Genomic DNA, 287013 nt, shown 5'->3' with positions numbered 1-287013 from the left:
TCCCTAGGAGGATGTGTTGAGCACACACTTTGAATAATTGTTTGATTGTATTGCGAGGAAACCATATGCAAGAAAAGCTGGGAAAGCCCAAACATAAAATAATTGCAAGTCTTGTTGGATTTTTAGCTGACTTCTAATTTTAATAAGGCCACATTGCCTGAGAGTTAGGGATGTCAATATATCCGATTTTAACCGGATATTCGACCGAATCCATCCGAAAAAATCGGATATAAAAAAAAATTAATATTTGATTAAGAAATCAGATCTGATTAATAAATGGCATCCGATCAGATTCGGATATACATAAATATCTGATTGAATTCAGATATAGATTTGGATCGGATTCGTTTTTAGATAAATATCTTGTATCTAATGCTATTACATTTTGAAAATTGGTAAAATCTAGTTCAAAATTCAGATTCGGATTTGGATATGAATATAAAAATCGAATTCGGATCAGATTCAAATTGTAAAAGTGGATTTCGGATTTCAGATTCAGATATGACTTTTCTTTATTTGTATTCAAATCTGAATTCAAATCTGAATATGTGAATATATGAAAAAGCAGATATGATTAATGATATATCCGATCCAAATCCGATCTTTTGACACCCCTATCGAAAGCTGTTTAAAATTAAGGGTACAATGTGCAGGGAATTGCACTCTTTGGAATAGAATTAACTACTACTGAACTTAATAGTTCAAAGAATCAACTTTTTTTTATGGCAAACTTCAAATCCTCGTTTGATTGGGTGCGAGTCTAGACCAGGACTTCCCCACCTGGCCACCGACCTGAAGTTGTCTCAGTTTCGACGTGCTTTCGGATTCAGACCCCTGCCGGTTTCAGATTTAACTCGTCTGGACTAATTGGATAAATCGATTCCATTGACATCCTTTAAGAGGGTGTTTGGCAACAGGAACACTATGTCCGTCGTTTTGTAACTGACACCCCGAATATTAGATAGCTCAAGTATATAGAGAATTGGATCTAGATCAAATCCAAACCAGCTAAAAATGCAGATTTTGGTTCCTAGGTCCAAACCAATTGCGTCCTTCATGACTTGTGTCCCAAAGAAGCTCACACCGAGTCACGGACGTGGAACACCTGCCGAGTCTCTGGCTCGACTCGGCGTGAATGGCCAAAAATTTAACTTAAGTTTTGCTGGCTATTATTTAGTAAACAATGTTGAGAGAGATAAGAAGAAAGCCTGAAGGGGGCGTTGCATAGTTGATCGGGTAGGCGGGCATTTAAAAGACTTGCGCCTATTTGTTACATGTGGGTGCTATTTTCATGTACGGTAAACAGTGCAATCACAACACTCTAATTGACAGGTAGATGGTATCCGACTGAGATGATCCGACTGAGATCTAGTTGACTAGTTTTTTGTAGCCAGTGGGTTGTTAACCTCATGGCCGTGGCCACCTGAGGAGAGCCGAAAAAAGAAAAATAGAGTTTTGATATACCAGATTTGATGAAGATCACACAACTATGATGGATGACACTTGATCTACATGACTAGTCAAGTTGTCACTGTTGCGCCCCCTGAAGAAGTTTTCAAGATTGTCTTACCACTTCCATCGGATAATAACTTTTCCTCCGTAAAGTTGCATTCGCTATGATCCCCTTGTCTTCCAACCTTCTGATCCACACTTACTTTTGAGATATAGCGTGAATACCAGGGCTGTTCATGAGCGAGTTCGAGTCGAGTTGAGCCAGTTTGAACTCGAGTCGCGTGTCTTGAAAGGAACTCGAACTTGACTCGAGCTCGACTCGTTTAGGTTGTCGATTTCATTTCTTAACTTGAACTCGAACTTGACTCGCTTAATAAACGAGTCGAGTTCAAGTCAAGTTTAGATCTATGCTGCTGAGATCCCTTGTTCTTAAATAATGGATCACACTAGGTTAGCATCAGATGTAAAATCCAAGACAACCAAACACCACCTAAGATAGAGAGAGAGAAAAGTAAATATATAATAGATAAATACTATCGTATATCGTGCATTGGAAGTTTATATACCATTAGCGAGGAGGAGAAAGAGTCAGCTCTTACCCTGGCTTAGTAATTAAATAAATAAAATAGTGCGGTTGAGAGAAGACGTTTTATTAATTAATCAAAAGGAATAATGTTGCGATGTGACTTACTAGGTGATGAAGATGTAAATGATATTATGTTTAGCTTACAGTTACACGCAAACAGAACCATATTATATACATTCTTGTAGTGATAGGTGTGCATGAGGTCAAGTGCCTCTCGATCATATATTTTTTAAGTGTTTTATTATGTGGTGCACAGCGATGCATGTCTTGACCTACACGCATCTGACTTGACTGGTAGGTAATACTAAACGGTTGCACCATGCCCTACATAGGTTCCGACGTCGGATGGATTGTTAACCTCCTGCTCACCCAGAAATAACCAAAAGAGAAAATCGAGGCGAGGACTACAATGATATTAAAAATGAAAGTGTTAACCTCCTGCTCACCCAAAAATAACCAAAAGAGAAAACAAAGTTTTGATGTACCAGATTTGATGAGGATCACATCACTGGATGAAACTTGACCTACAATGTCTTCGAGTTGACATCGTTGCCGTTACCTCTCTCTCTCTCTCTCTCCTTCACTCATTCCATGCTTGTGCTGAATGCAGGTTTCCTTGAATTCGGCGCACTAAGAAATTTGCTGTTGTTATAGCATCAATTGTTCTTTAATTCAAGATATATATATATATTATATATATATATATATATATATATACTTGATGAACAAGCTTTCATCCTTGTTTTATCTCTTCAATCGGACAATAACTTTCTTTTTTTTTTCATAAAGTCGTGATGCAGGACACATCGCCTATTCGATTCCTCCCAAACTGTGGCATTGTGACATTCTAGTTAATAGGTGTACCATACCTTACTCAAGTCTCAATACAGCCCAAACATTTAAAGACAAGGAAAATGAAGAGGTTTCAGGACTTTTACGACCGATAGATTGTTAACTTCCTGCTCATCCAAAGAGTGCAAAAATAAAAAGGGTTTTGATGTACCAGATTAATTAGAATCACACTGCTGGGATGAATCAAACTTGATCTGCAATTACTTCAAGTTGTTATCGTTTGCCCCTCTCTCTCTCTCTCTCTCTCTCTATATATATATATATATATATATATATATATATATATATATATATATATATATATATATATATATATCAAATAATTAAGATCCAGCTAGTAGACGTGTTCAAGGTCCCTCCATGAAGAATCTTTCAGCACTGTTTTATCCCTTTCATAGGGCAATAACTTTTTCTCCATAAGGTCGTCTTCCACTAGCAGCATATTTGAGGTCCCCCTGATCCACATTTTTGAAATATAGCGTGAACGTGACATCTACGCTGCTAAGATCCCTTGTAGATAATGAATCGCACGATGTATGGATTTTAGATTAGCATCAGATCTAAAATCCAAGTCCATCAAACACCGCCTAAAAGATAAAATATAATACATAAATACTATCATATATTGACCATTGGAATTTTAGGTACCAGTAGCGAGTAGAAGAAAGAGTCAGGTCTTCCTTGGCTTAATAATTGAATAAATAAAATAATGCAGTTGATACAATATATTGTATTAATTAATGAAAAGGAATAATTCCTGCATGGGCTCAACATATAAATGGTACTAAGTTTAGCTTGTACTTACACGCAAAGAGACCTATATTATATACATTCGTTTTACAAATAAAAGAAAAAAAAAGTGAGAAGAAACTTTCCTTGGAATCTTCCAACTATTTGTTCATATTAAATGACTTTGCTTGACTCGTTCATTTGCGCCCTATAATTATTGATGTTGCCATCCAGTCTACCAGAATTCAAAACTGATAAGCAAATCTGGATCTTGGTTCCAGATGGGGACCCTCTCAAATCACCATCAGCATCACCATTTCGACTTGCGAGATTAGCCTTCCAACCAGTGACCCAGTGGCGGTGGCAGGATTTTTTGGCCGAGATGCATTTGAGTTGACGGCACGAATTTGATTTTGATATTCAACATTGCATAATTTTTGAGTCATTCTAATGTGATGTTGAGACATTGTAACGAGGTTTCTGATGAGTTGGGGTGGGCCTGCTGAGTTGGGGTGGGCCACTGCCCACACAAGTCAACGAGGAGTGGAGCCGAATTAAAGTTTCTAAAATTTTGATACGAGTCGAAATATCATTTTTCAAAATTTTTATGTGCAATAAGTTAATTTTTTCTTAAATTTACACGTAATTTTTTTAAAAAAAAATTGAGGTGGGACCAAGGTCCATGTGGGTGTACATGCAACTCAATCTCATCATCCAAGACGAGTGATCGAGCTTGGAGAAACAGAAGCTTACGCGGATCACACATTGGTAACCTGAATTAGGTAGCATCTATGTCCATGGAACGGATTCGAATTGGATGTACTCTTTGCTATATACTATTTTTCGGTGACTATTTTCACCTGGTTTTAAGTATAAAAAAGTTGTTCAATAGTTAAGAAATTTTTAAACTTCTTAACCTATTTGATTGACTTTAATAAGCTAAAATAAAAAAGAAAATGTTTTCTAGGTAGATATTTAAAAAAAAAACACCTGCTTCTGATTGCACATCTTCATATAAAAACCTGCTAGAAGAAGACCTCTAGCCTTTATTAGCAATATATATATATATATATAAAAAGCAAACACAAGTAAACATTTTCTCAAATGTATAGAGAGTAACAAAGAATATGCAATCTGATATTGGGAAGTTCATACACATAATTCCAAGTCAACGTTTTCTTCTTTTTAAGTTTGTTTTTAATACTTGGCCCCTTTTTATCATCATAAAATATAGAAAGTCAAGAGGGAGAAACAAAGAGAAGACGACTTGTGTTAAGGTACCCACAAGCACTATATTTGCATCATCCACTTGCAGACAATTGAAAGCAACCAAAAGCATATCCTCTTGTGATACTTTATCATACAAATAACAAAACATCCAGCCATTATAATAAATCAAACCTAAGTGCATCCAAGGGAAAGCAAAGCATTCTTTGGTTCAAGTACAGCAACCATAGGCTTGAGAACAAGATAGGAATCCATATTTTATTTTACATAAATTTGTAAGTTAAAGTTTCTAACTCTAATATCCAATGAAATCCATTGTTTGTTTACTATGTTGGTCCCACACAAATGGGATCTCCAATCCCTGTAAGATACAAGATTCAAGGTTATCAAACACACTCTTATTGGACGGGCATAGTAATATAATAATAGCTCGCTTAGCATTAGGGGTGAACGCGAGCCGAGTCGAGCCTGAGTTCAGTCAAATCATACTCACCCCGACTAGTGAAATCTCGAGCTCGATATAAGTAGCTTCGGCTCGACTCAGCAGTTACCGTGTTGAGCTCGAACTCGATTCAATTAAGGCTCGACAAACTTGTTGGAATATATGGATTATTACTTTGCCATAAATCGAGCTCGACTCGATTAAGGCTCGACAAACTTGAATGAGCTTTTCTAAAAACTTACATGATTAATTAACGTCAATATATCGGTTTTTTAATTAAAAAAAAACGTGTCGGATATTTAAAAAATTGCTACACATAATTTTTGAGCCAAGTTGAGCTTTAACAGTTCAACTCGATTATTTGAACAAATCAACTCATGAACTCGAAATCCATTCATTAAGCAAATGACTTAGCTCGAACTCGTTTAGAAGTTGAGGTCGAGTAGCTCGACTTGTTGTTCACCCTACCTATCTTTTACTTGTGAGACTAACTGCCTTCATATTTGTTATTTTCCACAAAATTTGTTTATAAACAATGTATTTAAAGGAACGGGTGGTCTTGCTTTCATGGGCATAGCAGAGCTGGTTCAATAGGCATACACATGAAAAGTAGGTCAGATGTTTGATTTCCATGGATGCTACTTCATTGGTGTATCATAGAAAACAATTTCATGTAAAATTTTAAAGTTTTGTCTATATTAAATTTTTGAAACTATAGTTCGATCCTACAAAAGAAAATTTTTTCACTCTCTCATGCTTAAGCTGTTTAGGTCTCATTCAGGCCAAGATCAAAAGACAGTAGTAGATTATTAACTGCCTCCTTAAAAGGAAATAGACATAATCTTTATATGCGATAATACTAGCATGTGAATATAATATCGAACTTTTATCTTGCTGCCTAGACCTTCGTTTCAACTATTTTTTATTATTTTGTTGGGATCGAGATTAAGTTTATTTCTATAAATTATTTATATTATAAAAAGTAACTTCAAGGTCGCTTTTAACATGAGCATGCGGTGGGCATGTTTACTTTTGAATACAGTTCAAACCACCGGTCGCCTTTCGAATTACCGGAAAAAGCTCCGGTTTGAATACGAAAATGATCTCAATAATCCCAAGAGTGTTCTTTTAATTGCAGAGAATGCGAAGATGAGAAGAACTTTCCTTCCTTTTTCTTCCATCGTCTTCGCTTTCTTCCCCTTCCTTTTTGGTCCCCCGGAAAAGAGAGAGAGAAGAATCCGTGCGATCCCAAGGGAATTTCTCTCTCTCTCTGTATTTTACTCGGTGGGCGCCCGTCGGATTTGAACACGCGGCGGCCTTCGATTTCTGGCGTTCTGAGAAGTGAGAACCCCCTTCGTCCTCCGAGCCTCTGTGTTAGGGGACCGAATCGCCGTTCTCTGGGGTTGTGACTAACCAAAATCTTACGGACTTTGTTGTTTCTCGTGTAGCGCTCCCTCTTTCAGCGTTTTCTTGGGGTATCTGATTTCCGGATACCTGCGGGGTATTCGGGATTTCAGACGACGTTTTGGTTCACGGATTACGTGGGGTTTCGCGATTGGTGGATAGTCTGCTGCTATTTTCTTTCCGGAGCTGTTCTTTTCTATGCTCGGAAGGGAGGGAAGGAGAGTGGTGGCTTCGGTGAGGTTTCGAGCTTTAGTTTTTCCGGAGATCTGTTTTGAGTTGTAGATTGCGATTGGAGGCGCTCTTTGGTTTTCCTGTTTGTAGTCCGGCGATCAGGAAGTTTCTTGTTTGGATCGAGTTGTTGTCAGGAAACGTGAGTTCAGTTTGTGGGGAGGCGGGATTTCCTCGATTTAGGTTGAAAGTTTTGAATTTTTGTCGTCGTTTTTAGTGTTCGATCCTTCGTTTTAGTGAGAAACGGGGATAGAGATCGTTCCGATGGTTGTGTCTAGGTGGTTTGAGTGGGAACTGGGTCTTCTTCATCGGAGGAGAATGTAGAGGGAACCAACTGGTTATTGAGCCGAATCGGAACAGGATTCGAGGTGGGAGGGATGAAGGCGACAATGAAGAACAAGATGGACGACGAAAAAATCACGATCGCGGTGATCGATTATTCGCTACGGTTGCAGGGATTCTGCAAAGAGTGGTCTGTAGGACTAGTCCAGATTATGTCCATTCTCGTCATCTTCGTCTCGGGGATGATCCTCGGTCTGGCGGGGAGCGCACACATCTCGCGCTACTTCGCCAGGCACGATTTCTTTCAGGCTCCCCAGTTCGTGGCAACTCGGTGTAAGGAAGACGTCGTCAAGGTGGATTGCTGGAGCGTGGAGAATTTCGTCCGGCCGAAGAAACTGGCGCACGGAATGACCGATGCCGAGCTCCTATGGAGGGCGTCAATGGTGCCGCAGAAGGCAGAATACCCCTTCAGAAGGAAGCCCAAGGTGGCGTTCATGTTTTTGACGAAGGGACCGCTGCCGCTATCCCTACTGTGGGAGAAGTTCTTCAGCCGGGCCGACAAAGATCTGTACTCAATCTACGTTCATACCCCTCCCTATTACGAGCTCAATGTTTCTGCGACCTCTGTTTTCGTCGGTCGCCAAATTCCGAGTCAGGTACACATCGCAATTCTGCCACATTTCTGCGGAAATGTTTCCTTCTTGTTCTGTCTGCTTGTGTGAAAGATAAACTAGACATCGTCGCCTTTGATCATTTTGATCATCGCTAATTGTCATCAATTTTACAGAAATACAAAATGGTAGGCTTATTTTCCATGCTTAGTTGGCATATATAATTTCTTTACTCTGGAATATGTTTTTCTGCTTTTCAGCATCCTCATATTTAAAGCTGTTCAGTGGATCACTTTCATACAGCTTTTCCCTGTTTCTTTGGCCATTTCTTTTTAAAGAGAGAGTCGGTTAAATTTCCTACTCTATATTATTTGGTTGATTTTTATGTAGTTGGCTCTTTGATTGACCTACCTTATGCAAAAAAATGGTTGAGCAGGGTTAAGTTTGTTGAAGATATGCTCTTTGGTGTATCTAGCACATGTTCATTCTTCTGGTTTTTGCATTTTTAATTGATGTTATGCCATTTCTATGTGTTGGTTCCTCAGCATTATGTCCTTGTCCTCCATGCTCATCTGCAAATCGTAAATAGCTTCAGAGAAAATGTTGGAGATCTCTGTGTCGTGAGTTTCTTAGACAAAAAGGACAGGAATCCACCGCTAATGAGACTATCATAAATTAGGCCTTTCATGTTCTTTAAGTGTTTTTTCTCAGTTTTGTTTCCAATATTTTCTCATTTTTTCTTAATAGTCGAAAAAGAATTATCTTTTCAGAAGAAATCAAGGAAGGGTGGCAAATTATTGTCATGCATGAGTCTCGTTACCTTAGGTGGATGGCACTCCTAGTCCTTGCATTTATCTGTACTTTTTGATGTTCCATTTTACTTGCTTCTGGTATGTCTGTAATGTGCTTCTCATTGCTTGCAAGAAAGGATAAGGATTTCAAACTCCATATTTTCAAGTATTTGAGTTGGCATGTGCAAGCTACGTACTTCTTTGCAGTATTCCAACTCTCGATTTAGACCATTGTTCAGTTGAGCTTCATAAATATTTATCTTATAAAAATCTTATCTCGATAGTTTGCATGGATGCACAGACTATGCATTCATCTGCAGTTCCACATATCTTTGTCAGGATATTTTGTCTTTGCCATTGCTCCAACTTAGAGTGTTCTAGGTTGTAAACTGTTTGAAGACAATTTTCTGTAGCATGCAAGTTAGATCTCAGTAGTTGCCTAGTGCCTCTTTTTTGGATTACTTTGAGAGAGAAAGCCAGTGACCTTGGAAACAACAATTTGGTTGCTGTTTGCACGTGCCCCCCAGGACTATCCTTTAATTCATCCCGGCTTGAATCAACGCACTGGTCGATTGCTTTTGTTTTTGTAACACACAATAGAGAAATATGGATTTTGTGGATACGAGTCTCATTTTGAATTTCTGTGTTATCCAAAGAATTGTTATGATAGATGGATAATAGTGTGTTTCATGGTGGCAAGAAAGAACGTCCTTGTAACATTTATGGGATAATTTTGATTCCATGGGGACATTTTCCTTGGCAGTTGATTATTTGCCCCAGAGTGAGAGAGAGAACCCTGATGCTAATTTTAAAATAAAACTTGGCTCTACTCGGGGAGAGAACTAGGAGTTTTCTCTTTATGCTGTTATACAGTAAAGCATACAGATGATTTGGCCCAAACTAGTCACAAGTTTTTAACATCTAGGGATAAGATTATTATTTGGCAAGTTTATAAGTTATGAGTCACATTGCTCCATTTTTATCTGAAACAGCCAAACTCCAATGTCTTTTGCTGTTGGTCTTCCAAGAAAACTCTGGTTGTTAAACAGTAGTAAATTGTTTTCTGTTCTATCATGGCTATGCAAGAAACAGAGGAGATTCTAATTGCCTTTTGTCTTTCTTCTTCTCAGGATGTTCACTGGGGATCTGTAGACATGGTAGATGGTGAAAAGAGGCTTTTAGCCAATGCACTGCTTGATTTTTCAAACGAGAGGTTTGTTCTACTCTCAGAGAGTTGCATCCCTGTTTACAATTTTGACACCATCTACAATTACCTCATCAACTCGAAGCATAGCTTTGTGGATTCTTATGACGATCCATCCCGTTATGGCCGTGGACGTTACAACCGGAGAATGCTGCCTGATATCAAACTGAGTCAGTGGAGGAAAGGTTCCCAGTGGTTTGAGGCCAACCGGGAAGTGGCCATCCACATTATCTCAGATACAAAATACTACTCCATCTTCCGAAGGCACTGTTGGCCATCCTGTTACCCAGATGAGCACTACATACCAACGTATCTGAACATGTTCTATGGCTCACTGAACTCTAACCGAAGTGTCACATGGGTGGACTGGTCCAAAGGCGGGCCGCATCCTGTGACATTTGAAGGAGTTAATATAACAGAAAGTTTCATCAGATCGATACAGAACAATGGGACGGAATGTCTTTACAATGATGGGATGACCCCTATGTGCTACCTATTTGCAAGGAAGTTCGCCCCCAGTGCATTGGAGCCTTTACTGAATCTCACTTCCACCTTGATGAGATTTTGATTGGTTTCAACATTATTTTTTTCATTGCCTCCTCTAATCGTTGATTCTCTAGAGCTATTCAGGCTACCGTTGTATTTCTGTCTAACATGATTAGTTGAGGGTGATTAATAGAATTATAGTAAATTCTTTTTATCTTCTCTTGCTTGAGCTGCCATCCATCTCTTTTTCTGTATATACGAGCGAGAGAGAAAGAGAAGAGAGAGAGAGAGAGAGAGAGATGCCTGTTGTTTTTTTATTAAATTACTATTGGGTATTTATTGGCATGCCATGAACATGGAAGTTCCTTAATGAAATTCTCTGTCATTTTTATTGACTTGACTATTCTGTATTTAGTCCACTATGAAAGACTGGGCTGAGTCTTCAAGTTTTGTCTCTTTTGGCTTCTTTGTTCAATTTTTTGTACCAAACTTGTGAATATTGTCATTGACCTTCTTGACATTAATGTGTTAGAACAGCATCGATGTAACGACAGACTCGCAGCAGATCTCACTTATTTTCAACCCTAAGTAGGAAGTTTTCAATAAGCTTTCATACTGGTTTGATAGCGGATCACAGATGAGGACAATGTTTCTGGTAAATGAAATTGCTTGAAACTTAGTTACTTTTCAGACAAGTTAAAAGACTAATTTGCCATATAAAATTAAGTTGGGAGATGTCAATAATTAACATTCACTTTAGTCCATAGAAACTTTACCTAACCCCAACTTGTCAATGGAGAGAGAGAGAGAGAGAGAGAACTTTCGAATTTGGCCTATGAATTTTTATTTGTTTGTATGTAGGAGCAGAGACAGAAAACTTTGCTTAAGAGACACCAAGTCATATAATTTTTAAATTTTTAAGAGGCACTTATGTATGTAAATGAAAAAACTGCCATGAAATTTTAATACGAAAATAAACACTTTTTGTGGGCATGTATTCATTGCCACACCTGCCTCCGCCCCCGTTTGTATGATAATTGGAGCATCGAAGTAAGTGGAATAAATATTGGTTTCCATCTTGTGTCGGAAGCGGTCAGTTATATCGGCGGATACTACAATAAATTACTCGGAATATAAGAATGATTCAAATATTGTTAATATTTTATTAAGAATCGGCCAATAAAAAGTTGTATCTCCTGACATAAAATAAAGCTTATTTGATTAATGCATGCCTCACATGGCTTGTATTTTAAAAATATGGTTGATAGCCTTGGATCTGATATCAAAATCTCGTATCCGAACTTGATTTGAGATCCACATTTGTTAGGACTAGTGCTAAATAAACAATGGATTTCAACATTGTGAATTTCAAATCCATGTTAGGTAGCAAAAACCATACGGGTTGGACCTAAGATTTGAGGTGATCTGTGATCAGATCTGAACAAGCATGCCTGAGGCAACTGATTTAAGCTCCTTATCATTTTGTTTTCCCTTGGATCGGGTCAGGGGCAAGCCAAAAAATTTTTATGAGGCGGGTTGAATTAAAGATTCTAAGTTTTGACTAGGGCCGAAATAGCATTTTTTTCAAAATTTTTATATAAAACAAGTGAATTCTTTTAAAAATTATATGTAAATTAATGTACAGCAGCCCATATGATCTGAGGCACCAAATTATCCAATATGACTCTAGGCACTGGATCAGCTAATTCAGGCTAATAAGCACTGACACTAACTAAAGACACTTCAATTGAGAAAAAACCATATATGGACTGTTTGACAAAAACAATGAGAGGCGGGCTGTAGTTTTTTTCGGGTTCCTTCATAACCAAAATATTTTGTTAGTATTTTATGAATCAATCTTAAAGATTGAAATAGATTGTTTCTACCAAGGGCGGAGCCAAGGGTGGCCTGCATGGGCTCTGCCCTACCTCAAAATTAAAAAAAAAAATACATGTAAATTTTAGAAAATTGTATTTATCCTATATAAAAAAATTTGAAAAATGATATTTTGGCCCCTGTCAAAATTTAAAAACTTTAATTCAACCTTTTTCATGAAAAATTTCTGGCTCCACCCCTGGTTCCTATTGCCAGACGGCCGTTCTGCATGTACCAGTTTTGTTGCATTGTGAATGGCGTGACAATACTCCCTAAAGCTAGCTTAAAACCACCCTAATTGGGAATTATTGAGCAGTATGGTTTTGATTTTGATGTGGCTTGAGTGCTTTCAACAAGATGATAATAACTGTCTGTTAAAGCTATTGAAAACAAAACCCATTATTAAAAGACTACTTAATTATTAAGAAAAAAAAAACAAATTTCTATCCAACAACTAAAACTGCCAACTAAAAGAAAAGATTATCTTTTATTTAAAATAACAAAAGTACTCCTCTCAACAAGAACAATATCTTTCTTTATGTAAGGGAAGCAACGTACTTTGTGGGGGATATTTTTTATCATTTTATATAAAACGATTGGTGTTTTCTTCTAGTACGATGCTCTTCGCGAGCTCCTCTGAAAAGTTGAGCACGATGATATCTTATAAAGATCTTAGACACCCTTTTGTAATTTTTCCCATTGAAAGAAAAAATGTGTTTTACAATAAAATCAAATAACACGAAAAAAAAAATCAAACGATTTTGAAAAGCTCACAAAAAAAAGTAAAATACCGTAAAGTACCCGAGAATTATTGAGAATTAGGTTAATTATGATTTTTATTGTTTTTATTTTTTTAAAAAAATGTTGAAATTTTACTTAGAATTACCCAAAAAAAAACAACTTTGGTGAAAAATACCAACAAATCTTTTCAAGAATGATATTTGTGACAATGGTGTTACAGGACATGTTTGCTTGATTAGATGGTAAAGAGACCAAGTTTTGTCCTGAATCAAGTTTTTTACAAACTAGAGTTTTACAAATACTCGTTTAGATTATTTTATGAACACAATTTCATTGTGTATTGGCTAGAAAAAACCGATAGTGGAAAATGGACGGTGAGTTCTCAACAGCCTACAGGCCAAAAACATGGGGCTACTTGATGCTTGACGTTTGTAATCTCTCGGTGGCTGGCAACAAAAGACCGTCTAAAACTAGCCGGAAAAAATGCACACACTTTCTGCGTTACCGGAAAAGGAGGTCACACTCCTTACAATGGCACAAAGGGGCTATGGCCCCCTCTCAAAATTTTGTTTAAAAAAATTACTTTTATAATTTAAAAAAAATTTATTTTGGCCCTCATAAAAATTTTCAAAAATTATTGTTCTTTCCCAAACTTCTGACTGTCCTCCCGGACAAAGAGTAAAGGCATGAAAAAAGTTGCCCGAATTAAGCTTTACAAAATCAGTTGAGCTGGAAAAACACACATACTCTCTCTCTTTTTTTTTTTCTCTCTCTATATATATGTATATACCATTCCCGCATTTTTCTAATCTTGGTCAATATCAGCTCTTGCATGGTGCTTCGGAGATTTGGAGATTTGAATCAGCTACTAGCTGCCTATAAGTCGTTCTAAAGAAATACCTTGCGAGTTTTCTTTATTCACGCTTTGTGTTATTTATGCATTTTGTTTTTTAAATGATCTTTGCGCTCGTTTTAAAATTGACGGCATAAGGTGCTTGACGTGCTGCACGAACCCGTACGGCCCCTGGAAGCATTAGTTTGCTTAAAATGCAAACTATCATGACAAACAATCACTTAACAAATCCTCTTATAAATCATTGAAGATTCACAATGGAGTGTTATAAAAGACCTTAAACAATCTCTATATAGAAATGACTTTCTGTTATATATGTTAGCTGGGACTTAAATTTTTGGCTCCACCACTACGTCCAAAGCATTGCGGTCCATAGGGCTGACGACTCTTTATTTTATTTAGTGCAAGAATCCAAGGATAAGGCAGTACAATTATGTCAGTTGAAAATGAAATACCACCAAATGATGTCCTTCACAAAGTTTGACGGTAGAAATGTTGTGAACTGTATCGGAAACCGATCACGAAATGGTATTTATTAGGAAGGCGTCAGGGTTAATTCAAATTAGAAAAAATTACAAAAGAGCACCTAAAATTTGAGAAAATAATACATAGCTACTCAACTTTTTGAGGAAATTCTTAATATACTCTCTCTCTCTCTCTCTTACACACACACTCTCATTATTATTAGTCATACAATTTTTGTTTTAGTTTTTCTCTCAATCATCTATCATGATTGATCAATCAATCCTCACGAATGAATTGAGCGACTTGAATATCTAGAACCACTATTTACTCAATATATCTTCATCTAGGTTTGGATGGAGAAATTTTTTACCCTTACAGCACTGTCTTGTGTATTGTATTTGACTGTGTGTTTAATGACCAAGCTCAAGATCACTCATATATATATAAATATAGTGTGTGAAGTATTATCCTTTATAAAAAGTAACTATGTAGATCTAATTTCCAAGTCTAACAAAAATTGTAACCAATATAAAAACACACCTTCAATTAATATGTCATACTTTTTATAAATTAAAAAACTTTGACTGTTCACTTTTAGTGCTTATAAGATCTATTGTATGCATCCAAAACTAACTTATGTCCACTTAAAAATAAAAAGGATGAGTTACTTAAGAGAAACTGTGGTGTATCCAAAAAAATTAAAATATTGATCCATTTAGTTAACAATAAAGAAAACTATGTGAGGTTTTCAATATAAATTGAAAGTGGAGGTGTGTTTTCTATTATGGATCTGCCTTTTTCTCAAACGCTGTCATTTTTCTTCGTGTTTAAACTTTAAAGTCGCCCTCATGAGTTTACTTGCACGGAGTTATATACGGTTTCCATTTTGACGAAAAAAATGAAACTATTGCCCAAGTACCTTATCTCGCTAAAATACAATATAAACATCTTAAAATAAGCCAACCAATGTCCACTGTTGGATGAGTTGTTTTACATTTTACAATTGTAAAAGTTATCGTAAATGGTGCATCCAGCAAAAATAATTTATTGGCCACAGTTTTTAGCCACTAAACACCATTTGCTACAGTTTTTAGCATGCAAAACATAAAAAAACTTAACTAACAAATGGACGTTGACCAGCTGATTTCAATTTTACTATATGTATATATAAAGGCGCTACCAAAAGGTGTCATGAAGTATCATATGTTGTTAATGCTGAGGACAGGTTTTTAATGAAAGAAATTTTAATTTTTAACGACCTTCTGACAAGTGGTTTCGCCTGCTTAAGCCGGTCATTTAACATGGTATAGGCTGATTTCGAATGGTGTTTTTTCAAAATGATGGTTTCATTTATGTTTAAAAATAAATTCATAATTTTTTGCCAGTTTAGTTTTAATGCATGGTGAGCTGTTGATGTCTTTTGTTCTTGGTTTTCTTTTTATGCTTTAGAACGGATCTAACAACTTGCAATTTGTTAGATATCATGTAAATAACTTGCATTAATTATTTAATCGTATGTTTATTCGAACAAAAGGTTTTCAAGCGACGAATTCCAGGGCACATGAGGCGGCACTATCCAGTCTCTTCTCCTCACTCTCCTCCCTTGATCGCCATGCATCCGACGTGAGGTACTCTCTCTGTCTCTCTTTCTCTGTTCTTCCTTTTTATTTGTTTGGTCTCCTTTATGTGGAGGACCTTTTTTCTGTCTTTGGTTCTCGACCGCCGTTGAATCTCTAAGAGTATCGGAATCTGTGAAGCATCCATGTAGTTTTGTCCTAAACAGATCCCTGTGTTGTGCGGGCTAATGAACCGAAGCCGCAATTGACTGAATTGGTGCGCTGGTTTTTCGATTTCACCCACTCTCTCTCTCTCTCTCTTTTTGCGCGATTTTCTACTTTGCGGGTTTCCTTCTTCACAATTCACGAACTGAAATTGGCATTTCTTTTTTTTTTTCATCACTGTTCTCTCATCTCTATTAAGCTCATGTTGGATTGTTATGTATGAGCTTCTCATTGAAAGTAAAAGATTTCCTGCTTCCTTGTGATGTTTCAGTCTTTTTTCGTTCTGTTTCCTTATTTTCTGGAATGGACTGTTCATCGCCTAGTAAAAATTGAAGCCCTGCCATCAGAACTCGGAGCTTTTTGCTTTCAGTAGCAAAGATAGTTAAGATAGTATCCTTCCTCTAGGTGGTAGTCAGTTTCTTCTTTTTCTTTTAATAGTTTTTCAGTGTCAACATGCACATTTTGTGAGGCATTGGTGCCGGAGATTCATGAGTATTAGTTTTTGTGGACGACCAATGGGTTCTTAGTACATTTGGGCAGTGTTATCAAATACTCTGGTTGAGGTGGAAACAGATGGACTTATGAGTCTATTGATGGCTGTGTATCTGGAAGACTGAATCACTAGGTTTTTTAATTTTAGTCTCGAACCTTAGTAGTGTGGATTTAATTATAAATTTCCTCAGGCAGTTCGGTATATCTGCTTTCTAGATTAGCAAAGTTGGATTTAATATTTTATATACTTGCAGCAGGTTTATGGAAGTGAAATCTTATTACCTTGACATGGTTCAATAATATTGCGCATTGCTCTTTTCCATTTGCAAGTCTGAAGCATGGCAACGCCATGTAGTATGTTCCATCTGTATCTTTTTATGCCAGTGTAATTAGGGATAATATCTGATCTCTTGCATGATCTCTCAACTTTTAACTGATATGCTTATTCTCAACCATCGAGATCCACACCTAACAACTGCAGTTGGGGAAGATTTGGTTGCCAGAAACAAGGTAAGGAGAAGTGCCTATGTTTTTTTTGCTTTAAGTAACTGTGGGAAATTTGAGACGAATCCCAACAAAAGATCCTTCCCCTCTATTCTCTTGACTTGAATTTCTTTTTTAAAAAAAAAATCCAATGTTTCCTTCAAAAGAAAACAAAAATGCCCTCGTCTGGTGGCCCCTAACAAAACGCTATGGAACCTAACTGCATATCTCATTCATGTCCCGACATGTCCCATATAAGCATCTCAATTTGTGGCTTAAACTAGATTTGGACATTGCTGGATTTAAGCAATTTTTCCTGTTGCAGAAAGTTGGTCTATTTTGCCTGTGTATGCAGACATGGGTCAGCTGAGCAACAGACATCAGTAGGTGGTTTCTCATTTATAGGAAATCATTATTCTCTTTGTGCAAATTGTCTCTGGAATTGGTCAGACCAAGATACAAGTTTCTTTCTTTTACAGGTATGGAATGCCTTGACAAGCTGACGATAACATGTTGCAGTGCCTGGAGGGAATTAAGCAGCTGTGTGCTTCCATTGTCAAGTGTTGCGACCTAGATTTCTACAGGTCAGCAAAGGGCCTTGAGGATCCTGAAGTACTTGCAAGGGAGACTGTGTGTAAGTTCTCTTAATAATTTATGAAACTTCTCAATGAAATAAATAAGCAGGAAGACTATAACTGATGCGGATGACGATGGGCAAAGAATCAGGCTTTGCCCCAAAGCAGGCTTTTGGGAAATCAGTTGCCAAAAAACTGTTTATGAACTTTTTAGCATGTCATGTGGACATGACTTAGGGTTAGTCACAGCTGTGTTGACATTTGCCTGTGGTCCAGACACAGTGAAAACCACGGTGAGTGTGTAAACACAGTTCAGTTGTGCAGATTGTGCCTTTTATGCTGAAATTTGAACCCGATGAACTTTGATGGAGTCAAATTTTGTCTTTTGTAATCTTTTAGGACCTTTTGGTATACTAGTATTCTAGCCATCCTAGTTCCTATATCGAAGCTATTCGAAAATGCTCCACACCTGTATGCGTTCCACACCCATATCACATAGCTGTTTAGATGCTCAAAAACATGACTTCATGTCAGAAAAAAATATGAAGTATATAAGGGAAAGAAACTCCTCTTACTCTTTGCCAGCAGCACAAGCTGCACAACAGCTAGAAATGGTTGACATGCATGAGCTTTCCTTGTTCTTTCCATTGTATATGTTTCTTTTCTAGCACATTACTTTGCTTCTTTGGTAGCAACTACTGTTCAAAAGGGGTGGAATTTCAATCAAGCATGAAATAGTCCCCACGTACATGGTCATTATCATTCTCAAGTGCATGCCAATCTGTCTTTTTGTCTAAAAAATGTGCCATACATGTATTTTCTGTTTTTTAAAATGTTATACTGTTAGCCTGGTCTTGTCAGAATTGTAATATTGACCCTGTTGGTGTGACCTGGACCAACACAAGAGTAACTAGGCAATAACTTTCATGACTTCTTATTTAAAGGATATGTGCTCCACGCTGATTGTTTTCGCCTTTCTTTTCTGCAGTTAGTGTAAGTGAAATAGAAGCACTGTATGAGCTATTCAAGAAGATCAGCAGTGCAGTGATTGATGATGGATTGATAAACAAGGTACAATTTCCAAACTTCCAAAGGGAAAAAGAGAAGACCATCATCATTTAAAGTTATGGCTACAGTAATTTTTCACTATTTTTCTTGCACCCACTTTGGTATCTGAACATTCGATCCTGAGCTTGAAGCAGTTCCCTGATATTCTGTATTTCAGGAGGAATTCCAGTTGGCATTATTCAAGACTAGTAAAAAAGAGAGTTTGTTTGCAGACCGGGTAATTTTTTTTTTCTTTTCCTGTATTTTTTTATATTGTTTTTCAATTTTCAAATCCATACCCCCAACTGGTGTGGCATCCTATTCTTCTTTTTAATTGTGATGGTTTATCATGTATCATTCTATGGTATTTAGGCCAATGAATCTTCTATTTATGATTCTATAACAGTATGCATGCACTCACAGAATGTCTAGAGTGATCACCTCTGCAAGCATGCAAAATTATATATATATATATATTAGTGACACCTAGGAAAATCATTACATTGAAACAAATAAGTTATTGATGATCTTAAACTAAAGATTGCTAGAATTGTTTCATTGTGGGATTGTCTTAGTTTGCCCACATGTATTTTGTTCCTGTGGAAGTTGTGCCTTGTTTACTGTTTAATTGTAACGTACTTGTGTTTTTGCATTATTAGTTCTGAGAGAACATATAATACAACCATGGTTAGTTCTATTTCAGTTAAAGCTGAAGCCTGCTATTTTTTATTCTTAGGTCTTTGATTTGTTCGACACTAAGCATAATGGAATGTTAGGATTTGAAGAATTTGCACGGGCATTGTCTGTCTTTCATCCCAACGCTCCAATTGATGATAAGATCGACTGTAAGCTGTTGAATCAGTGTCTGATTTTTTTTTTGTTTCCACTATGATCTACTCATTCCTAAAGTAGGGTATATTTGTGCATGAGGTTTTTGATAGGTGGTTTAGATTTGGGAAAAATGCACCCTCTATATACTTTCTATATTCTCCTAATGATGCTCCTTGATTTATGATAATTTGTCATACAAATTTATTCAGTTTCTTTTCTGACAATTTTACTTTTCTTGCCTAGTGTATATTATGCGCACGTCCAACGTTTTTTGTCTTTCTAAATATTGTTGCTATTGCATTGGATCAATTTATTCTGGTGCCTTATCTACATGATTCCCAAATGCAGTTTCCTTTCAATTATACGATCTCAAACAGCAAGGTTTCATTGAGCGCCAAGAGGTATTCTTTTCTCAAAAGGAAATGCAAACTATCTCTTTATTATTGAGGCCTGCAAAATGTCCATTTCTAATTTCCAGAAGATTTAGGTACAGTAAGCTTGATTTTCTCTGTTAAAACTTAAATCTGGAGACAATCTCTCTCTCTCCCTCAATGCATAATTCCTTGGATTAAAGTATGTTCACGTTACTATCGTTTGACTCCTGTTTTGTACCCCCTTATATGTTAGTCATATTGGATGCTTCATGGTAATGGCTGTATCCCCCTTTTCTAGATCTAAATTCATGTCCTGCAATATGCTATGCTGTATTTAACAGAACAAGGTTAGACAACATATATGCAAAATCACATGCACACACAGAGCACTGTGTAGAATAGTTGTATATGTTAAATAAGATGACGATACTGAAAATAATGGTTGATTTTGGAGGGTGGAATCTGGTATATGAAGCATGAAGAATTGTCTTAGAACATTAAGAAGCTTCTAGTCACCAGACAGATTCTTTCTAGTTTTCACTATGTGCAACACAAAAGTAATTTCCACATATTCAAATAGACAACTAAAATATCACATATACTGTATTATACTATTGTGAATGATAGAAAATATGCTTCTATGGAAGTTTAGGAGATAGTTGTTTGAAAAGTCATAATATTGAAGCCTTATTCTTTCTCTGAGCGCTACTATGTCCTGATTGTGGGACAAGGGTAATGGAATATGAAAAGTTAACTTTCTTTTTGTTGGGTCATTCGTTTTTGCAATGTACCTGTTTTATATATGCAAGCTAAGGCAGCATTGTCTGTAAGTTCAGGTTGTTGGGTGCTTTTATCCTCAATCATCAATAAGCCTATTGGTAGTCTGGGTGTCTGTGCTGGCAGATTGCAGATATTGTAGTATTTACCTTCTTGCTTTCAAATTACATTGGAAAAATTGTGATCCTTCTTAGTGAAAGTTATGTCCTTTGGTAAAGCATGCTTATGCGTGGCCTTTCTTAAAAGAGGTATCCTGCTCATCCAATGCGGGATATGTCAAGAGTTCAAGATTTTGTTTTAATGATGAAAATAACAGTAGACGGGGTTATATTTGTTGCAAATTTTGTTTTTCGAGAGACATAGTTATCGATCTCTGTTTGTTTGCCAACTTCATAGTGATGGTGAGTTTCACTGGACATCCTACCCATGGAAGCTCTGTCTGCATTTCCTTGCATTTTTACTAGTTTTCTTTGTGCAACGGTTACATGCCTTTTTATGCAACAGCAAGTTCGTTTTCTGACTTTTCTTTCTTGTTTTTCAAGACTAATATCCAACTCAAGATGTCGCATCAAGTGATGGTTGTCTGCATTTATCAAATTTTAAAAGCTTCTTTCACAGAGTATGACATTATGACCTTTTTTAGGTGAAGCAAATGGTAGTGGCTACACTTGCGGAATCTGGCATGAATCTTTCAGATGATATAATTGAAAGCATTATCGATAAGGTATTTAAATATGATATGATCAATTTTATCACTTCGTTGCCTTAGATTAACTAATGATGAAAAAGAAGTCAAACTGTAAATGATGGCTTAGTTCCAACTTTTGGTCTGTCATGTAATGTAACAATGGCAAATGATGTACTTTTCTGATAGAGTAGATATATGAGCCTAAGGGAATCACGTTTATACACACAGTTGTCAGGAGGCTTTAATATTTTTATTCATAAGGACCATCTGTTATACTTTGCAAATGCCTGACAAGTCCTATTTTCTTTTTTCCACATTCCAGACCTTTGAGGAGGCAGATACAAAACATGATGGTAAGATTGACAAGGAAGAGTGGAGGAGTCTTGTTCTGCGCCACCCTTCTCTTCTAAAGAACATGACTCTACCGTATCTCAAGTATGCGCTTGAAACTTTACCCTTTTCTGTTGATTGGTTTAACTCTGTTATATAGCACGTCCAGTATATCAGAAAGTATTTGTTGCAAACCTTGAATACGATCGCAACCATTTCATCGGCACCAACTCTTGCAAATATGGAAATTCTGTGACCATTAACGTAGTTGCTTAAGTGATTTTTTTAGAAGCGCCTGTTTTATTTAGATAAAGGTAACTGATCTTGCGGACATGGGCTTAAGAGTTGACAGTTAGTGGTCTATAATTGCAGGGACATTACAACTACTTTTCCAAGTTTCGTCTTCCACTCTCAAGTCGACGACACATGATGATCTGATTATTTATTTTGGGAGATCAATTGAAAGACTTGTTGCTTCCTTGGAGATACATTAGTGTTAATAACTTTTATGAGCCAGTGCAAACATTATTATTCCGGTCCATTTGTTGTATTTTTTTTTTCCAGCATTGCCATTTTCCTTCACTGTTTGTATTTAGTGTTTAATCTGCACAAACTTCTCGCCTCTTAAAATAGTTGACCGCATGAGATGCCATGTTGAGTATATGATTCAATTGCAATCTACTATGTTGTAACGCAGTATCTCCAATATTTTGAAAATATCTCAATAAAGTTCCATCTTTTGCAAGTTTATTGCAAAAAAAGAAGAGAGAAGAAGTCATATTTTCTTTATCTAAACATACCTATTCTATTTCCTTGCTTCATTTATTCTCTAAAATAATTTCTCTCGCTTTTTCCCTTTGTATTTTTTGGAAGATGAGGAACGTTTTCTCCAACATAAAGAGGAGGCTGAATGTGTTTCATCGGAAGTTCAAACCTTACGCATGAAGTTGGACACATCAAATGTTTATGACGATCTGTTCTTTTCTTGTCCATGAGGCTAGGATGTAAATGTATTTGGATATATCAGATTAATCAATCTGATTTCAAATTCATTGAATCAGATATAGTAAAAATATTTGGTCCCAGTTATCAGTCTGATTTAAATTCAAGTATGCAGTTTCATAATTGAATCTGTACCTGATACCAACTCGGTTAGATATAAATGTTGGAGCTTATGCTAGCAAAATTCAAAGTTAGTTTAAAAATAAGATCCAAGTTCGAGCCCAAATCATACTATATGGAGTCCAATTGCATCGAGTTAGGTAAAAGTTGAACCTGGGTGGGACCTAAGTGAAAGATAGACGACAATTATGGAAGGGGGGAGTGGCTGGGGAGAAGATACCCCAAGGAGGTTGAAGCCCTTCCTCTTTTTCCTTTATTCTCAAGGTTCATGACTGCTTTTCGGACTTGAGTGGGGAGCGGAACACCTGTCAATGAAGCGTCGTGCACCAACGGCTATGGAGAGCCTCCATGAAAGCTATGTCATTGAAACCCTAGAGACCCAAACCAAGACACCTAAGGTAGTCTTTGCCCCACCTTTTTTTTCTTTTTCACATATAACATTCTCCTCTTTTATTCAATTAGACTCCAATACTAAAATCAGCAAAAAAAAAACTTGATAAATAAACTTTTAAATTGTGTTGCATAATGCAGCGGTTCAGAATCCTTCCACCTAATTGTCGCTGACAGTTGGTATATTATTCCCTAGTGAACAGATTACCAACCACCTTAATTTCATTGCCCAAATGTTTGAGAAAATTTGTTGAGAGGACACAGAAGTTTGAGGCTTTGCAGAAATCTCCTTCATTTTGTTGGCCAAGAGATGATCTGATCACTTCCTATGCTGGAAGATAATAATATTTTTGTATGTTTCCCTTACATACAGACATGAAAGAAGGAAGTTGGCGTCGTGATTCCCCATAAACCGAAATTCCACCAACCGGTTTAGAGTCTTACTAAAGGAGACATATGGACGTCCGAGAAAGACAACAGAGTTCTACATCCTCTACTATCTTCCGAAGTCCCGTTCATCCATAGGCTCCATCTCACTTCCTACTCGGCTTATCTTCCAAAAGAACAGATCTTCTTAGAGGATGATTCCTCGAGATTTTAGGGCTCTGTGGCATGAAGTAAGAAGCTACTCAAGAGATAGGAAACAACACTACAGAACATGGATGCTGCCCATTATGAATTTGAGAAGCTCCAACCTCATTCAGGCAGCTTCTGCTGCAAGAATGTGTAGCCTTCATTGGAAAGGGCTCCTCCTGTTGACTCTTGCTGTCTCGGATAAATGAAAATGACCAAAAAGAATCGGAGGGGCGTCTCTATTCTCCTTGTCACATAGAACACAGGACGCCTCCAACATCAATGAATTCTTTGCATGTTTCAGTACATTAACAGACTGAAAAAAGACGTACAAAGAAGTTAAACAACAGGAGTGTTTGCAAAAAGTCCGGGTTAATTCAATGAGCAAACCATTTCTGTTTTTATATGTTGACGCAGCCCTGTATCAAGATCAAAATACATTGTTATTAGTTATTACTAGGTGTCAACAGCATTAAAGAGTTCCACAGATCAATGTGCTGCGATTTTCAAAAGAATCAGGCCAAACTCATGCATTCAATTGAGTCAGCTATTCCAGCCTCACAAAATAGTTTTGCATTTCACAGATGGAAGAGTCAGAGGAATAAATGTAAGATGGACAATAACAGAGAAGGTAAAAGAAAAAGTAGTATAATGTGCAAGGACATGTTCACATAGTTCTGTCCAGGATCAAAACAAGGACCAGAACAAAGTGATTTTGGTAAGGCCAAGACACTTCTTTTTTCCTTTCAAAATCTTTGAACGGAAAGGGAGAATGCGGAAAGTCCCACGTGAGGCTAAACACATAAATCCAAATTCTTCTTCACATTACAAATAGAGACATCAAATAGAAACACTCATTAAGAAATCACATAGAACAAGAATTAGGAACAAATTTCCAAATGAAGAAAGCTTAGAAACCATTAATCCATTATCGGATTCAAACCACAGAAAGAGAAACACTAAAACTGAACCATGTAAAGCATCATGTGATATTACACCAATCGAAACAGCGTTACACGCAATAATTCCATGAACGATCCATGTAATATCAAATCTTTCAAGTTTCTTGTCATGGCTTCAAAACAAAGCTTAGAAAACCATTAATCCATTGTTGGATTCAAACCACAGAAGAGAAACACTAAGCTTTAAACTGAACCATGTAAAGCATCATGTGATATTACACCGATCGAAACAGAGTTTCACGCAATAATTCCATGAATGATCCATGTAATATCAAATCTTTCAAGTTTCTTGTCATGGCTTCAAAACTAGTTAAACCATTTTGCACTTATTTACACCGATCGAAACAGAGTTTCACGCAATAATTCCATGACGATCCAACTTAATTCCCATCTAAAATGGAGCAGAAGTAAAAGCATTGGAACCCAAAATAAGGAAAGGTTCTTGCGAGTTGTTCTAAGATACCCATCCAAGAATTCCCCATAGAAGAAAAAACAGAGGAAAAAGCAAAAAAATAACAGAAGAAGACAAACTAAGAATCCGCAATGGCCACTTTACTATCACCATCGTCGTCGTCGTCGCAATCGAGGCCGCACCCGCACCGTGGACAGACGTAGAAATTCGAAAGAGGGAAGGACGCAGAGACAGGACCTACGTAGAAGTCCAGTTGCTCGTCTCCCCTGCTGACCTCCCAGATGCCCAACCAGACGAACAGGACCCTCACGCTCACGCCCTGCAAGTTCTTCAGCGAGCCATATTTCAGGACGCCCGTGATCTTGCTACCGTAGTTCAATGTGTAGCCCGCCTCGATACCAAACTTACAGGAACCGTCGAGATAAGCCACGAAGCTCCCATCTTCATTAAAAACGTAGTCCTTCACTCCCTTGGGAAGGATTCCTTTGGGGAAGTTATAACTCTCCAGCACCTCATACGCGGTCAGGTTCTGGTGGGATCTGGCGAAACTCAACAAGAATCCGGCGATCAGAAGGAGACCCAACAAGGATTTTGGTGGAGTCATGGCTCCCAGATGGTCCTGATCTCCCAAGCGGCAAGATAAGTCGGTGGTTCTGGAAAAGTGTCCAACCTAGGCTTCTTTTGCGATACTGGCGATGAAATATGGTGTCAGGGATGAGAGACCAAAAGGGGACGAACCAGTTGACCTTCGTGCAGAATTTGCAGGCAGAGAGAAGGTATTCGAAGTTCTTCGGAGCCTTCTGTTCCGAGCCAAAGATAGGCGGTTTCTGCAGGAGCCAGGCTCGCCCAATAACAGGTTTGAGAGAGAGAGAGAGAGAGAGAGAGAGAGAGAGAGAGAGGTGGCATCTTGTCATCAAATTTCTCGCCTACCAGTCTTCGTTGCAGTGTTAGGTAAAATGCATGGCCTTTTTAAATTTTTGTAATACTATCTCAATAAAAATCTGCATTTGAAACGACCACAAATCTCTGCAGCAGATATTTAGGGGTCGATAAAGAGAAGCAGTGACCATGGATTCCCTGCCGATTTTATAGTACATTGAACTAGAAAAAGGTTTTTGGTGAATTATGACTTTAGGAAGTCAGTTGAATGAGCCGGCTCGACAGGTTGGCTTGATGGAGATGAACACTGAACTTGTTCGAGCTTATCTTCATACTTTCTTTTAATTAAGAGTGAGCTCCGATCACTAAGCTTTACAGGAATTCCGGTAGAATTCAGGCAACATGATAAGGTTGAGATTTGGTTTAAGGTCTTTAATTGAAATCCTATTCATTCCGCCCTTATTCCGAAATTTCTTTTCATAGTTTGATGGTTTCCGGTACAGTGGTTAAATTTTTGACAGAAAGATATATCAAAGAAAATTCAACTGCTTATCGCCCGCCTCCTGAGTGACGGCCAATATAGGGGGCAGACGCGAGGGGGGCTGGCATTTGAAAGTTTTGCTTATAAGTCTTAAGAATTTTAGTTTTAACTTATATTAAAATTTTGAAAAAAATGTAATTGAGCCCCTATTAAAATTTTGAAGCTATAGTTTCGCCCTCTTGATAAAAAATTCCTAAGTAGGATCATCATGGCCATTAAAGCTTAACCTGGTGAATCCAGTCATCTTAAGTTCAAAACTAGGGATGTCAATGTATCACATTTGAATTAAATATACCATTAACTACTATATTTGTTTTTTTGGATATTTACATATTTGGATTTGAATATAAATAATGAAAAGTCATATTCATATCTGAATCCAAAATCTGATTTCACAATCTAAATTCAATCTGAATCTGATTTTTATATTCATATCTAAATCCAAATTCAAATTTTGAACAGAATTTGACGAGTTGTAAAAATGTAAAAGCATTAGATATAGGACATTTGTCTAAAAATAAATCTGATCCGAATCTATATCCGAATTCAATAGGATATTTATGTGTATTTGAATTCAAATATATTCGAATGTCATTTCTTAAATCAGAAACCGATCCGATTTTTTAATAGGATGTTAAATTTTTTTCATACCTAATTGTTTCTGATCGGATTTCCAATTCAAGTCGAATAGAACGAGCCCCGCTTGAGCTTAGGCAAGTCAATTGAACATCCAATGGCAATTCCATTCGTATTAAATTGTTCTTTTTGGTTTTCTCCCAGTTAATTTGCTTGCGGATTAATCCTTTTGGATACGTATAAAAGCAACTAGATGATTGCTTAAAAAAAACATAGGGCACTGGGCACGTTATAATGTTATATTGGAATTCAACAAGAACTTTGTTCACTTGGTTGGGGTTCTAAATTTAAAACCTTCAAGTTCAAAGAGGTCAACTTTTCATTACAGTGTCCTGGCATAAACTGGTAAAATTTGTACTCTAAACCCAAAAAGGAAAAAAATTATTGCTTTCAAATATGAAACCAAGGTACATGAGAAAGTAAGCAATAACATCCTAATTCTTAATTTTGATATATTTTCTCATGTTTTACCATGAGAAAGAAAGAAAGAAATAGTTTGCTATTCAAATGAATTACGAAGCTTCCACCAGCAATCATTCTCATGAAAACTAAAGTCTTTAGTGAGTAGGAGTTGAAGAACAGCTTTAAGGTGCATTTCCAGTGAAAGGCTTCAGGAGAATGAGGCCCCTGCTTTTATTAGCAACCTTTGCAACTTAATAACAAGAAGCTCCACCAAAACCACCCATTTACTGGTTACTGTTTCATTGTCGTTGCAATTAAAGGGTCTTTCAAGGGCATATATTGGCCTTTAGCAGTGATATAGAAAGCTGATTCAAATTCAGTTGCAGATGCCAGCTGCCGCTTGAGTTTATTTTTAAATAACTTCGATTTTGTTGTTTATATCACTTTTTTTTTTCAAAAAATGAATATTATGATATATTTTGCCAATTTATGCCAATCCAAAGAATCAATGCCCTGGCTGACCAAGAATAGGACCTGTGATCTTACAACAACAGCGATGTGGTTCAAGTTCTCTCCAACACACACATTCACGTAACATAACTTTGAGTAGCTAAAGTTCCAAAAAGAACAACTATCAGCTGATGGGCGGAAAGAAAGCTAAAAGGATGTATCAAATGAAACAGAAGGGTGCCACCATATCAGACGGCTAAATCTGGATTTCTGACAATCAATTCACAGATTTACAAGCTCCCGTAGCTGCTTTTACATGTCAATAGCACAAGATCTCCCAAGTTAGGATCCCTTGACACTGTACAATTTGAAAGACAAAAATTCGAGCTGAAAAGCAGCAAAGACTTCAGTATGCTACAAGAAGCGAGTCTACCTATATTTCAGCCATATGGCACCTGTGCAAAAAAAACCAACCAGATACAAGATTTCACAGTAGATTCCACCTGAGCTATTGGGGCTTCACAGCCTCTTGGCGGAGCACATCAACCAAAAAAAAAGCATCTACTTGTGATTGATCTTTTTTCCAAACCTTGAAATCTGCCGCAAAATAGCCTTCTTCATACCATTCTCTTAGTTCTTCAAGCGAAAATGGCCCTTGGATAGCCCCCGAGGGGTCGCCATACATCCAGAGTGCACTTTCACCCTCTGCACCACCCCCTTTTTCCAGACGTAGTGTTTCATGCTCACTGATTGGAGATTTTCTTTCTTGGGTTTCTTCTACTATAGTAGAATGCTGGTGAAAGTTAGAGCTATCAACACCGGTAGATGCTTTTTCTAGGCAACCGTCACCATGGTCACCATCAGCAGATCGCTTTTTCTGGTGACTCTTCTCATCATCAGCATCAGCAGATGATAACTGAAGTTTCATGGTGGGATCAATAGGAACGTTGCCTGCAACAGTACCAGGAAATGCATTTAAGTTTCATGAAGCAAAATTTCATTCTTTCCAATTTCCTCTAACAGAACGCGGACACGTCAAGAAAAGAGAGACATTTCAAGGTAATTGTGGCTCCTGATAATGTTTTAACGACTACAACATGGACATTTTTACTAGATCCTTAAGTAACCTAAGATCGTGAAACACTAGCTGTTAAACAGAATAAACTAATATTGAAGCCCCAGCTTCACCTTCAGGAGATTCTATGTTAATGATGACAGTGGCAGTGTCACTTTCTCCTTTTGCAGTAACAATCGCAATTTCATAGATATTGCCTTCATTTTCAGGAACTGAACACGGACACATCAAGAAAAGAGAGAAATATTTCAAGGTAGTTGTGGCTCCTAACAATGTTTTAACGACTGCAACAAGACCATTTACAATTACTAGATTCTTAAGCAACCTAAGATTCTGAAACACTAGTTGTAAATTAGGATAAAGTTCAATAAACTAATATTAAAGCCCTCTGCTTCACCTTCAGTGGGTTCTGTGTTAATTATGAGCATGGCAGTGCCTGTTTCTCTTTTTGCAGTAACATTTGCAATTTCAGTGATATTGCCTTCACTTTCAGGAACTTGTCTCTGAACAGCAGTGTTGGCATTTTCTGCTTCTTTACCCCCATGATCAGGAGTCTTGATTTCAGTGGCAACAACAAGAACCTCAGTTTCTGCGTCTGCAACAATAGTTGGGAGCTCCTGCACTAGCCGTGCTTGTTCATCAGGTCTCTGAAGTATTTCCAATTTTTCAGCATACTCCATGAGCTTATAGAGAGAAGAAATTAATTAAGGGAAACCACAAATTAACTGTAAGTATTATCAAATCAGGTAAGGTGCTCATGCCAAAACTTTGATGCAAGATATGTGAGTTCCGCTTTGGGTAGAAAGAAAACAATATTGACATGGCATTCTATTAGTGTTCAAAATCTATGCTCACCACATGCCACTTTATCAGTCATAAGCTGCCAAAGCTTTTCTCTGTCTCTCTCGTTCAAGCTTTTTTGACTCCCTTACATCTCTTTCCCTAGCTCATATATCAACCTGATAAATTTTCCATGGAGAAAAATACAAGCACATTGATTTCAATCCATTCAGGTAAAAGTCTTTTTACAGGTTCAGCAAGGATGGGCTGCTATAGATATATGCTGGTGAACCTAAAGTTGCAAACATATATCCATATTTTTCATTTTTTAAAGCCTGGCTTCTGAAGTAAGATAAGAAAATAAAGCTGAAGACCACAAAGTTTTCCTGTTGCAAGGAGACCAAAGCACTAAGAAGCTCATCTACACTCTTGTTGGACATCTTATGAGATTATCTTTATTCCCAAGTCTATTTAGATGTTTTATTTAAGTCACGAAGTTGTGAAATTACATTTAATGATTTCATTCCTAGAACATGATCTGTGGTTTTAGGTGAAAACAGTACAGCGTTCAAAGCAATTATTGCAAATATACAAAATGAGATCAGATCAGTCAGTCTAAAATAAAAAATCAATTTCTAAGAAAGGATATTCTCTGCGCCAACCCTTTTCATTTGCCCGTTTCATCAAATTCTGTAGCAGGACTATCTCTTTCTTAATTCTCTGTAAGTACATTTTTTACAACAGAAGAGTGTTAGAGCTACCAGAGAAGGATAGAGAATGCCTGTATTGTCAATTAAATAGAAGATAAATGAACAACAGGGCCTAAGCAATCGATGAATTTGCATCTTGATTTAGTGATCTAGTAGCAAAGTACATGGTTGGTTATATCCTCGTGTAGATCAAAAACCTTCCTCTCAAGCTCCTCCTGCAAAGAAAGGACATCTGATCAATTCTATAAACAATGAAGAAACCAAAAAAAACAAAAAACAAAAAGAACACACAAAAAATGCCAACAGGAAAAAACAAACTAAGGACACAACAAACAAACAGAAATATCCATGGTCCACCAGCTTCCCTAGCAAAAGATAGCTAGTCTTTTCACATATGGAGGACTGTGAACCATTGTCACAAATATCGTTTTCAGGTATAAAACAGCGAGGTTTTTCTTAGATATAATACAGCAAAGTTGTTTTTCTCAGGAGAATCTCAACAAAATTTAAAAAAAGATAAAAAACTAAAAATAAAATGTGAAAAATATGAAAATAAGAATCTGGCAATTAAAATATATAAAAAACATGAAAAAATAGGAAAAAACGGAACAAACGCGTAAAAACGTAAAAAATGTAAAAAAAACAAACAAAGGAAATAAAATGTGAATAAAACGCATTTTTTTGTGTTTTTTTTCATTTGACTTTTTTTTTCAAAAAAACATGTTTTTTCGTTTTTTTTTTTCGGCTGACTTTTTTTTTCGTTTTTCTCACGTTTTTTTTCAAATAAAATGTGTTTTCTGCTGTTTGAACATTTGTGGCAATTAGAGGAAAATGATTGCTTCCCTACCTGCTTCATGAACAATGAGACACTGAACTAATGTGCTGCCAGGTTTTAAAGGTCATACTTTACTCTCCCTCCTAGTTAGGGCAGAAGCAAGCCACACAGCCTCGAGCTTGGGATGTTTTTGATCCATAAAATAACAGGCTTGAACTCAGCTTGGCTGAGCCTGTCAAACAAACCTTAGGCAAAAAACATATATCTGTAGTCCCATGTAATCTCTGGACCACTTGAGAAAATCAAGCATGCTCGTTATGCATGTATAAAACGAATGCAAAACATCAAGATACTCACCACCGTTGGCCTTTTAACAAGACCTTGTCTCATAATCTGGCAAAGTTCTTCACACTCTTCCTGTGCATGAAATCTCAAAAATAAGAAACTTGACAAAATAATATGATAGGAAATATTGTAAGATGCTATGTTTTGTTTATAGATGAGACTGATGCAAAGTAAACAGGCATCGGTGGGATCAGGGATGTGAAAGATACAGAAATTTCAAGTTTCAATTGCCCCAATGTGTTGGATGCTAGCAAAAAACCTGATGATGGAAGACCTTTCTCACAAAAAAGCCTTTTGCCATTTTGGTTCATACCTCAGTAAATTCATCCTCAGAGATCATGTGAATACGAATATCTTTATCTGAATCTGACACAAGCAGGACTATGTTTGTTTGCATGTTTCCTGTTCTGTAATTCTCTGTTAGATTTTTTGTGCCTGAAAAGAAAAAGAGAATCCAGCCAGCTGGTTATTCCAATAAAACTAAAAGTATAAGGAGGCTATGAATAAGAGCGTGTTTTGTCATGCGACAACATATATGTGGTGCACGTTACATTAAGGGAACATGTGAGGTCCAAGGAAAGGACTTTACCAGTTACTTGAACAAGTGTATGAGAACTTCTATGAATTGCTTTAGCATCACTTCTGATTCTCACGAAACAACCTGTAACTTTACTATCAAATGACTCAACAGATTTGAGGAATTCCTCAACTAGACTCCGTTTTAGGTAAACTGCCCTGATATTTTTGACAGTTATGCAGGCAAATGCATTTTTTCCTGCTGCCATCGTATTTCGTTTCCATGCTGATTTGCCACTCTTTTGGTTAGAACCCAGCTTTCGACATTTTCTGTCATTCTCATCTTCTGAACTATAACTGGCCTCATCATCTGGCATTTCATTTGATGCAAAGTGTGGATCCAGCAAGTCATTGATTTTAAGACGGCTGATTGATTTTCTCCCAAAAAGTGCACGCAGCCTACTGTCACATAAAACCCGTTTTCTTTTGTGAGGATTCAGCAGCTTGTTTTCTTGTATGTATTCCTTAACAATCTCAAATACTTCAGCCTGAGAAAACTCCTTGTCGGTTGCTTTGCCAATCGATTGTAGAAAGCCTATCAGCTCCTTTGAACCCCAACCTATAAACTGCTTCTTTTTGGATTTGTATCTTTGCACAATTTTCTTGACCTTGCTACTAATGCAGGTGCCCTTGCTTCTGAAAGCTGATCTGCCAATGGTCTCAACATCTTCTTGTGAGTACTCTTTGTCAGTTTTCATGTCATCGTCAGAGTTTTTGTCTAAAATAATCCTAGTATCTTTGGAAGTTTTCTTTAGAATTTCATCAGCTTTGTGAAGATCATCTATTGACAATTTTTCTTTTTCCTTTAATATAGGCCAATAGTCCTTGAACAAAAATTCCAAGGTTTCCGTGTCTGTGAAATCCACTTGACCCTGAAAGTAGGTCCAAGTGAATAAACAGGAAAAGGATGTGCCACAAGAACAACTAATAAAAAGGAATAGCAGAGGTCTCAAGTCAAAGAAGACTCCATCCATTTATCTGCTAAAAAAAAGTAGAACATCTACAGGCAATTAGACATCCATGACCGTTTTAAGATCACTAGATTAACCTTTTATGTAATAGCAAGATTAGTGACACTGGGAAGGAAAAAAAAGTAAGTTCTATTTCTGGAGCCAAATTTCTTTAAAAGATAAACTCTATTGTACTTGACAAAACAATAAATATAAAATTTGAAACAGGTCCGTCTTTTGGTTTCTGAAGAGGGCTTTATCAAAAAGCCACCTTCTAAAATTCTAAATCCTCAAGTGAAACTTATTATCTAGGAGGCTGGGAACCGCAAACTGGACAGAAACTACAACACAACTTCCATAGAGTTTCTAAAGTATCAATATGGCTTTTCGTTACATGTTCTCTTCTGTTCCTAGAGGCTTATAACACATCTACCTCTAAAATCGCCTTAAAAATTTAGTGAGTTAAAATTAAGTTCATTGTAGTATAAGCTCGTAAGACCAACTTAGAAGATCGCCCGACCTTGTAAAACCAAAAATACATATAACAGAACATCTAAATCCTCAGTTCATATAATTTCAGAACACCAATTCAGAAGATCGTCTGACCTTGTAAAACAAAAAATAAATACAACAGAGTATCTAAGTTCCTGATCATTTATAGCTAGCACAATTCACATGATTCACAGAAGGAAAATGGACAGCGAGAGAAAGAGAAAGAAAGAGAGAGAGGGAGAGAGGTCCCATCAGTGACATGCTATAAAAATGCATTTAATACACACACACACACACACATATAGGATTTCTCTCTCTATCTCTCTTTCTCATCTTCCTCCTGTGAATCATGTGAATTACGCTACATAAAGATGATCGACGACCTAGATACTCTGTTGTATTTATTTTTGGTTTTACAAGTTCAGAGTCTTAGACGATCTTCTGAGTTGGTGTTCTGAAATTATGCTTCGATGAACTGAGGATTTAGATGTTCGGTTATATGTACGTTTAGTTTTACCAGATCAAATGATCTTCTAAGTTCGTCTTGTGAATATACATGCATTTGCTATAATCATTTGAATGTGCGGTCTAATTGTTGTTTTCTCATTCTTTCCTTAAATTCAACCCTACAGATCAGGTGATAGGTTTAACCGTTTAAGTGAAGATAAGCTTTTGGATCACCAGAAACAAACATGCATCAAGTTTTTCCTTTTTTGTGAACAAAAAATCAATTGCTGAAGAAACATCACATTTTCAAGAATGAACTTTATTTGGTCAAAAAACACAAATAATCAATCTATACTTTTATATCATGCTGGACACATCTATAGAATTATGTCAAAGCTACTTGGATTAAGATCCAAACGAGATTGATGTACAAAGGATATATATATATATATATATATATATCAACTTCATAAACTCTGCACCTATAACCTGGCAATCAGCATGAAGTGCTGGAAAATCAATTTGATACAAAATGCAGCTTTGCATATATTCACCAGAAAAGACCAACAGAGAGATGCGTTTAAGAAATGAAAAAATTATCTTGAAGCCTCTGTAGAGGCCAAATCATATTAGATAAGATAAAATCTAGAAATGGAAGAAGACCAAACAAAAAGCCTGCCCTATTAGCAAACCGGGAACAATATTTGGTTGCTAGCAGAGAATGTGTAGCTTACAGACGTCCAGAAAACATACCCCATCCGAATCCACATCCATGTCATTCTCTATCATCAAGGCAAGCTTCAGGCATTCGACACAAAATCCTTTCCCCTTTCTGAGGACCACAAAGCTGGCAGCTCCCATACATTGTGCACAGACAGACCTTGGACAGCAAAAGCATTGAAAGATCGAGCTCTTTTGACAAAGGAAGCACGAGTGCCAACCTATGCACGGAGGCCTACTGTCAAACAATAAAAGATACTGCTAACAGCATAAAAAATTTGGGACTGAAAGAAGAACCCATATATGAACAAGAAAACCACCATTGTGTATTTAAAAAAGGAGGGTCCGCCAACTACCACAAGATAAACTTCAGAATGCAGGTAATAATCATCTATAAAGACTATCTCTTTTCATCATTGAGCGCAACTAATAAGAGACGACCAAATTGTTGCTAACAAAAATGCATTTTACAGATTCATCGACATAAACCAAGAAACAGAAGTACCTACCACATGTCCAATATTCATCTAACTCCAAAAACTTGAGATCTTTACCCACACAGGGTGCATGATATGCTTTTAAGCATGACCTGCCACAACAACGCCTCCAATATTCAGGAAGTAGAAATGTTACTTGCAAACAGGTATACAGCATGTACTCAAGGAAGTTTGCAGGAAATGGTACAGGCAACTTCATCCTCTCGCCACAGTCCCAGACGCATTTAAACATGGTATACCTCTAACCGTTTGCATCCATAGGTAGTGTACTATATGCATGCATGCATGTAGCCCTGCATGCGCACAAGTATACATGCGTACCCCACAAATCCATTACCATATTTTTCGTCATTCATGTGCAAATGCATTCCCACATCCGTCATAATACATACATACACAAAGCACAAATACAGGTGGCTCAAGCTCTGGAAAACTATGCACATGGGTCATGTCGGTTTCCATCTACATGATAAGAACCGAAAATAGACCATCTTCATACATTGAGAGCATATCTATTCCAGAGATGAGGAGGATGCATTTAGTCGAAATGCTAAGCAAGCAAGACGCCTAACTTCAGTGTCGACCAATGCATACATCCATTCATTAAAAACCCACCAAGCCCAACAAGCCGAAAGCGGAGAGATATGACAAAAGAAGCGGAGCCACTGCTTCTCTCCCATGGGCGTCCGTGCTGTTCACCAGTTGAAAAATCATGAAGGGTTCGGAACAAAGCAAAACTGCAGAACGAAAATGAGCAAAACCCAATAAAGCATGGCCGTCGGTGTCACATAGAAAAAACGGTTTTCCTTACTTGAAATCGCAAATACGGAGCTCCCCACCATCTTTGCAGAAGAAACAGACATCCTCTGCAATCTCTTCCTTTCGCTCGCCGTCCATCTCTGAATATCAGTTTTCGAAACGATTTTTCCTTCTCCAGAGAATGAAGAAACAAAGGAAGATGGAGAAAAAGTCTTATGAGTTCGTCTTTGGCAAGAGTGTTAGTACTAAAATGAGGATGGAGAAACAGTAGTCTTTGGGTGGAGTAACAAGAAAAACGCCAATACCAGACGTGGAGGATCAGAATATGGAACAAAAGGTCGTTTGAAGAATGTAGACAATTTTCCGGTCGCCGGTACGCCGGAAAGTAGAGAGAGAGAGAGAGACCTTGGGTTCCGGCGCTGAACAAGTCACCACTCCCGGAGGCTACAAGAGGAGGGGCATTAGTTGCAGGTTTATTGAGAAAACTACAAATGGGCACTCATGTTTTGGGCGTATAACATATTGATCTTCGTTAAAAAGCTAACAAGGAGGACCTCACCTTCAGCGAAAAAGAAGTTCCTTATATAAGCCGCAAAACCAGAAAATGAAGAGAGAGAGAAAAAAAAAGAGAGAAAGATTGTGCTCCTTCATCAGGCCTCTCAAAAAGAGAGAGAGCTTCTCTTCCATGGGGCCCTTTCTCTTATAATTTTCAGGCATCATTTTACGCACCTCTCTCTCTCTCTCTCTCTCTTTTTTTGTTTTATGCAAAAACGAAGGCCCAACCTACTGGCTCAAAATGTTACACTTAAATTTGGAAACACTTTTATTTATCCATTTTTTTGTGAAAGCCAAGATGGAACTTCCCTTGCATTCTTAAGAACAAGATGCATGCTCAACTTAAAGCTCACGTCCATATCGTTTAGGGAAAGCAGCAAATAACAATATTTGACAAATATAGGGACAAGAGAAAATGCAACTTTACAACACCTCTCATTTGTATGTTGGAATGCCCACAGGAGCGTTCGGTCAAAAAACAACCTTGTTGGTTGTGTACCTAGCGAGTGTTCTTAGATGATACTTTGTCATGGTAATAGCTGATATTTTTGCTGCAAGTATGCAACCAAGAAATTGCAACTGTGAACAGTTTGTCCAAAAAAAAAATTAAGGTAAAAGATGCAGTGAGAAAAGACAAATTTACAAATCTCTCAATTTCGTTAGCTTAACAAGAAAGGTCGCTGCCTACCAAATTCCTATGAAGCAACAAAGACAAAGGAAATTTTGAGCAGTTTTAAGTGGAAGTAGAATGCCTTGAGCGTGATGTATATTTGAGGCTGATAATGGCAGTAAGGTTGGCCAAACTTGCAGGTACCTTACCACTTAAGCCATTTTTCGGTGATATTCCTCAAGATATTTTCCATCAATTCATATGAAGATGCCATGGGTCTATAGAAATTGATGTAGATTGTATTTTTCATCAGTTATTACTTGCAGGTATGTCACCACTTTAATGTAAATTAATTTTTAATAATAAAATATTTATCATTATTAAAATAAAATAATGTACCGAGTGGACCTGGACCGATTCTATATAGGGTCTGAACCCGAGTCCGATGCCCAGCCTTATGCATGGCGCTTATAACTCAGGTTAGTGACGAGAGAGGGGACTGTGGCCCTCCTCATACCTGGGGCATTCTTGTCATTAAAAAAAAAAAAAAAAGGACCTTCTCTAGTAGGGCCCCCTTATTAGCCTTTAAAAGTTGAGGATCAATATGTTATATGTCTAAAACAAGAGTTCCCATTCGCAAATTTTTTCCAGTTTCTTTACTAACCCAGTCCGAACCAGTGTCCGTTCGGAGAAAGTTACGTATGTACAATCGTGTGACCCAGTTTCTTTAACTGGCTAGTATGAACCGAGTTTTGGTTTGTTCTTCTGAGGTTTAGCTTAGTGATGACAAACACTGTTAAAGCCCCTTTTCAAAATTCAACAGAATCCGAAAGGTTTTTTTTCATTTGTCTCGTCGCCTTAAAGCTACTTTAGCGGTACACCGCACGGTCTGCCTCTTTCTTTCCTCTTTTTTATGTGTATGATCAGGACATGTTCTTTGCATAAAATGATAAGCACCTAAATCTTAGGTGATTCTATACTGTGCATATGGGTGATGATTCCCGAACTCTAGAAACCATTCCAGCGTCCGTCACAAATTTGGATTGTGGCATGCTTGTTCCTCTGAAAAACATTGCAGAAAGCATTTTCTTGCTGCAAGGTTTCAGACATGTTTGATTGCCTTTGATATACTCTGACACAAGATCTTACTGATTTAAGATCCGTGAACATAAAATCAAGTCCTCCTTCCTATAGTGCAGCCTTTTTTGGATGTACAAATAAAATGAAGATTTCAAATATGTCCTTACTTTGATGAACTACAAATCATGTAAAATCTACAACAATCAAAGTCCTCCCAAAAATTCTTCGATTTGGCAGCTCATCATTGTCAAGATCTTTTTTCAATTTTTCACTTTTAACTGCGAGAGGGGTCTCTTGTGTTCTTCGAAAAACAAAATCATGACGAGCGTTTTTTACAAACCTAATATGCACAACCAAAAGTGACTACTTTAGGTTTCGTTTCATTACAATGGATCTGAGAACTAAGGTGATTTCAGAACCTTAATGATTTTTAGATTTTTAACATGTAAGGTTTAAAGTTGAACTTATTAAAAAAATAACTACTTAAAGAACGTTTTAATAATAACTACTTAAAGAACGTTGCAGCAGGCTGACAGCATCACGAATGGCACATGTGGCAGATGCCATGGATCTGTGATTTCTAATCACTGAGCTAAATTTCACCTCGCGGTGGTGGCGGTGGGGGAGAGGAAGCTAAGGGTGTCGAAGAGCATGAATTCTGTTCGCCAGGAAAACCATGGTAAGAAAAGGCATCCCCTTCATTTCTCTACATCCAAATATTGTCTTTGGTTTGGCCAAACCTCAAACACTGACCATAAATTCAGAAGCAAATAATCAAGTTCAAGAAAATCCACAGGACGCTTCCAGCAACAGGCAGGGCCGAAGAACATATGCTGAAATGCATCGATAGGTTCAATCTAAATCTGCATATTGGCAAAAGGGTCTTTTGATAATATTTCATCAAGGACAAGTTTTCTGGCTGGATTAAATGCAGTGACAGGTCCAAAAGAAATGGAGTCCATTCATCAGGAGGTTTCTAACCCTCAAAAGCTCCCAACTTTCGCTAATATTGTAAGAATCAGAACTCCAATGTCCAGCAGAACAAATCCGGAGACGTTAAAGAACTAGCACACTTTCCCATGTTCTTTGACAAGAACATAAATCCCAATAAAAAGCATTGAGATAAGACAGCAGTATAAAAAATGATAACCATGAGATAAAGAAGCATTCCTTAAACAACCAAAAAGAAAACAATAAAACAAAGATTCACTACAAAACAAGAAGGCAAAATAAAACTCTTCTCCGCTTCTCTCCTAAACGGCAAACAGCTCAATTACCAATTTTCCCCTATATCTAACAGCTGTTTTTATGGTTCCTCAGCTCATCCTCTGTGCAGCTTCCTTGGCCAGAAGCTTTTCTTTTGCCTTAGTTTTCGCCTGTGATTTAGAACCCATAATACCACCACCCCATTTCTTCCTGTGCTCATCATATTTGTCGTTGAAGTTTGCCTGCAGCACAACGTTAAGTAGACAATAAATTATTCAACGAGTTGCTTGTGAAATGGTTTGATATACCAATATGCTTCCTCTAACAAAAATTACCTTAACAGCCTCAATAATCTTGCTGAATTCCAATTTGTCCTCATTCTTCACAGATGTTAGACAGAGAGCAGTAGCAGTCTTCTTGTGAACAATCTGAAAACAAGTGGAACCAAATTTATAAACATGTAATAGGCTATCAGTATAAAAAAAATCAGGAAATGAAAATTATTTAAATGGATTACCGCCCCAAGACGTGCTTTTCCTTTCACTATGCAATATGGGATTTCCATTTTCCGGCACAAAGCAGGCAACCACACAACCAGCTCAATTGGGTCGACGTCATGAGCAATAACCACCAACTGGGCCTTGTTCTAGACAAGAAGTGTAGCAATAGAAAAGCAAAGCGAGTTATATAATGACTTCAGCAGACAAATTAACCAGGAGGGAATAACATACGCTTACCTGCTCAATAAGGTAGGTCACGTGATTGATCCCATACTTAACAACAATGGGCTTCTTCACCTCTACGGGCTTGCCTTCTGCCTCTGCCTGAGCCCTCTTCAAAAGTCTTTCCTTCTTAGCAGCTTTGTCCTCAGGGCGATACTTCAGCAGCATCTTGAAAAGATTGGATGCTGAAAAGAAGAAGACACGCTTCCAAGTCACATAAAATCAAAATCTGAGATTCCAAATCACATACAATCTCTGGCTTCTAAGGAAATCAAATGGGAAGAAGATACGGTCATACAACTGCAGTTCGTAGTGCAGCATTTTTCAAAAAAATCTGGGTGTATGTGTGGCAAGGGTATAATTTTATAGACCTCTGCTTGTGCTTCTTTGTAGAACAAGCTTACATGCACATACAAGAAAGATATATATGTAACTGAATTATAGTGTAACATAAAAAACCAACAGCTGCATCTAAATTGTACTAAAGCGTGGCATGCATATGTGGCATGGACTAGATTAGAAGATTTCAGCCAGCATCATAAATGAGAGGAGCAATGAAACAGAAAGCTAGGGTAGACTTCAGAAATGCAAGAGTAATAAAATCACGAGTGAGTAAGAATAACATATTGGAAGAATTTTGGTCAACAAAATTGTGAAAGCACCACACGGAAAAGGAAGGCAGATGAGACACAATTAACTGAGACAATCAAAGAGCCATTGAAGAGTAAAATGAAAAGAGAAGAGAGAGACAGAGACAGAGAGACTCACCAACGTTCTTGTCAAGCGTCTTTGTGAACTGGTTCAAAGCAGGAGGAACCTTCAAACGCTGCTTCAGAATCCTACGTTGCCTTTGAATACGAACGACTTTGGGCCATTTGACAAACCTGTGCAGATCCTTTTTGGGGGGCAATGCACCACCAATTCCAAATTGTTTTGGCCGCTTTTCAAACAATGGGTTCACAACCTTTTCCTAAAGAGACCAAAACGAAACTGAGAATCGCCCATAAGGCATCTTACGAATGAGAACATCTGAAATAGCTAGTCTGGATACAACCAATTTATGAAGATATCTAGAAGAAGATGCAGTTCTTAAATTCTTAATCCAACTACCAGTTCAAGTTCAATGTCCCATTAATATCATCAAAAATAAATTCAAGACGCTCAAAATGAAGAAAGATCCTTACAACTTTCTTCTTAGCAGGCACTGGCGGCTTCCCTCCCTTCTTTGGGGCCTGAAAGAAAATTTGACGGTAAGTCAAGCATCATTCACGAATATAAGATGCAAGAATACATTCACAGCTTCATGTTTATAAGAGTGCAAACCAATTCTTTCTTCTATGATATTATTGACACAGATTAACCGCACTTGATGCCATATAAATCTACGTCCATAGATCTTACGGTTTTGAGGCACTAGTTTCCAGGTGCAGCACGACCAACCACGAACACAATTGGTTACCTATGTATACTTCATGTGTCATATAGCGATAATCAATTTAAAGAGTTCAAAAGGAAGACTTCCGGAGCACCATGTCACTTTTAACGAGCTATTTTTGGCTTTATATTGGTACAAATTACACCACAATTAAAAAAAACAATACCAACTTCAGGAATTGACAACAAAATACACGAGCAATATACCTAAACGGTGTACTTTCAAGTGTTAACTAAACCGGTCTCAGTAGGGTGTCGCCGATGCATCCCAACATTTGGATCATAGCGGGAAAGCGAAAGCACGCGCACAGGAACAAGAATATCCCAATTTGTAGTTAACTGGTCGTCATCCCACAATCACATTTTCTGTTATCGACAAGGAACTCCAACAACGCCGACAGAACAAAAAACCTCACTAACACCGTTAACCTTCAACCAAATGTCACTCAACAAGCTAACTAATCACCAACAAAACTCCATCACATACTAAAACACGAATTTTTACAACAGCCGTATGAAGAGGATAGCAACGAAAAAGCCAACAAAAACCTACACAAAAGGAAATAGTCTAAAAGAGCCAAATGAACAAAATAAAATGAACACCATGTGAAGAGAGAAAGAGAGTGTGTGTGAGGGTCATTCCGATCGACGAAGAATCGAAGCAACCAAATTCCGACCGGTTCATCGAAACAGGGCATCAGGAAAAAGACAGAGGAGGATCTCGCTTACCATTTTCCGACTACAAAACCCCTCTCCCCCTCGGCTTCTGCGGCTCGACTTCCCTCCCCCTCCGCAGCAAGGCCAGATGCAAGAGAGAGAAACTCGGCGCAACCTCCCTCCTTATACTCAGCGTTCCCCGATAGATGAAAACCCTAGTGCCTGCTCCTCGTATCATGGATGAACGGTCCAGATGCAAAGATCCAGACCGAGAGATTGGAGATCTGAGACTCGGCATGGAAGGGATCGAAATGCCTGACCCGAACATGTTCGGCCTAGCTGGGGAAATGGTCACGTTCAGGTTCAGCCCACACGGGACGTAAATGGGTTCCATTCGGATCGGACCTAGTACTTACCAAATCTGATTTGATACAATCGGATCTCTCTTCATCAGATTTGTCATTAACACTTGGACCCGGACTTAATCTTTTATTTAAACCAAAATTTCAAATTTAAATCTGATCAGGTTTAATCTGGATGGACAGGAGTGACTTGCCGCCGGCCAAATCTTCTATCCGACTCCTCATGTCCTTAAGGTATAAGACCTACTTTTGGTGTCTTAGAGTTGTCCCCTGTCTACTGCTTTCCAACACCCAAATCATCAAATCGAATTGTTTTGCCACTAATTCGATCCTAATAACATCTATAAAATTTCTTAGAAGGTGTTTGTTAAAAAGAATGCTCCGTTCCTTTGGAATGAAATATTTCATTAAGCTTGGTTCCAGTAAGCTGTACTCAATCGCTTTTTATGGGTCATTTGGCAAATGTAATATTATATGAATGTTTCATAAATCTACCAAAAATTTGAGGCATATTCATTATATAACACTAAAACTAAGTGCCCATGAATCTAACTCAATCCTGAGCACAGATTCATGTATATATATAACATTCAGATAACGAGGTAACATTCTTCATAACATACTGAAAGAAACTTTTGCTCCACAAATTTCCAAACAGCCTTAGTTGTTCTCCACTTCATCAGGGTATGAGCAACTGACTCAAATTCAATCCTTACATACCAAACATCTATTAATTAGCCATTGCCACACCAAAAACATTACATTTGAACTTAGTCCGAAGTTAATAATATGTTATTTGTCACAATAAACAGGTTCCACTTGGCCCACAGGCGCCCAGATCGAGTAATACTCTTTTTTAACTGGACCATAATGTTGGAGGCATTTATAGATTTCGGATCTACTTAATGTGGTCACATTATCATTTCCCCAACAAAGCAGGTCCTGCCCAGCATTGAGCATAGCATGTTTAATCCATGTAGAGAAGGAGATATCAAAATCCTGCCGATCTACTTAGCTATTTCATATGCTTTACAAAATAATCAAAGAACTTCATGCAAATATCAAAATTCTATAATGGGATTAGGTAGGAGACGATACCCATGTAACTCATCTCTAATTTTCTGTCCAAAACATAATATCAACACCATCACCTATTTTTTATGACATTACCAGAGTGCATTTGGTCAACCCATTGTCGTTTATGCGTATTATACACCAAGAAATTTCTCAGGTATAATATGACAAAGTTATAATATGACAAAGTTGTATATCTCGAGAAAATCTTGATCCCCAAAACACGTTGAGGCAGCAGTTGGCTGGACATCTAAGTTTTTTTTTTTTCATTTTTCTTCGTCTTTAAAAAAGATTAGGTCACCACAAAAACTTAGCTTAGAACTTAATTTGTTTTCGAGATCACTTCTACTATTTTGATCTATGATGGAAATTCTAAAAAAATATAAAAAATTTAATAAAATCTTTAAAATTACATAAAAATAAAATAAATAAGGAATTACGAAAAAAACATTTTAAAAAACGCATATTATATTTTTTTGTGTTTTTTTATGTTTTGGCATTTTAAGAAAAGTGCTTCTTATTGCCCGTCTTTTTGGCTGACTCATTTTTGGCATGTATATCATGTCTTTTTTATTAATACGCGATATTTGTGACAATGGTTCTACTTCACCATAAACTGCTTTTCTCAAGATAATTTTTTTCTAGACAGAATTAGAGGGGTCTTCAACCTGAAAGCTAGATATACCATCTGGGTGCTGTTATAAACATCGACTAAGCCAACAATTCCCATGGTAGTAGGGCAACACATAATCTGCCTATTAACCATATGTATGTTCGATCATAACTTCCCATATGAAACTATGGCAGTACTCTCATGGTAGTAGGGCAACACATAATCCGCCCGCGGACATGCCGTCAGTAAACATTTATGCTTTTTTTACAATATTTCCATCCGCCGCTACAAACAGATCTATACTATCACCATGGTTATATCGTTGATGAAATCGGCTTTTTACTTACAAGACTTCTGTCCATCAGGTAAAACGTATGTTTTTTTCGATCCGTTCGGTTGGATATCTGATTCAAATCGGATATATTGACATCCCTATTTTTTACCAACACACGAGTTCTTTCAAACTCTCACATGAATCTTCTTCTACATTGAAAGCTATCACCAAAGAATTATTAGGGTTTACTTTGATCCCAAGTTTAATCTCAAATTTCTCGAAAACCACTTCACATCAGCCTTGCAACTATTCACACAAAAGAACTCTAGGAGACAAATTTTGATCCTACAAATTTGGGCTCTTTAATGTGATTCCTAGCCATTTCCCATCTCATTCTTCTTGAGAAAATCTCAAAGATGAGAATGAAAAGGAAAAGCCAAACGGGATCGCTTTCTCTAATACCCTTGTAATCAGCTCGCAAAGAATTTCAGGTGAACAAGAAGTTAACAATTTACTACTCAAAATTGACCCAAAACTTCATCTTGTCTCCAGGGTCCTGAGCTCTGTTACGACCTGGGTGGGTAGTATACCACATTCAGTTTGATGGAGCACTCCCACTTTTTACAGCCGAAGAGAATAGCACCCACAAGAATTGAAGTGAGGACATATCCTATATGCATTTTTCACCTCAACCAGCTATTCTACGCCCTTGATGCCAATTGTCAAAGGATTCACCAATGCAAAACGTTGCTATATATATATAAACCTTGGCAAAGGTCCAAAGTCAGAGCTTATGCTCATTATATCTTAATTCAATTCCAGAGATCCGAACTACATGTCCAAGTTGTAGTCTAGATACAATTAGTGGAGATCCAATTGGACAGGTTGTTACCAATGGTGAAGAATATAAAGACACTGCAACTCCAATCTCAAGGTTAAGGGTGTGAAACCAGATTTGAATCAGTACTACAGGTGGTCTGCAGCTGATCAAAGTTACCGGAAGCGTTTGATAGCTTCCGATTTGAGATTTGAAGTGATTTAAAATGATTGAGAATCTCAGATCTATGGATTTAGTGTCAAACTCGCCTCTCAGCGACCTCAACTGATGATTTCAAATCCTCTTTTTTCACATAATTATAAAAATCTGGTGTTTGTTTACTATGTGGGTATCGCATAAAAAGGATCTTATGATGACAAACTTTGATTGGATCTATCCATGTCAATCTATTAGGGGCCATTTGATGCATTGGAAATATGGAATTAGAAAGAAGTTTCCAGAAACTTATTTCAGAAATTGAATAAATGAAAACAAAATCCAAATTTTCGAAACTCATTTGTGTTTGTTGGACTTGGGTTTATGTTCAAGGAAATAAATTTCTCAGTGTTTGATAGGAATGAATAATGAAAATGAGAATAGTTGCATTAAGCATTGCTTTGAGAGTCCACCGATTACTTTTCCTGGACCAGAAAAAAAATATCTGAAAACCAGCTATTTTTTTCATCCAAGGTTTGATGGGCAATTTTTTTTAAAAAAATTTGAATGTTATTTCTAGTACTACAGGAAATATCCATCAAACGGGCCCTTAGAATTTTACTTGAGGAAACTATCTGGGGTTGAAAAACTCAAACGTGTTTGATCGCTTAAAACTATAAGCATTCACAGGGTCATAGTCCATGTTGGCAATGAGAAGAAGTTAATGCTTCTTGAAATTTGAACTAGAGACTGGCTACCTTCTAGCTCCTAACATCCGCTACTTTTCCTTAAAGGCCGTCCTTGTAAATTTGTTAACTAGGTCATTTTCATGTTGACTTTTTTCCCCAACCAGTTTCATTAAGTGGCCTGGTCCTTGATGACTTCCTCACAATAAAAAAAATAAAAATAAAGCAAGTTGATTGAATAATTTAATAATTTACACTTACCTTTCAAGGTAAAACACCTCTATAATATAGAGCAAATTATAGAAAGTGAAAAAAACTTAATTTCCAAAATGTCTATTTCATTCTCAAAAATAGCTAAAATGCCCCCAAAATCTTACGGTGGTGCACGCAAAGCAGTTCAGGTACTTAGAAACATAATCACAAAAAACATGTTTATTTAAAAAAAAAAATCGTGATAAATTAAATTACCGTTTAAAACTTTTAAAAAACATGTTTTTTAAAAAACGTTAAAAAACAGAAAAATGGGGTTTTAAAGAGTTTTTCACGTTTTTAATTTTTTCATGTTTTCATGCCATTTTTTTCATTTTTTATTTTTTATTTGTGACAAATCTACTTATTTTTCATGTTTGTGTTATTAGTTTCTCACTTATTTTATTTTTCATTATTTTTAATTTTTTTAGTTTTAAAAATTTACCATATTTTTTTTTCTTTTTTTTTTTCAAGTTGGTCATGTTATACTTGAAAAAAACCTCACCGTTTAAAACTTCAAAACATTATTTGTAACAATGCTTAAAAATAATATTAACATGTAGACTACAAGAACTAACTATAAGCTATAAACTATCATGGACATTTTGATGCAGTGATTACATGTAGTGGTACTTGTGTATACTTTCTATGTTCTTTTTCAAAAATTCCACATGCAATTAATACTTTGACTCTCGAAAGGTACTCTACATAAGTTGAATATTGGACGCCGCCTCATAATCTTTTCATATTTATTTAATATACATATTTTGTGTGTGTGAAAACAGGTTTTTTATTTTAAAAATTTGGTTGAACAGAATGCAGGTCCTACCCACCGACGTGCTTGGGTTTATAAAGCCGACACACTTTATATATATATATGTATATATATATATATATATATAGTTTTAAGTGGTTCTCTCACAGTCCTATCAAAAGGTTGGTCTTGGATCACAAGTTAGATCGAAACTTCATGTTCACACCTTCAGTACATGCATCAATGTGTTTTTTGGATTTTGTGTATTTTGGTTTCTGTGGGTTTCCTTTTCAGAGAGACGTGGAAGCGAAGCTAGTCATTATTCAAGTAATATATAACATATAGTTTATATGTATATATTATAAAATATGTAAGTTAGTTGATGTCCAAACCACTACTTCGTTTTCAATGGTTAACCACAAACCTAAGTTGCAAACCGTGGTTAAAATTGGGTCTCATTGCAAGTTTTCCAGACAGTTTACTAAATGTGCTGGTGTTGCTCGAGGGGGTTGGTAGGCGGTTGGTTCTTGATTTGATTGCATAGATTGCATATAGGTTCATATTGTTAAAAGCGCCCATGTTATTCACATTACTTCATATTGGCCCATAGGATACAAAACTAGGTTTTCAGATTTTGTTTATAATATTGTTTTTAAATCAATTCATTTAAAATTTAAATTTACAAAATTAAAAAACAAAGAATACAAATGGACACATAATGATATATATCGGCTGATACGCAATAGCAATGCACAAACTAACTTCTCGCTGGTACCATTTTTTACTAGATTGAAAGACAAAGTATCATAACTGAGTGATAAAATCTGAACCTTTTCCATCACAAGTGTTTTTTTGTGAGTATGAGTCATATTTCATCCTACCACTCGACTGAGAGCAGATGGCAAGGGCCTTGGCCTCCCTAAGAAAAAAAAGTTACATGTAAATTTTAAAAAAATTTGTTTGTCCTATATAAAAATTTTTGAAATATTATATTTCAGGTCTTGTTAAAATTTTGAAACTATAATTCAGTTCTCTCTCATAATTGTCGTCATCGCCGACAAAAGTTCCGGTACCATATGATCTCTGGTTGGTAAATTTATCATTATCATCGAGTTTTTAGCTCGAGCACATGATGCATTCCAAGTTAATATATATCAATAATGTCAAACTTCATCCCTTCTCCATTATGTCAGCCAGATTTGGATGCATTGCATTTCTCCCTTCTTTCTTACTTAATGATATTACTTGTAATTAATTCAATGATATTATATAAAAATGTTTTTAAATGTTTTTAACAATCTCTGTCTTCCATGACCTGTAAATCGTAGCATGCTTGCGCAAATCACACGTGGAGTATCGCAACTCGCGGGTTAAAATAGTATTCTTTAAAGAAAATAAAATATTGTGTCAAATTAAAAAAAAAAAACACGTTTCTGACAATAAATATTTGTCATAATTTTAACCAAGTTTTCAATATTAATCAAACTCCACTGTGCCTAACAGAGAGCTGAAGCTTCCACTTTTAGCCCTTTGTTTTCGTATGGTATAGGGTTTGTTTTTGGTGCTTTGAACGAGTGGGTCGATTCGAAATGTTATTTTTATGTCTTTCTTAGAATATTTAGGCGAGATATTTTTATCAAATGGGTGGTTCAATATAAGAGCATCAGTGTTAGGAACTTGTACTAGAAATGGTCTCCATTGGATGAACAAAAGTTTACCATCATAAAGTCTTATCTCAACCATATGATGTCAGCTTTTATGGAATTATTACCGTCATCATATGTCATATTAACCATATGATGTCAGATCCATAAATGTATATATATTCATAGTTAGCTTTGTCTCCTTCTTGAATTCATTTTAAAACAAAAAAGTGTAAATCAGAGTTGGTCTCCCCATGTAAAATAATAAAAACAATGAAAGTTTCTCTTGTTATTATTAAAAAATAAATTGAGATAGTTTGTAAACTTGGTAAAGTTATATATATATATAAAAAAAAAAAAACTTAGGTCATGTTTGATTACTGCTAGTCTTAGGTTCATGATTTTGAGGTCCAACCCCACTCCCCTCCCAACTAGGGCTGCACATGAGCCGAGTCGAGCCTGACCTTGGCCAATTCGAGCTCGACTCAACCACACAAAATCAAACTCGAACTCTACTCATTTAATCAATTTAACTCGATTAGGCGTTAACTCATTTAGTGTTCACTCGTGTAACTTGTGAAAATTTGTATTTACTCTAAAAGTTAAAACTGGTGAAACGGTTTTGGCAATATTATATAGAGTATCGGTCTGAGAGTCAAGTTGAGTATGAACGAGTCGAGTTTCTGAAACTCAAACTCGACGAGTCAAGTATGAGCTGAGTTTTTTCGAGCGAGTTTGAGTCGAGCCCGAGTTGGCTAGGCTTATTGGGCAACCCTATCCCGGAACCAATCAGATCACAAATCCACGCTTCTTACACTACGGCATAGATTGGAGATGCACAGTTTTATCAAACTATAAATTTTTAACAATCGCGAATTTCAAATCCCTTTGGATCTGAAATCCGTGGGGAATCAAACGCAACCTAAAAGAGCTCGTGAGCTTTGACAATGCTTCACAAGGCACATGTGACAAAAGTGATTGGGGTTTGACAATAAGGCGGCCATAAATGAGTTGACTTTGATATTGTTCTTTTCTTCTTCTTCTTCGGATGGATAGACAACCTCTGATAAGATTGGTGACTGGGAAAGGCATGGATTGTCTGCTAATGAAGAGTTTGACAAGTGAACAGAATCCTCACATCAGTAGACAGAGAAATGGACTTTCACATTTTTTTCCTTCTGCAAGTTGAGAGAAGGAGTGAAAGCTGCTTCAACTTCTTATTTAATTGAAGAGATAATGTAGATTGAATAAATAAATGACAAAACCAGTTTTAAACCAATGGATGGCACTCAACTTTTACTTGAAAAACTTGAACATAAAGGAAGCCCTACTTTTATTGTGTACAACAACTTCTTGAATCATGTCCCACAAAAAAAAAGTCTATTTCTCCTTTTCAAAGACAGAAAACTGTGGTCACAAGCTGCACCAAGATATTCCAAGGGTTAAAGGAATATCCCATCTCTATTAAACCGTTAATGAGACATTGGTTCCATATCATTGGGCTCAGTCTATTAAGCATGTAGATCCTTGTCCTTGGCAAAACCAAACTTCAAGGTGTTTTCTCGAGAGCATTTCTTGATTGAAATCTTTGATTGGCATAACCTAGAGGGGAGTTTTTTTATTTTGCTGCCTATCTAATTCTCTAAAAACGACAAAGATCTTTTGTATTTTCATTTTGGTGCCTGTCAAGGGCCATATTTTTCATGAAAAACTGCCAGACAAGGGACTGAAGTGAATTTTTCTTTGTGTATCTTTTTGGTGCCTATCTTTTTTTTTGTGCATACGATTTTATTTGTCTCAGGTTTACTTGAGGCTCGTGTTTGACAGTTTTTAACAAAAGTGTAACCCTTATTAGGAAAGTGACAAAAAGGTAGCTTTTTTTCAAAAGCAATAAGTAAAACCCAGGCTCCCCAATTAGAAAAAAAAAAAAAATCGCCAACTTAAACTAAGTATTATGTGCTTGATTTCTTCATTACCTGAAATCCCGGGATGTCTAATCCGAGGATATGTTGTCCCTGGTGTGAAATACCTGCATTTCAAAGGGGTTTCTAGGATTGCAACAAAGAGGAGGGATCACGGATCTCGTGTTTGAAGGATCCGGGGATGCGACGGGATTGATCATAAATTAGAATGATCCTCTTCTATTAATAAGCCACAATGATTTACTAGAACGGTGAGAGGTTGTAGTTGAATTATCACCTGGATTGATAAGTTCTTGTTTTAGAAGAGAAATGTGTAAGCATGGATCTGATCGACTGTAATCAGAAGAGAGGCGGATCGGGTTGAGATGAAGACTATGTCCTGGCAATGGACAGTGTGATTATAAAAAAGAATTAAGAGGAGGGGAGCCCGGTCAGCATGATGTGGATCGAACTGCCAACGTCTTATCATTCCCGAAGGAACTGGAGATGAATCGCTTTGAAGATTTTTTTTCACTTATAACCGAACTGCGTATTTGGGTCAGTTCCATTCAGATTATCACTGAGTTGGTGAAAATTTGTTGAGGAAAAAGGCAAGGGAGAGAGGGAGATGAGAAGAAAAGAGAGAAGGGGTTCATTTCCATCCCGTGAAAGGCTGAGTCAAAGGGTTGAGAAACCTCTCTCTCTCTCTCTCTCTCTTATATCAGAAAAGGAGACAGAGGGAGAAAAAGCACGTCCCTCGACAATTAGTTACGGTTTGCCGAGGAAGAGACGCGTCCCATCTCCATTTTTGGCTTTTCGCTCTTCTTCTTATATAGCTTCGTTTGATTTCTTCTACCTGATCTCTCGCTCTCTCTCTCCCTCTGCTCTGCTCTCTCTCTCTCTCTCGCTCGCTCTCTTTCCCTGCATCGCCTTATGTTCAGATGGGTTGGTCACCGGAGACAGCAGCTAACGCGTTCTTAGACACTGTGAAATTGGTATTTGCTCTCTCTCTCTCTCTCTCTCAAGATGGATGTTGTTCTCTCTTCCTTGTATTCTCTCTCAAGATTGGTGTTGTTCTCTTTCTCTCTCTCTCTCAAGATGGATGTTGTTCTCTCTTCCTTGTATTCTCTCTCAAGATTGGTGTTGTTCTCTTTCTCACTCTCTCTCAAGATGGATGTTGTTCTCTCTTCCTTGTATTCTCTCTCAAGATTGGTGTTGTTCTCTTTCTCACTCTCTCTCTCATGGTGAAGATTATTGATTGCGTTATCATTATTTTCCAGTTACTGGTATCATTGGTTTTCCTGTGTTTTGATAATTGTGAGTGTTATTTCTACGTGATCATCCTTGAAAAATGAAACAAAAAGGAACCTTTTCTAATTATTCAAGAGACAATAACGTGATAGCTGGTGTAAGAAATTATACAAACAATTCTTTGAGAAAAGATGGTAAGAAATGAGTTTTATTCGCGTACGTCCATTTTGTGGAGAAGAAACGAAGAGATGGAAAAAGGGAAAAAATGAATTTTGCATGTCTTGATGTTTTTACTGGGCTTTTGAACACCAAATCTTCTACCATTCAATAATATGTTTCCCGTCCTGTGTTCTTGAGTTGGAAACCAAATTGCAGAAAGAAAAGGTTATAATTTTTGTTCCTGTGATTCGATTTCAGTATAAAAAGGGCGAGGAAGAAACGGGCGGCTATCTGAGGACAGCAGAAGCAGAAAGCACAGAATTCGTGTCTGCCATGGCAGCAGGGATCAAAGCGCAGACCATTGTTGAAGTTTCGCCTAGAATATCACCATTCACAATCGCTCTTGCTGCAGCTGCAAGAAGAACGGGTGGCCGCCTAATCTGCATTCTTTTAGAATCAAGAAGCCTTGAAGAGTCAAGACAGGCTCTAAACTGCTACCCTGATCTTGAAGTTTTTGTAGAGTTCAAGATAGGTGACTCACCGGAACTTCTGAAACGTTATAAGAATGTTGATTTCTTGCTTCTGGATGGCAAGATAGAGAATGTTCAGGGGTTGTTAAAAGTAGTTGACATGAACGCTTCAAGATCATTTGTGGTAATAAACAACCTGTTTGAAATGAAAAGCAGAAGTGGTTGGGTATACAGCAAGACTATGCAGAAGAAAACAGGGATGAGGACGGTGACTCTTCCCATCGGTAAGGGGATGGAGGTGACCAAAATTGGCCGAAGTGATCAAAGAGACAGATTTCCAAAGGGTTCCATGGATTACTTTTCCATGGGATATGTGGAGACCTCAAAAAGCAAATGGCTTGTGGCTGTTGACAAAAAGACGGGAGAGGAGCACTTCTTCAGAGTCAGGAGGAAGTTTGGAACAAATCGTAAATATGGTCCTCAAGAGTCTGCTTAGGTTCCAATAAAGTCTGGCCAATGCAATTGTTGAATCAGATAATGTCCTGATTGGGCACATCTGTTGCATATGGACCAGTATATACTGCAGAAAAGACAAAAGTTGGATATCGCTTGTCCAGCTTGATTCATGCACAACAAATTTTGTATACGACAATCCGAGTTCACTGTGAAACTGCCAATGTATGTAAACTAGTTCAGATCGCTCAGGTTGTAAATATTTGCAGTTTATTTAAGAAGTGTATTAGCTAGAATCATGATCATCTTTGGCACATTGAATAGAACACCAAATACATCAAAACCACAAAGACGCCTTATACCTGAGTCTAAGAATAATCAAAGTTTGGTAAGTAGTTAATAACTTTACATCAATGAAACACTGACGACTGGTGATGTTGGTGCCATCTAGCATTCTTACATGTTTTCTGAATCATCACCTTCTTGCTGAACTAATTCAAAGCAGCCGCATGAAAGTATGGATGAATCGCTTTTCAAGGTCACATTGAGCCTTGTTTTTGGAATGGAAGCCCTGAATTTCTGAAATTGACTATAAAGATCTGTTGTAAAAGCTTGCACTGAGAGCCTCTGTTTGGGTCTGTCAACGAATTTGATCACACAGTCGGATGCAATATCAACCTGACAAACAGAGCAGAGAAAATGTAACAGTATCAGCCTTCCATGCTTTTGTTATGGAAAAATGAATATTTCTTCCTAGGAAATGCAGAAGACAACAGTAGTTAGTGAGAATAAAGTAAACATCATAATAAAGGAGGAAACAGTATTAAGTTCTCATGTTTTTTATTAATAAATAATAATGTGGCTCTGAGCATTGATGCTGCAAAACTACCCAACTTGCAATCACAGGTTTAATTTGTGCCAATCAGATGCATTCTTCATCACAGGAATGTTAGCCGTGTTTTGATTCAAGAAGTTTTGATAAACCTACCTTTTAAGCACCTAAAAGACCTCGGAACCTCACATAATCAGTGCTTTACCCAGTGAGTGGGGCTCCTGATGAAATTCTGAAACCTAAAATTCATGTATCAAAGATTTTTCCAGAAAACCTCTACCAACTGCATGAACTTTCGGATGCCACCTGCCAGTAAGTTGATTTGTCAATTACCTCAGGCGGAGTCAGTAGGTGGAGGCATTCTCCCTCTGGTAGAGGGAGGGAAATATTACCACCCACGCCCCCCCTCCCCTCCCTTATCAAACAGGTGAAAGGTGAACAGACATGGGTCCAAATTTTCTCTTGCAGTGAACTCATTTGTGGCGAAAGGTACCACAAACAATTCCACATCGTCATCAAACATGCCCTCACTCAGGATCAGACCTCAGATTGGACACCAGTTTAAGATTTAGGTCTAGGCAAAGTTTAACCTCGAGGCTAGTTGATTTGCTTCTGACTAGACTGACTGGCTGACTAGTTGGTCGAATAGCCGGATCACTAACAAGAGTCTTGTCATGCACTTGCGAACTACAATTCATATGACACGAGAACTCAAATTTCGTACTACTTTATAGCCTCTAACTAGGTGCACATAGGTGCATCTGGTGCAATCTCTCCATTTCTACAGTAAATGAATAAACAAATTTACACACACACACACACACACACACACACACAGAGAGAGAGAGAGAGAGAGAGAGAGAGAGAAGATTTAGCTCTAACCAAGGTATAGAACTACTGAGCATAAATTATTTTTTGTTTCGTAATTTTCAATTTTCTGTAAATTACTCTTACATGTAATATATTATCTTCAGTAGCAAATATGTTTTGGTTACAATAACATAACAAGCTCATAAGTGTGAAAAGAATTCCATCGCACCGAGTGAAATCAAATGAAAAATTTAATCATGAAACAGCATTTCGCTGTCATGATCACCTTGGCTAATACGTCAGGATTGTTAGGTGTAGGATACATTTGTCATGCCCAAGGAGTAATGCTCATGCTTGAGAAAAAAAATGGACACCTAAAGTACGTGCAAAAGCCAACTTGGCCATATCCAGGCCAAGATTGATATCATATTTCAGAACAAAGAACACCTTCCTAGACAATGAGTGTAGCAGCTACATCCTGTGAACACCAAGTACTGCTGATTTGATTATTAGTGCAACACTCAGATACCTTATGTGTAGCACAATCTTGCATTGGCATGACTACGATTGCTGGACATACCAAGAAACTTAGGCATAGCAAAGTCCAGGTGTGTCCTCAATCATCCAAGGGTTCGCACTTAGGTGGTGTTAGTCAGATACTATCATTTCTTACCTTCCAGAATATTTTCTTTACATGGCTTTCAACATGCAATTACCATGTATGTTTAACGATTATTAGGTTTAGCATCCGCTCAACACTTCTCAGGTGACACGTGTTCTACTTTTTTAGATTGTCGCGCACACCCACACATACACATACAAACAGAGGCTACTACTTCTATGTGCTTAACTACAGATCGTGCACCATATGGAAATATACCCATATCATGTACCGATAAGTTTATGCTTGTGGTAGTGGAGAATAATGTTGCTAGTTTGCCTAAAGCATGATTAGTCACCATCAGAAACAAATACCAGCAGGAGGAGAACAGCAACAATATAAGCAGATGTAGCTTCTTCCTAAAGAAGGCAAATTGTAAACAGAATCCAAAAGTACTCTATAAATCTTAACAAATTTAGGTAATTATGTCTTTGACAGCCAACAAGCAACATCCAGTTGCTTCTTTTAGGCATGTAGCAATGCATTTGGCCAGAACAACTATCTTCAGCATGTCAAAAACAAAAGATCTTTCTAAGACCACAACAATTAGCAGTCTATCAACATCTTAATTATCAAAACCTAGTCTGTCAACATCTTTAACTGAACATAAAGGAAGAAACATTCAAACCATAAATAATACATGCAACTGAAATTGATGTAATTAAGCATTTAAATTACCGCTTGCAGCATAATAGCCAATAAAGCTCTGGCAAGTGGCAAAATACAGAACCTACAAGAGGACAAGCGTGGTTAACAAGGAACTGAAGAGCATTCTACAGCAAGTATCTTGGTCTTCTCATTTCTTCCAGTCTGTTAGATTTAAGAAATTGAATCCAAAAGATGCATCTTCTAGACAAGCACATGTAGACATATTCTTCTGCCATTCTGGGTTTCTCACCCTGTCCAAGCTTGGATCATGGCCCTTGGTCTCTCTTCTTAAAGCAAATAACAGACATGGTAAGATCCTGATCTTGCGTATGCAATTATGCATCTTACCTTGAAGAGCTAGACCAAGTAAAATCATGATTTTGTGTACATTGGACAAGTAAAATCCTGATATTGTGCATGAAAGTACCAATACCAAGTAAAATCCTGATCTCACATATGCATTGTATGCTCGAAAAAAAGAAATCAAGAAGCGAATCATGACATGGGTTGCGATATAAATTAAGATCCCCATTTTGTCCATACATGTTACTCTGAAATTTGAATAGTTTCTAGAACAAGAACAACATCAAAGAACATACCACGACATGAATGGTTCACTTTCAAGTTCTTCCACAGTAGGATACCTTTCTCGGCCTTTGGACTAAGATCAAGTGTAGCATCCGTTAAACTAATGTTCCATTAAGCCAACACATCAAGTGTAGTATGTGTTCAACTAATGTTCCATTAAGCCAACAGCGGATCAGATCTTAACAATTAGGCCTGGATTTGAAATCAGAAATCTGACTGAAATCCTAATCAAAACGCATGCAAGGAGATCGGATATCAAGCAAGTAAAGTCCGGGTTTAGCATTAACAATCCCATCCGACCCGATTGAAGATCCAATTACATCAGGGTTCGGTCATGGCGAATGAATGGTGATGCCTGGATCCAGTTTTTAACGACAGAACCTCGCAGCTCGACGAACGTGGCAAAAAGAAACTTGCATGGCTTATCTTAGAAATGCAACGAGATGTCAAGATATCGTTTTGAGGAGAGACGGAGAGACGGAGAGAGAGTTACATTCCGCGGCCAGCAGATAAGGCTTCTTCTGAGGGATCCTTCCACTGATCATAGCTGAGAAAAGAAGGAAGAGCATGAAAAATCAATTACAGAAAACGGAAAGCGAAGTTAAAAAAAGAGAAAAGGAACGACGCTTTTGGATTTTAGTTTTTATTTTGTTGTTCGTTTTCCTTAATTTTCATTAGAATGGGAGAAGACGAAGAAGAAGGAACCCTAAAACTGGAGGAATCAAGGACTGGGAAAAGAGAGAGAGAGAGAGTACATCCAGCCATAGCGCCTGTCGAAGACCAGACGCTTCTGATTCTTCGATGAGCTTCCGGTCGCGAGAGAAGCCATCCTCCACTCTCTCTCTCTCTCTCTCTCTCTCTCGCGTGCTCGCCCCCGATACGGTGGCGCTAAACCCTCAACCTTTCAGGTTTCTCTGATGCAGACCCGATACTTGATTAATATCGATTCCTGAACCGAATCGGCAGGTTGCCGATTTATTCAGACATTCAGATGAGTTGGTTGCGAACCGGTCCAAAATATTTAAAAGATTAATTTAAAAAAACTCAACGAAAAGAATATAAAAATCAATTCGCATAACGTTAAAAATGGTTAGAAAACTGACACATGGCACTCTTAATTGGCTAACTTCAATTTTGTCAAAGGGGGTTGGCAGGGCTGTGGCCCGATTCAAAAATATTTTTTTAATTTACATGTTAAATTTTTAAAAATTTCAAAAACTAAAAAATTTGTAGTTCTACCCTTGGCTTCGATTTTCTTAAATACAGCAACTACACTTAATTGATAATCAATTTGGCACTACATTGATGGATTCGTGTACATGGGGCATATACATAAATTTTTCATGAAATTTCTAAATTTTGATTAGCGCCTCATTTTTCAAAATTTTTATACAAAACAAACAAAATTTTTTAAAATTTATATATAATTTTAAAAAAATTGAGGTGAGGCAGGACAAAATTTATGCACTTTTTGTGTTATTTGTACGCATTGAATCAGACAAAAATCGAATCGGTTTGCTATTAATTCAAGTCGAACGAGTCGATGCCTGCCGGATTCCGGCAGAATGTGATAGGAAGGTCCGCCGGCCGGATTTCAGTGGAATGTTCGCCGACTATCACAGCAACAATTGACTAATAGTCATTCATCAATTTCTAGAGGCCGTCAATCTCCGTCCTTTGAACAGTTGAACTCTTGGCTTCTTTGAACTTTTGAACTTGAATGCCGGAATTCTTCAACTTCCTATTCCGGTGGCGAAGCCCTCCTTCTGCGCACAATCCATCTTCTTTGAGCGAGCCAGATTGTGAAAAAAAAGTGAGACCAATTATTCAATTATTTCTAGAACTCAAAGTTTATTATACACAGGTGAGACATTACTCAAAAGAAGTATGTCTTGTCTTTACAATTTGATTGATTTTCGCATTTGTATAATTCACTTGTACCCTTTTCCTAGTTTAGTTTTTACATTCATTGTATAAAACAGTGTTGTATGTATCGTACGGTACGTATCGTTGTATTTCAAAAATATGATACGATACACCACCAGTATCGTACATTTACGATACAAGCACCGTATCATATGATACAATTACAATACGAAACGTTAGGATATAGTTATGATGCACTAATTTTTACTGATTTTTTTAGAATTTTTTATTTTTTTATATTTCTTTTTATTTTTTTTTAAATACGATACAGTTACGTTATTTTACGATACAACGTATCTTAAAGCCAGACTAGTACGACTATAATATACTTTTTTTACAACATCGGTATATAATATTATATTTCAGCCCAACAAAAACCAAGCTCTTTAAGAATAGATTATTACAATAAAGTTTGTATAATCTAACCTTATGTATGATCTTGGTGTCTAAGAAACACACATATTAAGTTGATGATTTCTCTGGTATATATGAGCTGCCATTATAAATTTAGTTGAAGTTAAAACCTAACGTTAAGAACGATTCTTATAAAGCAGCCGGGTGCTCGACGACAAAAACACTTAAAAATCATTGTTAAAACACAATCAACGGAAGCACTAGCACGATTTATGGTATAACAACAGTTTATGGTGTTTAATGATGGTTTATAGTGAGTTTAGCCACATCTTCTAAATATTTAGCTATCTAAGAATCTCTAGTAGCCAACAAATTTCATATATATATATATATATATATATATTATTTTTCTCTCATCATGTTGGATTAGACTTCCTTGATTAAATAGCCGAAAAGGCAGAATCACTATTCAATTTATATATATATATATATATATATATATATATATATATATATATATATATATATATATTCAAACTATCTCATTCATACATACTTAACAAGTCTTTCTTCTAATGTTTCCATCTATTTTTCTTATGTCTATCTCGATAAAGGGATGCAGCATATATGAAAGTGAAAAGAAAACTAAAAATTCGAACTAGATTGAATTTTATGAGCTCAAAAGCTAAGATCATTCATTTTCAAAGCCTCATAGAATGTACTTTACGTAAATTCTTTTTGAAGTCTTTAAAATTTTAATATTTTGCATTTGTGGGTACAGTTATTTTTGTATGAAAAAAAAATCGTAACATATAAATATGTATAAAACTCTCTATATGATCAAAGACCATGGAAAAGCGACTAGAAAATGACAACCATACTTAAACGTTCAAAAGAAAGTTTGCTTCGGCCGACAAGTGGAAGTTAAGTTAGAAAAAAAAAACGTTAAAAACAAAGTCAAAGGCCTAATAAATTATCACGTAGGACGGCCGTACTCCTCAAGGCAATCTACCGACCAAATTTATTTTCTTAAATGTTTGACCTTCCTTAGCTTTAAATTAAGTTATAAAAAACTTTAAAAACCAACCAAAAGGAGCTCATCCAAGGTCGGTCTTATTTGTTCTTCAAGGTCAGAACTCCTTTGATCCTTATCTCATTGGACTCAGTTTTTAATTCATATAAATATTTTGCTGCTATTGCATAAAGTCTTGATTTTGATTATTTTTTCTTAAAAGTTGTTGAGTTATATCTTAATTGCATTTAAATATTCCCATGCAGGCGGAATGTGTTTTAAAAGAGAAAAAAAAAATTTTTGGTCTTTGGTTTGAAAATGCATCTTTTGTAGGCGATTATGTGCGACATGTGCAGCACAACTTTTATTTCTTTTTTTTTAAAAAATTTTATTTTAAATAACAGGAAGACTATAAGCTAATCCAGGAGAAGACTCTTGGGCTAATTTATATTAAACTAATTTTGTGAAGCTAGTGTGGGCAATTGCCCACACCAGCCACCATGTGATTAGGCCACTCGAATCACTAGCATGATAGCCTTCCAAAAATATGGTAACTAATTGAATTTGCTTACGTGACTAATCAATATTTGCTTCCATTGTTCCACTGGGACTTGATGATAAAATCTGACCTGATTACATATAAATGTCGGATATCATGCTAGTGGGACCTAAATTATCCAGTTGGGAAAAAGAAAAGGTAAAAATCTGAATCCGAATCTAAATCCGATTACGGGAAATCAAAGTAAATTGGATTCATTGACCACATCCACAAACGGGGGATTTCTTGACGACATATGAGTTGGATACATATGAAAATTTCAAGTCAGGATTCTCTTTGGCACATCGGATCCGATCTGTTGGATTCAGAAATAACAAGATCCAATCCAGAATACAACCAGCTTACATTTCTATATATATATATATATATATATATATATATATATATATATATTCGCTTTTTTGTCATTTTTTCATTTTTAAAATAATAAAAATTGAACTATATATATATATATATATTCGACGTATAAAAGGTCTTCCTTTTGATCCAAAATCTGGATGACATGGAAATTGAAGGGGATGAGAATGCATTGCATGTGGCTGAATCTTTAATTCAAATCCACTTATTTTCCTGTGGGATGGATTTGGATTTAGTTTTTGACTTTAGACCAATTATTTGCCTTGGACTTGGTCTGAATCTGGTGCGGATCATTTGCTTCCACATGCGAATCAGCCATTTTCGGCCAACTTTTTTGCCGACGTTCCAAATTTGGATCCAAATCCAACCCCTTGTGGCCTATGAGCTAAAGTCACTCCTTTGACCTTATCAATTGCCGTTAAACAAGTCAAGCGGGTTTAGCCTGAGAAGCTTCCATTAAGCCATAATCTTCATTTGCAAGATCTAAATCAATTTGTGTAAATAAGAACTGTGCATTTTGTATGTAAACACTAAACTCATATTTTCAGTGACACAATAAAAACGTCAGTAAAATTTTTACATTAAAAGAAATATATTCAATATGTATATATATGTGACAGCTTAATCTGTTTTCAAAGGTATAGGCAGATTCTGAGCAATCTATATTGCAATAGTTTAACTGGCCCCGAAACTCTTAACTTTTTTCAACTTAAAGGTCTTAAGTTTAAGGGCGGAGCCAAAAATTTGCCATGGTGGGACAAATTAATGCTTTTAAATTTTGACACTAGCCGAAATATCATTTTTTCAAAATTTTTATATAAGATACATAATTTTTTTTTAAAATTTACATCTAAATTAAAAAAAAAAATAAAGTGGGGCTAGCATCCCCTTGACTCTGCCCCTGTGCATTTTAGGTGAAGTATTGAATGTTTCCTATTGACTCTTTATATTTCTAGATCTCGACCTATAAGCATGAACGTGAATGCAGATCACATGAGTGACTTTCATTTTTCCTTGGCGGTGGTGGCGGTGGCGGCGGCGGTGGCGGTGGCGGTCGTTCCTAGTTCCTACTTTTGCTTAAAAAGAAAGTAAGACGACCTGTTCCATACTGTTATCTTCTGCAACAACATCCACATTCAACCATCAACTTGCATCCCTACATTCAATGCATAAGAAGAAAAGGTCCTTCCGATCAAAGCCACTATTCCACCATGACCGACTGACAAACAACGATTTGTCTCTCTCTTAAGGAGGCTTGGTTGGACTGATGGGTATCAGTGACCGTTGGACCTCTATAATTAATACAAAAATTATTAATACCTTAATATTAACAATGTACTATTACATTTAATTTGATCTAGCAGTCAGATTTAAGTAACAAATATAGCATAAACACAAAGATAACTACACCAACAACAATAACAAATGATTTTTCATATATATATATATAATTGATTATTTATATCCTTATTTATGTATATATATATATAAGTATAAATATTATATTATGTTATATTATATTATATTATATTATATATACAAGGTAAAATCTTGTAGCCATTCTTATCACCGTCCAATCACAATCGCTTGACATAATGCATTGGATGGTGTAGAGAAGAAGTCTGAGGAGGGATGGAGAAATCCAAAATTCTCTCTCTCTCTCTCTCTCTCTCTCTCTATATATATATATATATATATATATATATATATATATATATATATATATATATATATATATATATATAATATCAATTATCTACATACATACCACGTATATGGGGATCTCGACAGAGTGTTGAATGAGTCGTAATACCATTCCTTAGTGCTAAAGCATTCACGTTTTGGCCGCTTCTTTTCTCTCTCTAACGGGGCTATTTCAAACATTCAATAACGTCCAGATACTACTTTGACCATCTCTCTCTCTCTCTCCTTCCTTTCTTTCTTAGCTCTCTGGTCTTCCGGCGCTTTATATAAAGACCGCCCAATCCAAACTTAGGAAGAATCTCCCTCTTTCTCTCTCTAAATCTGTGAGAAGACTCTGTTGCGGAAGTATCCGAGTCTACCGATCGTAAAACTCTCACGATGCTAGATTTTGCAGAGATCTCATGGGTCATCTTCCCCTTCTTCTCAAAGCTCCTCATCTCCCTCCGGCTGATCCTCAGGAAGCAGCACCAGAAGACTAGGAAGAACTCAGCTCTCTCCTCCATGGCCCTCAGCCCCGCCGCCCCTTCCCCCGCTCTCTCTCCCTCCTCTGCAACAACACCAACGCCCGCTAGATCTCCCTCCCCATGTTCCCTGCCCTGGCCCAAGGTCGTCTCGCCTTCCGCCGCTCCTCCGCCTTCTCTGGCGTCGAAGCCAGATCGCCTCCTGTCATTCAAGCCGGAGACCCCGATCGGCCTCCCTCGCGTTGGTACCTGCGGGGAAGACGGCGCGAAGGTCGCCGGAGTGATCAAGAGGAAGCGGCCGGCGAGGTTGCTCATCCCGGAGATGCGCCCACCTCCGGCGGAATGCGATGAGTTTGGAGGATGGGAGGCGGAGGAGAAAGTGGTGGAGGTTGAGGGGTCGGGTTACTGTGTGGTCGGGAAGAAGGGAAGGAGACGAGTAATGGAGGACGGCTATGGAGTCATCACCGACGTCCTTGAAGATCCCAAGCAGGTACCAAGCTTCATCCGTTCTATTAACGCCATTTCTGTCGCTAAATGTGCTTTTTAATGTCTAATTACTAAATTACATGCTTCAGATCAAAATTGTTTTATGGAAAGAACGTTTTCTTTTTTTTTTTTGCAAGATTATTTTTTCAGAAAAAATTCTTGCATTTTTTGAAAAAAAGAGCCACATTTTCTATAAAATATATCAAATAGGGATGTAAATATAATAAAGTAAGAAGAGTGTAATTTGGCTAACATTTTTTTATTTCTTTGATAAAAACAAATTCCACTTTAAATTAGTGTTTAGATGACACTCCAAAACATATTTTTTTTGGAGCAAAACAGTTTTTTTTGGTAGTGTTTGAATGACACCAAAATCAGGTACTCTCAAAAATTACTTTGGAAAAAACCTGGTTTTCAAATTATTCACGAAAAATGAGTTTTTAGGTGTGTGATCGAAACAGATAAACGAATTTTTAGAAAATAATTAAAGAACCATTTTTTCATAAAACCGATTTTTTCAAAAGATCGGGTCTCTCTCGTCCAAACACTTCCTAAACTTTTTATTCAGACAGACAATTTTCATTAAAAGTGAAATTCTTATTAAAGAATCAGAAACAGCAACCTATTTTTCAAAATTATAAGAAAAATTAAGCTGGAAAATAATGAATTTCTCAAAAGAAATTTTATTCTTCCGATGCCCAATTTCTAGTTCTGATCAAATTGACCAATTGGTATTAAATTTCTTACAAAATAAAGACGTGGGCATAAAAACTACCAGCTTTTTACTAAATATATGATTAATGATATACAATTCTAACTTTGCATTCACCAAAATAAATGACACTTCCAAGTTCCAAACTTTATTGTTGTGGAGTGCAAAATGAGGTGTAAGAAAAAAAATAGTCTAACAAAAAACCGTTAATTTTGTTTTACATTTTATCATAGTAAAGCTATAATTTGGCTTCATTTATTTACTTTAATTGTTTATTTATTTGATTTATGCCATCTAGCCACTCCATTATAGCTCAAAAATCACTGCCACTGTTAAAAATATTAAGGAAAATGAACTTAAATGAGTGTTTTACTAATAAAAAACTTAAATATTTCTACGAAAACTTGAGAAATTTTTGGAAAGAAAACATCTAAAATACAAATTTTTGTATTTGACCGGAACTTTTAAGAAGACGATCGTGGTCGTGGGCTTCATAATTTATGGGGGACTTCTATGACTGGGCCCAGTCTCGGACCGACCTGACGAGCCATGTCAGGCGGACGAGCCAGCTGGTTGGCTTGGCTTGGTCAACCTTCAATCGCCAAATTTAAGCGACAGTCAAACTCTGACCACAAAAGTACTCCGTCTTTCTAAAGTTGGTTGTCCGAAAGATTGACTTTGTCAACGGTAAAATAAGAGGCAAAAACAAACACGTCGTCTCCCTCAGCTCGAAAACAAACACTCCACGACCAAGTCTTGGGGGAGGTAAGTGAATATGGTACATTCGAATATGTTTAGTTGGATTTTGGTAAATAAATTCGGGTCTAATTATTAGTTAATTCATAATCACAAAAAACATGTTTTTTTTTAAATGCCAAAAAACGTGATAAATTACCGTTTAAAACTTAAAAAAACACGTTTAAAAAAATGTGAAAATGAACTTTTTTTTTTTATTTTTTAATGACAAACAGTTTTTTTATTGTTTTTATTTGTTGCAAATCTATTATCATTTAATCTTTGTATTATTAGTTTCTCACTTATTTTATTTTTTTATTTTTAGTTTTTCTTTTAATTTTTAAAAATCTATTGTATTTTTCTTATTTCTTTTTCGTTCTTTTCAAACTCGCCATATTATACTCGAGAAAAACCTCGTCATGAACATGAAATGTTATTTGTGTCTATGGTTAAAATTAAATTCAATATGTATTGTTCCCATATATTATTTATTTTGATCTGATAAGCTTATAGTTGATAGCTTGGAAATCCAAGATTGGTTTTTAAATTCTCATTAGATTAAATCGACAGTTCAAACAAGCAATAGATTTCTCAATTAAGCATCATAAATCTGTGTTACCTAGTGAAAACCACGGATTTATGGTTCAAAAAAGAAAATGTGACCACATATCTATGGTTTTAAGATCTGTCGTAGTAAGTCTAAAAAGTTGGACATATTATTTATCAATGTCACACCATATGCTGGTCTAATTCGAATTTGCTTTTAAAAATAGTGTCTCATATGACTTGGATGGCAAAAAATTCAAAAGAATTCAAATTACTTACTTCTCTCTCTATGATTGATTGATTTGAAGTAAGTTGTATCTTGTGGTTCCCAAACACTCAAGTGTGTGTGTGTTAGGGTGTTTAAATGACCAAAATACCCTTTTATGTCCTCGTGGTGTTAACTTTTATCAATGGAATGTAAAACTTTTCTTACCCTCCTCGTGTTTGTTTGTATGACCAGGCTTTCTTCGGCGTGTTTGATGGGCACGGTGGCCGTGGCGCGGTTGATTTTGTGACAGAAAAACTTGGCAGAAATATTTTATCCGCCACTAAAGATGTACAACATGCAGAAAACGGTTTCAGAGAAGCCATTAGAACTGGCTACCTGACCACAGACAAGGACTTCCTAAGTCAGGTAAATTCTCCTGTTCATGATAAAAAAAAAAAAGATCTCTCTCTCTCTCGCTCTCTCTCTCTCTTAATTGACACTAACAAAAATTCATTGATTAACAGGGTGTTGGCAGTGGAGCTTGTGCAGCCACTGTGCTGGTGGAAAATGGCAATCTACACGCAGCAAATGTGGGAGATTGCAGAGTCGTTCTAAGCAGAAATGGAGTTGCAATCCCCTTAACAAGCGATCACCGCGCCGAAAGAGCCGACGAACGCAGAAGGGTCGAGAATCTGGTAAGTGATCATTAAATGGATCACAAAATGATCAATATTTCTCTGTTTAATGGTTTTTCTTTCTTATCCTTGATGCATCTTCTTTACTTTTCAGGGAGGATATGTGGACTGCATCAATGGAGTTTGGAGAGTTCAGGGCTCGTTGGCAGTCTCCAGAGCCATTGGAGATGTTCACATGAAGGAGTGGGTGACATGTGAACCGGAGATCAACGAAATTACTCTTTCATCTGACTGTGAATTCTTGATCATGGCTTCAGATGGCCTGTGGGACAAGGTACAATCTCTTTGGAAAATGCTCTTATTATGCTTAAAACTTGAAACTTGCTACCAAACAATGCTACCCAAAATGTCCATAGAGAAAAATTTGTTTGAGAACCGAATACTGTTCATCATTCTGTCGTTTCATACTAGAAAAAAACAACCTTCTCTTCTAGTGAATCGCCATATTCTTGAGCTAAAAATAATGGAAACAAAGAACCCACTTGAATTTTGAAAAGCAATTGATGATGCATCTTTAGTTCTTACATAGAGTTTCTGTAACTTAATTTGACAGGTGAGTAATCAAGAGGCAGTGGATGAAGTTATGAAGAACAGGAGCAGAACCGAGTCTTGCAGAAAGCTTGTGGAGATGTCTTCTCGCAGAGGCAACAAGGATGACATCACGATCATGGTGGTCGATCTTCTAAAGTTCATGTGAAATTCAAGTCTGCAGAATTTCATCTAATTAGATTGCTCGACATTCAGAGTGGGGGATCTCTAGATCTCATAAACCCGAGTGTATATGGTTACGAGAGACTTTCTTGGCCAATTTTGAACTATATAACTAAGGCCGTCCGGTAGCCAACCCTGTATCATATAGCCCTATTAGGTTGATTCTTTTCTGTAATTTTTGTTTATTTTTCAGTTTCTTGGTGAACAAGAACATTGGATCTAATTCATGAAAATCAAATCAAATGGAGTGCCCAATGTCCAATGAAGGAAGAAGACCATTTCTCTAGAATGGATTCTTGTCCATGGCTAGCTTTTAGAATCACTTCACAGCTCATTTATTGCTCTGCAATCTGCTCTGTTGTTATCGGATATGTTTCAGACTCTGCTGGATTTGAATCCGTGATTTTAAAACAAAATTCAAGTATCAAATCCGCGAAAGATACTGATATTAAGCAGATAAAAAAACGTGGGGAGTGTGGATTATTTGTTGAAAAAAATGATTAAAAACAAGATGAGAGCAACTTTCCAATGACATGAGAAAACAATCGCTTTTTTCCCATCATTAGGAGGTTCACAGATGGGGCGGGAGCTGGTAGACAGCCATCTTCATACGAAATCTATATTGTGGGCCTATGCATGTCTCGATTCTCAAACATTACAAACTACTTATATAGATGCCAGAAAATAAAAAAAAAAACGTGTATTATGCATGCTTTTTCGTATTTTTTAATTAATTTTTATTCTTCATAATTTTCAGGATTTATTAAATATTTTAAATTTTTTAAAAATTTACCGAAATTTTCCCGAGATATACAACTTTGTCGTATTATACTCAAAAAATTCCTTACCATATAATACCTATACACGATATATGTGACAATGAGGAGATCTAATAAGTCTGGGTTTGTGTCATGTTATTTAATATGGATCATATGTGTGGAAATAAAAAAGGATCCATATTCGGTTGGGACCCTCATAAGTGTATAAATAAGGTTGTGGTGCCAAAGACACAAGGGCTAGGAAAAATTCTTAATGTGTGGTCTCTTGTATCCCATCTTAGAGGACTTGGTGTCAAACTTTTGCAGCCTTTCCAAGTTTTATTGACTCCTCTTCTACTCGTGCGATGGGCATTGGTACGCTTATGCAAACTTCTCACAGGTTTTCTTGAAGCACAACGAGTGGTTAGGGCTAGTGAGAGATTATCATACAAAAACAGGTAATGTAAATCTCAGATTTTATTTAATAAAATCTTTATTTGAAAACGGTTTGCAAGTAAGGCTGGGCACCGGGCCAGCCTGAGGGCCCGATAATTTTTTTAATATCTATTTTATTAATTTATATATATATATATTATTATTACAATTAATTACCTTTATATATTATTTTATATTAAAAATATATTTTTTTCGGGCTTGAATGGTCGGGTTGGGTGTCGGTTGTGTCTTAGACTTAGTCAGCACATGTCCTACACAAATCTTATACAAGGGTTCAACAAATTGCATGGAGATTGAGCGTATGGGCTGAAGAATGGAAGAGGAATATGCATCCACCTCTTAGAGGAGGTGAATTAAAGATTGCTTGCTAGTAGAATATGTTTAAAATTTTTTGTTCAAAACTACTTAGTATTATATGAATTTTTGTCGATGATTGAGATAGATTCATGAAACACTATATTGGTGTTGTTGTTCAAACTCATCCATATAAAGTACTGAAGCAATGTTGAATCAGTTTGCTCACCACTAATGTATCCCAAGCTGATTATGTACAAACTCGTGCCCTTATTTTATTATCAGACTATTTTCTCATTTGACTTAAAAAGTATTTTAAAATATACCAATTCAGTTAAAAAATAAATATACGTATAAATCTGCATAGGCCTGTCACGTATCGGATTGAGAGCATTTTTTATGAGTAGATCTCACACTTCCCAACCTTAGATTGAATATGTGTTAGACAATGCGGGCAGGGGTAGAGCTAAGGTAGGGCCTCGCATGGGCCCTGACAACCTTTTTTTTTTATATATAAAAATTACATGTAAATTTTAGAAATTTTCACTTATTCTATATTAAAATTTTGAAAAATGATATTTCAACCCTAGTCAAAATTTAAAAATTTTAATTCAGTTTCTCTCATAAAATATTTCTAGCTCCACCCCTAAATACCAGATATGTAATCATATTGTCAAATCAATGGAAAAATCATATTTGAATCAGATCAAAATAGGTAGATATCGGATTTGAATCATATCAAAACAGGTAGAAACTCAGTTTGGATATTCTGATGAAAAAAGAGCATGAGAGCAGTTGCTCCGATCAAAATAGACATTCAAAATCTTATTTGAAGTTCCAAATCTTAAAAGAACATGTTAGGTGCATAAGTGAGAATGAGTGGAGGGCAATGAGCCAGCCGGCCGGTGGGCCCGCCAACCGCCGGCTGCCGACCACGGTGGACCGCTAACTTGTCTGGCTTGTCCGATTCATTGTTGACTCGTTGAGATTCTCCGACCGATTTGTATGGAAAACCCTGAGATTCGCAAAGAAATTGCGCAGACTTAATTTATATAGTCAAGTTTAACACTTAAATTGCTGACTTAGAGTGCATATAAATTTTTTAATAAAATTCTGAAACTCAAGTGTCTCAAATTTTCTGATAAAAGAAAATGTCATTTTCATTAAGAACACATTTATTCAAGTATCTTTGTAAACTCGGCGGCCAGGCGGCTCATATTCAAGGAGTCCAAGGTTTGAACCATGTGGTCGTTATCATGTCATGGTACATCACTCATATGCATTGCAAACGACGATGGTAAGCTTAACACTCAAGTTAAAGGACGTATCGGATGTTCATCTAAGCCCCGAAATAAACAAAACCTTGAAAGCATAAAGGTATAGTTTTTGGGGTTTTCCCCTTGACGCGACTTCCCTTAGGTAAGAAATACAAAAGTTATAATATTAAATTTACCAAGAAAAATCCACAAATTCATAAAATTTAATAATCATATTTGATTAGCATGATACTAATAAAATGTAGCTTAGTAGACTTAGTCATGGTGAGGTTTTACCATGGTCAGTAAAGGTGAACACGAGTCGAGTCGAGCTCGAGCTCAGCTCGACTAATGAAACCTCGAGCTCGAGAATAGCTCGATGGAAGCAGTTCGAGCTCGACTCGGCAGTTACGTGTTGAGTTCAAGCTCGACAAACTCGTTTAAATAGAATTGATATTCATCGTTACCTATTGAGCTCGAGCTTGACTCGATTAAGGCTCGACAAACTCGTTTGAATACAACTGATATTCATCGTTATGTGTTGCGCTTGAGCTCAACTCTATTAAGGATTGAGAAACTCGTTTGAATAGAACTGATATTCATCGTTATGTGTTGAGCTCGAGTTCGACTCGATTAAGGCTCGACAAACTAGTCAATTCGTTTGAATATATCGACTTGATTAAGGCTCGACAAACTCGATTAAGGCTCAAGCTCGACTCGGAAGTTACGTGTTGAGCTGGAACTCAACTCGATTATTTAAACGAGTTGACTCTTGAACTTAATCTCAACTCGTTAAACAAATGACTCGACTTGAACTCGTCCACGAGTCAAGCTCGAGTAGCTCGACTCATTATTCACCCCTAATAGTCAGCAAATGTTCAAATTCCTCCACCTAGGTAATCTAGCTCATAGTGATGTGAACTATTTGGACCCGTATTGGATCTACCTATACCAGATTTAACCTAATTAGATTTTATTTTGCTGAATTTGGACTTGGATTATAATTTTCCAATGCTATACCCAGATCCGACAGCCGTGAAATTGAGATTTGTACGTGATAAAGTCGGATACAGTGTTATCGTGATCCACCTGAATCGGCTTTGACTCCAATTGAATCGGTAGCAAACAGAACTGATTTGGTGGCAGATTTAAGAGTGACATGCGTCAAGTTTTGCAAAATTTTTTAAATATTTTAAAATTTTATTTTCTTATTTTATCACCGTATATATATATATATATATATATATATATATATATATATATATATATATATATATATAGTGTTTGATGTGTCCTGTTTTTTTTTACCAAATTTGTTTATATATATAGTGTTTGATGTGTCATGTTTTTTTTTTACAAAATTTGTTTAGATTCATAAGAAAGTCAATCTTTCTTAATATTTTATACATAATGAATCAACGCGAAAAAAATCCCATTCTGAGGTTGTATCTGATTAGTGCCCACAAAAATCCCCGCCCTCAGAATCTGTCTGAAGACCAGCCTTTTCAACTCTTATGATTTGTTTAATATCTTCATTTATTATTCTCCGGTAAGCCATTTACTCATTTATTTATTTTTTTCAAAAGGCTAAATTTGCTGGTGCACGCCAACCATTTGCCCTTAATCCCAATATAAGTACTGCGTTTTCTCTTAATGTTTATTTGGTGGACCCTCAACTTATTTTGCCATAATCGAAAATGGAAAATATCATGTTTAAATTGTTTCCAAAGAAAAAATTTGTAAAAGTGCCGGAAAATATAAAATGAAGGTATATATATATGGAATAAAATAATAGAAATTGATAGCGCCAAGGTTATTCTAGGGTTCTTAAAAAATAATAGTTTTGGATTCACGGTATTCTTGATATTTGTTCTTATAATGCAAAATTGCACGAAATCCGATTCTACCCTTGCTGGAAGCCACGACGATCAAAACCTTTTGGTATTAAACTGAGAGGTACATATTTAAAATGCCTAGATCCAAAGAACCCTTTCAGATCTTATTAATCATGGACAATTTATCGGGATTTTAAAGATTAAAAAAAAAAGTGATTTCTCACTCTAGTTTTAAAACGGCCCTAAACCCGAAACAAGGGATCATGGAAGGGAGAAGGAACATATTTAAAAATAAAGGAACTTTAAAAAATAGAAGAACTTTAAGAGATTGCTGTGGGCAGCTGCCCACACCAGTCACCAAGTAGCTCGGCCACAAGAACTAAGTATCAGGATATTTTCAAACAGCAATTGAGGTGCTTCCATGTCGAAAACATACTTTTCTTGGAATAGAATTTTAGCATGGATCTGCCTTCACGAACTTTTTAGGTTTTGTGGTTTTAGTTTTTTTTTTCCTTGAAGTATATTTACTATCCAAATGGATAGACCCCATCACTCACTCGGATCATAAAATAAAACCCACAAATTTTTCATTCTCTCGGGGATCTTGGCTTGCACTGACACTGGTGGAGCTCTAAAATTTTAGGTATGGAACATTAAGTTTTAAACTTTAAGATGCACTTGTATGTAAATAAATAAAAATTAGTAAAACATCATATAAAAATAAAAACAATTATGTGGGTTGGTGTGGGCAATTGCCCACATCAGCCTATAACTACCTCTCACTAACAATTGGGCACATAGTTTTAGACAAATTTAATCCCTTTGTTTTTGTTTTTGACAAAAATTAACCATTTAAAGCATGCTTGCAAACTTGGAGTTTCGTTAAAATCGAGTGAAAAAAGTCAAAAGTTCACCTTTTTCTGACCATTTTCCCTTCAATTTAAAGTATAAAACAGTCGTGAGGCTTTTTGAGAATACTCTAAATAAGAAACATTGTATTTGTTGCAGGAGGTTTTGAATGTCTGTCCAGTCCATGAAAGGGACTTTATTCTGCCATTCAAACATCTCTTTTTGGCGTCATTTCAAATCAAAGGAAAATTTTTTCTTGAAAAAATAATCTCCCCTTAAGCAGGACTATTTTTCACTTTATTTCTCAATAAAGTTCGTTGTTGTGAATGCATCACCAAAGTTGAATAAAGAAGAGAAAACAAAGGTATTTTTTTTCACAATTATTGAAAATAATAACCCAATTCATAACTCTTCAAATACTTTTTAACTTCGTAAAGAAAATTTTGACTTAAAGGGCTAAATTTGTTTTACTATTTTCTCAAAAGGCGGTTGTACGTGGGTTTATGGGAAAAGATAGGCGCCCATTTGTTTTATGTAAAATTTTAGGCGCCCACTTGTTATTCGATGGAAACGTTGGGCTCCTTCTTGTTATTTTTCTCTTTTTAATTGTAATAGAAATTAGAAAATGGAAGAAATTAAAAAGGAAATGTTTAGTTCGGAGACCTTCGTCTCATTTAATGGTTGGTGTCTGAGCGTACTCTGCTGGAATCTCTTTCCTCCCCCGGTTCATTCGCTTAACCGCCATGGACGATCTACCTGAAGGGGATTTCCCGGATTGGGAAATCCTTCCAAGTCACGACCGCTGTATTGCATCCCCTCCCCATGAACCCCAAGATCATCAGAACTCGGGGTTCGTTGAAGACGATTCTCATGGTATAATCAAACCCTTGTATTTCTCTTCCGACCCCGCCGTCAATTTCTTGGGGGTTCAGGAGGCCTCCGAGGGAGATACTTCGGGAGCTGACCCAGAGCCCGACGATCCCATGTGGGTCGATCCTTGTTTGGAGTCTTGCCTCAGGGAGAGGGTCGTGGAAATGGATGAATCGGAGGAAGAGAAGCCAGAGAAATCGTCCGAGTCCGGCGATTCCCTGCCGGAAAATCATGTTTTCGAGCCGGAAAGGATGGAGGTCGAAGCGGTCGCTGGTTGCAACGAGGAAAGTAAGGAGGTCGGAAGCGGGTTGGAACCCGGAGGCCTCGAAGAGAAAGAGTTCCGAGTTGTTGGACGGGAAAGCAAGGTGAGGTCCTGGTGGAGAGTCTCCTTCGAACTCATGAAAGTTTTTGTCTTGAGGTCGAGCCCGTTCTGGTCACTCTCCGTCGGTGTTGTAGCGATGGGAGTTCTTATACTCGGAAGAAGATGGTACAAAGCTAAACGCAAGGCTCAGAGTTCAATCAAGGTCTGCGTTGAGGATAAGGTAACGACTTTTCTCCTTTCTAGTGAGGTACTTCAACGCACCTTTGGTCTTCTGGGCATCGTTGGCTTTTCATAGATTTGAGATTGGTTGATTTGATCTCTTATGTGTTTGCACTGGTGAGGTTCTAATGGAAGTGTCTTGATTCATCAGTATTCTTGTTTCAGTATTTGATTATGACCATGTGCTTCTTTTTCGTTCCTTTAACTTGCTGGAAGAAAACTGTTCGTCTTATGGCTTTCTGGGTTTACTCGAGTTGTGAGGAATGTTGTATTGGGAGTCGTCTGTTGTTTATCTGTTCTGAAGTATTTGTTTCAGAAATTTCGAACGTGGATCGCATGATGAGACTAGAGTCACCACACAGGGTATCATCATGTGAAGAACTTTTCTTCCTTTTTAAGTTATAAAATAAGTTGTTTTCAGACGCTTGTGTTGGTCTTACTTCCATTTTCTCTGCTTGGCGGACGCTGCAACTTGCAAATTCTCCTTATTTACTATTTCTCTCTGTGTTCATCGCCACTTTGCACACCCTTCTAGAAATACCACTCGTACAGAATGTGTCCATTAAAACGCAGCTCAAGCAGATAAGGCAATAACATGTGTGCTATTCAGATCTTACAGTTCGTTGTGTTCCCTTGTATAAGATTTTCTTAACTTTATCTCATTTGATGCTAGACGCTTTATCCACTTACATTATTGGCATATATACATAGAAATTGGTACCTGTTGTGAATTTTATATTATATTGGACCCTGGATGACACCGAGAACTCTTTAGGCAACCTTGCATTATCCTCAGACAATCAAGCATGGAAGACTGAAATTAGACCTGTTACTGTAGTTTGTGATTTACATGCTTCGTCACATTGATGAAACAAAATCCCTTCCTTTCACTGGCAGTGCCTGGCCACGTTGTGCTGTAGTCTGTAGAATGTCAATGTGTCGGCGATTCATCTATGAAAATGCTGCTGAAACATGAAACAATACTATATCTGACACTGTTCTTGGTTAGAGTGGCCTATTTAATTAGTAGTTCTGTTGCTTACTATTTTTGTACTTTTGGCTACTTTGCTCTGTAACTTGGCCTTTTTTTTTTTTGGTTACATATGCAAAACATCGTTGTGTACAACAGCGTCTAGCTTCCTTCTTCATATGTTTAAAATCTTGCTACTTTGTGGCATTTTCTATTATTGGAAACAAACCTGTCCTTTATCTTTCTTTCACTCTTTAATTTCTCGTCGTTTACCTTCTCCTGCCTTGTCTCATATGCATTCATGGTATTCACATGCTAGCCTGAAAACTAAATCATATTTTCATTATTGGTGTTCAATGTTGGAGCTTACCTGGTAGTAACATAGCTATAGCTTATTGTGTTGGTTGAATGTGGAAATTTTTTTCTCAAGTATCAACATTTAGATCAACTTCATTTATCTTATAGTTCTGACCAAATCTTAGAATATGAGAAATTTTATTATCTTGAAAAAGTACAGGTATCCAATTATCAAAATTTCTTACTTGCTGGATGTTCCAACTGTGTCTTGTGAAAATTTGTAACGATATATTTATGTAAATTAATTGGGTTCAATATTAATGACCAGTGTAGTGAGGCAGTCATTAGGATCCTATTGATGACACTTGAATGAGGTGAATCGGTAATGCAAGTTATATGCATGAACCCAATCGCTTCTGCTCATGTGCATGAACAACCCATGGTCCGGTCCATCTTAGTGTTGTTATATGGTTTCCTTTTTTATGATTATCACTAGGAAGACAAAATTAGTTACTCCCGTGACTTCCTTTAACTAAGATGTGGCACCTGATGGATGACACATGCTTTTCTTGTGTGTCTGTTTAAACCTAGTAATATTTTACTTGCTCAGAAACACAACATATAAGCAATGTGGTTGAGAAATCTTTTTTCTTCCGTTTCTCCTGGCTGTGCTTGTAAAATTTCGGTTCAGTTCTGCAATCCCTTGCTTTGCTTGCTATCTCTTCCTTTCAGTTCAGTTCACTTGAGATTAGTCACATTCTTACCCATTTTGAACTTCCAAAGGCACAAAAAGATAGACATGCACTGGAAGGATTCAATTGCTTAGTTGATTTGCAATATTAATGATTGTGTGTATAATGATTTGATGAGGGCATGATTTTTTTTTCAGCAGAAGGTTTCTCAGTTTATGGTACAAGCAGCACGACTCAATGAAGCATTTTCTGTAGTAAGGCGAGTCCCTGCCATCCGATCATCACTGCTGCCTTCAGGTGTATCTCCATGGCCAGTGATTGGATTGAGATAAGATACTTTGTGCTACAGCTTCGGCAACATAGACAAGCATTTTACACGGTGAATTTTTTTCCCTCATCTGATTGTACTTGTTGCCAAAGGTAGTAGTCAGTAATTAAATAGAAATGGAAAGGATGCTTTCATCAGCAAATTGCATTTGTACTAAGGGACATGTCTACGACTTTTGGTGCTTTCTTATCTTTGTAATATATCTGGTTTGGCTGTGGTTGTGATGGTGAAATGTAGTGTTCAGCAGTGACACTTTAGTGCTTGTCTGTTTCCTCAACTAAAAGTTGTTGAGCGACTACTTATCAAACTTGAGACCTTACGGTCATAAAATAGGGAACATACTTGTGGATAAGGAACAAGTGGTAAGGTGATGGCTTTCTTTTTATCTTCCTTTTCTTCTCCCTGCATGAATTGCCACTGCTGCGTACAAAGTTCAGTTGGCTTACTTTGACTACAAGTGCTGATTATTCATTGGGTGTAAAGACCTCGTGTCTGCTGGCCGAAGCGAATTGCATTATATATGTTTTTAAGCCCACTGAGCTTACAAACTGAAACCAGTCAATCTCGGAAAGGGCAGTGTGGTGAGCGATCATATAGCTTGGTGGTTTAAGGCTGTTTCCCTCTCGATGATGAAGCTCATCTCCCATTGTCTGACAGCCGTTCTTTTTTTTTCTTTTTTAATCTCGGATATATTTATTACTCACTGCTGCACTTGCCTCGATTGCCGATGCATTTTGGGGAGAACCAGCTAACTCTTTTTTCAAACATTCGAGCGGCCTTTCACCCTTTAGAGCTCCAGTCAGTTTTTCTCAAACTTCGTCTTGGTGAATGGTGATGGAGGTTTGTGTCCATAGGCAGTAACAAGTGCTCAACAAGAGAAAAACAGGAAAGTATAATTGGGGATTAATTTTATTGCTTCGATTTGAACTGAGAGTTTCCTTTGAGGATTCTCCTTATTGTTTTTGTGGAGGTTTCTTGGGGTGCTTGAGGCTTTGCCTGATGCACGCCCCTTTTTAGTGGTGGAATCTCCATTAGTTCATCTAAAGATGCAGGCCAAGCCAAAGCAATATGATTCGATGCTTTCTTGTCCTTGCCGTCTCTGTCTCTCCCCGTTTTTTCTTCATATCCTTCCACCGTACAGAGCAACTTCACTGAACATATTCTTGGCTTGCAGGTTCGTGCTGCCATGTGCTCTGATTCATGGCGTGGTGAAAGAAGCATATTCTTTCCATGCGAAGCTTTAGCCTTTGTTTTTTATCACTAAAGTGACCACCGAGTATCTTGGTTGTGTTAGACCTCAGGAAAATGCGTTTCTCAAACGCCCTGCTCTCCCATTCCAGCGCGTTTCAGGAACACCCATATTCAATTTTTGATCCTCTGTCTGAATAGGCCAATTTGAGTCGGATTGTTGTGAAACTGATTTGATTCATTTTTTTATATTTTGAAGGTTTTCTTGTATTTTTCCGGCTCATTTTCTTCAAGAAATGAACATAATAATGTTTTCGGGTCGAACACTGATTTCACAAGGTTAGTTCTACCCAAAAGATAAAAAGAGAAAAAAACAATATCTTCAACTATACAGAGAAATCAGAATTTAAGGTCATTTATAGCTTCAAGGAGGAAACTTTGCTAAAAACCGGTTGCCGATTCTTTAGAAACCTTTCCATCAAATAGATCGGGGTAGAGGCTTGCCGACAGTGATCATTTACTTGCTGGGCCTACCTGTCAGTAAAAGTCGTCCTTTAAGCAACCAAGTTGGCAACTGATCTTAGACTCTTAGCTTATGTGTTTTCTTATAAATGAAGCATGAACAAACTCTACAAAGTTGTGAGTTGGTTAGAAAAAATTTGTCTAAACGAGGACCAAAGGAGATCTAGCGTATGGGTTTGACGTTAAAGATGCCAAAATTGCGTTCATAGTTCTCTGATTTTTTGTCTTGTCTGTGGCTATTTTTATACCAGCATCAACGGATATATCTAATAGATCCAGAATCTTGATGCCGACGGACTCCCATGTTTTTTTCCTTTTCTTTTTTCTTTTCATACTGTATGTATACGACATCACAATGCTTCAATTTTCATAACTATGGTTGAGAATTGAAAATGGTAGTTGTGTTAGAGATGCTATGCTTCTAATTTTTTATAATCATGGTTGAGAATTGAAAGTGCATCAAAAATTTCAGAATTATAACTGAGAAATGAAAGAGGAAGATATTCCAATTATAAAAAAAAAAAATTGAGTTCCATCTTAAAGATTTTTAACACGCTTTAAATGTTTATAAAGATATTGACTAAGTGATTAATTGTCCTGGTTCAGGTTGTAATCCACCTAACAAAGAGTTCGAGATCCATGTGAGAGTGAGTTAGGTTGTCATGGCATTGAAGAACCTTTTTCAAATTCATATGATTGTGCTTCTACTTTTCCATAATTATGGCTGGGAATTTAAGAGGCTACTTTTTTTTTAGAGAAAGAGAGAGAGAGAGAGTCCATGAAGGAAGCCTTTTCCAGATTTCAATCATTTCTCTCTTTCTTCACACCAAGGAGACAATGACATGTTCATATGAAATGCCTTTTATTTCTCTACCCCAAAAAAAAGACAGAACCAAAACGAGATACGCAAGGGGCAAAGCTACTTTCCTATATGCATCTATATCATGTGATCATTGTCCTTGAGCTGCTTGAACTAAGGAAAGATACCAAACTTTACATTCTTAAACTTTGATTTACTCCAATATTTCCAACATAATCCAGCTAAATCTCTAACAAATCCTAAATCTCTAACAAATGATCGAACTACACGTCGATCTCGCACCCGGCTAGAAACGGCCGGACTTTCCTGCAGTATTATATTTCTCACTGGAAACAACAAAGAAACCTAATAAATGAGAAAATTGAGCTAGTCTTGAGGGCCCTAAATTAGGAATTGAGACTTCTTTATCAAAACCTGATGCCTCAATTGGATGTACTCTATAGATCCTTGAAAAGAAACCAAAAAAAAAAGAAAAGAAAACCTAATCAAAATTCACAACAAGGCATACCCACCTTGCTGCGGGTTCGACTAAGACATTTGAGTTGAAGAAGGCCAAGAGTTCAATGCCCAGCTGAGGTTTTCATTCTCAAACTGAAAGTACTTCTCAAGGCAGTGCATCTTGTAGCCTGTGCTTTTCTTCTGCCTGAGCGTTTCTCATGGCACGCTCAAGGGATAGCATCATGTGTGACTGCCTGGAGATCAGCCACTGGGTGTTGGAGTCCTGAGGAAGGACTATCTCATAGCCATCATAGTAGGGCTCCATTCCCTGAGCCATGATCTGCCAAACAAGCCCACCAGCAATTGTCCCTCCCCTCCTAGCAAAGGTATATATGTTCCTGTATATGGTGCTCAGGAACAGATCTCTGATCGCCGGAGTGTAGCCGCCGTCGCGGTTCGACTTGCCGAACTCGGCGAAAACCAGTGGCTTCTTCAGTATCCTCTTTGAATCTTTCCAGTGGCTTGACACCCACCTCTCCAAGAATGCTAATTGGGCAGCATCATTTTGGCCAGATAACCTGTTTTCATGCCACCCATATAAGATCGGCCGCTTGTGAGTTCATTAACTATATATATATTGGAAACTTATAACATGGAAACTTAGCAATAAATGAGTTCTTTGTTATATGTAGCCGCAAATGGAATGAGAAAGATCTATCTCCGGTTACCTAAATGAGTTGTAACATACTAGACAGCAAGGTGGTCCACCTTAAAAAGGAGTTGTAGTCAAATTTAGTTGTTGTTGTTTTAACCCAGTGCACTTATTGCCGAATTATAATAGGTCTCGAAGCATACTCTATGAAACCTAGGGGTAATGGGTATATAAAGACTAATGAAACCTAGGGGTAATGGGTACATAAGACTAAAGGCGGTGGAACCATTCATCATTAAAGGAAAGGAAAAAAAAATCAAACTCCGGTGACCCTTGTCGTTGTCGGCCATTCATGGGAAGATCGTTAGATCGGTGAAGTTCTAAAGTTCTGGTGCCGGATATGTGTACGTACCAAATATCAGGATAAGCGTGTATGGTGGCGAAGTCGATATTCCTGATAAGGTTACTGCTGATAAAATCTGTTCCGACTTGATAACCAGGGTTGTTCACTTTCTTCTCCGGCATCGAGTCGCCGTAAAAGCCTTCCATCCCTATCTCCAGCAAGTGCTTCCTGTCCAGGGACTTCACGTAACCAGCCATCTCTTCAACCCAGCCCTGGTTTGTTGAAAGGAATTAACAAAGGATTAGAGAAATTAAGTTGCAGGTTTACCTTTCCATCTTGTGACAACTGACCAAATTTATAATTAAGAACCTCATGTTTGTGTTTGGGCTTCGTTGAAAAACACGACCAAGTTCTCAAACTGCAGAATTTGTAACATCTGGTGAAACCATAGAAAGCTTGGAGTTGGTTTAGACATATATACCCACATAAAACGTGTATTATTCAAAAAAAAAAAAGTGTTTAAAACATTAAAAACTGGTCAGCCAGCCGAATAAAACGGGAAAGAACGCGTATTTTTATTTTTAAAAAAAAGTCAAAACGAAAAAAGAACATATTTTATTTGCGATTTTTAGCTACCAAATTTTTATTTTTATATTTTTACATTATAATTTTAAGACTTTGGCCACCTTTCTTATAATCACCGAAAGATTATTTATTTAAAATCTATCTAAATTTTCTCATTTTTCTCGTAAAAAACATTTTTGCTGCTTTATACATATAACCTGAAAAAGATATTTGTGGCTATGATATATACATGTATGTGATAGAAGGCCAAGCAAAATTATCATTACATTACCATGTTAAGAATAAAGTTATGTTGAAAATAAACAAATTTTTTTTAGAAAGTTTTTATTAAATTCATTTCTATCTTCTTATTTTTTCATCATAAAATTTTCAGCCAAAAAAAATATGCGGACATCTCCGAGTGTAGACCTAGTGTATTTGATGAAACTTATACTAACCTGCACCGTCCGGCCGGAGTAGTCGGACTCGCAGCGGGGCTCATTCATGAGCTCCCATGCCATTATCGTTGGATCATCTCGGTATTGAATGTTGGTGATCGTGTTGACCCTTGTTAACACTCTCTGCATCACAAATATTCAGGTTCTTCGTAAGTTATCATACAACACATGCATGCTTACGTATATACATACATGAAGATGTTCTATGATCATGTGCATACGTGAAGATGATCTTGGACCATTCACATATCCATGCATTGAAAGTAAGAAACCAATCAAACTAGCAGTGGTCTTCCATGCATGGTATATGTCTGTCATGGAAGGATATTGATCTTTCTTGTATATACATACATGAAGATATTATATATATGGTCATGTGCATGGCACTCTCATTTAGATGCATGCATGAAGATGATCTTGGACCATTCACATATCCATGCATTAAGAGTAAGAAACCAATCAAACTGCTTATGGTCTTCCGTGCATGGTATATGTATGTCATGGAAAGACACTATCTAAACAACATGCATAGCATTGGATGGACCATCCCTCACAGTTATGCATATTATATTATGGCATGCATCATTACCATGACATGGGCTTTGTAGTAGCCCTTAACCACAGGATTTGTGTAGAAATCATCATCTCCATTGATCTGGACGCCTGCATTTCTAGCCCACTGCACATACTGTGGCCTCCCTCCAAAGTCCTTGTAATTATTGACAAGGCTTAGAATCAAACGGATGCCATTCTTCCTTGCTTCAGAGATCACGAAATCTAGGCCCTTCATTTGTTAATAAAGCAAGTGTTAGGCCAAAAAAGGAAGAAAATGAAATATGGTGCCTGATGGATGTGCTCATGAACATGTAATTTTGGATATCTTGCTTGAGAAAGTTTCATGGGATTTCAAAGAAATATTTTTTGTTCTTCAAAAACATGGAAGAACACTAGAAGAACACTATGAGCAGCAAGGTGCATCCTGACAAAGTATATGACTGAATGGCAAGAAGGTCCACCTCTTAAAAAGACTTGTGTTTGAACCCTGAAGTGGTCATTATCATGTTTCAGGGTACGAGGAATAATTGCCTCTCTTAGAGACATTAGAATGAATTATTCACCCTTAAAAGAAGAAGCCAAAAATAAGTATATGCTTTTGAAATGGAAAATTCATAACTTTTTTTTTTTGTATTATATGAGAATTTTGAGAATGTCATGATACTTTAAAAGGCACAGCCACACGTACATGTTCGTGAGCATACTTTCTGTAAGTTCGTGAACAATGCCATGAATATGGAGAGTATCAATCAAGTTTGTGAACTTGTTCGTGTTGAAAACCATGCCATGGCAGCTTGAAAAGGATCGGATCCAGGTTCAGGATTTTGTAGTTCTGGGCATGAACTGAACCAGATCCAAATCCGGTACGCATTCAGTCGCTCCAGATCCAATGTGTTTGTGCACCAAAATGAATGAGCATTTGAAATCATTCATTTGAAAAAGAGATTGAGAGAAAGAGAGATATATAACAAACAAGCTAGATCAAGATAATTGAACCTGGAAGACGCGTTCATCGTATACGCCCGGCGAGGTTTGAAGAGCCCGGTCGCCGCCGTCGGCAAAGGCCCAAGTCCGGGCAACAGTCATGCTAGCAGCAGCAGCCTGTTGGAGCACACTGGACACCTTCTCCCTCTCACTGGGCTCAGCAGCAACATGCATCATCCAGTAGGCATTGAACCCATTGAACAGGAAAGGGGAGCCATTGAGGGTGAAACTCGTCCCATGGGTCCTAACAAAGCCCTTGACATGGTGCACCCTCCTACCATGTGCTACACCAACCAAGAGGCCAAGCACTAGCAAGACGTGTAGGACACCTCTTCTAACGGAAGAAGCCATGATTTGGAGTTGTGGTTGCAGTGGAAGAAGAAGAAGACTGGGAGTGATTTATAGGAAGGGAAGTTTCCATAAATAGGAAAAGGTTGCAGGTTTAATGGAGTTTCTTTCGGTGTAAAAGATGGAGTCATGGCTAGAATTAGGGAATTTAGGGGCTGTGGTTGATGAAGACGGCCTTAGAGCTAGGGGCTTTTTGTTGGTAGTGAGAGAAAAACATGGGGTAGAGTGAGAGCTCCCATGGACCCTAGAGGGGAGGTTGGTTAAAGGTGTGGCCCTAAATCTGGAGGGCAGTGATGACATGGACGTGGGTAACGGCTAGTTTTGTTGGTTGAGGTCATGGGGCCCCTTTTCTCAGCAGTTTAGTTTGTAAGGCCCCTTGTCTTTTACTTCTTATCATTGGGAAAAGGGTCCACTTTTCTCTCTTCTTTTCTTGTCTTTGTTCTAACTCTTCAACTAATTGAATGACAAAAAGACCCCTTACATGTTCGAGTAAGAACTCTAAATTATTGATGTTCATATATTCTTAATTTTTTTTTATTTATGAAATACTGGGGGCATGTAGATTGGTAAGACATCAACTGACCTCTTAAAAGAAATTTATTTTTTTGCTTATCATTTTGTTTATAATTTTGAAAAGAACACTATTTTTTGTGATTTTTTAAATTTTTAATAATAACCACATTTCTATAAAAAATTATTAAATAAAAATGTTTTACATTCATCATTTACAATATAAAAATCTCTAAACCAACAACTATGTTGTCTTCCACGCTCCCCATATGAATGAACATGCATGGTGCGTGCATGTCCGTAGGGGGGCGCGAAAAAGCACCCCATAACACCAGAATCGCCGTATAGGGAATCTTTTGAGAAATTAAAAGTGTAACATGTCCATTTTTAAAATATAAATAATATCATCTCAAAAGGGATTAATTATCCCATATGATTTTTTTAATTATTATTTCACCTTCCTCCAAGAACTTGGACTATCTCTTCATTCAATGCAAGAATCTGCCCGAGTACATTAATCGCTTGGTCTGCTTTCGTCTTTGAGAAAGAACTTGGGGCCTTTTTCGTCCACCAAACCGTCGCAGAAAGTCTTGACTGCCGCCGATCGGCGAAGCCAATCACAAGAACGAAACAGCGACACAGACGGCGCGGAAAAGCGCAGGAACGGTCCAAAATTTGACGGCCGTGATTTGCGGGAATCGTAGCCCTTGGATTCTACGATGAACGGCTGACTCTGTCTCTAAACTCGATGCGGGACCCACGCGGCTTAACTGTCGACGAATTAACGTCTACCGGTGTGGCGGTTTCGCGGTGGAGCTTTGCTCTCGCTCAATTGACCAGAAAGCACATGGATCTGAAGTCAGAGACAGAAAAAGGTTTTGACGAAAAGAAGCCCAGCGGTTTGTGCCCTCCTACGGTAATAGATCGGATTCAAATCCAACATATTTGGATTCGGTGGTTGAGCTATATGGTTAATGGTATGGGAAAATTGCTCACATCAGCTTACAAATTTTATTTTACTCTTAGTTTTTTTTTTTATATAAGTATTTTTTAAAGTTCAAAATTTAAACTTAAAGTGCTTCTCAATTAAAAATTTCTACTCTGCTATTATTTGGATTCAAATCCAAATCACACTGAAATTGTATTGAAAACCAATTTTTAAAATATATGGACGTGAATGTAAGATATTTATTTAAAACAGAATCTGAATCCAATGCAGTGAAATATTCATTTAAACGCTGATTCAAATCCGAATTCAGGCAAATGTCATTTCTCAAATACAAATATGATTCGATATGGTCACATACTGAATCGGAATTGAATTTATTGACGTCACAAATAAATCATACCTCTAAGCTTGTAACAGAAACCCATGAAGATGGATCCCAGTTCAGATTAGACGTTGGCCATGGTCTCAGACTCTCATGGATCTCTCGCCGCACAACCCTGGATCCTCCTAGACAGCGTGCTCCGAACCCAAGCGTCCAATGCCCACCCGCCACCCTCTCTCTCTCCTCCTCCACCCGCGGTCGCCGTTGCCTCACATCAAGCAAGTCCACGCCCAGCTCGTCGCCGCCGGCCTTGCCGGCGACGGCTTGGCCGCCGGTCCCCTCCTCGCCGCCTGCTCCCTCTCCCCCTCCTCTCCCCTGGACTACGCCCTCGCCGTCTTCGACCGCATCGCCTATGCCGGCGCCTTCGCCCGCAACACCATCATCCGGGGATTCGCCGAGCGCGGCGAACCCCGCCACGGTATCGCCCTCTACGCGCGGTTCGCCTCCCTAGGCGCCGCCCCGAACAACTACTCCTTCCCTTTCGTTCTCAAGTCCTGCGCCCGAGCTGCCGCTCTCCCGGAGGGCGAGCAGATCCACGGGCACGCGCTGAAGCTCGGCTTCGCAGCCGACGTTTTCGTCGCCAATGCACTGGTCCATTTCTATGGCTGCTGCGGGAGGACTGCCGCTGCTTGCCAAGTGTTTGATGGAATTCCTCATCGGGACGTTGTCTCTTGGAACGCTTTGCTCGCGGTTTATGTTAAGGACGGCCAAATCGATGAGGCTCGCCTATTGTTTGATGGAATCCCTCGGAAGGATGAGGTTTCTTGGAGTACTCTGGCATCTGGGTACGTCCGAAACGGCCTCCTGGAAGAAGGATTAATGGTGTTCGATTCGATGAGAGAGAGTGGCGCTCCGGCAAATGAGGCCTTAGTTGTTACGGTGTTATCGGCTACCGCCCAGCTCGGTATGCTGGAGAAGGGGCAGAGCATTCATGATTACATCAAATCCTCTGGAATCCCAATAAGCAACATCCTCGCCACGGCTTTGATCGATACGTATATGAGGTGTGGCAGCGTGGATCGTGCACACCAAGTGTTTGTTTCATCGATACACAGAGGCGTCTCGGCTTGGAACGCTATGATTTGCGGCCTAGCAATCCATGGCCACGGCCGAGACGCTCTAAACCTTTTCAACAGCTTCCTAGGTCAAGGACTTCAGCCAGATAAGATCACGTTTGTGGGCCTGTTGAGCGCATGCAGCCACTCAGGTTTGGTTGAAGATGGAAGGCTCTGCTTCAAGTCCATGAGAGAAGGCTATGGAATTGAACCGGAAATGGAGCATTATGGGTGCATGGTAGACCTTCTGGGTCGTGCCGGAATGGTGTACGAAGCAGAAGCTCTGATCAAAGAAATGCCTGGTTCACCAGATCCAGTCATCTGGGGAATGCTTCTTAATGCATGTAGGATTCATGGAAACACTGACCTGGGTGAAAGGATTGGGAAGATGCTTCTAAACTTGCAACCTTACCATGATGGCAACTACGTGCTTTTATCGGGCATCTACGCTAGGGAGAAGCGATGGGGTGATGTCCTCCAAGTAAGGGAGTTGATGAAAGATAGACTTACAACGAAAGTTCCTGGCTGGAGCTTGATAGAGGCTGATGGTAGAGTACACAGGTTTGTTATGGGAGATAGAGAACATCCCAGGTCTGGTGAGATCCACATGATGTTGAATGAGATCCAAAGGAGGTTAAAATGTGCTGGTTACGTGCCTAATACATCGCCAGTTTTACATGACATTGAGGATGAGGAGAAGGAGCATGTTATAGCAGAGCACAGTGAGAGGTTGGCCATGGCATTTGGACTGATTGTGATAGACCCAGGATGTCCGATTCGCATCATAAAGAACCTGCGAGTTTGTTGGGACTGCCATGAAGTTATCAAGATGATCTCAGAGGTGTTTGACAGAGAGTTGATCATCAGGGATGGGAGTAGGTTTCACCATTTCAAATTGGGGAGGTGTTCATGTCTCGATTACTGGTGATCGAGAATCTCTTATAGCATGCTCTTCCTACTGAGTCACTGGCGCAGATCAACAACTTCTGCTCCTTCCGTTTTAAATGAGCAATGATGCGTGGAACAGGATAGAATCCAGAAGACAGATTGATTTGTCATCACAGTCCAACAAGCTCAACTATAGATGTGGGTCGAAAAATGATGATGAAGGAGATTCTGGAGAGGAATTTTGAGAGATCTGGTGGTGCCGACAAATTTCTATCGTGACAACTTTCAATCTCACAGCTACTGGGCCATGGAGCCTTCCTTTATGTTGGTGCCACCCCTTCCTTCCCGTCTTCTTCAACATATGCAGAAAAGTTAATTCATATCATGGGTCATCTCTAAATGCCAAATTTGAAAACCGGGTACATTGAGATAAAGTCTTTACATGTTACACAGCATCAACATTTTCTTGATCAAATAGGTGCTACAAGGACATCCTCATTGCTTGATATCCGCCATTTAGATGTATCTGCTTGGTGTCAGGATTATTGGACATGAAACAAGTCTGATCCCACGGTTGAACATAAAGTATCATAGTGGGGATGAATATCGCATATTGCTTGCAGAGATAGAAAAGTAAACATCATGCTGCAGTGTTCATCGAGAACATCATATATCGGTGACCAGCAAATTTGTGATAGTTGTGTTGAATCATATTCTTGTACATGTCAAATTAGAGGTTGTATCGCGATAAACTTGTTTAGCCATGCAAATAACGTTATTGATAAACATTTGATCTTTCTGATTGTTTATTTTTTGAAGAATATTTGGGGATGTGTTATACTCTGTTTTGAACAAACCGAGACTGGATAGTTGGAAAACTTGTTCATTAGGTAAGGAGTAGAAAAATGTTGAAAAGAAATGTTGATTGGCTTACTGTTACTGGCATCATGATTATGACACACCCTTGGCAACAGTAGGCTTGATCTTAATATATTTCTTTATAAAGTTTGAAGAATGTTTTAGTTCAACATAACGTCTGCCAAAGGACGGCCAATTAAATTTTTAGCTGCTCTTGCAGTCAGTGTTTTTGTTACCCTGTAGGTCTGTATCAACGGCCGATATGCAGCTTCCTGCCAATGATATTTATTTTATCACTTTAATTTACTTCTAATTGTTCTTTTAGGTAGCACGAAAATTTAGGCATGTTGAGAGGAGAGAGAGCACAAACAGAGAAGCAGTGGAAATCTCGGTCCAGTTGAACTCCAGAAGGTCGGATGTAACAGCAAACAGCCAGGCAATTTCTTTACTTGATTGACCTGAAAATGGTTTCATATATACAATCCGTGCAGGCTATGTTATTCAGCCTCAAAGCACAATACAGCATTGATGATTGCAATATAAAGATTGCAATATAAACACGCATACAAGTATGAGATGGAAACAATTCGCCACAGGAGATGTACAAGGAGAGGTTTCTCAGGCAGACATAAATTTTCTTGCTTTCCTTGAGAAGGACCTGAGCAATTCTCTGTCAGAGAAGGTTAGAGGAAGATCTTCTTGATCGATGTCATCAGTTTCATAAAACTGTCCAGCAGTTTTGGATGCATTGTCCTGCATATTTGACCGCTCTGCAGTGGTGGAGTCCTCTGGTAGATAGCTATATAGGTGTTTTAGCACAAAAAGGGCTGTGTCAAGATCGCGCCAGTAAGACCTGCATCATGTATGGAAGACTAGTGATTGTTGTAAATATTTTGTTTATATATGATAATAGAGTAGGTATACCCAGTTGAATAGCTCAAGCAGTCATGGAACTTGCGCATCCACCAGTCAAATTTTTGGTATATGTACTTATAATGGAAGGTCAAAATTTGGCATAATGACTGTCGGGCATTTATCTAATTATGTCAAGATGTCCAACTAGCAAGTACCAACATACGCTAATGGTAAATGCATCAATTGGAACCATGCAACATTGACTGTAAATATGGTTGATGCACCAACTTGCTACTTTGAATGAGGAACTGAAGAGAGAACATCTTAAAATGCAACTAGAGAATTGCACAACTGAGGCATCACTATAAGTATTGATACTCTTTCCTAAGCAATGAGACATTCTCGTCTAGGCAACATGATGGAAAAAAGTTGAACCTACTAAAAAATTTTGGGGTGCGCATCCACCTCAACATGCAAAAAAATCACACATGAATCCCTTCATATATCTAGGGGCACATCTACATGGAGCAATCAAGTGGATTACTAATATTACATGTTAATGGATCTTTGGGATCAAAATCTGAAAAGACGTCAAACACTAAGGCCAGATAGTTCCATGTAGATAACGATGGTAAACCAGATCAACTGAAGAGATAGATCTAGTAACTTTCTTTAGTATACAGACCAATTATATGAATGTGAATCTTCCAGTGTTGTGCTTGATTCTCATTTTCATCAACTATGCATCTCCTCAAATTTCTGGAAAAGTGACTTTTGGGCGCGAGATCTAGCAACGGTAGCTTAAATTGCCGTTCTTAAAGTCACCAATCTCTAGGGCAGATTCATGGGACACTCACAGTGTCCGTGCTGCCAACTGAGCCCTTTGAACCCTAAGAATCTTTACCCACCCAAGTGTGGCAAGGCTCTGCCAGCCTGCGCACAAGAGGCCAGAACAATGTTTGAGCCCAAGACCAGCTGGCTACTAGAAAAAATGTTCCCCAGTTGTGCTACTCCCTTCAAACAAAGTATGACCAACGCTAGATAACTCCAACAGTAAATTTTAGATCTAAAATTGCTGAAACCTGGGCCAAGATCTGACCCATTTATGCCGCTTAATATGAAAAGGATTTAGTACTCACGTATGCGATCCAAGTGCTGATATATAAGGGTGCTGAAATGTTGCATCCTGCAGATAGAAAAGTAAGTTGAAGAAGATAAATAAAGATAAGCCTAGGCAATGGAAAAAAAAAATCATCATGCCATTTAACGGGGAACTTATCAAAAATGTGAATACTGATAGATATCGAAACTCATGGAGAAGTCCTTGCCAATGAGGTCTAAATTTTACTTGCACAATAAAAAAGAAACCTTTCTTTAGAACGTACCATAATTTTGTTTAATATACTCAAAGGGAACTGCCACACTTGCAACAATTCAAATTATAAAAAAATCACCCCGTAACCAAAGAGTTTGTTTAGAACATTTACTGTAACAAAACAATAAGATGGTGTAGAAAATGAAAAAGAGACAATATATTGTCTAGTTAGGATATTAAGAGATGAATGTTGAGGATCATTGTTTTGATATAGTTATAATCCTAGCAAATGGAAACAATCTCAGATTGGTATTCACATGAACGGGCATCTGATCTTAATCAATAGACAGATTAGGTATTATGACGTCCCATATGTAGAAGAGGTCGGAAAGGTTTTTCATGTCTTTCTTTTATAATTTTATTAGGTCAATTCTGACAAGAATTTTCAATTCTAGGCTGCCGAATCATCCATGTGGCTGAAAAAATTAACAGGCCTAAGCTTGACGGGTCCTTGCAAATTGAGAACAAGCCACTGAGTGTTGCATGTGCAACATAACAGACCATATGCCTTCCTTGTTTGGACTAATGTTGATATGGCACCAAACAGGAAGCTTGTACTTCATGATGTTGCATATGCACAAGGTCATTCACTGGATGATTAATCTGCATTTGGTTGTTGCAAGGTGTCGTGCCGGTGCTCGGCCCAGAGCTGGGGAAATTCAGAGCCGCACAGCACAAAAGGACTTGCTAGACAGAGGTTGGGTCAAGTGTCTGTCAAAGGACCAGCAAGAAATTGATTGAGCGGTGTGGTCAATGGGCTTGTATGAACAGGTAGAATTCATCCCTTTCATCATAGTGTTTAATCTATCTGATCATATGTAGTCAAGCTAGCAACCTAGGTTTGAAAAGCTAGTAAGACTGGCTGTGGGTCCATACTCGTGAATAATTATGACCACTCAATCAACAGACAACTGAAATAGCACTCATGTTTTCTGTAGTCATAATCAACAAATTAGAAGACACCTATAGTGGACAGACAAATGAACAAATTTGAAGGCACCTATGGTGGACAGAACAGTGAACACTTCTGGTAAATAAGCATCCAGCCCCACAATATGAGTAGATCGACTGAGATCTGCCACCCAGAAAGAGCTCTGGCCATTCATTACACCCAGCAACCTCAATTAGAGTTTGACATCAGTTGGCAGTTTTAACCATGTCCAGATCCCTCGATGGTATACTTACTATACCAATTAAGAAGCAATTCTGCAAACAGATTTTAATTAGCATGTATATGCAGTCCATCTGTCAAAGTTCAAATTACATAGCATGTACATGCAACCAGATAGAGTCATGTGATGATCATAAATAGGGGATACTGTAATGTCGTAGTCATATGCAAAAGCATTAATTCATGCATGAAGTATTCACCTGTAGCATGTGATCAATTCGGCCTTCTTCGCTCCCAGTCAATCTCTCCATCATTTTAGAACCATATGTCCTTTCTTTTGCATCTTCAATATTTTCTGTGGAATCTGTATGGTGCCCATACTTGAAGTGAGTGACACAGGAGAAAGACTGTACAATGTACGTTCAAGGAAAAAAACTGAATATGAACTCTCCATACCTTCTATTTTTCTTTTATATTGAAACAAATTCACCATACCAATCTGTTCAAAGGATTCCAAAAGTTCATCAGTGCTAGCAGAAAACTAACAAATGGAAGAGAAAAATATGAGAGAGAGAGAGAGAGAGAGTTCATTTAGCATCTTGTACTTAAGGAAACAAGTTATAAGCAGTAACCTAGTATAAGAAAAAGGTTGGCAGCAGAACTATTATTCATTATTCAGAACTGCATATCCAGAGTTCACAGTGACAGGCAAACATCAAAAATCCTAATTTTTCATAGCAACCCCAATCAATTCAATGAACACCTACCAGAATCGAGCAAATAGCATTAACGGGCATATTCTTTCATCCACATTATCATAAACTCATGTAAAAGTATGAGCCAGCAAATTATCTTCAGCTTTTTCTTAAATTACATAATCCCAACCGCCTCATTTTGACATAGCAAATACGTGACACAGATTATTCATAACGACCTTAAGGGATAATATGCATCAGTGCTCTGCACCTAAGGCACCTAGTTTGCAGTTGCATGAATCCCAAACCTAGACTCAGCTTCTCATGAAAGCAATTCTCAATCATGATCTCCTTCATGTGTTATTTACTCGGTTAATGCTCTCCTATTCAGAATAAGCTAAGGCATGTACAAGCAGATAACAATCTTCAAGGACCTGTATAACTCAGCAAAATTCAGTCATCAGCTGGTGCTAAACCCAAAAAAAAGAAATCTGGCAAGAAATTCATATTTATTATTGGCAATAAATATCATACTTTTCTGGCTACCTGCAGAATTTTTTTTAATTGCTAAAGTGCATATGAAATCTAGATTAATATGGCACCACATGGATCCAATGCTTGTTAATTTGACATAAAACATTTTTAAGATTGTCCTATTAAAACAAGCATATAAAATTTTGATGCAGGAGCCCCAACACCTTGAGGTTCATTTAGTGCTGAGGATGGAACAGCCATGAAGAACTGAGTGGTAGGATTTCCTTTAACCTATCAGTAGTCTCACCTCCTTCTAGTGAACATGTAAATTTATAGCAACCCAAGGCATAGCTGTAGTCTAGTAGGACAGTAAACTATAAAGTACAAATAAGCACAAGAATACTGCACTTAGCAATGAATCCTTTACCTTCGTGAAGAAGGAAAGGTTTTTTTCTAGGCACAGTATTTGGGGGGAAAAAAAAGTTACTGTTAAGTTCCAGATATAGGACAACGCACTCTCATTGAATTAATACGGCGAAGAACAGCCTGAGAACGCGAAGCCAAATCTTCAGTAAATTCCTGCCAAGAAATTAATTTGTTAGGAAGCCACAGAGCAATCCAAAACAGTAAAATATCAACTCAAAAGAGAAGAATGGGAAAAATCAACAAAAAATATGAAAAAAAAAGTAGCAATCAATAACAAGAGATTACCTGAAACCCAATGTGCAACCTCTTGCCACCTTTGTGATAAGGTACAATTACAGGTCTTTTGTTGATGTATTCTTTACATATAAGTGGTTCTATTCTGTATGAAACACCATTCCAAAATCATATAACATGTCCTTGTTTAAAGCAGCTCACCTAGAAATAGCTAAACAGTTGACTTTGTAGGGCAGACGAACAGATTGCGTTTTCTAAAACCAGCATATGGTAAAAAACATTCGCAAAACAGACACCTTCAGGATGTAGTCCAGAAGGCAAGAAGTTGGACAATTGAGAAAGCTCAAAGGACCTTCAAGAGGAACCTCAAAGAACAAACCTATATGCAACAGGATCAAAGGGATGGAAAATATTGAACATTCTCCTGCAAGCTGGCATCTCTTCACTTGTTCCTTCGCCTTGCCAATAGTCCTTTCCTTCACCTGTTTAACGTAGACAGGATATTTAGGAGACATAAAAGGGCAATAAGACCAGACCGTCAGCACCTTCATTCAATCAAGGATGATTGGATACTTGTCCATCAGAGAATAGCACATTTTTGTCTGAGTACATAAATAAAATGCAGAAGCACTATGTTCACAGGAAGACATGAACAAGGTACATAAACAAGAACATTCATTACCAATCCCGATTCGTATATTGCGGAGAGCAAGAAATACACCAAGCGGTGAGCCAACAGCAAAAAATGTGTCAACCTGAAAGAAAAAGGGTTCATTATTTAAACAAATTCTGTAGTTAATGGATTATAAAGAATTTAACATGATGACAGTTGCCCCTTGTGCCAAAATGATTAATAACTACTTAGTATTTTCACTTTTACCAAATCCAAGTTCCTTTTTTCATTTATAAGTAGATAAAGCAGACCTCCTATCTCGAAAGACCTTTCATACAATCCACAGCTAAAGCAACAGAACCCATGTCAAAACCTCAAGATGTAACAATAGAATTCGGACCCAGGCTTGGGAAGGCCTTGTATCATTCCAAAACTGGACATGCTTATGCAATTATACATAATACATAACATGTATACACATATAAATTATGGATACAAATATTGTTATCGGGTTTGATCAACGAGGTTCTTCTCAAGAATCAGAAAGTCGTTTTCTCAGGAAAATCTCAGGAATTCAAAAAACTTAAGAAATATATACCGGATAACAAAAACTTCGGTGAAATTACAAGTTTCCTACTACTTTTCTTATGACAACTTTAAAAATTGACAATAGTTATTAAAAAGTTAAAAGAAACACCAAAAATTAAAATATACTAAAGATAATCTTTTGAAAATATTGAGACACAGTCACACACACACTCTTCACTTTGACAATGATTAAAAATTTAAAACCATAACTTTGTGCATTCAAGGAGTGCAGGGGATGACCAACTTTAATAGGCAGAATCCATAGCTTTTCCAGAGTTAGTTTTCTGAATTTCTTGTTAACACTATTCATAACATAGATGTTTTATGTGATTCCAGCAGTATACTCATGTCCTAAAAGGCAGTGGTATCTCAAACTCCTGACGAATTTTTCCATGTACTTGGAGAATTGTCAATATTTCTTAGAAACTTCACTTGTGAACGTGAAGATCTACCTATCAGATTAGACTTTAAACGATATGCATACATGGATATGATACAAATGGCAAAATATAATGACCCTTGAAAGAGATAACTGGATCAGTTTCAGTCGAAAGTGTGGACAATCACTATAACAGTTGGACAATGCACAAGAACAGGTCTCAAATAACAAAAATCAGTAACATATGCTAAATGATAGACACGTATCCACATGGGAAAGAAAGGCAACTAAGGTACAAGTTTACATCAGACAGAGACTGGAGAAAAAAATGAAATAGTCAAGGTATTTACCGCAAAGCCAAGCTTTGTATATTTGATTTGAGGAGTGTAACTTCTCTGGGAATTCTCTTGATCTAAAGAATCACACCTTGCCAAAGGTACTTCTGATGCAGCTCTGCCTGCCATATCACATAGTCATAGTCCACTTAATGAGCATACTTATCACAGACCCACAGCTACCTATAGTAAAACTGAAAAGGTGATCACCACCAAAGAAAGACCATAACACCAACAAAATTTTGGAAGACATGAGTTGCAAGATTGCCTGGCCAAACAACCCAACATAACAAATGAAAAGTCAATATGTTTTTGCCATAGTTACCACTAACTTCTGCATTTATAACTGGAACTGACGAGCAATTTTTCTGTGAAGTGAGATCCTTTATCTTTTCCTTGAGGAAATTTACCTGCATCAGCATACAGATACTGTGTTTCTCATTAAATATCAGAAAAAAGAATGAAAACTCCAAATTTTCTTCTACAAGATTCTGTACAGTAGAAAATTATTACTCGGGTGAACTGTGGAATAGTGCCTTTGATATAGACATGTGCATCAATGAGTTCGCAAAATAACCCCATGATGAATAAAGAACCTCTATACAAATAATGAAGAGAAAACAGATTGAAAGTTGAGGTCACTAAGAGAGAATACATGAACATGCCAGCTAATGATGTACAGATATGAACAGTGACAGCCAGACCAACCTAATTGTTTCAAGGGCTGCTAATAGAAGAGGATATTTTTCAGAGAGATAACTCGTACCTCCTCAGCCAGCGATTTGATCAGTTTATCCTTATCATCCACACTTGGCAAAACATCATCTTTCATGACTTCACAATGAGATTCACTTCCTCTGTACAGTTCTGAGTCTGATACCCTGGACTGTTCACATATGCTCTCTAAGCCATCATTCATCTGAAGGCCTTTTCCATCTGATGCTGACATTTCATTCAGTCGAACCACATAAGGCTCTTCCACTGAATTTAGAGTTTCAGAAATTTCTGAAGGATCTGGTTCTAGGTGCGAGTTAGGACAGTTGCTCTCCTTCAAGTTCACCGCCTGTTCTGGTGCTTCAGTTTTGGCAACAAAAGGATCAATTGGACAGGCTCCAGAACTGGACTCTGAAGAACTGATTGTTGTATGCAATACAGCATCACCACTTAAGCCATATTCCTTGCAGATCTTATCCATAGGAAATGGAGAATACAAGACCTTTTGATGACAAAGAATATCATACGACAGAACACTCCCCAGAGAGTGACCATAAATCGAAACCTGGAACCACAGCATTGTACAATGGATTAATTTTGATGGCCTAGAAAAACCTGAAATAAGGAAAAAGAGACACTCCATGATGCGAACCAAAAAAGGGCAGAAGCTAAACAAGACTTCTGCACTCCAGACTAAGAAATGGCTAAATGCAAGAGGCCCTACAATGGAATACCTTCCCACTATAGCCTGGATTCCTTTTGATGAATTTTGTATATAACTTATTCAACTGGTTGGATACCTGAAAACATAAAGTATTCAAACAAGAATAAGAAAGAAAAACACGCACAAAAACACAGATACAACCAATCCTTAGTGTTAACATACACATATGATTCTCCAGTACATGTCACATTTCATTGAAAGCAAATCAAAAACATCAAACATTTCACATGCACATCAAGTTCTCCCCTCTCATCTCCTTTCAAGTCTGAAGAAGAATATATGTAACTGTAAACAGGGAACAAAAGCAACTAAATAATAATAGCATACCGAGTTTATGATGGCTTGACAGTAGATGGGGCTCATGTAGTACAGGACATCATGGACTGTTGCACTTAATGTCATACGCAAGCCACGAACACCATCCAAGGTAATCTTTTCAACTGCACTTTCACCATCAAGCTTCAGGCCTCTTCTCCACTAGAAAATGGAGAAAATGTGGTCAAAATAAAGAGCCATACATACATAAACCCCTCTTGGCCCACCTCAAAACAATACCATGCCCGACCCCTGAAGCTACTATTTCTCCTTCCACTCCACAAAACACGCACACACACACACACAAAAACCTTGAAAATACTGCAGAGGATGATAAGCGTTGACATACAAGTATGCTAAAAGCAGTACTTGAGAAGACAAATGGGCCTGCCTTTTGGTAATCAAGGCAATGGAACTGCAACAATTAGTACACTGTACACTTAAACCAGAGTAGCCAAAGGAGAATTTATTTGTGCAACTATGGACAATCAGCAACAGAATTCTGTTGTTTTGAATCGTGATTCTTAAAGACCAGAACCCTCCTTTCATCCAGAATTTCAGATAAGCACATTTTTCTTAATAAAGAACCAAATAAGTTCCGTCCAATGACGTTGAAATGAGTTTCTGGATCAAATCATTTTCCAAAAGAATAAAAATCAGCTAATGTTATATCCAATTGAAACCACTTTTAATCAGAAAAATTAAATGTTCGAATTGTTTTAAGATCCAAAAAAGATTAAAAGAAAAAAAAAATCAAAATTCAAAACCTTTCTTAAAATATTATGAAACCAAAATAGTGATTTATAAGGTTTAATCATTTGCAAAAAGAATAATTAATAATTTTTAAACTAATAACAATAAGTAAATACAGTTAACAATAATTAGATAATAGCAACTGAATCAGATTTACCAAGTGCATTGTTTTTCTATCAATTCAACTTAACATCAACCACTTCAAATCGATTTCAATATCACTGGTTTCACTCTGATAATTTCCTGAACCTGGTCAACCACATTCACTGCATGTCTTGACAACTAACATAAGAACTCAATGTCTGACATGTTTGAAACATTTGAATGACGTAAAATGGATATTTTTCACGTTTAAAGAAAGAAACTGTACTACACTTTTCAAGTTCAACCTAGTTTCATACTTTTCTTTTGTGAAGTTTAGTTCCAAATCTTTCCAAGAAATAACTCTTAAAAACAAAAAAAAAAACTAAATGCTTAAACTATGTAACACGTTCTCATTACCTGACAAGGAATAAAGAGAACCCTTTGGGTGCTACGCTGATAGGAAGAGATATGACGCTCAGCAAGGCTAGCTGTGATATGACGAAAAGTAGCAACATCATCCACCAAGTTAGCTTTCTCCAATCGTTGACCAATTCCATGAACCATGAAAACTAAATGCCCGACAGGAACCTACATAATGAAAAGGTCCAACTTCAAGTTAATTTTTTTAACATGTCCCATGACTAAAAAAGGTGACGAAACAATATCAAATAGAATATGTCCAGCTGATGTTCTTAAGAAATATATTTAATTATATTGACATTAATACGTCCCATCCTGAAGTATAACTAGAATTGACTTCTATAATCATTACAAATGTTGACTACTTTGACTCTCTCTTTACTCAATATGTTTTCTTTGGCATTCAATGTAGAGAGCGAAGGAGGAAACAGTGTTATCATGTTCTTGGAAGTAATGATTGGGTTCCCCTGAGCATCTAGAGTGTACATTTAAATTTCTTGTTTCTGGTAGATGAATCACACCATCTGGCATCACAAGTTATCATTAGGATACAAAACAAACACGGCAAGGGCAAGAGCCAAGAAGACAACCAACTGATAAATAAAGTACTAAGCACATTGAAGTTTTAACAAAAGCACCTTAACAAGAAAAAAAAAATAGGAAAGCCACTGTAAGTTTAGACCTTTTGATTATTACCACTAACTGTCATGAAAAGCTCAAGTGATCATGCGAAAAGTCACCCATAAATTTGCCACAAGCTCAACCAATATTTTATTCTATAAGAATAAAACATCTGACTGTTTCTTATTCCCCAATGTTCCTTGTAAATCTAACATGTTAGTAACAACTAACAAGACAAGGGAGCATTAGCCATAGTAATCTGAAGGAAAAAAACAACCTCCATCTCTCCCACAAGAAGGACATTAGCCACTAGCAACCAGTTGCCATGAAATCCAATAGTCACTTTAAATATTTGGAGAATTGTGATCAAGAGAATCAAACTCCCTTTTGTTCACTCCAGACATTCACAGAAGAGACACATCCTCATTATGTAAATTATGAGCATGAGAACAGGTATAACTAGAATAGTGGGATCAGGAATTTCATCTTGTTAGGTTCTTCCTTATCTTGCTCTATGAATGACCACCTTCTCCAGACACCAAGACATATGCCTGTTCCCCATGCCAGACCAATTTTACATGAAAAGGAATAAAGAGGTTTTGCATATCTAAATGTCCATGCAGCGTCAACCAACCAACCCCCAACAAGCTCAAAAGCCGTTGGCAGACTCATTTGCACATTAGACAGACATTGGCCTTTCACCAAAAGAATTGAAATTTCTTTATGTAAGCAATATTTTATGCAATTTGGGAAGGGTAATGACAGAACAAACCTGCGCACAATAATCATCCATCAGCTCCTCCTTCTGTTGGCGCAGTTCATCCTATAAATAAGTTATTTAATTAAAACAAAAACAAGGATGACATGTGATAAGGCTTGATAAGAAGTTTAATTATCAACACTATGATGATGAAAGAGACAACTGACAGGAATAAACAGGTTGATACCCAAGACAATCACCAAATCAAACAGCTGCAACTTCGATTAACATTTTGGACGCTCTTGAACATAGTCATAAAGTAATTCCCACAAGCTTGGAATGCACAAGAATTATCATAGTTAAAGGAAAAAATCATGATTACATTAAAATTCCAGAAGATTATACATAATGTTTGATCATGTATAGTCTCCAATGAAAAATCAAACAACAATGGACAGAATTATTTTTTCATTAAAAATAAGTTATCAAAAATTTTTCACATACACAGTTTATTTAATTGCTTATAGCAGCTTAGGAGGTAGTAATAAGTGCATAACGTTTTGCTACCCATATTGAAATAAGAAACTGAATACTGGATCAATACAATAATCATCACAGCAGGGATATTTTTATTTTCTATATTGAATATAAATACATAAGACTTGTCAGGCTGCAATGAAATCCATGAATCTTGTTTCAGGTAATGTGACAAGGTACTTCAATAAGCGAACCTGGCTTGGTCTTGATGATTCTGATGAAGCATATCCTCTTCTTAGTCTAATACCATGACCTTTTAGACTAATAACATTAGAAAAACTAGTGCCATCAGATGCCAACCATGCTTCCCAAGTATCATCCTCACCAGTGAAGAGAGCATGAAGACCCTGCAAACGTCCATCAACTTTTAGACAGAGCATTAACCATTCACAGATTTTTTTTTTTTTTTTGAAGTAATAAATATACCTGTGTACTGCCCTGTAGATCAACACGAGCAGCAAACAAGCCTGATGGTTGAAAGCTCCTGCGATGCCATACCTACAGAAAAAGCAAGTGAGCGCTCAAAGTTTAAAATAAAAGCAAGAATGGACAGCCCAACAATCCTGATCAATTAAAATTATCAAGGAATGGCATGTGCTCTCTCTCTCTATCTCCCTCCCTATATATATATACATATGTGTGTGTGTGTGTGTCTAATGCTTGACTGTGCAAGAACATCTCAATTCAAGGTTCCGGGCGGTTAACAATACACACAGATATGTGTGGACACGTACATGCAGTGTAGGAAAGAGTGTCATGCTTCTAAAACAGTGATGACCATGCAACAAGGACATGGCAGATTCATTTTTTCCAGTTAAGAGAAAATAAAAGATCCTAATTGTGAATGTAGAAAAGTCAAAGAAAAATGCAAGAACAAACAACTGTCAAATTGCTGCCAAAATCACAGCTGCGTTGAACAACAAATTCACACATAACAGGCATCAATAATTTTGCACAACAGGCTTGCAGCTTCATAAATTTACATAAAACCAATTTCTCCTTTCAAATGTCACTTTTGCCCCGTTCCCTTTTCCCTTCAAAAGCAGTTTGATTTTTGCATGGAAAAACTTTTTCCAGGAAAATTATTTATCTAGCAAAAGTCTTGCTATTTTTGGCTGATAGGGAAAAGAAGAAGCAGAAATATTTTCCATGCCTGATTGCTCCAAGGAAAATTTTGTCTTCTTTATTAAAATATAGATCAAATTTATAATTTAAACTTAATTTTAAAATCAATATCAAACCTCTATCCAACTTCTACTATGCATAATAATATCTTGCATCAAAAGCATCAACGACCTATGGACATTGTATTTCTTATATAAGTTAGAGTCTCTGTGGTACTTATAGCTTTAAAATGATGTGTATGCTTTGTAAAGAAAGCATTTGCACTTTACATAGCCAGTTTAGCTTGATTCGTTATCAGATGAAGCTTTTGTGATCAGTGAAGCTGGCTTCAGCTCCTGATAATGATCAGCAAAGCTTGAATCCATTCTACCAGTTTGGCCAAATTGTTTACCAGCATTCCAAAACAGAGGTCAAGTAATAAAAACTTTGTTCACCAATGCACTTTTTCCTAGAAAAATACTTATAGTTCAAATAAGAATATAATATCAGGGTTGAGTTTATGATATTTTCCTGTGAGTGACATAGTTAGGGATGGGCAGTTCAAATCAAGAATGATCCAGGATTATATTTTGTTCCATCTGCTCCATCACTTGCAAAGAGAGATGCATTCATCATCATTTTGAGTTTCTAACAAAAAGGAAAGACATTTAGGCTGTCAATTGGCTGGTGTTGATCACCTATTACATAAAGAAATCAGATTCCTATTTGGAAACAGTATGATGAGAGATACAAAAGCCCAAACACATACTTGCCTGCTTACAACTGCCAAGTAACAGTTAAAAAAGAAAAATGGATATTACAAACATCAAACGCAACAAATGGGTGAAAAAAAGAGACAGAGGGTAAGAAAAAGAAAGAGACAGTGAGCGGGGTCATTTTTTGAGAGGAGGAGCTTCTAGGTTTAGACAATTTTTTTTTCTTTCCTTCAGGAGGGAAAAACTTTCTCTTAAAATAGGCAAAAGAAATAGGAAATAGAAGAAAACTTTTGCCTTTACAAGCAGGGCCTTGAAAATCAAAATCAGGAAAAAGAAACTGTAAAACATGCAAATGATCACAGTCTAGTGTCAGAGTAAACAAGGTTCGCACACCAAGCAAAAAAAAGCCAAAAATCTGGAAAACAAGCAAAAGCTTGCAAATGGTGTAAATAGGATTTTAAAGACACTGAATCATCTACCTTTGAAAAGTTTGAAAAACCATAAACGATATCTTCAGAAAATTATGGAAACATAAGCAACATATTAATCCCCTACAGAAATTCATTAATTCAAACCCCAAACAGCAACTCAAAATAGCAAAAAGTGCAGAACAACTATAGAATCTCACGATGCCATCCACAAATATAAGTCAGGACTTCTTCCATGTCATCTTCATGCTTTTTCTTCTAACAACAAAAATCCTCCTTTTAATACATTAACATGTTTATTCATGTCATGCTGGAAGCAAGCAGTCGACAAAAGGTCCCTACCAGACATGAGCCTTCAAACGTTTGACAGATCATTCACAATGTCTACCCTATTAAAGACGCAAATTGAAAACACAAAAGGAGGCGGAACTAAATTCAGGAAGTACCTGGCATCGGTATGCCAGCTCTAGTTGTTCAGCAACATTTTCACGCAGGGGAAGCCATTCCAGGCCTGCTTTACGAGCAAACCAATGACCTCTTAAGACACGGCGATTTTCACCATTCCAATAAACCGGAAAGCAATGTCGTTTTACCAGATCAACCTGCATAGACCTTAATTGGAACCAATGATAAACTAAAATAGAGGGAATGCATAGAATGCTAGTGATAAACTAAAATATGGAGATGCATAGAATGCTTCACCTGCAAACAGCTCCATAATTTGTGGAAAGCACTTTATGGCCTAAATTCTAAAACAAGTATATAGTCCATGCACTAAATGCACAACAAAAAAAATGTGTTGATAAGCATATAGCCAAGACATGTGCCCCAATAACTGATAAAAATTAGTAATGGTTACCACTTTCTTAATGCAATCAAATCAGTAAAAATAGTCATCCTTATAGGTATCATTTAGGTCAGCCAATGTTCCTGTAATTTGAATTATGTTTGTTTAAACTCTAAAATAGATTAACGACAAAAAGAATGTTTAAGATTCAGTTCCTAAGAAATGAGATATAACTCACTGCATACAGGACCATAATGCCAAAAGAATTTATGTAAACAGAGGGTGATAACCCTTACTAACAGAAAACCCACTTTAAGAAAATGAACATCTATCAACTTTGTTAAATTAGAAATATGTTCAATTTCACATAAAGATATGATACAATATGTTAAGACAGAGAATCTGTTTCTATAAATCTAGTTCTTGTAAGCATTGACCATCAGCAACCCAAACTATATAGGATCAAACAAATATCACGTCTACTATCTAACTGTACCTCATAAAGTCCACCCTTTACAGGAACTCCAACTCTTTCTTCCTCTTCTGCCAAAATTATGGATGTCTCTACACCTCCTGGGCTAGGTTTTGATTGAGAAGTCGAGCCTTTACTGGAAGAAACAAAAGAACCAGCTGGGCCTTCACTGCATTCTGCATACTCTTTCCACCAGGCAGCCAACAAATCTTCTTCTCGCTGCAGACAAAGTATGAAGAAGAACAAAAGAACTACATGGGTATCGCCCAATTGCAAAATGGCATTTTAGAAAATTTATATACACACATAGACATGGATTTCAGAGTAATTATACACGTAGGTGTCCATTCCACAACATGCCAAACTTGATGAAAATAAAGGACCCAGCTTTTCTTAGTTCACATCTTTAATCAGTTGTCACATACTGTTGTTTTATTGTATTGTTTTCACTTTCTTTCCTTGTTTGACTCAAAAAGGAACATGAGGGCAAAAGTCACCCATAAATACACACCCCCACGAACCAAGGATCACTCTTCAATGACAAAATGATGGATATAATGAACTGAATAGGTGAAACACTAAGATCAAGATGACTTCAAGGGCTTGATCATGGCATGTTGAATTAGTGATTACTAGCATATGACTGCTAGAAATGTACAGTTGTTTGCTACATATCAACATGCTGTTACTATAAATCTTTCAAGAAGCATCAAATAAGATATGATAAGCATGTATACTGCCGATTGCAGAGTGAACCACCTTCATAAACAGTTGTTATCTTCAAGTTAAAGAGCTGCCAGAAACACCAAAAATAAATGAATAATTGAATGGATGTCATGAGATCAAATATCCAAGTGAGACAAATTAATATTAAGAGAAGATTATGTGCAAAAATGAAAACTATCAATTTGACCAGCATCAATGACATGCTAAGTATTGAGATGTGACTAAAGCTCGACCATAAACTCTGCTTCAACCTTCCAAAAGAAATAGGAAACTCAGATAACCTGCAAGAAGGACGCCTCTAGTGCAAGAGAATCCCTCATACTGAATCGAAAATATTCGCTTTTCCCTACTATTTCCGTCTGAGGTACTGAAGCTGCAAGTTCTGTGGAAAAACATGGTTTATCCAAGTGTCACCAATGTGTGATATTAATATTTATAAACAAAAACATGATTCACTGAATGACCTATCTATATAATTCTAAAAGTTCATGATGTCAATGATCCTCACTATCACGATGAATTTGAAAAGAAAAGAGTATCAAAATCCTGAAAAAAGCTTAACCGATATGATGGATAAGTCAATTGTCAACAGCATAAATATACCAATCCAATAAGTCACGATCAAGCCAATCTTTGCAGTGACTCTTGGAGAAGGCAAAGAAACACAGAAAAAAATTCTCCATAAATTTGCAAAATGATAAAATGTAGAACAGGAAAGGAAACGGAAGCAAGAGGGAGACCAAGACATGACAAACATCTTGCCAATCACACTCCATAACTACTATTGGTACCACATAAATCCGAAAGAGAAGAGGTGGAAGAAGCAACACATATCAAGGACTAAAACAACTAAAGTTGAAAATGATGATAATGGTAATGGTGATGATGTAACATACCACCTTTTTGGTAGATTGAATAACAGAACACCTCAACAGGGCGTCAGGTAGACATTAGCAGTTCTGTGGATATCACGAAACCAAAGTGCCAAACAATCTATTGATAAGTTCAATAAATTCTCAGTTCAACCTTGACCCTTGACCATGAAGTGTCAGCTCATACCCGAGTAAAAGTCAGGAAAAAAAAAATAAAAAAATATATATAAAAAATAAAGCTGATTGTTGGCCAATAACAAGACGCACATGGAGAACTACATCCAGTAAGGACGACTAGCCATAAAGATCAAGGCCCTATAAAACCTTTCATAATGTCTAAGCATGCAATAACCAATTGTATCTATGCCAACTTAGTGATGTGCCATTGACAAGGTGTTGGGATTACAATTTTGACAGGTATTCAGTTATAACAGCTGAATTATACAAAAAAGGAAAAAGTGAATAGCCAACTGTTTAATCATCTTTAGGCTTCCACATATCTGAATTGAATATCTTTGGAATACATTGAGTTTTGCACCAGACTTGTTTTGAGTTTTCTCTGCTCTTTCTCAAAGTACGCTCACTCGTGTCATCAAAGCATGTTCTCGCTCTCGATTAGTGCTCGCGAAGTCCTTATTCTGGAATTGGGCTTGCAAACAAACCAAGCAGCCCGTTCATCAAAAGCTCGTGTGCAATTGGCTTTCGAGCTTCAGAGTGAGAGAGAAAGAAAGAAAGAGAACGAGAGTAGAGAAGCGATTAAACCTTAAGAAAGGTCTTATCTGTAAGAAGACTCTTCGAACTTTTTGTTGGTCATGACTTTACGTGAAATCTATGCGAAAGTCTCAGGTTGGATCTTCTAAGGAAAACGTTATCATTAGCAACTGTTTATAGTCAAAGAAGCACAATTAAGCAGCCCAGGTAAATAAGCCCGTTAGGAAAGAGGACGAATGGCAAAGAAAACGATAATCGAACAACAATTTCATTTTTCTGTAAACATCAAATATGTACGGCAGATAAAATAAAATAAATAGCTCCGCCAGTGCGTCGAACTCAGATACCAACCGTTCTCGGCAAGAGGCACCTTGCAGAAGTACCACCGAACATCCTCACCGTCGGACGGGCTCTTCGTCCGAGCGAGATACTTCTGCCTCCCCTCGCTCTGCTCGATAATATCCTCGAGCTTCGCGATGTTCGACGGCGTGTTCTTCAACGAGTCCGGCGACGCTGCCTCCGGAAACTGCTCGGCGGCGCCGTTAACTCCGTATCTTCCACCTGCATCGGAGCATTCGCCGCCTTCCTGGGGAGGAGGAGCCCTAGAGCTCGACTCAGGGTCGCCCATGGCGAATTCAGCCGCGATCCACGACCGGACCCTTCGTCGATTCAATGAAGGAGCGAGAAGACGATCCAATCGCGACACCCTAGCGTATGAAGAAAGAGAGATTATAGGCGCGTGGAAGAAGGCAACCAGCAGAGTACCACCGCCTTCCTCCGCGGAGAAGGAAGAAGACGAAGCGTGGAATGGCGGGTGGCGAGCGCGAACAACCAGATCGTCTTTCCTCTCGGACGGCTGGTAGTTTCTTTTCGGGAAATCACAGCGTATTCATAATTGCACGCAAATAAAAAGTCCATCCCCTTGATGCTCTCCACGTTTTAGAATCATCTCCAGTAGACCAGCTTCGCATTCGCATCAAAGTTATGATTGGTAGCCTTGATTTTTCCGTTAGCACCATTTTCTTACAAGATGAATGCTTTCTTTCTGTCGAGTAGAAGCTGGTGAAAAAGAAAACGAATAAATGTATTTCAAAAGAAAGACCATTAACATATTTTCGCCACGTAAGCAACGGAACTTCCAAACAGACGTTAGTCAAGGGCTTGTTCTATGCGTGTTCCATCTCTCTTTGAAACGTTGCCTTTGAGTGCCCGCGATCGACTATTTTTGCACGGGATCCAACAGCGCAGGCAATGGCGAGCCATGACCCTGTGCCTGCTACTTGAAGAAATAAGTAAAAAGATTAGCATGGTAATCAAGATGTGTAACCAAGTTTAATGAAAAAACACAAAATTTTAGTTTAATTCTTAGGAAACTTAAAGAAAAATTATTCCTATTAAGCCTGATTTTGTAAGTTATGATTTGAATGTGCAATATCGTTTTCGACATTTATATTACGTAGAATGAGAAAAAAATATCCTTAAGCATGTCTTTTGTAATTTTAACTTACTCTATTTATGCGTGTTTTAATTTTTATTACAACCAGATTTGATTAGTTTATACATAAATATATATATGTACCTTTTAATTTTACTTTAAATATAAATATATACTTCATAAAATACATTTGTATTATAGTCTGGCCAAGTCAAGCTAGGCCATGGCCAGGCTGGGGCTAGGCTTGGGCTTTGATGGTTGTGTGGCCCAAGTGATTATGGATCTGATTGAGCCAACTCGATGCCTAGCTCTACATATGGAAGACTAGTATTCACACCATCGACTTTATTTACACTTTGTTTCCTAAAAAGATAAGTAGGGGGTGTTTAGATGACACTTTCAAAAACTTGGTTTTGTGAAAATCCCTGATTTTGAAAACCTAGTTTACACGTTTATAATACAAGACAAAATTTTGAACCATAATTTTTGTTTGAATGACAAAATAAGTTTAGATAAGGGAGGAGCTAGAAACTTTTCATGAAATGGGTCGAATTAAAGTTTCAAATTTTTGACTAGGGCCCAAATATATTTTTTCAAAATGTTTATATAAAACAAGTGAAATGTTTTAAAATTTACATGTAATGTTTTTTTTTTAAATAAGGTGTGTCTAAGGCCCAAGCGTGTCATACCTTGGCTCCGCCTCAGAGTTTAGAATCTTTTTAGAATAACAAGTTCACTTGAATATTTAATGATAGTTGTCAACTAGGATACAAACGGTCTTAAGTGGTTCAATGTTAGTTTCTCACTTATTTTATTTTTCATTCATTTTTAATTTTTTATCATATTTTTTATTCTTTTTTCAAGCTCATCATATTATACCCGAAAAAAGCCTCACAATTTAAAACTCCGATATGTTATTTGTGAGAAAAACTTCACCATTTAAAATTCCAAAACGATATATATATATGTATGCAAAAGTATGCATGGGTTTGTACATACAACTGTTCATTTAGAGGTGTATGACAATAATAACAATATGTTAGCATATGTGAATTTATTTAATTTTGTGGATAGATTTACGAGACAGTAAAAATATGCTATTGTTGTCAAATGCCAATTAAAAATTGTTTGGAAACAATAATAGTCATTCATTCATTTGACCAAAAACTGGTTAGATTTGTTAGACACATCAAAAAAGGTTAGACAAATTTGTTTCACTTTTTATAGCAAATGCACGAATGAAACTGTACCGTTACTTTTTCCAAACAACTCTTTAAAAGCTGTTTTGAAAATAACAACAGTACGATGCTGTTCAGTGAATTTGCTCACAAGGTCAAAAGACGGAATCATTAAACTGCTGCTGCCAAACGATTTCATAAACTCACAGAAATTACTTATTTACATATCAATATTTCATAACCATTTGCTTATTCATGTGCTCGTGCTACTTAGCCAATCATTTTATTTTTTTTTTAAGAATTGATCTTCAAAGCGGTAGAGACACAGCAAAGGCGCGTTTGACTCCTCAAATAGTTTTCTATGTTAGAGGTATTTATGTATTTTTACATATTTTATTTATTTTTTATTTAATTTTTGGCATCAAGGGGTTGAATTTTTAAATGCAAAGGCATGTTAATCACACCATTGTGGTCAGGGCCCAAACATAATATATATATATATTTTTAACGATTTTTGATAATTTATTTATTTTTCAAACAAGAAATTATAAACATAACGAAAAAACAAGCAACAAGCTCAACTCTATATATCTGTCCATGCAACGTTTTCTGGTTCGTAAGGGAGAGCTTGATTTATGCGTGAATCAGGATGTAACATGACCATTTACATATAATCCTCTCCATACACAATTCAACAATTCACCAAGCGCCGTAATAGCCGATCAGTTGATAGGATGCCACGCGGGTCAAACCCCAACGGTCAAGGCCCTTTTTCGTCAGTTCTTAGTTTTGCCCTAGGCGTCTTACTATAAAGGGTTCAAGTGCCATATTGCGGTTATATCTCTCTTTTTTTTTTCTCTCTCTCTTTCTACAAAACCCTCTGCCCTCGTCTTCTAGGGCACTCGTTGGTTCTATCCTCGCTAGACCCATCTGGAGATCTAGGGTTCTGGGTTCTTTTTCTGCCGCGAAAACCCACGACAAAAATCTCACAGGGAGCGGAAAATGGCGGAGGATAGCGAGGTGGTCGCCGTCAGCCCAGTGGCCGCGGACAAGAAGAGGAAGATCGAGGAGCTCGATGCGGAGCCGGTGGCAATCGAGCTTCCGAGTCAGGAAAATGGCGAAAAACCTGACGAAGATCAGGAAAAGTTCCAAGAGGATCAGGAGAAACCCGATGAGAACCCGGAAAAACCCGACGAGGAACTTGAGAAACCCGACGAGAAAGCACAAGATGGGGAGGAGAACGCCGTTCAGGAGGCTCCCGATGTCGAGGAAAGCCTTGAAGGTGCTCCGGAGGCGAAACGTCCTCGTTTGGACGAACCTGATCACCAGGGTATCTTCTTGAAACAATCTGGCATTTATTGGGTTTTTCCCTATTTCTCGTTGGTCACCGGAATTTTTTGTGACTCAGATGAAGGGTCTTTTGTTCTTTGTCCGTTTATCTTATTGCTGCTTACCTCTGCACCATACAATGGCTTCCTCTCGACGTGTCATGCGTTTCAGATTTCGATTACGTGTTTTTTTTTTGTGGTCGATTCAAGTTATATCGTGGTTTATTGAGACGCAGGAGTTCTTATTTTATTTGCGACACTTTTTTCGATCGTGGTTCAGTGGCAAGAGAGAGACGTATGCAAAAACATCCAAACGGGAAAATGTGTACGAGTCTTTGTTGCATGCATATTGTTTCTGAATAATAGTTTGACAGGCGCCTTGTTCTGATTACTCACTCCCATATCTTGGAACCGGATAACGGGTCGTTGAGTTTGGATTGTTTTACATTTCCTAGTTTCTTTGTTTTCCTATTGTACTTCAAAGTTCAAACTTCAAACTCATGAACGCTTCCTTCTGCCAAACGCATTAGGCAGGATATCTTGGGGATTATGCATGGTTAATCAGCACGGGGGCGTCTCTAGGCAGTCAAAATGAAAAGCCAAAAATAAGGGGAATTCACGATTAAATATTAAAAGCATTAGCGAAGATGTTATTTTATAAACAAGGAGATATGCATTTTATGTAATTATATTCAATGCATAATAAGCATAAGTCAACAAATGTAAGATATCACTTAATACGTTGTGGTAAATTAATTTGAAACGAGATGAAAGAGAGAGCAAGAAAGTGTATGCGTAATTCATATTTCACACCATGTATTAGCAACACTAAAATGAAACCGAACAAAAACATTCTAATAGCATTAAAACAATAAACATTTGAGCATAGGAAGCCTTAGCAGGTCTAAACTAGCACGTGACTGCATTATAGCACATCAACATAGTAATGTTTGTACCAGGGTTCAGAAGGGTCAGCATTTTGGCAGTTGTGTTTTTATTGGTAAGCAAATAAAAGATTGTTATGAGTCGTTTGTTTGTTGATGCAAGCCATATATGGGGTGATTATTTTTTCCCCCACGTGTTCCAGTAACATGAGTCATATATTGGGTGATTATTTTTTCTCCCACGTGTTCCAGTAACACGAGTCGTATACTAGGGGATTATTTTTTCTACCATGTGTTCCAGGAACACGAGCTTTGGGCTTTCCTGGAATGCTTTTCATTTCCACAACAAGATTTGAATGATTTATCTTGGCTGCTGCATTTTATTTTTTTCTGCATGGTCTTTGCAGTAAACTACATCAATAATTTACTATCTTCTTTATCCTAAGTACATTTTTCTTTGTTGTTGTCATGAACCATGTGCTTTACTTCTTTCATCCACAAGTTGTCTGTCTACTCGCATGGTTTTTTGTTTTCTGTTAGAACTTGCATATTGACATGTGATTTTTTTTGCCTTAGCTGCTGAAGCAGGTGACACAGTTGAGAAGTCTGAGGATGTTCTTCCAGAGAATTCTGAGGATACAGCAGTGGAGAACTCTCAGCAGCCTACCCCAGGTGTTCCACAAGAAACTATTCCTCCTAATGTGGATCAACAACCTCAGTCTGAGACAGAAACTTCGCATAAAATTGAAGTCCCTAACAATAAGGTGTGTGTTTGTTTTTATTCTTAGTTATTTCTATGTTGAAGTTGTCCTGATTTCTTAAATTAATATTACTGGCATCGAGAAGTTCTATATTTCTTTATGACTGACGCTTTGGTGGACCATCTGGTACAGGTTGGAGTTCTTATTGGTAAAGCTGGGGACACAATCAGGTACCTGCAGTATAATTCAGGTGCCAAAATTCAGATAACAAGGGATGTTGATGCTGACCCATCTTCAACAACAAGGTCGGTGGAATTAATAGGAACTCCAGAAAATATCAACAAGGCAGAGCAACTCATCAAGGATGTTATTGCAGAGGTATCTTTTTTGCTTAAATTTATGATTTAATGACAGATCTGGTACTCGTGTTACTTAATATATGTGATAGGCCAGCAGTCTTTCATTTTGTACTTATTGTGCAGGCTGAAGCAGGGGGTTCACCAGCTCTTGTTGCTCGGGGTTTTGCTGTCGCGCAGAATGGTGGAGAACAACTTCAGATTCAAGTGCCTAATGATAAGGTATTAGAAACCTTCCTTATTGATCCATGAGATCTGTAGATGCTTCCTATCCATCTTCCTAAATCTGTGTGTCATTAATTAAAATGCTGTGCCAGGTTGGCCTGATTATTGGTAAAGGTGGGGAAACAATTAAGAGTCTTCAGACCAGGTCTGGGGCTCGCATTCAGGTAAGTTGCTCTAAAATTTTTCTGTAACAATAGTTATTAACTTATTATGTCATTATAGATAAATTAAAGTCCTGAATAAGCATCTTTCCTTCACCAGTTAGTTCCTCAACACCTCCCTGAGGGTGATGTGTCCAAAGAAAGAACTATACGAGTAACTGGAAGTAAGCAACAGATAGAAACTGCACGGGATATGATCAAAGTTGTAATGAACCAGGTTAGTCTATTGTATCCATGTTGTTCATTTTTTTTAATGCATAGTGTAGACTTTGTTTCTACCACTGACTTCTACTGTCTGAATAACGGGATGCAGCTTAGAGTGCATTTTTAGTTAATTACGTTGTTGCATGATTGTTGGTTGGATCGAGCTCTGTTTCTTCTATTGGCTTTGGACTGCTAGATCCTCTTCAGATTGTGCTGTGAAATGAAAGTCTGTTTGTGATGTCACATGATTGGACAGATGAAGTATACTCCTCAATATGCATACAATAATGATTCATTTTTATGTTTTTTGATGTGTGCCTTCTCTTTCTATATTTGCAGCTTTGTTAGTCTTATTTTCAGATATGTAATGCAGGCAGAGAAAATGACTGTTACACAGTTTAGCATCTCATTGGTTCTTGTGGAGGGTCTTGTATGTTAGTTCGCATCGGGAGGTTAATCAAAAGTGGTGTTGTTACCCTGCATAATAATGTTATATTGCGAGTTGCCGATTCAGAGGGAAAAGTGAGATTCTTGATGAGATGCATATTTCTTGACAATAGTGAAATGAACTTGCAAAACTGAGCAGCGGTCAGGTTTTGGAGCTCTTAAACGTTGATGTAGTCATAACAGTCACTAATTGCTCTAATTTTCTAGTGTGGTTGTGATAAATTTGAGATTAGCTTTAGCTCGAGTGTCATTTAGTGTTCATATTAATTGCTTTCTATAGAAAGGCATCTTCTTTTCTTTTGTGACCATTTTCAATTTCTTTCAATGTCTTTTGTTTACACTTGTAGAGATAGCCCATGTTCAATATATACTTATTTTTCGCGTGTAGGGTTATATTCTTAGGTGTAAGAGTATCTTAGATTTGATGTTTGTCAATGCATTCATCATTTAATGTTGCTGGCTGTTTTGGTGCTTTTGTGACAGCTTTTGTTAGAGGTGTTCTATGTCATTGTCGCTTCATAGGGGTTGGTGCTTAGCTATTCTGATAATTGGCTAGCTGCTTATTTTGCGGTTTATGTTATTGGGCTTACATGTCATAATATTGAAGCCCTGATTTCATTTTTATTTTTCCAAAATTTGCTACTTGGTAAATTTTAGTTTGCTTGTTATAAGCGCCTTATTTGTCAGTTATCAAGTCCAAAATGCATGGGGAATTAAGGTGTTTGATTTTACTAAGTCTATATTGGACAACCATTTAGAGGTAGTTGATAGCACACAGATTATGACCAGTTAAGTTTTGAGGGCTGGTAACTTGGCGGTAAGTTTTATACTCTTAGTTACATATGCTGGGAAGGATTGTGAGATCTGATCTTAACTCAGCTAATGTTTGTTAGGGTAGAACTTTTTGACCACTTAAATATTTTATGTCAGGTTTTATAGGGCACCATGTGGATTCTTTCCCCAGAGTTTCTGCTGTAAGATCATTCAATTATTTTTTGCAGCCTGATGTCTCCCCTGGTTGAACCACATAGCCAAGAGAAGCCATAAAGTAAAATATAGGTGCATGCCGGATGCATAAGTATATATATTTTTGTGGTGGCCTTACTAGACCATACATTTCTCTTGGTATATCTAGATAATTGTTAGGGGCATAAACTGAAATATTACGGAGCTAGAAATATAGTTACTAAAAAATGCGACCTATCTGAAATAAACTTACAGGATTCAATGGTTGAAGACTGCTTGTGCTTCCTTGAGTTGTGAATGAAGACTGTAGGCCTCATTTGATGTGTCAAGGTCATTCCTTTGTGTCATTTACATATTCAATACCTAAATAGGTTCCTTCAGCGGCCACAGAACATGGGAAAAGTGGCTACATGGAAGCTGTGGAAGGTATGTTGTTCTAGACCTTCAGAAACAAATAACAGGATTGGGTTTATCTTGTCAGTTAGGGTATTTACTTTTTATCTTTTGTTTATTTGTTCTTAGTGGTAGGATGGGAACCTGTTGCAAAGTGCTAAAAATGTGCAAACATAAAAAGTATGTCTGTGAATGGAACGTTGTGAATTTTGTCCATCACTTGATGATATCTTTTTCTGGCTTCGGCTTTCTTCAGGGTCACATAAACTTCTCAATGGTATAGTTTGGAACTTGGAACTATGACCCAGTTTCTGATCATGAAGCCTTAGCAGTTGGTCTAGCCCACTCTAGCACATAGACCTTCTTATTGAAGGGCAAATTGATTGGGGTTTTATATCTGCTACTCGCTTATTATTGTGTTTTGCTTTTTGGGGTAATCACCAACTATGCCTACTATGCATTTCTATTGCTTAGCAATCTAAACTCTAAAGGTTATCCAGATGAGCATCATTGTAATAGATGCACAATGCATATGCACTCGTGCACATCTCACAATGGAGTGGTGCAAGGATGATGTCCTAATAATAAAAGTTTCTTGACATTGGAAAGTGTTTCGTGAGTCATTTGTTGTCAACCCATTTGCTCAAGATGAAACTTGCTTTTCCACCAGTTGAAAGCAATATATCCTTAATTGTCAGGCGTATTTGCCTTTTAAAAAATTGTAGCCGTTTGTCACATTGAAATTATTTAAGGAATCATCAACTTTCACATCCAACTAATTTAAATTCCTTCATTCACTATTTACTATTTAGTGCTTTCTTGTACTTGAAGTTCTGCTGCCGTTTTTTTTTTTGAATTTTTTAAGGGCATTTATTGTGGGATCTATCCTTAAAATGGCTCAAGTGATTGTGCGTCTTGTAGAATGAGTTTGGCAATTGAGTGTCTTAGGTTTTCTGAACAGTTGTTGAAGTATCTATTTTCATTCATGCTAGGAACCTGTCATGTTCCATTTTTTTTTCCTTTTAACCTTGGGAACATATGGATATAAATAAAACATGCTATTCTCTCCCAATTTTTATACAGAAGTTATAGAAAATGCTAGGCTAGGCTTTCACTTGCGTTTGAGATGGTGGTGTATTCATATGTGATCCCATGCAAAACATGCATCCGTCTGGGAAGATATTACATTTGGTTTCAGATGCTAATTGCCATGATTCATTTATGCTAAAAGCACGGACTTCGAATTGGTTGGCTTTCATAATGCAGATGTGGTAGGAGAGCCAACATCGAGACTCATGCCAGCTTTATGTCTTTTACATCCATTTGTACTCTCATCAGTTGAGGAGGGGTATCTTCTTGGGTCCTTTATGGTCCAGGAAAGCACATAATTGGTAAGGTCACTTTGAGACTCCACAGCTGAGTACTGGAACTAGTACTGTGATGTCATAAATTCTTGATAAGCCTAGCTTCCATCCTGATGTTCAAATGCATGCACCAAGTAACGTGAAGTTGATGGCTCTTTTTCCATACAGTTATTGTGGGTATCAACGTTGTGGTCTAGGCCAAGCTACTACTTTTTTGTAAGTTATATGACATATTGGCATGATATGGGTGCTACTATGGATTGAGAGAGCTGATAGGGTTGCAGCCAATTCTTGGATTATCCCAGGATTATGAAGTGTTTCGTCAAGAATTGTTCTGCATGTTCATGTACATGCCCATGTTTTTGCTTCCATGTCTCCCTTGGCCTGTAGCTTTGCCATCGATCAGATCCTTATCCTGTTTGGTTCATTGACTTTGGTGTTCCATGCATACCTTAATTTCATAGCTTGCAGCATGTTTGGTCCAAGACTGTCTGTTGCTGGCAGGTGGACGCATGTTTTCCAGAGTAATTGTTTATTTCCCAGTAAAGATGTTCAAGATCTTTTGTTGATGGTCTAACATGACATGTTATGGGAGAAATGATGTATATGTTGAATTGGTATCCTGATTGCTGATGGCGTTGCTTGCTTGGTAAAATTCGATGGTATGTCATGTGATGTAAATGTCTGTTCTACTAATTCCATTGCTGGTTATATGCTTGTTGCATCCAAATTTATGGTGTTTCCTGTGGGGGTATATGCATCACAGTTTGTTTGTTTCATGTCATTTGAATATTGTCTGCATCACAGTTTGTTTGCTCTATATGTTCTGTTGAACTAAGTTGGTCGGATGAGCAATCTTATTTCTGGCATCTTTTTTTTGTTCTTGTTCATATGGAGCATTTAACTGACTTTTTGTTTTAAATTCTGTGGTTATTTATTTTTGGAGGTTTGTAATTCCTGTCTGAAACCATATTTGTGAATCCAAGTATTTATTTTATCAATGCATATTATCCTCCTCTTACCTGTCATCAGACAGGGGGAACACAGCCTATACCGTTTGGATTTTATCTGTTAACTTAAGCAGCATCCAACCATTTGCTAGCACACATTACTTATCTTTCTAAGTCCATGCTTGTGATTCAGGCTCCTGTAAGGCCTCTGGCTCCAGCTGGAGCGAACCAGCAAGCATATCGCCCTGGTGGGCCTCCAGCTATGCCTCAATGGGGTGCTCGTCCACCACCTCCAGCACAGCAAATGGGTTACGATTATCAGAGGCGAGGACCGTACCCATCTCAGACTCAATATCCACCTCAAAGTTATGGTGGTTATTCTCAACAGCCACCACCCAGGGGTGGCTTTAATCCAGGTTGGGATCAAAGGCCTGCTGCTACACAAGGCCCCCCTCAAGCTGGTGGCTATGGTTACTATGCACAAGGGGGGCATGTGACAGAACCTCCATCTTCTGCTCCAGTTCCTGCGCCATCTCAAGTTGGTTATAATTATGGACAGGCACAAGGTGGATCTGGTTATGGGCAACCACCTGCATATTCACAATCAATGCCGCCCCAACAAGGCTATGGACAATATCCAGACTCAGGTTATGAAAAGGCAAATCCAACCCAACAGTTTTATGGTGGACAACAACCCAGTTCTCAACCAGGGTATCCACCACAAGCTGGGTTTCAATCAGGATACATGCAGGAACCGTACAATAAACCAGGCTATGATAACATGTCTCAAGGACCTGCTCCTCAATCCTATGGTCCACCAAGGGCAGCTCAGCCAGGGGAAGTGCCGCAGCAGGGCTCTGCTCCTCCTGCATATGGATCGAATGTGCCATCCCAACAGCCTTATCCTTATGCATCTGGGGCACCACCCCAGCAATCCTACCCTTATGCCACAGCCCCACCTACAAACGATGGATACAATCAACAACCTGTTGGTTCTGCTACCGCCCCTGGCTACGGACAGCCAGCTGGTCAGGCTGGCGGTTATGGCCAATACCCATCTCAACCAGGGTACGGTGATCATCAGGCTCCAGCTAATCCTGGTTATGGCTACCAGGCGCATGGAGATGCAAGTTACACCAACATGCAGGCTGCTCCTTATAGTGGGCCAACAAATAACGCTCAGGGATATGGACCACCAACTGCTAATGCGCCAAGCTATGATCAACAGTCAGCGCCCCAACCTGGTTATGGGGGTTATGGTGGGAATGCGGCAATGGGTTATGCCAAAACCCTCTCTCCTCAACCTGGATATGGACAGTATGATTCTTCTCAAATGTATGGTCGTCACTAACATATACGGATCATGAAGCAGTTTAACTGAGGTCATTTTTCTGTTAGTTCAGTATGAGTCATGCTACTAGTTTGTGTTTTTGTACCGGTACACTCATCCTCTAGCCCCTTGCACATGTTCAGTGACAAATCCATTAGTTTACTACCGTCTTAATTTCTTGTCAACTCCTTGACGTTGTACCTTTACATAACGTTTATGTAGATCTTTCCAATAGCTGTGCCTGTACTTGTGCTTGTGCGTGCAGGTTGATCAAATTTTCCTTTTCTTTTTTCCCATCTCAGAAGGCTGTGTTGATTCAAAATCTACGTACACGTTTCAATTCTGTCTTCGTATGGCGGAAACCTTTGACACTTCTTATTTGGAGTGTTTGGTATTTTTCTTTGCTTTCCTTTTTCTTCGCTATTTGTTTGTAATAAGTGTCAAAACGTCAAGTTTTCTTGCAAATGGGCACTGCGAACTATTGGTGTAGATTTCGAGACGGTTGGATTGGAACTTACAGCAAGGCATATTTGGCGGCTACGCTTCACAGCCTCTAATGCAACATTCTGTTTTGATGACAAAATTCCTGGTGAATCCTTGTCGGATAGGAAAAGGTTTTGGGTAAAGTATACTTCTCCTATCCGTGCTAAGTTTGCGAGGCAGGAAAATAATGTTTTCATCTCAATCTGAGTTGTACTGCAACTTTCTTCTGGTCAAGTAATGTCTTTTCTTAATTTATTGCTGACAGCCTCTCCTGGGCAGTGACATGCCGGTGCAATACTGTGAGGGTAGGACCTTCACTAAGACCTACACTAGCCCGTGGCAAAAATATTTTATTTAATGTCCCACAAAGGCTTTACCCATCTATGTCAATTTCTAACCTTCAACCAAAACTTACCAACCCATGTGATGGATCCTGAGATTTTGTAGCCATTTAATATCTGCAATTAAGAGGACCTTTCCAAACTCGGATGGATGAAATTAAATGGTACCAGTTCCTCAATTTGAAATGTAACAATGAACAACAAGGTCGTCCCAATGAGTCTGAAGTTCTAACTTTTCAGCTTTACAACCAGACATTGTTTCTTCCGCAAAATTTGGACTGATCGTTCTGAAGTTTTTTGTCCCTCGTTTCTAAGCATCCGCTCTATTTGGATGACTAGATGTTCACAGTGAATGATTTCAAAATGCTTAAACTTCTTCATCAACCAAAATGGTACCCCCATTGCTTGGAAGTCGAAGGTCAGCCAAAGATTCCATGTCATCATCAAGCAACAAAGGCGTTGCTCGGCCCTGCACAATCACAGTATTCCTCGAATTAAAAGTGAGTATACCTCGAGAGTAACTGGACACTTCATTTAGTTCGGGATCCAAACACCCATATGGAGAAACATAAAAGTTTCACCATAATATGTTTGAAGTGCATCGAAACATCCTACTGTTTAAAGAGGGAATGAAGAAGACTGGAAAAGCTAGTCACTATTAGTGGAAACTGTTCAATACTGCTCCAATCCAAGTTTTCAGCTCTCTCTCTCTCATGCAACCTTAGAAACAATACATGTAGTGTAAATCACAACTCCTATGCATGCAAATCAATTAGGAATGTCAATATATCTGATTTCAATCAAATATCAAACCATACCATTCCGAAAAATCAGATATGGAAAACAATTTAATATCAAATTTAAAAAATCATATCAAATTCAGATTTAAGAAATGTCATCAGATCGGATTTAGATTTATATTCAAATATATGATCAGATTCAAATTCACATCAGATTTATTTTTTAAATAAATATTGTATATCCAATGCTCTTACATTTTGAAAACCAGCTAGATTCGTTTCAAAATTCATACTTAGATATGTATGTAAAAATTGGATTCGGATTGGATTTGAATTGCAAATTAGATTTCACAACCGGATTCAAGTGATTTTTTTTTTGTTCATATTCGAATCTGAATACATGAATATATGAAAAAGTGGATACCGCTAAGGGTTATCTAATTTTAATCCAATCCATTGACATCCTTAATATCAACTGCCATATTGTAAGCAAATTGCTCTGCATTTATGGGCCCTTAGCAAACTGATCCATGAACCCATCTAGAGATTCAGTTTTCCAAGGCAGGTCATAAATATCCATGTTGTGCACTGAATTCATGGCTGGCTAATTATTAATTATCCATAATGGTGATATTTTCCTTTTATCCAATTTTTTTTTTTTTCTAGAAGTTAGATATGCTAGAAGAGAAATAATGTGCCTAAATGTGTATGTGTTGTATATCCACACCATACACCTCCATTTCTCCTATAAAGTATTTCAAATTTCTAGAGGGAAACTAAGGAAAAAACATTGTGCTAGTAAACTCCATACCTCTTCTTGAAGAAACAATCTAGGCTTTACAGCTTTCAGCTTAAAAAAACTGATGCAAAGAACCATCAGCTTTCCCACCTGCATCATATTCTTGAATAATTAAAAACCTCAGTGACATTCAGAAGATAGGATAAAAAAAACTTTCTAAGAAGTGTCATGGATACTGTGGTTGTAGCAGGAAGTTTCTTAGTTAGAGGCGGCTTCTCGTTGATAGAGGCTCCAATACATTTCAGAGTAATTGCTGCATGTAGGCCACAATCCATCAAACAAAATCCTCTTGTAAATGAGAATATGCAGCCATGCCTTTGGGTTCTTAGTTCTTACACATCAGACCAGAAGCCATTTTTTGAGATCCTGCAGTTGCAGATGATTGCTTCTCATCATCGATGCCATGAAGCTTTTTCAGCTCAAAAAACCTGCATGTTAGAGCCATTCAGCAGTTTGGCATGTTTATTGGTTGACAACCAAGTTCAAGAACTGTGGCACAGAGACGAGCAGCCTAACCCACTATAATACACCTGGTCGATAGGTCAAGTTGCTAATATAAATGACAAATAATGCAATGATACAGGAGCAGTTCATTTCATATTAGATTTAGATTGGATCCATGTTGGGTCCCTATTATTTGATTTATTCACTTGGTTCTTTATTTGTTTTATTTATTGGGTAGAGCTTGGACCTTATATTTCAATAGTAGATCCGAGATCCAATGTAGTTAGAAAAGACCCATTAAAGATGAACATGTGATTCTTTTGGGGTTGGTGAAGATTTAATGAAATCCTAATATTCTTATGGTTAATTTTCTGCTTCCTATTTGGTTCCCCCTCGTGCAATTTGTGTTCTACTTTTTGTCTGTTCCATTCTTTGTTTAATTCATAGTTCTCTGTGGGGAGAGAACCCCTAGTCTAATCACCGTCAGATTAGTAATTAGAGCCTCGGTTTTTCATCATTCCTCGTGATGGCGCATAAAGCAAAGGACAATCCTGTTATTGGAAATAAAATGAACAATTAATGGTGAGTTCTATACGAATATTGAAGCTATTGATGACAGTGAGCAAGATCATGACAAGCATAGGAGAACATTTTGATGCTACTGTAAGAAATTAGAAAAGAATGATGAAAGTGACAGCGAAATTTTCAATGAACAAGCATAGCATGAGATGGAAGCTCATCCTAAGGTAGAATCAAGGGGCAGCCTCGCCAAGCATGGCTGATCTGGATAGTGGAGAAGACAACAACCAACTTTGGTCGGCATTGGAAACCCACTGGCAAGGATGAGGAGAAGATTAGAGTCACCCAAGATGATGCCCTGCCGACTCTGCAACGACAGTGATCAAGGCAGGAGTGTCGACACAAGATTGTTTGAATTAACAACAAACTCGGTAGCCTGCAGGCTTCAAGTTTCAAACAGGTGTGTCAGCCTCTGAGGTATCCGACACTAATGTTCGAACTAGTGGTTTGCAGCTTTCGCAAACCCTGTTGCAATCTTTCACCGATGTTTGCAAGATCCAACCTACCCTGACACTATCAGCTATACCTAACTTGGTGCCGAATCGTCCAATGAAGAGGACGCCATTACGAAGGTGAACCTAGTTTTGCCCCTTATGCTCAACAGTTCCCTTCAAATCTTTGCTGCTCCATCCGCCACCCACATGGCTGCTAAGCTTCAAGGGCATCATCACTAGGATGACATCACCATCTCCCACCTGCTACTGCCACTCAAAATCCATCCACCTGCCATGGCCTTACACTACAGAAAAGCACTAAACACCCTCGCCCATGCTGCCCGTCGCCCTAATGTTGTTGATTGCCACCGCCACCATGCCGCCAAGTGACAATGCCCTTGTTGGGTGGCCATCACCGCTAGCAAGCTTGACAGCAAATCTGATGGGGTTTGCTCCCAGCCTCCCACCCTCATGACCCTGTGCCCTAACGAACAGTGGCCACCAGGCATGACCACAAGAACTGGGTCTTGTCTTGGGCCTCAAAACCACCCTTTGGGCTTCGTTTTTCTATGTAGTCAACGCGTCATGACAAAAACATGCCACATGCATAAAAAAGGAAAAGAGGAGAAGAAAACAAGGAAAATAAAAAAAACAAGGAAATACCAAAAAAAGGAAAAAAAGAAGGATCAGGTTTCCATGCCTAACTTTGAAGCCAATTCGGGCCGCAAGAAGTTAGTCTCCATTCTTCGGACCCGAAACTTCAGATATCTCATCATTAAGGACGACACTTCTTCAACCCAGGAACAATGACACATGAGCAGTTTATTTCATATTAGATTTAGATTGTATTCATGTTATATTTTATTCATTTCAATCTTTGTTTGTTTCATTTATCAGGTTGAGCTTGGACCTCTTATTTCAATACTACATCCAAGATCCAATGTAGTTAGAAAAGACCTATTTAAGACAAGCTGGTGATTCATTTGGGGTTGGTTAAGATTAATGAAGCCCTAATTTCCTTTTGGTCAATTTCCTGTTTCTTATTGCATTTATTCTCTTCCATGCAATTTGCGTTTTACTTTTTGTTTGTTCCATTCTTCTTTGTTCGGTTCATAGTTGTTCATTGGGATTAGAGCAAAGACCTCCAATCACTGCATCATGTAATATGAGGCTTCTGATCAATCATAAAATAAGAAAATCTGCTGAAAAGGAACAACAAATAAGATGCTCCAAATATAACAACCCGACCCAATCCTGGGCTCGGGCCTCTAGTTTGACGGATCCCAACCCACCCCCTAGCAGTTTCGGTTCCAATCCTAAAAAGGCTAGGAACCAGGACAATCATCTCATTAAAGCCTCCCTTTATAAGTCCTTGAAGATCCCTCACAATCTTCGATACGGGACTAAACTTCTGGGGTGTTACACCAAAGCCAAGCTTTTGTTCCTGCATTATCTAAAAGTTGAACTTGAGAGCATGGACCAACTAATCCTAAAGAGCTCCGAGAGAAAAGTTACCTTGGGTGCTTTTCCCTGATCTCTTCTTGTTTGTCCAACTGCATGTTAGCCATCACCAGATGGACATACCTGAAAACCAAATCAAGTCAACAAGAAACATAACAATATGAGGGATAAATTGAAAATGACAAACATTTCTAGGGAGCAAACAGTTCAGTTCAATTAAAGCAACAACTGTGAAACTTTTCAACCAAAAAATGATTGTTATTGCTAAAAGGTTGATAAGCATTCCATTTCCATAGTTTTGGAAGTTTTAGCTAGTATACTTTCTTTATGAAAGACTATGAGCACAACATTGAGACAGAAAAGAAAACATTAAAATAATAACAATAACAAGAAGAGGCTCATATTTCTTCCCTGTCATTTAATATGATCTATTGAGATCTCACCTTATCTCAGCATCCTTCCTTTCTTTTGCACTCACCTGTCAAGTATGACGTGACTGTGAGCTATATCTTTTAACTCATACTAACTTACCAAATTACCAAGTTTCTGCTTGACTACCTCACTTCCATTCAGCATGGTGACATTAGTTAAACGTGCAATAAGAGCAAATCGTTGGATGCCGCCTTTTGCAGGATCAACAATTGGATTATCAGAAAGCCTAACATCCTTCAGATATATTTGATTAGCAGAATTATCATAGGAAATTCAGTAGTAATTATATTTTCACCATTCTATATAAATTGTCACCACAAAAAGAAGTTTGGTAACAAACACTTCAATGAGTTTACACTTTAAAGTAATTGAACAGCTAAATATAGGAATCTTACTCTCAAATTTGGAAAATGATTGAGTGAATCCACAGATGATAAATCTTCAATCTTGTTACCACCTGAGAATGATAAAATAAGAAACTAAAAAGACACATTTAACTCACAATTGCGAAAAAGAGGGAAGGAATAAATTTACCCAGAAGCAGGCAACATAAGTTCTTAAAAGGCTCGCCAGGTACAGAATCATGATGAGGACGAACAGCAGGATAGGATATACTTTTCAAGTTGTTCTTGCTCAAACGAAGTTGCTCCAAGCTGGCCAAGAGATTTACTTAAAAACTAACACAAATCCAGAAAGAGGCATATAGTCAAAACAACCATGCCTGCATATGAAGGTCTGGGCTCATACTTTACCTTTTCAACTGAGAAAACTTCATAATCTCATCCCATAAACCTATCAAGTTATCCTCCAAATTGAGAATCCGTAGGTGCTCAAATCCTTCCACGTAGGAGCATGATGCTACATGTGGTTCAGCCTGTATGAAAGCAATATATATTCATTTTCTAACCTTTATAATTTTATACCATCAAGCTTCCTAACAAGGTGTTTTGCTGTTTGCTACCATGTAAAGCTACCCAAGAGAGTATCCACGAGACATTCCCTGTATTGTGAAGAGTACATTTTACCTCAATTCTCATTAATCCATTTGACATCAAGTGGAGCTCTTCAAGGGCTGGAAGAGAATGTTTGAGCACATCAACCTGTTTGAACCCAAATTAAGTGGTTAGGATAAAAAAGGCAGGAGTCATATCAAGTTACTGCCTACTCATAGCCATACCTGCTTCCATGTTATGCTACAATTATTAAGGACCAAAATGCGAATGTTTCTGAGAGATGATATCCCAGACACATCATGTGACATGCGGTTGTTAGTCAAATCAAGGACTTCAAGAGCTGGAAGTTCTTCACAGATAGAGTTCACATCCTGCCATCAAATTCAAATTAGTTACCTAGGAAGAGTATAAACTATAAAGAACTAATTGTGCTAATATTACTAGCAGGTAGAGGTTTGTCATGTCATGGCATGAGTTGTCATAACTCACAGTTACCATCTGATGATTTATCAAAAGACCCTTATCATCCCAAGATTTTTCTTGCCAAGATATAGCTGAGACCAACACCAAGGTATAACTGAGACCAATATTGGGGACTTAGAAAAAAAAAAAAAGGAAGAAGGTAATATAGTATCAGGAAGCACCAAAGTTGACACAATCATCATGTGGTTCAGCATGTCAATTTCACCAAATGTGCAATGCATGGCAAAGGCTACTAACCAGCTCGCTTAGGTGCAAGCATATGAAAAGCTGTTAGAGAAAGAATACTAGTTTCCAAACTTTTGTTGTACGTAGCAAGTCTCCTTGAAAATCAGGTTAATAGAAGTTTTGTGATTTTTACAAGGTGTCAAGGACTTACCTTCCATTGTGAAAGTAAATTTCCAGTGAGATCAAGATTCTTGAGATCTGAATTGGCAATAAAACAAAATTTTTTAAATATAATAGCAAAATCCTGTGACTGCAGAAGTGCCAAAGAAGAAAAGATCAAGGCAAGAATTAGCCGTTTTTACGAGTTCAACCAGATTTTTCACAGCTTATTTTTTCCAACTGCAACAGAAGTGTGCATTACTGGAAGCAAAAGGAAAAGAAGCAGATCACTTTCTTAGAAGCACACAGGAGAAGGAAATAGTTTCATCGAAGTCATAGTCTACAATCATGGAAGCACTTACAAAAACTAGCATGCCTAACTTTCTGAATGCAAGGTTGAAAAAGGTAATTCACCAAAAGAAAGGGAACAGACGGTAAACTTAAATTAGAAACTCTCCTAATATGTAATCTACGTAAGTGCAGCTTGACATTTGTACTCAATTATTTGCACTTGATCCATATAAGTGCAGTATCTAATGACAAAGCAGTTCATGCTTAACTGGCAATATTATTGCATTGTTTATTGCCAATAGACTGTTTGTGCCGAATAGTTCCAGTGTCCTTAAACACATGTTGAAAAAAGAAAACAGAAATCCATGTTCCTCTGAAGCACTTGAGATGGTTGTTAGTTTCACATGACATCAACCTTGAAAATATATATCCTTTCAGAAATTGATTTCCAGATCCAGATTGGATTTTTTGGAGGCAACCATAGATGTTCTTCACTCGTAAGCATTTTGATTGACAGCATTGGAATTTCTTTCCCCAATTATCTGCTGGATTACATCAAGATCAAAGGATATATATGTTCCTCTACAACTATATCATTATTGTTGATATTAATTCAATGAAGCTGTTTTTCAAGAAAAAGCATATTCATCTACAGGTCAAATTGGGTTATGTAATTATTGGAATTTGGAACAATTCTTGGAGAGACTCAATTGATGGACTTCCAGGAGCCTAAACAGTGATTTATTTTCCTTGCTGGGGTTCCTCGAAAGAAAAGAAAATGAAGCATAAACAATGGAGCTAAGTGGTCTTGACAGCTCAATTTCTCACACACATCCATCTTCAAAGGGGAAGGCCCCTTCCAGGTTTTTCCATGAATAAGGAATCTATAAGTTGCGCAACCATGAATCTCATAGAGAGTTCAATTTTGGCTAGGGTGAGCGCTGGCAGCATGCTCACATTTTGTTTCAATATCAATTATCAGCAGACCTGGTCGATTGAATTAAAATGACTGATCAGGTACTCTTCCTTTACAAGCATGCCTTTGACAACTTTTGCCTAAAAGCCTAAAGCCTCAACCAATTTTGCCTCTTTGCTCTGAGACTCTACTGGACTTCAAAGTCATCATCAAAGTTCCAATTAACCCCAAACGCCCTCTTCTGTGAAGAACAGAGCTGCAACTGAAGGTTGTTATATTTTCCGTTTCTGAAGATATCTGATGGCCAAATTATGACATTTGTAGAGTATAATCGTGAGCATGTTAACTAGCCTATTCAAAAGGCAAAAACTTTTATTCCTTACTCATGTCTGTTGGAGAAATTCCATGGCCTTTTTGGTTCCAGTCTTGCAAAATCAGTGAAAAAGAGTACTAATAAAAAATCTTGAGTAAATACAGAAAGGAAAATTGAGGGACAGAAGAAGGAACAAAGTAAGAGGCAAACAGTTCAGTGAGAATACTAGTGGAAACAAAAACACCACCAATACAAAAAAAAAAAGCTACATTAGAAGGAATGATGTTCATCCTGGTCTTTTCAACTCATACAATAATCTACAGGAAGCTTACTTGGTATAACGCCATGGATTGCGTGCTGTGGCCCAGGCGAGCTCACCCCTAAATAAGCAAGCGAAGCATGTTCCAATTCTTCAAATCGGCTGAACTTCTCTTGCACTTTATCCTTTCCCAGGAGTTGAATCGCAACCCTCTTCTTCCTCATGGAATAGACATACATTTCATCTTATAACAAAATAGGCAGCGTCTTAGAAGGCATCATATGTGGCAATAGTTGGATCATGTTAGAAATCCTAGCTATTGCAAAGGCACCAAACCGAATAAAATCGTCAGAGATACAGACGCTAACCGGTATAACAGGGCCAAAGTCGGCAAGCAAATACCAAATTAAGACCACCACCAAGAAGGAAAAGAGAATTGGAAACTCATACTTTTATAGAGAGTCTTCAGATTTTGCAATACCAATGTAAAAACAGGGAAAAGATAACGGAACTAACGAGGTTTACTCGCAAAACATGGTCAGCCTATACTAAAAGCACCAATAAACAAAATGAATTCGACTCGCAAATTTAGGCGCCCCTTCTTTCTGATTTTCTATCCAAACGAACTACTTCACTTCGTAAAACACCAAATCGGAACAACAGTGATAACGAAACCCACCTTCATATCCACAAGAAGAGAAAACGAGTTAAACTAGAGAAAATTCCACTTACCTTCTTCTTCTTTTGTAGTCTCGCAAGTGTACCGACGAGCAAGGGCGTCAATAAAGGACACCCCTTTGCTTATCGTGTGGGAACGAACAAGAGAGCCCGATTGCTCGGCGCTGGTGCGAAAATACCGAACCCCTTTGACAGTGCCGTCGTGCTTGCCGTTGCCATTGTCCCAATCGACGCCTACCCAAGTTCCCGAATAGCCGTCGACGGGTCCTACGTACATCACGGTGCCGATTCGACGGGAATCGGAGACGCTATGGACCCTCTGACCGATTTCGAATTTTGATTCTTCACTCAGCGACATGGCTGCGCTACTTTTTGAACTATTGCATCGGCGGGAGGCCTTCGATCCCCGGGAAACTTTTCCAGATGGTGAGGGAGGCTTCAGATTTGATCAGCTTTCCCGGGTTCCTGGTTGAAGAAGAGGCTGACGAGAAAGGTGGCGCCTTATATTTTGTGCCGTTGCTTGATGCGGCCGAGTGGGTGGAGCTCAATGTTCGGATTCGTTTGAGTCGGACGAAATTGCAAAATCAGTACAGTCAAAATTCTTCAGCTGGAAGAAAGAAAAAAAATAAAAAAAATGAAGAGAAAGTAAGGGCTGAACACGAGTCGAGTGAGTCGAGCTCAAGTTTCTTGAGCTCGAGCTTGGCTTGACTCTTGTTTTGGACCTTTGGTCAGCTTGAGCTTGGGTCGAATTCCAGTCCAGTTTTACAATGGTAGCTCGAGCTTGACTCGATCAATTATGTTCGAGCTTGAGATTGACTCGATCACTCGTTTAACTTGATTAATTGCTTGTTCTAGATGCTTTTGCTGTGGCCTCGATTAATTGCTTGTTCGAGATGCTTTTGTTGTGGAAGGCGACATTACTTCATGCATGGAATATAGAAGAAGACGCATAAGGTGGTTCTGCAAAGGAGAAAAGACAATCATATGTTACAAAAATCTAAAAAAGAAGAAAAAAGGAATGATTTTCAGATCAAGTTGGAAGCCTGAAAACCTAAAATAAACACTTGCTCGAGCTAGGTTTGGGGAAGAATAGACCCTCCCTCGAGCGAGGGTTTGAGGGAGAGAGAACAGACCTTTGATGAGCGAGGGTTTAAAGGAGACCTTTGATGGAGCGAGGGTTTGCAGACCTTTGATGAGCTTGCTCGTTCTAGCTCGTAAGTTAGAGTGATTGTCAATTTTTGCTGTATATATATTTTGGTGTTGGAATAAAAGGTTAGGGGGCCTTTCCCCCAAAGGGTTACAACTCGTTATAATAGGTCTTCAGAAAAAAATAAGTTTGTACATTGATATCAACTCATTAAAAAGACTATTACTTGTCAGGGGACTGATTAATTGCGTTAATTTTGTCAAGTAAATTCTAAACTGTCTAAAAACGAAATAATAGGTGGTCGAAATGTGCTTTAGAAAAGCTTTTGCAAGTATTTTGGGCATTTAATAGACACAGAAGTTGCACTCGTGTTCAGCTTGTTCGATCAAATTCTCGCTGATTTTGACAAATCAATCACGGCCACTCTTCAAATTCATTTGTTTTCTTGAAAGGTGTAGCATAGTGGGTTGTGCTGACAGACAGGCAACCAGTTATTGCAAACAATAGATGTACAACACTTAGGTTGATAGGTATTCCACTCCTCACCAAACCTCAGGAGCATTGGGGAATGGGGAGAAGCTTCAGGTATCTCCGCGTCAAAAAAGTTGTTAAAAATGAGATGTATCAATATAATTTTATGAAATCAATTAAATCAACGAGTTTAAGACGAAGATCTCATAAAATTTGATTTAAACATTGCATTTTCCAGGCAGATAAATTTCAACTATCCAACCACATTCGTGTGGTCAAGATTTGTAAGAAATGGCCAGACTTGGGCTGAACTGGCCAAATATCGGAAATAGTGGACGGCAAAACCCATGTCTAGTATATGACAAATCTGAACCCATAAAAGAACTCAGATAGTTGTGATAACAAATATGAACCCGTAACTTGTTCACTATGTCGGGAATAAGAGGAAAGACAATCCATGTTTTTTCATCTCAATTACATAATCTTTTAATGGATGAAACCTCCAATAACAAGTCATCGGAAATAAATTTGTAAAATTACATTTCACATCGTCAAAGACAAGTTTTTATAGTACAAATAAATTATATTCAATGAGCTTGTATCTATCGTACATCCTTCGGTTACGGATTCGAGAAGGGTCATTGATCTAGTCTAAACGGCTCAGCAGAGGTAAGCCGGATTATACTCCACCAGTGACCAGCGCATTGTAAAAGAGTAACTGTATCAATGAGAGTATGAACAGAACCGTGTTGAGCCAAGCTGGATAATCAAAGCCAGAGTCTTCTGCAAGTGTAATCATAAAGGACCCGGATGAAGCTCTTGGCTTTTTGCTCTTCAGGCAGGCTCAGAAAGCCAGCGACTGCTGCATATCCTGTGTGATGCATGAAAGAATCACCTGTTTCCCTTCTCATCCTCGTAACTTCTTTGCCACGCTGAGGGGATGAAAGTGCCCACTGCATCGCCCAGATGGCAAGAGGCCGCATGTAGGAGATAGACCGGTACTCGTCGGCACTTGTCCAGGCTTCAGGAGTTTGGAAGGCAAAACTGGGAAGGAATTTAATGTAATTATTGCAATCGTAAGCCACTGAAAAATTAAATAGCAACAAGAATATAATAAACACATGAAGGAAAACCACATGGCCCACATTTGCAGGCCTCTGGCTGATGAAACCTTCCAAGTTCCCTGCACCAACAGTTAGTGCATTTGACTTCGACCTTGCAGCAAGGGATGCAAGCTGACACATCATAAACTTTGTCACAAATCATAATTAGTGGGATGCTGTCAGACTTATCAATGGCTTTGGGTGGGGGGGCTTCAAAAATCTTCATCAATGTAAAAGAACCTTTAGTGTTGTATTCTATTCGACCATTACTGATGCTGCTATAGAGAACACAGGATATAACGTTTTTTTTTTTAAAAAAAGCGTTTTTTTAAAGTTTTAAACGACATTTCATTTTCTCGCTTTTTTTTTTCTTTTTTTTGAAAATAACTAGACCCATCAGGAATAATATAAGCCTTTGATTTAGTTCAGATGGAACTGTTCAGACATTTGAATTTTAAATCCCTATAAGGTCAAATCCCTACCTAGATAAGTTACTGATTTTAGGTTGATTTCTGGTTTTCCAAAAATAGAGATAACTGTCATGTAGATAATTTCAGAAAATTAAACAAAATTGCAGATCTAGCTACAGTGGACAAGAAACTTGAGTGATTGATGCCGTATACATCAAAGACATGCAGAAAGAGAAAATATGGCAGCTCCACAAATTATTGCTGATAGAATTACCTGAGACCCTGTTGAGACCAGACAGCTTCATAGACTCCTTCTGCAGTCCTAAAAGCTTCCTCTTCCATGCCTTCCTGAATCATGTTAGCAGCTAGAGCATAAGTCACCCCTGGCCATACCTCTCTTGACTGCATCGCTGTTGTATCAATTCGTCCATCTGGTAGCATCCCATTGACAGCCCCTCGCTTTCCTTCTTTGAATTGTAGTACATTGAAATTATAAATCTTCTCAAGTGCCATTTGTGCTTTGCCTTTATCCACAATTGCTGCAAGACCACAAGCCCTTGCGTACCTGCAAATGATTAGTGATCCTCAAGTACAAAAGTATATCATCGTTTTTCTGCTGCAGGTGTCATAATAGTTAGCAACTCAGGATATGAAATGCCTAGTCAGTCATAAGATGTTTTTTATCAACAAGGTTCACTTTCTACTCAAATAGGCATGGTAAAATGCGAAGACAAAAAACAGTAAGCTGAAAAGAGATGAACTGCCTATATCATTAAAATGAAATGCAGTTGCATAACATGAAAAATTAAGATAAATCCTGGTGCTTTGATGTACTAGAGAGTCAACTCACACTATCTGAGAAGAAATAATTATGACCTGACAAAGACCACTAACAATTTCTAAGTCATGTGACTATGCCAGACGTGATTGTAATGTGAAAATCTCATGCATGGATGCATTTCCATAACCCTTAAACTAAATGCAATAGAAAACTCTAGGACAGAAAAGAATCGATCCTTCAATATCGTCCATTTAATCAGAATAGGGGCATGAAATAAGCAGAGTAGAAAGTTATGTAAGATAAAACTATTCTATATACCAGTTTCCAGCCAATTGATCTGCTTGAATAGATGAGTTTGAAATGCTGTTACTACTGTCATAATTGAAATAAGAACCATTCCACAATGTATCATATGCCCGTTTAGCTTTCTCAAATTTATTCCAAAAAGTTTCTTCAGAAACCTGATCTCCAACTTCATGTGCCATAGCAGCAGCAGCCTGCAATGCTGCCACCCAAAGACCTCCTGTATAAGCACTTACACCAGTTGCAGCCCAGACATCATACGTTTGATCAGGAAAACCTTCATTCTCAATCATCCCATCCATATCTTTGTCAAACTGCTCCATGTAAGCCATGGCCATGTAAACTGATGGCCAAACAGCACGGCAAAATGACTTATTACCAGTTGCAACAAAATCCCTGTACACTTGAAGTACAAATTTTGAATTTAAATCTTTCCACTTATCTGTGTTGTGGAGGTTATAAATGTTCACTTCAAACCAGGGATCGTGCAGTCCAAGATCATGGGGAACAGCACCAAGAACCTTTCTTGCAACCCACTGACCATCAGATAACGTCTGCACTTTTTCGGGATCATTCATCATTACAGCTGCTGCAAAATCTCTCTGGATGCTTAGTTCAAGCTCTGGAAATGTCATTACTAAGGCAAATGATGCATAAAAGTGGACATCATAAGTGTTCCACATAAGATACTCAATTCCTTCAAGATATAAGAATTGTCCGACATTTTCTTCTCCATCTTGAAGCAATGAAGGTCCATATGCTGAGTTTGACGTCTGGGGATTACGTATCTGTTCAAGAATGCCAGCCATCCTATCAAGGATATCAACTGCAGTATCATGGTTGCCGCTACCCAAGTTGTTACAACTGGATTTATCAAGGGAAAATTTTTCATCTATAGCAGAAACATGTTCCCGAATAGGAGGATTGCCATCTGCAGGAAGTACGCTGTGAAGATTCACTAATGTGCAATGGTTATGATAGCAGGAAAATTCGGGCAAAAAAATACCTGTCCAAATTGTTCCTCCCGCATTAAGATAATAAAGCTCATTAAAGAGGGTCACCCTATACCTGTAACAAAAGATGAGTCTTTCCTGTTTTAAACTTTTAAACTATTCTGATGATGAGGAAATGCAACTTAGCCTCAAGGAACCTACCAATCAGGAAGACTTGTATCTTGAAGAATGGGGCTCTGCCACATTTCTATGTGATTCTCCCAGTTCTCATGCTCTATTTTGGTCAAAAAGGAAGGAATGAACAAGAACATCCATTTACAAGTCAACAGTTCCTTTACACTTCCAATGGAACAAAAGATAATAATATCTTGAGAAGGAAGGAATATGGATATGTTTCCTATTCTATAGAAAAGTACTATTTCTAAATTCTTGTTTCTTTATGCAGAAAAAAGGAACTTGAATTGGAGAGTGCTTCAATGAACAGATCTGGGATAAAACTTTTGATGCTGAGATTCATAATATTTAGCTCTATTTTTAGTTAAACTTTGCCCAACAATCCTGCCTAATACCTTTTATTTTCATTCTACTGAACCTGAAATAATATGGTTTGCTGAAAAATTTTATTTTTTTCTTGATCTAATTTTTTCAAATCCACCAAAATTAGGGACTTCTGATCTGGTGTTTGGATAAATGTGTTGTCGAAATCAGCCTGAACGAGCCTACTTAAATCAAATTACTGGCAAATGGATTCGATCATCAAACAATAAAGTGTGCCATGTGATCTTTCATACACAATCCATTTTTATTATTTTTTGAAATAATTTTATTTTTTCTATTTAATTATTCTTGTATATTTTCCTCTAAATTTGAAAAATGTATATACTATTATCTTTTGCAGATTCATAGCTGATTCAGATGAATTGCTGAATTGGCCAATTCAATGGAAATTGGCAGCCTGCCCGATTTGACTCTTTCTGACTTTTACAACACTGGATAAACCAAAGATATAGTGTGGCCATAGTGAGATCTGTCAATAGGTCTCAGCTGCAAGCTAGTAACATGCCACTAGGTGTGCACTTTATGCACTTGTAAAATTTAGATAATAAGATATGGGGGAACTGAAATGAAGACCCTAAGTTCTAAGGATCTCTGGTCTGAACATATAGAAAAGTTCATGCTGATTTTAATCCCTAAAGATGGGGCATCCTAGCCACCTTTAGGCTATTCTGCCTGCACCGCCAATCAGGCAGCCTAGGGATGATCTTCCCGCAGCCAGATTATTCTTGATGTATTAAAAGAAGCTAAAAAAGGGCCATGATTCCCACAAAACTAAGCTTTTCGTTAGGCCAGCATGTAATTTGAATTTGATTAATCAACTCAAAAGAGTGTTAGATCAAGCTGTAGGCCACACGCTTTTCTTGGCATGTCCAAGGACTTTGATAGAGATTCATGTATCCAGACTTACCTGAATACCACATGTGAATGACGTAACTACTGGACACCAATAAGGCAATGACTTAAGGGTCCAATCAATAATTCTCTCGCATCCTGATCTATGAGTAAAGAAGTACGGTGTCTTTGTATACAAGTTTGATCATCCTAGTAAACATTTAACACTTGTGAAGTTATGGAATCACTCACTGTTTTTCCTTATCAAAAATTTTGTACACGCAATTGAAAGCAGAGCCACATAGCATTAAAACAGTTTACTTGGATATGCACATAAAAATGCTAAAGCATATATAAATAATTTTCCACAAATAATATATAGTAAATTGCTAAGGATGCTACTTCATATTTGGTAATCAGATATGTACCACAACTAGTGCATTAAATTGGATGTAAGAACATCATAATTTGCATTTTGTGAGAAGAACCGGCAAATAAAACAGTATAGAAAAGTAGCAAAGAATATCTATAAATGTAAAGTTCTCAATAATTAAGACAGATGCCTGTTACATAAGTTAGCAATGCATATTAGAATTACTTAAAACATGTTTTCATTTACGGGGCAAATTAGATGTGGTCAAGTTTGACAAAGTCCAAGTTCTCAAAAAAGTAACATGGGTGGACTGGGCACAACCAACGGCATTTCACCAAAAGTCTAAGTCATGCACAGAGCAATGCCAATGTCTATGCCATGTCTACAATGATGCAGCATCCTTGTAGGAGTGTCTGTGCATAGGACCCTTAAGATATATGCACCATCCTAGCCTGGCAAAAAATTGCTTGTTTCCCATGTATGACTTGTCAAGTTGCTTTGATCTGAGTGGTACTACCAAAGGCATGGAAGACACAATTACGCATGAAAAGAAAGGGAAGGCAAATCATGTCAGGGTTGGGTGATGCTTCAGGGAATAAAGATAATTCAATTCACAAAATCAAATTTATTTATGAAATTTGAATATTTGTCAGAAATTTATATAACTATAGAAATACAAAGAAAAAAATTACCAAGAATAGCATCATGTGCAATATCAGCTGCTGCATCGTTATCGGAGCCATAAAATTTTGTATACCGTCTGCTAATGAAGTATCATCATGAACAGCAAGTTGCATTAATTCTTAGTCTTAATTCTAAGTCTTTCTGTAGTCAAGCATAACTCACCTATGGTATGCCTTACCACTGGAAAATTTGACTTGTGGGCAAGCCCATGCTAATGCAAAGGTAACAGTGCGGACTTTATTGGATGGAACAGTCACTGAAGAAGCTATTGCAGCTCCAATAGATGATCCCTTCTCTGAAGGCATCAACATCCCATGAAGATCAACCTGATCAAATGATCTATGCTGATTTGACAAGGAAAAAAAGGACATAATGAGGAGATCATGGCAAATAAAAGAGAAATCAAAGAATGCATTGACAAAAGAAAGCATATCTGGAGGGACAAAAGTAGGAGAACTAGTTGAATCTACGCGTGTCTAACTAGCTTACGCAGTTGCACCATGGTCACAATATCAGCTTCTCCATCTCAGCAAGGTAAAATCTTGCAACAGTATGGTTTTCTGATAATCTTTGGGAAAAATGAAGGAAAATTTTGGAACATAAGAAACTGAAAGAAAAAAGAAAAAATAAAAAATAGCATATTACATACACATAAAATATAAAATTTCAAAATAACTAAAAAATAAAGCAAAAAACATGTCTGATATATAAAGTGGAAATAAAGAAATCGTGAAATACCCAGAAAGCAAAAAAGCAAGAAAACATTGAATGGATCGTAACTTTTCCTTTCAACAACTTTTTCAGTATATTCCATTTTTACACACGTCACAGTCTTACACGGATGCAGCAGCAGTTTTGGAAGCCATAATTTTAAGCACAATATGACATATATAAAGGACATGATCACAATTTTATAAATTTTACAATATGACTTCTGTTACACTCTGATAATGCAGAAACAAGCAGTTTTTCTTTTACGGGATAAACCAGAAAAGCAAAATTTGGTTCAGCACAGCAACATGGAGGGACATCAGTAGTTGTGACATAGTTCAAGCAGGAAGGATTCACAGATGCTAAAGAGAAAAGTTCCATTAAATGATCTGCAAGCCTGCAACATATGTTGTTGCTTCAGAAGAAGAAACCTGTCTAGATTAAGAAAGACTTTCCACAATCAAGTTTTATGCATTCCAGTCACAAGAAAGTACTTGCCTTACCTTTTTGATTTGATGCCAAAGATCTTCCGCTGAGAAGCCATGAGCATTACCAGATATCAAGAAGCAAGGGCATTCTGATACATGTACTAAATCAGTCTCCTGAGATGCTATAGCAAATGTTATCGGAGGATGACCACCAGCAGTCCTGCATTTAACAACTTGAGAAGTTGGGCACGGTATGAGAAGGAGATAATCATCTTTTGAGATGATGCAGCAAATGAAGGAGGCTGTGTGAAGACGGGTATCACAGATCCACAGAAAGGGACACACTTGTGATGTAGAAGTACTCCTCTGACACCAGAATTTTTCCTGCAATGATTCTAAATTTATTAAAAGAGTTGCCATTAACAAAAGAATATGAGAACAGTTTGATGCATTTAAGAAACTATTTACAGACGAACAATATCATCTTCTATGGAAAAAAGATTTACTGGCAGCAGATATTTCTGGAAATTCTTACGTAAAACTTTTATTGCGATGACCACCAGAAAATTCTGAATCCCCACCAACCGAATTCTGAAAATATAATACACAGAAAAAAAAAATTTAGTCAATTAATTCCCTGGGTAAAAGCTGTGAATATATCTGGGACACCAAAGGAAAATTTCCTTTCACTTCACATACTACTGGGTGCAAAACCTTTGAATGTACGGGTATGTTTATTACATGGCTGTGAATTGTTAACTTACAGCCCATGTGAAAAGAATGGTGACATCAGCATCACTGTTGCCTGAATTCGTTAGCTGGACGAATCAACATATGATGTTTCAGTAAGCATCCCTAACTGCATGATGAAAGTAAACTTAAAGGTAGTTGTTTCTCGCACCATAAATGTAAATACTGCAACAGGGAAGCTGCTCTCTCGATAATTGTGGGGTATAAAAGGAGATATTTGTTTGCACACAATTTTAAGTTCTGGATCAGGTTCTCCTGTAAAAGGTCAAAAAACAAACTTTCACTTGAATCTTCTATAAACCATCAGCATACCACCCTCAACCTGCAAAATCAAGTTGTAGGCTTGTAGCCTGTCTTGTACCTTCATATACAGTCCATGCCCTTGGGTACAATGCATGATAGGTGGAACTTTTTCCATCCAATTTCCAGTCCCAAGACCCAATCCCTGAACCAATACTTTCTCTGCAAGCCATATTGCACATTATGAAACTGTTGTCTGTCCAGTTCATATGTAAAAGGTGCTAAAATGGGAAGGGAAAAGGAAAAAGGGGCATCTGCATCTTCTGTGTATATAAAGCATTCTTCTGGAAGCAACATGGCATAGAGTAATCAATTCTTACTTGATCCTATCCGGGCATCCAGAATGTAATACAGAGGAAAACTTTTTACCATTTTGACGGGAGATGAAGACCTGAACAACGAAATAACTTCCATGAATAAATTTGATGAATCAGGAAAGCATCTATACTACCAAAAAATTATGATAGATGAAGTTGGAGAGCTGATTTTTCTCAATCAATTAATGCATGTCAAGAAGGTGGCATACATCAGAAGCAGAAAAGAATAAGAGGATGGACTTACAAATGCCGATGAGAGTACACATCACTGTTACATATTAAATTATCCAGAAGAAAAAAGGTTTCAAATAAGAAATTACTGTCCGAAGCATTTTAACAGGATACAAACTGCAGTTTTCTAAAAACTGAAGTTACATAAAAATAACATAAAATCAAAGGCTTTTGCATAATTGGATGACAGACATTCTGCTAAAGGATATAAGATACAATATCTTTGTTTCAAGTAATATACTCATTGATATTTACTAGCTTCTGTTTAGATATAAATTAATTTTTTTTGTTACCTTTGGCATAGATTTTGTGCCTAATTCTTCAGCAAAATATAGATTATAGTGTAGCAGGTGCCCTTGATCCACAACATTTTGAAGATAGGAAATCAGGTTCAAGCAGAATTGACAGTAACTGTCAAACTCATTAGTTCACGAGACTTCAAATGAATCACAATAGAGATTTGGACACAAGATTTCCTGCCACAATTATTTCAAATTTTCAACTAAAGCAACTAACATCAATGAGTTGAAAACTCATCAATAAAAGAATGCAACCATATATCCAATTTCTATATGATCACTTTGTAGAAAACCAAGAAGTAGGTGCAAGAATCATCCGGACAAGGATAAAACTGAGAACTTAAGTGGTTCTTCTCAAATTATCTATCTGCAGTAAATTAAAGTATCATGATGATTAGCATCATGGAACATTGGAATTTATTTTAAATTTTCCCAAAAACCACCAAATTATCTTGCCTACTGGACATGCTTAGCAGGTTCACATCAACGAGAAAAAAGAACTAAAAAAGGGAAACAAGGGGGATGGGCCACCAGTATATAACTTTGTCCAGGTTGACTAATACTAGAGACATTTTTGATCCATAGATAAATAATAAAGTTTAAATCTTACCGAAAATTGATTGGCCAAGATGGGTTCTTCCTCCCATTCCCCAGGAAACAGTTGCCACCGTTGAAACTCACCTTTATAACTTCTGACAATGCTTCCTGCACTGAAAGTTGGCCTCCTCAATTTCAGAGAGACAAGAACTTGACAATAAATAGAAACTCATGAAAAAGGTTTCAGATTTTCTGATGAAGGGACTTCCTGATGTCAATTAAAGGAAATAATATGCCTAATGACAAGTTCCTTGAACTCGAATCTTTTCTATCATTTCAACACTAAGAGGCTAGATAAAACCATTTAAAATTGTTAACAAGAAAGGAAAGTGGAGAAAATGCAAAATCGTGGTATTTCAAGCGGCTAGAGGCTACCCCATGCCTCCAAGCGGGACACCTTGAGAAGGAAGAATTTTACGTTGACTGAAAGGATCAATCAGTGCCTTCTACAGGTTCAAGAAAAAGATGGAGTACATGCCGTTAGTCAAACAACCAAAATTCAACTAAATGATCATCCAAAATAGTTAAGGAGTTAGAGAAGGTCATCTCCATGATCCGATACCCGTCCTTTTGAGGTTTCTCTCCTCACATGGCGCAACATTCTCAGACCTAGGGGAGCCTTTTTTGTTGAGAAGGTTATGTGGGACCGTCCAATAGAGTTGCATCCACAGAAAATCACTATCAGTACCATGAAACATGTGCGAATAGCGACAAAGCAGTAAAACAGCCGGCGAAATGTTACCATCTTCAGCATCTCTGTGTAACTTAGAGTAAACTCTGAGATAGCATTGTCCACACTGTTTATTTTACGATGCCAAGTCATGGGGGCAGGTATTGCAGGATCGGACTGAAGCTAGAAAAACAGCAAAAGATACTTGAAACGTTATACTTCATGGATAGTTGTACGTAAATCAAGCAAATCTGGCAATCATTTATAAAGATGCTATCCCTCTCTAACAAATAACGGTTGCTGCCAAACAAGCTCAAAGAAAATCATGAAAAGGTGATGTTCAGACTTCAGAGTCTTCAGACTTCAGATCAAAAATGAAAAATTCAGAAGATTCACCGGTTTCTGTGGACTTCATCTTTGCAACAAAAAATACCTCGGACAATGAAAACAATTCAATTCCATAGAAAATGGAAACAAAAACGGGTGATCTAGGAAGTAGGAACCATTCACTATTCAAACTTGTAAATGATTTGAGAAGCTAGAAGCGGCATCATCTAGGAAGCGACGTGAAATGATAAAATACTTCAAAGACAAAGTGGTAAGGTAAGAAAGGGTATCAAGGTCAATATAAATTGGCAAGGGAACCATTTCCATCACTCAGGATCATGCTTGTATTTGAGATTCCAAATTTCTCACCGGCCTCTACATTCTAAAGAACATTAGGCATCAATAATGGATTCTTAATCCTGTCCTTGTGCACTGGTGTTTTGAGATTCCAAATTTCTCACCGGCCTCTACATTCTAAAGGATATTAGGCATCAATAATGGATTCTTAATCCTGTCCTTGTGCACTGGTGTTGTCAAAGTGAATGTATCACGATCTGCACCGATTTCATGCAATGAAACATCAGCTAAACGCATTTTTGCCGCATCTCCGAGGGAGCATAGACTAGCGTGCACCAATGTAACAACTACTGGTGCTGTGTTTTTATCGACAAGAATACGTTAAAAAAAAAACCGTAAGTAAACTACGCCTATAAATAAAGGAGAAAAATAGTTGAATCCCTCCAAAACCTTGAATTTTCAAAATAGCAATAGCGAAACTATGCAAATCGCGATTGCTAGGACGTCCACCTTCTATAAATCGAACCAAACCGTTTTCATTGGTCTTCATTTTGTCTGCTTTCCTTATAACGAAGTAGAATACCTGTGAGGCATTGGTTGGGCTGGCGGATCCTTGGAGGAATGGACGCGCCTCTTCTTCACTGCAATCACTTGCCTTCATCTCCACTAACATTTCTGCAAAATATTACAAACAAAACCAGTAAGATGCAGCGTCGACAGGTAAACTGATCATGAATTAAGTTGAAGACCATGGATCAAATTTCTCTCTCATAAGGTGTGGTCAGGGATCTAACACGGATATATTATCAGATCTAAGCCTTAAGAATTCCATTTTAAAAGATAAAAGAATTATCTGTCCCACGCCCAATCTTCGTGAAGGACAATGTTTCTCCTTAATTAAAAAAGAAAAAGAAAAAGAGAACCTTATACTTCCCATGCAATTATTGCTCCAGATTTCAGAACGAAGCTACAAAATTGTTAAGATCGCCCTATTAGGACCAGTCCACATAAAAGAGCCTTCATTTAGTGCACTTCCTTCCTTGACCTTCACTTGCTATGAAACCCCTAGTGAGTGTATTTGAGGGGAAAAAGCTTCCCTAGGGAAACTGGAAAAAGAAAGCGGGCATATAAGAGTCGAATCAGCTCTCAGTAAGACCCTAATGAATTGGGTGTCCAATGAACAAAACAATGACAACACATTTGTGAAATTAATAACAAATATTGGGATCAGTATTAATGATATTATCAGTAGTATTAATGACATTAGTACCCGATTCATGGATCTCTTGGTTTGAGAAATAAGAGGATTGAACCAGTTCTTATTACTCTCTTTACAACAATTAAACAGGTAAGAGAACATTCAAAAAGCCTCCCAAGAGGGGAAACCCAGACCCGTTTGCTCGGATGCTAGATAGAGATGAAAAAGACCATGAGATTGAGATTTGATGTCAAAAATATTCGTAGGAGGAAGGGAAGGTTAGGCCTTGCCACAAAAACCACCTATTTTCTTACCTATGTTTGTTTCATTCAGTAAGGATTTCCTTTTCACCGGAAAATGACCCATTTTGATAGGAAAGTTTGAAACGAACATCCAACAATGCTTGTTAGGGCAGTATGAGCTAAGAAAGTGGGACCCACAATTTGTCTCACAAGATGCCGGCTGCGGGACCCATTGCAGGGAAAATTAGTTCCCTTCCCACGTGACGAAACAAGCGGATACGGAGGATCAAAATCATCTTACTGGGAAAAGTACAAAAAACAGAAAAGTTCCAATAAGTTATTTTGTCATTTTCATTGCCATCTGTTGAATGGTTCATGTTTACATTTTAATTAACCATTTCTAAAGTAATTTTGAAAGTTAAATTTCTTAATAAAAATTGTTTCATGCCTTCAATAAATTGAAATAAATGAATTAAATAAGCCCGTCATACAAGACTTTTTCAAATAACATGAACCAATTTTTGCTAAATATGTTAGCAGGTTAAACTAATAAACATAACTTGACCAAAGCCCAGACGTTAGAGATGGATTTATTGGTGATTACTGAGCAAAGAAGAGTTTATGAGCTTAGAGGATAGGCTGGTAACTCAATATGCACGAAATTTAAACTGGCGCTACAAGGTAAGGACGAACCATGAAAAAGAAACAGATTCTAAAAGCCCATGAAAATTCAGCGCCACAAAAAATAATCTGACCCCATGGGCCAATGTCAGCTGACATAATTCACCCTATTTTTTCCTTTTAACATTTGCTGTAGCTCTGAAAATTAGATATGAATATAAGAAATGATAAAATCGTCAACTCTTAAAAGGGGGCGAAAAATGCTAGTATTTTTAATGACATAAATCCCTTTCATATTATGATAAGTGGATAACCATAGTTAAAGACAGAGAAAAGATGGACCTAACCTAATAATGTCAATATCTGAAATTGACTCACTAACTGCAAAAACGCAGGAATAAATTAGTCAATTACTTAAAAAAAAATCATAAAATCAATGCCATTAATATTGGTGTGGACCTATTGGCGAACAAGGTGAGGCATATCCTTTATTCCGGTCTTAACACAAACAAAGTGTTTGGGCGTTGACAATTACTAAAATGCCTCCACGACGTACAAAAGTGGCAGAAAAGAAAGGTAAAAAGTTCTCCCTCCAAAAGGCAAAAATGGAAAGAAAAAAAACTACGTTTTTCAATCTCAACGCCACGATCGAGGTGCCTCTTTTATTCGTCGAATACGTTAAGAATATTGGAGCTGGAATCGGCCAGATCCAAACTACCTTGGACTTGGCTTAGCCGCACCTGAGTGGAGTCCTGATTGTTCTTGGCCTACGGGTGGAACCAGAAATTTTGTCTATATATTAAATATATAGATAACAATTTTTCAATTGGGCTTAGAACAATAACTTAAGTCTCGTGAGACTGACTTATATAATTAATTAGACAAAAAATTTACCCAGGTCCAACAGACTGGGCACAATGGTGCATATGCCCCACACAGTGCATACTTGCCTCCACCTGGCCTGAAACCTTTTAGGCCCAGTCCAAGGGTCCATCTTGTGGGGCGGGTACGCTTGTTTTGGACCAACCCGATGCTCAAGTCTTTAAGTCTTTATCATTAGGATGTGTGTTCTGCCAATAAAAGGTTTTGTAACTACGGTGGACATCAACTTGGGGCCAGTTTTGGTCATCTGGCCAGACACACCCGATATTTAAACAATAACTTCTTAATAGTCATCGCCAATGGGTATCAGTTTTCTAACGTAAGATACTGACAACATTGCCTAACTAATATGAACGCGCAACGACATCTAAGGCAAAGAATGGTAGCTGCAACTTGTTGTTAATAAGAAAGATTAAATGGTGATGATCTTTAAAAACCTACTTGCTTGTCACGAATGTAACTTCTTTCGAAAATACCCAGATAAATATAGCCAATGTATGCGACAATAAAAAGAGAGGCAGGGAGTCAGTTTTATAGCTATCAAAAAACTCACTTTCACTTTCCTTCTCTATAAAATTATTTTCCCAGCTGTTTAACATTTCCCTGCTTCGGCTGCTTCCTTCCCTAATTCCGATAATAGATATTTTCGCAAAACGCTGGGTTTTCTGGGATCCACCATCCATCCAATTCTGACCATTGGTTGCCCTGATGACCACTTGACCACATCAACCGATCGGGTACCACATGCACCCTCTTCAATTCATCTATCCTTGGATGCCCGTATTCCTGAGAAAATTAAGGAGCCAAACACCGATTTCTGCAGAGCAGACCTGTAAATTGTAATTTCATGCTCCTTTAAGAACCATCACTTACCCGGCTTACCACCCAATCAGATAGTGGGAAAGAAAGAGGAATCCAACAATGACGGATGTATCCCTGATATGGAAGCCCTATGAGAATCAGGAAGGAAGAGAGGAATGTACAAGAAGTCATGGAGATGCCCTGAAAAGCTAAATCGTAGATATCTCACCAAACTACCGAAACTTAGACGCTACACGCGGATCGTGATCATACGTCGGGAAGTTTTATTTCTGTTTCGGTCTACTCCTCGCCACGAGAAGTTAAGACAAGTTTATTTAAGTATTAGAGCGCGATTTGTGTAGATTCCGGTTCATTTCGATCCAATTGAGCATCGCCGGGAAAAGGAAAGAGAAATACGGAAAGAGATTACCAGAAAGAGGAGAGAAGAAATTACCAACAAGAGAACCAAAAAGTGGAGGCGATCGGAGGAGTTTCTCGGACGACGAGCGCGGATCTGACGGCTGGGTTTTCTCCGCGGGAGTGATGGGACGGAGTGACGAGCCCTGGCCTCCCTCGAGACGGCCTATGGGGACGCTTGAATGTCTTCCGTGTGATCCACGCGCGAGTCGCGGCGCGGCCTTCCTTCCTTCCTTTTCAAGTGGGTCGCCAGCGGGTCGGTTTCGCTTCCGATCTTTTGAATCCAAATATCAGTGAAGAATGAAGATCCAAACCTTGTCTTTTTGGAAGCATATGCTTCGGAGACCGTCTTTTAGCTATAATCTCAAAAACGAGCCTCATGTTCCGATTTTTTTCAGATGACGGTCCTCAAAGGCTCAAACAACTGTTAAATAAAGGTCTAACTTATCTGGTTTTAACGCATTTTAAATCACTAAAAAGAACTTTAATAATATTCGTTCGTGAGTCACCTTGTTATACTAAAACGGCTCGTGGCAATGTATACTCAAGGCTCATATTTTAAAGCCAATAGACACTAGTATTAGAATTATTGTAAATACTTGCATATGTTCAACCCATATATGTCTATATAATCTATAATTATATATATATATATATGCTTAAATGCATGTTTGCAGTAGCTGAGCTACTATGTGACTGATATGGGTCATTGCCTATGCCATCACTTGAAAGCTTTTATTGTGACTGAGCTGGACCTGGGTTCAACACATAAGGTGTTCACACCAGATCTAAGTAAGTGCCCTACAAACCCGGTTTCTGCCTCTCAGCCATGATTTTCTGGCTCCACTACTACATGTATGGTTGTAGTATTTAGGTATATACATGCTTACAATTGCCACGTAGACTTGTATATAGGTCTTTTTATTTTTTGTTTACTTTTATTCTCTTATGTGTATTTTTGTATTTTATTTTGTGCAAGCTCTACTGGTCAAATGCGTATTTGACCAAGATGGAGCTATTTGAGAGATTAACAAAGATTCTTTATAATTATTCTATATTGCTATTCACTTTGGGTCTTAGCACCATGTTCTGTAATCTTATTTAGCTGATTTACAACTAGATTTACATGGTGTTAGAGCTTGAATTCTTGTTGTTTCAAGCTGACAAGAGGTTGTCTGCTCACCAACTTTTGAACCTTCTGCATTGATTTCATTTTCTTTCTTGGTACTCCCAATAAAATTTTGCTTCACAATTGGTGAATCTACTGTTGGTCTCAAGCGGCTGCTAGAGAATTTTTCTAAAGGCTTGCACCGGTGTTGCTTGTTCCCTCTAAACCAATCTCTTATTGCTGCTGATTATAATTTGTTGTTGAGTAGATGATTCAGATGCTGTCTCATCAAGAATATGGAAGATTTAAAAAGCTCCTTCAATCATGAAAATTATGCGGACCCATTTTGCTTGATGAAACAAAGTATTCTCTATAGGTGAAATGCCTAAAAATGCACATCAAAGTAAAACAAAGTTTGGGGCTTCATTTAACGTACTAAAGCTCAACCTCCTCTTAAATTAACTAAAGTTGAAACAGTGTCGAGAAGAGTTGCAAGGCATTGGGAGAGACAATGCCATGATTGAATACTACAAGAAATTTGGATGATTCGGCAGTTAAAAATGCAAGAATCAAGGAATCGATTTACAATAGTATTGATCCTTGTATTGATCAAAATCTCATATATTGTAAAAAAATTAGTGACACATGAGAATATCTCATGGGTATGTATACCCGAGGAGATACAACTCAAAAGTATCTCCTAATTACAAAGGCTCAACATGTTATGCAAGGAGCAAAGGATGTAAGAGATTATTACATAGAATCATCTACTATATAGAATGAAAATTGACCAATCATGAGAATATCTCATGGGTATGTATACCCGAGGAGATACAACTCAAAAGTATCTCCTAATTACAAAGGCTCAACATGTTATGCAAGGAGCAAAGGATGTAAGAGATTATTACATAGAATCATCTACTATATAGAATGAAAATTGACCAATTGAATCCCAAGCTTTGGCATTGAATGTAAGTGCCATGAGATTAGAAGCAAGGAGATCATTGAAAAATTGAGATTCTATCAGCTGCCACAAGTCCTGAGGCCAGAATTTGAACAAATTAACATTGTGTTATTATCTCTTACATATCCTTAAGTCATTCATAAGACACTTACCATGTTAAGTATGGAGGAAACAAGGATGAATACAAAACAAGGATGAATATGAACAAGAATAAAAAGAGTTCTCTTTCCATCAAACAAGAAGAAGATAAGGTCTTGGCACCCTCTAGATCGGGAAGCAATATTAAACCGTATAAGCCTCCTCATTTTAATAGTCAAAATCAACACAAAGGATACTATAAGGTTATTTATCATTATGGTCACAAAATGGGGCACATAAAAGATCACACAACTCTAATCAGGGAGCAGTGTATCACTTTGGAGGTCAACTTGATCAAGGGAACAATAAGAGATTCAATGGAAGACACAACCTTACTTCTACCTCTTCCACTTCAAATCGGTTTGTAACTAGCTTTCAACCACTTTTTAACAAGTCACCATAAAGTGTAATGGCATCATCTGCCTCCAATTCCAATACAAAAGTATGCACTATTGGTTCTTAACTTGCAAGGTCTCATTTCATATGACTCCAAATATCTCTCTTTGACAAAGTATGAAGTTGAAACTGCTAATTGAACCTTTTTAAACATTTTAAGAATTAGAGATCACAAAAATGAAGTTGAAAACCAAAAAGTTCATATTCTAAAAGTTTTATGTACAAATATTGAGTCTTAAATTACTTTTGTTTCTTAAATGCCTGACTATGGATATGAAATTATTTTCTCATCAAACAAATGTTATGTGCAGGGTCACCAATCCATGAAATTGAATGGAGAAAGTTTTAGAAAAAGAGATTTGTATTACATGAACAAATTATGTATGCACAACAAAGTCTTTTGTGATGTTGCCAAAAATATAGGTGCTAAAATAAGGCATCAAGAGAATGACATCTAAGCATAAGAAAATTTTCTCTTATTGACTCTACAAAGAAACTATGTGTCAATACTTTTTGGTATAATGATTGTTTAAATGGGAAAATGAAAACTATACCTTTTGGTTTAAGAATTTTTTCATTTTTGCTAAGACCTTTTGAACTTGTTCGTTCGGATGTTCAGAGATCCATCCCCATCATGCCAAAATGATGATTATCTTATTATATAATTTTTATAGATGATTTTACTAGGTACAGTTGGATTTATATTTTGATATTCAAGTTAAAGATATTTAACACATTTCACAATCTAATAAAAAAACAATTTGATACCAAAATTAAAATATTTAGAACAAATTCCAGAAGTGAATTTAATTCAAATGAGTTTGAAGATGATCGAAAACTGTTTGGAATAATTTACCAAAGACCTTATTATAAGAAGCCTCAACAAAAAAAGTTTATCCAAGAGAAAGCATAGACACGTTATAGAAACAACTATCATTCTTTTTATTTTTAAGAGTGTATCAAAATATTCTTATGACAAACTTTTGAAATAGAAGATTTAGATTTTCTTACATATTTTCTTGGAATAGAGATTGCCCACTCAATCGGAGGCTACTTTCTTGTCTTAAATTTAATTTGTTGTAAAAATTATTGCTAAATCAGATATCACAAATGACCATATAGTTAAAACTCCAGATGTTGTTGGGACGAAAATGGAGATTCATCATAAAATACCTCTAGAAGATCTCATGCCTTATAGACAATTGGTAGGATAATTGATATATATCAGTATTACTTGACCAGACATTGCACATGTTATTTACATGGTAAGTCAATGTCATCTTTCCTTTTCATTTTCATTGAATTTAATAGCTTATGTTGATGTTGATTAGGAAGAAGATCTCAATGACAGATACTCAACAACAAATTTTAGTGGTTTTCTAAGTGGATCCCTTATCTCATAGAAGTGTAAAAAAACAAAAATTTCATTATCCTCTATCAAAGCAGAGTATAGAGCAATGACATCAACAATTATAGAAATAGTTTGGCTTTTTCAATAAGTTATTGTGTGACATGGAATATGAGATGGAGATATCAGCCAAGTTATGTCATGATGACAAAAATTTTACCTACATTGTTAGAAACCACACCTTTCATGAGTGAACATAGCATATCAAAATGGACTATCACTTTGTGTGTGAAGAATTCTTAAAGAAAATAGTTGAGTTACCATATGACCATCCACGTGTATTCTCATGAAGCCTGACCAGATGAACTAATTCCAGTGCCTGACCGCTAAAGTCTGGAAATATCTGGCAAATTCCATATTTCAAGGAAATGCCCCGGTAACTTAGAAGTTTAGAACTAAAGCCCATTGATCCTAGAAACGTTCGTTTGGGTTATCACGGCGGAACTCGATCCATGAAAAGTAAGAAAGAAATGCAAACTTGTGTCATAAAAAGTTTAGAAACGAGTTGATCTGGCAACTCTATACTGTGAATAGTAACAAAAATTGATTGAAACTTGTGTCCAGCTATCTAAGGGTCCTTTGAAGATTCAATTGCTACGATTATGTCTTTGTTTTCATGTTTAATTGAGTTCAGGAGGACTATCTGGTTAACTTGTGAAATGTGTTGGGGTCTGCTAAACAGGTGAAACTGCCGACACATGTTCACATCCTGCAATCAAACGTGGTTGAAATGTTTTGGAAAACTTCCACCTGTATGACAAGACAAAAATTTTAGGAAAGAAAGTTGGCCGTATGTCCAACTATTTCTTCTCAAATCCCACCATGCAACCTATCTTCTTAAATCTATGAGAGAATAGGCTGGTAGGCAGTTGTTTCGACTTATCGAAGCAGCACCTTCATGTGCTATAAAAAGAAGACATTGATACATCTATATATAGAGAGTTTCTCATGCAGCTTTACATTAGTACATCACTAGAAGTCCAATCTTACTGGGTCATCATCGATACTGGCAGCAACCTCAAATGGGCATTGTGTGTTCTTTACTACAACTTTACCTACCAAATGAAGTCGACATTAAAGCCACTTCAGTCTTCCACATACCATAACCTGAGATGCACCACTAGCTTCTGGTCCGCTTGTGAAGACAACCAACTTCGTAGCGTCAAGTCCTGATATGGTGATGGATCTGTTGTAGAAGGGTCCCTTGCTCTCGAAAGATTTTGGTTTGAGGTTGGCACTGATGGCACCATCAAGCTTCCGACAATCGCCTTTGGTCACGTTCATAAAGAAAATAGTGTTGATTTCGAAAATCTTGTACATCCTAGTCTTGTTGGCCTCAGGCCAGGATCTCTTTCACTTGTTAGTCACAACGGCTTCTTTATTAACCATAAATTTGCTTTCTGTTTTCCTCCCCATAGCAAGAAAAATAATGTCATTGAGTAGATCAAATTCTGTGAGGAGGTAGAGTTCTTCAGAACCCAAGAGGTTCAACAGGTGCCAATGGAAGCAAATGCAGCTCAAGGCACTTTCTATACACTCACACTAGATTACATAAATGTGGGGAACAACAGACTCAACATATAGTTTGGAGGTGCACGGACGGCAACATGGTTGGGATAATCCAAATTCAGATCCAACCCGAGCTCTTAATCCAAATTTGAGTTCTATATCCAAAACCATTCTTAATCCAAGTTCAGATCCAACCCGAGCTCTATATCTAGATCCATATCCAAATTCCAACTTTAGATCCAAAACAAGCCTTAGATCAGACCCCTATTTAAGTATGCACTCACTCCGCGCAGTATCCGACCGAAACTTGCCGGAAAACCCGCCGGCGACGCTTTCAGGAGAAGGAAACTAGTTCACAAGAGTCGAGGGTGCACCGATGGATCGGGGCGACGCCGGAGAGGGAGACTGCTCGTTGTTCGTGGCATAGAGATAAGGAGGGATTCTGCAACTTCCATAGAAAGAAGATCATGATCCGTTATCTTTGGGAAGAGATAGGATACAGATCCTGATGTATCAATCATCTCCAAGATTTTTGCAATCAATCTTGCTGAAGGATTCTCGTAAATCTCTCGTGAAACTGTTTCTATCTTAATCCCATGTATCCAAAAACTATATAAGGAACTGAATGCCTGCTGTAAATAATCATCAAAGAATGAAGTAGAAGAGTGCCTCCTTTTCTCTCGTGGATGTAGGCTAAATGCCGAACCACGTAAATGTCTCTGTTATGCTCTGTTTTATCGCTTCTCTGGTTTCCCCCTTTCTTTAACATGGTATCAGAGCAGGTTTATATGAGCTCTTGAAGTTGATTCCTGCAAGAGTGGTGGACGATTGAGCTGCTGCCGGAGGACAGAAGAAGGCACCGACGGAGCAACCTGTGGTGCCGTTTTTCCTTGGTGATTCCTGTCGTCAAGCAGGAGTCTATCTAGTTTGTTTGATTTCCCGTACAATCTCAGATTCCTTGGAGACCTCTGAAGGAATCTTTGAATTTTTTGGGAAGCTGTCTGATACAACCGACGAAGAATCTCCACCACCACCTCCTCAAATTTTTGGGGTTTTTTGGACTTTATCACTAGTCAGTTGCTTCCCTTGCTTCTGACGGTGATCCGTTTCTATCATTCTCTACTGTTCACTGACGACGCCGTTTCTGTTTCTCGGCAAAGAGCAGAACAAGAAGGAGGACATACCTGATCCTGGTGGAAGAAGCTTGCTGGTGTCGACTCAGACCTCAAACCAGTCGTCACCGCGGCTTCACCTTCTGATATAAAATTGTTTTTTTTTACAATTTTATTTTACCATGGCTGATACTCTCAGCAATCAAACCAGCTGCAGCAGCCCCAACAATCTGAAAGGAGGAAACGATCAAAGCCATGGGACGCTCAAGATCACCTCTATTCTCCTCAACGACACAAATTATCTCAGTTGGGCTAAAGCTGCTCGCCTCTTCCTAAGCGGACGATGTAAAGTGGGATATATCACTGGAAGAATCTCACCTCCACCAAAGAACGATTCCAACTATGAAGTTTGGGAATCTGAAAATAACATGGTAATGGCGTGGCTTATGAATTCCATGGAACCTCACATCTCCAGCCTATTTTTGTATAAGGAAACCACAAAGGAAATATGAGATACATTGAAGGAGATGTATAGTGAGCAAAATAATCTTGCTCGAGTGTATCAACTTCAGCTTGATATCGCCAACCTCACCAAAGACAGCAAGCAAACCAGTTTGTATTTAAACAAACTTCGCAGCTTATATGATGAACTTGCGCAATACAGGCCGGCTACTGCAGATGCAGACATCTATCAAAAACGTTTTGAGGAAGACAAAATTTTTAAAGTGCTTGCTGGTCTAGGACCTGATTATGAGAGTCTTCGCAGCCAGATTCTGATGACCACGCCCTTACCAAATTTTAATCAAGTATGCCAAACGATTCAAAGAGAGGATACTAGAAGAAAGGTCATGAACCCCACATCAAAAACAGAGTTATATGAAGAGAATAATGAAAAGATGGCGTGTCTTGCTCGGTTTAAATCAAGTACTCGGAAGACTGATTCACAAAACCAGAACGATGAAAGCAACTTCCAACGAAACCGCAGTAGACTCAAGTGCACGTATTGTAAGAAAATTGGGCATCGTCGAGAAAAATGTTGGGAGCTCGTCGGCAAACCGGTAAGGGAGAAAATGTCACCTTCCCAAGCAGATCTTGTCACAAAAGATGATTTAGAGAAATTTTTTCAAAAATTCTCTAAGACAAATCTCGTTTCTTCTCAGCCTGTTGGTAATTCCACTGAAGGTAACAATCTTGCTTTTCTTACTCATTCAAGCAATCCTATTTGGGTCATTGATACTGGTGCAACCGATCATATGACTAATGATTCATCCAGGTTGACTGCTATAGATAATATGAACAAAAAACATGTTTTCTCAGCCGACGGATCACATATCAATGTTAATGGAACTGGAAAATTTTCATTCTTTGAAAACAAATCATCTGTAGTTCTTTATGTGCCTAATCTCTCTACTAGTTTGATGTCAGTAAGCAAACTGACCAAGACTTATAACTGTATGGCCATTTTCTCTCCCAAGAATGTGATATTCCAGGATCTGGTAACGAAGAAGGAGATTGGTAGAGGACGGGAGCAAAATGGGCTATACATAATGGAAACTCCAGGTGCAAGTTTCTTCGTACATACACGTAGCGAAAAGAGGAAGCAAGAATATCAAATGTGGCATGCACGACTTGGGCATATTTCGGATAAGAACTTGAAGATGCGGGTTCCTAATATTGACGCAGATGGACACTCTTGTGATGCTTGCGAATTTTCAAAGTCGACTAGGTTGCCTTTTCAACCGTCCACTGAATGATCCACAGATTTCTTTGAACTGGTGCACTCTGACGTGTGGGGACCAGCCCCAGTAGAATCATATACGGGATACAGGTACTATGTGTCTTTCATTGAAGATAAATCTCGTATGTCATGGATTTTTTTCCTTAGAAATAAAAGTGAAGTTGTTAAGATTTTTCAAGATTACTACAATTTGGTATACACTCAGTATGGAGCAAAAATTAAGAAACTCCGGCCTGATAATGGGGGGAAATATGTGAACCAACAATTTGAAGACTTTATGAACAAAAAGGGAATACAACCACAACTTACGTGCTCTGGCACTCCCCAACAAAATGGAGTTTCAGAAAGGAAAAATAGACAACTTCTTACCATTGCTCGTGCTCTTATGATCCATATGAACGTCCCTCAGAGTTTTTGGGCTGAAGCAGTAGGTACAACATGTTATATTGCTAATAGAGTGCCAAGTTCTAGTATTGAAAATCAAGTTCCTCTTGAAGTTTTGATTCAAAAAACGATTTCTATTAGGCACTTAAGAATTTTTGGGTGCAAATGTTTTGTGCACATACAAGAGAGATTCCGGAACAAACTTGAAAAACGTGCTTTGAAATGTGTCTTTCTTGGATACTCAAGCAAAAAAAAGGGTTGAAAATGTTTTGATCCAAGATCAAGAAAGTTCTTTGTGACTCGGGATGTAAAATTTTTTGAGAATGAACCATTCTATGAGGCACCGAGTCAGGGGGAGACTCAATGTTCCATGGACGATCCTACTGCTGGTACTACTACTGCTTCTCTTGGTCCTCAATGTTCCATGGACGATCCTACTGCTGGTACTACTACTGCTTCTCTATCTCTTCCTCTTGTTGATGTGTTCCAAAATACCAAAACCAAAACCAAAAACCAGTACCCTAGCGAACCTTCCTCTTTAAGTGCACAGCCCTTTATAGAAAACCAAGATAGTAACCATCAAAACCAAGATAGTAACCCTCTAGACCAAACCATTGAACCAAGTCAAATGATTGAACCAATCCTTAGAAGATCAACCCATCCTCCTAGGCCACCATCAAAACTCAAAGATTTCTATACCTACTTATCAACCCAACACAATCACTCTATAGATGATTACATTACCTTTGATACCTTATCTAAACCCTACAAGTCATATGTACTCAATACCTATTTCCACTGTGAACCAAAAAACTATGAGGAAGCAAGAAAAAGTTCAAACTGGCAGATAGCTATGCAAGAAGAACTTTCAGCTTTGAAGAAAAACCAAACTTGGTTTTTAGTTCCGCTACCCAAAGGGAAGAAAGTCGTCGGATGTAAGTGGGTATATAAGATAAAATACCACAGTGATGGAACCATCGAACGATACAAAGCTCGTCTTGTTGCTAAAGGCTTCACTCAAACAGAGGGAATAGATTATAATGAAACCTTTGCTCCAGTCGCCAAGATGAATACAGTAAGGATTCTTCTGTCAGTAGCATCAATTAAGCGGTGGAAAATAGCCCAACTTGACATCAAGAATGCCTTCCTTCATGGAGAACTCAATGAAGAAGTGTACATGGAAATTCCTCAAGGCATAAAACATGAGAAAGGGTATGTGTGCAAACTAAAAAAGGCTCTTTATGGCCTTAAACAATCCCCCCGAGCGTGGTTTTCTCGCCTAAGTGAAGCATTGATTAAACTTGGTTTTAAGCGAAGCAATGCTGACTATACAATGTTCGTGGCTATCCGGTCTTCAAAGATAACTATTTTACTTGTATATGTAGATGACATCATATTGACAGGTGATGACAATGAGTTCATGGCGCAAGTCAAAGTTTACCTCAATCAGCAATTTGAGATCAAAGATCTTGGGATCCTATGGTATTTCTTGGGTATGGAAGTGGCGCATTCCGAACGTGGAGTTTTCATATGCCAAAGAAAATATACCCTTGACCTTTTAAAGGAAACCGGGTGCTTGGGCACCAAGGTTGCAGACACTCCTCTTGAAATGAACTGTAAATTGAAGAAAGAAGAAGGAGAAGAGGTTGAAAACATTCAAAGTTTTCAAAAATTAGTTGGGAAGCTCATATATTTGACTGTCACTCGACCAGATATCACTTATGCTGTCAGTCTCATAAGTCAATTTATGCACAATCCGACGTCAAAACACGTCGAAGCTGCTCACAGAATCTTGAGGTACTTAAAAGGAACGCCAGGACAAGGGGTCTTGTTGAAACGAGATCAGAAAATAGATATAATTGGATACTGTAACGCCGACTGGGCAGGTGATCCAAATAACCGAAAGTCTATGTCAGGGTTCTGTACTTTTGTTGGAGGAAATCTAGTAACTTGGAAAAGCAAAAAACAATCAGTTGTGGCTCGATCGAGTGCAGAGGTAGAATACAGGGCTATGGCGTCATGCACATGCGAGTTGATATGGATAAAAGCATTACTGAAAGATATGAAAATTGAAATAAAGGATTCTATGAAGTTGATGTGCGACAACATGGCAGCAATCTACATTGGAGCAAATCCTGTCTTTCACGAACGAACTAAACATATCGAAGTTGATTGCCACTTCATTAGAGAAAAAATACAAGATGGAACCATTCAAACACCTCACGTCAGAAGTGAATTTCAACTTGCCGACATCTTTACAAAGTCTCTTGGAAGAGATCGTCATACATACATTGTGTGCAAGTTGGGGCAGATCGATATCTGCTCACCAACTTGAGGGGGAGACTGTTCGTGGCATAGAGATAAGGAGGGATTCTGCAACTTCCATAGAAAGAAGATCATGATCCGTTATCTTTGAGAAGAGATAGGATACAGATCCTCATGTATCAATCATCTCCAAGATTTTTGCAATCAATCTTGCTGAAGGATTCTCGTAAATCTCTCGTGAAACTGTTTCTATCTTAATCCCATGTATCCAAAAACTATATAAGGAACTGAATGCCTGCTGTAAATAATAATCAAAGAATGAAGTAGAAGAGTGCCTCCTTTTCTCTCGTGGATGTAGGCTAAATGCCGAACCACGTAAATGTCTCTGTTATGCTCTGTTTTATCGCTTCTCTGGTTTCCCCCTTTCTTTAACACTCGTCAGGGGCGAACAATGACACCCTGGCCGGCACCGGTATTGATATATGACGTAACGTGTAGGTTAGGGGTCACGTTAAACTCCACAAACGTGACGACTCTTCCTCTCTATCCACAAATGCTGTAGTTTAGGGGTCGCGACTTCTTTCCCGGCTCCCGGATCTCTGACACCCACTTCCCCCGCCGGACGCCCCGGTTGTTCATACTTGACGACCTCAATCGACTCTCAATTCATCTCTCTGTATCTTCCTAACTTCAAGGCCCATACGGCCTACTTGTATCTTCCTAACTATAGATACAGAGATCATATGGGCCTTGAAGTTAGGAAGATACAAAGAGATGAATTGAGAGTCGATCGAGGTCGTCAAGTATGAACAACCGGGGCGTCCGGCGGGGGAAGTGGGTGTCAGAGATCCGGGAGCCGGGAAAGAAGTCGCGACCGCTAAACTACAGCATTTGTGGATAGAGAGGAAGAGACGTCACGTTTGTGGAGTTTAACGTGACCCCTAAACTACACGTTACGTCATATATCAATAGCGGTGCCGGCCAGGGTGTCATTGTTCGCCCCTGACGAGCAGTCTCCCTCTCCGGCGTCGCCCCGATCCATCGGTGCACCCTCGACTCTCGTGAACTAGTTTCCTTCTCATGAAAGCGTCGCCGGCAGGTTTTCCGGCAAGGTCCGGTCGGATACTGAGCGGAGTGAGTGCATACTTAAATAGGGGTCAGATCTAAGGCTTGTTTTGGATCTAAAGTTGGAATTTGGATATGGATCTAGATATAGAGCTCGGGTTGGATCTGAATTTGGATTAAGACTGGTTTTGGATATGGATCTAACTTTAAATTTTTTTTGGATCTGTAACTGGGATTTGATTTTGGATATCGATCTACATATCTTTTTTTGATCTACAGCCATGAGTTGGATGCAGATCTGAACCTGAACTTGTTTTTGAATCTGATGAACTTGGTTTTGGATCAGGAACTGGGATTTGAGGTCACAATATGAGTTTTTGAAGTGAATGTATATCTAAAATAAGTCGAAATTGGGATGCAATTTGGGTCCAGAATATGAAATTAGTTCCAAATGAGTCACAAATACAATTAACGATTGAATAGGATGAAAAGTTGATCAAAATTAAGGAAAATTGAAGCATTTGAGGACCAAAAACCTTAAAATGAGTTGTAAATTAGTTATAAAATAATCTAAAAGTGTTCCATGTAGAGCCTTGGGCACTGGTTGTGGGCAGTCAGGCAGGTCTGGGCTGCAGTTACATTTTGCAGCATTGGCCCGAGCTCTTTCTCTTGAAACTTTCCCTACCAATAGAGAGGAGGGGTGTTTAATGAGTCAAGCCAACTGAGGCTCAACTTGAACTCAGTCACGTAAGCTCAACACAATTGTTAGCACTACGAGATCGTCTTCCGCAAGTGCATCGATTACAGTTGCCATCTCCTTTGTTTTTGCTCATTGCACTTCACTCGTAGCAGGGGCTGAGGGAGGGGGCGCCCGCCTAGGCCGTGGCCAGCCCCGAACTAGCTGGAAAAAAAAATTTACAATAGAAAAATAAAAAATTTTTAGTTGTTCAATGTATTTTTTTTACTTGGTTCAGTTTGGCCCTACCCAAATTTGATGTTGGATTATTTGGCCCGTCCCTAAAAGAAATCTTGACTCCGCCCCGGCTCGATAGGACAATTTGGTTTCCACCCTATCTTCACCAACTCGTGTTTAGAAACCACAAATCTTCTTCCGCACTTAATAAATCAGTACCAGAAACGGAATTCTCCCTGAAAGCCCTAAAAAAGAACGCCCGAAATGTCACTAGCAGTTCAAAAAACCCGAATAAATTGTTATTTTATTCTAATTTTCATTTACCTTCACTTTCCTCTTACACTCTATCGCTTCATAATTTCCCCGCTCATACAAATTTTCTAATTTTGTCCTCACAGCGACCATTCTCATTAGTTTAAAACTAGTGGAACCTAAAAATAAAAAATAAAAAAAATCAACATATATATATATATATATATATATATATATATATATATATATATATATATATATATATATATATATATATATATATATATATATATATAGGATATCTTAATTGTTTTCTATTTCACTTTTTAATGTTAGGCATTAATATTTAAATATAGATTGAATGAGGAGATATATGTATATATATATATTGTTTATTACGTACCGAAGCCAAATATCAATACCGGTGACCATAAATCAATCAGATGAACACACCTAAGTGAACCGTTTAGAACAAATGTAAAACTATGTGTTCTTTATGGCACCGGTATTGATATATTTAACTGCTTACCATTTCTAATATGCTTGTAAACCCTAATTTAATTTGAATCATTTAATTAAATTTATTTTTACAAAAAAATACTATCAAAATTTTGATGTGAGAAGAGCCCCTCATTTTTCAATTACTAAAGAACATTAACAAAATAAAAAAATGATTACCTTAATAAATGTTCCTCGGTAAATCACTCTGAAGACCATATCTATAAGGTTAGATTGTCAAAATACTTTAATGATTAATTTTGATGGATCTGGTTTGTATGCCTTATCCAATTGGTTTAGTGAAATTGGTAGATCCTAGACTGCTAGGTGAGGGGTCAAACACGAAGGTGGGTGTTCGGGTCCAAATGCCCACTGTACCCTCTTAAGTGTAGCCTGTTAATATAAGATTGTCTATTACTTCTTGGCACTCAGTTTTGCTTCGATCAAAGGGGTCTGAACTACAACAAAGAGGCTTTAAGTTAATTCACCTAGCTAAGTTTATGAAGCCCTCGCATTTAATCTCAAAAACCATGACAAAATGAACTCATATCAGATTTTTTATCCAACCCGATCTATTGGCATCCTTAGAAACCAACTAGCCAGGTTGCATTTGTCTATGTTGTTCTCATTTCTTCCAATAAGGAGTCAAAGAAAGACAGAAGCTACAAATTATATGGAAAGGAGAACAAATAAAAAAGAAATGGATAAAGTATGGTTATTCATTGCTCTAAGATAGTGTTATTTTATGCCCCAGGAAATCAACATCCTGTAAATTTAACATCGAGGTTTTTTTCTTTAATTTCCAAATAAAAAACAAAAGCAGCAAGAGATCCATTCACTTGCGTAGTTCGGAGTCTGAACTTTGTGATGATGAGGAGTTTAAAAAGTTGGCAGTGCTTGTTTACCTCAGATCTTAGGTATGATCTATTATAAATGAGGTTGTGTTTGTTCCACATTCAATCTCAGGTCCGTGGTTAGGATCTCAAATCCATAGATTTAAGATCGGATCTCCTTCCGTCACACCTTAAATCCATGGTTTTTAATTTGTAGCAAGGATCTTTAATCCATGCTGCTGAGATTGTGCCTCTTGGGCTGCTTTTATTTTACTACATTGGTTTGCCAAGGCATCACCATCTTGTAAATTTAAGCCTGCCCACATAAAGGAGAAGACATAGGTTCACGGAATGGAACTTGCAAAGAAGAAAATGTGCACTAGCAATAGAACTGCATTCTTAAGACAATAAGTGCAAACCTGAAATCGATCAAGAAAAAAAACAAGACTAAAGCATGGGAGAGTGCATTCTTGAGACCATAAGTGCAGAATTGAACGCGTAAGACTAAAACATGTAGCATAGATCTTGTTTTTTTCCCTTTAGGTCGTGTTTGGTTCAACGTAGATCTAAGATCCATGGTGATCTGAAAACTCAAATATCTCAAATCCATGGATTTAAGATCGGACATCTTCCCACAAATCCGATCTTAAATTCATGGTTTTTAACATGTAGCATGAATTTGAAGTTCATGCTATTAAGATCCTCAGTTTTAAATTGAAGATCTCTAAAAACATGTCTTTTAATAACCTCCGACCAAACACAACCTAAAGGAAAAAAAAACAAGATGAAAGAGAGTTGATAATGAATGAGTTTTGAAGAAGAGAGGCATGAAAGAACAATAGAAGAAGCATTTATATAAAAGAAGAAGAAGAGAAACTATAGAAAATAGTATGAGGTATCTCTCTCTCTCTCTCTCTGTTCCTGGATTGGTCAAAGCTATTATTCGAGCCTCTATATATCTTTGCGATCTCTTTCACTACACCTAGGGGTGAAGATGCTTTTCTTTTTTAGGTTGTATTTTTCAATAAAATTATATTAAGCCAAAGAGAAAATATTGCCTCAAATGACGTATCATTTATGGGAAAATGTGAGATTTTGAAAGATAATTGTATCCACAAAAGATGCCATTTGATTATATTTTAGGATATTGTGGATGTGACAGTTCATTTTGAATAACAATATACTTAGAAATACACGATCAGAGAAAACTTTAAGATATGTGATAATTTACAAGGGGTGAGGAATTTGCATTAGACAGCACCATGAACATAAAATTGTAAATAATTAGATGGATACTGGTGAACAGGAGCAAGGCATCATCTTAAATAATTTAAGCATGTCTGTTGCAGCGGTAGTTGTAACCCTAGATTAGTGACTAGACTACTAAAAAAGTAGTTTATTACATTCTAGTAAAAAATCTAGCTGCCATAAAGATAACCAAAAGGAGTAACTAAAGGCCAGCAAATGAATACATTATATAATTTGTGATAACTACTCTTTAGGCATTGTACCAAAGCCTCCTACACTATATTCAAGTTTCAGCTTACCTTGTTAACATGACGCCATGGACAGTCTTATCTGTATTATCCCCAAAAGTTTCACTTGCATTCAGATATCAACTCCATCATAGACCTTATGTTCAACCTTTAGCTCATTGGATGGAACCAATATATCTTCATCCCTCGCCTGTGGAGTTCCCTTTGTGGTCGAAGAAGAAATGAGAACTCGAGAAGAAGAAACCTGCAATCGAGAGTTGCAAACAGCAAAATAGAAGAGAAGAGAAGAAGTGTGAAAATGAAGTCCGCAAATTCCCTGGGTCTAACAGAGCCCTCCTTCTCTCCCTCTCTTTCTCTCGATCAACGATGGATTGATTCTCTCTCTCTCTCTCTCTCGAGGCTCAAACATGCACGTGAGTGAATATCTGTTGAAAAACTTCGCACCCTTTTATCTCTCAAATGGTGGGGGCCACTTGCTTGTTCGCCACGGCAATGGACCGTGGCAGACTTTGCTGTATTCAAATATTTTTTTTATTTTTGACAATAAAAGTTAGAAAATTTCTGATAGAAAGAAATAGAATCACTGCTTAGGGACATTAACTAATTATATTTGGATCAGAGATAACATGAGCATAATTGATTTGGTATTGTTTATTAGTATCAGAGTCGTATTCAGATTTAGGTATACAAATACTAATTATCCAAATTTTTCCATGTAATCTGATTCAGGTGTCCACCGAAATTGGGTATGAAATACAATAACAAACCTCCATCCAGTTTTCCTTGGATTTTCTTATGAAATCCAACCAGTCAAATCTGCATATGAATCAAAACGTTAGATTGTATCTTAGGGTGGACATCCCTAGCGATACCCCAATATAAAGATTCAGGTCACTCGTTGGAGGAAAAATCCAAACCATTTGATGCCCTCACACCATACTCCTCGTGCTGCACTTAAACTTCACCGGATGCTTGTGGATCTTGTCCATATCCTAACTACACTCTAAATAATCGTCTTTAACTGTTAACTAGTGGGAAATTTAGTGCATAAATATTCTGGTACACTTATTTGTTTTCTTTTATAGGAGTCAAGTGAATGGCAGATTATGCAGGAAGTTACGAGTGAGCGGATCTCGGCTGGAGTTCAGTTAGACCTGGGAATCGGTTCGGCCCGGCTCGATAAGGAGTCGGGCTGGGGTCCATCTGATACCCAAAACCCAGGCCTGGACCTGGCCTAACACCCGAAACCCGGCCTCGGGCTTGGCCCAACACCCAAAACCCAAGCTCGAACCCAGTTCAGCTCTGCCCGATAAAATTAAAAATTTGTTTTTTATGTAAAATATTATATAAATATAAATAATTGTAATAAAATATTATATATATATATATATATATATATATATATATATATATATATATATATATCAATGAAATTAATATTAAAAAATCTTATCGAGTCAAACAAAGCTTAGACAGGCCCACCCGAGCTGGCCCCGATGGCTTTTTTCGGGCCCGAGTCAGGCTAGGTACCTGTTTTGACACCCAGCCTTAAGTTCAACTCGAGTTTGGTTGGGTTATGTATTGTTTGGCTCAATTCATTTAAGCATGTGTTACTTGATTCTTTTTTTTTTAATGAAAATGAAACCATGGAAAGAGTGTTAAAAATTCATAAAAAAGAATTTATCAGCATACAAAGATTAACAAACAGAGAAGACACGAGTCAAGTCGAGTTCAAATTGGTTGGATTCATTGTACATCCAAGCAATATAACCAATGTGTGAGTGAAACAGTGAATGTGATCACAAGTTTTGTTGCAATTAACCTCTTCTGTCTTTATCTAAGCAACAGAGCTCAACTGAATACTAATGACAACAACCACTTTGCACAAGGAAAAATTTATATGTAAATTTTAAAAATTTTAGTTTAGCATATATAAAAATTCTGAAAGTTTTTATTACAGCTCCTATTAAAATTGTGAAACTATAGCTTGATCTGTGCAACGAAAAATTACTGGCTCCACCTAAGCCTGCTTATTGGGCCGACCCGGCACTTAAAACTCGAGCCTGATCCTGGCCCGATTAAAACTAAAAAATATGTATATTAATATAAAATAATATATATAAATAATTAATCGTAATAAAATATTATAATATATAAAAATCAATAAAATTAAATATTAAAAAAAAATCTTATCGGGTCGAACCGGGCTTAGTCTGGCCTACCCGGGCTAGTCCACTAAATTATGGGGTCAATCCGATGCCTTTTTTTCGAGCCCAAGTCGAGCCAAGTACTGGGTACACGATCCAACGCCCAGGCTTAGCTCCACTTGATATCCACACACACATGACGAGCGGTCTGCCGTCCTACAAAGGATTTAGCATACCACATCTAGTTCTTCCTTCGATGCCATTGACTTCAACAGAACCCTTGTTTTCTGAATTTAAACATCTTCAAAGACTTTCTCAGATTTAGTTCTAGATGCATCTTCCATGATACTTTCATAAGAAAAGATCCAATTTTTTTATTATGAACCTTAACCAACTAACTAAATTATAATGTGGAATTAATTAGCTTAAGACAAAATGGATTTGATAATTCATACCACCAAAGGGAAAGTTAAATAAAATAAGACGACTGCAATCTCCTAAATGTGTCACAGTTTGAATGTTAATCTCTTTCTCTGTTATCTAAAACATGAGAATACATTATCTAAAACTAGAGAGTTAGTGACCATCTTGTCTGTGTTAAAGTGCATGAATATAAAATCAGATAAAGTTTTATATGGGTTGAATCGACGACAGCTAAATGCTTAGTGATTGAAAATGACAAGACGCTCAAACCAGATGTGACCTATTTGCAGCTCATCTTATGCTTACCCAGCCATGATGGCAGCTGCCTCAAAACGGTTGGCTGGAAATCCTATAGAAATTTGGATTCTATAATTTAACAACATATGTTTTTTATTTTTTATTGAGTAGGAGGTTCACAATTGATTAAGACTGGGACCTCGTGGGTCGTGGGTACTGATACTCTCCTAACTCGGGTTCGTTTGAGCCCAAGGCACCAGAAGGCTCCAACTGGTCAAATGGGCCCAATAAGTTCACCCGATAATAATTTTTAATATATATTTTATTATTTTTAATTTTTAATTATTATATTTTATTAGATTTTTAATATTTATATATTATTTTATATTAAAATTTATATTTTATAATTTAAATTGATCGGGCTCGACTCGGGCTCAAACTTGGGCCCAGATTTCAGGTGTCAAGCCAGGCTCGAGCCTATGTTTTAGGTGTTGGGCCAAAATGGCGTAGCTACATTTAAATAAAAATCTTAAATATATATATATATAAATAAGTGCTCCATCAGATTTGAGTTTGTTTAAACAAGTATCCTTCTAACTAATTTTTTTATGTATCGGGCTGGCCCGAGCACAACTTTTTATCGAATCGGCTTACAATTTATCATTCCAAAAAAAAAAAAAGACCTGGAGCTCTTCATTGAAATTGGATATCCAGTCCAAATTGAAAAGAAAATCATACAACAAATCCATATCCAATTTACTAAACCAATCTAAAATTTTCTTACAAAAGCTTAGTAGTCGAATCTGAAAATGAATCAAACAGTAGATTATGTTTGCACCATCGACATCCCTAGTGTTTTCGTTGTGAAACTCAACCACCCAAACCTAAAGAGAAATTAAACTTTTGTATTAGTTCTACACGGATCCTATTCAAATCCAGTTGCTACTTTGAACACTGAAGTGCTGACGTGATTTTTTATATTATTTTAAAACTTATTTTTATTCAATAAATCCTACACATCACATTAATTTATGTTGGTTTTTTTTACCATTGGCGCCCGCGGATTCTAGGCTCAGAAATTAAAAATGTGTTTGAATGACAGTTTTTTCAACTTTCATGATATTCCCGAAAAAAATCCAAATGTTTTTAGTATAAATGATAATCAACTTAGGAAATAATACATAATTAATTAGCTCAAGACAAAAGAAGATCAAATAGATTAATCGCAATCTCTTAGCTGCTCTACAGTTTTAATCATCTTTTTTTATGTTATCTTCAAATTGATAACAACGTGATGCATTTAATTTACGACAACGATCTCAATTATAATGCTTAATCTTCATTATGGTGCTCAAAATAGCTAGAGAGAGAAAGAAAGAACTGACAAAGAAATTTACTAACGACAAAACTTTGGAGACTAGGCATCAAGGTTCGAGCCAAAGGGGCTTGCATGGGCCGTAACCCCACCTTATAATTTTTTTAATTTACATAGAAGATTTCACTTGTTTTGTATAAAAATTTTGAAAAACGATATTTCAAACCATTTCAAAATTTTAAAGCTTTAATTTGGCCTTCTTCATGAAAAATTTTTGCGTCTGCCTCTGTCACATCACCAATCAACCAAAGCATAAAGGAAAATAAAAGGGACGTAAGAAAAAATTAGCAAACAAAGCAAGGACAAAAAAATTATAAAGAACAGTAACCATAACAAGGACAAAAGCAAGAGGAGGAGGAAAGAGAAAGAAATAATCAAAAGAAGAAGACATCATGCGGCCAATGCAAAGCATGAAGTGGACATCTGCCTTCACAATGCATCTGATAGAAGTAACACTCGTTGTCGAGTTTTTGAACATTCGGTTGTTGCGCTCTTCCCAAACCTATCACGACAAACAAACCAAGACCATTAGGTAAGAAAGAGAGAGAGAGAGAAAAAAAAGGGTAAAAACTTTACCACATTAGCTACCAACTAGTAACTCTCAAAGGCTCAACCTAACTCAATACCCCTTAGTACCATCACAATAGCACCTTAAAAAAAAAAAAATATTAATCCAAGAAAATCCTCCGATCAATATATACATTAGATTTTATAATTTTTTTTTAAAAATATTGATTTAAGATTCCCAACTCGTATAATTTGATTCATACGTCAGAATTTTAACTTTTTAATAATATATTTAATGTCTTTTACTTATTTATATAATTATGTTTGTGAAAAACAACTTAAACGTTATGATGCACACATACAAAATATCATATATATTAAATATGCTAGATGCCAGATGCTATCAAATGAGTAAAAATTAAAAAACAGTAGATTAAATACCATTATTATAGGGGCAACATTAGCAAGTTTATAATGTTTTTGGTGACAGACTTCACACACAGACACACACACACACACACATATATATATATATATATATATATATATATATATATGAAGAAATTGGTTTATAACTAATTATCTTAACAGTCGATCTTTTCAGGGTGAAAGGTTAAAAAAAAAAATTAATGAGAAAGAATATTTATTTTAGTCATATAACATTAACTAACAATTTTTTTCTTTGATTTTCTGCGAGTCTTCCATCTTGAAAAAATAAATAACCAATATGATGCCTTATAGGTCATGCATCTAAGTGTCAAGTACCTATCAATCTCACACACACACACAGACACACACACACACACACACACACACATATATATATATATATATATATATATATATATATATATATATATATATATATATATATATATATATATATATATATATATATATATATATATATATTGAACTCTGGTTTTTTAGAGTCATCTAGCCATTTAATTAGGGTCATCGATATAAACGATAAACAGTAAATCAAAGAAAAAAATTATGGATATTTTTGTCATTTAATATATTTTAGACTTTTTCTTTTTTATTTTTTTTAAATATCTATATGTTTCAAATTGGTTGAATGACTTTGAATAGCCAGTCATTCACTCTCTCTCTCTCTCTCTCTCTATATATATATATATATATATATATATATATATATATATATATATATATATATATATATATATATATATATATATGGTTTTGAATTGAGTATGTATTATGTTGTCGCTATCTTTTTGACAAACAAATAGGATAAGGTCGGTCAAGGACACACAAAATTCAATGAAACCAAAGAAATTCCGGAAAAAAAAAAAGAAAAATCATAAATTCACGTGAGCTTGTTTCCTCACTCATCTAGCAACAGCTGAGCTGACCAAAAACCTGTCGCCAAGAAAACAACAATAATTAACAATATAATAACAACAATTAAAAATTCATCCCGCTGGATTTAAGATCATCCTTTTGGCAGTCAAACAAGTAAACATGTAGAATTTTGTGCTTCAAACGCGACGATCGACATTGGACTGCTCTTTCATGATACTCATAAACGGGAATATCGATCGTCATTCCTCTGAACGCTACCCAAATGACGTTCCGTGTGTTCTTGAGAGAGATTCATGGTGGATTTTGGGCACCAATTCATTTCTTTTATATTTCCCATGATGAAGCATATGAGAGGTTCCTAATCCTATGCCTTTTTATTGTTTTCTCTATTTTTTTTTTAAGTCTTCTATTGAGGTTTAGGTAGACACTCATTAATTAAATTGACTAAATTTTGCATGTCGGGAGTCTAACTCTTGACCTCTTTAAGTCAAAGTTGTTAGGGCAGCTTGATTTTATTTGAATTAGCTTAGTTTTGTTAATACCAAAATTGGAAATGCTTCTCTGAATTTTTATTAGTGCTAGAAAGCTGTGCAAGAAAAGTAAGTATATTTGTGAAAAATAGATAATTCCTTAGCTTAATTGTTGTGTTGAGGGAAATCCACTTATAGATATATGTAAAAAAATGCTTGTATTTCTCTATGTATCATTTATTGGAGATGCGAAAAAAGATGTGCAAATCCTGTCATTACTTTCTATGCGGCAAGCATGACAACTCCCTTAAAGGATGTTCATAAGTCCACTTCAACCCCTCAGAACCTCTCTCTCTCTCTCTCTCTCTCTCTCTCTATATATATATATATATATATATATATATATATATATATATTCTTTGCCTGCTAGGAAACCGTAACCAACAAACTTATACTGGCAACGCACATGGCCCTCATATGGGCACAGTCACGTCACACCTAGTGATAATGCATCTCAAACAGCAAGCCCAGACTGGTCCAGTTTACTGTTTGGGTCAGTACCATTTGGGTCAATGGTACTGGTGGCACCCTGTGTATATTTAAACGCCTAGAAGAGCCAACTATTCTCCAACGAAGAAATGTCCAATTTTCTTTTTTCAAATTTTCATGTGAGACTGAGGGCCGCTGCAATGGTGGCAAAAGCTTTTATCCATATAAAAGTTGAGAAAAATATTTCGATGGGAAACTTACCAAAAAAATTTGTGTTCTTTTAAAAGGAAATTATTTTCTTTTGTTATTCCAAAGAAATAACTTCAGAATGGTATTTTTTTCCATTTGAAAAATGTAGGCTTCAAGATATGCTTCAAAGTGATTTGTTTTCTCTTTTCAAATAGGTAAGGGCCAGTTCTTCTCATTACTTTAGAACTGGCTTGATTTATCTTATTCCAAATGAAATACAATATTCATGGGCTTCAATTGATGGTAGATCAAGAGTTATAAAAGAAATTGAGATTTGGGGATTAAACCTGGATGGGAGAAAGTGGAAATTGTTCGGAAGAACACCACACAGTTTGCTTGAGAGCGTAAGAAAGCCTTTTGAAGTCTTGACAGGTCGTTTAGAGGACAGGGAAGGGGTTGTTAGAGTCATTTTAGTTTCTAACCTTGGAGGAAGATGGAATATGATATGGATTTCTTATGACAGTCTCAAGATGGATTGGCATATGGCAGAGTTGCTGAGTTTGGCATGAAGGGCATTAATATAGCTGGTGTTGCCATCTCTTCACCTCCCGTTCTCTGAGGCTTGAATCACATGTATTTCTTGCCACTTTTCAAGAAATTCATTTCATCATGCATGATCAACTTCTTCTTGCAGTAGTTTCTTTTGCACTGTGCAGGAGGCAAGCATAAGTATGACAGATGAAAGAAATGCAATCAGTTCTCTCACGCCAACAGTGGCTTCTCCCTTCTGAGACAGAGCTTCCTGCTGCTGCAGTCTCATAACTAGACAAGTTGCTAATGATCGAGGATGGTGCCATGAAAGCAGAGGCCCTTCTTGGTTGTTATTTCTAGAATGAATGCCTTCTCAACGATCTACATTGAAAAAATTGTTGGTTTTTCTCAGAGATAATATGGACTTGGAATACTAATATAAAAACTAGGTATAATTCTTTGAATCACCAGGATTCTATTGCAGTGTCATAGATATAGCTGTGACAATATTCTCTAGAGAGTCGATGGAAGCTGTTTGTCATATTCTAAGATGGTGGAGTGGAGAAAAGCGTGTTCACATCCCTGCGCCTTCATGAACTGTAAGTGAGGTACTATGGCTATAAACTATGAACCGTAAGGTTAAACGTAAAACTATGGGGAATTTTTTGTTCCTTCAAAAATGACGATTTAATTTAAACCGTGGGTTCAAAGATGTAGGTGCGATTTCTGGACTTAAAAGCGCAGGGCAGTGCCTAATTTGAAGTGGTTGAGTGGTGAAGCGCAAAACCTAACTTGAAGAGTGTGCCGCTGCCATCATTGATGATAATGCAGCCCATGACCCCAGAAGCAGAAGGAATGAAGAGGCCTTCACACCAATTGTCCGGAAAGTTAGATAAATACCATTCAACCCAATATCGTTGTCATTTTATTAATCATTCGTTTTTTTTTTTTCTTTTTTTGTTGTCGCTATCATGAATAGTGACTCAATCCACATAAGCATATGCACATACACATGCATGTGCATATGCATGACGTGCTATCTTATATTGGCTTTAAAAACACCTACTTTAATGCCCATATCATTAAGACATGAGTACCCAGTGCCCACTCAGATCTCTGGCTCCATGAGTTAGTCTTTTCTATGTTCTTTAAAGAGATATAAAAAGTCCTTTCTAAAGAAGAAAAAACTGTCTATCTAACAAGAGAACTTATCTCAAGATTTTCATCATGTCTGAGTAACAGAAAAATATTCTGCAGGCCCCACACGTTTTAGCATTCAAGCGGATAGCCCCTCCATTTGATAAAGAGCATAGCAGCATTATTTCATCTCAAATGAAATCTCTCTCTCCCTTTCTCTCTCTCACCCTCTACAGCTGCATGGCTTGTATTCATCCAACGAGAAAAAAATGTTGTATTTTGCGGTGCGGTGTTTCTTCTACCTATTCACAATTAAAACCAAGCCGGCTTTCAATTACAAGTACTAAAAGCATGACATGGGCAGAACTTTCAAGATTCAGGAGTCCAGCAACCCACGTAATAATAGAACTATTTTACTATAGTTAACTACATACTATACTCCTTGTTAAACCATAACTCTGCAATCCTGGCAAGGCGAAGACCATTAATATGATCTCGTCCACTTAAACTGCACTGTAGGATGTTTCTTTCGCTTGAACAAGCAACAAGATAATCAAACCAGAGAGCACAGGCCCGAGGAATGCTCGAGCAGTGGACAGAAAATTCATACCACAGCAAAGGGAAGCTAACTAGATGCTATTGCGTCATCCAAAAGTTTGGAACATCAGCTACAGCTTTCATGGCCACTTGATACTGCATCCCATCATCTACAGATTTCATGGGTGCCACTTGATGCTGCATCCAATACTGCAGGAAGAAACACCCATTTAAGCAGAAAATAACGAACAGTTTTTGTTTTCTAAACTGATTGTTAGCACTCAACCACATGATGGTTTCAACTTTCAACAAAAAAACGTGTGCATAGACTTCTTAAACAAACAAGATTTTTACCGTTTTTTAACCTACCCTTTTGCAGTTGAGTGGTCCAACATCTTTAGTTCCTATTTACGTTTTGTCACTTTCAGGCACATAAGATTTTGGTTCATCCCCGTGATTCCAATCCCTCACCATGACAAAGGAGGAGTCCCTTTGGAAGCTTTCTTGTGATGTTTAGTTTGCAAAAACCATCCTAGTCATTTCTCTTCTTCCAACCATAGGTCACTTGGTTTTATAAACGTACTCTTCCCAAAGGAAAATGGAACACAATCTAGGTAATATATCACTTGACGTTAAGAAGTTTTAATAAATCAACTATTTTTGAAAAGGAATTTTGCTGCTACTATGTACTTTCGATTTGTCTTAGGTATTCCTTTGAGGGTCAAGGAGGAGGTTTCAAGCCGTTGCTATCAGTCAATTGAAGGAGAAGACTAGAAAGATTCAAAGATTCTTTGTATGAGCTATGAAGATGGGTTCAGTGATGTCGAGGAGCTCAAGGATTAGGAAATGTTATTCGCCTTTGCAATCAAACATATGCAAAAATCAAACATGAAAGTGCGAAGAGGTGGAAGCCCGAGGGTTCTTTGAAACCTTGGCAAGTAGCAAAATGAGTGTTGAGAGATGGGCTCAGGGCGAGTGTAGTTGTTTCGCTGGGTTAGTAATCGAGAGTACTGGGTATGCATAAAGGTGATTTATGTATATTCCACGATGATAACAACCTATGAACATTTTGTCTCGTTAAAACTCATAGGTTGAAGTGAGTATGACACGTGACAAAGCTACACAAAACCATCAAAGAGATGGCGTTCTGTAGTAGCCTTTGGGGTGGTGAGGTATTTCCCTCAAAGGTAAAGGTCGGCCCAAAAAAAAAAATCTAAATGACAAAGAAGCCAAGCAAAAAAAAAAAAAGCAAGAAAAAACAAAAGAAAATCAATGACAAAGGAAAGCAAGAAAGAAAAAGTGTCTGCCAAGGGATGAAGGACATGAAAGCTGAAGTCTCTAGCATTGATTGCAGATCCTTTGTGGATGAATGATTCGAGGTTAATATCTACTCCTTTTCTTTGGTTTCCTATGAAGCAGAGAACAATTTCTTTATGCTCACACCTTGAAAATGGAAAGAAATCCCTTTTTGAGATTTGATAGCATCGGTGTGATTCCCAATCCTAATACTTCATCGAATGCTTCAGGTAAAAGAAGGTTGCGTCTTTTCCCACAACATGCACTAAAAGCTTAGGGGCAAAAATTTGAAAATAACAAGCCATTTCAAAGTTCAATTCTTTGCAAACAAAACTTGACGTCTTTTGCTATATTCCTGATTGGTGAGTATATGAGGGAATACTAATTCTCTTTAGATCATTTTAGTTGAGGTTTGGTCTTGTTGAGTGTCAACCTGGTTTAGAGTATTTAGACTTTGAGACCCATGTTCATTATTTCATTTATGGCCATGCTTATTTTGAGTCAGTTTTATGTAGTGCGTAAGTTGACTAGAGTACTTTTTGTGTATAGTCTAGCATGGTAGGGACATGGGTTAAAATAGTGTTGTGGTTCCATGCTTGTTTGAATCTTAATTATAGTAGTTCTGGTTTGATTGTTAACTGTCGTGTTCTTTTCATTGAGCATTTGATTCTGTTTAAAACCATGTATCTGAGTTGCACATGTCCTAACTGAGGTACGGTTGAAGAACTGTGAATGTTGGAGTTGTTAAACCTTGGTATTGATTTCATGTGTTTGTTGGTCTTCACTAGGATTGTCAGAAATTAGAGCATATGCTTCTTGATTGTTTTTCTAAAAGGCACTAACCAAGTTAGTTAATTTCTGATTTGTTTTCTCATTTTTTGTGTTTGATAGTTAAGATTCCCTGCATCATAATTATATTTTCATCACTTGTTCACTGAACTTCTATATATTTTATGTTCTTAAGATGCTGCTGGTTTTGATAGTTTGGTTTTTAGTTTAAGATGGTTCAGATTTTTTAGTGATCTGTATACTTTGCCAAGTTGAATTATCTAATAGTTCTTTTGATCAGTTTGGTTTCAAATTTTATAGAAGGTTAGTTTCTATACATTTGTTTTTCATGTTATTTTTGCCTTTCTGCCTTGTGTACTTGAGTCTTGCATGCTCATCTTCGTTGCAAGCATAATAGTCATATTGAATGTTAGTATAGCTTATTGATTTTTCCATGTTTTTTACTGGTTTTTAAGATATTTATTTCCTACAAATTGTCTTCAAGAACTACTATTCTGTTTCCAGTGAAAATGAGGTTATGGTTTCCATAGACATGCCTGACTGGCCTATCAGGACGCAGTTAGGGGAAGTTAAATTGATGGGTGCATCAAGAGCAAATTTGTTATATTGAATTTAGGCTTACTTGGCTAATTTTTTACGTCATGCAACATCTTTGACTCTATACATAATTGTCCTTTGTAATCTCTTATATTCTATTCATTGAGTTACTTTGCAGCTAACCGAATGCAAAGTGCTAACCTTTGATAATTTTCTTCACTTACTACAACATATACAAAAACATGTTAGAGTTTAGTTGTGTGATTTCATCCCATGCCCTCATGCAGTCACTGTATATATACAAAGTCATGAAATTTTCAAGTTTCTCTCATATATCTACCCAATTACATTGAATGGTTTCTACTACACTTTTAGTGCTCCTACCAAGTGGACACCTGCAAAATAAATCTCAGGGTCCTAGAACCATCTGAATCCTCTTGAAGCCTGCCATTTTCCAATTTACATGTGACTGTGGGCTTATATATTTATTTTCCACAATGATTAGTAGTCTAGAAGAGTTGCACAATTTGAAAAATTGACTTTGTTTGGCCTATTTACCATGGGAGATGATTGGATCCCCCACTTTCCTCATGATGCACATGCACATTTTTCTTTTTCTACCTTTACAGGCTGTATGTCAAAGGCTGTTGCTTCTTGTGCTTCAACGGTCATATCAACAACTTTTGTAGACGTGAAGAAGATGCATGTATGTTTCCACTGGTACGTCTTGTAATTGAATGCTCTAACCCTTGTTCTTGAGGAACTCATGAGTTTGCAGGTGTGCGACACCTGGTATGGAGGTTTTCTTTCCTAGTTATCTTAGTTCCTTAAGTAAATTGTACATTTTCTATTGAAACATGATGCTTATTTTTGCTTCTTGATCTTGAGATTGATAGCAGTTATTTCTTATTTTTCTGTCCTAATTTAGGTTTATTTAACTGTTATTTGTTTGCCTTGTAACTGTATTGAGATTATACCTAAAAAGGATTGCTATGTTATGTTGAAGTTGTTTCAGTTTTGCCAGCTTAGTTGTGATCTTGTAGTCCTTGCTTGGATGGTATCGGCTATAGGTTTCTAAAGGATTGGCATTCACTTGCTGTCATTTTATTGCAACATGGTAGCTACCTTCCATGTTTATGGTTATCACAGAAAATGCAAGCTGAAACTTTAGGAAAAGGAGCTGAAAAATGCAGAAAGTACAACATGACAGAAATTAATAGTGAAAGGACATACTTATATTATCTGATGGCACACCTATAGGATAAAAATTGTTAGTGGAATAAACATTGTTAGTCGAATAGATGCTTTAGTTAGACATTGTACATGTCCACCATAGGTCAAGGTCATTGGGTTGATTTGTTTTCAGGAGGATCACATTTTGGTTTAGATAGAGCATTTTAGTTTTGTTGACACATTGTTGGTTTGATTTTATGCTAGTTCAATTTTTTTCTTTTACTGTCTGCTTTAGTGGCTTTCCAGCATAATGCTTGTCGTGTTTGTTTTTCACTTTCATTGTGAAATGGGTTTGTTTAGGAGCTTTGTTGGCTCAGTTGTTTGGTTTTCATTTTTCAATGTATTTACTCGATTCTTTTGATAAATGAACTCTGATCAAGGTCATGGGTATGTTGGTTGTGTCGCATTATGATTTAGTCTTTGAATTGCATATTATACATTGCTTATGATGACAGTATCATCCCATCTAAGGGGTCTGCAAGTTGAAGTCATGCTGTTTTGTTTAATAGTGCATATCTATTTTCATTAATTTTAGGTTTCTGGAGGTAGGAACTAGAACTACTGATGGTGGAGTACATTAAGAGTTGAAGGTGGTTCCAGGTGGTGTCTCTCGCTCTCTCTCTCTCTCTCTGGTTCTCTTGTACGATACACATTCATGGGTTTAGGATGTAGGGAAACCGTAGTGTCATGTTATATTTTCCAACCCAGTAAGAAATCTGTTGTTTATGGGATCTTTTTTCTTCACATTTTTATCTTAGGAAAGTTTTGGTTAGCCTTATGAACTTTATGATTGGAATAGTGCTTCATTATGTTAAATTTTTTTTATTAAACTCTGTTTTCTGCTACTGGGTGCGTGGAGTTGGAATTTTTGATATTTACCTGATTTTTCCGTAATTTTAGCTTTCTAAAGCTTATTTTGTCTAGTTCAACTCTCTCTCTTGGTTTGTATAAATCATGTGTTGGTCCAGGAATGAACTTTAGGGTAGGTAACATTGTGGGTGCATAACTTCTTCTTGAAGTGCATGCGAGGGGCGGAGACCACTGAAAGAAGAAGTCGGAGACCACTGAAAGAAGAAGCTAAGCTCGAAAAGTGTGTGAGAATCCTAAAGCCGTATTTTCAGCCCCTTGAGCATGTAAAAGGTGATGAAGCCCATGTTAGACCTCGTAAGGAGTATTTTGTGCTTGAAGAAATCCTAGGATAAAATTGAAGTTTAGTTGGATGAAATTTTCATGCACCGAAGGATGTGTGTGTTCGTTTTGTTTGATCACGGTACATTCTTGCATACGATGCACTGGTGCTATTATGAAGGACAACCTCAAGAGGCACAAGGGTTTGAGAAATGACGGAAGGCACAAGGATTTGATAAATGAGAGGCCTAACAAGTGGGTATGGTAAAATTCTCACACTTGGTCTCTTTTGTTGGCAAGTTTTATGAGATGTGAACACTCTCTAGAGAAGTCTGAGTTTTATGAGATGCTTCATGAAGAGACACTGTTTTACCATTTTTTACCCTAATTAGAGCCTGAATGACAAAAACATTGTAGAACCAAGCCATTGACTAGCCCCTTGATCATGTGAGAGGCGATGAAGACCATGTTAGGCCTCTTAGGGAGTATTTTGAATATCTGCAGTTGGATGAAAGATTCATGCAGTGAAGGATGTGTGATGCATTGGAACATGTGTGATGCATTGGAACGCAGCGGCCATGGAGATGTTGTCGACCCCAGAAGTCTTCATGCTCCATAGATACCCTTGAAGAATTTAGGGTTGCACAAATTGGTGCTAACAATGGTTGGCACTCGTAGTGCTTGGAGGACATGACGAAACTCGCAGTGCGCTTGGAGCACACGATGAAACTGGTAGAGATTGATGCACAATAGGTTTGTGGATCTAGGTTTAGGTAGAAATTTACGATTCTTTTGCTGGAGGAGTGCTGAAAATAGCTGCACCTAAGTGCTGGTGCTGCTCTGTTCATTGGCAGTTTTACATTTGGTATGCATCCCAGTTGTTCGATGAAACTGACCCTAGTGGCCCGTTATTTCAAAATCAGTTGTCCCTTTTATCTCATGGGCCCCTTTCTTGCCAAAACAAGTTGCCGGTATTTCAAAGCTAGTATGCTCTCAAATCGGTTGTCCAATTCAATATTTCTATCCGACATGAGGTGAATTCATCAAAGTTTGCTTCTCTTCAAGGTCAAGCTTTTCTGCAATCCAATCCTAGTAGTTCGTTTGGGAAAATAGATGTGCTTAACCCAATCATTTTCAAAACTTCCGATCATCGAGGACTTGACATTATGGAAACTTGTTACCCTTAAACCAACCTTTTGTGTAGAAGACCCTACTTTTACAGGGGAGTTGATGAAGCTTGTTGTCCCACTTCCAGGTGATACATCATTTGATGTCAAGAACTTTTTGAAAGAGGAAATTTTTAATTTTTGCTTAAAAAACATTTTGAAAGGGTCTTCTCAACCAATGATATGCCTTCATTTTATTCTCAGTACCTTCTCGAGTAAAAGGAGAAAGTTTCAAGTTTTTGTTGTCGATCATTAGAAGGGAAAGTCTGGAAAAGTCCTGGATATGAGCAGTGAGGAAAATTTTATGAAGCTGAGAAAGTCAAGACTAGGAAATGTTATTGACTCTAGTGATCAAACGTCTGTAAGGATTTAGCAGGTAAATATCCTAAGAGAGAAGCCATAATGCCTATAAAATCTTGGCAGGTAAATGAGAGTTCATAGTGGGTAATTCTTATCCTTTATAAGAGATGCACTCTTAATTTATTGGTCATCATTTGTTACCAGTTCCCACTGTTTGATATATCGTGAGACATGCATCACGTCATCATAGCATTTTCATTTTGAGTATTTTTATTCCTTTTGTATATATAGGTTCTATTTTGTTGGTTTACTACAGAGCCATACTCCTGCATGATACACCATCCCCTTGAAAAAAAAAAATGCATTGACATATTAACCATATATGTACTACCTTCATACATTTGATGGATCATTCATTTAGAATATAAATCTGTATATGCCACATGTATTAGAGTTTGGTCATTTTTTTTCTGGTGAAAGTTCTGTGGGCCTTGACTTAGATTTTTACTCTTTTGGCAGCTGACCCATAGAGGTAGGGCAAGTTACGGGCATGGATAGGTGTCCACATAGGAGTGGCTTCTCTCTTAAAAAAAACTCCGTTCTGGCATTAGTTCTGCAATTAAAATATATTCCTTGTGTGATTCTAACTGTCTTCAGGCTGGTCCTTCTCAGCCTTATATGATGCTTGCATTATGCTCATTGTTACTCTTAGGTTTTCAGAAGTAACCGGGGAGCATCCTTTAGCATTGCTTGCTGGAGAATTGAGAAAACTTTTAAAGAAAGAGTCAACCATGTTCTGACCTGTATTATCTCGCTGGCATCCACAAGCTGTTGCTATATCTGTTTCTTTGCTTCATCGACTGTATGGAGGCCACTTGGCATCTCTCTCTCTCTCCCGGTTTTTCACCACGTCTCTGGCTTCTTGAAATATTAATAATGTTTCCTAATCATTAGTAACCATTTTTTTTTTTTGCCTTTCCCCATCAGAGACCATTTCTAGATGGAGCTGAGCAGCTTACGGAGGATGTGGTTTCTGTATTTTCAGCAGCTGATGGCTTAGAGCGTATATGATGGGAATAGTTGTGACTTCATGTGAAGAAATGATTGATGAATTTTACAAAAAAGAAAAAGAAAAAGATAACCCGTTACCAGGTATGTGGTTAGTATTCTTCAATTTTCAGAATCCTGGAAAATTTTGCCTTAGTTGACATTTCTGCTGAACGTAAAACGAAATTGTGATTTATGTACATTAAGCTTAAATTTAAGGTTGGGCTCAACTTGTATAGCAATTTTTTTTTGTCTGCCTGCTGAACGTTCCCTTCATTAATCTTTTTCCCTTTCTGTCTTCTGTTTTGTTTTGTTGTTGACTTGTTTATTTGAGCGTTAGGAGCTTGTGAAATTTACACTGTAGAGACCAACAAGAAATTACAAAAGCCAAAATATGGCGAGGGTGGATCTCACTACTAGCCTTCACTGTCTGAATCAAAAGTCTGTCTTCTCCTCAAGGACTCCAACACGACAGAAGTGTGGCCTCCACTAGATCAGTCTTCGAACTCGGATTGACCTTCTGCTAACAAACAGATGGGCAGCAGAAATGGGTGGTTTGTTATTTTGAGAAAGAGAGAAGGCTGGGTTTTTTTTTTTAAGGTTTGACCTGTTTTTGAGTGATAATGGTTTGTCTTCTACAGGTGATTTAAACTTTTATCCAAGTTTTTTCATGCTTAACAAACGTTTGAAAGCTTATTTCTAAAATTTTTTTCTGGATCTTCCAAACACAACCTCCCTCAATCAGTGGAAAAAAATTGAGGCGGAAAAAAATTTCCTACCACCGGAAATAATTTTTCATGGTAAAAAAAATCATAGAAAAAAAATTGAAAAGCAAACCATTAAAACCCTAGATTTGTTTTCACCATGGAAGAAATTTTTGGATTAAGGTGGAAGGAAACTTTTTTCCACCGATTCAGGTTGTGTTTGGTTATAAATCACCTCAAAAAAACAAACAATTAAGTTATTAACACCCATGTATATATGTAGCATTTGAATAAAACAATTTGGTTGTTAAATATCAGACCACCCACCCATTAATGATCTTCAGAAAATCAATCCGCAGTTGAGATACTGATGTAATTGAAATTAGAACATTGGATGTGATGTGATGTATTGAAATTAGAACAATGGATGTTTCATGGTTGATGGACTACGATTATGGACTTCCTGACTGATCGCGAAAAAGATGGTCAAGAACTCTTTTCTATTCAAAGGTTGGAAGCCTATGAAGAAGTTAACAATTCTTCTATCAAAAATCTTGTTTTGTTCATCTTGTTTTGTTCATCCGCTGGTTGGCAACGGGATTCAGAATTTCAATGCTCTTCAATACCTTTAATATGCAGCAGCATTGCCAATTTTGTCGTTGTGACTACAGTTGGTTTCATATTTTTAGATATCCCCTCTGTTGACGATGTATATTCTGAGTGTGGCATCTTCTGGCAAATCATTTCAATCTCTCGAACTACCTCAGAAATAGATGGACGCAGGTCTGGTTCATCACCACAGCATCTGATGGCTAATGGCTAACCCTGCAAATTGTTCAAGACGTGCAAATGGATATGAACCTGTTTTGACTATCTGCAACAGTTAGAAGATTTCCAGCTTGGTAAGCTCTCTTTACCTGCAGCAAATGCCTGCTCAGTCAGTGAAACACTGAATGTGTAGACGGAGTTGTGCAATTTAGGCTAGATTTCGGAAACAAAGTTTTGTGGTTTGTCAGCAAATCCCTTAAGAGGTTGAACTGTGGCTCGGTCATGCAATGCCTTCAGAGTCATAACCAAGTTGGGCTTCCTCTGACTCTTCATCCTCTACATCCTCTATCCTCTGCAAGATGCTAAAGTAACAACCACTTGAGCTATACGTGCTGGAATTGAAGATGGGACTGCACGATTGGTGTGGTGTTCCACACAAGGTTACCTCAAACGTTCCCTGGATCGTCCTCATGCGACAGCAGCTTCCCTCTTCCCCTCCACCACAGTTCAGCAGCTTGTCTCCGCCCCTACAACACTCTGCGGTAGCGAAACCCCAGCTGCAAGGTACTCTCTCTCTCTCTCTCATGTTTTACTCTGTCTCTTATTCCTGCTATCTCTGTTTGATGTTCTTCTTCTTTTAGTTAATATTCTTGGTTAATACTCTGGCATTTTGTTGTGTTAATTCTCTTCCGTTTGATTTTTCATTTTGTAGCAGAACTCCTCGTTTTGGCCTCTTTCTTAGTTGTGGTGTTATTTGTTTCTCACCTTACCGATTTATTTGTTTACTATTTTATTTCTTTATCACTGCATGTGAATTACAGCCTTCACAGGTGCTCAAGGTGCTCTAGGTCAGGTTAGTAAGAATCAGCTACTTTAAACCGGTTGGTTTCTGAGCTGATCCAGTTTGTGGTGAGCTCGCTCCCTCGGCTGGAGTGAGCTTGAAGGTCTTGCTCAAGACAAGAGCGAGTTTTGATCACCAAACCAAGGTTTGGATCAACACTTGGTTGTGTAAAAGATGAGAGTAGAAACCTTCATTTCTGCACCCTAGAGTCTAAAAATTGCATTGATGCTTGGGTTGGAACCTGTACTCAGCTTATACATCATTTTTCCTTTGTTGACAAAAGAGGTGAATGTCAACATTATTCAAACAAGAGATTGGCCGCCTATACTTGCTGGCTTGAAGGTCCTTGTTCTTAAACCATCATCATTCATTCCTTGAATCTCAACCGGGCCAAGTCAAAGACTTTTTATGCTGAGCCCATGTGCAATGTTAGAACGTGACACACGTTAGAGCCGGGAAATGATCCTATTCAACAAACCAGAGTTTTTGCCCTGTTAATTGAACCACAGTTTGTTCATTAATTACATTAGGTTAATGAGATCAAATTATTAAAATAGCATCCATGTAAACAATAAAAATTTACAACCGACCACTCAACCTTTGGGCAATAACAAATGGATCATCATTGTTTGCACCACAATAAATAGGCCGTCTTCTTATAAAAAAGACATTAAAATATATATGTAATTTACCATTTTAACCTTTCTTTGAATTTATTTTTAAAAAATAAAATTTAAATTAAAAAATCACCAGCTGCAAGGGGAGACGGTGGCCATCCATTGATCTCCACCAAATAGTGAGGATTGGGGCGGCAGTCGATTGCTCAACCCTCGCTATCCCACAACTCCCTTGTCATGGAACAATGATGGTCAAGACACACAATCCTTATTGTTCTGGCGAGGGTCGAACCATTGCTCTGCCCAACAGTTATGGTTGAGGACAGTCCTAATCTTCACTGATCTGTATGACAATGAGGGTAGTTTGGCATGGTACCTCAACCCTTATCAAAAAAGGGCCAGGGCTCAACCCTTGCTGGATCGATGAGGGACGAAAAAGCAATCCAAATGTCCCTGCTCCTATCCTTGCCACCAGCCAAGGTTGACGGCTGACAGGTGGCTGCTCCTCATTCTTGGGGATTTAGCTAAGTGCAGTGTCTATTGTTGAGAAAACGTGTTGCTTTGATATTTAAAGTGTTAATGTGCTTTGGTATTTAGTATTAGGTAGCTTTCTGAATTTTTAAAAGTTTGTTGGACTCTTTATGTAAAGGGTTAAACATAACCCTAATCCTTATTTAGTCTAATGAAAGAGGAGCATCTGATACTCTCCTTGCTGCTATCTATTCTCTCCTCCTTCCTCTCAGTCTTCTCTTCTCTACCTCTCTACGTAACATGGAATCAGAGCCTTGGACCTAGGACCGTGACATCTAGGGTTTCACGCGGATTCTCTTTCTCTCTTTTCTCTTTTCCTCATTCACGATAAAGTTGGACGTCTAAGGTTGCTGCTGTCGGTGGGACTGCTTTAAAAAAAAAAGAAGGAAAAAGGGACTGATCACGTTCTACATGTAGAGACGTGATCTGTATCTAACAATCATATGAAGAAAAGAAAATGAAGCATAAACAATGGAGCTAAGTGGTCTTGAAAGCTCAATTCCTCACACACATCCATCTTCAAAGGGGAAGGCCCCTTCCAGGTTTTTCCATGAACAAGGAATCTATAAGTTGCGCAACCATGAATCTCATAGAGAGTTCAATTTTGGCTAGGGTGAGCGCTAGCAGCATGCTCACATTTTGTTTCAATATCAATTATCAGTAGACCTGGTCAATTCAATTAAAAATAATTTAGAGGATTCACAACTATATTTTTCTACTGATTTGAAGAAAAGCAAGTATTCTGTTTGGTAAAAGAGGCTAATCGTGTTTACCATGTAGAAACGTGATTAGCACCCTTGTGTTGTTGTTGTCGTCGAAGACATGAAGAAACGTTGATGAAGTTGCTATTGTGGAAGAGGATGGTGGATCTTATCAGGATGTATCAGACTGAGTTTCTGTTGCCGTGAAAAATATATATGTTGCTCAGATCTGTTTATCAGATCTGATTTTCTGTGGCTGTGAAGAAAAACAAATCTATGAAGTGGTATAGCAGATCTGCCCTAAACAAATCTGATTTTCTGAGTTTTGCTGTCGTGGAAGCAGATCTGTGATGTTATATATCAGATCTGCCCTTTCGCTGCTGTGTGTGGAGTCACGTTACTGTTTGAAGATGCGTGAGGAGCAATATCTGCAAATCGTGACACAACAACAAGCAAAGTGATGCTTTGTGACATGTGGACTGCTGCTAATCGTAAGTACAAGATATTTCAGTTGCGGCCATTGATTTCTTTGTCGTGTGGACAACAAGTTTATGAGAAACTGCTGTGTTTAAGAGAAGCAGCAGTCTTTTACCGTTGGGTGAAGAAGTTTCAGTCATCGACTGAAACACTTGTTCCATATTATTGCGTGTTTTATATATTTTCAAATCTACTTATTTGAGAAAGTTTCAGATATTGTTTCTCGTTTGAGATACTGCTGCCTGTTTGAGGAAGTTTCAGATTTGTTATTGGAGTCACAAGCCCCTATTCCGTTTCATCTGTGCTGCCTTTGATCCTTTATGTCTGATATTAGTGGACAACAACATCCTAGACTCTTAACTGTACACCAGTCGAGTTTCCTTCATTTACTATGGCTGATAACAATAAATCTGAAGGCTCTACTAGGCTCTACTGAATAGAAGATGGCTGGAAATTCCTTCTCTTATGGAACCACGATCAAGCTTAATGGTTCAAATTATGAAATATGGTCCAGGGTATTCATAATGTCTGTGGCTGGCCATAGGAAGAAATATATTCTTGAGAAGGATGAACCTACAGAGAAAAAAAGGATATATGCTGCATGGGATGAAGATAATTACATTGTTATGTCTTGGATTATGAATAGTGTGGAGTCTCATGTAGCCCCAACTATTGCATATTATACCAAGGCCAAGGAGATGTGGTCTTTTTTGAGGAAGACATACTCGCATGCCACTAATGTAATTAAAATCTTACAATTGGAAGAGGAGTTATGCAACATACGGCAAGGGGATCAGGACCTATCTCAGTATTTTGCTACATTGACTGCTGCATATGAACGATTAAAGGTTCTTCGTCCATCTTGCCAGCATTATTATGCATCACACTGTGAAACTGGAATGGTAACAAAGTTCCTATCTGGCCTATCTCCAAAATACTCTGTGGCAAAGTCTCAAATTCTCACAGGCAGTGTTCTTCCAGATTTAGCAGACACGTATAATAGGCTGAGTCGTCTTGCAGTCACTCTTTCTCAGAATACGCATGACACACCAGTTTGCACTTGTGATATCAGGAGGACGGGGGATGTGGTACAGGCCGTGGTGCAGGACGCAATAGATTTCAATGCTCTTATTGTGGCAAAGTTGGTTATCTAGAGGATCGTTGTTGGGACAAGCATCCTCACCTCTGTTTGAGCATCTCCTCTGGACGTGGTGGAGGTAGAATTGCTATGGCAACTCATTTCCCTCACTTCTTCATCCCAAGCAGCTCATTCAAAAGCAACAATATCTATGGTTGAGTCTTATACTAACCCTTTCATATCTATGTCATATTCTCATAACTTTAAGTAAAAATGAATATGATTGTGTTCTTGCTCAACAGTACATCTGCCAATCTGCCAATGCCACTGTTATAAACTCAGCATTCTCTGTTGGTAATCCTACTGATGATCCAGGTATGACATGGATGATAGATTCTGGTGCTTCTAGACATTGTTGTAATCAACCACAAAATTTTTCATCATTTGTCAGATTCTCCACACCAAAGCATGTCAGGCTTGCTGATGGCAAGCAGTCCCCTGTTTTGGGCAGCGGTGATATCCACCTTCCATATTTAGGCACTATTACACATGTGCTATATGCTCCTCAGTTTCCTGTTAACTTGGTATCCATCAAGCAGCTAGCTATTGATTTAAAGTGTAAAGTCATTTTTGACCCTGGTTCTTGTTCTTTTCAGGATTTACTAACTAAGAAGATGATTGGTGGCAGCCATGAATGTGAGGGATTGTATTTTCTGTCGATCCCAGTTGATGTTGTTGCCTCTTTAGTCCTTTCAAAGCCTTCTCCTTTCCAATGGCATCTCAGACTGGGTCATCCGTCAGTACCAAAACTTCGTCGCATGTTTTCAGATGTTCCTGCATCAGAGTCATTCTTATGTGATGCTTGTCAGTTGGGCAAGCATACACGGAGCAGGTTTCCTTCGAGTCAGAGTCCTCTAGTCAGAGTTCGTTTCTCATTCATGTGGATGTATGGGGTCCTAGTCGAGTTCCTTTTCGGTCATGTTTTTGATACTATCTTGTTTTAGTTGATGATTTTACTAGAGTTAGTTGGGTTTTCCTGTTAAGGGAAAGATCTGAGGTCATGTGTATTCTTCATAAATTTGTCAAGAAAATAAAAACTCAGTTTGGTCTCGTTGTTAAAAATATTCGCACTGATAATGTTCTTGAATTCAAATCTTCCATTCTACTTCAGTTTTATGCCGATCATGGAATTCGCCCTCAATATACTTGTCTGCATACGTCTCAACAAAATGGTGTAGCCGAACGCAAACATCAACAACTCCTAAATGTGGCTCGCACCCTTATGCTACATTCTCACATGCCTGCCTATTTTTGGGGTGATGTTATTCTTACGACATGTTACCTCATTAATAGATTACCCTCTTCTTCCATCCAAGAACGTATTTCCAATCAAATTCTATATCTTGGGCATCCATTATTTCATTTACCTCCCAAAGTATTTGGATGCACTTGCTTTGCACATATCTTAGGCCCAAACAAAAATAAACTTGCTGCCCAAGCCATCAAATGTGTCTTTATTGGCTACTCAGCCAATCAAAAGAGATATAAATGCTTTGATCCCCTAACTAAGAAAGACATTATCAGCACGGATGTTACCTTCTTCCTATTCCACCAGTGTCACTTGAGTCTTTTCCACCATCTCAACCTAGGTCACATGAACGTTTCCTTGATCCTCTGTTGGTTTACTCTCGTCGAATAGGTCCCTCTCTCAGCCATCTACCAACATCATCTCAAGAGGTAAGCCTCACTGATAAGACTGACTCAGGTTTAAATGATGACCATTCTGCAGCAGATCTCCCTATTGCCATTCGCAAGGGCAAGTAACAGTGCACACTACATCCTATTTCTAATTCTGTATCTACTGACTGTTTGAGTACAAGTTTGGTGCAGTTTCCTCAAGCTCTATCTAGTCATGTTGTCCCGTCTTCTCACCATCACGTTCTGTTAGATCTACATTGGCGCCAATCAATGTAGGAGGAATATTATAAGCCTATTAGATATCTTATCTTCATTATCAGTGTTATTATTCTTTTCTTCATTTTCATCTCCATTCTCACATGAATCTTCATAATATTTTGAAAGATATTTAAACAAAAAGGAATAGACTTTGTCCTCTTGAAAATCTTTCTTTCTTTTGAATCCATGTTTTTTTTTAATGAAACTTACATTTCTTGAGATTGACAGTTTATCATTTTTCGAATCATTACATCTGGTTCCCTCAAGTGTTTAAGAATACTCCACAAAAGCACATTTAAAAGCTTTTGAACTTAGTTTGTCATCTTTATCATTTCCAGACAAAGGCTGTGTTGGGGGCTAGGTCTCTTTCCTTTATTAAAAATAAAAGTGTGGTGTATTTACAGCAAAAATGGTCCATGCAGAACCTCATCTTACATTTACAGATTCATTAAAAAGATCTCAATCTATCATTTAAATCATAACATGTACATCCACAATCTCTAAGCGCCCCTAATTAATATTTAAACAATTTTTCAAGGGGAGAAGTACTTGATAAAGTTTTTTATATCATTTTCTTTATGAGATAAGCGGACATCTAACAGCCTCAACTCAAAATTTTTTGATGCACATTTAAAAATAAGAAGAATGCTAGTTGTTTCTATAACGTGTCTATGATTTCTCTTCGATAAACCTTAAGAAGAATGCTGTTTAACACATTTTACAAGTGCATAAAGTGCACACCTAGTGGCATGTTACTAGCTTGCAGCTGAGACCTATTGACAGATCTCACTATGGCCACACTAGATCTTTGGTTTATCCAGTGTTGTAAAAGTCAGAAAGAGTCAAATTGGGCAGGCTGCCAATTTCCATTGAATTGGCCAATTCAGCAATTCATCTGAATCAGCTATGAATCTGCAAAAGGTAATAGTATATACATTTTTCAAATTTGAAGGAAAATATATAAAAATAATTAAATAGAAGCAAGCACCAAAGGCATAGCTTGACCACTTTAATGACTAATGCAGTTTTCAATCTTGTTTGACTGATACATCCCTTATTGTTAAGAACACTTTTATAGGTATTATTATCCTTGTATTATATGTTGATGATACGTTGATTACAGGAAGTGATGGAAAGGAAATAAGAGAAATTAAACTATTCTTATGACAAACTTTTGAAATAGAAGATTTAGATTTTCTTACATATTTTCTTGGAATAGAGATTGCCCACTCAACTAGAGGCTACTTTGTTGTCTTAAATTTAATTTGTTGTAAAAATTATTGCTAAATCAGATATCACAAATGACCATGTAGTTAAAACTCAAGAGGTTGTTGGGACGAAAATGAAGATTCATCATAAAATATCTCTGGATGATCTCATGCCTTATAGACAATTGGCAGGATAATTGATATATCTCAGTATTACTTGACCAGACATTGCACATGTTATTCACATAGTAAGTCAATTTCATCATTCTCCAACAACATTACATATGGGAACAAGGTTCAAGATAATAAGACACATCAAAAGATCAATGAATCAGGGAGTTTTTCTTTCATTTTCATTTTCATTGAATTTAATAGCTTATGTTGATGTTGATTAGGAAGAAGATCTCAATGACAGATACTCAACAACAGGTTTTAGTGGTTTTCTAAGTGAATCCTTATAGAAGTGTAAAAAACAACAAAAAGTTTCATTATCCTCTATCAAAGCAGAGTATAGAGCAATGACATCAACAACTATAGAAATAGTTTGGTTTTTTCAGTTATTGTGTGACATGGAAAATGATATGGAGACATCAGCCAAGTTATGTCATGATGATAAAAATTTTATCTACATTGTTAGAAACCACACCTTTCATAAGTGAACAAAGCATATCAAAATGGACTATCACTTTGTGTGTGATGAATTCTTAAAGAAAATAGTTGAGTTACCATATCTAGCCTCAAAATTTCATATGGTGGGAGCCCTCAAGGTAAAAATTTTGTAGGGGCATTTATTTATTTGTGTATTTTTAACAATTTTACGTTAATCCTCATGTTTAAGAGGGGGCAGTTGTTTTTCTTGGATTTTTGATCTTTTTGAGATAAAAAAAAACTTTTGAGATAAAATCATGGATGTAGGAGAACTTTGTCTCTAAATGACACAAAAATTATTTGTTTTCTTCATTTCTTCTCTTGATGTTGTGAGTGAGTGGGAGAGAGAGAGGGCCTTGTTTGGTCGTTCCTAATAAGTTTTTCACAAAAGCATTGTATTGTCCTAGATCAGATTTTCTTTTGAACAAACTTTAAGTGATTAAACCATAAGTTTTTTCTTCTTTTTGGTGGGGTGGGGGTGCGGTCTGATAGAATTACTATAAATAAATACTTGTATGTATTCAATGTACATGTTTATGTGTAAATGCATGTATGGTTGTATTTACAAACACACACACAGATACTATATATATATATATATATATACACACACACACACACACACATGAGACTTTCATGTATGCTTGTATATAGGTCCTTTGTATTTTTTTTTTGTATTATCTTATTTTTATTTTTGTATTTTATTCTATTGGAGTTCTATTGGTCAAATGTGAGTTTGTCCACGAAGGAGCTAGCTAATGAATAACTCTTTGTAGATTAACAATGTGAAAGATTAACATAGATTCTTCATAATTATATTATACTATTGTACTCTTTGGATCTTAGCAGCATGTTTTACAGTCTTATTTAACTGATTTACAACTAAATTTACAACTAATTTCTGACAACTAATAATTTACCTTTTAGCCAATCTCTTGTTTTTTTTTAATTTTATTTAGTGAAATTTACTAAGGAGATAAGAATAAAAAAACTTGAGGCGCCCAAAGATTTGATACCAAGAAATGACCCTCAAATGACACTCATAAATTGCACCATTAATAAAATTTAGCCTTTTAGTAATTAACCATAGGTTGTTACTAACTCAAGGTTGGTTAATGTAATAAAAATACTAACTAGTCTCCATAATGAGAAAGTTCATGTTTATTAATTTGGGTTTCCCCATTTAGCTTTACCTAACAATATTAATACATGATTAACTCTATTGGCCTTAATATACACAAATGTAAGATGGTCTGCCTTCCAAGACAAGACTGCCTTTTTGAATTGAATTATGGTTAGCAAAGTACGATAGTCAGCTACTTGGCAAAAGAGTCATTTAAACAATAAGTATACGTCATTCTATCAATTAATTATTTTGCTTAATTTTTTAATGGTAGTGTTATCATTTGGTTCAAAGAAAAAAAGTTCAGTTGACAAATTTAACTCAAAGAATAACTTGATCTGAAAGACAAATTTAACCTTATCTAGATAAAACCCTACAATTAAATTAATTGGGAAAGCATAGGAGAATGTTAATTTTTTTTTATGGTTTTAGTTAAAGGCTTACTGGAAATGATCCCTATGGCCTGTCCTAGAAATTAGTTTCCTTGCATAATTTTGAGAAATGATTCTTGCATTTTTGTTAGTCCAAGCATTTATCAATTGTCTACCTGCATTGACAGAAATTGCCAAGATTTAATATTTTTATGTCCATTTTTTGTAAAAACTAACCACAAAATGCAGTTCCTATATTTAATTCAAGATGCACTTCATAGTTATTGGCTCTTTATTGCCAAGACAAAGACCTACTTCAAAAATCATGGTTTTTGTAACCTAAATTAAAATTTAGAAGAGCCAAAAGTTAAAACTCTTCCTACTACAACTACCTTAGAATCCAATTACACAATGGAGGTAATATGTTTTATTGTTATTCTAACTCCTAGATTATTGAAAAAGAAAATCCCATCCATTTGGTTTGAGGAACTAGAACCTTAGAATATGAGTTTCAACTTTCAACTAAGGATTTCTGCATGATGAGACATTTCTCATGAATAAAACCGTGAGCCATTTATTCAAAATACTTAAAATTTTACACAAAAGAGATAATGTGTCCTTTGGGAGGGATATGCCACTGGAGAACTCTTAAAATGTAATAATTCTTGCAAGAACTTATTCCAAGTGCAATCACAATGGACTGTTAAGTCCACCATCTTATGCAAGTATGGTCATAAAGAATGTGGAGGAAGCTCCTTGACTGGAGAACTCTTAAAATGTAATAATTTTTGCAAGAACTTATTACAAGTCCAATCACAATCGACTACTAAGTCCACCATCTTCTGCAAGTATGGTCATAAAGAATGTGGAGGAAGCTCCTTGACTTCTCTTTAGGCAACTTCAATATTTCTGAAACATTTTTGTATCCAATATGGTGTTTGATCATATCATCTTCAGATTTTCTTGATGTGAGTACTTCCTTAACATGTTTTGGTGGCGACAAAGCCCAATGCATTGCCCAGATAGCAAGAGGCCTCATATAAGAGATAGAACGGTATTTTTCGTCACATGTCCAGCCTTCAGGTGTTTGAAATGCACAACTGCATGAGTATCAAGTGTTAGCAAAGTTCTGTTAAGATTTTTTTTATCAGTAATGTGAGCATCAACCTAAATAGAAAATTCACATGTTCATACACAAGCATACACATGGAAACAACTAAACTCCATGCCCAACCGTATATACTACATCTTATTCTATTATCATACCCCCTTGTGCTAATTTCATAGAAAACTTCACTTAGTTGGTTATGCGTACGTTTTGCATAAAGAACTGCATAAGCATCCTAAATAAATAGTTGCTATTATATTTGTATTTTTTGTTAAGCCAATACCAATGTCAAAAAGCTAGTCTAACTGTCATCATGGAAACATTAAGCCTAGAACAAGTACAATCTTGTTATTGGCAAGTTCCTTTTTTTTTATCAGCCCATACTTACTAGCACAAGAGAAGGTAAAGTACCAAAATATAATCAGACTAAAATTGCCAAATCTTTCAACACACTATGAAAATGATCATGCATTCACCATTAGCATTTCAAAAGAGATTTTACTTAAATTTTCTAAACATCTAATGCTAATGCTAGTGGAATTGAAACATGGCCTGCCTATAGTGTGCGACTTTAAAATGGATTTTTTAAAAAGTTTAAAATAAGAAGACCTGTAAACCTGATCTTGCATGCAAGTGAATTGCAGCCTACAAACATAGCATGTACATAAGTTGCATGAGATTGATGGAGCTCACCCAAGTCCTTCCTGAGACCAAACAGCTTCATATACTCCTCTTGCTGTTTTAAAAGCTATCTCTTCCATGCCTTCTTGTATCATAGTGGCTGCCAAACCATAAGTCACTCCAGGCCATACCTCTTTTGACATCATTGCTGTTGTGTCAACCCTACCATTCGGTAGCATCCCATTGACAGCCCCCCATTTGCCATCTTTAAATTGTAACACGTTGAAGTTATAAATCTTCTCAAGTGCAGTATGTACCTTTTCTTCATCCAAAACTGGGGCAAGACCACAAGCCCTAGCATACCTTCAAAGCGAGACAAGTTAGCATAATATATGGATGTGAATGGCAATCTTTCATATATTTGTAAGGTAGTCTCATCTTCCAAGATGAAGATCACTCTTTTACTATGTTACAAGTGCAGAAAAAAATTGGTAAGGGGAAAATACATATGCAAGATGGTGATAATATAACTAGTCAGACATACCAATGTCCAGACAATTGATCTGCTAGAATTGATGAGCTTGTAGGGCCATCACTGTTATCATAATTCAAATAAGATCCGTTCCACAATGTATTGTAGACCTTTTTAGCCTTTTCATACTTAGCCCAGAACATATCTTCAGAAATCTTATCACCAACTTCATGTGCCATGGCAGAAGCTGCCTCTAGTGCTGCCACCCAAAGCCCTCCAGTATAAGCACTCACGCCAGTTACAGACCACAAGTCATAGGTCTGATCAGGAATACCTTCATTCTCGATCATCCCATCTTCATCTTTGTCAAATTGCTCCATGTAAGCCATGGCAACATAAACTGATGGCCAGACAGCACGACAAAATGCCATATCCCCAGTTGCAATGAAGTCTCTATAAACTTGGAGCACAAATTTTGGGTTCAAGTCCTTCCATTTACTTGTACCATGCAGAATGTAGGCATTTACTTCAAACCATGGATCATGAAGTCCAATATCATGAGGTACAGCACCAATAACCTTCCTAGTAGCCCACTTCCCATCAACGATTGTATATACTTTTCCCTGGTCATCCATCATTATTGCTGCTGCAAAATCTCTTTGGATGCTGAGTTCAAGTTTGGGAAACGTCATGATAAGAGCATATGACGCATAAAAATGCACATCATAAGTGTTCCACATAAGGTATTCTATTCCTTCAAGATACAAGAACTGTCCAACATTCTCTTCTCCCTCTTCAAGAAATGTAGGTCCAAAAGCTGCATTTGATGCACTTGAGCTTCGTGTCTTATCAAGAGCAGTAGTGATCCTATCAAGGACAATAACTGAAGTATCGATATTTTTGCTCTGGGAAGTGGTTTTATTAGAGGAAACCTTTTCATCAATAGTAGAAAATTTGTTCTGAATACAAGGCATGCCATCTGCAAAAAAAAATCAAATAGCTGAATGCTTCAATATGGTAGACAATAGTTGATATAATCTAATTCAAGAATATGAGAAACACAAAACAAACCAGTCCATATTGTTCCGCCAGCATTTAGATAATAGAGCTCATTGAACAGAGTGACTGGATACCTGCAAAAACACTTGAATGATGTTTCTAAAATTTTCTACAATGAGGTAAAACTTGGATAACATACCAATCTGGAAGCCTTTTATCTTGGAGAATAGGATGCTGCCACATTTCAATTTGAGATTCCCATTCTTGATGACCTGTTAAAAAAGGATTCAGAAGAAAGAAAACCATCTTATAATAAGCAAAAGCAGTGTATTTTTACTTTATAGCATTACAGTGGCACTAACCATCTTTTTGCTTCTTTATGTTCATTTTAAAATTGAAATATCTAATAACTTCAAAAAAATCATAGCAATAAAAGAGAGATGACATTTGGAAATTTGATAAATTACAAGAAACTAGATATTTTCAGTACCCTATCTATTTTCATGCTTTATGATTCTATAACATTAACAAAGAGTGCACATGCAAACAAGCAGATACACAGTTATGCACACATACATATACGCATACACATTAACATATATATGTACCAACTTCTTCTTTATTCATTGATTTATTTACATTTTACGAAGTCCAATCATTACATGCATTAATCTCATGCTTGATGGCAACTGTTCTAGCAAATTGAAACTTCAAATCGTGTGCTAGGATGTTGAGTTATGTGCTTCTTTTTTTAAATTGCAATTCTTTATGCCTAGGAGTTACTTATTTCATGTTAAACAGCTTACCACAAATAATCTACATTTTCAGAACCCTCAAAAGATTTTAGAAGTTGCAGGTATCAAGCATCATGTCTTTATCAAAGTGCATGGAGATCTACTAGTGTAATCCAAAAATGGACCACTTAGCCTTGAAACCAATGTTGTTGAAGGTGTATCCTAACGTGTATTGGTGGGGCTGACCTATACATTGTATCGTAACATATCGTAAATGTAGCGTAGAGTATCATAAATTAATTTCTTAATACATAAAAATTTACAAATAGAAAAATTAGAAAAAAATTGGAAAAAATAGGTAAAATCAGGAAAACAAAGAAAATTTCAAAAAAATGTGTTCTATATAAAAACCTCATCACATCATTCATAAGCTATATTAACAATACATTTAAATAAGAAATTCATAATAACATAATAAGCGTCCATCACAACTTTAAAGTGTCTTAGATTATATTACAAGTTCACAACATATAATATGTCATGATTCATCAATCAAGGTCTCATTGTTCCCACATGGCCATGATCAAACCTTCTTCTCCACAAGCGAGTTCTCCCCTAAATCGATGATTTATCATATAAATGGGCATTTTTTGTAGAAAACCTAGTAAAGCTCCCGCTTTTCACAACTTTTAGACATGCTTAAAAAGAGGAAGAAAGAGGTTTCTTTGTAAAAAAAACATAAAAAAATCATTTTATCCTTGTATCGTACGATACGAGGGTGCATCGGATGTATCGTACAATATGGCCCCTACATCACACGATACGGATGATCGCCTATGATACACAAGTGTATCGTGTATCGTAGGCATGCTGTATAGGTTTTTCAGACCTATACGAAACGTATCGCATGATACGAGCCTGTATCGTGCGACACAAATAATACTGTTCACTGGTTGTAATGGTACGAGCAAGCAGCATCACTTGCAACTTGTAGAAGGTTGGAAATTTACCCATAATAGCATCATGTGCAAGATCTGCTGCAGCATCACCATTGAAGCCATAAAATTTGGTATATCGTCTAGCATGAGACATCATCACCGTCAGCACACATTGTTTTATAAACTGCCTACTGCCTAGTATTGTCACTCGTGTTTCACTCACCTATGATATGTTTTACCACTAGCAAACCTGAGCTCTGGGCAGGCCCATGCTAAAGAGAATGTAACTGTACGCGCTTGATAGGATGGAACTGTAACAGAGGAAAGTACTGCAGCTCCAATCGATGATCCCTTCTCTGAAGGCAGTATGTTCCCATCAGGAACATGCTGATCAAATGACCCATGCTGTTTAGGAGGAGGGATGTATAAGTGTTGCTACCAGGAAAGAACAATTGTAGAAACTTTTGTAAAAAATGAGTTGCATAGATGCTGATCTCACAGTTTTTGTTTCTTATATAAAGTTTCTGAACCAAATTAAGAATGAAAACCTCAAGAAGAAAAGAAAATTACCCACGGTTGCAGATGGGAGATGAAACTACTCAACTGACCTCTTTGATATGGCACCACATCTTTTCTGCCGATAATCCTCTACCATTACCAGATACTATAAAGCAAGGGCATTCAGATACATGAACATCCTCAGTCTCCTGCGATGCTATGGCAAAAGTAATCGGGGATTGACCGTTTGCTGTCCTATATCGCAACAACAGGAAAAATTGGAGATAGTTAAGAAAGGAAACATTAGTTCCACTTATACAATAATACATCAAGTTGAATGGATTGACATATAAAAAGCTCTTTTGTGCTTAGGAAAACACTTGCTTGTGATTTAGAAGTACCCCTTGCACACCATGCTTCTTCCTGTAATGAAATCATTAGAGTTACCGCATCTAATAATTATGTGAAACCAACATCAAACTCATATGAAAAGGATCTGGCAAAGAAGAGGAAGACAAAATATCCCCCTTACGTAAATATAGAATTGGAATGTCCACCAGATAACTCAGAGCTCCCCCCAACTGAGTTCTGCAAGTGCAAAGACGGCCTAGTATTAGGAGTACACGAGTAAAACATAGCTACCACTATGAGGCACACAATCAGGTAGATTTGATTGTTTACATACAAATACACACACACATGAGTGTGTGTATATCGATGTACATTCCTTCGACTTACTTGTGATGGAAAAATTGCTTGAAACAAGTAGCAACCAAGTAGAAATTCATTAAAGAAAATTTTTCATGGCTCCTCAATGATAAGCATATTTCACTTTCTTGCCTCTAAACTTCTTCTAGGATAGTATTAAGCGTTAACTTACTGTCCATGTGAAAAGCAGATTAACATCAACCGCAGTGCTGCCAGAATTGGTTAGCTGGAGAAAATAAGTCTACTGTTTCAGTAAACATCAAACCTTATGATTGAAAACCAGAAAATCTGGCTAGGAAATCTGTCCCCACCTCGAATGTGAATACTGAAACTGGAAAGCTGCTTTCCTTGTAGTTATGGGGTATAAAAGGTGATATTTGTCTGCAAACTATTTTTAGTTCTGGATCAGGTTCACCTGCATAGAAGAGGACAAATGTTACTACTTTCTAGAACATAGAGTTTCAAACTTTAGTCAAAGAATCGATCTCATAGTTCTATTTATCATGAACTATCCATTACCATCATATACAGTCCACGCCCTTGGAAATAGTGCATGGTAAGTACAGTTTTTTCCATCGAGTTTCCAATCCCAAGATCTAATGCCAGAATCACTACTTTCTCTGCACATCCATGTTATGTAAAGTGAACGTGTTAGCAAGCTGACAGATAAATGACATGAAGGATCATTCTTTGCCAATGTTAGAATGGTAAGGTTACAGTGACTCAGGAAGAGATCACAGGTTCGAAACGTGAGTCAACACTTCTTGAAGGTCAGAACAATATACAATCTGCCTCTTTTGGACCCTTTACATGAACTTCCAAAGGAAACCTGGAAACGATTTTCTTTCATTCTCATACGTATATTGCAAACCATGCTTTCATTTAGATGAAACCCGGCCACGAATGGAGAAAGTTCTTACTTGACGGCATCTGGGCATCCAGGGCATAGAACAGAGGAAAACTTTTGACCGTTTGAGCGAGAACAGAAGACCTGAACAGGGAGACAATACCATTTAAATCATTTCATGTGACATGAACTCAACGTATAATGGCAGTTTAAGTCAAAGAGGATCAATTCAGGGAATAAAGCATAGGAGAAAAATGAAACGTGTAGTTTTTTTTTTCACATAAATTAATTTGGGAAATTAAAAGAAAGAGTTATCGAGGACGAAGACCATCCCTAAATCAAGCCACATTGTTCAGCGCATGAAGCAACAGAACGTTAAACTGGGAAACTTATCCATGAGTTTCTATTTTCACACACACACATATATATATAGTCAGCGACAAAAACTAGAATTGATTGCTAAAGTATTTTTTATATAACCTAACCATAATTGATTGCTAAAGTATTTTTTTATATAACCTAACCATATAAATATGATCTTAATAGTGTTTCAGTGAGAATCATACTTTAAGTCAGTTATTTTTTTAGTTTAACATGTTTTTCTAGTAATAAAAAATTGAACGGCTCGTATAATATCAAGTTTTTTATGGTAGAAAAATAAGTGTTTTTCTTGAAAACAGCTTAAACTAAAACATATTTTATACTGAATTATACAGGCACAGTAAAATGTTTATGTTTCGTTCAAAATCAATTTTGGAAAAAGGAAAATCTGGCCCTAACATTCCCAAATTGAACGAAAGCTTGGAGATAACTCCTTTCGAACGTAAGAACCCTTGGTCTAAGACAGTGCGGCAATCTAGTCATGAAAAACAAGCTTGGAGATAACATTTCCTGTTTTGCAGCTTTGGAGCCATGACATCACCAACACAACTTAGATAGCCCAGCCATCCTGTTTAGATGGAAGAACAAAGCCAAATTTACCAAAAACTATTTCTCCAAAACAAAATGTGCATATGTTTCTTGGTTTCCATCCATAAGACTTGGCGGCATCAGTGATTGCAATCAAGCATGAAATAGCCATGTTCAAATTAGTCTCTAAGAACCTGGTAGCTGTCACTATACTTACAAGCAATAATGAAACATTTCAAATTGCAGAGTTGAAACTTACGAAGACTTAATAGAGAAACTCCGATGGAGGTGTTCAGATCTAAATTAAACAAAAAGGATTTTGCCTCTCTGAACCTTGCTAGCTTATATGGCGGGCTTTGACTGAGTGAATTTAAATAGAAACGCCTTCCATAACTCCGACAAGAAATGGTCTGATTCACGAGTACCAATTATCAAGAAAACATCCATGGAAATAGGAGAAAACGGTGATAGCTTACAGAGAATTGATTTGCCAGGACGGGATCCTCTTGCCACTCTGCGGGGAAGAGCTGCCATCTTTGGAACTCGCCCTTGTAGTTCCTGCCGATGCTTCCTGCACTGAGAGACGGTTAAACCATTTATCAGGCACCCAAGGAGAATAGAAATTGGCAATTTCGAAGGAGAAGGAAGTTGCTCATGGATACAGTGACAACAACGGTCGATGGAAGAAGCGCATTTTTTTTAAACCGTGATTTGTTTTTGCCTGTGAAATGAAAATCTTTACCAGACGTCATTATCTTTAATACGAAGTGGTCTATCCTCATATTTCTTAGTAAGTTTTAACTGAAAATAGAGCTGCGTCTACGGTGCATTATACCACCGTTTTTATTAAGAAAACCTCCCCTCTCTCGTGCAATTGAAAATAAAGTTCACGTTTTTTAAAATTTCAACTGTTTCATAGAACTAATTTTGTGAACTTCATATAATTTGACTGATTCTTTCACTTCGACTTTTCCCATTATTTAATTGCTTGGTCCCATAATATGTCTGTTTTTAACCGTTCTTACATCATGTTAATCCGTTTATGATTTTTGGCATTTAAAAATAAATTTAAAATTTTTACAAGTTATTTATTGAGTAGTTTTATCGAATGTCCGAACACTAAGAAGAAATTTTGCAATGTTGTTCGATTGAAGTTCATTGAACTATTTGTTTGAATACTTGTAAAAGTAATATACTCAGTACCCTTTGACATTTTTGCAGGGTGGTGGCATCCATCAAATACAATTTCGTGTTACAAGGTGTAAAACATTGTAATTTTCATATAGTTCTTTTGAAGTTCAAAGTAATTGCCTAGCATAGTTAGAACGGGAGGGCCCCTAGGCCTTTGACAAAATATTTTGGGTTGATCTTTCAACCCAAGCACAAAAAAAGGAATGTTAATGTATCTGATTTGCATTAGATATCCAACCGAACCATTCTGAAAGGTCGGATATGATTATATATATATATATATATATATATATATATATATATATATTGGATTTAGTTTTAATAAAGATCATACATCCAATTCTCGTACGTTTTGGAAATGGGGCAGATTAAGTTTAAAATTCAGATTTGAATTTGGATATGACTTGTTTTTACTTATATTCAAATCTCAATTCGAATAAAAATATGTGAATATCTGAAAAAGTATATACAATAAAGTTATATCTTATTTGAATCTGATCTATTGATATCCTACGCATAAACTAAGTTTCAAAAGCTAGTTAAAAAATGAAGTTTCTTAAAACTTGACTTTCACAACCTAAGACTTTTAACGTACAAAAAAAAAAAAAAGGTTCAAAAAGTTCAATGCCTCATATGCATCTCTATCAGGTAATTCAGCAAACTTTCTTTATGAGAAGGAAGAAGAGACATAATTAAAGTGCGTGAATCCAAAAGCTAATAATGAATACCCGATGCCGCCGAGGGGGACACCTTGGCAAGGAAGGATTTTGGGAGGGTGGAAGAAGTCGTTTATTGGCTTCTGCAAAAGAGAAACAATGTGGTAAGACAATCATCCATGATTGCGGATTGCTAGCACGGGCAACGGAAAGCCCACATTGATTATAAACAAAAATTCAAGGTATTTAGTATGTACCCGTCCTTTCGATTCCTCTTCCTTCACATAGCGCCAAAACCGATAACCGATTGGAGCCTTTACAATAAGCAAAGACAATTAGCGAGTTCTTAATCTATTTTCTAAGAACTTAGGAGTCATTTTTTACAATAGGAATAGTAACAAACTGCTTTATTAAATGTCCATAAAGATTTGAGAAGATTCATGAAATGTATCATGTTCCATGAATCTGGACAGTATGTTCTTGCATTCCATGAATGTGTTCCTTTTTTAGGTTTGTGTATGACATTATATGTTATTATTTTTATTGTTAGGGATGATTGTTTGACAACAGTAATACTTTGTTAGTATTTTATAAATATACTCCAAAAATTGGGCCAGATTCATAAAAACATTGGAAGACAGTGTTATATAAATTTGTTTTAGATTCATGAATCAGTAACATATTGTTATTGTCTACGGAATTTGCTTTAATTTTAGATAAAATTCATTAAACAGTGTGTTATATTGTACATGAATCTATCTATCTCTTTTTTTGAGTAAATTTATAGGTGTTACTATTGCTAAACGGCTCCTTAGAGTTGATCATTGGATTTATTGATGGACACATAATGGGCTCCATTAAAAACCTTTTTGAGCAGTATTGTAGAAAATGGTTTGAAAATAGGATCGGTTATGCTGCTGTTTCGGTGAATCGGCAATTCATCCAACTGAATTGGTCACGAATCGGTAAAAAACTAAAAACTGATTTTTGCTAGAAAAAGAAATTTATAAAAATTAATTAATTGACACATGGCAATTTTAATTCGGCCACCAATCCCGCTGCTTCGATTTGAATAATAGTGAAGAAAGCACAGAGAGAATGGCGAGAGGATTACCATCGTCAACATCTCTAATTTAGTCAGACTGAACGATGAGAGAGGTTTTCCCTCCCAATTCAATTTCCGATGCCATGTCAATGAGGGAGGAACCCCTGGATCAACCCTTGCCTGAAAAAAAAGAATGAGGAAATAGTTAGTTATTCCTTTAGTCTCGCAACAATTTGGGTTTGGATCTGGCATCTAATAGAATCCGATTCAAATTTCTATTAGATTTTAAGAGAGCAATTTGTACGTGATTAATTAATTATTATTATTATTATTTTTTAGAATACGTCTGCTCAGTCAAATCAACATTCAAACATACAAAAAAGATCTCATTAATTTGGATCTGAGCTCAGTACTGCAACTCATTGCCCAATATCTGGATTGTTTCAGAGCAAAGAATAGTCTGTACCTAGTTAGGTTTGGATAAGGGTTAGAGAAAATCCGGACCAAAACCATCGCATCAATCATTCTCATTTCTGTACGAAACTAAATGGAGGAATGTGGAACATGAGTTTCATCCAGCTTGGCTAAGAGGTTGCCAAAGCCAAGCTGATTCACCATTCGGCTGAGTTGGTTGAAAATCAATCGAAAATAATAAAAAATACAGACAATAATTGAAAATAAGAAGTTTTTCAAAATATTAAAAATAAATTTAAAAACCAAGAGATGGCACTCTTTAATTGGATGTAGCAGAATAGAACTGGATTGCCACTTATTCAATTCAATAGTAGATTCTGTCTCTTAAAAGATCGGTCTAGTTTCCCTTGTCTGCCTATAGAGACAAAAAGAGATCACTAACCTCATACCACACTGCTCACCTTTCGTCATGTTATAAGCACTTCCTTTTTTTCTTTGAACTTGGTGTTTGATACTTCTTTTTCTAAAAACGCTTCTTTAAAGATTCTTGAGACATCCAATTTACTCACAATGGTTTTAATTAATGGGTCTTTTTTTCTTCCAACACACACACATAAAAAAATCTCTCTCTCTCTCTCTCTCCCACTTTCTCTATTACATTTTTGGATCCGAATAGCAGATGCTTGTTTTCAGTCATAAGGCAAAAATTATATATAACAAAAAATATAATATATATATATATATATATATATATTGAAATACATATATACACATATATAATATAATATATATAATCTATATATATTATAATGTGTATATACATATATTACATTATTATTACAATATTTTTTATTATATTACATACATGTAAACGTTAATATACATATTATAATAGTATATACAGTTATGGATGTCAATACATCTGATTTGAATCAGATATCCGACCGATCAGATCAGAAAAAAATTGGATATAAAAAAAATTTAATACCCGATTAAGAAATCAGATTGGATTCAGATTTAATAAATGACATCCATTCAAGTTCAGATTCGGATATACATAAATATCTGATCGAGTTTGGACACAAATTCGAATCAGATTTATTTTTAGACAAATATGTAGTATTTAATGCTATTAAATTTTGAACATTGGTAAAATCTGGATCAAAATTTGAATTCAGATTCAGATATAAATATAAAAATTGGATTCGAATTGTAAAATTGGATTGCGGATTCGGATATGACTTTCTTTATTCGAATTAGAATCTGAATTTGAATCCGAATATGTGCATAGGAGACATGATTAAGGATATATCCGATTCGAATCTGATCCGTTGACATCCCTATATACAATGTCATAAGTTTACATATTATATATATATGTAAATATGTCGTTATAACATATATAATATTATGATACTTTTTATATTATATAGTAATACATTATAATATAGTTATATAAAGTGTTAGAGGGTCCGAAACTAAAATATTCCTGATTGAAAAAAGAATCGACATGATTAAAAAAAGTTTCTTTAAGACACAAATTAAAAGAATGAGAGAAAAAAAGCCACACCACAAAATAGTTATTGTTAGGGATTCCAACAGATGAACAGGGCAGTGTGTTCGTCCTTTAATTGACAGTACAATGTTGAAGAAGATCTGATGTCCAAATCAAATTTTTGCAATCAACATTCAGATAATTTACCATCTTTCCATCTTTGTTTTCTTAGCTTATAAGATTCGATTTAAATATTGTATGTTCACGAATTTTTCGTCTTGAGACCCAAATAATCTGTATCCAAAAAGTTCGGTTAATGGTAGGGGTGGGCATCGGGCCGGGCCGGTACGGCCCGTTGGGCCCGAAGCCCGGGCTCGGGCCCGTCGGCCCGTTTGATAATAAAAAATTATTTTTAACTATAAAATAATTTTTTTAATAATATGAAATATATTTGAATTATAAAATACACATTATTAAGTTTAAAAAATAATAAAAATTATTTTTTATAAATTATTAACAGGCCGGATCGAGCCGGGCCAAGTGTATACCCAAGCCGCACAACCGGACCCAACTAGATAGCCCGTTTTGTTGGCCCGAGCCAGGGCCCTACCGGGCCGAGTAGTTAAAGGTTACAACAAATTCGGGCCTGATCCATCTGCGTCTGTGTTCATGCCAAAGAAATCATGAAGCTACTCATCTCTTAAAACGAAAGAGGACCTACTTGTTAAAAGAATGTGACGTTCGTCTCCTTTCGCTCTTGATATTTTATCTTTTCTTATATGCCAACAAAGAGCTCCGTGTAGAAGAGATCAAGTGTTTGCCAGGAGATTGAATTATCATTTGCATATATGAGAATTGAAATTAGCGGCCCCAGCTAAAAGAAATATAAACCATCGCTACAACATAAATTGTCACCAGTGTCCTTATGGTTAAAAACATAATAAACTATCTTGTATCATAAACTGGTATCGAACATATTTGAATCTCTTTATATATATATATATATATATAAAAGCGAAACGAAAAAGAAAAAAATGACATCAACCTAATGTTGGCCTGTCCTTCGGAGGTCAGACACATAAACAGGGTGTTCGTCTTTAGACGGACAGCAAAATCTGGAATATCTGGTGGATAAATCGATTTTTTTAAATCATAGGAAATTTAAGACTAACCATTTTACTTTCTTAGCTTATAAAATCCAAGTTAGACAGTGCATTTATCCACACACACACACACACACATATATATATATATATATGAAAAATATTGTATCGGTGAAACTAAAACAGTAAGAGAAAAAGTGTACCTGTGAAGTAATTGGTGAACAAAGTCTTATATATATATATATATATATATATATATATATATGTGTGTGTGTGTGTGTGTGAAGTAATTGGTGAACAAAGTCTTATATATATATATATATATATATGAAAAATATTGTATTGGTGAAATTAAACAGTAAGAGAAAAAGTGTACCTGTGAAGCTTTTGCATGATTGGTAGAGTTCTCCTGTCCATTGCACGCAACTTTCTCCATCGTAAAGGTTTTTCAGTACCTAGCAGAAGCCCGTCAAGCCATTAATACTGACGTGAATTAGGGGCTTATTAACTAATTCATGAGCAGAATATTAATAACGTTTAATAATCATAACACGGCCTCTCGTACTCAGACTTACCATCGACTGCAAACTCAATGATCTTGAAAATAACCCTCTCCAATAAAATATATGGGCATACGGGCAGTTTTTTAAACTCAAAAACCTTATATATATAAGTTTGGGCATATGCTCTTTTTTATATCTTTTTTTGTAAGAACAAGTTTGCACACGTGATATATGCGCATGCTCAATTGATTCGCTGACCCACTTGGTTTTAGAAACTGTGACAAAAAATATATATTATAAGACATCTTTCGAAAGTAAGAGCTGAAGGACCTACCTGGAAAAAATAGTTTTTATTTTCTTTTGAATATAAAAAATGATTATTTTTTGCATTAATGAATCAGTAAAGCTGGAAAAAGAAAAGTGTCTGTCCTTTGCCGAAGCCCGTAAAAATGTTTGGGTCCCATTCATAGAGCTCAGTCGATGCTGGGGCCGCGAGGCCCGACCATTCATTGCTAACTTTACTTGGCTTTGAAAAGGGGTTTATCTTTTCTTTCACCTTTTCATTTGCTTTTTCCACTCTTGTACGGCAGAAGAAGTCTCTGGTGATAAGTGGGACCGGATCAGTGAGGGCATACAACAGTGCGGAATCGGGAAAATTTTTTCCTAAGAGGTCTAATTTAAAATTTAAAAGTTTACTTCAAAAAGCATTAGGACTTCCAAAAAAGTTCCAATGCTTTAATAACATGTAAGCATTTGAAATTAAGGATCTTAGGGTTCCACTATTTATTCAAAATTTTATTACATGCAGCATGTTATATGTTATGGCCCTTAATAAGGGATGGTGTACATGGTATGGTTTAAAAATAACCAAAACGTCTTTGGTAGTTAAATGAAAGACTTCTCTCCTTATAAAGGCAAAACAGAATTTAGAAATATTTGCCTTGTAAAATTACTAAAATATCCATCTAGTTACTAGTAAAACACATAAAGGCAGAAGGAATCCAATGGCTTGCCCCAAGAACTGTGTATCGCATCAATAAAGTCCATTTATGTGATCACCAACAGTCATTTGACAAACACACACGAGAGATTTTATGCAACAAACCTATCAGAAAAGAACCACAGAATATTTTCTCTCTGCCTAATGCCCTTTTTTGCCTTGTCATGTTTTTATAGAGGCTTTTGGAAAGACGATATTTGTTAGAGAAAAATATGGACGATTTCTGTTTAGTTGGTCAACTTTTGGGCCTACTTGACGAAGAAAACAACACCTGATCAATTTTCATAAGGAATAATTTTCCCATGGAGTCGAACACGAAAATGACGAGTACTGATTTTCTCCTCCACTGGACGTTGTAGACTACTACGACCGGAAGAAGCGTAGAAGGTTAATCTTCTCGATAGATGTCGATCACTTTCAGTGATAAGATAAAATGTACTTTTCTCATTGACTTGGGACATTTCCTACTTTCGATTGGAAAATGGGCAGCCACTTTCTCATCAACTGGCAAATCTTATGCTCATTTTCATGCAAAAAATCCGGAGCGACCATTAAGCAATATACACAAGACACTCCACCTTCTATTGATTACCTCTGATCTTCGAATTATGCATATGGCGAAAAAATTCAAAAGGCCAAGATTCATGAAATTAAATATCTTAAGTGGGGTAGAGAGATCTTTCATTTTTTACTCCTTCCATTTACTTGTCAAAAGAAAAAATCTGACTTGTGATTCCTAAGAGAGACCGAGTTTGGTTTTAAATTCAAGATCTAAGGTTCAACTTGAAGCATAATTCTAAAAAATAAATTACGCATGCCAAACAACAAAAGCTATTCATTTTTTCATTGACATCAACTAGCATTGAAGCACACCAAATTCTACCTTCAAATTAGGAGCAAAGCCACAAATTTCTAGCTGAAGGGTAGAAGTACTCAAGTTTTAGATTTTTAGGGGATGTAAACATATAAATGAAGAAAATAACTACTAAGTATCCTATTATAAATATTTAAGAGTCTAAATGAGGGTTTCCATATGACCGGGATTCAGTGGAGGAGGGGGGCCTAGGCCATGGCTCGGGTGAGTGTAGGATTTTTTTTTTATATTGAAAAAATCAAATTTTTTTAGTTTGGCTCGACCTGTCGCTCCTCTTGGCCCAATGTCACTCCTCTTGGCCCGACCTGCGAACTGTTTGGCCCGCCCCTAAAAAAAATTATGGCTTCGCTCTTGTCGGAGTTATCCACCTTTCAAACAAGGCCCTCACCATATTCCTCCTGCTTCTGAAGACTTAATCTGCATTGAGGCTTGGGTGGGAAGCAGACTGCTATGGAGTGCAACCCACCTTTTAACGGTTTAGGATTGTAGCATCCATGGGAATCAAAATCCATGGGAATCAAAACAACAAGGTGCAGTTTATACAACTCCTACTCCGACCAGCTATGTTATGCTCCTTGAGGAGTCTAAACAACAAAGATTTCACCTAGGGGTGGGCATCGGGCCAGGCCAGGCCAACCCAACCCGGTAAGACCCGACTCGGGACGGCCCGTCGGGCCCGGGCCCGGGCCCAGACTGATAGCCCGGGTCTGGCCCGTCCCGACCCGTTTGATAATAAAAAATTATTTTTAATAATATAAAATATATTTTAATTATAAAATATACATTATTAAGTTTAAAAAATAATAAAAAATATTTTACTCGGCGACGGCCCGGCCGGGTACCCAGGCTTAATTTCACCCACTATAAACCAAATATAAAATTTTCTTTAGTTTCAATACATATTAGACCCACACTAATTGAGATTATAGGCACATACAAATTTTCTTTAGTTTCAATAGATAATAAAAAATTTCTTTAGTTTCGATACATATTAGATTGCACACCAATTTTGATTATAGGCAACATTCATACTAGAGCCATTGAGATGATAACCGGAAACATATTTGATAACTTTTAAATGAGTCTATCAAACTAAGCATGTAAGATATTATCATCGATGTATACAAAAGCTACCATTTTTTTTTGTCAACACAATCTCTGCAATGACGATGATGATGATCAACAATGTAAGCTCAGATAACAACAATACTGGTTGGTCATAATGAAAGAAAGCTGATGAAGTTATGGCGCGTGATGACCACACACACCACGACCGGCACACGATCGCGTGGTGCGATAAGGTAGCCATCCGTGACCACCGTTGCCCCCATCCGCACGAGTCATACCATGTGAGGCGGTCCCACCATCACGATCAACGGACCGATACCGACATTGCCTGGTAAGGGAACTCGCGTGGAATGGGCAAAAAGGACATCGAAACTTTAGGCGTGTCATATACATATATAGGTGAATGGGTACAAGGACATGGAAATTTTGGGCGCGTGATAGAAAAATTAGGGCACCTGTGTAGGGGCACTAAAAATAAATATTAAAATTATTAATATAAAATAAAAGAATGTTAAAGAACTGGTGTATATGTATAAAAATAAATATTAAATTTATATAAAAATAAAAAAAGAATTAAAGAGCTACGCCACTGCTTAGATTATATGATAATCTTGTCTAACATTTATGTAGAAATTGTCTGAAAACAAATTAGGAGTCGTCGGTTCGGAAATGGAAGTAAGAAAGAATGTCCGCCTATTTTCTGCCGTTCAATTCCATACGTTCGGGATCGGAGAGAAGAAGAAAAGACGACAGAAGAGGAAAAGGCCGGAGTTATTACCTGAACAGAGGCGGCGTCGCTCTGGAAGAGAAAAGCGACGTCGGAATTAGGAGCCGGGCGCCGAAATCGGTCTTTCTCGACGGGCGGGGATGATCGGAAGATCGGGAGTGGCCGGCGGCCGGAATCGAGCGGTAGGTCTCCAGGAGTGTGACCCGTCGGTCGATCGCGCTGTTAGGATGGCCGGTGGAAGGAGCACCTGCTTATATATAAGCGGGAGGCGGAGGAGGGAGGCAGCCGTTGATTCCATGCCCCTGCCATTACCCTCTGCACGTGTTTTGTATTGGACTTTGCTCGCAGCCGGATTTCGATTAAAGATTTTTTTATTGTTATTTTTTATTTTTCTCAAACGAAAACTTCCCTCTATCCATATTTTAAGTTTTGATGTAGACATCCGGAGACAGCTCCAGGCGGTATGAATACGAAGTCAGCACAGGCTGGGGACCGGACAGATAGGTACTTGGTGTCCGGGCTGACTAGAGCTGGTCTCGAGTCCGGTTAGCTCGACAAGCCGTTGAGTTTGGCTGAGTTAGCCTGGCCGTAGCTTAATTTGACCGACACTTTATAATTTAATATTAATTATTATATATATAATTATATATTATTATAATTATGTATTATTTTATATTAAAAATATTTTATTTAATTTTAGTGGAGCCGAGTTGAAGGTTTCTGTAGTCGGTCAAGCCCAGCGTCACAGAAACCCGTAGAAGCCGCCGCCCATTGAGAAATGGATTTTTTCTAGTTTCATTTAACTTTAACAATTTCTTTTTCAGTTTTTTTTTAATATTATCTTTAAGGCGAACAATACTTTCACGTGAGCCCCGCGCAACAAGGCGCTGTCAATGTTTGGGTCGGAATTACATGATGCGACGGGTTTTGGAAAAGGTTTTCTTTTATTTTATTTTATTTTTTTAAAAAAATTATGATAGTCATTTAGGAATTGACATTTGCTTTCGGCCCAAGCACTACATTGCGCTTATGAAGGAAACATCCGATTTACTTTGCAGACTATGTTCGTTTTCAAAAAAAAAAAAAAAAATCTCATGGGCTTACCATGTTTGCAATAATCTCAAAAGCATGGCTTAAAGTTCTTGATTTTCTTGCTAGTCGGCATGAGTACGAAGGAGCTTAATACGACCCCAAACAAAATAAATGAGGAACTATCAAAAAAGAAATATAAACAGGAATTTGGTAAAATGATAAAAACTGATATTTTTAGTAATGATAGAACTATGGATAAATAACTTAACTTAACTTAAACCTTAAAGCAAAAAAAAATGTAAAAAATGAAAAAAAATGAAAAAGAGAACAATTTGTTTTGAAATAAAAAAACATCAAAAGACTTTTTTTCTTTTATTTTCATTGCTTTTAATGTTTTTATTGAGTATTTTGTCTTTTATATATATATATATATATGAAACGTAGACATACCGGCCGTTGAGGCCAGGATCTCTTCCTCCTACTTGCATGTTCATGTTCATGTTCATGTTCATGAAAGGTGGTCATGTACCTGCAAATGGCTCTTGGGGATGACCCACGCTTTATATCGGGGTCAGATCACATTACTTTCACAAGTAAGGAAAGTTCTCCCGATCGTCATCCTATTGCAATTGTTCTTTCCTTTTATTGTATTAGCAAATCGTTGTAATATGTAGGCTTTTTGTTGGCTTCTTTTATATAATCCAAACTTTCAACTCATATGTACATTTTTTGAGAAAACTGATACGGCCCTATTCCTAAGGTGGAAACCTATCTAGTTCCTGTCGCAGATAGGTGCAGCGGGCCAAGCTTTCGGACCCTTGGTTTGGGCTGAACCTGGTTGGGCTCCATAATATATATATATATATATATAATATATTTTTATTTTTGAACAAAATACAACTGAAAAGGGCTTGAATTAAGGGCAGAGCCAAGGTAGATGGGGCCCTGGCCCCATCTTAATTTAAAAAAATATATATTTATTTTATATAAAAGTTTAAAAAAATGATATTTCAATTCAACATAAAATTTAAAAACTTTAATTCGGACCTTCTCATAAAAAAAAACTGATTCCACCCCTAACTTCAACCGAGATAAATATGAAGGAATTTTAGTGCTAACAAAATGGCCCTGAACCGACCTAGCCCGATGCAATGGCCACCCATAGTCTTTGAAAATGAAAGTCTTTGAAAATGATTGAAAATGAACCAGCAGAGCTGCCGACTTAGTAGATTGGCAGATCATTCAGCTGAAAATTGTATAGAAATAAGTAAATAAAAAATCAATAAAATTTTTTAAGAAATGACACATGGGTCACTGATTCCCATCAAACCAGCTTTATAAGAAGGGAAGCACAGGAAAAAAAATTATATTGAAAAAATAAAAATTTTTTAGTTTGGCCTGACTCGTCGCTCCTCTTGGCCAACCTACGATTGTTAGCCCCGCCCTCAAAAAAATCCTAGCTTCGCCCTTGTATATAAGCAAATGGATGTTGAACACCAATTTAAATAAAAATGTGAAAATTAATGATTGACATAATGTCTGAGGCAAAAAAGTGGCACACGTTCAACACAATGTCCCCCTTCTAAACTGAAATACTTTCCAATTAAAAACTGTGATGCAAAAGTCGCCCACAGTTGTTTGCCTATTTATATTGACTATGAACAATGACTAGGATCAAGGGAAGAGACAGGTTTGTTTAAGGACGGGCCAAACGATCTGCAGGTCGCGTCAAGAGGAGCAACGGGTCAAACCAAACTAAAAAAATTTAACTTTTTCAATATAAAAAAAAAAGGTTCTGTAATCACCTCTCAGCCCCCACTCCCTGCCCCTGACCAGGATCATGTGGGCCTACTCCATATATTTGGACCAGATTTACCTAAGGTTTAATTATGAATTAATGTTTTAAAGAATGGGTATAGGTCACATGAAGACCCCATCGGCATCCAACATATTTTTCCTTTTAAGCTTCAAAACAGGATTTGGATGCCAAGAATGCAGTTTCAACTATATTTCAATTTACCCATTAGTAACATTTTTTGCACCGAAAACTTTTCAAACAGGGGTGGAGGGAGGGAGGGGGCCGCCTAGGCCATGGTCCCACTCCAGCAAATAAAAAAAAATGCATTAAAAAAATTGAAGATTTTTAGTTGTGCGTAGTGGTGCCATGTGTAGTTTGGATTCAGGTTCAATTTGATCCCACTCGAATCCAGAAGTTGGACTGTTTTGCCTCCCTATCCCCTAAAAAAAAATCTTAAAAAATCATAGCTCCAACCTACTTTCAAACACTTTAAATGAAAAGAAACCAACCGTCACAACAAACGGTCCGAGTCAAGAAACAAGGACAACTCACCCATATGGGTATACTTAAAGAAACGACCTTTCGGTGCGTGCGAAATAAATGCATTAAAAAACAGGCGAAGTGTCATCACAAACTTTTTTTACTGGGGATAATGACAAAAGGATCCAATAAATTCTCTACTCTTAAAAAGGAGCCTCACCCCACAAAAACCTTACCAATGAAAAACTGATGAGGTTGACTCACAACTAGCTCTTGCAGTGAATTGATGTTTTAATGCAAACGCTGAGAACTAAGTTTTCATGGCTTGCCCAGCCGCATCATCCATTCGTAGAGTTAGGCACACCAACGACAACGAGCATTTCCCCCCTCAATCCTAAGACTTTTAGTTGAGTCCAGTGAAACTGTTTTATAAAAGTTGGTGGCTATCTTAATTATTTTTATAAAAAAAAATCTAACAATTAATTGCTTCAAGGGGCTTAGCATAACTGGTCGAGCAGCCGACATGTTAATAGTGCATCACGTGTTCGATCTTCATGGGCGTTACTCTCATGAACTGCAAAAGGTGAGATTGAAACACTCTAGCTAAATGATGTACAATACCTACTTAAGTTCTTACGCAACCCATAACCCGGCAGGTAAGGGCATGGGTGTAGCTTTCGGGCCTCACTCTGAGCAGTTGGATAGCCTCCTGCTCACCTAGAAATTTAACAACTCATTAATAACACGTCACTTTCAGTGATAATTAGATATTCATATATTCAGACTTAAATTCAGATATTAATAAAGACAAATATAAAGTTTATACCATATTATAATCTGATATCTAGATTCACAATCTTAGTCCCTATGAAATGGGACCTTTATTTTCAGATCCGACTCCAAATTCAACTTTTTAATATGCGACAGACTCTGCACCGCATTATAATGCGTTAAGGATAAACTTTTATGGGCATTGGATATAAGATATTTATTTGAAATTGAATCCAGATACAAATATGAATCCAATCAGACATTTGTTTAAAACCAAACATGAATCCTATTACAAAGGAATGTCATCTCCTAGTCCGAATCCCCGCAAGAGTGTTGATGACTGAAAGATATTTTAGAAGTAAACCGCTTAGAGACGAGAATCCTAGGTCTCTTATGTCATGGACAAGAAGTAAACCGCCTAAAAAACATGCTAAAAGATACTTTATACATAGTTTCAACCCGCTAGATTGTCGATGACTATTGATTTAGTATGAAAACACTCTTTGGTTCAAGTTGATCTTGTGAAAAGAGTTTTTTTTGGTATAAAAAATTTGGTGGTATAAGGGCACTTGATATTTTTTATTTGGAGAGAGATGGGAGCAGGGGCGGAGGGAGGGGCGCTCGAGCCATGGCCTGGGTGAGCGCAGAAAAAAAATTTTACATTGAAAAAATCAAATTTTTTTAGTTTGACCCGACCCGTCGCTCTTTGTTGCTCCTTTTGGTCCGACCCGCGAATCGTATTGACTCGACCGTAGAAAAAATCCTGACTCCGCCCCTGAATGAAAGCATGATAAGCAACCTATATATATATATCTATATGCACGTCGTTCTCACAAAAGCTCCATCACATGCGGGTGATCTTTATTTTCCTTTTCCTCTTTATCATTCCTTGGTTTTTCCTAAAATATTTCACGAGCGCCATGACCAATGGAGAGTAAAAGTAAATACGAAGCATAACATCCACCGTCTCCATGACCAATGTTTACACGAACATACACAACTTAGGTGGATATAAAGTTGACCAAGCATTAGCCCTCAATTAATTCACCCACTAATTGGTTAACAAAATTTTGTGGGTGGCTAATTGGTGATACTTGCTCATAAATAACACACCACGAATCTAACAGATTGCATTCTACAAGGGGGAGTCTGTTGATAGGGCGAGAGAGAGGGCCTTCATGGTTTGCGACTTTTTAAGGATCTTGATCAAAGGAAGTTTGACGCAGAGAGGGAAAAGCAATCCTCACAGAGGTGAATGTTGTGTCCATCAAGTACATATTAGGTGCTTAAGATGCAGGAATGGACAGTTATTCTTGTCTCTGTTTACATGGGCAAGTCCCTTGTATTTTGAATCATATTCAATTGGCTTTTTCTAAGTTCTGATTAGTCTAATTATTCTAATCCATTGCATTGGTTTTCATGGGATAAGTAATCATGCTAGACATCATGTTCCATATAAAATGTCAGACTTGCTTCTGGAGTGTTTGGTTACAATTGTATAGAAGCTGTGAAATGGCTATGTCACTACTCAAATGGTAACTAGTAGCAATGAATTTAAGTGTTGTTGGCTTGTTTTGTCGGATGTGATTGCTTGTTCATATGCTTCTTTAGTTCATGTGATCGCTGGCTGATGTATACATGTTCTTGGGCATGTCGCCGTCATGGATGCGCGTTAATTTCTGTTTGTTGTAATATTGATCTTTCCCTAATCCCTGTTATGCAAGATTGTTTCAACTCAAATATCTAGTAGTGAAGAAATATTATCCAAAACATTGGCATGGACGACAGCGGTCCATCAAGGGAGAATCTGACATGGACTGAAACACAAATGGACTATTTAGTGCAACTTCTTGTGGAGCAATCACGCATTCCGGGTATGAAATCTGGTAGAGGTTTAAAGTCTAAAGCATATACAGCGATTGAAAAAAGTATGATGGAAAGATTCAGTCCAGATTTCAGTAAAGACAAAATTAAAAACAAGTTGAAGTACTCAAAACTCAACCTAACAATCATGAAAGAAATTATGAATACAAAGAGTTTGGGTATGACTCAATCAACAAATGTATTGAAGTCAATCCCTAAGTATGGAGTGACTACATTGAAGTATGTTATCGAGATGTTACTATTAGGTTATATGTCTGACTTACCTTCACTACATGTTTATTTAACACATGAAATTTTTCAAAAATATCCGAATAAGAAAAAGTACAGAGGTCCCAAGTTATGGAGATACTTTGACTAGTTTGTCGAGGTCTTTGGTGATTCTCATGCCACTGGAGTCAGACACATTAAACAGCTTGATACATGAGGACGCTGAACCAATACCGCATACACCAGCATCTCAATCCACTCCAATGTACATGAATCCTGAAACTTCACAATCCTTTACACAAATGCTTCATGAAGATAGTCCTCCACCTCCAACTCCTACCACTGAAATTTCGACGATTGCAACTACTAGGACTAGAAGGAATATGTCATACAATCTTGAAGAATACTATAATTTGTTGAAAGATTACCAGAATTATTGTTGCAAGCAAGTGTAACTTTTGTGAAAGATAAAAGTTCTGAAACAATGAAAAGACAATAGCAGACCCAAAGCAACAAAGCGCACACGAATAGACATCCCGAACTCAATAAGAAAGCTACATAGTTGAACCAAATGAACCTAAATAAGCACATTATTCAAGAAAACAAACAAATAATTTTGTGGACATCAATGAAAACTGTGGTCTGTGCAGATTGTGAAGTGTTCAAATCCATGAATTAATGAAACACAAGAAAAGACTGAGATCAAACAATATTATGAAAATGAGAAGAGATTAAAAAAAAAAACAGAACACAAAGGCTTAAAAGGGTGATTTCTGATGATGCACACAATAAAACTAGATTCAGGTTTAACGAGATTGAACCTAAAAATAACCAGAAACTCAGTACTTATTACAGAAACTAGCGCATATTACATAAATAAATAAAAAGGGCTAAATGAACATAATAGAGGCAAAAGGGCATCCGTTAGACCGATTAGGGAAATGACAGTAAAAACATAGTAAAAGAAAAACCAGCGTAATATGCACTTGTGTTACTGTGTATGTGAGAAACAGAGAGACAGGTAGGGGCTCGAAGGAAGGTACCTGAAAGACAGCTCAATGTTGATCAAAGCAGTAGGTCACCACTCACCAGAACGGCGACAGGTCTCTGGAACAGCTACAAGACAACAGAGAAACCAAAGAATGAATGACAGGCTTCCATATTCTTGTGGTCAAGTAATTTGAGCAGCCAAAGAATAATATGATTTGGATGCTCCCTGACTCCTTGTGACCCGATCATATCCAATTTTTGTCCTTTAATCGAGCACACGGTCTTTGGATAAGCGGTAATATCCACCTTGTTCCTTTGGGCTTGAAATTGGTCTTCAAGGTGACACATATGTGTCCACTCAGTGTCTTCTGTTGCTTATATTTTGGTGAATATTTCTGTTGCTTCTATCCCCTGACACATAAGGTTAGTATATATTGGGCAGTCAGACAACTGTGTTGATGAAGTGCTAAAAGATTATTCTTTAATACCTTATTTCATATGAAGTAGTACATATAACTAGTTTTTTTAAGAAATATGTAAGAGCTTATGTCACATGGATGTGGGCATGAGTGCAGATGTAGACACCAGTGTGAAACATTCTCGAAAAGCTTGGGTGTGGGGACATGAACCTTCCTCTTTCTTAAGCATGTGTTTCTTAAACTATGTAGAAGTCTTGCACAACATAACCTGTCCATGTCTCCTTCACTTTCCGTCACTGTCCAGTCATTTTCAACCCTTGATTGCATGTCCTGTACCTAATACATTCAGGTCACTTCTTTATGAAATATCTATTCATTTTGGCAAGGAAAAGTTCTGTCAAGGAGGACATAGAAAACTTATGGAGTTAAAGAAAACTGAAAGACTGTTACTTCTAACATGCCATTAAGAAATTCTGGAATTAGAAAAAGAAAAAAAGGTCGTCTTACAAAATTTTATAACTTAATGTCATGCTAAGTGTTGGTAGTCTTAATTTCTCAAAGATGTTCGCGATTCTATTTGTTCCGTTTCCATTTGTTTCCTGGTTTGTTCCATGCTGATTGTTTATTAATTATGAGTCACGAGCCAAAAAGGCATTCATGACCCTGTAGCTTGTATAAGAGGCTCAAAATGGCATGTTATAGCCCAATGAACATTTTCTTTGCACCAATAATCTGATGTTGTGGTCAAATGATACAAAATTAAGATTATTGCCAGAAAGTTCCCCTTAATACAAGCACTTTTTTTACAGTGAAAAATTGGTATATCATCTAAGATCAAAACCTTAAGCTTGCATTCTTTTATACAATCCACCAGCAATAGTTGGAAACTTTGATTTTTCTAATCGGGGAGTGGAATTTTGGAGAGTAGGTTATGGTGTTGTATGTTTTTATGGTTGAGAACATATATGTGGTCTAATGTCTTAGGTAAGCAATCTCTTTATCTTTATGCTGGTTGAAAAATCATCTTTTGGTTTGTCTTTCCTTTATAGGCAAACGGGTTCTGAATTCAGGATTATTAGTTACTCTGCAGGGCTGTGTTATGCAACACTAGATACGTGATCACTTCATCTTAGTGAAACTTGTGTTAGATATGGATATCATGCAGTTGATTTCAATCATCAAATTTCTTTCTCTTTTTTTGTTTTTCATTTTGGGATTAGCTGGCATTTCATTGCCATAATATGTTATGTAGATGCTTCATATTCGCAGTTTTTATGACCTTAATCTTATTTGAGATGAACAGTTGCGTATGATTTTTGGAGTGTTTATTCTTGTGTGCCTCTACACTGATATTAGGCACCACACGTATACATGACACTAAATGTATAACACTAGACACTATTATTTTCCCAAATTGGCATGTAAAATACTATGCTATGCTGAATTGTGTAAGAACATGCAACTGTTCAGGATCTTAAGGGGAAAATAAGCTACGGGCAATATATTGTTTGCTTGTAAATATGGTTGCATAGCTACACTAAAAAAATTGCCTTTGCTGATTGCCTTCCCTTCCTATCTTTTATCAGTTTCCCATTGCAGGTTCTTATCTACCTTTTTTGCTTAACATGTTCATACATCTTACTGTTGCATGGATCTTGATTTTGAGCTTGCTTAATCTTTTAGTTTCTCTAATAAATTACTATTGATCCTGTTTTTTTGTTGTCAGGAGCTGCAGAACCTGGCAAGTCAGAATCATCGTCAAAGCAAATTTCCAGCAAAGCAGTTGTATATACTCTCTTAGCATGCATCCTACTTACAACCATAGTATTGCTTGCGTCTATCATTTGCTGTTTATCTAGAAAGGAAATATTTCCTGTACAGTCATTGATATTTTCAGTGGGAAGTGAAGCAAGTGTTAACAGTTCTAGCAACCTAATAAGCCACAGACCAACTTCACTAAAAGAATCCCGGGCAAAAAAGCAGTCCTATTTCAACTTAACAAAAGGTAACTGAAAAAACAAACATCAAGATGTAGACCATCTTAATTTTTATTTTATATTAGTATTTTTTTTGTTAGTTATGCATATTATTTTGTGGTGTACTCTTGCATTTGTCATGATTTAACCTCCTTTTTTCAGATTTATTACAGTCTTGAGCAGCAATATTTTTCTTTCAACATCGTGATATGTGTCCAAAGTGTTATTAGATTTATTGTGGGAAGAGATGCGTTGTTTCTTTCGAACATTGTCACGGAAGATGTGTTTTATTCCAAAAAAAATGCAAAAGAGCATTAAAAACTTATAGCTGAAAAAGCAGAAAAAATGTATTTTTTAATGCAAAAATGAAAAAAGCGAAAAACACGTTTTTTTTTCACATTTATTTATTTATTCCTTTTTTTTGCATTTTTTATATTTTTAATTACCAGATTTTTATTTTCACATGTTATTTTTAGGATTTTTCCTTTTTAAATTTTTTAAAACCTGCCGAGATTTTCTTTATCTGTTCCCGAGAAAAACAACTCTGCTGTTTTATAGAAAAATCTCACCCCTTAATACCTGAAAGTGATAGTTGTGACAATGCTTGAACCGGACTAGCGATTTTGCAGAAACCTTTGGAACCATCATTTTATGTTTTTCTTTTCCACAATTTCTTGATAAATGTTATTAGTCAAGTATTGATTCAGAAAAATGCTTTTCTTGAGATTGTTTCACCATCTTATTGTGGTCTACACTTTGGTTTGTACTAATACGCATTAATCACTTAATTGCCATTTCAATGAAAATGAGTCTATGTGCTTACTTTCCTGAAATCAAGGTGGTCAATGCTGTCAATTGTCATATGTTTGTTGGATGTTTTGATGTTTCACACAGTGTATGCTTGCAGGCCTTTGTGCATGTATATGTATGCTTGAGTAGCTTGTCCTTAGCAGGCCATTTCTCTCTTGTGGCCATAATATTTGTCGTGCTTTCAGGAACCTATAAATGTATATTTTTATCTTTAATGTGGAAGGACTATCATTGATGTGTGCAGTTCTTTTTTAACTTTGCACATATTGATGGATCTTTAACAGTTTACCTTTGGGTCCACAGGATGGTTATGGATGAAACATTACATGCGCACGGTGAAAAAAGACCGGATTCCTGGCAATCACTTATGCAGAGCTGGATCGTGCGACCAACAAGTTTTCAAACCTTGTCGGCATTGGTGAAAGTTGCAATGTCTATTATGGACAACTGAAGGATGGGAGAGATATTGCTGTTAAGAGATTGGAAGTTCAAAAAGGTTCAGATGCTGATATTGAATTTCTTACTGAGGTTGGTCTACCAGAGGCATTTGCTTTTGCTTTGATGACTGGACTTTTCTTGCTTTTTAAATGAACATAAAAAGTATCGCTGGAATTTAAGGAAAGATTTGTGTGTTTATGTTGCATTACAAGGATGAGAATGATATCTGACCAGTCAGGCATACTGTCCTGAAAAGTAGGAATGGGATTTTTTATTTTTTCATTAATTTATATTTGAAAATATGAATAAACCAGCTGCTTTATATTGCCAAGGTATTAGAATCAGATGGCAAGCCCTGCCCTGTCCTGTGCAATGTCACAATGTGATTGCTTAGAGAAACAGGCCTTTGACATACGTGGGCTGCATGGCTTCTTTTGAGTAGACAAACATCTCCAACTTGCTAAATGTGAGAAACAGGCCAGCAGCTAGTCATGATTCGTAAGAATTGGTTGGCTTACGTTGTAGCCTTTTGATTGACTGATCTAAAGAAACTAAATCAGGTTTTTGGATGATGGAAGAAGTTAACATTTATAGATTTTGTAGATCTAAAGGTTGTGATTTTAACTAATTTTTCCAAGAAGTCTGCAGACCTTGTACCACATCTACTTAAATCTTATTCTTCTAAAAGTTGTGAAGTGACTGATCTTTATTTTCTCAGGTTGAGATGATAGCAAGACTGAACCACTTCAATATTGTGCCTTTGCTTGGTTACTGTTCTGTTTCTCAAGGGAAATATTGTGAACGTCTTCAAATATTTGAGTACATGCCAAATGGTAATCTTCGGTGCCATTGAGATGCAAAACAGAAGGAACCACTAGATTGGGCCACACGTGTTGGTATTGCAATTGGGGCTGCAAAAGGATTGGAGTATCCCCATGAAGCTGCTGCTCCTACGATCCTACATAGAGATGTCAAATCCAGCAACGTTCTTCTTCTGGACAGCAATTGGAGGTCCAAGGTAATCAAATTCTTTTTGGTGGCAATTTTGATGCTTATGTTTATCTAAGTGGCACTGTGGTCAACTTCGTGCTAAGGACTTGAAGCGCCATGTGGATATTGCCAATTTTGATTAGTGCTTATGTGAGACGATCTGATTTTTTATACGCTAGCAACTGCTTTGCCAGGTATTTGTTATTTCTCATGGGTATTCTGGTAAATGCATGATAAAGATTCAAGAATAAAGAACAGGGTGTCTATAATGATTATTTAATGGCAAATTAGAAAGGCACTCAAGGCTAGTGTTGTAACTTGTGAAACCTCAACTGCAAGTTATATGCTGTGGTTCAGTGTGTTGCCCATGCTAAAATGGTCAACAAGTTCATGAAACAACAACCCAAAAGAAAAGTTGAAAAGGAAGATCCCTATGAAATTCATGCATTTCCTGACTGATGGTTTATTTGGGGTGCTTAGATCCAACTGAATAATTATTTTATAATTAACAGTTTGGCTCATGTGACTCAAAGACGCTAGTAATTGCTTTCTGGTTTCACAAGGGGTCACATGCACATGGTCCTCTTGACAAGTACTTTATGTTATTTTGGAGACAAGACAAACTCAGGATTTTCATCCAGCATGTTGCAACTATTTCCTAATCATAAAAAAAATTTCACCATCATGAAAAATTCACATGGAAACATGTATATAATATCATTTGAATCATTGAATTTGATTAGCAGGCAGAAAATGATTTTAACGTCCTTGCGGAGATATATGCTAGAATATGAGATTAGTATTCTAATTATGAGTATTTCCATCTGTTTTAGGTTTCATCTTAAAAAGAAATGTAGAATCTATGAAACATGCCTTGGCTTCTTCAATAAGAGGAAAGACATTCCCCTTGAGTTTTCATACTACTTTGCTGCTGCATGACTTAGTGCAATGACCTATCATACAACTGGATTCCTAACGTTTTTCACTTTTTTGTCATGAGAGAAATAAAGGCATCTCTTCTGTGATGGCAAGAACCTGATGATTGGTATTTTCCAGGTTTCTTCAATTAGTGTTTTATCCATGTGTATATGTGTTGATGGGTATGTGTGTGTGTTTTGTCTGTCTCATACAATCTGTCTCCTTGTATGCACATGAATGTTAAGTGAATGCCATTTTTCTCTCTTCAAATGTATGGGTGCATATTCCATTGTTGGTCTTAGGAAATTTTTATTTGATATGGTCTTGTCAGATAAGTGATCTTGGGATGGCTACACGAATTGCTAATGATGATCAACCCAGCTGTCCTAGTTCTCCAGCTCGGATGCTTGGGACTTTTGGATATTTTGCTCCAGAGTATGCAATCACTGGTAGAGCATCACTAAAATCAGATGTTTTCAGTTTTGGTGTTGTTCTCCTTGAGTTAATAAGTGGTCGCCCACCAATTACTCTGTCAGCCAAGAAGGGTCAAGAGAGCCTCGTGATGTAACACCCCAGAAGTTTAGTCCCGTATCGAAGATTGTGAGGAATCTTCGATTGGAGGTCATTGATGAGAAGATTGTCCTGGTTCCTAGCCTTTTTCAGGTTGGAGCCGAAACTACTAGGGGGCGGTTGGGATCCGCCGAACCAGGAGCCCGAGCCCGGGAGTGGGTCGGCTTGTTACAGTGGTATCAGATCCGGTTCAACACTCAGACCTAGGGTCCCACACGTGCGGACGCGTGTGCCTTAAGGGGGTAGATTGTAACACCCCAGAAGTTTAGTCCCGTATCGAAGATTGTGAGGAATCTTCAAGGGTTTATAAAGGGAGTCATTGATGAGAAGATTGTCCTGGTTCCTAGCCTTTTTCAGGTTGAAGCCAAAACTACTAGGGGGCAGGTTGGGATCCGCCGAACCAGCAGCCCGAGCTCGGGAGTGGGTCGGCTTGTTACAGTGGTATCAGAGCCGGTTCAACACTCAGACCTAGGGTCCCACAAGTGCGGACGCGTGTGCCTTAAGGGGGGTAGATTGTAACACCCCAGAAGTTTAGTCCCGTATTGTGAGGAATCTTCAAGGGTTTATAAATATGGTCATTGATGAGAAGATTGTCTTGGTTACTAGCCTTTTTCAAGTTGGAGCCAAAACTTCTAGAGGGCGGGTTGGGATCCGTCGAACCAAGGGCCTGAGCCCGGGAGTGGGTCGGCTTGTTACACGTGATGTGGGTAAGCTACAAAATGGTCTTATTTTTTCACTAAGTTCCTGCAGCAACCTGATGCTTCGTTGGATACCTCATAATATTCTGATGGTTTCAACAACACCTATATTTCATGTATCTCTGTTTACTTTGAGCATGATTTGGTCCAAGTGTTTTCTACATAACAAACATTCCTTATTTTGGGAGCTCTGAACATTTGTGGGTCATTGAGCTTAAATCGCAACCTCTACATGCTTCTGTGCCATTTATACCTGCGCAACTTCTTCAATAAAAGGGACCAGGGATGCTACTCTTGTAAGCCTGGTCTGTTTAGGTTGTTTTTTGTTTTATCACCGATTCTAAGTTCTCTCTGGGTATTCAAAAGAAAAGTTAAAACGAAGAATTAATGATATTTGGTGGCTATTGTCCAAACAACCTGTATCCTTGGTTGTTTGGATGCAGCAGAGTTGGTTGATAAGAGTGATGATGGGAGTGAAGATGTGCCAATTTCAACTAAATACTGGAGAAGATGCTGTTGACATGCATTCCCATTCCAGCTCAACTCCACTCCAGTATGATTGTTTGGCACTTCAGCTGATAGGCTAGGACTCCTACATAAAATGATGCGATTGATACTATGGAAACTTATTCTAATATTGCATTGCTTTGGCTTTTAACAAGCTTGAAGAGATCCAGGTGCTGGCCAGGGGGTCCAGCCTTAGTTCTCCCATTTTCCATGGCATGATTGCCTCAATTATGAGTTTTCGTAGTGTTTATTCAAACAGTTTACAATGATTAAGTTGAAAAATTTCTTGGCCTTGTGTTACAGGCGTTATCTTTACTGAAGGACAGCAAACATGTGGTAAAGGCGCTAACTGACCCTCTGCTTAAAGGACAATTTCCAGAAGTGGAAGTACTTGTGATGTCTCAGTTGGCACGAGAATGTCTCAACTTTGATCCAGATCTAAGACCTACAATGGCTGAAGTTGTCCAGATCCTCTCTACCATTACTCCTGATAAGAGAACGAGAAAATTTTCACTACAGTTCATGCAGGTAACTTTCAGTATTGTTCATTAGGAAGCATTCTTCTTGTCCAAGATTTAGCCACTTCAGCATCTTTAGTCATTTTCCTACAGATTATGCCTCTTTATACCTTTTCTCTACCAATAAAGCCTCCTTGGTTTATTTTTTCTACAAATTAAGCCTCTCATTCCATTTTCCTAAAAATTAGGCTTGCTTGGTCTGTTTTCTGAACAGACTAAGCCTCCTTATCCTTTATATACAAACTAAGCGCCCTTGATCCTTCTGCAAATTGCATAGATTTCCAAAATATTTCATTTTATTTGCATTCTTTAAACGCATGTACTACATACTTTAAATGCTTCTTCTAGAACATAAGCTGCAGGACAGGGCGCTATCTACTAAAACTAGAAACATTTTCTTATACGGTTTTACTTAATCGGCAGTTTGATGATGGTCTATTTGCTGATGCTTGGTTTACTGAAATTGCCTGTTATATTCTGATCAAGATGCTGATTTGTTACGAAAATGCAAAGTTTAGCATCTTGTTCAGCCTCTCTAGCTTTTGTCAACAGTCTTAGCTCCACCATTTCTTTTGCCGACAATCTTTTGAGAAATGCCCATTGTGGAGCATCTTTTCTGGCTAAATGAGTTTGGTCATTTTGTAGCAGTTTCCATCTTGATGATCATGCTTTTTCATTTTGTTGTTTACATTGTAGGGTTCTTGGACTGACAAGGAATTTCGTGGATATGGTTCTGATTCCGGAAGAAGAGAGAAACAGGAATCACAAGTCATTCTTGACTCCTCCGTCTCCGGAGTTAATGCAGAGGTTCATGGGGCTTCACACCAATGGACAGGGTTGCGCTGTCCACCGTTGGAGCTTGACATGCGTCAATTTACAACGAAACAGGGGAGCAGGTCTGAGGTCCCATCTTTGGGGCACGTTAGCCAATTGGCACTCCTAACCTCCAAATCCCGGAGTTGATGAGGAAGAAGCCTCATCAGTGGACCTGATGGAGCCTCGGCTCGAGAAGTTTTGGGAAAGCAATTTGCATCGGGGCGACGACGGAGAGGGAGACTGCTCGTCAGGGGCGAACAACCGGGGCGTCCGGCGGGGGAAGTGGATGTCAGAGATCCGGGAGCCGGGAAAGAAGTCGCGAATCTGGCTCGGAAGCTTCGAGACGCCGGAAATGGCCGCGGCGGCCCACGACCCTGCCAGAAGACCTTGAATGTTATCATGAACTATATATATATATATATATATATATAGAGAGAGAGAGAGAGAGAGAGAGATACTGTCTGTTCACTCACATAATTTTATTTCTCGGGTTATTCCAATTATTGTGGAGTGAGAATTTTATCGAGTCCCACAAAGTTCCTTAGCATAGAGGACAATTGCGAATTACATGTTTTTACTTGGTCCAAGAAAGTCTATGAACCCAACATTCTTGTGCATGGTGCAGGACTCCTCTGTCTCTGTTTCCTCGCTTTGGCTGTTGATAACCCCGAACTTCTGCAGACTCCCCATAGCTACTCACCGGAAAATCCATGGCAAAATCCCTCGTAACTTTCTTAGTTTGAGTGTTGAGGAATGTTGTCACTCCATAACTGCATTCCTCAACACTCAAACTAAGAAAGTTACGAGGGATTTTGCCCATGGATTTTCCAGTGATCTCCGATGCCGGAAATGCCGAAGAAGCTGCCGCCATCTGCTGCGGCAACACAGGAAACCCGTCTTTGATCTCCTTGCGGAGGCCGGCGTTAAGAACGCTTTCTTCCCCCTCCTCTGAAAAGGGCCTCCTGTTAAGCGTAGGTTCAAGGTGAGTGAACCACCTGAACCTACAGCTCTTAGCTACAAACAACAGCAATTACGAGGACATGAACACGATTGAAAAAAAAGCTGCGAAATTGACGAAGAATGAAAGGTTTCTTGTTTTGGTTGCTTGATCGTGTTGCTGATTTCAACACTTGTTATTGAAGTTCATAAAGGAGGAAGAAAAGAAGATGAAGAATACCAATAAGTGCAAACCTGAAATCGATCAAGAAAAAAAAAACAAGACTAAAGGGAGAGTGCATTCTTGAGACCATAAGTGCAAAATTGAACGCGTAAGACTAAAACATGTAGCATGGATCTTGTTTTTTTTCCTTTTAGGTCGTGTTTGGTTCAACGTAGATCTAAGATCCATGGTGATATGAAAACTCAAATATCTCAAATTCATGGATTTAAGATCGGACATCTTCCCACAAATTCGATCTTAAATTCATGGTTTTTAACATGTAGCATGAATTTGAAATTCATGCTATTAAGATCCTCAGTTTTAAACTGAAGATCTCTAAAAACATGTCTTTTAATATCCTCCGATCAAACACAACCTAAAGGAACAAAAAACATGATGAAAGAGAGTTGATAATGAATTAGTTTTGAAGAAGAGAGACATGAAAGAACAACAGAAGAAGCATTTATATAAAAGAAGAAGAAGAGAAACTATAGAAAATAGTATGAGGTATCTCTCTCTCTCTCTCTATTCTCTTGATTGGTCAAAGCTATTACTCGAGCCTCTATATATCCTTGCGATCTCTTTCACTACACCTAGGGGTGAAGATGTCTTTCTTTTTTAGGTTGTATTTTTCAATAAAATTATATTAAGCCAAAAAGAAAATATTGCCTCAAATGATGTATTATTTATGAGAAAATGTGAGATTTTGAAAGACAATTGTATCCACAAAAGATGCCGTTTGATGATATTTTAGGATATTATGGATGTGACAGTTCATTTTGAATAATAATATACTTAGAAACACACGATCAAAGGAAACTTTTAAGATATGTGATAATTTACAATGAGTGAGGAATTAGCATTAGGCATTACCATGCACATAAAAATGTAAATAATTAGACGGATACTGGTGAACAAGAACAAGGCATCCTCTTAAATAATTTAAGCCTGTCTGTTGCAGTGGTAGTCGTAACCCTAGATTAGTGACTAGACTATTAAAAAAGTAGTTTCTTACATTCTAGTGAAAACCTAGCTAACATATAAATAACCAAAAGGAGTAACTAAAGATCAGCAAATGAATACATTATATAATTTGCGATAACTACTCTTTAGACATTGTACCAAAGCCTCATGTACACTATATTCAAGTTTCACCTTACCTTGTTAACATGACGTCATGGACAATCTTATCTGTATTATCCCCAAAAGTTTCACTTGTATTCAGATATCAACTCCATCATAGACCTTATGCTCAACCTCTAGCTCGTTGGATGGAACCAATATATCTTCATCCCTCGCCCGTGGAGTTCCCTTTGTGATCGAAAAAGAAAGGAGAACTCAAGAAGAAGAAAGCTGCAATTGAGTGCTGCGAACAGCAGAATAGAAGAGAAGAGAAGAAGCGTAAAAATGAAGTCCACAAACTCCCCAGGCCCAGCAGAGCCCTCCTTCTCTCCCTCTCTTTCTCTTGATCAACGATGAATTGATTCTCTCTCTCTCTCTCTCTCTCTCTCTCTCTCTCTCTCTCTCGGGGCTCAAACATGCGCCTGAGTGAATATCTACTGAAAAACTTCGTGCCCTTTTATCTCTCAAATGGTGGGGGCCACTCGCTTGTTCGCCACGACAGTGGACCATGGCTGACTTTGCTGTATTTAACAACTTTTTTATTTTGACAATAAAAGTCAGAAAATTTCTGATAGAAAGAAATAGAATCACTGCTTAGGGACATTAACTAATTAAATTTGGATCGCAGATAACATGAGCATAATTGAGTAACTTGGTATTGTTTATTAGTAACGAAGTCTTATTCAGATTTAGGTATACAAATACTAATCATCCAAAATTTTCCATGTAATCTGATTCAGGTGTCCACCGCAATTGGGTATGAAATACGATAACAAACCTCCATATAGTTTTCCTTTGATTTTCTTATGAAATCCAACCAGTTAAATCTGCATATGAATCAGAACATTAGATTGTATCTTAGGGTGGACATCCCTAGTGATACCCCAATATAAAGATTCGGGTCACTCGTTGGAAGAAAAATCCAAACCATTTGACGCCCTCGCACCATACTCCTCCTGCACTCAAATTTTACTGGATGCTTGTGGATCATGTCCATATCTTAACTACACTCTGAGTAATCGTCTTTAACTGTTAACTAGTGGGAAATTTAGGGCATAAATATTTCGGCTACGAGCTACACTTATTTGTTTTCTTTTATACGAGTCAAGTGAAGGGCAGATTATGCAGGAAGTTACGAGTGAGCGGATCTCGGCTGGAGTTCAGTTAGACCTGGGAATCGGTCCGGCGCAGCACGATAAGGAGTCGGGCTGGGGTCCATCCAATACCCAAAACCCAGGCCTGGACCTGGCCTAACACCCGAAATCCGGGCCCGGGCTTGGCTCGACACCCAAACCCCAAGCTCGAACCCAATTCAGCTTTGCTTGATAAAATTAAAAGTGTGTTTTTTATGTAAAATATTATATAAATATAAATAATTGTAATAAAATATTATAATTATATATATATGTAAATATATAAATGAAATTAATATTAAAAAAAATTATCGAGTCAAACAAGGCTTAGTCAGGCCCACCTGAGCCGGCCCCGATGCCTTTTTTCGGGCGCGAGTCAGGCTAGGTACCTGATCTGACACCCAGTATAACAACCTTACTCACTTCTGGGCTCGGGCCCCTGGTTCGGCGGATCCCAACCCGCCCCCTAACAGTTTCGTTTTCAATCCTAAAAAAAGGCTAGGAATCAGGACAATCTTCTCATTAAAGCTTCCCTTTATGAGCCCTTGAAGATCCCTCACAATCCAATCTTCAATACAGGACTAAACTTTTGGGGTATTACAATCTACCCCCCTTAAGGTACACGCGTCCGCGCGTGTGAGACCCCAGGTCCGAGTGTTGAAACTGCTCTGATACCACTATAACAACCCAACCCACTTCTGGGCTCGGGCTCCTACTTCGGCGGATCCCAACCCGCCCCCTAGCAATTTCGGTTTCAATCCTAAAAAAAAGCTAGTAATCAGGACAATCTTCTCATTAAAGCTTCCCTTTATGAGCCCTTGAAAATCCCTCACAATCTTCGATACAGGACTAAACTTCTGGGGTATTACACCCAGCCTTAAGTTCAACTCGAGTTTGGCTGGGTTTTGTATTGTTTGGCTCAATTCATTTAAGCATGTGTTACTTGATTCTTTTTTTTAATAAAAATGAAACCATGGAAAGAGTGTTAAAAATTTATATAAAAAAAAATTATCGGCAAACAAAGATTAACAAACAGGAAAGACACGAGTCAAGTCGAGTTTGAACTCAAACTCGACTCTTGTATAACTCATAACTCAAGCAAGTTCAAGTTAAGCTCAAGTTGAGCATACACAAACAAGTTCAAGTCAAGTTCAAATTGGTTGGATTCATTGTATATCCAAGCAATATAACCAATGTGTAAACAGTGCATGTGATCACAGAGTCTTGTTGCAATTAACCTCTTCAGTCTTTACCTAAGTGACAGACCTCAACTGAATACTAACGACAACCACCACTTTGCACACTAAAAAATTTATATGTAAATTTTAAAAATATTCTCAAAGTTTTTATTACAGCTCCTTTTAAAATTGTGAAACTATAGTTTGATCTGTGCAACGAAAAAATTACTGGCTCCACCTAAGCCTGCTTTTCAGGCCGATCCGACACTTAAAACCCGAGCCCAATCTTAGTCCGATTAAAACTAAAAAATATGTATATTAATATAAAATAATATATAAAAATAATTAATCATAATAAAATATTATAATATATAAAAAACAATAAAATTAATATTAAAAAAATCTTATCGGGTTGAACCGGGCTTAGTCTGGCCTACCCGGGCCGGTCCACTAAGTTATCGGGTCAATCCGATGCCTTTTTTCCGAGCCTAAGTCGAGCCAAGTATTAGGTACACGACTCAATGCCGAGGCTTAGCTCCACTTGATATCGGCACACACATGACGAGCGGTCTGCTGTCGTACAAATGATTATGCATACCACCATCTAGTTATTACTTTGATGCCATTGACTTCAACTGAACCCTTGTTTTCTGAATTTAAACATCTTGAAAGACTGTTTCTTAGATTTAGTTCTAGATGCATCTTCCATGATTCTTTAATAAGAAAAGACCCAAATTTTTTTATTATGAACCTTAACCAACTAACTAAATTATAATGTGGAATTAATTGGCTTTAAGACAAAATGGATTTGATAATTCATACCACCAAAGGAAAAATTAAATAAAATAAGACGACTGCAATCTCTTAAATGTGTCACAGTTTGAATATTAATCTCTTTCTCTGTTATCTAAAACATGAGAATACATTATTGTTGCCAACTGCGTAGATACCAGACTGCAGGGATATATATATATTGTGTTTGGTACATACCGAATACCGAACCACTTGGGTAAGAAATAGAAACCATATAAACACTAATTTAATATAAATCAATTTATATATATATATATATATATATATATATATATATATTGATAGATACCAGACCATTGAGTAAGGGATAAAAACCATATAAATGCTAATTTAATATAAATCATGCTTTAATATAAATCATGCTTTAGTTTAAGTATTTTTGTAAAAAAAATCTTTTTACTGTCCAAATTTTGATGTTGTATGAACAGTTCATTTTTTTATTATTAAAAAATGTTATTTAAGAAAAAAAAACTACTAACTTAAGGTCTGTTTCTCACCAAATTACTCTTAAATCATATCCATAACCATAAGGTTAGATTGCAAAAAAATAATAATAATAAGAATAGTTGATTTTAAGGGGTCTGTTGTTTTTCTGCCTAGTTTTTACCAATCTCTCTCTCTCTCTCTATATATATATATATATATATATATATATATATATATATATATATATATTACAACACAAATTTGATCCCAATAAAACAACACCTGAATGGGCAGATGCACTTGTCTGTGTGAATGTGCATGAACATAAAATCAGACAAAGTTTTAAATGGGTTGAATCGGCGACAGCTAAATGCTTAGTGATTGAAAATGACAAGATGTCCAAACCAGATGTGACCTATTTGCAGCCCACGCTTACCCAGCCATCGGCAGCTGCCCCAAAACGGTTGGCTGGAACAGAGCATGCACTAGAAATTTGGATTCTATAATTTGACAACATATGTTTTTTATTTTTTATTGGGTAGGAGGTTGACAATTTATTAAGATTGAAACCTCGTGGGTGGTGGGTACTGATACTCTCCTAACTCGGGTTCGTTTGAGCCCAGGCACCAAACCGGCTCAAAATGTTATCGAGCTGGTCAGATGGGCCAATAAGCTCACCCGATAATAATTTTTAATGTATATTTTATTATTTTTAATATATAATTATTGTATTTTATTAAATTTTTAATATTTTATATATTATTTTATTTTAAAATATATATTTTATAATTTAAATTGATTGGGCTCGACGGGCCCAGATTTCGGGTGTCAAGCCAGGCTCAAGCCTAGGTTTCAGGTGGCAGGCCAAAATGGCATAATTACATTTAAATTAAAATCTTAAATATTTATTTATATATATATATATATATAAAAGTGCCCCCACCAGATTTGAGTTTGTTTAAACAAGTTTTCCTCCAGCTAATTTTTTTTGTGTCGAGCTGGCCCGAGTCCAACTTTTTATCGAATCAACTTACAATTTATCATTCGAAAAAAAAGACCTGGAGCTCTTCATTGAAATTGGATATCCAGTCCAAATTGAAAAAAAAAATCATACAACAAATCCATATCCAATTTACTAAACCAATCTAAAATTTTCTTACAAAAGCTTAGTAGTCGAATCTGAAAATGAATCAAACATTAGATTATGTTTGCACCATCGACATTCCTAGTGTTTTCGTTGTGAAACTCAACCACCCAAACCCAAAGAGAAATTGAACTTTTGTATTATTTCTACACGGATCCTATTCAAATCCAATTGCTTCTTTGAACACTTAAGTTCTTTTATATTATTTTAAGAGTTGTGAGCCTTGGACTTGATTTTTTATATTATTTTAAAACTTATTTTTTTTCAGTAAATCCTACACATCACATTAATTTATGTTGGTTTTTTTTTACCATTGGCGCCATCGGCAGATTCTAGGCACAGAAATTAAAGATGTGTTTGAATGACAGTTTTTTCAACTTTCATGATATTCCCGAAAAAAATCCAAATTTTTTTTATTATAAATGCGGATCAACTAACGAAATAATACATAATTAATTAGCTCATGACAAAATCGCGTTGATAATTCATAACACATAGAACAAAGAAGATCAAATAAATTAATCACAATCTCTTAGGTGCTCTACAGTTTTAATCATCTTTTTTTTTTATGTTATCTTCAAATTGATAACAATGCGGTGCATTTAATTTACGACAACGATCTCAATTATAATGCTTAACCTCCATTATGGTGCTCATAATAGCTAGAGAGAGAAAGAAAGAACTGACAAAGAAATTTATGACGACAAAACTTTGGAGACTAGGCATCAAGGGCCAAGCCAAGAGGGCTTGCATGGGCCGTGACCCCACCTTAGATTTTTTTTAATTTACATATAAATTTTAGAAAATTTCACTTGTTTTATATAAAAATTTTGAAAAACGATTTTGAACCATGTTAAAATTTTAAAATTTTAATTTGGCATTTTTCATGAAAAATTTCTGCCTCTGCCCCTTTCACACATTACCAATCAACAAAAGCATAAAAGACAATAAAAGGGACGTAAAGAAAAAATTAGCAAACAAAGCAGCACAAAAAAATTCTAAAGAACATAACCATAACAAGAACAAAAGCAAGAGGAGGAGGGGAGAGAAAGAAATAATCAAAAGAAGAAGTCATCATGTGGTCAATGCAAAGCATGAGGTGGATTTCTGCCTTCACAATGCATCTGATAGAAGCAACACTCGTTGTCGAGTTTTTGAACATTTGGTTGTTGCGATCTTCCCAAACCTGTCACGGACAAACAAACCAAGACTATTAGTTAAGAAACAAAGAGAAAGAAAAAAAAAGGTAAAAACTTTACCACATTAGCTACCAACTAGTAACTCTCAAAGGCTCAACCTAACTCAATACCCCTTAGTACCATCACAATAGCACCTTTCAAAAAAAATATTAATCCAAGAAAATCCTCCGATCAATATATAAATTAGATTTTATAAAATTAAAAAAAAGATTGATTTAAGCTTCCCAACTCGTATAATTCGATTCATACATCAGAATTTTAACTTTTTAATAATATATTTAATGTCTTTTACTTATTTATATAATTATGTTTGTGAAAAACAACTTAAACGTTATGATGCACATATAAAATATTATATATATTAAATATGCTAGATGCCAGATGCTAACAAATGAGTAAAAATTAAATATCAGTAGATTAAATACCATTGTTATAGGAGCAACATTAGCAAGTTTATAATGTTTTTGGTGACAGACTTCACACACACATATATATAAAAAAAATTGGTATATAACGAATTATCTTAACAGTCGATCTTTTCAGGGTGAAAGGTTTTAAAAAAAAAATTAATGAGAAAAAAAAAGATAGAATATTTATTTTAGTCATATAACATTAACTAACAATTTTTCTCTTTGATTTTCTGTGAGTCTTCCATCTTGAAAAAATAAATAACCAATATGATGCTTTATGGGTTATGCAACTAAGTGTTAAGTACCTATCAATTTCTCTCTCTCTCACAGACACATATATATGTAACTCTGGTTTTTTAGATTCATTCAACCATCTAATTAGGGTCATCGATATAAACAATAGTCATAGTAGTAAATCAAAGAAAAAAATTATGGATATTTTTGTCCTCTGGTATTATTTTAGACTTTTTCTTTTTCTTTTAATATCTATATGTTTCAAATCGGTTGAATGACTTTGAATAGCCAGTCATTCTCTCTCTCTCTCTCTCTCTCTCTCTCTCTCTCTATATATATATATATATATATATATATATATATATATATATATTGCTGTTGCTATCTTTTGACAATTATATGTTTTACTGTCGCTATCTTTTGACAAACAAATAGGATAAGGTCGGTCAAGGACAAAAAATTCAATGAAACCACGGAAATTCCAGGAAAAAAAAAACGAAAAATCATAAATTCATGTGAGCTCGTTTCCTCACTCATCTAGCAACAGCTGAGCTGACCAAAAACCTGTCGCCAAGAAAACAATAATAATTAACAATATTATAACAATAATTAAAAATACAGCCCGCTGGATTTAAGATCATCCTTTTGGCAGTCAAAGAAGAAAACATGTAGAATTTTGTGCTTCAAACACGATGATCGACATTGCACTGCCCTTTCATGATACTCATAAACGGGAATATCGATCGTCATTCCTCTGAACGCTACCCAAATGGCGTTCCGTGTGTTCTCGAGAGAGATTCATGGCCGATTCTGGGCACCAATTCATTTCTTTTATATTTCCCATGATGAAGCATATGAGAGGTTCATAATCCTGTCTTTTTACTGTTTTCCCTATTTTTTTAAGTCTTCTATTGAGGTTTAGGTAGACACTCATTAATTAAATTGACTAAATTTTGCATGTCGGGAGTCGAACTCTAGACCTCTTTAAGTCAAAGTTGTTAGGGCAGCTTGATTTTGTTTGAATTAGCTTAGTTTTGTTAATACCAAAATTGGAAATGCTACTCTGAATTTTTATTAGTGCTAGAAAGCTGTGCAAGAAAAGTGAGTATATTTGTGAAAAATAGATAATTCCGTAGCTTAATTGTTGTCTTGAGGGAAATCCACCTATAGATATATGTAAAAAAAATGCTTGTATTTTTCTATGTATCATTTATTGGAGATGCAAAAAGAGAAGTATATTTTTGCGTTACCGTCGATATCACTAAACGTACTGTCCTGTTTATCGGGTTCTTGTTTGCTCCATCTCTCATAAAAAAAAAAGGGTTACATTAAAGGTCGTTTGGCAGCATGAACACTTAGTGAGTATTTTTCATGAACCTACTTGAACTATTGTTCCCTGAATGTGCACTGATTTTTGAAGCAGTTCAAAAAACACTTCGTGCGTGTTTCCATGAACCTACTTGAACTATTGTTCCTTAAATGTGCACTGATTTTTGAAGCAATTCAAGAAACACTTCGTGAGTGTTTCCATGAACCTACTTGAACTATTGTTCCCTCAATGTGCACTGATTTTTGAAGCAGTTCAAGAAACACTTTGTGAGTGTTTCCATGAACCTACTTGAACTATTGTTCCCTGAATGTGCACTGATTTTTGAAGCAGTTCAAGAAACACTTCGTGAGTGTTTTCATGAACCTACTCCAAATATTAAGATAAATTCATAAAACACTTGAACTATTGTTCTTTGAATATACTCTAATCCATAAAGCAGTTCAAGGAACACTTCATGTGTGTCACCATGAACCCACTCCAAATATTAAGGTAAATTCATGATCGAGCAATTCAAGGAACATTTCATGAGTGTCCCCATCAAACTACTACAAATAGTAAGGTAATTCATGGAACACTTGAACTATTGTTTCCTAGATATGCTCTAATCTATATAATAGTTCAAGAACAGCCACAAGAGAGTTCCTTTTGTCAAACGACCTCTTAGGAATTAGAATTTTCTGTCAGTTCATATGATGTATTCATACTCAAGGTTTGAAATCAGATGTTAAGCTGTTCTGCTTCGTTCCTAACTTTCCAAAGCTACCTGCCAATTAAAAGTTTATGATTAGGTTCCTCATACGACATGGGAATACTTATCCCTTGAAACTTGTGATAGTTTATCACAAGACTCTCATAAAATATGCCAAATCGGATTGCAAGTGGTTCGGATCTGGCCTGAGTAGGATGTTGTCTTGCCAAGGCTGAGAAAATAGCTAAAGAAAACTCGTAAAATCCACACTGGATTATCTCTTTTTTTTTTTTTGGAGTCTATAAACATTAGATCCAAAAATTAAATGTTGACCATAATTGCACCATATTTCTTATAACAAGAACATGGTACTATTGAAAGATGTGCACTATGAAAGCATGTTTGTATATAAAAACATGTATTCTGGGAAATAACAATGTAATAATCATTGATTAGAGCGCGAAGAATATACAACCCTTCAAAGGTGCTGGGTATTCCGGCCATTTGTTTAATCGATATAAATTGTGATTCATATCTTGTAGATATTTGATGTGCACGCTAATGCATTTTGTTACTGGATCCGTCTAAAACTTTGTTGATTGTGTGACAGCTAAGTCCATTCCACTATATGTATTAATTCCTTTTCGGGTGAGCGGGAGGCTAATCGCAATGTCTGAGTGAAGCTGACAGCCTCCTCTTTTTCTCTCATCCTCTCAAAATTTATGGCTACTTTTGGTACCTTAGAGTCATGTTTCTGTTGTGCTTGTAGTTGCATATTTGTGTCGGTTGACACCACAAAAGTAATTTAAAAAATTTCATGCAGCCTAAAAAGGCCTTCATAGTGAAAATTTCATAGTGCCACCTCTAACCCAAACAACATAATATTTCGCAGGACACGTGCAGTTCGCCTAGTAGTGAAACCGCATTGTGGATTTCGTGGGCAATTGTCACACCAGCCCACAAATTTGCTTTGCTTATGTGTTAGTACTTCATTTTTTATTTTTATTTTTCTACATAAGAGCACAAAATTTAAACTATTAGTGTCTCTTATCCAGAAATTTGTTTGTCTGCCTCTAAGAGAGCTCACCGCGGCCATGTTGGCAAAACAAGTCAAGCTCAAACCAACTCGGTTTGAGTGATTAATCTTTAATGTAGTGAGATTGTTTATAGAGTAATGTTGATTAATTATATTTAAGGATAGGTTGCCAGCATCCATTTTGAATAATCAGAGCGTCAACCGCATGTTCTGCAAACAAAGATGAGGGAAGTGGGGTGGGAGGGTAGAGGGCACCAATATATATGTAGGGATGTCAATATATCCGATTTGAATCGGATATCAAACCAATCCGATCCGAAAAAATTGGATATAAAAAATAATAATATTTGATTGAAAAATCGGATCAGATTTGGATTTAGTAAATGGCACCCAATCGGATATGGATTCAGATATACATAAATATCCGATCGGATTCATATATGGATTCGGATCAGATTCAGTTTTAGACAAATATCCAATATCTAGTGCTATTAAATATTGAAAATTAGAAAAATTTGGTTCGAAATTTGGATTTGGATTCAGATATAAATATAAAAATTGGCTTCCGATTGTACAGATTTTAGATTCAGATATGAGTTTTCCTTATTTGAATTAGAATTAGAACATATGAATATTCGAAAAATTATATATGATTAAGGATATATCCAATTTGAATCTGATCCGTTGACATCCCTATATGTATGTTGAAATATATTAGAGTTGTTATCCTGAAACGTTGAAAGCAGACCTGGTACCCTAGAGAGATTGAGGAAAGGGTAGAGGCCTCAACCCTTTTATTTGGTAGTAAGATGAAATAATCTTTTCATTCGTCCTAACACCAAGTAATCCGGAAACTTGAAAATCTAAAGCCATGGTTTTGTCAAAGCAAATTAGAGCTTTTTAGCTGTGCTTTTGGCCATGACACAAGACTTATAAAGCTAGGATCCAAAATAAAGGTCTTCCAATAAAGTATACACAGTTTCTTGTAGGGCCATTGCTATAAAAAAGATGTATCAAGTAGCAAAAAGCATGAGATCACAATCTTCCTTGCTCTGGAAGATTTTGATGGTTGGCCTGTTTCCCTTGAGATAATGTCGTTATTGGATCCAATACATCATGTGTTAGATTCCTGTTCCAGTTCGACGTATGGTCATCTAGTCCAAAATCAAACACGCATATGGATCCAGATCCAAAGTCAGTTCCATCTTCTTAATTAGATGTGAAACCATTTGAAAATTATGGTTGTCATTAATCAGCCAGTTGGTTGTCGTTTTCAAGCCTTACAATTCTCCCTCTCCTTCTCCCTCTCTCTCATAAAAATCCGTCCGGACGGAAATCACGAAGCTACCGGTTCGGTGAATCGGCTGCTTCAATAATTCAGCGGCGACATATATTTAGAAATATATATTTTAAAGTTATACCAGTAAATAAAATTCATTAAAAATGAGACGTCTTTTTAAAATTAATAAAAAGTGACATGCGGTATTTGTGAATTATTGTAAATTATTCGATAAACCTGGGCATCGAGTCAGCCCAACCCGGCCCATTAAGAGTCGACGCCATCTCTCAAAGTACTGTTTTAGGAGGGAACCAACAATCTCTGGTTGCCATGAATTCGATTTGAACCTAAAATTTAGGACAAATCTCTCCAAGAAAATTATGTTAAATAGTTCAAAATAAGGTGTCATTCTCAAACCAGATCTGCACGAACAGACCCTGGCAGGCTATCAAAGCTTAGTTAGGACCCGTTTGATGCACAAGAAAAATGCTGTGCAACGGGTGAAATTCATACGGCTGAGGGAAATTTACCCCGGTGAACCGTTTGTGAATCAAACGTCGAAAACTTTCACCCGAAAAACTTTCATCCTCTACGCTGGTCGCTCTCTCGCTGCCTCTCCTCCTCGCACTCGACGGAAGCTCCTCTCCACCCACCGCCCCCCTCGCTTGTTGGAGCTCCACACAAATGGTGACCTAGCCCTTGATTGCCTCCTTCTTCGCTGCAAGGAGCATTCTGATTGGATTTTAATCCTCTCGGTGCCCCAAAGGTTGGGGGATCTTGAGAGAGGATCCCCAAAGATGGGAACAGCCGGCTACGGCGCCATTGGCGGACCCATTTCTTCTTCTAAAATGCCTTTTCGGACAGTTTGGAAACATGTTGTTGCGATTCCGGCCAGTTCGCCGCTTAATTTGCCAATTTTTTTATTGTCTCCAGCACCCATAGCCGCCGCCTCCAATGGCTGTCCCTTCTTCTGCCGCTATGGTTAATTAGACTGACCAAGGTTGAGATGAGATCGTGTTGGGAAGGAAATAAATTTTCTGTTCAATTGAAGACGGATGATGAAAAAGATTCTTGTTCTCTCAATGAACTTGGCTTATCGAACCAGTACTTTAATAATTAGGGGAAGAAATTCAATTAATTACTCTCACGAGCAAAACAAGAGGGTTTTCTCTTGCCAATTACCTCAACTTATATATGTTTTGCGTCGTGATTACTATTTTGAAATTCATTTCCAAGAAAACTGTTTCAGAAACATGATATCACAGTTTGAACATTTGTGTTGATTTAGGAAGCTCCTTTCCTTGGTTTGCATATATCCAGATCTTGCTTAGTTTGGGGCATCTGACCATGATCTTGTATCAATAATGCTGGACTTACAGCGATAGGGGTCTGTGGCATCTGTCTTGCTTCACCTTGAAGTGGAAGAAGATGCAACTAAGCTTTTAGTTGGTTGCTAGTATCTTCATACTATTGGTAGAAGATGCTCACTCTTTTTCATTTCCCTTTTAAAGAAAGGGATGTATGTTCAAAGGAATGTTTGAGTTATCATGGGTTTTACGTAACAACTAATTTTAACTATTTTCTAACTATTTCTAATGGTCAGGAAAAAAGTCTCTCATATATTTTACCATGTGCATCAAACACAGTTAATTTTACCTGTAAAAAACTTTCCTGCAATCAAACAGAACCTCAAATCTGAAGAGGGTTAAATTTCATCTCGTATACCATAATAAATTTACCACGTTAAATTCTTCCTTGCCATCAAACGAACCCTTAAGTTCCCGTGTACATGAAAAGTTTTTCCTCTTACGTGGAAAAGTGAACCAGCCAAACAGTAAAATCAAAGCATTGACTGACCAGTGAATTAAATTTGCTTCTGCTGGTAGTTGGTTATCCAATGACAGAGTATCACAGTTTCATTCTAGTCAGTTATATCATATATCTCTCTCTGTCTCTCTCTCTCACCGCAGTGAAACAACATCAGAGTATGGTGGTAGAATGGGGGAGAGAGAAAGACGAGGGTACATGATTACGTACAACCGCGATGAAGCTTTTCTTTTGGTCTAGAGAGAGAAAGTCCGAGAGTAGACATTGATTGAACCACGATTCACCACTTTCCGTTTACATATTTAATGATCCGTTTCTCCTGTCTGTGATATTTTGCAAAGCAACTGGAAGGTGCCCATCTGCAGGGCCATGGCAGGATGATGCCACAGTCAAACTAACTCTGTGTTGAGCGTGTACCGGAAAGTTGACTGACCTTTCTTGACCATGACCAATGACAGACTTTAAAAGCAAGTGAAAAAATCATAACTCTTTACCTGCAGTCGAGTCTTTTTCTCTGTTGCATTAAAAGCGGAGCAGAAACAAATGCAGCAATACTGTCCTCTTCTTCCCAGATGCTTTAAGAGTCATAGAGCACAGTGGGCCAATCCCCATACTTGCTGTTCTCTCTCTCTCTCTCCTCCCCCGTTGTCTGTGCTATAAAAATTAGACAGTGGCGGTGAATGTCCTCTCCCCTTCTCTCCACACACACACTCTCTGAGGGTCTATAAAACTGGAAGATTCAGAGGCGAGGGATTGATTGTAGGATCCCATACTTGGGGTTAATTCTCTCACCTATCTCCCTCGAAATGACTTGCACAGATAAGCTGAGCGTGAGTCTCTCTCTTTCTCTCTCTCTTGTGCCGTTGAATGACAATGTAGAAAGCAGGACAACCGAAGCAAAACAAGTCTCCTTCTTTGCTCTATTTGCCGTAGAGTTCAGTGGTGCAGCTGTACTTGCTACTCTCTCTGTGTGTTTTCCGTGGAGTTGCAGTGCAGAAGAAGCCATTAGAGCAGCAGCGTCTCTCTCTCTCTCTCTCCCCAAATAAACAACAATGTCGACGAGAGATAACCCTCCGTTGGTCTGCCTTCTCATCCTGCAATCTTCCCTCCTCCTCCTCCTCCGATGATCACTTGACCACATCAACCGATCGGGTATCACATGCACCCTCTTCAATTCATCTATCCTTTGATGCCTGTATTCCTGGGAAAATTAAAGAGCCAAACACCGATTTCTGCAGAGTAGACCTGTAATTTCATGCTCCATTAAGAACCATCACTTACCCGGCTTACCACCCAATCAGACATTGGAGAGAGAGAGAGAGAGAGAGAGAGAGAGAGAGAGAGAGAAATACAAAAATGACGGATGTATCCCTGATATGGAAGCGCCATGAGAATCAGGAAGAAAGAGAGGAATGTACAAGAAGTCATGGAGATGCCCTAAAAAGCTAAACAGTAGAAATCTCACCAACCTACCGAAATTTAGACGCTACACGCGAGATCGTCATCATACGTCGGGATGTTTTATTTCCGTTTCGGACTACCGCCACGAGAAGTTAAGACAAGTTTATTTCAGTATTCCGGCGCGATTTGTGTAGATTCCGGTTCATTTCGATCCAATTGAGCATCGCCGGAAAAAAGAAAGAGAAAGACGGAAAGAGATCACCAGAAAGAGGAGAGAAGAAATTACCAACAAGAGAACCAGGAAGTGGAGGCGATCGGAGGAGTTTCTCGGTCGACGAGCCCGGATCTGACGGCTGGGTTTTCTCCGCGGGAGTGATGGGACGGAGTGACGAGCCGTGGTCCTGGAGACGGCCTACGGGGACGCTTGAAAGTCTTCCGTGCGAGTCCCGAGGCCTTCCTTCCTTTTCAAGTGGGTCGCCAGCGGGTCGGTTTCGATTCCGATCTTTTGAATCCAAATATCAGTGAAGATCCAAACCTTGTCATTTTGGAAGTATATGCTTCGGAGACCGTCTTTTAGCTATAATCTCAAAAACGAGCCTCATGTTCCGATTTTTTTCAGATGACGGTCCTCAAAGGCTCAAACAACTGTTAAATAAAGGTCTACCTTACCATTTTTTTTTAAATATACTTGCTTATCTGGTTTTAACGCATTTTAAATCACTAAAAAGAACTTTAATCATATTCGTCTGTGAGTCACCTTATTATAATAAAACGACTCATGCCAATGTATACCCAATGCTCATATTTTAAAGCCAATAGACACTAGTATTAGAATTATTGTAAATACTTGTATATGTTCAGCCTATATATGTCTATATAATCTATAATTATATATATGCTTAAATGCATGTTTGCAGTAGCTGAGCTACTATGTGACTGAAGTGGGTCATTGCCTATGTCATCACTTGAAATCTTTTATTGTGACTGAGCTGGTCCTGGGTTCAGCACATAAATCGTTCACACCATATCTAAGTAAGTGCCCCACAAACCCGGTTACTGCCCCTCAGCCAAGATTTTCTAGCTCCACTACTGCATGTATGATTGTAGTATTTAGGTATATACATGCTTACAATTGCCATATAGACTTGTATATAGGTCTTTTTATTTTTTGTTTACTTTTATTCTCTTATGTGTATTTTTGTATTTTATTTTGTGCAAGCTCTACTGGTCAAATGCGTATTTCACCAAGATGGAGCTATTTGAGCGACTAACAAAGATTCTTTAGAATTATTTTATATTGCTATTCACTTTGGGTCTTAGCACCATTTTCTGTAATCTTATTTAGCTGATTTACAACTAAACTTACATGGTGTTAGAGCATGAATTCTTGTTGTTTCAAGCTGACAACAGCTGTTGAACCTTCTGCATTGATTTCATTTTCTTTCTTGGTACTCCCAATAAAATTTGCTTTACAATTGGTGAATCTACTGTTGGTATCAAGTGGCTACTAATGAATTTCTCTAAAGGCTTGCACCAGTGTTGCTTGTTCCTCTAAACCAATCTCTTATTGCTATGGATTATAATTCGTTCTTCAGTAGATGATTCAGGTGTCGTCTCATCAAGAATATGGAAGATTTAAAAACTCCTTTGATCATGAAAATTAAGTGGCCCCATTTTGCTTGATGAAACAAGGTATTCTCTGTAGGTGAAATGCCTAAAAATGCACATCAAACTAAAACAAAGTTTGGGGCTTCATTTAATGTACTAAAGCTCAACCTTCTCTTAAATTAACTAAAGTTGAAAACAGTGTCGAGAAGAGTCCCAAGGGATTGGGAGAGATAATGCCATGATTGAATACTACAAGAAATTTGGACGATTCGGTAGTAAAAAATGCAAGAATCAAGGAATCGATTTACAATAGTATTGATCCTTGTATTGCTCAAAATCTCATATATTATAAAAAATTAGTGACACATGAGAATATCTCATGGGTATGTATACACGAGGAGATACAACTCAAACATATCTCCTAATTACAAAGGCTCAACATGTTATGCAAGGAGCAAAGAATGTAAGAGATTATTACATAGAATCATCTACTATATAGAATGAAAATTGACCAATTGAATCCCAAGCTTTGGCATTGAATGTAAGCGCCATGAGATTAGAAGCAAGGAGATCATTGAAAATTTGAGATTCTATCAGCTCCCACAAGTCCTTAGGCCAGAATTTGAACAAATTAAAGTTGTGTCATTACCTTTTACATATCCTTCAGTCATTCATAAGACACTTACCATGTTAAGTGTGGAGGAAACAAGGATGAATATGAACAAGAATAAGAAGAGTTCTCTTTCCATCAAACAAGAAGAAGATAAGGTCTTGGCAGCTTCTAGATTGGGAAGCAATATTAAACCCTATAAGCCCCCTCGTTTTAATAGTCAGAATCAACACAAAGGATACTATCAGGTTATTTATCAGTATGGTCATGAAATGGGGCACATAAAGCTTCAACATCATAAGTTTAAAAGGAACTCAAATGGAGGGCCATACCAAAGCAATTGAGAATCTACACCTAGAAGATCACACAACTCTAATCAAGGAGCAACCTATCACATTGGAGGTCAACTTGATCAAGGGAACAATAAGAGATTCAATGGAGGACACAACGTTACTTCTACTTCTTCCACTTTAAATCAGCTTGTAACTGGCTTTCAACCACTTTTTAACAAGTCACCATCAAGTGCAATGGCATCATCTGCCTCCAATTCCAATACAAAAGTATGCACTATTGGTTCTTAACTTACAAAGTCTCATTCATATGACTCCATATATTTCTCTTTGACAAAGTATGCATATGTTTAAGGGATTTCAAATGTTCTCACTGCTAATTGAACCTCTTTAAACATTTTAAGAATTAGAGATCACAAAAATGAAGTTGAAAAATGAAAAGTTTATATTCTAAATTTTTATGTAGAAATATTGTCTTAAATTACTTTTGTTTGTCAAATGTCTGACTATGGATATGAAATTCTTTTCTCATCGAACAAACGTTATGTGCAGGGACACCAATCCATGAAATTGAATGGAGAAAATTTTGGAAAAAGATATTTGTATTACATGAACAAATTATGTATACACAACAAAGTCTTTTGTGATGTTGCCGAAAACATAGGTGCTAAAATAAGGCATCAAAGAGAATGACATCTAAGCATAAAAAAAATTTCTCTTATTGACTCTACAAAGAAACTATGTATCAATACCTTTTGGTATAATGATCTTTTAAATGGGAAAATGAAAATTATACCTTTTGGTTTAAGAAATTTTTAATGGCTAAAACCCTTTGAACTTGTTTCATTCGGATGTTTAGGAATCCCACCGATCATGTCAAAATGATGATTATCATATTATATAATTTTTATAGATGATTTTACTAGGTACAATTGGATTTATATTTTGATATTCAAGTTAAAGGTATTTAACACATTTCACAATCTAATGAAAAATCAATTTGATACCAAAATTAAAATATTTAGAACAAATTCCAGAAGTGAATTTAATTCAAATGAGTTTGAAGAATATCTAAAACTATTTGGAATAATTTACCAAAGTCCTTTTTATAAGAAGCATCAACAAAAAGGTTTATCCAGGAGAAAGCATAGACACGTTATAGAAACAACTAGCATTCTTCTTATTTTTAAAAGTGTATAAAAAATTTTGAGTTGAGGCAGCTAGATGTCCGCTTATCTCATAAAGAAAATAATATAAAAAACTTTATCAAATGCTTCTCCCCTTGAAAAATTGTCTAAATATTAATGAGATACTTAGAGATTGTGGATGTAAATGTTATGATTTAAATAATAGATTGAGATTTTTTTTAATGAATCTGTAAATGTAAGATAAGGTTATGCATGGACCCATTTTTGCTATAAATACACCACAATTTTGTTTTTAACAAAAAAAAAAAGGACCTAACCAACGCAGCCTTTGTCTGGAAATGATAAAGCTGGCAAACTAAGTTCAAAAGTTTTTAAATGTGCTTTTATGGAGTATTCTAAGACACTTGAGGGAACTAGATGTAATGATTCTAAAAATGATAAACTATCAATTTGAAAAAATGTAAGTTTCATTAAAAAAGAACATGGATTCAAAAGAAAAAAAGATTTTCAAGAGGTCAACACCTATTCCTTTTTATTTAAATATCTTTCAGAACATTGTGATGATTCATATGAGAGTGGAGATGAAAATGAAGAAAAGAATAATGACACTGACAATGAAGATAAGATATCTAATAGGCGTATAATTTACCATAGAACCCAAGAAGAAGCCTATACTGAAACAAGCAACTTGCCAATAAAAAGAGGATTTTACTTCTTCTAATGAATGAACCTTTAAAAGATTTACAAAAAATGTTGACCTCCAAATAGATTTGTTTCTTATGAGCCATTTACTTATAGATATTGAACTTGCTTGACTGCCATCTATTCCTAGTTTGAACCATCTACTAATATGGAAGCCAATACATGGGAAATGAAAGATGCTAATACATGACAAATATTGATTTTGCTATAAAAAAAAACTATTGGGTGTAAAAGGGTTTACAAGACTAAAATTAAGGGTAATGGAACCTTAGAAAGGTATAAAGTTAGGTTTGTTGTTGTGGGAAATATTCAAGAATATGAAATTGATTATGAAGAAACATTTGTCCTTATAGCAAGAATGATCATTGTTGGAACTCCTCTAACTTTTGCAGCTATTAAAAACCGAACATATAAGTAAAGAATGTCTTTTTGAATAGTGAATTAGAAAATGTCTACATAGATAATCTTCATCATATTATTATTCCAAAAGATAGTCTTAATATTACAAAAAACTTTATATGGCCTTAAAGAAGCACCAAAGGCATGGCTTGACCACTTTAATGACTAATGCAGCTTTCAATCTTGTTTGATAGATACATCCCTTATTGTTAAGAACACTTTTATAGGTTTTATTATCCTTGTATTATATGTTGATACGTTGTGGTAAGTCAATTTCACCATTCTCCAACAACATTTACATATGATTGTAAGATAATAAGATACATCAAAAGATCAATGAATCGGGGAGTTCTTCTTTCCTTTTCATTTCCATTGAATTTAATAGCTTATGTTGATGTTGATTAGGCAGAAGATCTCAACGACAAATACTCAACAACAGCTTTTAGTGGTTTTCTAAGTGAATCCCTTATCTCATATAAGTGTAGAAAACAACAAAAAGTTTTATTATCCTTTATCAAAGCAGAGTATAGAGCAATGACATCAACAACTATAGAAATAGTTTGGTTTTTTTGAGTTATCATGTGACATGGAAAATGAGATGGAGACACCAGCCAAGTTGTGTCATGATGATAAAAATTTTATCTACATTGTTCGAGGCCACACCTTTCATGAGTGAATAAAGCATATCAAAATGGACTATCACTTTGTGTGTGAAGAATTCTTAAAGAAAATATTTGAATTACCATATATAGCCTCAAAATTTTGAATGGTGGGAGCCCTCAAGGTGAAAATTTTGTAGGGGTATTTATTTATTTTTCTATTTTTAACAATTTTACGTTAATCCTCATGTTTAAGAGGGGGCAGTTGTTTTTCTTGGATTATTGATCTTTTTGAGATAAAAAAAAAACTTTTGAGATAAAATCATGGATGTAGGAGAGCTTATTCTTGATTTTTACTGATTTCTTATGATTTTTTCAAATGTTTTTCTTATTTTTTCTGATTTATTAAAAAAAAACGATATGGTTACGATACATACGATATTTTACGATACAACATATCTTAAAGTCAGACCGATACGGCTTACGATATGCTTTTTACAACATTGGTTTGAGGAACTAGAACCTTAGAATATGAGTTTCAACTTTCAACTAAGGATTTCCGCATGATGAGACCTTTCTCATGAATAAAACCATGAACCATTTATTCAAAATACTTAAATTTTGCACAAAAGAGATAGTATGTCCTTTCATAGGGATATGCCACTGGAGAACTCTTAAAATGTAATAATTCTTGCAAGAACTTATTCTAAGTCCAATCACAATGGGTTGTTAAGTCCACCATCTTATGCAAGTATGGTCATAAAGAATGTGGAGGAAGCTCTTTGACTGGAGAACTCTTAAATGTACTAATTTTTGCAAGAACTTATTCCAAGTCCAATCACAATGGACTGCTAAGTCCACCATCTTCTGCAAGTATGGTCATAAAGAATGTGGAGGAAGCTCCTTGACTTCTCTTTAGGCAACTTCAGTATTTCTGAAACATTTTTGTATCCTATGTGGTGTTTGATTATATCGTCTTCAGATTTTCTTGACGTGAATGCTTTCTTAACATATTTTGGTGGCGACAAAGCCCAATGCATTGCCCAGATAGCAAGAGGCCTCATATAAGAGATAGAACGGTATTTTTCGTCACATGTCCAACCTTCAGGTGTTTGAAATGCACAACTGCAAGAGTATCAAATGTCAGTAAAGTTCTGTTAAGATTTTTTCTATCAGTAATGTGAGCATCAACCGAAATAGAATATTCACATGTTCATACACAAGCATACGCATGGAAACAACTAAACCCCATGACCAACCGCATATACTACATCTTATTCTATTATCATACTCCCTTGTGCTAATTTGATAGAAAACTTCACTTAGTTGGTTATGCGTACGTTTTGCATAAAGAACTGCATAAGCATCCTAAATAAATAGTTACTATTATATTTGTATTTTTTGTTAAGCAAATACCAATGTCAAAAATCTAGTCTAACTGTCATTATGGAAACATTAAGCCTAGAACAAGTACAATCTTGTCATTAGAAAGATCCTTTTTTTTATCAGCTCATACTTACTAGCACAAGAGAAGGTAAAGTACCAAAAGATAATCAGAGTAAAATTGCCAAATCTTTCAACACACTATGAAAATGATCATGCATTCACCGTTAGCATTTCAGAAGAGATTTTACTTAAATTTTCCAAACAGCTGATGCTAATGCTAGTGGAATTGAATCATGGCCTGCCTATAGTGTGTGACTCAAAAATGGTTTTTTTTAAAAGTTTAAAATAAGAAGACCTGTAAACCTGATCTTGCATGCAAGTGAATTGCAGCCTACAAACATAGCATGTACATAAGTTGCATCAAATTGAAGGAGCTCACCCAAGTCCTTCCTGAGACCAAACAGCTTCATATACTCCTCTTGCTGTTTTAAAAGCTATCTCTTCCATGCCTTCCTGTATCATAGTGGCTGCTAAACCATAAGTCACTCCAGGCCATACCTCTTTTGACATCATTGCTGTTGTGTCAACCCTACCATTTGGTAGCATCCCATTGACAGCCCCCCATTTGCCAGCTTTAAATTGTAACACGTTGAAGTTATAAATCTTCTCAAGTGCAGTATGTATCTTTTCTTCATCCAAAACTGGGGTAAGACCACAAGCCCTAGCATACCTTCAAAGTGAGACAAGTTAGCATAGTATATGGATGTGAATGGCAAAATCTTTCATATATTTGTAATTGTAAGGTAGTCTCATCTTCCAAGATGAAGATTACTCTTTTACTATGTTACAAGTGCAGAAAAAGTTTGGTAAGGGGAAAATACATATGCAAGATGGTGATAATATAACTCGTTAGACATACCAATGTCCAGACAATTGATCTGCTAGAATTGATGAGCTTGTAGGGCCGTCACTGTTATCATAATTCAAATAAGACCCGTTCCACAATGTACTATAAACATCTTTAGCCTTCTCATACTTAGCCCAGAACATATCTTCAGAAATCTTATCACCAACTTCATGTGCCATGGCAGAAGCTGCCTCTAGTGCTGCCACCCAAAGCCCTCCAGTATAAGCACTCACGCCAGTTGCAGACCACAAATCATAGGTCTGATCAGGAATACCTTCATTCTCGATCATCCCATCTTTATCTTTATCAAATTGCTCCATGTAAGCCATGGCAACATAAACTGATGGCCAGACAGCACGACAAAATGCCATATCCCCAGTTGCAATGAAGTCTCTATAAACTTGGAGCACAAATTTTGGGTTCAAGTCCTTCCACTTACTTGTACCATGCAGAATGTAGGCATTTACTTCAAACCAGGGATCATGGAGTCCAATATCATGGGGTACAGCACCAATAACCTTCCTAGTAGCCCACTTCCCATCAACGATTGTATGCACTTTTTCCTGGTCATCCATCATTATTGCTGCTGCAAAATCTCTTTGGATGCTGAGTTCAAGTTTGGGAAATGTCATTATTAGAGCATATGATGCATAAAAATGCACATCGTAAGTGTTCCACATAAGGTACTCTATTCCTTCAAGATACAAGAACTGTCCAACATTCTCTTCTCCCTCTCCAAGCAATGTAGGTCCAAAAGCTGCATTTAATGTGCTTGAGCTTCGTGTCTTATCAAGAGCAGTAGCGATCCTATCAAGGACAATAACTGAAGTATCGATCTTTTTGCTCTCGGAAGTGGTTTTATTAGAGGAAAACTTTTCATCAATAGTAGAAAATTTGTTCTGAATACAAGGCATGCCATCTACAAAAAAAATCAAATAGCTGAATACTTCAATATGGTAGACAATAATTTATATAATCTTAATCTAATTCAAGAATATGAAAGACACAAAACAAACCGGTCCATATTGTTCTGCCAGCATTCAGATAATAGAGCTCATTGAACAGAGTGACTGGATACCTGCAAAAACACTTGAATGATGTTTCTAAAATTTTCTACAATGAGGTAAAATTTGGATAACATACCAATCTGGAAGCCTTTTATCTTGGAGAATAGGATTCTGCCACATTTCAATTTGAGACTCCCATTCTTGATGACCTGTTAAAAAAGGATTCAGAAGAAAGAAAACCATCTTATAATAAGCAAAAGCAGTGTGTTTACTTTATAGCAGTACAGTGGTACTAACCTTCTTTTCGCTTCTTTCTATTCATTTTAAATTGAAATATCTAATAACCTTCTTTGGAAATTTGATAAATTACAAGAAATTAGATATTTTCAGTACCCTGTCTATTTTCATGCTTTATGATTCTATAACATTAACAAAGAGTGCACACGCAGACAGGGAGATACACAGTCGTGCACACATGCATATACGCATACACATTAACATATAATATATGTACCAACTTCTTCTTTATTCATTCATTTATTTACATTTTACATAGTCCAATCATTACATGCATTTAATCTCCTACTTGACGGCAACTGGTCTAGCAAATTGAAACTTCAAATCATGTGCAAGGATGTTGAGTACGTCCATCTTTTTTAAAATTGCAATTCTTTTATCCCTAGGAGTTACTTGTTTCATGTTAAATACCTCTCACAAATAATTTACATTTTCAGAACCCTCAAAAGATTTCAGAAGTTGCAGGTGTCAAGCATCAAGTTCTTATCAAAGTGGAGGGAGATCTACTAGTGTAATCCAAAATGGATCAAACCAATGTTGTTGAAGGTGTATCGTAACGTGTATTGTCGGGCTGACCTATACACTCATACACTGTATCGTAACATATCGTAAACGTAATGTAAAGTACCATAAATTAATTTTTAGTTCATAAAATTTTAAAAATAAAAAAAATTGGAAAAAAGTTGAAAAAATCGGTAAAATAAGGAAAAACAATGAAAAAATCAAAAAAATGTGTTCTATATAAAAAACTCATCACATCATTTATAAATGAGAAATGAGAAATTCATAATAACATAATAAGCGTCCATCACAACTTTAAAGTTTAAATTTTAAAGTGTTTTAGATTATATTACAAGTTCACAACATATAATATGTCATGATTATCATCAATCAAGGTCTCATCGCCCCCATAGGGTCATGAGCAAACCTTCTTCTCCACAAGCGAGTTCTCCCCTAAATTGATAATTTATCACATAAATGGGAAATTTTGTAGAAAAACCAGTAAAACTTTCCCTTTTCACAACTTTTAGACGTTTAAAAAGAGGAACAAAGATGTTTCTTTGTTAAAAAAAGCATAAAAAATTATTTTATTCATGTATCGTAAAATACGGGGGGTGTATCAGATGTATCGTACAATACAACCTACGTATCACACGATACAAACGATACGCCTATGATACACAAGCTTATCGTGTATCATAGGCGTATTGTATAGGTTTTTCAAACCTATACGATACGTATCGCATGATATGGGCCTGTATCGTGCGACACAGATTGTAATGGTATAAGCAAGCAGCATCACTTGCAACTTGTAGAAGGTTGGGAATTTACCCATAATAGCATCATGTGCAAGATCTGCTGCAGCATCACCATTGGAGCCATAAAATTTGGTATATCGTCTAGCATGAGACATCATCACCGTCAGCACACATTGTTTTATAAACTGCCTACTGCCTAGTATTGCCACTCGTGTTTCACTCACCTATGATATGTTTTACCACTAGCAAACCTGAGCTCTGGACAGGCCCATGCTAAAGAAAATGTAACTGTACGCGCTTGATAGGAACTGTGACAGAGGAAAGTACTGCAGCTCCAATGGATGATCCCTTCTCTGAAGGCAGTATGTTCCCATCAGGAACAAGCTGATCAAATGACCCATGCTGTATAGGAGGAGGGATGTATCAGTTTTGCTACCAGGAAAGAATAATTGTAGAAAATTTTGTGAAAAACGAGTTAAATAAATTCTGATCTCACAGTTTTTATTTCTGATACAGAGTTTCTGAACCAAATTAAGAATGAAAACCACAAGAAGAAAAGAAGAACACTCATGGTTTCAGATGGGAGATGAAACTACTCAACTGACCTCCTTGATTTGGCACCACATCTTTTCTGCCGATAATCCTCTACCATCACCAGATACTATAAAGCAAGGGCATTCAGATACATGAACATCCTCAGTCTCCTGCGATGCTATGGCAAAAGTAATGGGGGATTGACCGTTTGCTGTCCTATATTGCAACAACAACAGGAAAAATAGGAGATAGTTAATGAACATTAGTTCCACTTATACAATAATACATCAAATTGAATGGATTGACATATAAATATCTCTTTTGTGTTTAGTGGAAGCACTTGCTTGTGATTTAGAAGTACTCCTCGCACACCATGCTTCTTCCTGTAATGAAATCATTAGAGTTACCGCATCTAATAATTATGTGAACCAACATCAAACTCGTATGAAAAGGATCGGGCAAAGAAGAGGAAGACAAAATATCCCCCTTACGTAAATATAGAATTGGAATGTCCACCAGATAACTCAGAGCTTCCCCCAACTGAGTTCTGCAAGTGCAAAGACGGCCCAGTATTAGGAGTACATGAGTTAGCCATAACTGCTACTATTAGGCACACAATCAGGTAGGTTTGATTGTTTCACATACAAATATACACACACATGAGTGTGTGTATATCGATGTACATTCCTTCAACTTTTGATGGAAAAATTGCTTGAAACAAGTAGCAACCAAGTAGAAATTCATTGAAGAAAGCTTTTTCATGGCTCTTCAATGATAAGCATATTTCACTTTCTTGCCTCTAAACATCTTCTAGGATAGTATTAAGCGTTAACTTACTGTCCACGTGAAAAGCAGATTAACATCAACCGCAGAATTGGTTAGCTGGACAAAATAAGTCTACTGTTTTAGTATGTTGGTGGTCTCCCTTGATTCGCACGCTCGGCAAGGCTTGCCTTTTCCAAAGATGTCGAGTGGCTTGAGGAAACAAAGGCCTCAAGGCGTGGAGGTGTGCTGCGGATGTGAGGGAAAGAACGGTGGCAGCACTCCAAGAAGGAAAAACAAGATGGAGAGAGAGAGAAGGGAGCAGGCTGCGTCTAGGGCAGAGTGAGAGAGAGAAGCAAGGAAGAGGGAAGAAGAGTTCACGGGTAGAGGGCAAAGCTAAAAGAAAAAAAAAACTCTTCTTTCTTCTTTTGGGCGTCTACTTTTTCAACTTTTTCATTAATTCTCACCATTTCAGCCCTCAAGTCTCGCACCATTTTCTCCATCACCCATGATCTTGGGAACCGCACACACATTCTCCTCACGTTCTCCATTTCTCTTTAACTCCCCACTATTTGGAACCGCACACACTTTCTCTTGTTTCCACTTTTCACTCCTTCACGCACTCACTCTTTTCCCACTAGCTCCACACGTTCTCACCAGCTCCTCCACTTCAGGAATTAGAGCAACATAGTAAACATCAAACCTTATGATTGAAAACCAGAAAATCTGGCTAGGAAATCTGTCCCCACCTCGAATGTGAATACTGAAACTGGAAAGCTGCTTTCCTTGTAGTTATGGGGTATAAAAGGTGATATTTGTCTGCAAACTATTTTTAGTTCTGGATCAGGTTCACCTGCATAGAAGAGGACAAATGTTGTTACTACTTTCTAGAACATAGAGTTTCAAACTTTAGTCAAAGAATCGATCTCATAGTTCTATTTATCATGAACTATCCATTACCATCATATACAGTCCATGCCCTTGGAAATAGTGCATGGTAAGTACTGTTTTTTCCATCGAGTTTCCAATCCCAAGATCTAATGCCAGAATTACTGCTTTCTCTGCACATCCATGTTATGTAAAGTGAACGTGTCAGCAAGCTGACGGATAAATGACATGAAGGATCACAGGTTCGAAACGTGAAGTTAACCATTTCTTGAAGGTCAGAACAATATACAATCTGCCTTTTTGACCCTTTACATGAACTGCCAAAGGAAACCCGAAATGATTTTCTTTCATTCTCATACGGATATTGCACGCCATGCTTTCATTTAGATGAAGCCCGGCCACAAATGGAGACAGTTCTTACTTGACGGCATCTGGGCATCCAGAGCATAGAACAGAGGAAAACTTTTGACCATTTGAACGAGAACAGAAGACCTGAACAGGGAGACAATACCATTTAAATCATTTTATGTGACATGAACTCAACCTATAATGGCAGTTGGAAGTCAAAGAGGACCAATTCAGGGAATAAAGCATAGGATAAAAATGAAACATGTAGTTTTTTTTTTCTCATAAACTAGTTTGGGAAATTAAAAGAAAGGGTTATCGAGGACGAAGACCATCCCTAAATCAAGCCACATTGTTCAGGACATGAAGCAGCAGAACGTTAAACTGGGAAACTTATCCATGAATTTCTATTTTCATATATATGTACCACAAAAACTAGAATTGTTTGTTAAAATAATTATTTTATAAAATCTAACCATATAAATATGATTTGAGAATCATACTTTAAGTGAGTCATTTTTTTAGTTTAGCATGTTTGTCTAGTAATAAAAAATGGAACGGCTTGTATAACATAAAATTTTTTATGGTAGAAAAATAAGTATTTTTCTAGAAAAAAACTTAAACTAAAACATATTTTATACTGAATTATATTTTCAAACACAGTAAAATGTTTATATTTCGTTCAAAATCAATTTTGGAAAAGGGAAAATCTGGCCCTAACATTCCCTACTTGAACGAAAGCTTGGAGATAACTCCTTCGGTACGTAAGAACCCTTGGTCTAAGACAATGCAGCAATCTAGTCATGACAACAAGCTGAACCAGCATCTGCTAAATGCTATAAACCTTTCCTGTTTTGCATCATTGGAGCCATGACATCACCAACACAACCTAGATAAACCAGCCATCCTGTTTAGAAGGAAGAACAAAGCCAAATTTACCAAAAACTATTTCTCCAAAACAAAGTGTGCATAGATTTCTTGGTTTCCATCCATAAGACTTGGCGGCACCAGTGATTGCAATCAAGCATGAAATAGCCATGTTCAAATTAGTCTCTAAGAGCCTGGTAGCTGTCACTATACTTACAAGCAATAATGAAACATTTCAAATTGCAGAGTTGAAACTTACAAAGACTTAATAGAGAAACCCCCATGGAGGTGTTCAGATCTATATTAAACAAAACCCTCCCATGGAGATGTTCAGATCTAAATTAAACAAAACGCATTCTGCCTCTCTGAACCTTGCTAGCTCATATGGCAGGCTTTGACTGATAGAGTGAATTTAAATAGAAACGCTTCCATAACTCCGACATAAAATGGTCTAGTTCAGGAGTACCAATTATCAAGAGAACATCGATGGCATAGGAGAAAAAGGCTATAGCTTACAGAGAATTGATTTGCCAGGACGGGATCCTCTTGCCACTCTGCGGTGAAGAGCTGCCATCTTTGGAACTCGCCCTTGTAGTTCCTGCCGATGCTTCCTGCACTGAGAGACGGTTAAACCATTTATCAGGCACCCAAGGAGAATAGAAATTGGCAACTTTGAAGGAGAAGGAAGTTGCTCATGGATACAGTGACAGCAACGGTCGATCGTCGATGGAAGAAGGGCTTTTTTTTTTTGACACCGTGATCTCTTTTGCCGGTGAAGTGAAAATCTTTACCCGACGTCATTATCTGTAATATGAAATTATGAAGTGGTCGATCCTCCTATTTCTAAATAAGTTTTAATTGGAAATAGAGTTGCATCTACGGTGCAGTATACCACCTTTTTTTTATTAAGAAAACCTCCCCTCTCGTGCAATTGAAAATAAAGTTCGCGTTTTTTAAATCTCAACTGTTTCATACAACTAATTTTGTGAAAATATAATTTGACTGATTCTTTCACTTCTACTTTTCCCATTATTTAATTGCTTGGTCCATTAATATGGCTGTTTTTAACTGTTCTTACATCATGTTAATCCGTTTATGATGTTTGGCATTTAAAGATAAATTTATTATTTTTACAAATTATTTATTGAGTAGTTTTATCGTATGTCCAAACACTAACAAGAAATTTAGTTGAATACTTGTAGAAAGTAATATACTCAGTACCCTTTGGCATTTTTGCAGGGTGGTGGCATCCATCAAATACAATTTCGTGTTACAAGGTGTTAAAACATTGTAAGTTTCATATAGTTCTTTGAAGTCCAAAGTAGTTGCCTAGAGAAGCATAGCTAAAACGGGTGGCCCTTAGGCCTTTGATAAAATATATTGTTTTGATATTGCCATCCAAACTCAAAATAGGAATGTTAATATATCTGAGATATCCAACCGAACCATTGTGAAAGGTCCCGTGTGTGTGTGTGTGTATATATATATATATATATAATCGGATCAAATTTGATTTAAGAAATGATATCTGATCAGATTTGGATTTTTAAATATACATAAATATCGAATTAGGTTTGGATTTGGATTGGATTTAGTTTTAATAAATACCATACATCCGATTCTCTTACATTTTGAAAATTGGCCAGATTTAGTTTAAAAATCGGATTCGAATTTGGATATAACTTTTCTTTACTTATATTCAAATCTAAATTCAAATGAAAATACGTGAATATCTGAGAAAACGGATATAATAAGAGTATGTATGATTTGAATTTGATCCGTTGACATACGCATAAACTAAGTTTCAAAAACTAGTTAAAAAAGTGAAGTTTCATAAAACTTGATTTTCACAAAACGACTTCTTTCCAAGGGTTCATTCAAACACAACCTAAGCCTTTTAACCTAAAAAAAAAAATCAAAGAGTTCAATGCCTCAGATGCATCTCTATCCGGTAATTCAGCAAACTTTCTTTATGAAAAGGAAGAAGAGATATAATTCAAGTGTATGAGTCCAAAAGCCAATAATAAATACCCGATGCCGCCGAGGGGAACACCCTGGCAAGGAAGGATTTTGGGAGGGTGGAAGAAGTCGTTTATTGGCTTCTGCACAAGAGAAACAATGTGGTAAGACAATCATCCATGATTGCGGATTGCTAGCACGGGCAATGGAAAGCCCACATTGATCATAAACAAAAATTGAAGGTGTGTTTAGTATGTACCCGTCCTTTCGATTCATCTTCCTTCACATAGCGCCAAAATCGATAACCGATTGGAGCCTTTACAATAAGCAAAGAGAATTAGCGAGTTCTTAATCTATTTTCTAAGAACTTAGGAGTCATTTTTGACAATAAGAATAGTAACAAACTGTTTTATTACATGTCCTCGAGAAGATTCATGAAATGTATCCCGTCCATGAACCTGCCTAAGGAGAACGTACCTCATTTTTTGGATTTATGTATGACATAATATGTTATCATTTTTATTGCTATGGGTTGTCTGACATGAATATACTCTTGAATGCGCTGTCAATGTTTTGGGTCTGAACGCTGAAGTCATTCATGACTTTTTACATGAGGCGACGGGTTTGGAAAAGGTTTTCTTTTAGCTTTTTTCTTGAGTTTTATAAACTTTTATGATAGTCATTTGAGAATTGACATTTGCTTTCGGCCCAAGCGCTAAAATGCGCTTATGAAGGAAACATCCAATTCACTTTGCAGTCTATGTTCGTTTTAAAAAAAAAAAAAAAAGTTCTCATGGGCTTACGATGTTTGCTATAATCTCAAAAGCATGGCTTAAAGTTCTTGATTTTCTTGCTGATCGGCATGAGTACGAAGGAGCTTAATACGACCCCAAACAAAATAAATGAGGAACTATCGAGAAAAAATATAAACAGGAATTTGCTAAAATGATAAAAAATGATATTTTAGTAATGACAGAACTAAGGATAAATAACTTAACTGAAGTTTTAAACTTTAAAGCAAAAAATAATGTAAAAAATGAGAAAGTGAACAATTTGTTTTGAAATATAAAAACATCAAGACTTTTTTTCTTTTATTTTCGTTGCTTTTAATGTTTTTATTGAGTCTTTTGTCTTATATATATATATATATATATATATATATATATATATATATATATATATATATATATATATATATATATATAGGGAGAGAGAGAGAGAATAAAAACAGACTGCTTAAAAATACAACAAATAATTTTTTTTATATAACATTACTGGTATGATATGATGGAAAATATATATTAACTCAATCATTTTTTTAGTTTAGTTGTGTTTTTCGTAAAAAGAACTTGAAGGCTCACATAGCATCAAAAATTTGATCATGTGAAGTTCGCCACTTTTGTAAAGACAACTCAAACTAAGGCGTGCTTTATATCAAAGTAGTTTTTATAAATACATTAAGATGTTTTTAATTTATTTAAAATAATACTTCAATGGGTCTGGTTTTATCCGTGACCTCAGAGTCTAGGATCCACCAGTTTCACTTAACCATTTGGATAGGGGATAAAAACCAGATCCATCAAAATTAATCACTTTTACAACCTAACCTTATATATATGGTCTTTAAGAGTGATTTACCGAGGAACATTTATTAAGGTAATCATTTTTTTATGATGTTAATGATTTTTATTAATTGAAAAATGAAGGGCTCTTCTGACATCAAATTTTGATAGTATTTTTTGATAAAACTAATTTGAATTAAATGATTCATATTAAATTAGGTTTACAAGCACATTAGAAGGTTCACATTTTGTTAAAAACACTTCTTTAACTTAAATTTAAAAGGTCTACTTTTTCCCTTAACCAAGTGATATGGTATTTACTATATATATATATATATATATATATATATATATATATATATATATATATATATATATATATATATATATAGAGAGAGAGAGAGAGAGAGAAAGAGAACAGATCTTATTAGATGATTATATATTGAAAGATCTGGTATACATAGCAGTCATACATGTTTTTAACGACAGTTTATGTCTTTATGAAGCTTTAACCAATATATATTTAATTTTTAGCTATTTTATATATATATATATATATATATATATATATATATATATATATATATATATATATATATATATGTATATATAGTTCCCAACCAGGGTTCTTTTCACATTCCCCACATGGTACTACTTCGCTATCGGTCACCGATGAGTATTTAGCCTTGCAAGGTGGTGCTTGCTCAGGTCTCATGTTACTCGGGTCAAAGCGTAAGCCAGTGATGCTTTCGGCTACTGGACTCTCGCCATCTAGGGTGCAGTACTTCACCGCTTCGCCTAGCAACACGACGCTTGTATTGCTCTCCCACAACCCTGTTTTCACTGTTTAGGCTGCTATAAGTAATGCAACTATGAATCTTATTGGATAGTTTGATCCTAACTCAGGATGAACGCTGGCGGCATGCTTAACACATGCAAATCAGACAGGAACTGGTGTTTCCAGTGGCGGACGGGTGTGAATAAAGGGTAAGAACATGCCCTTGGGAGGAGGACAATAGCTATATATATATATATATATATATGGGGGAATGGTGAGATTGGTGGCTTGCTTTAGAAACACACACACGTAGATATATATATATATATATATATATATATATATCCGTTGAGGTGAGGATCTCCTTCTTCTTCTTCGCATGTTCATGAAAATGGCTGTTAAAGTGGTCATGTACTTGCAAATGGCTCTTGAAGATGGCCCAGGTTTTATATCGGGGTCAGATCACATTACTTTCACAAGTAGGGAAAATTCTCCCGAGCGTCATCCTATTACAATTGTTCTTTCCTTTTATTGTATTAGCAAATCATTGGAAGCTGTAGGCTTTTTGTTGGCTCTTTTTATATAATCCAAACTTCCAACTCATATGTACATTTTTGAGAAAACTGATACGGCCCCATTCCTAAGGTAGAAACCTATCTGGTTCCTGTCTTAGATAAGGTCACTGGCCAAGCTTTCGGACCCTGGGTTTGGGCTGAAGTGAACTCAACCTGGTTGGGCTCCAATATATATATATATATATATATATATATATATTAATTATTATATATTTTTACTTTTTGATATAAATACAACTGAAAATGGCTTGAATTAGAGGCAGAGCTAAGGTAGAGCCAGCATGAGCTCTCGCTTCTTCTCAATTTTTTCAAAAAAAATTATATGTAAATGTTAGAAAATTTCACTTGTTTTTTATAAAAATTTTAAAAAATGATACTTTGACCCTATTCAAAATTTAAAAATTTTAATTCAATTCTCGTCATAAAAAATTTCTGATTTCACCCCTCTCTAGAGCCCAATTAAACTTGAAAGAACCCTAATGCTAACAAACAGGCGCCGAGTTGACCTAGAACTCTAGCCTGATGCCCACCCAAAGTCTTTGAAAATGAACCCGGAGAGCTGCCGACTCAATAGATTGGCATATCATTCAGCTGAAAATTGGATAGAAATAATTAAATAAAAAATTTTAACAAATGACACATGGCCCACTGATTCCCATCAAACCAGCTATATAAGCGGACGGATGTTGAACACCAATTTAAATAAAAGAGTGGAAATTAATGGCTGAATAATGTGTGAGGCAAAAAATTGGCACAGGACACAATGCCCCCGTTCTAAACTTAACTACTTTTCAATTAAAAACTGTTATATTAAAGTTGGACAAAACACTTTTGGAAAAGCGCAATGGTAAACAAAAGTCACTATTTTTTTTTTACAGGCTAAAGATCTGCAGGTCAGGCTAAGAAGAACGACCAATTAGATCAATTTTTGCATCATTTTACGTACTTCAACGGTCCATCTACGCTTCGTGATGCTCTCCTAATACGCTGCATTTGGTAGAGAACGAGCGAAATCTTGAGTACCAATATAACTGTATTGAAGTTGAGAATATTTCTTTTCAGGAAAAAAGAGATGCGATTGAATGCTTGCAGCTTATACATAGTTTCGATATTTGGACTCGTAGTGCCAAGCTTCTTCTTAGCGCAGCTGATAATAATTCGGAGTTTTTTTCCATATGCAGGACATAAGGTGTTGAGCAACACCAATGCCATCACAAAAGTGATCTTGTTCACACGACCATTATTGTTGGTGCAAATATCACTCATTCTACTCCAAGAACTTGTCCATGATTTACCTAAGAGTGATCTACGCAAACTGACAGGATATATAACAAACGCCTACTATACTTGAGTTGTGGCTCTAAAGTGTTAGCAACGATCCGACCACTTCAGAGTTAGTGGATGTAAAGCCTGTGTTTGATGAGAGCCAAGAGTTACAAAGTAGTGGCAATGACCCAACCACTTCAAAGTTTGTGTGTATAAAGTCTATTCAGTACCGTGAAACTATTTTATAAAAGTTCGTGGCTATCTTAATTATTTTTATAAAAAAAAAATCTAACAATTAATTGCCTCAAAAGGGGTTTAGCATGGTCGGACAACCGACATGTTAATAGTGCATCACGAGTTCGATCTTCATGGGCGTTACTCTCATAAACCGCAAAAGGTGAGATCGAAACACTCTACCTAAATGATGTAGGATATCTACTTAGGTTCCTATGCAAACCATAACCCAGAATGTAAGGGCATGGGTGTAGCTTTCGAACCTCACTCTGGGCAGTTGGTAGCCTCCTGCTCACCTAGAAATTTAACAATTCATTAATAACACGTCATTTTCTGTGATAATTAGATATTCATATATTCTTGCTCACCTAGAACTTTAACAATTCATTAATAACGCGTCACTTTCAGTGATAATTAGATATTCATACATTCAGACTTAAATTCAGATATCAATAAAGATGAAGATAAAGTTTATACCATATTCTAATCGGATATCTAAATTCGCAATCTTAATCCCTATCAATTGGGACCTTTATTTTCAGATCCGACTCGAAATTCAACTTTTTAATATACGACAGACTCTGCACCGCATAAGGATCAACTTTTTGAAAAATATATGGGCATTGGATATAAGATATTTATTTTAAATTGAATCCAGATATCAATATGAATCCAATCAGACATTTATTTAAAACCAAACATGAATCTGATTACAATGGAATGTCATCTCCTAGTCCGAATCCAATCCAATTTTTCAATCGGATGTTATCCCAAGTGAAGGCCGAAATCCTTCCCCCCATCACCCCATGATCCAGGGCTGCTTTCAGTGCCTGAGGAAAGACAATACTCAAAGAAATTCAACACACACCAGTGTAGTGCAAGTAAGAAATCTCATTTGCTTAGATCCAATGGAATATAAATTGGTAATAGACTAAAGGATGGAAGACATATTATGACATTCCTGGCCGTGTGTACTTTGTATTTTGCATTTACAAGAACATTGGATAAAGGTTTTTTCTGTGTTTGAGTCACATTTTGTGAGAATGACAATGCTCTAGACTAAGCCTGCGAAACGGAACTGGGTACTCGACGGGTACCGATATCCTACAGATTGGGCTTGGGCCCGAAAAAGCTGGTGCGAGTAGGCTCGATTATTTTGTTTTTTATTTTTTAAATTATTATTATTATATTTTATTATTTAAAATATAATGTACATTCAAAAACTTTTATTTTATATTTAAAAATATTTTTTATTTTAATAGGGCCAAGCTAGGCTCGAGTATCGGATATCTGACCCGGACCCAGGCTCAGGTTTCCAGCATCGGGCCAAGCCAGGCTGGGCCAGCCTGATGCCCAGGTCTACTCTAGACCAATTGCCGATCATCCATACAAATTTTGGTTAATCATATAAGAAATTGGACTTAATGTAAGTCCACAAAGAACCTAATAAATTAATTTAAGTTTCTAGTGCTTTGTGATTTAGAAAATTTGTACGAGCGGAATGGGGTGTAGAAGAAAAGTGAAAGTAAACGAAAATTAGAAAAAAAATGCAAAAAAAAGGTGACTTATATTTGAACAAATAATAAGTTCCCACCCACCTTTGAAAAGTTAACAAATAGTTGCCTAACATATTCTTTCACATATTTACGTGCTTATCTAATGTGCCATTCTACATTCTTATGAAAATTAAATAAATATTTAAAAATTAAAAAATTTCTGGACCAGCTAACTCAAATTAAAGTCATCAAAGTGGGCTTGTAGCCTTGTACTAAGTTGAGACTCATGCTCCGTTGGATTACTTCATATTTAAAATTCTTGGACCTGTTGTGGATCTGATGTACAAGATCTATCATAAAGTCTATGGTTCATCAAGTTAACGGTTTTTTACCTGACCTAAAATCCTTACTTGAAATCCTTATTTTACCTTTTAAAATGGGCAAAAAGTCGGATTTAATATCAAATGAGAGCATCTAATCTCAAATTAATGGTTCTCAAATGATGAGGATTTCAGATTAGGGGCAATCCAAAGACCCTAATGTTCGACTTCGTAAATGTTCATGATCTCCGCTTTACTTCTAAGTTCCATAGTCACAAAAAAAAATAAAAAAACCCAAAAAAATGCGATAAATTAAATTGTGGTTTAAAACTTTAGAAAACACACTTTTTTGAAAAAATGTTAAAAAAATGCATTTTTAACGTGTTTTTTTATTTTTATTTTTAATATATTTTTATGTTTGTGTTATTAGTTCCACTCTTATTTTATTTTTCTTTCATTTTTTATTTTTTTTAAAAAAATTACCGTATTTCTTTGGATTATACTATAGAAAAACCTTGTGATTTAAAATTCTAACCTTATTTGTGACTATAGACTTTATAGTAGCAACATCTTAAGGAGGAATTATGCATGGTGAATCAGAACAAGGGGGGCCCGCGGAGGAGGGGGGCCCGCATGGACCATGGGCCCACCCAGCACATGAAAAAAAAAAAAATTGCATTTAAAAAGTTAAAAAATTTGAATTTGGCCAGACCGCCCTTTCTCGCTGGCCCTACCCTCTCTCTCGCGCCCTCTCTCTCGCGCGCCCTACCCTCTGGCTCTCTCTCGCGCCCTCTCTCTCTGGCCCTACCCTCTCTCTCGCGCCGTTTCTCTCTCGCGCCCTCTCTCTCTCTACCCTCGCCGGCCCCGCCCTCCCTCTCGCGCCCTCTCTTTGGCTTCGGCCTCTCTCTTGCGCCCAATCTCTCGCTCGTTCCCTCCCTCTCTGGCCCACAGCGCAGGCCAGAGCCAGCCCCGGCGCCCGCCCTCCCTCTCTCTTGCGGCCTCTCTCTCGCTCGCTACCTCCCTCCCTGGCCCACAGCGCAGGGAGTAAGCAGATCTGGGTAATGCCTTGTTTTTTCCATACGCTGTAGTATTGCTAGCTTTTGTTTTTTATTTTCTTCCTCTCTGAAGCAGCGTTTTTTTTTTTCCTGATGCATACTGTAATACATCTTCTCTTAAAGATGTAAGACACGAGTTGCTGCTCAGGAGTCGGGAGGACTTAGTATGCTTAGAAATAATAAAAAAGTTTTTTTTTTAGTGGTATTACATGATCAAGAGCTCCACAGTGAGCCATCACCTCCACTGCAGATTGGATCATTCTGCAGTGCCATGAACCTTCTCCTGCTAGTCGGTAGGCTTAATTGGTTCATTCTGAATGCACTTCTCCTGCTAGTCGGTTGGTTAACTTCACAGAAGTTAGATTAGTTTTTAGGTATCTTAGCTTGCTGCTTCATATCTGGGGCAGAATGGTTGAGTAACTGTTGGAAATTTGCAGTATATACAATTAAGATATTCATGTTGGGTTCACTTTGCCTTTCAGTTTTGTTTCCAGACCCCTTTTGTTATATTGCTCAAACTTTTGGAGTAATTGTTAAGATTTAAGAGGAATAGATTTTAAAGCTTATTGTCTTGTCAAGTTGGCTTGTGTCATAGAACTGTATGCGATCATCATAGCAGGACAGATGGGTTCTTATAGTACTTGAATCAAGATCAGTTGTTTTTGTTAGACTTCTGTTTTTCTAAACGTCAAGGTATGTAACACTGCCTACGTAAGATGAATTGGAGCTTGTTTGAAACTTTCATGCATTTGCTATCTGTATGTCGATAAAGGCAACCTCAAATTCCACTTGAATCTTAGTGAAAACTGAATTGCGAGCAAACCGTTAAATCATATTCTCTACAAACATCACAAGAAAATAGCTTAATGTTGCATTTGATGCCCCATAAACCAACCAATTGAATAATACATGGTTGAACCTCTCAGTTTGGTTAAACATATTGAGGTTCCCTTCAGATCTGTTGTTTGAGCTTTGCTTGCCACATGAGCTTCAGCCAAATTTATGTTTTCAGCAGCAGTATTTTCAGACATACAAATGCTTGTTACGATCTTTAGGACATCTTATGACTATGCAAGAAAACTTTTATGTTCTAGGAATGAAGAACAATTAAAGAGATATACTGGATTGTATTTTTTTACTAGATAAGGGTGAAATACTAACATAGTTGATAGCCTGTTTGTAATAAAGAAAATTACTGATAAATTCATATCCTTCTCTATTACTGTAGAATGCAATCTTACATTTTCTAGATCTGATCTGCTGAACATATAGGACTCTGGTCCCTTTAGTTTTTGATATGTTTCGAGTTCGATTACTTCGATATGTTTAAATCTTATTGTCTATTTTAAATTTTAGGTTTTTCGTGTTAGCTTATTGAGAAGATGATGAAAAATATTGAAAGTTATTTAAAAAAAAAGTTATTGATCAGGAGGGACAAAACCAAGGGGAATAAAAGCAGACGCAAAAACTGATTGTGTTACATAGAAAGAATACAAAACTGCTTGTTTTAGGTAAGTAACATTTACTTTTTGGGTTTTGAAGTTTATATATGTATTTGTTTGTTATACTTTGAGTTGTTGTTGTATTTTGAGTTGTGATATTTGTATGTCCACCTTATGCTCACTGCTCACACTTACGCCACTGAATAGAAATAGAGCACCTTATCTGTTTAGGATAGATCGCGCTTTGTGCTAATGACACAAGCAATTATTAAATGTGCTGTAAGACAGGTCGCGCTTCACGTTCATGACGTGGGCAATTATATACGACATATGTTCACTTCTACTATACTGTGATTTGTAAATATTATCTAAAGTGTGTGAGTATATATATATATAATAGTTCGTTGGACCGTTTGGCCCGCCCCTAAAAAAAATCCTGGCTCCGCCCCTGAATGCCCCCATTTCGCACCCTTGAAAGCCCGGCAACGGAATTTGCCCAGTTTTCTCTATGTCTCACTGTCGCAGCCTACTTATTCCATTTTGTATGCAGTTATTATCGTTTATAACTTTAGAGTACAAGTGTGGCAAGTGGAGTGAAAAAAAAAAAAGAATAACTACGGGATATGATTTTGTCTACATTTTTTGTGTTGGAAGGGAGAGAGAACCAATCTAGAGTTCCTGATTCTATATACGCAATGTCATAAGTGGTCAGTGGTCAGTTTTCTGGGGGAATTATAGATGCCCACCATGTGATGAAACGACTTCTATTCTAGTCAATTATAAAAAAAAATAGTGCGTTGTTTGGTTATTACATGCCTTAATATGATTGAGTATTTGTATTATTGTTGGGATGAACTCTACATAAAAAAGTGCCCAAGGCTTGCTGGTCGGAAATTACAGAACACAGACATTTTGTCATATTAATGAACCTATGGCTGTTAGTGGTCAATGAAAGACTAGTCAATGAAGGTAGAGGAACAACCTTGATTGAACACTCGATTTGGGAATGTTTGTTTTGAGCAATTTAAAGATGAATGTATACCTTCTTGTTAGTGAATCATTCAGTTTAGAATGCTACTTGCCTGTTGAAAAAGGACATGTGCAAGTCGGAGAAAAGATTGTTAAACTATGCTGTCTTCCATCATGTTAGCTGAGTTTTTGTACAAATATATCTTGATCATCATCCCCCACATATTCAGTCTTCCGTTTCTTGATGCAATGGAAGTTGAAGGCCTTGCTCTTTTTCTTCTTTCATTTTGGAGCATAAGCTTATATGCATGACAGATATAGATCAGACTCTTGGAGCCACAATTGGGTACGTTTTGCCTCCAAGCAAAACAAACTGGACCAGTCAATACCTGGTCTGTTCAAAGAACTTTTTCATCGTGATTTTTCAGTTACTAGTTCAGTTGCTTATGCAGGTGTATTCTTTCCATGTTTCATTTCATGTTATCAGGTGGCTAGTTGCTTTGTTTATATTGTGTATTAACTGCAAGTCAGTTTTCTTTTTTTTTTTCCCCAGCATTCCACTATTTCTGCCATCAAGCACCAGAAGAAACTCCATGGCATTATTGTTCCAAACAATCATATCGGTAAAAAAGGGGAAAAAATGCCAAAATGAAAAGTTTTTTTTTTCATTTTTTCGCCTTTTTTTACAATTTTTACTTATCAGATTTTTATTTTCGCATTTTTCACATGGACCTTTTGTTCTTAATTCTTTTTTAATTTGCTGAGATTTTTTTGAGAAAAACAACTTTGTCGTATTATATCCAAGAAAAAACTTGTCGTTTAATACTCAAAAACGATATTTGTGACAATTAATCAAACACATGCTGAATTTGGAAAGAGGAAAAATATCCTCCTCCACCTTATTCTAGTAAAACAATCCTGGGATTTAAATCCCAGATTTATTTTCCGATACCTTACTGTTACTGACTGTTGCCATGCATAGTTGCATATTTATGTATCAGTACCACTACTTAGCTTTTCGACAAGACGTGCATTACAACCTAATTATGCATGAACTGCATTTACAAGCGGCACGTGCAACTGCAGCTTATTTAAAGCCAGTTTATGGCGTTGGGCATTGGAATTTCACTAGAAGCAGCCTCGAGAATTATTAAAAAGTGTTAAATATCTGTGTTTTGAACCCATTAGGCAGGTATTTTTACTTGCTTACCTAGATTGATTTTAAGTTTTTAGTGTTTAGCTCTGATATAGTTGCCCAACTTTGTCACATGGGTACCATTGTAAAGGCACCGTACCTGTACTGGTTAGGTACGACATCAGTACTGGTACTGTTTCGAGTACTTCTTGGGTACTGGTCAAACAATACCAGATACGGTCAACGTACTCGGGACCATATTCGTCGGATTTAGGACTCAGTCAAAGTTCACCGAGTCCTTTCCTATCCAAAATTTAGGATTTCAGTTTTGTTCTTTACACCATTTACACTCAGGAAACATATAGAGCTGCATTTTCATATTTTGTTCAATAGTTTCTTCTTTAAAATCTATAAATTTTGAATCATGAATGTGTTAATCTGTTCTCTCTCTCTCTCTCTCTCTCTCTCTCTCTATATATATATATATATATATATATATATATATATATATATATATATATATATATATAGCTGTACCCTGTAGTCAAGTTTTTTTAAATAGTCTGAACCCGTACCGGTACGAGCACCTGTATCCATACCTATGTGACATAGTTGCCTAAGCTTTTATGCATGGTCATGGATTGATTGTGTAATTGAAATAGACATAGAAAGTATTGTCAGGAGGGGTCGATTTGACAAGAGTTGTTGCATATAGAAGGTATTAGTGGGATAGGTTGATTTGGGGACAACTCGTGCATCTGTTTGAGCTGTTTTCAATATGATTTCGTGATTCTGGATGTAACTTATTTTATCTTGTACTGGGGATACAACTTGATTGTTGTTTTCATATGCATGCATGTATGATGGTTGACTAATACAAGTTAAATGTGCTTCTTATATTGTGTTTACTTGAATATTTGTTATTTTAATTGTTTGTTTAATTTTTTTATTATTTTAATAGTTATGATGTAATTTATCATTTTGATCATGAAGCTTACTTTTGAACATCTTGAGGCTTATGCCTTGGATCACCTCATTGCATTGAACTACATTGTTTCCAAGTAGTTGTTAAAACCTAGGGGCTTGGGAAAAGGAAGGGAATCAAAGGGAGGGAGCGGAAGGAAAAGCAGTGAGTGACAATGGCGAGCAAAGGTCAAGGAGTCAGTGTTCCCACGTACTCTCCAACAGTGAGTGCGAGAAAGAGTAGAGCATCCCGAGACTCAAAAGATGGATTGCGGGTCGATGGCCGTAACACCCATCAATGTAGACCAGCATGTAGGCCCCCCTTCCCCTCTTCCCCAACTTACTTCTCTCTCTCTCTCTCTCTCTCACTAAGTAATGTTCTGAGTATTGCAGTTATGAGAACGGGTGCAGTGAATGCGGCAGTTGGTTCTGCTTATGCTGAATTTGGCAGCACAAAGGTCATTGTTTCAGTGTAAGCAGGCAGTTGTCCCCTTTGGCTGGTTTTTTTATTTTCCTATTTGTTTTTAGCTTTTCCAGATGCTATGAACTATGAATGGTTATTTCTTCATGGTCAAAGAATGAATGACAGGCTTCCATATTCTTGTGGTCAAGTAATTTGTGCAGCCAAAGAATAATATGATTTGGATGCTCCCCGACTCCTTGTGACCCGATCATATTCAATTTTTGTCCTTTAATCGAGCACACGGTCTTTGGATAAGCGGTAATATCCACCTTGTTCCTTTGGGCTTGAAATTGGTCTTCAAGGTGACACATATGTGTCCACTCAGTGTCTTCTGTTGCTTATATTTTGGTGAATATTTCTGTTGCTTCTATCCCCCAACACATAAGGTTAGTATATATCGGGCACTCAGACAACTGTGTTGATGAAGTGCTAAAAGATTATTCTTTAATACCTTATTTCATATGAAGTAGTACATATAACTAGTTTTTTTAAGAAATATGTAAGAGCTTATGTCACATGGATGTGGGCATGAGTGCAGATGTAGACACCAGTGTGAAACATTCTCGAAAAGCTTGGGTGTGGGGACATGGACTTACACACACATAGATTAGTATACAAAAAATACCAAAAGGTATACTAAATACAAAAAAAGAGTCAGCCATGTCTAAGCCATGGCCCATACTTGCACCTGTGTCCAGCCATCTTGACACGTGTGTGATGCCCTTTCAACAGTCTTTGTATTCAGCATGCAACTTGTGGAACACCATAAGTTATGCCTAGTTTTTTATTTGATGGATTTTGGGTGCTTAAGTTAGCTATATATTTCATTAATTCATGTCCTCTGCTTTGTTGTTTTAAGCAAATGTTTTTCCCTTTTTTGCATTTCCTGTATATCATTGCAAGCACAAAGGTATTGTATTGTTCCGTCTCCTTCAATTTGTCCTTAGGGGATAATGGAACTGCACCATTTTTAATTTCTTGATATAACAATATAGCAGCATCTTATGCACTTGCAGTTTTACATGGAGTTATGTGTTTCAGCATTTCTATATTGCAGATTTGGTCCTAGAGAAAGTAAAAAAGCAATGGCATATAGTGATGTAGGGCGGCTGAATTGTAGTGTAAGCTTCATGACATTCTCCACACAGATTCGTGGACAGGTGTGGAAAGGCATATGGAATCATTCATCTTGCTGTCATCTTGTGCTTTCATATTATTATTATTATTATTATTATTATTATTATTATTATTATTTTACATCATTAGGTTAGCTGATAGCATCCTTTTACATGTAGGGCTCAGATGACAAAGAGATGTCCTCGATGCTTCATAAAGCTTTGGAGGGTGCTATAATGTTGGAGACTTTTCCCAAGACAACTGTAGATGTTTTTGCTTTGGTCATGGAGTCTGGTGGCGGTAATATCAGGAACGCTTTTGCTATTGCGAGTTTTTAATTTTTATTGTTAATGTGTCTGTTTACATTTCTTTGCTTACCTCTGTTTGGCATGAGGCAAGAACAAACAATTGTTAATCTTCAGCCTTTCTCAGGAATTTATTGGAATGTTTGGATCAGTGTCGTGAAAGGCACACGCCTAATGCATGTGGTGTGCGCCTCACTGTGCATCACCCACCCAAATGCATCAAAGTGTTTGGGTGATGTGCTGCTTCCTAAATCGTGCGCCTCATCCTAGTGAGGCGTACACCTCTGGGTGATGCGCAAGGCATGCCTTATGCATGCACATCAGTCACACCTTTTTTTTTAAAAAAGAAAATTAGACACTAACAAAAACTTAGCGCTTTTTTTTGTTTGATTTTTTGTTTTTAATGCCAAACCTCCATACTCTGAAGGGTTTTGAGTCAAAATCCTTTTGTTTTTGCTGTCTCATTTCTCATTCTACTGTGTGTGTATTTCTTGCTTAATGCCACCGGGGCCATATTTTTATTCCATCAATTCCCACTGCCTGCATCCTATCTTAAGACATTTATTGTCATTTTTCACGTTTTTCTTTAAATGTCTCATTTCTTGCCTGCGATTGTTGACCTCGAAGGTAAACTGTAACCTCTTTTTTCACTGCTTTATTCACATGGCTCAAGCTTCAGTCACTCACCGTGTCACCCATCTCTCCAACAGCCGATGGTCGCCAACTCGGGGTTGAATCCCACGACCAGCAGGCATCTTCCTGTCCACCCTTCCCTTTCTACTGTTTTGCCTTCTCTCTCACTCCGTGTAAACCATCTCTTTCACAGTGGTTGAATCCCACGGCCAGCAAGCATCTTCCTGTCTGCCTCTCTCTCTCTTTCTACTACTTTGCCCTCTCTTTCTCTCGCTCTGTCTCTTTCTACCTTGGGCCGCTGGGGCTGGTCACCTCTCCACTCTCTCTCTCTCTCACTCACTCACAGTTTTGCCGCTTTTTCTCTACCATTTCTTTCTCTTTATCTCTTTGGGTTAGCACTTCTTAGCTCAATAAATATATGGTTAAACTATGAATCATGATAAATTTTCATAGTTTATCTTTATATCAGGTATTCATAATTGCATGTGCTATCTTCATTGCATTTGTTTGATTGATTGATTGATTATCATAATTATAATTTGATCAGCGAAAGTTATTTTGAGAACATATTTTATGTGATAAATATACATTCTTTATGTAGTTTGTGACAAATACACATACTTTTTGTAGTTTTGTGCATAGGAGGTATTACTTGTCATAAATATACATACTTTATAATTTTGTGTTGAAGCTTACGCTTTATTCCACCTCGCTTTACCCTGCCTCACTTGACAGGCTCAACGCTTCGTTTCGCTTATCTTATTTAACAACATTAGTTTGGATTGTGTTTTTTTAATAATTTTCCTGCATAATTCTATGCTAGATATGTATGAAATTGGAGCCATCCAGTAAATAACTTCCTTTGTTATGTCAGACAAGGAACAAATTTGAACCTTGAATGCCCTTCCAGACTCCAGTATCTTGTCTAACTGCATTCATGACCAACTCCCTTTTCCCGTACCAGGTAAAAAGAGCCTCAACAAGGCATTGGTTGCAGTGATGCCATAAAGGCAATAGTCTACAGTGATACCTAAACTTTATCAATTCAAACTGTTCCTTAATGTTGTTCAAATTGTAGTTTCTGTCTATGTTAAATCTATATTATTGTCAACTAATTATAAAGGCCATTTCTACAATTATGATGAGTTCATCTGCTACCAAACAGGTTCAATTCCAAGGTAACAGAATGGTACCTAGTACATCTGGAACAACTAGCAAACTAGTATAACGTGTAATAATAGAGTGTATGTTGCATTTATTGACATGAGACTAAAACTGGTGAATGGGATATCATCCTTTCCCAAATTGCAAGTTTGGTTAATCATTGCAAGATCTGAAGTTAGAGCAATGACAGTTGCTTTTATGAGATTCTGATGGTTAAGCTGCTACGCCATTGACTTGGTTGATTGATTTTTTGCTTCATAGTAAGCTAAGTATTGTCCTTGATCAAATCAATGGGACTATTCCTAAGCTAAACATTATAATTGAACTGATGTTCCTTGCTGCAGATATTGCAAGTTGAGTGATGTGGTTCCCTAATTTATGTCTTACTGCAATCCACTTTTTCCATTCTCATTGCCTTCCTCTTGTTTTCCAACTTGTAGGGGATCTTCCTGTAATTATATCATGTGCAAGCCTTGCACTTGCTGATGCTGGGATAATGATGTTGGATCTTGTAATTTCTACCTCTGTGGTATGTATGTTCTCTTTGTTGTTTAATAATGTTGCTTGACACCAGAAATTTTCTCATTTTTTCTCCTTTTTTTTCTTCAGTATGGGGTTCAGTCCAGGCCATTGCTCCATCTCTTATTGGGGTAGAGCGGGCTGATGCCTGAGCATTCTCTTTCAATTCCCTGCCCAAGTTGATATTAATCACATACCCTTGTTAATTTTCTGCCATGCTGGACCTGACCTGCATGGTCTACCTTGAAACCTTATAGGTGGTAAGGCGACCTAATTTAATGCCCATCTTCGTCCTAGTTTAGTAGCAAATTTGACAAAAGAAAACCCCTTGATTTTTCAATTTTATAAATGTTTGTGCCTTCCTAATATGCAAAATTAGGTATGTTTTCTTTGTTATCAAGCTATAAGTCATTGAAAATGCCTGATGTAACCATTTTCTGCTTTTCTGACTCTTGGAGGCTAAACATTCATATGCATTTATGAATTGCACTTACTGACTTTGCCTTTGTATGTGATTCCTTAGTCTTGCCATGGCAAGGACCTTGTTATTGACCCTACACTGGAAGAAGAGCGTTGTCAAGATGGTGGATTTATGATTTCTTTTATGCCTTCACGTAATGAGGTCACTCAGTTGACCATAACAGGAGAGTGGTCAACTGCAAAAGTAGCTGAGGTATGAAAGTTTCTAGTATACGGTCTTACCATGTTCTAGCATGAAATCTTTTTCATGATAAGAACTCATGGAATGGAAATAATCATGATTATATGGTCTAGAAGCAGGCTCTGAACTCCGGGCCTAGTGGGACGGAGGGGAGGCTACAGCCTCTCTTCTGGGCTGTGGGCTTCATAAACTTCCCACTCACCCGGAAAAGAAAAGGAGTGGAGAAATAATAATGATAATAACTGTTCACCTTTGTCAGTATCATCATTATCTTTGCTTTTTTTGTCGTTGCTGTTGTCTGTTGATAACTATAACTTCTGTTTTGACTTGTTAAAATTCTTTAGGACTGCTACGGTCTAATTTCTGTTGCTATGCATTCTAAAAACAATACCCACTCATGGCTATGGCCTTGCCATGGTTTGTGGTATTTTATGTGCATATGAGTACAGTTATGCTTTGTTGACTAGGTGGTTATGTTTGATGTTTGTTTCGAAATTTCTTTTGTCAGGCAATGGAGCTTTGCATAGATGCATGTTTGAAGCTGGGAAATGTCATGAGAGAATGCTTAAAAGCAGCAGCTACCTCTGTTTCCGAGTAGTGGGAGCTTCCTTTGCAATTCTTGGTCTCCTCTGTTGCTGTCGCATTTTTTAGGCCATCATTCTCCTTACATTTGATGGTTGGGATCATTCTTAGTCTTCTCACATTTTAGGCAAACTGATGCAGCATAACCACTTGAACACGAGAGAGAGAGAGGGAGAGAGATGAAATGGCAAGAAAATGCACGGCATCTAAAAGACAGATTCTTAGGATTGCCCATATCACGGCTCCTGGTAGGGCCATTGTTTCAAATGAATGTTATAGCAAGAAACTGTACTCCATCCAAGGGAGACTGTTCAATTGCCCATGGCAGGCTCTGTTACCATATCGCCTGATCTCGAGTTCCTGGTCGAGGTCGCTGTGAAGTCAGGATGGAGGGGTTTATTGACAAGCTTGTTCGAGCTTGGTTATAAGACGGTAAGTGCTGCTGAAGGCTTTCCAGTCGCGCTGGTTACTTGCCCAACACAGCCACAGCTACCATGATAGTTCATCCAGTTCAAGGGTGCTTTGCAGCCAGCATATGGATTCTTGTGCGGTCATATGGCTTGTAATGCGATATTGTACCAGCAACCTGATCTATTGCGTTATTCCGCTACATGATTTACCTCCACATGCTGCCAGTGGGGAGGCGCACAGCTACATTCTCTGCCAATCGAATCTCCTAAACGAAAGTTTGGATCTTACTCCTGTTGGATTTGGACTTGACTTAGAAAGTTCAGTCAAGGTCTGAATCCGAACTATTGAAGAAGATTCAACCATTAAGATATGGTAAACAGTGGATCCAACTTGAGTCCAAACTATTAACGAATATGATGGGGACTAATTCAATAAAAAATTACCCTAATTTGTTGCATAATTTTAAAGGAGCAATTCTCTGCGGCTCATATCCTTGGCAACCACAAGATCCAAATAGAGATTCGGATGGGCATGATTGCTGTAATAACATTTCAAAAGACGCGTTTTTAAGAAATTCGTCACATCGATATGTTTCCTACCATTCAGAAGCTGGAGATTCACTCGGCATAAACAAGATTCATAAAATACAAAAGGGAGGCATTTAAATTTCTCAAACTTTTAGTTGCAGAACTAGAGAGCCCATTATAACTCGTCAACGAGAAGACAGGACAGGCAAAATTTAGAAGTTAAAACCACATTCTTGAAGTAACTATACAAGCCATGGTTTGGTGAATGTTGTGCCTAATGATCTTTTGATCGGCTGTTATATCTCCCTCCAATTTCCCATTGGAGGTGGGATTTTCTGTTAGTAACGTTGATATATTGCTTTCAGCTCTCTCTCTCTCTCTCTGAGGAATCAAGTGGAATAAGAAACTTGTTATCGTTTGATGTATATATGCTGTTTTGTAGATGGCTCTCTCTCTCTGTTTTATGTATATATGCTGTTTTCTGGATAGTGGGCCGATGCCCCAGACTCCATTTTATGTTTGTTTTAGTGATTTACCTGCTAAATAGTCTAGTCCAAATATAATATGTTTGGCATATAAATATTACTTTGCTACCCATGTCATATGCGAGTCGGATATTGGGGTGAGGGCACGTTCCTTATAACCTTTGATTTCATTGGCTCCTGAAAACTGATGTATAGTCTGTTAAATGTAAGACTCCGTTGCAGTAAACTGGGGCCATAAGATTCACGAAAGGGTTCAATCTACGAATGCTTGTGATATCTGTAAATTCTCCACTTCCATTAGCCGATTTATGAGAAATTAACAAATGGACTAGAGAGTCTTTGAGTGGTAATATACAAGCAGCTACCCATGGCGCCGCCAATTTTTACGCCTGTGTGTTTGCCTTAACAGCAAGAGCGGGCGCTCCATTCAACATATAGTCTGTTTTGGTTTTTTGGTTCGACGCTCCAATGTCACAACTAAAACTTTGAGTTTCCACCAGATTTCAGAGCACCAGCCGAACGAGTGGCTCGCCACAGAGAGGGAGAGAGCCTATTTGTTTATGTGTTACAGGAAAGCGCACGAGGGGCGAGAGATCCAATGATTTTTGTGTTACAGGAGAGCAGAGGAGGCCGAATAAAAATGGCAAAAGGAATTAAAGGGTGTGGTGGGGCGGTGGAGAAGCATCGGTGCGTTAGAGGAGGCAAACCCCCTGACTGGCATGTAGCTGTAATGCATGTCGGCCCTTGTGAGAGTGGTGCGTAGGCAAGACTGGCGGTGACTTGTCATTTCCGTTGTTGGAGCACCATCTCCTGCTTCTTTGTCACGCAATAACTAGTTCTGACCTTGAGGGAGAAAGAAAGAGAGTTCTGACCTTGAGGGAGAAAGAAAGAGAGTTCTGACCTTGAGGGAGAAAGAAAGAGAGAGATAATAAAATGGAAAAGGAGGGGACCTGAAATGCCTAGAAATCTGTTCATTTACAGTGTCAAGCCTCTGCCCAAATATGAAAGCTTCACACCATTCTCAACCTCTTTTTTTTTTCCTTCCAATCCACTGATTGTGAAAACAACAACTCTCTTGCGGTTTTGTGTGTAGTGGCAATGGTGTACATTCTGGTGAATCATGTGGCCGGCCAAATATCAATCAGCCACGCCGGTGGTTTAAATCAATTTGTTAGCGATGCATTTTAAAGCATATAAACATTTGGCGGCACTGTCGTGCTAAGATAAAAGGGTCAACTCATGCACCATATGGGCCCATATTTAAAATTTATTTATGTCCATTATTACATCATTTCGGTGATACGCACCCATACTGATAATACTGCAACCACCCATAATAATCCCATTGCGTCATCTCTCTCTCTCTCTCCCTCCTCCTCATGGATGTTTAGTCTTTGGTCCTTGGCCTCTTCTTTCCTTTTCCTTCTGCTCTCCATGACATCCCATTCCGACTTTATTTCGATTCCTGCTGACGGCCACAATCACCCTCGCTTCTTCCCAACTCGCAGCCGCACCGGACCTTTTGAGATTGCAAATTTCACCAACATATCGCCAAGGGTGTTGAAGATTCATGAGGCTACATCACACCGCCTGCAAGGCTAAATAGACAGACAAATTGGTTTCTGGAATCTCGTCAGTCCGTTGACGATGATATATGTACATGATAAAATAAGGCAGATAAATGCAAAAGCAGAAGTAACCTTCACGTGCGGAGGTAGACCCTTCTAGGGAACTTGAGTCCAGCCCCGTCCCAAAAAATGGAGGCGTTTTCTTTACTGCAGCAAGAGAAGGGGAGGAGGGAGGGGGAAGGGTATCGAGGATTTCAGATGGCTCTTTGATCGGAGCTCTTTTGCCTCGCCACCAACACCCTGGAGTCTTGGAATCAAGAGGAAGCAGGTACCAGGGCTGGGCCCCCATGGCGCCCACAAACACCTGTTAAAGCCACCAGCCAATGTTTCTTTCGACTTCCATATATCAGAGAATCAGTCTCGCTGCTGGTGCAAACTCACTGCATTTATCAGAAAATTGTTCGTCAATTCCATATTCGCTGCATTCGCATCATTCTGAAGAGGCCAAAGACAGTACTCAATCGAGTGCTTCGTCTGTCTTACAGCGACCCGACCAGAGTGGGTAAACTACTGCCATCTTCCGGAGCGGTGATGGTATAGCACACATCCCACCTTCATTGTCAACGTTGTATGGGCCGCACTGACAATCTCAGACAGTCAGTCAGACACTTTCCGACCGATATATGATGTAGGGGAGTGGATTGAATGCTGCTCTAACCCCCTGCAACTCATGATTTGGTGTTGTCTAACAAGTTTCTGTAGTCATCCACTGGCGGTGCTCAATTTTACTACGGTGCCAATAAAGCTTCAGTTCAAGTACTCAAACGGAAAAGACCGAACAAATGATAGCAGCAATCAAGCACCAATCTCCAATGGCTGCTCATGAAGCCAACATATTGGCACCACTCCGCATGGAACTATGATCAGCTCCAGTACATCATGAGCCAATTAAGGCAATCAACTCTGGTCCTACCAAGTGCCCAATAAAGAAAAGTACTTACAAGTCCTATTCCTGGTATTCAATAATAAAATGGGAGAAGAAAGGAAGTTGTTTGGGTCATCAAAGGACTGTCCTGGTATAATAATTTTATAGGCGCCTGCGACATTTTAAGAGGGCTTGGTGCTTCTAGAGTAATTTTCACGAGGTTTTAAGAGGGCTCGGTACTTCCTAGAGTGATTTCAGGCGCCTATGAGAGTACAAGAGGCTCGGTGCCTCTATCCTGCTGCACCTGGGATTACGAAGGCTATCGTCAATGCGGTAAAGCCCAAAGAGAAGGAGGGAAACCGTGCGGGCACGTGAAAAGCTATTTGATCAGCGACAAGTAAGATAGTCAACCATGAAGCATCTCCTCTTTCTCACATACGCGCCCACAAACATACAAGAGTTGTTCTGTTTCTTTAGTTGAAAGAAGTTTTTCTTCTGAATTTTTTTGTTCCCCTCGTATACCATTTTTTCTGTGAGAGGAGGGCCTTGGGGTTGTATAGCACCATGCCAATCATCTTTCCCCCAACCGGCTCCTTACATTTAGGCGTACTTTCTCTCTACTGTCTTTTTCTTAACCTTCCTTTTCTTTTTGTCTCCTGGAGTGAGGAAAAGTAACCTTCCTTCCATCACGGAGAAACTAGCAATTTCGGTGATTAGAATCACAGCAGAGCCAGAATCCAACCGAAACAAGTGATTCGGTCTTCCATGTCGTAAGCCAGAAGGCAAACGCAACTTATGCATTATGTGTCCATGACTTCACAAATCTTGCAGAAAAGCCAACTGCTCCATCATGGTAATTTCATGAACGACAATGCCACCTAAGAATCACGCATCCTTCTGAGTCTTTCCTTCTTTTTTGGTAGATGAGATGGAGTTGAGATGTGCGTAGAGTCCACAGGACAAGATGGATTGTAACTCAAGTTCAAGCCGAGCATCTAAGTTGTCAATTTTCAGATGTAAGAGGTGGGGGAGAGCGTGACTGGCATCGGTAAGTGGGCCGTGGTTCCACTTTAGACTCCTATTGACAGGAGGAGTGAATGAGTTGGCTGATCTTAACCAAAGGCATCGCGGGTTCGTTTCCCCATGACCACCTTGCTTTAAGAAAGAAATAAATGAGAAAAGTATCTGAGATATGACGGGCAGATTCATAGCCTCCAAGGGAAGATCTTCAGGGACGTTGGTGAGTCTCACATCTTCAAAAGTAAAGGTGAACGGATGTGGCAGTGGTTAAAGGAGTTCACAAGAACCAGGTTTTTGTCTTCGACGTGAGCTCTCTCTCTCTCCCTTCCTCTCTCTCTGCTGCATCGATGCTAAAAAGGAAGAAAGAAACTGGTAATGAATCTCGTGCTCCCCACCGTTTTCTTTTTTGAAGTTAATCAAGATGCATACTTTTTGACCAAAAGAAATTATGCGTCGCAATCGAAATCTTTTTCCTTCCACAGGATACATGCTGAAAGTGGTTCGGAGATCAACCACAGAATGGCACGGCGAACACCATCCATTCATCTTGAAGAACGATCACTAGCCACTTCACAAATTTGTGTATGAAGCAGAGGATCGGCTTTCTGGTGGGACGCTGCCTATTTGGTGCCTGAAGTTGCACTAGTCTCTGGTGGGCAAATGATGACGCTGCAGAGTTCCAAATCTGTGAGGTTAGTTTTCATCCATTCCCCTGCATTATACTTCTAAGTTCTAACCTTCATAGGATGAATTGAATTCATGGTTTGGTTAGTTGCTACCTTCAAGAAATAGAAAAATGAAACAGTATGGGCATCTTATTCGGTTTTGTACATATGCAGTTTAAATTCATGGTAAGAATTTGTTGGTCGATGTTTCATAGAATCACATATTTGGAATGGTCGATCAACATGTGAAGTTCACGATATCTCAATAGTTCTAATCTTCGGTGTCAAAGGTAGCAGAAGTGCATTGAGAAGAATACAAAATCAAATATAAAGCCGCTGGTTGTTTACAGACGGAAGGAAATTTGTCAAACTTTTCAGCCACAACAAAATTACAGTGTAAGAGAAAATACATTTTAAGGAATTAAAAACGAATCAAGTGGAAATTTGAACTCTTGGGCTCTCCTTGCTTTCTACGAGCATGGTTTTCACTTGTTAAAAACATCAATTTGCATACAGAAGTTCAAAAGCAGTATAACTACAAAGATTACGAAAAGGAATTCTGATATTCGTGAATAGCTACACCGGCGATATGATTCAAGTTTTCCATGTTTTCTGATGTCAAATTTCATTGTTTGCCGTTTCTCACGCAAAAAACTTAACAGATGTAGAAAAGTACACGGCTTTCCTATGTTACACAGGTAAGGCAAAATCTGCCGGTTAGTTTCACCGTTAAGACATCTGTTTTTGATAGTTTAACCCGTCAAGTATTGACCATTACTCTTCCTTCCCAAATGAGGAGAAACCGAGTCGTTCCCTTGGAATGTTAAGGAGGAATATATAAGACGGTGGTGCATTCCATGTTTGCTCGTTTTTAAGTTTCCTTGTCCCAAAATACATGAATTTTGCGCGGAAGATTTGTACACTATATGCTAGTCTTCAAATTGGATCTCGCATTGAGGATTAGTCTTTCTTTCAGGTTTCAGGATGATCCTGAAGTGGCTGATTTGACAAGATGTAAATCAGATAGCATGGTTAAGCTGACATTCAGAATAGATGGGACTCAAATACCAGTATCATGTCCTAAGAAGGTCGATCAGCAAGTTCCTAAAATCAGCGATCAGCAAGGTCTCAAAAGCTCGGGGAAGTCATTAAAATCAAAAGTTCTTTCCCGGGTGTTTTCTGAGGATTACGAAAGAGTAAAAAGAAAAATATTGGATCCTAGAGGCACTCTCCTGCAACGTTGGAATAAAGTTTTTCTAGTGGCCTGTTTAATTTCTCTTTTTGTGGATCCCCTCTTCTTCTACTTACCTGGCACTGAAGGAGCATGTATAGAAATTGATACGGCCCTTGAGATTGTCCTCACCATTGTGCGTTCAATAGCAGATATGTTTTATGTGATTCATATTTTTATTCGCTTCCGGACAGCATATATTGCCCCTTCCTCTCGTGTATTTGGAAGAGGTGAACTTGTCATCGAGCCATCCAAAATTGCATCGAGGTATCTACAAAAGGAATTCTGGGTTGATCTGATTGCTGCATTACCACTTCCTCAGGTAAATCCCCGAGCTGCTACATGTTTCTGTTTATCTAAGCAACGATCATTTTGCCAGTTAATGCATTGCTTGGAATCTCCTTGCTTGACAGAGACTTTGCTCACGTAAAAAAGGGAGGCTTTTAACGATGTCAAATTGACCCTCTTCTTGTGTCATCTTCAGATCTACTCACAAAAGATGTATGACGCAATTGTGTGCACGTATCATGATAGAGGTTTCTGTTGTTACCATTTAAAATTTGATGGTAGGCATGAGCTGTAACAATCATAGACCGTATAGTTCTGAAATTAGACTGTTGAATAAACAAAAATTTGCAACAATCCTCAACGAACTAATTATCTGGAATGATAAATGTAAGTCCCATAAATCCAGAAAACTGCACCCTCAATATCTAACACCTCTCATAACACATTACTCGCAATAAATTCAGAAAAACTTCCAGCATAATTATGAAAAGAAGAATCCTGCAACAATGACCACTATACCAAGTTAAGTAGAGGTTAGGAGCATTCTATTCTATTTCTCTATAGAAAATCTTGCTCAATACCTGTAATATGTTGGCAATATAACAAATGCTAAATTTGGTAACTACACAGAAACCTCCAGAAGATTAAAAAGATAAAATTACATTTGAATGCTAGTTTATTTACTCTTGATAACTGACAATTAGGTTTTTACTAGTACAGGAATTTCTTTGCCTGAGATAAACTATTCACCTTATTATATTTGAATGTCACTATGGAATCAAATAGAGCATCTTTTATGGAAACCTGTTGTTATTACTTGTGATTGAAATCCCAGTATCGATCAATTTTGATTTTCACAACTAATAAATGTTTTTGCAGCTTCTCTTACATCAATAAATTCCACAAATACCTTGACCACAGAAATCATATTGCTGATCGATGCTAGAGCTAGTCCATTAATTAGCTAGCTGTATCCTGACTAAATTCATCACAATATATCTAACTTCTATCCTTTCAATTATTTTTTGCCTTACCACTTGTATCAGTTCTTACATATCTCTTTATCCTTCCAGGTTTTGATATGGGTTGCAATACCCAGTTCAAACGGTTCCACACTGGCTAATACAAAGAATGTACTTCGCTTCATTATCATATTTCAATATCTTCCAAGGCTATTCTTGATTGTTCCACTATCGTCTCAAATTGTGAAGACAACTGGAGTTGTGACCGAGACAGCATGGGCTGGTGCTGCCTATAATTTGATGTTATACATGCTTGCAAGCCATGTAAGAATTTCATTTAAAATTCTTTTATTGCTGTCATCCATCAATGAGTTCTAGCCCTGATACTTTAGGTTTAGAGGACTTCATATCATAGTTTGAATGTATATATAGTTTTTGTCTTTAACTACTTAAGCTAGAAATGTTTTATTTTGATTGAAAATTTGATAGCTTCTAATGAAACTGTTACATCTATTCCTGCTGTTAATGGAGCGTAGAGGCACTTTTGGACCCTTAAATTTTAATATTATATCCATCAAAAGCAGTTAAGTTGATTAGAAAGGGTTAACTTCCTAAGCTCTCAGCATCATTGTACCACTAAATTCATTATCATTAAAGAAGAAGAGTCATATGCTACTTCTTCGGCTGGCATGTATCATTCCTCAATTTGTATTCTGCAGACCATGTAAAGATGGCAGATCCTTGTTTGTGTATCTGGCTGTCTGTTACATATCTTCTTTCTATATCTGATAATCTGTTACTAGCTTTTGTAATGTATTTGAAGAAGCATAAGATGGCAGCAATTTTCCATCTTATTGGTAAACATAAAAGCCACAAGTTTGCAAGTCTTTTGTTATAGAAAAACTGCAAATGGAATAGATTGCATACTCTTTGAAGGTTAGAACACATCAGCTAATATATGTTCTTTTCATGTGATGAGATCTAACTTCTAAGCCAACTTCATTTGTTTGAACTTGTGATCTTACTTCCTGAAACAATAGTCGATCTTTATCATTTGATAAAAGAAAATCATGGTGCTCTATTTTTTTAGTGCTTCAGACTTAGGACATACACCATAGTGGAAGTACCCACTGTCTGTTTTACAACATAACAGATTTGAAAAATGCCCACAACATCGTGCGATCAAAATGTATAAATCGATTGCTGGTGATTCCCATAGAGCAGGTTCTGTTGGCCAAAAAGAAAGTCAAACAACAAAAGGGCTAATCCTTAGAGATCTCGCTATCTTTAATATTGACTAATCTCAATGACATAAAATAAGAGCACCTCCATTTTTGGCATCCAAAAGCATACATCTTTAATGCAAAGTTAAAATGAAGATGATGAAACTTCTCTCAAATATTGTGCAAGACCTATTCAAAAGCCATCATGAGAAGGACTTCTTTTCTTCAGTGATGATGAGAGTTTTCTTCTTCACCATCAAGAAGTAACTTAAATCTTCAAACTCACTTTCCTCATGCTTAGTTTTCTTTTATAAAGAGCATTTTTAGATATTAAAGAACTGATTTTCTTCAAAAAATGCCTTATAAATCTCTTCTATGTCAGAACATATAGATACCAGAAACTGGGATTAATTTCCAACATTTTCAAGATTCTTCAAACTGGATGCTACTGGATTCTTTGTATCCAGAAAAGTTGAATGTGGATATTTGTTTTAAACAATAACATGTAACGTCAAATTTATGATGCAAAGCTCAAGTAGATTCGATGTTTCTTTGATCGGAACGATGACTCTCACAGGTGCTAGGAGCCTCTTGGTACCTCCTTGCAATCGAGCGTGATGTGTCATGCTGGGAAAAAGTATGCAACGCTCAGGGCCCATGCCAGTACAGATTCTTGGACTGCCGAAGGATGGACAAGAGCATGGAGGCTCTCAGACAGTCATGGGTTCAATCAAGTAAGGTTACGCTGCTATGCAGTCCCAATAGTAACTTTTATGAGTATGGAATCTATGGAGATGCGTTAAACTCAGGAGCAACATCTTCAAAGTTTTTCAACAAGTACTTCTATTGCCTGTGGTGGGGACTGCAAAATCTCAGGTCAGCTCCACATACCTTTAAGAAAATAAAATCTTTTTGATGTCTCATTATCTGCAATGCTTCCCAAGTCGAAGGCTTCTATAACCTGTGCAGCTGTTTGGGACAAAACCTTCAGACAAGCACTTTCGTGGGAGAGATCAGCTTCGCGATTCTGATTGCTGTTCTTGGCCTTGTGCTGTTTGCCTTATTAATTGGGAACATGCAGGTGAGTCCCTTTCCTTGGAAAGAATGTATTAGAAATGCTAAATCTTCACTGCTCCTGGACGAAGGGAAACTTCAGTAAGAGGATAAGTTTTTTTTTTTTTTTTTTTTTTTTCATTTTAAAATTTTGCCATCAAAATTCCTTCAAAATAGTAATTACAAATTCCAAGAGATTGACGACCACTTGAAACTTGAAGGGACCTCTGGCCCATGAAATTGATATACATCCAGGGTCAAATTGAAATACCATTGTGAGAGACACCATGGTACGATCTTTATAATCTCAGAGAATGAGAGAAATAACTGCATGGTAGCCAGGGACTCCCGTCCGCACGAGGAATGTGTGGGTGTTGCATCTTTATTGTTGTTCGTTTTGTATTCATTTGCGAGACGACATGACGTGGTTATTACACTATATTTGTTTGGCATGCTGTACCACCAAACCCAGACGTACTTGCAGTCGACGACGGTGAGGCTGGAAGAGTGGAGGATCAAGAGAACGGACACGGAGGAGTGGATGAGGCACAGGCAGCTTCCCCCGGATTTAAAGCAATGCGTGAGGAAGTATGATCAGTACAAGTGGGTGGCAACCAGAGGGGTGGACGAGGAAGCCATCCTCAAGGGCCTCCCCGTCGATCTGCGCCGAGACATCAAGCGCCATCTCTGCCTCGACCTCGTTAGACGAGTAAGCGCTTCCCTCCTCCTCGCCTGTATATGTCTCCCTTGCTAAGCGCAGAACACCCTGCTATTACTACCAAATTCAGCCAGGTTTGGCTTGTTTCGGTACCATGAACGGTCGAAATCCAGAGACCCCTTCCCCTTGTTGGTTCCGCCTCCTGATGGTTTGTCGTTTGGAAGAACAGGTGCCGCTGTTTGACCAGATGGACGACCAGATGCTGGATGCGATCTGCGAGCGGCTGAAGCCCGCACTGTGCACCAACGGAACTTGCCTCGTCCGCGAGGGTGACCCCGTCAACGAGATGCTTTTCGTCATCCGGGGCCACCTGGACAGCTACACGACCAACGGCGGGCGCACCGGCTTCTTCAACTCCTGTAGGCTGGGCCCCGGCGATTTCTGCGGCGAGGAGCTGCTAACATGGGCGCTCGACCCGCGGCCCAGCGTCATCCTCCCGTCGTCTACACGGACGGTGAGGGCGCTGGTCGAGGTGGAGGCCTTCGCCCTCCGCGCCGACGACCTCAAATTTGTCGCCGCCCAGTTCCGCCGCCTCCACAGCAAGCAGCTGCAGCATACGTTCCGCTTCTACTCCCACCAGTGGCGCACCTGGGCCGCCTGCTTTATTCAGGCCGCATGGCGCCGATTCAAAAGGCACAGGGCCGTCGCCGAGCTCCAGCGCTTGGAGAGCCCCGGCTCCGCCGACTCCGACACCCCTAACCAGCCGGAGACTCCCGCCCTCGGCATCGCGGTCCGGGCCGCTGCCCGACTGGCGGCGAGCGCCAGGTGGAGTGCTGTGGCTTTCGGAGGTGGCGCGTCGGAATCCTCGTCAGGCGGTGTCGTTGCCGTCCAGAAGCCCAAGGATCCTGACTTTTCTGTGGAGGAAGAGGACGAATGACTTCGCATCCAACCTGCCTGCCTTCAAGTTCTTTTAAACGTTCGTCCTTTCTTTCTCTTCGTCTTCGTTGATGAAGACGCGGACCGACAAGCGACGGTTGGTGGCATTAGTGCAGTTCTTCTTACCCGATTGGGACTTGGTCTTAGTGGGTAGGAGTGTAAAGAAGAAGATATATAGTTGTTTTCTTTGGGGGAAAGTAGAAAACCAGATTGTACGTCTGGTAGTTCCACAAATGTCGACGTTGGATATCCTCTGGCGTTTTGTACTTTGGTCCAGAATCGTCGTGTTTTTCACATGCCCATGAATATAGAAGCCATAGTTATCCGGAGCTCAGCAACGCTGGATTTGTTTTTCATTCATATTCTGATATTTCACTTGAACTTCATGACCAATGGACCTACCAGTCGTCGAACATGCAGAAAGTAGTATCAGAATCATTCGATACTGATGTCGGTTTGTGCGTAATTTTTAGAAATTTGTGCCAAAGTTTTGAAGCTTAATTCCCTGCAAGTGCACTGTAGGACTCCGGCCTGTGTGAGTAGGTATGGATGAATTGGCGATGGGTGCCACAAGAAGGTACGGTGGTTCCAGTATTCCCAGCATATATATCTGCAGTCAGTACTTTTTCGCAAATCACCAATGCCTCCTTCCAAAGAGCCTTTTGTGCATCTACACAGGACATGCCTGGTGGATTTGGGGAGGTACACCCATGGAGTTTTACTAGCTGCTCGTTGGAGAGTTCAAGCCAGCAGTTCGTTTCAAGTTAGAATCGACATCATCAAAGCATGTCTCTCCACCACATTTCTTGCGTCAAAACCATCGACGCCCTCTAAGCTTTAATGGAAGATGACAGTGGAGGCAAAGATGACATTGAATGGTGTGGTTGAAACGCAGAAATGGAAGCCATTTCCAATCTTATCACCTCTCTAATCTGCACTGGCTTCTTCCAAATCTGTAAACTCGATCAGCGGGATGTTGGCATATTCCATCTCAATATGTCTCATCTCCCCATTCTGCTCTTGAAAAATGTTCCTAAAGGGGAAGCTACACGAACCTGAGAATAGACGAAGCACTTGTTTCTGCGTCCTTGCTTCATCGTTTGCTCATTTTTGCGTTCGTGTAACCTACATTTGTTACTTCCAGTGAATGACTACTACCTAACGTGTGATCCAAAATTGTTCACATCAGACGCGGTTGGTAAGGATTTCGAAGACAAAAGTATAGTGTGGTAAGAAAGCTTGTTTCACATTGACTATTACAGGAGCGTTTGTTCTCTAGTCAAGTGACTGGTGAGAAAAATAAATGTGGACCGTGTCCAACGCTGCGATGGCATAGCAGCACAGAATTGAAGACTAGATTACTAGATTAATTACGAATCTGGAACTTAGAATATGGTAGTGACTGTTAAAGTTTGGAATTCCCAGTCCTGCTGCTCTGCATCCTCAGCTTGTTCATCGTGTTGTCTTTGGGATGATGCTCGGGGTGTAGGCCAAGAATTACCTCTCAAGCGACGCACGATTAGGCATGCGCGGTGCTTGTATGGTTTCTAGTTATAGGAAAATTGCCGTCAATTACGGCGGCAAGAATGGAGAACTTGCGCCGATAAAATCAATTCACGCGCTCATGATCGAGATTCTTTACAATGTGATTGCATAAACATTGTGCTATTACCTCGGAAGTTTCTTTTTCCTCTTTTTTTTCTCTAAAAATTCAACAGTAGCAATGTAATCTGCATTGTCCAGACCTATAAATTAATAAGCGTCATGTTTGTGCTGCTGGCTGGAGGACAACCTTCCAGGTAGCAATATGGCGGAGATGGTGTCTGACTATATCGCCAGTTATCATGACAAAGTTGCAGTTTTGCCCACGCTAGCTGAAGTCACATATCAGATTTGAGGCGAGACCTACCCATATAGGAAATGGACGGACAGAGAAAAATCGTTCCTTTTCATACAACTGCTACGAAAGTCACGAATTGTCGGCAAAGGTAAGTTAACTTGGTCCAAGCAAGAAAGGAATTACAGGTGTTGAGCATGCAGCCATTGTAGAGTCAAGAGGGGAACTTTTGAAAAAAAAAAATACATTGAAAAAATTGAAGATTTTTAGTTCTGCCATGTGTAGTTTGGATTCGGGTTCAATTTGATCCCACTCGAATCCAAAAGTTGTACTGTTTGGCGTGTCCTCTAGCTCCAACCTCCTTTTTCAAACACTTTAAATGAAAAGAAGCCAACTGTCACAACAAACTGTCTGAGTCAAGAAACAAGGACAACTCAACCATATGGGTATACCTAAAAAACTACTTTTTAGTGGTACCAAATAAATGCATTAAAAACAGGCGAAGTGTCATTAGAAAGTTTTCTGACTGGCATGGCACAATGACAAAGGATTCAATACATTCTCTACCCTTAAAAAGGAGACTCACCCCACAAAAACCTTACCAATTAAAAACTAATGAGGTTGATGCATGAACTACCTCTTGCTGAGAACTAAGTTTTAATGGCGTGTCCAGCCGCATCATCCCTTCATAGAGTTAGGCACACCAACGACAACGAGCATTTCCCCCCTCAATCCTAAGGGCCTGTTTGGTTATATACTTGAATCCCGTGAAACTTTTTTATAAAAGTTTGTGGCTATCTTAATTATTTTTATATAAAAAAAAGTCTAACAATTAATTGCCTCAAGGGGCTTAGTATAACTGGTCGGGCAGGGAGCATGTTAATAAAGCATCACTTGTTCGATCTTCATGAGTGTTACTATCATGAATGGCAAAAGGTGACATCGAAACACTCAAGGTAAATGATGTACAATACCCACCTTTCATAACCTCCTGCTCACCTAGAAATTTAACAATTCATTAATAACTCATCAATTTTAGTGATAATTATATATTCACATGTTCAGATTTAAATTCAGATATCAATACAGATGAAGATAAGTTTATACCATATTCTAATCGGATATCTAAATTCACAATCTTAATCCCTACTAGATGCGACCTTTATTTTCAGATCCGAATCCGAATTCAAATGTTTAATGTACGACAGGCTCTGTACTGCATTATAATGCGTTGAAGATCAACTTTTTGAAAAATATATGGACACTGGATATAAGATATTTATTTGAATTTGAATCCAGCTACAAATATGAATCCAATCGGACATTTATTAAAATCAAACATGAATCGGATTACAATTGGGTGTCATCTCCTAGTCGGAATCCAATTTCTCAATTGGATGTTAACCCAAGTGAAGGCCGAAAGCCTTTTCCCCATCACCCCATGATCCAGGGCTGTTTTCAGTACCTCAAGAAAAGGCAATACTCAAAGAAATTCAATAAGAATTAAAATGATGACAATGAAAACCAAAATCAGTTCATTACTTTCCAAAGTATGATATACTCTAAATACCAAGTTTAGCTGTGTCCTTATACGATTAGGCCATGCTCATCACTAGTTAGCTTGAATCGACAGCTAAGTTCTCCAGCTAGCTATCTTTGGATATGAAACTCCAAATTGGATCATCACTGATATAATTTTGTTCCCAAAGATCGATCATCAGAAATCCAACTAGATTTGTAACCAAGCCAAAAGCCTCCATAATACCCCATTAATTATTCATTATACATTACCCCATTAATTTTATTCATTATTATTATATTATATGTATACATACATATATATAATATGCATATGTGTGTGTGTATATATGTGTAATGTAGCACACGCCAGTGTAGTGCATGTGAAAAATCTCATTTGCTTAGATCCAACGGAATGTAAATTTATAATAGACTAAAGGATGGAAGACATATTATGATATTCATGGCCGTATGTACTTTGTATTTTGCATTTACAAGAGCATTGGAGAAAGGTTTTTTCTGTATTTGAGTCACATTTTGTGAGAATGACAATTCTCTAGACTAAGCCTGGGCAATGGACCCGGGTACTTGACGGGTACCCGGTATCCTGC

The 287013-nt window shown here is 37.3% G+C and overlaps 19 protein-coding genes and 1 pseudogene across 53 annotated transcripts; 10 read left to right on the top strand and 10 right to left on the bottom strand.

Annotated features, from left to right (window-relative positions):
• The first annotated feature begins 6434 nt into the window (after window positions 1–6434).
• On the top strand, window positions 6435–10689 carry LOC116245561 (glycosyltransferase BC10-like). The gene is made up of 2 exons (XM_031617045.2): window positions 6435–7858; window positions 9735–10689. The coding sequence occupies exons 1-2, from the start codon at window positions 7298–7300 to the stop codon at window positions 10374–10376; spliced, it is 1203 nt and encodes a 400-aa protein (XP_031472905.1). The 5' UTR covers window positions 6435–7297; the 3' UTR covers window positions 10377–10689.
• A 5061-nt stretch (window positions 10690–15750) lies between these two features.
• Window positions 15751–22269, top strand: LOC116258601 (calcineurin B-like protein 3). 11 transcript variants are annotated; one of them, XM_031635841.2, is made up of 11 exons: window positions 15765–15856; window positions 16962–17011; window positions 17310–17367; window positions 17464–17618; window positions 18548–18630; window positions 18785–18844; window positions 19343–19451; window positions 19786–19838; window positions 21232–21312; window positions 21599–21711; window positions 21979–22269. In XM_031635841.2, the coding sequence occupies exons 4-11, from the start codon at window positions 17495–17497 to the stop codon at window positions 22034–22036; spliced, it is 681 nt and encodes a 226-aa protein (XP_031491701.1). In that variant the 5' UTR covers window positions 15765–15856; window positions 16962–17011; window positions 17310–17367; window positions 17464–17494; the 3' UTR covers window positions 22037–22269. The 11 variants fall into 11 exon arrangements, with proteins under 11 accessions (XP_031491753.1, XP_031491692.1, XP_031491701.1 ...); XM_050078744.1 differs by having other exon boundaries at window positions 17310–17371; XM_031635901.2 differs by having other exon boundaries at window positions 15777–15856; window positions 16983–17011; window positions 17310–17371.
• Window positions 22270–25183: 2914 nt separating this feature from the next.
• On the bottom strand, window positions 25184–25669 carry LOC116265629 (uncharacterized). The gene has a single exon (XM_031646368.1). The coding sequence runs from the start codon at window positions 25667–25669 to the stop codon at window positions 25184–25186; it is 486 nt and encodes a 161-aa protein (XP_031502228.1).
• A 2522-nt stretch (window positions 25670–28191) lies between these two features.
• Window positions 28192–36825, bottom strand: LOC116266656 (uncharacterized protein At5g08430-like). 8 transcript variants are annotated; one of them, XM_050075457.1, is made up of 12 exons: window positions 36659–36825; window positions 36152–36543; window positions 35956–36031; window positions 35353–35432; window positions 34877–35064; window positions 32248–33106; window positions 31972–32093; window positions 31671–31730; window positions 30703–30753; window positions 30479–30548; window positions 29446–29733; window positions 28192–28924 (listed from the first exon to the last, which is right to left on the bottom strand). In XM_050075457.1, the coding sequence occupies exons 2-12, from the start codon at window positions 36201–36203 to the stop codon at window positions 28482–28484; spliced, it is 2289 nt and encodes a 762-aa protein (XP_049931414.1). In that variant the 5' UTR covers window positions 36204–36543; window positions 36659–36825; the 3' UTR covers window positions 28192–28481. The 8 variants fall into 8 exon arrangements, with proteins under 8 accessions (XP_049931414.1, XP_049931416.1, XP_049931415.1 ...); XM_050075459.1 differs by lacking the exon at window positions 35956–36031 and having other exon boundaries at window positions 36152–36271; window positions 36405–36543; window positions 36659–36824; XM_050075458.1 differs by lacking the exon at window positions 35956–36031 and having other exon boundaries at window positions 36152–36268; window positions 36405–36543; window positions 36659–36824.
• Window positions 36826–39480: 2655 nt separating this feature from the next.
• On the bottom strand, window positions 39481–42565 carry LOC116246498 (60S ribosomal protein L7a-2). Of its 2 annotated transcripts, none has more exons than XM_031618406.2 (7): window positions 42436–42565; window positions 41457–41504; window positions 41041–41236; window positions 40288–40457; window positions 40068–40196; window positions 39886–39978; window positions 39481–39792 (listed from the first exon to the last, which is right to left on the bottom strand). In XM_031618406.2, exons 1-7 carry the CDS (start codon window positions 42436–42438, stop codon window positions 39661–39663), a joined length of 771 nt encoding a protein of 256 aa, XP_031474266.1. In that variant the 5' UTR covers window positions 42439–42565; the 3' UTR covers window positions 39481–39660. The 2 variants fall into 2 exon arrangements, with proteins under 2 accessions (XP_031474266.1, XP_031474265.1); XM_031618405.2 differs by having other exon boundaries at window positions 41041–41242; window positions 42436–42563.
• An 8832-nt stretch (window positions 42566–51397) lies between these two features.
• LOC116246248 (uncharacterized) lies at window positions 51398–53524 on the top strand. Its single transcript, XM_031618013.2, has 2 exons — window positions 51398–51887; window positions 52561–53524. Exons 1-2 carry the CDS (start codon window positions 51834–51836, stop codon window positions 53266–53268), a joined length of 762 nt encoding a protein of 253 aa, XP_031473873.1. The 5' UTR covers window positions 51398–51833; the 3' UTR covers window positions 53269–53524.
• Window positions 53488–57657, bottom strand: LOC116246249 (uncharacterized). Its single transcript, XM_031618014.2, has 4 exons — window positions 57520–57657; window positions 57258–57311; window positions 56207–56258; window positions 53488–53903 (listed from the first exon to the last, which is right to left on the bottom strand). Exons 1-4 carry the CDS (start codon window positions 57591–57593, stop codon window positions 53682–53684), a joined length of 402 nt encoding a protein of 133 aa, XP_031473874.1. The 5' UTR covers window positions 57594–57657; the 3' UTR covers window positions 53488–53681.
• A 5271-nt stretch (window positions 57658–62928) lies between these two features.
• Window positions 62929–67496, top strand: LOC116266226 (probable protein phosphatase 2C 74). The gene is made up of 5 exons (XM_031647354.2): window positions 62929–63627; window positions 66077–66250; window positions 66349–66519; window positions 66614–66793; window positions 67073–67496. The coding sequence occupies exons 1-5, from the start codon at window positions 63055–63057 to the stop codon at window positions 67214–67216; spliced, it is 1242 nt and encodes a 413-aa protein (XP_031503214.1). The 5' UTR covers window positions 62929–63054; the 3' UTR covers window positions 67217–67496.
• Window positions 67497–73343: 5847 nt separating this feature from the next.
• LOC116247406 (ATG8-interacting protein 2-like) lies at window positions 73344–76761 on the top strand. 2 transcript variants are annotated; one of them, XM_031619599.2, is made up of 2 exons: window positions 73344–74090; window positions 76249–76761. In XM_031619599.2, the coding sequence occupies exons 1-2, from the start codon at window positions 73422–73424 to the stop codon at window positions 76378–76380; spliced, it is 801 nt and encodes a 266-aa protein (XP_031475459.1). In that variant the 5' UTR covers window positions 73344–73421; the 3' UTR covers window positions 76381–76761. The 2 variants fall into 2 exon arrangements, with proteins under 2 accessions (XP_031475459.1, XP_031475453.1); XM_031619593.2 differs by having other exon boundaries at window positions 76246–76761.
• Window positions 76762–79007: 2246 nt separating this feature from the next.
• LOC116245000 (mannan endo-1,4-beta-mannosidase 5-like) lies at window positions 79008–83254 on the bottom strand. Its single transcript, XM_031616764.1, has 5 exons — window positions 82913–83254; window positions 81951–82145; window positions 81362–81484; window positions 80409–80611; window positions 79008–79922 (listed from the first exon to the last, which is right to left on the bottom strand). The coding sequence occupies exons 1-5, from the start codon at window positions 83249–83251 to the stop codon at window positions 79511–79513; spliced, it is 1272 nt and encodes a 423-aa protein (XP_031472624.1). The 5' UTR covers window positions 83252–83254; the 3' UTR covers window positions 79008–79510.
• Window positions 83255–85169: 1915 nt separating this feature from the next.
• LOC116245739 (pentatricopeptide repeat-containing protein At5g66520-like) lies at window positions 85170–88355 on the top strand. Of its 2 annotated transcripts, none has more exons than XM_031617257.2 (2): window positions 85170–87356; window positions 88216–88355. In XM_031617257.2, exon 1 carries the CDS (start codon window positions 85246–85248, stop codon window positions 87070–87072), a length of 1827 nt encoding a protein of 608 aa, XP_031473117.1. In that variant the 5' UTR covers window positions 85170–85245; the 3' UTR covers window positions 87073–87356; window positions 88216–88355. The 2 variants fall into 2 exon arrangements, with proteins under 2 accessions (XP_031473117.1, XP_031473116.1); XM_031617256.2 differs by having other exon boundaries at window positions 85170–87451.
• LOC116245738 (phospholipase SGR2) lies at window positions 88310–106535 on the bottom strand. Of its 3 annotated transcripts, XM_031617254.1 has the most exons (21): window positions 106011–106535; window positions 104358–104458; window positions 103375–103569; window positions 102538–102693; window positions 100270–100341; window positions 100038–100190; window positions 99379–99429; window positions 97983–98153; window positions 96741–96890; window positions 96424–96489; window positions 95742–96254; window positions 95301–95385; window positions 94991–95097; window positions 93743–93815; window positions 93440–93542; window positions 93112–93205; window positions 92917–92979; window positions 91688–91730; window positions 91492–91595; window positions 89885–89931; window positions 88310–88743 (listed from the first exon to the last, which is right to left on the bottom strand). In XM_031617254.1, the coding sequence occupies exons 1-21, from the start codon at window positions 106285–106287 to the stop codon at window positions 88509–88511; spliced, it is 2859 nt and encodes a 952-aa protein (XP_031473114.1). In that variant the 5' UTR covers window positions 106288–106535; the 3' UTR covers window positions 88310–88508. The 3 variants fall into 3 exon arrangements, with proteins under 3 accessions (XP_031473114.1, XP_031473115.1, XP_049931849.1); XM_050075892.1 differs by lacking the exons at window positions 88310–88743; window positions 89885–89931 and adding an exon at window positions 89939–91326; XM_031617255.1 differs by lacking the exons at window positions 104358–104458; window positions 106011–106535 and having other exon boundaries at window positions 102538–102703; window positions 103375–103498.
• A 2574-nt stretch (window positions 106536–109109) lies between these two features.
• Window positions 109110–117815, top strand: LOC116246440 (uncharacterized). The gene is made up of 7 exons (XM_031618314.2): window positions 109110–109602; window positions 111061–111248; window positions 111378–111563; window positions 111668–111763; window positions 111859–111930; window positions 112028–112144; window positions 116445–117815. The coding sequence occupies exons 1-7, from the start codon at window positions 109275–109277 to the stop codon at window positions 117600–117602; spliced, it is 2145 nt and encodes a 714-aa protein (XP_031474174.1). The 5' UTR covers window positions 109110–109274; the 3' UTR covers window positions 117603–117815.
• Window positions 117816–118557: 742 nt separating this feature from the next.
• On the bottom strand, window positions 118558–128085 carry LOC116267182 (tubulin-folding cofactor E). Its single transcript, XM_031648787.2, has 15 exons — window positions 127566–128085; window positions 126907–127077; window positions 125107–125153; window positions 124472–124618; window positions 124320–124394; window positions 124047–124168; window positions 123829–123947; window positions 123690–123751; window positions 123421–123528; window positions 123306–123340; window positions 122917–122985; window positions 120281–120372; window positions 120121–120197; window positions 119957–120034; window positions 118558–118874 (listed from the first exon to the last, which is right to left on the bottom strand). Exons 1-15 carry the CDS (start codon window positions 127867–127869, stop codon window positions 118773–118775), a joined length of 1608 nt encoding a protein of 535 aa, XP_031504647.1. The 5' UTR covers window positions 127870–128085; the 3' UTR covers window positions 118558–118772.
• A 1483-nt stretch (window positions 128086–129568) lies between these two features.
• LOC116263650 (uncharacterized) lies at window positions 129569–238799 on the bottom strand. 11 transcript variants are annotated; one of them, XM_031643407.1, is made up of 21 exons: window positions 144251–144430; window positions 140976–141158; window positions 140636–140727; window positions 139501–139611; window positions 139321–139377; window positions 139134–139204; window positions 138772–138871; window positions 137635–137705; window positions 137376–137476; window positions 137166–137269; window positions 137029–137082; window positions 136800–136855; window positions 136610–136648; window positions 136340–136484; window positions 135288–135469; window positions 135134–135204; window positions 132881–132953; window positions 132733–132794; window positions 131742–132657; window positions 130917–131207; window positions 129569–130173 (listed from the first exon to the last, which is right to left on the bottom strand). In XM_031643407.1, exons 3-21 carry the CDS (start codon window positions 140723–140725, stop codon window positions 129897–129899), a joined length of 2871 nt encoding a protein of 956 aa, XP_031499267.1. In that variant the 5' UTR covers window positions 140726–140727; window positions 140976–141158; window positions 144251–144430; the 3' UTR covers window positions 129569–129896. The 11 variants fall into 11 exon arrangements, with proteins under 11 accessions (XP_031499267.1, XP_031499285.1, XP_049933876.1 ...); XM_031643425.1 differs by having other exon boundaries at window positions 139501–139605; XM_050077919.1 differs by lacking the exons at window positions 140976–141158; window positions 144251–144430 and adding an exon at window positions 238577–238799.
• On the bottom strand, window positions 188749–206407 carry LOC116265547 (uncharacterized). Its single transcript, XM_031646230.2, has 20 exons — window positions 206141–206407; window positions 202294–202372; window positions 198975–199085; window positions 198118–198174; window positions 197933–198003; window positions 196490–196589; window positions 195178–195248; window positions 194777–194877; window positions 194569–194672; window positions 194430–194483; window positions 194082–194137; window positions 193934–193972; window positions 193660–193804; window positions 193275–193456; window positions 193124–193191; window positions 191579–191651; window positions 191452–191513; window positions 190453–191359; window positions 189981–190271; window positions 188749–189279 (listed from the first exon to the last, which is right to left on the bottom strand). Exons 2-20 carry the CDS (start codon window positions 202351–202353, stop codon window positions 189006–189008), a joined length of 2826 nt encoding a protein of 941 aa, XP_031502090.1. The 5' UTR covers window positions 202354–202372; window positions 206141–206407; the 3' UTR covers window positions 188749–189005.
• LOC116265256 (receptor-like serine/threonine-protein kinase NCRK) lies at window positions 206553–222302 on the top strand (annotated as a pseudogene).
• A 5447-nt stretch (window positions 238800–244246) lies between the features above and the next one.
• Window positions 244247–254191, bottom strand: LOC116265076 (uncharacterized; the record flags this gene model as incomplete). Its single annotated transcript, XM_050080743.1, is given in 18 exon segments — window positions 244247–244771; window positions 245472–245762; window positions 245952–246858; window positions 246956–247017; window positions 247083–247155; window positions 248576–248643; window positions 248727–248805; window positions 248808–248904; window positions 249108–249252; window positions 249381–249419; window positions 249528–249583; window positions 249874–249918; window positions 250548–250651; window positions 250759–250859; window positions 251108–251178; window positions 252415–252514; window positions 253930–254000; window positions 254117–254191. Coding segments are annotated over 18 exon segments (2658 nt in total), but the record flags the coding sequence as incomplete, so codon positions are not given.
• A 6626-nt stretch (window positions 254192–260817) lies between these two features.
• On the top strand, window positions 260818–271410 carry LOC116250700 (exosome complex component RRP41-like). Of its 2 annotated transcripts, none has more exons than XM_031624538.2 (9): window positions 260818–261146; window positions 262573–262654; window positions 265755–265964; window positions 266046–266124; window positions 267173–267275; window positions 267411–267531; window positions 269774–269862; window positions 270376–270525; window positions 271022–271410. In XM_031624538.2, exons 3-9 carry the CDS (start codon window positions 265829–265831, stop codon window positions 271109–271111), a joined length of 768 nt encoding a protein of 255 aa, XP_031480398.1. In that variant the 5' UTR covers window positions 260818–261146; window positions 262573–262654; window positions 265755–265828; the 3' UTR covers window positions 271112–271410. The 2 variants fall into 2 exon arrangements, with proteins under 2 accessions (XP_031480398.1, XP_049932252.1); XM_050076295.1 differs by having other exon boundaries at window positions 262500–262654.
• A 3766-nt stretch (window positions 271411–275176) lies between these two features.
• Window positions 275177–283408, top strand: LOC116246183 (protein CNGC15b-like). 2 transcript variants are annotated; one of them, XM_031617919.2, is made up of 10 exons: window positions 275177–275408; window positions 275674–275864; window positions 275935–276403; window positions 276514–276723; window positions 277673–278249; window positions 279289–279501; window positions 280978–281276; window positions 281370–281481; window positions 281926–282162; window positions 282341–283408. In XM_031617919.2, the coding sequence occupies exons 4-10, from the start codon at window positions 276692–276694 to the stop codon at window positions 283046–283048; spliced, it is 2178 nt and encodes a 725-aa protein (XP_031473779.1). In that variant the 5' UTR covers window positions 275177–275408; window positions 275674–275864; window positions 275935–276403; window positions 276514–276691; the 3' UTR covers window positions 283049–283408. The 2 variants fall into 2 exon arrangements, with proteins under 2 accessions (XP_031473779.1, XP_031473780.1); XM_031617920.2 differs by lacking the exon at window positions 275674–275864.
• Window positions 283409–287013: the final 3605 nt, after the last annotated feature.

This window comes from Nymphaea colorata, chromosome 1 (assembly GCF_008831285.2).
Source record: "Nymphaea colorata isolate Beijing-Zhang1983 chromosome 1, ASM883128v2, whole genome shotgun sequence".
In the NCBI taxonomy this organism is placed as follows: domain Eukaryota; kingdom Viridiplantae; phylum Streptophyta; class Magnoliopsida; order Nymphaeales; family Nymphaeaceae; genus Nymphaea; species Nymphaea colorata.
The sequence above is the reverse complement of the archived record's forward strand: the minus strand, read 5'-3'. Positions and strand labels throughout refer to the sequence as shown.

What these genes read in the sequence shown, in the direction of transcription:
- LOC116250700 (XM_031624538.2), top strand. Translation starts at nt 265,829, where the DNA reads ATGGCGAGCAAAGGTCAAGGAGTCAGTGTTCCCACGTACTCTCCAACA. An exon ending in CCACACAGATTCGTGGACAG is followed by an intron (nt 267,276 to 267,410) that starts GTGTGGAAAGGC and finishes TTTTACATGTAG; the next exon opens with GGCTCAGATGACAAAGAGAT. An exon ending in GGTCATGGAGTCTGGTGGCG is followed by an intron (nt 267,532 to 269,773) that starts GTAATATCAGGA and finishes TCCAACTTGTAG; the next exon opens with GGGATCTTCCTGTAATTATA.
- LOC116245739 (XM_031617257.2), top strand. Translation starts at nt 85,246, where the DNA reads ATGCCCACCCGCCACCCTCTCTCTCTCCTCCTCCACCCGCGGTCGCCG.
- LOC116266656 (XM_050075457.1), bottom strand. Translation starts at nt 36,203, where the DNA reads ATGTCTGTTTCTTCTGCAAAGATGGTGGGGAGCTCCGTATTTGCGATT. An exon ending in CTGAGGATGAATTTACTGAG is followed by an intron (nt 31,731 to 31,971) that starts GTATGAACCAAA and finishes TTTCATGCACAG; the next exon opens with GAAGAGTGTGAAGAACTTTG. An exon ending in TTGTTAAAAGGCCAACGGTG is followed by an intron (nt 30,754 to 31,670) that starts GTGAGTATCTTG and finishes CTTTCTTTGCAG; the next exon opens with GAGGAGCTTGAGAGGAAGGT.
- LOC116267182 (XM_031648787.2), bottom strand. Translation starts at nt 127,869, where the DNA reads ATGTCGCTGAGTGAAGAATCAAAATTCGAAATCGGTCAGAGGGTCCAT. An exon ending in AATCCATGGCGTTATACCAA is followed by an intron (nt 125,154 to 126,906) that starts GTAAGCTTCCTG and finishes TTGCCAATTCAG; the next exon opens with ATCTCAAGAATCTTGATCTC. An exon ending in GTAGCATAACATGGAAGCAG is followed by an intron (nt 124,395 to 124,471) that starts GTATGGCTATGA and finishes GGGTTCAAACAG; the next exon opens with GTTGATGTGCTCAAACATTC.
- LOC116246498 (XM_031618405.2), bottom strand. An exon ending in TGACCTACCTTATTGAGCAG is followed by an intron (nt 40,197 to 40,287) that starts GTAAGCGTATGT and finishes CTTCTTGTCTAG; the next exon opens with AACAAGGCCCAGTTGGTGGT. An exon ending in GAAAAGCACGTCTTGGGGCG is followed by an intron (nt 39,979 to 40,067) that starts GTAATCCATTTA and finishes ACTTGTTTTCAG; the next exon opens with ATTGTTCACAAGAAGACTGC.
- LOC116245561 (XM_031617045.2), top strand. Translation starts at nt 7,298, where the DNA reads ATGAAGGCGACAATGAAGAACAAGATGGACGACGAAAAAATCACGATC. An exon ending in GTCGCCAAATTCCGAGTCAG is followed by an intron (nt 7,859 to 9,734) that starts GTACACATCGCA and finishes TCTTCTTCTCAG; the next exon opens with GATGTTCACTGGGGATCTGT.
- LOC116266226 (XM_031647354.2), top strand. Translation starts at nt 63,055, where the DNA reads ATGCTAGATTTTGCAGAGATCTCATGGGTCATCTTCCCCTTCTTCTCA. An exon ending in ACAAGGACTTCCTAAGTCAG is followed by an intron (nt 66,251 to 66,348) that starts GTAAATTCTCCT and finishes ATTGATTAACAG; the next exon opens with GGTGTTGGCAGTGGAGCTTG. An exon ending in CAGATGGCCTGTGGGACAAG is followed by an intron (nt 66,794 to 67,072) that starts GTACAATCTCTT and finishes TTAATTTGACAG; the next exon opens with GTGAGTAATCAAGAGGCAGT.
- LOC116246183 (XM_031617920.2), top strand. Translation starts at nt 276,692, where the DNA reads ATGATGACGCTGCAGAGTTCCAAATCTGTGAG. An exon ending in TGGGGACTGCAAAATCTCAG is followed by an intron (nt 281,277 to 281,369) that starts GTCAGCTCCACA and finishes TAACCTGTGCAG; the next exon opens with CTGTTTGGGACAAAACCTTC. An exon ending in TATTAATTGGGAACATGCAG is followed by an intron (nt 281,482 to 281,925) that starts GTGAGTCCCTTT and finishes CACCAAACCCAG; the next exon opens with ACGTACTTGCAGTCGACGAC.
- LOC116265547 (XM_031646230.2), bottom strand. Translation starts at nt 202,353, where the DNA reads ATGGAGAAAGTTGCGTGCAATGGACAGGAGAACTCTACCAATCATGCA. An exon ending in GGATGCCCAGATGCCGTCAA is followed by an intron (nt 194,878 to 195,177) that starts GTAAGAACTTTC and finishes ATGGATGTGCAG; the next exon opens with AGAAAGTAGTGATTCTGGCA. An exon ending in AGTGGTAAAACATATCATAG is followed by an intron (nt 193,192 to 193,274) that starts GTGAGTGAAACA and finishes GTCTCATGCTAG; the next exon opens with ACGATATACCAAATTTTATG.
- LOC116258601 (XM_031635893.2), top strand. Translation starts at nt 17,495, where the DNA reads ATGTTGCAGTGCCTGGAGGGAATTAAGCAGCTGTGTGCTTCCATTGTC. An exon ending in TTGAAAGCATTATCGATAAG is followed by an intron (nt 21,313 to 21,598) that starts GTATTTAAATAT and finishes TCCACATTCCAG; the next exon opens with ACCTTTGAGGAGGCAGATAC. An exon ending in ATGACTCTACCGTATCTCAA is followed by an intron (nt 21,712 to 21,978) that starts GTATGCGCTTGA and finishes CTATAATTGCAG; the next exon opens with GGACATTACAACTACTTTTC.
- LOC116263650 (XM_050077896.1), bottom strand. Translation starts at nt 143,678, where the DNA reads ATGGATGGTGGATCCCAGAAAACCCAGCGTTTTGCGAAAATATCTATT. An exon ending in GGGAGGAACAATTTGGACAG is followed by an intron (nt 132,658 to 132,732) that starts GTATTTTTTTGC and finishes TACTTCCTGCAG; the next exon opens with ATGGCAATCCTCCTATTCGG. An exon ending in TGGTCTCAACAGGGTCTCAG is followed by an intron (nt 130,174 to 130,916) that starts GTAATTCTATCA and finishes ATTCCTTCCCAG; the next exon opens with TTTTGCCTTCCAAACTCCTG.
- LOC116245000 (XM_031616764.1), bottom strand. Translation starts at nt 83,251, where the DNA reads ATGGCTTCTTCCGTTAGAAGAGGTGTCCTACACGTCTTGCTAGTGCTT. An exon ending in ACTACAAAGCCCATGTCATG is followed by an intron (nt 81,485 to 81,950) that starts GTAATGATGCAT and finishes TTTGTGATGCAG; the next exon opens with AGAGTGTTAACAAGGGTCAA. An exon ending in CACGCTTATCCTGATATTTG is followed by an intron (nt 79,923 to 80,408) that starts GTACGTACACAT and finishes GCATGAAAACAG; the next exon opens with GTTATCTGGCCAAAATGATG.
- LOC116245738 (XM_031617254.1), bottom strand. Translation starts at nt 106,287, where the DNA reads ATGGGCGACCCTGAGTCGAGCTCTAGGGCTCCTCCTCCCCAGGAAGGC. An exon ending in ATCCAGGCTATAGTGGGAAG is followed by an intron (nt 96,255 to 96,423) that starts GTATTCCATTGT and finishes CTGTGGTTCCAG; the next exon opens with GTTTCGATTTATGGTCACTC. An exon ending in TTTGATCCTGTTGCATATAG is followed by an intron (nt 93,206 to 93,439) that starts GTTTGTTCTTTG and finishes TGTTTCATACAG; the next exon opens with AATAGAACCACTTATATGTA.
- LOC116246248 (XM_031618013.2), top strand. Translation starts at nt 51,834, where the DNA reads ATGGGTTGGTCACCGGAGACAGCAGCTAACGCGTTCTTAGACACTGTG. An exon ending in TCTTAGACACTGTGAAATTG is followed by an intron (nt 51,888 to 52,560) that starts GTATTTGCTCTC and finishes ATTCGATTTCAG; the next exon opens with TATAAAAAGGGCGAGGAAGA.
- LOC116247406 (XM_031619593.2), top strand. Translation starts at nt 73,422, where the DNA reads ATGGACGATCTACCTGAAGGGGATTTCCCGGATTGGGAAATCCTTCCA. An exon ending in AGGTCTGCGTTGAGGATAAG is followed by an intron (nt 74,091 to 76,245) that starts GTAACGACTTTT and finishes TTTTTTTTTCAG; the next exon opens with CAGAAGGTTTCTCAGTTTAT.
- LOC116246440 (XM_031618314.2), top strand. Translation starts at nt 109,275, where the DNA reads ATGGCGGAGGATAGCGAGGTGGTCGCCGTCAGCCCAGTGGCCGCGGAC. An exon ending in TTGAAGTCCCTAACAATAAG is followed by an intron (nt 111,249 to 111,377) that starts GTGTGTGTTTGT and finishes CATCTGGTACAG; the next exon opens with GTTGGAGTTCTTATTGGTAA. An exon ending in GGTCTGGGGCTCGCATTCAG is followed by an intron (nt 111,931 to 112,027) that starts GTAAGTTGCTCT and finishes TTCCTTCACCAG; the next exon opens with TTAGTTCCTCAACACCTCCC.
- LOC116246249 (XM_031618014.2), bottom strand. Translation starts at nt 57,593, where the DNA reads ATGGCTTCTCTCGCGACCGGAAGCTCATCGAAGAATCAGAAGCGTCTG. An exon ending in GACAGGCGCTATGGCTGGAT is followed by an intron (nt 57,312 to 57,519) that starts GTACTCTCTCTC and finishes TTCTTTTCTCAG; the next exon opens with CTATGATCAGTGGAAGGATC. An exon ending in TTATCTGCTGGCCGCGGAAT is followed by an intron (nt 56,259 to 57,257) that starts GTAACTCTCTCT and finishes GTCCTCTTGTAG; the next exon opens with GTTCTGTATTTTGCCACTTG.
- LOC116265629 (XM_031646368.1), bottom strand. Translation starts at nt 25,669, where the DNA reads ATGACTCCACCAAAATCCTTGTTGGGTCTCCTTCTGATCGCCGGATTC.